General features: G+C 41.6%; 2 protein-coding genes, 1 long non-coding RNA gene and 1 other non-coding gene across 4 annotated transcripts; 2 read left to right on the forward strand and 2 right to left on the reverse strand.

Annotated features, from left to right (window-relative positions):
• Window positions 1–15,307: 15,307 nt before the first annotated feature.
• On the forward strand, window positions 15,308–165,750 carry LOC120875517 (neuronal acetylcholine receptor subunit alpha-7). Its single transcript, XM_040257376.1, has 10 exons — window positions 15,308–15,353; window positions 15,612–15,751; window positions 77,519–77,563; window positions 85,501–85,610; window positions 138,668–138,747; window positions 143,383–143,550; window positions 153,355–153,549; window positions 154,935–155,021; window positions 158,516–158,625; window positions 164,433–165,750. Exons 1-10 carry the CDS (start codon window positions 15,308–15,310, stop codon window positions 164,949–164,951), a joined length of 1,500 nt encoding a protein of 499 aa, XP_040113310.1. The 3' UTR covers window positions 164,952–165,750.
• Window positions 115,469–115,575, reverse strand: LOC120875778. Its single transcript, XR_005724077.1, has one exon. It is a non-coding gene; the product is annotated as a U6 spliceosomal RNA (small nuclear RNA).
• On the reverse strand, window positions 121,304–121,661 carry LOC120875519 (small nuclear ribonucleoprotein G-like). The gene has a single exon (XM_040257378.1). It carries the CDS (start codon window positions 121,595–121,597, stop codon window positions 121,367–121,369), a length of 231 nt encoding a protein of 76 aa, XP_040113312.1. The 5' UTR covers window positions 121,598–121,661; the 3' UTR covers window positions 121,304–121,366.
• A 36,437-nt stretch (window positions 165,751–202,187) lies between the features above and the next one.
• Window positions 202,188–212,210, forward strand: LOC120875523. The gene is made up of 3 exons (XR_005723980.1): window positions 202,188–202,334; window positions 208,449–208,454; window positions 212,198–212,210. It is a non-coding gene; the product is annotated as an uncharacterized LOC120875523 (long non-coding RNA).
• Window positions 212,211–288,358: the final 76,148 nt, after the last annotated feature.

Raw genomic sequence — 288,358 nt, forward strand, 5'->3', positions numbered from 1 at the left:
AAGCACATATAATGCTTAACTTTAAAGTATGGAATATATCTAGAGAAAACCATAGTTTGAAATGATAAATGTTCCCCAATGTTCATTGCAGCACTATTTACAATAGTGAAGACATGGAAGCAACCTAAATGTCCACTGACAGAGAAATAAAGACAATGTGGTACATGTATACAACAGAATATTCCTCAACCATGAAAAGAATGAAATAACGGCTGTTTGCAGAAAAACGGGTGGACCTAGAGTTATCATACTAAGTGATTAAGTCAGACAAAAACAAATCTCATATGGTATCACTTGTATGTGAAATCTAAAAGAATGTTACAAGAATACATTTGAATCAGTTCTAATGAGGTGGATGAAACTGGAGCTGATTATACAGAGTGAAGTAAGCCAGAAAGAAAAATACCAATACAGTATACTAACACATATATATGGAATTTTGAAAGATGGTAATGATAACCCTGTAAGCAAGACAGCAAAAGAGACACAGATATATAGAACAGACTTTTGGATTCTGTGGGAGAGGGTGGGATGATTTGGGAGAATGGCATTGAAACATGTATACTATCATGTAAGAAATGAATTGCCAGTCTAGGTTCGATGCAGGATGCAGGATGCTTGGGGCTGGTGCACGGGGATGATCCAGAGAGATGCTATGGGGAGGGTGGTGGGAGGGGGTTCAGGATTGGGAACTCACGTACACCCGTGGCAGATTCATGTCAATGTATGGCAAAACCAATACAGTATTGTAGAGTAAAGAAAAAAAGAAAAATAAAAAAAAGAAAATAAGAAAGTGAAGGTGAAAGTCAGCTCAGTCGTGTCTGACTGTTACTCTATGGACTGCAGTCTGCCAGGCTCCTCTGTCCATGGAATTCTCCAGGCCAGAATGCTGAAGTGGGTAGTCAGTCCACTCCAGTACCACCAGGGGATCTGATCGAATCCAAGTCTCCTGCATTGCAGGTAGATTCTTTACCATCTGAGCTACCAGGAAAGCCCAAGAATACTGAAGTGAGAAGGCATTCCCTTCTCCAGGGGATCTTCCCAACCCAGGAATCTGAACCGGGGTCTCTTGCTTTGCAGGTGGATTCTTTACCAGCTGAGCTACCAGGGAAGCCCTCATATACAAAATAAAAATAAACCCACAGACATAGAAAACAAACTTATAGTTACCAAAAGGGGAAGGGGAGAGGGATAGATTAGGGTAGGGAAGCTATCTGCTTCAAGCCATGAAGGAGTAGCTGCCACCATAAACAACTATAAGACTGGATAAAATATATCAGGAAACTGTTTCTGAATGTTGGACAACAGGCAGTATAGGACTGTGATCCCACAGTTTAGAGGAAAAAAGGGAGCCCTGCACTCTCCTTCACTTTCTGTCAGAGAGAAATTTTGGGACCTTGGGTGGAGAGATGGAACTCAAGCAGGCGAAACAGTGTTGCTGAACTGAGGAGGCAAAGTGGGATTTCTAGGTTGAAAAAGTGGCTGGAATTTGTGTCAGCATACCCAAGAGGAGGGTGTAATGCAGAAAGTGGTGGTCCAGAAATCTGTGAGTTTTCATGAGCTTTTGGTCAAGAACTAGGCTGAAAATGTGAAAAGAAAGAAAGAAAAAAAAAAAAGTCACAAGGCCTAAGAGAAATTGCCTGTTACGGGGATAAAACCTGTAGAGAGATGCTAAATATTGTGCTGAAGGATGCTGGTGTTTGAACCAAGTAGAATGAAGAGATCTTAGTCACCTTGGTCATTCAGCTGAGGTCACAGAAAAACCACAGTGTAGGATTCAAGATCACACCTTACAGTAAGGGCTAGGCCTGGAACTAAGTTTATAGCAAATATAATACACCCAAGCAAAGTGTAAAGCCAAGCTGGACAGGACTGGAACAGTACCTGTTAATAACAGCCTACCAGAACACGACTCAGTACTCTTTAATGCACACCCTGCCATGTATCATCTATGATGTTTAGCACACATTAAAAATAATTAGACACGTAAAGCAGAAAAAATTGAGCCCCATACTTAAGGGAGAAATACAGTCAATAGAAACAGAATCCAAGGTGACCCAGATGTAGGAATTAACAAAGACATTAAAGCAACTCTTGAATGTTTAAAAAGCATAAATAAAAACATATTCATAAGGAATAAGCTAACTGGGAACATCAGAGGTGAAATTAAAACCACAAAAAATAAACAAATATAAAATCTAGAAGTAAAAGCACATGAAAAATTTCACTGGATAGGCTTAACACCAGATTACAGTCTTCAGAGAAAAGGATTATGGAATTTAAGGGCAGATGAATTGAAATAATCCTATCTGAAGAACAGAGGAAAAAACAGATGGGAAACAAAATAAACAGAGCCTTTTTAATACACAGAATAGTGGCAAGCAAACTGACAAGTAGAAGCACATTCATCACCAGCATGTGCTCTATAAGGACCACCAAAAGGAAGCTTTACAGGGTGCAGGATATGAGAGAGAAACTTGGACTTGAACATACGAAGACCTCCACAAATAGGTAATACTAATCATAAAATATGACTTTTCCCCTAATTATTTTTAAAATTGAAGTATAGTTGATTTACAACATCATGTTAGTTTCAGGTGTACAGCATAGTGATGCAATACTTTTACGGATAATACTCTTATTTTCTTAAAAATTCAACTGCATTTAAATACAAAATTAATAACATTATAATGTGGGGTTTATCACCCATGTGGTTGTAAAATATATGATAACAATAACAATAAAAAGAATAAGAGAGGTAAATAGAATTTTACTGTTGTAAGATTATTACATTTTATCGGAGGTAGTACAATAGTAACCATAGTAGATATTCATAAATTAATGAAGTATATTGCAATTCCTTGAACAAACAATAAATGCAAAATAGTGTAACTAAAAAAGACAATAATGAAATTAAAACAAAAATATCAATAGATGCATAAAAAATGTTTCACTACCATTCATAGTACCAGTTTAAAAAAATACTAGTAATAGAAGAGAATAGCTTTGTTCAACTCAAGTGAATATATGAAAAACCTACAACTAATATCATAATTAATAGTGAGAACTAAACTCTACCTGTAAGACCAGGAAGAAGACAAGGATGTCCACTCTCACCACTCCTATTCATTATCATCCTGGAATACAAGAAGAGAAAATAAATGGTACACAGATTGGAAAGGATAAAATAAAACTAGTATCTTTAGTCTCAGATAATCTGTCTGTTTATGTAGAACACACCAAAGAATCTACACACACAGAAAACACCCCCTCAAAACTTGTTAATTAAATAAATGAGTACAGCAGAAGGGCAGGATGTAAAGTCTATATACCAAATTAAACTGCTTTCCTATATACTAGCAATTGGAATTTAAATTTCAAAAAGCATTTGAAATTTACAACAGCACCAATGGAAATGATGTGCTTTGGCATACATCCAACAAAATATTTACAAGGTATGTTATGCAGAAAACTACAGAATGAGAGAAAACTCAATGAGATAAATCAAAAGAGGTCTAAATAAATGGAGAAATATTCCATATTCATTCATTGGAAGAAACAATATTTTTAAAGTGCCAGTTCTTCCCAACTTGATCCATAAATTCAGCATAATCCCAATTAAAATCTGTTCCCTGGTGGCTCAGCTGGTAAAGAATCCACCCGCAATGCAGGAGACCTGGATTCGATCCCTGGGTTGGGAAGATTTCCTGGAGAAGGGAAAGGCTGCCCACTCCAGTGTTCTGGCCTGAAGAATTCCATGGACTGTGTAGTCTGTGGCGGAGAAGGCAATGGCACCCCACTCCAGTACTCTTGCCTGGAAAATCCCATGGATGGAGGAGCATGGTGGGCTGCAGTCCATGGGGTCGCTAAGAGTCGGACACGACTGAGAGACTTCACTTTGACTTTTCACTTTCATGCATTGGAGAAGGAAATGGCAACCCACTCCAGTGTTCTTGCCTGGAGAATCCCAGGGACGGGGGAGCCTGGTGGGCTGCCGTCTATGGGGTCTCACAGGGTCGGACACGACTGAAGCGACTTAGCAGCAGCAGCAGCAGTAGCAGCAGTGTAGTCTACGGAGTCACAAAGAGTCCGACATGACTGACCGACTTTCACTTTCACAGTCCCAATGAAACCTATAGGAGAAAACGGTAGGAAAAAAAATCCATGTGACCTTAGGTTTGGTCTCTCTTGGACACAATATCAAAAGCACAATTCACAGAAGAAAAAGTTCATAATCTGGATTTTACTAAAATTAAACCTTTTGCTCTGTAATGAACATTGTTAAGTGAATGAAAAGACAATTCTCCAATGAGGAGAAAACATTTACAAACCACATGTCTGATAAAGGACATCTATCCAAAATATAAAAAGACTATTTAAAACTCAACCATAAGAAAAAAAAAAGAATTAAAAAATGGGTAGAAGATCTGAATAGATACCTCAGCAACCAAGATATATAGTTGGCAAATAGGCATATTTTTAAAAAAGGCTCAACATCATTTGTCATTAGAGAAACACAAATTAAAACAACAATGAAGTACCAGTCTCAGAATGGCAAATACCAGTTCTGGCAAGGATACACGCAATAGAGACTCTTCTAATTTCTGGATGAGAATGCAAAGTGGTACAGCCACTTTGGAAGATAATTTGGCAATTTCTTAAGAAACTAAATGTTATGGGTTGAATTGCAACACCACCCCCCTCCCAATCTCATGTTGAAATCTTAAACTCCAATACCTCAGAATATAACATTATTTGGAAATAGGGTCATTCATTGAAGATACATAATTATACTGGAGTTGTATACTGAAGTTATAATACTCTGGCTTCCCTGGTGGTTCAGATAGTAAAGAATCTGCCTTCTATTCAGGAGACCCCGGGTTGATCCCTGGGTCAGAAAGATCCCCTGGAGAAGGAAATGGCAACACACTCCAGTATTCTTGTCTGGAGAATTTCATGGACAAGGGAGCCTGGTGGGCTAGAGTCCATGGGATCGCCAAGAGTGGGACATGACTTAGAGACTAACACTTTCACTTATCACTTTCATTAGTTGGAGTAGAGTGGTCCTTAATTTGATATGATTGGTGTCTTTATGAAAAGGAAATTTGGAGACATATACACAGAGAAAGACCATCATGCAGGGATGAAAGCAGAGATTAGGGTCATGCTGCTCCCTACCAAGGAAAGTCAAAGATTGCCATCAAACCACCAGAAGATAGGAGAGAAATATGAAATATATTCTCCCTCACGGGCCTTAGAAGGAATCAACCCTTGCTGGTATCTTGATACTTCTACCTTCCAGAATTGTTACACAGTAAATGTTTGCTGATTAAGCAACTCTGTTTGTGGTTCTTTATTATGGCAGCTCTAGGAGAAAGCAATGGCAACCCACTCCAGTACTCTTGCCTGGAAAATCCCATGGACAGAGGAACCTGGTAGGCTGCAGTCCATGGGGTTGCTAAGAGTTGGACACGACTGAGTGACCTCACTTTCACTTTTCACTTTCATGCACTGGAGAAGAAAATGGCAACCCACTCCAGTGTTCTTGCCTGGAGAACCCCAGGGATGGCGGAGCCTGGTGGGCTGCCGTCTATGGGGTCGCACAGAGTCAGACACGACTGAAGTGACTTAGCAGCAGCAGCAGCAGAAAACTAACACATCAAACATAGCCTGATCCTATGATAATCACATTTCTGGGTATTTATCTAGTGATTTGAAACCTTAAATACACACACACACACAAATCTGCACTTGAATATTAATTACAGCTTTATTAATAACTACCCAAAACTGGAAACAAGATGTCCTTCAATAGATGAATAGAAAAATAAACTATCTTACGTTTCCCTGATAGCTCAGTTGGTAAAGAATCTGCCTGCAATACAGGAGACCCTGGTTCAATTCCTGGGTTGGGAAGATGTACTGGAGAAGGAATAGGCTACCCACCAGTATTATGGGGCTTCCCTTGTGGCTCAGCTGCTAAAGAAGCCACCTGTTACAAATTCCTGGCCCAACAGCTATTCTTCGTTTCTATATGTTCACATTTTCTATTCATTAATTCTTTTTTTGAAAAATATTTTATTTGGTTTTGGTTGTGCTGAGTCTTTGTTCCTGCTCCAGCTCTTCTCTAGTTGGTGGTGAGCAGGGAGGTTACTCTCTAGATGTGGAGCACAGGTTTTTCATTGCAGTGACTTCTCTTGTTGCAAGCTTCCCTTGTGGCTTAGTTGGTAAAGAATCTGCCTGAAGTTCAGGAGACCTGGACTTGATCCCTGGGTTGGGAAGATCTCCTGGAAAAGGGAAATGCTATCCACTCGCTCCAGTATTCTGGCCTGGAGAATTCCATGGACTGTATAGTCCATGGAGTCACAAAGAGTCAGACATGACTGAGGGACTTTCACTTTCACATATATGGAATGGAATAGCATTCAGCAATAAAAAGAAATATGCTATCAAGCCATGCAAAAACATGGATGAATCTTAAAAGTATATTGCCACATGAAAGAATCAGTCTTAAAAGGCTACATACTGTATGATTCCATTTATATGACATTCTATAAAAGGTAAAACTATAAAGAAGATAAATGTATTCATGGTTTCCAGGCATTTGGGAAGAGAGAGATAAATAGATGAAGCAGACGGGAGTTTATGTCGTTACCGTTGTTCAGTTGCTCAGTCGTGTCCCAGTCTGGGCTGTAGCATGCCAGACTTCCCTGACCTACCTTATTTCCAGGAGTTTGCTCAAACTCATGTTCATTGAGTCAGTGATGCCATCCAACAATCTTATACTCTGTCACCCCTTTCTCGTCCTTTCCCAGCATCATGGTATTTTCCAGTGAGTCAGCTCTTTGCATCAAGTGGCCCAAGTATTGGAGCGTCAGCATCAGTGCTTCCAATGAATAGTCAGGGTTGATTTCCTTTAGGGTTAACTGATTTGATCGCCTCACTGTCCAAGTGACTCTCAAGAATCTTCTCCAGCACCACAATTTGAAAGCATCCTCACATCCATACATGACTACTGGAAAAATCATAGCTTTGATTAGACAGACCTTTGTGGGCAAAGTGATGTCTCTGTATTTTAATAGACCACGTGCATGCTAAGTCACTTCAGTCATGTCCGACTCTTGGCAACGCTATGGACTGCAGTCCTCCGAGCTCCTCTGTACATGGGATTCTTCAGGCAAAAATACTGGAGTGGGTTGCCATGCCCTCATTCAGGGAATCATCCCAACACAGGGATTGAAACTGCGTCTCTTAAAGTCTCCTGCATTGGCAGGAGGATTCTTTACCACCAGTGCCACCTGGGAAGCCCAGTACACTGTCTAGGTGTGTCATAGCTTTCCATCCAAGAAGCAAGCATCTTCTAATTTCACAGCTGCACTCACTGTCTGCAGTGATTTGGAGGCCAAGAAAAGAAAATTTGTCACTCCTTCCACTTTTGCCCCTTCTATTTGCCATGAAGTGATGGGACTGAATGTGCCATGATCTTAGTTGTTGAATGCTGGGAGTTTTAAGCCAGCTTTTTCACTCTCCTCCTTCACCCGCATCAAGAGGCTTTTCAGTTCCTGTTCACTTTCTGCCATTAGGGTGGTATCATCTGCATTTCTGAGGTCACTGATATTTCTCCTGCCAATGTTGATTCCAGCTTGTGCTTCAATCAGCCCTGCATTTCACATGATGTACTCTGAATATAAGTTAAATAAGCAGCATGACAATATACAGCCTTGACAAACTCCTTTCCCAAGTTTGAATCAGTCCATTGATCCATGTCTGGTTCTAATTGTTGCTTCTTAATTTGCATACAGGTTTCTCAGGAGGCAGGTAAGATGGTCTGGTATTCCCATCTCTTACCTGTGGTGGATTCATGTCAATCTATGCCAAAACCAATACAGAATTGTAAAGTAAAAATTAAAAATAAATAAATAAATTAAAAAAAAAAAAAAAAAAAAAAAAGAATTTTCCAATTTGTTGTGATCCACACAGTCAAAGGCTTTAGCATAGTCAATGCAGAAGCAGATATTTTTCTGGAATTCCCTTGCTTCTTCGATGATCCAACAGAGGTTCCAATCTGATCTCTGATTCCTCTGCCTTTTCTAAACCCATCTTGTACATCTGGAAGTTCTTAGTTCATACACTGCCTATGCCTGGCTTGAAAGATTTTGAGCATAACCTTGCTAGCATATGAAATTGTATGGTAGTTTGAGCATTCTTTGGCATTGCCCTTCTTTGGGATTGGTATGAAAGCTGACATTTTCCAGTCCTGTGGCCACTGCTAAGTTTTCCTAACTTGCTGACAAATTGAGTGCAGCACTTCAACAACATCATCTTTTATGATTTTAAATAGCTCAGCTGGAATTCCATCACCTCCACTAACTTTGTTCATAATAATACTTCCTAAGGCTACTTGACTTCACACAGGGGGTTATAGACAGTAAAGTATTATACTATTCTGTATAATACTTTAATGGTCAAGCTATGACATTTTGCATTTTTAAAAATCTGTAGAATTTTATAACAAAAAGAATGAGTCTCACTTGATGCAAATTTTAAAAAATCACTTAGGGCTTCAGAGGAAACCCATGATGAAATATTGATTGTGACAAAAATATCTAAAATATCCTCAGTGAAGTTGTTGAGGGAAAAAATGTACTGACCTAAGTAACTATGGCAATGCATGGAGACGTAAAGGCAAAAAATCTATATAGGCACTGTACTCCAATCATCAAAGCATATGTACATCACCTAAGGTTTCAGGTTAAGAATTCTGAAACCTTTATAGATGTATACCAAAATTCAAAATTCAGTAAGTAAATAGATGCAATGGTATGATACAGGCTTTTCACTATAGGAGCTGAGGGTGGAGGAGGCTGGGATGATCCATATGGTATTAGAGTTGGAAACTTTGCTGTGGAGTTACATGTGGCTTAATATGGATATAGATAGGTTTATGCATGTACACAGGTTAAATAAACATATACCTTCTTCCTCTGACTGCTTCAGCGGTCCTAGAAGCAATGGCCCCCCCAGAACCAACATGCACACCCAGGACTCAGATATTTATTTCTAACTCCATTTTTAAACAAAAGGAAATAGGGATCCTTGGAGAAATGTCTGATTCTAGGACTGGGGCCAGAAATATAAGTATGAAGAATCGTGTAGTGCTAGAAAGAATGCAAGTACTGAAAGCAATCCACAAGAGAGGGTATCAGAGCAATGCAGGAGTCAACTGATCAAGCTTCCAATGACTGAAGAATTTGGTCAACAAAATAAAGTTGTATTCAATTATAACCCAGAGTAGAAAGTAAATGTTCATGAGTCTACACTGACATAAAAAAAAAGATTAAATACATAAATAAATGTGGGAGAAGAGATGAATGCCCAAGTAGAATAATTTAAGATAATTTATGTAAGTATGTACTTTAGCGCATATTTAATTTGTATGTAAAAACTTCAAGTAGAGCTTAACTCCCAACTTCTTAAAGTGGGGTACACATTTTTCCATCCTTCCAAAGTCCACAGAACAGAGAGGAAGGTGCAAAAGAGTAACTTCACAAGGGAGAAATACAACAAACACTAGATCCACACAGGTGATCAAGGTCAACATCAACTGGGATAAGTGATGTGGATAGTACATACACTTGATATGATGCGATGAGAATGGCATTTTACCTTTGTAGTCATCTTCCTCCAAACTCACAACCTCAGTCTAATCCTGAGTAAACATCAGATAAATCCAAATTGAAGGACATTCTACAAAACAGCTGACAGGTACTCCTCAGAACTCTCAAGATTATCAATGAACAGGCATGACTGAGACACCATCACAGCCAAGAGGAGCCCAAGGAGACACGTGACATATCTAATGTGATGTGGTGTTCTGATGGAATTCTGGAACAGAAAAATAGTGGCAAAAACTAAGAAAATATGAATAAAGTGTTGTTGTTAGTTAACATATTTATATTCTTTCTTTTGGGCCTCCCCCATGGCTCAGTGGTTAAAATAATTTGCCTGTAATGAAGGAGATGTGGGTTCAATCCCTGGATCAGGAAGATCCCCTGGAGGGCATGACAACCCTCTCCAGTATTCTTGTCTGGAGAATCTCATGGACGGAGCAGACTGGCGGGCTATAGTCCATAGGGCCACATAGAGTCGGACACAACTGAAGCAACTAAGCACATTCTTTCTTTAGTTGGAAAAATATAACATACTGATGTTAGATGTTAACAATAGTGGGTACTGCATACTAACTATATAAGAATTCTCTGCATGTCTCTATAACTCTTTTTGTAAACCTAAAACTATTCTAAATTTAAAAGTTTAATCAAACAGAAAAACAAAAATATGACCTTTGCTGTAGTCTTTTAGAAGATACTCTTGATCAAGTTGAGAAAGTTTCCTTTAATCATCAGTTCAGTTCAGTTCAGTCACTCAGCCATGTCCGACTCTTTGTGACTCCATGAATTGCAGCACGCCAGGCCTCCCTGTCCATCACCAACTCCTGGAGTTCACTCAGACTGATGTCCATCAAGTCAGTGACGCCATCCAGCCATCTCATCCTCTGTCGTCCCCTTCTCCTTTAATCTTAGGTTGGCTGCGTACTTTTTAATCCTGAAAGGGCATTGCATTTTATACAACACATTGAATTTTATTATGTTAGAATGTGTTGTTGACATGATAATTTTATTAACCTGTTAATATGGTGATGAGTATTTTGCCTTCATGGGATAAATACTCTGTAGCATGCAATGCTGTTTGATAGCATTTTATTCACATTTGAACTTCTTTCAAAATTGGAGTTAGTCCACTAAACACCTGCCACTATTTTAGCAACTAAGTTTATGTAACATTCTAAATCTTTTGTTGTCATTTCAACAATCTTCAAAACATCTTCACCAGGAGTATATTCCATCTCAGGAAACCACTTTCTTTGCTCATCCATAAGAAGTGACTCCCCTTCCATTCAAGGTTTATTATGAGATTGCAGCAATTCAGTCACATCTTCAGGCTCAACTGCTAATTCTAGTTCTCTTTCTAAGCCATCTTCAGTTACTTCTTCCACTGAAGACTTAACTCCTCAAAGTCATTCATCAGGAATGGAATCCACTTCTACCAAAATCTTGTAAATTTTGATATTTGACCTCTTTTCATGAATTGCAAATGTTCTTAATGGCATCAAGTATCGTGAATCTTTTCCAGAATGTTTCAATCTACTTTGCTCAGAGCCATCAGAGGAATCACTATCTACGGCAGCTGTAGCCTTATGAAATGTATTTCCTCAATAAGAAGACATCAAAGTTGAAATTACTCTTTGATTCACAGGCTACAGAATGGATACTGTGTTAGCAGGCATGAAAACAACATTCATTTTTTTGTCCATCTGCATCAGAATTCTTGCACAACCAGGTGCATTGACAATAAGCAGTACTATTTTGAAGGGAGCCTTTTTTTTCCCCCTGAATAGTACGTCTCAACAGTGGGTCTAAAATACTCAGATAAGCATATTGTAAACAGATGTGCTATCATTCAGACTTTGTTGTTTCATTTAGAGAGCAGGAAGAGTAGATTTAGCATAATTCTTAACAGCCCAAGTGCTCTTCCCTGGTAGCGCAAATGATAAAGAACCTACCTGCAATGCAGAAGACCTGGGTTCAGTCCCTGGGTTGGGAAGATCTCCTGGAGAAGGGAATGGTAACTCATTCCAGTATTCTTGTCTAGGAAATCCCATGGACAGAGGAGTCTGTCTGTCTTCAGTCCATGGGGTTGCAAAGAGTTGGTCATGACTGACTAACACTTTCATTTTTCACTAAGGGTCCAAGGAGTTTCAGCAAGGCAAAAGAGCATTAGCTTCAACTTCAAGTCACCAGGGGCATTAGCCCCTAAAAAGAGAGTCAGTCTGGCCTTTGAATCTTTGAGCAGGGCTTTAACTTCTCCTCTCTAGCTATGAAAGTCCTAGATGGCATCTTTTCCCAATAAGGGCTGTTTCATCTACATTGAAAATCTGTTGTTTAGCGTAGCCACCTTCATTGATCATCTTACCAAGATCTTTTGGATGACTTGCTGCAGCTTCCATGTCAGCACTTGCTGCTTCACCTTGTACTTGTATGTTATGGAGATGGTGTCTTTCCATAAATCTCATAGACCAATCTCTTCTAGCTTCAAATTTTCCTCTGCAGCCTCCTCACCTCTCTTAGTCTTCACAGAATTGAAGAGAGTTAGGGTCTTGCTCTGCATTAGGCTTTGGCTCTGCATCAGGCTTTGGCTCTATGGGAATGTTGTGGCTGCTTTGATCTTCTATCTAGTCCACTAACAGTTTTCCATATTAGTAAGAAAGCTGTTTCATTTTCTTATCATCCACGTGTTCACTGGAACAGCATTTCAAATTTCCTTCAAAAATGTTTCCTTTTAATTTGCAACTTGGCTAACTGCTGCAAGAGTTCTAGCTTTTGACCTTTCTCAGCTTTTGACATGCCTTCCTCACTATGTTTAATTATTTTTAGCTGTTGATTTAAAATGAGAGATACATGACTCTTCCTTTCATTTGAACACTTAGAGGCCACTGTAGGGTATAAATTGGCCTAACTTCAACATTACTGTTTTTCAGGGAATAGGAAGGCCCAAGGAGTAGGAGAGAGACAGGGGAACTCCTGATTGGTGGAGCAGTCAGGATACAAGGGCATGCTAAGTCACTTCAGTTGGGTCTGACTCTTTGAACCTGATGGACTATAATTCGCCAGGCTCCTGTCTATGGGGTTTCTCCAGGCAAGAATACTGGGGCGGGTTGCCATGACCTCAACCAGGGGATCTTCCCAACCCAGGGACTGAATCGAGGTCCCTGTATTGCAGGCAGATTTTTTTTTTTTTAACCATCTGAGCCCCAGGGAAGCCCACAGTTTTTATCAAGTTTGCTATCTTATATGAGCGTGGTCTGTGGTGCTTCAGAACAACTTGAACAGTGATATCAAAGATTACTAATTACAGATAACCATAAAGAATATAATTTTAATGAAAAACTTTGAAATATTGTGAGAATTAGCAAATGTGACACAGTGGCATAAAGTGAGCAAATGCTCTTGGAAAAATTACATCAATAAACTTGCTCAATACAGAGTTGCACATAGGCTAATGTAAACTAATGTAAGTGTTCTGAGCATGTTCAAGGTAGGCTAAACTAATCCTTGATGTTTGGTAGGTTAGGTTGTATTCAATGCATTTTCAACTTATAATATTTTCAACTTGCAATGGGTTTATCCAGATGTAAGCCCAATGTAAGTTGAGGAAGATCTGTGCTTATTGACCTGCTGTCCCACTGGAAAATAGTTTAACGAGATTTCTGGCGTTGCAAGGTACAGCGGAGGCAAGGAAATAGTTATGCTTCCACGACCTTGATCCCCACGACCATACCACACATATATGAAGTTCCTTGGCCCCCCTGGGCTCATATCCCTCTAGGATGGAAGGCAGAGCTTTTAGATACTTGCAGGGAATGTGTAGGCGAGTAAGAGCTGTGCTCATAGGACCAGAGGAGGTGGTGTGTCACTGGCAATTTTCCAATTGATGTTTATGATTCCTTTATTCTGTTGGGTTTTATTTCCCTTGTCTGACTCCCTTTTTGCCAGCAGCCAATACTGTGTAGCTCATTCCTTTACCACATGCCAATTCTGTGTGTATCCTGGCTGCCACAGATGGTGTAGAACTCAGGAACCAGATGAAGTGAAGATGACGTCTATCTGCTCACCAGGAATCCCTGCTCTGGTGTTCCCATCAAACACCTTCTTCGAGGCAAGCCCAGGTCAGCAGTCACCGTTTCTATGAACCATTCTCCGGAAAGAATGAACCCTTCCTTCTTTTAGAATCTTGGTACATTTATCAACACCTATACTGATTATTTATATATGCATCATGTCTATATATATATATATACACACACATATATATATATGTCAAGTGGGTTTTTTTTTTTTTTTTTTTTTTTTTTGCTACAAGACACTTCATTGCAAGGCTGGCATGTTTCTTTATTTTTCCAAATCAAAGAACTGATTTAGCTGCCCATTCCTGATGTTGGGGTAAATTCATGGGCAGGCACACTTTGGTAAGCTTTCCCCTAGTTTTTGGTGCTATCCAAGAATTCTGGGCCTTATGCAATTCAGACATACAGGCATTGCCTCTGCTGGTCCACAGTGATCCTAACATCTGGTGGAGCTCTGATTCTCTGGGGCCTAAGGAAGCTGAGCTGCAGACCACCTAACAGTGAAGGCACCCATCTGCTCTCAGCTGTCTGCAACATGCTTGCTGAGGGCAAAAGGGATAGAGTTTACCCACCACTTTTGAAGGCTCTCCTCAGCATTCTCTCGTCCATCCTCTCCCAGAATCAGGCCCCCTCTTCAACATCTGGGGTATGATTAACCCCTTGACCTCTTGATTGGTGTCTGCTCAGAAGCTTCCCTTGGCAATGACCTTTCGCTGGCAAAAAAAAAAAAAAAAAAAAGCCTAGATAACACCACCAACTTTTGCCTGTCCTCTGGCAAGGAGCTGAGAGTTAACTTCCCCCGCCCCACCTCAGCCTTTTGAATTGCCTTTAAAAGAGAACTAAACATAAAGAAGATATACACTGGGAATTTCATCACACACTTTTGCAGCGTCTCCTCCTTGAATAACGCTTCCCTGGCAGATTTCGGCTCTCCTCTGGACACCTCTAGAGCCGTCTGAGAATCAGGCCGGTGATGCCCAGCAAATGGTTGCTGGAAGAACATCCACCACAGCTCGCGGGGTAGGAGGGACCTGTCTCGTGTCTGTCTCCTCTCCTTTGGGTGGACTCGCGAACCTGTGAGAGCCTGGTTCCTGGGCTTTGCAGCCATCAGCTGGCGTGGAGGCAGGGCCCTGGGGAGCCAGATTCAGAAGGGTCCCACCGTTCTCCCAGCGACCCGGCGTGGCTTCTGCCTGAGAGTGGCAGCAAACGGACCGGGGACAAAGGACAGAAGAGACAGGCAGAGCCTGGCCGTTCACAGCCTCGGGCACGCGGGTACCGCTCGGTGAAGACGGACGCGGGGAGGTGGCGCGCCTCTCCTGGACTTCTGGGCTACTGTCTCCCCCGCGGCCGCCCACCGCTGGGGTCGGGCGGCGGGCTGGTCGGGGGAAGGGGTGCGGGGGACGGGGGCGGGGCTCGTCACGTGGAGAGGCGCGCGGGGGCGGGCGGGGCGTGGGCGCGCGCTGGGCTTTTTAAAGGCGCGCCAGCAGAGCCGGGAGAGGCGGCTTTGCGGCCGCAGGCGCAGGCCAGGGCTGGTTTCCGAGACGCGCAGCTCCGGCCCCCAACATGCACGGCTCGCTGTGCCTGGCGCTGGCAGCGTCAATCTTGCACGGTAAAGTCGCCGGTCTCTCCACCCATCACTCTTGCTCCGTGGGATCCCAGGCGCATCCCAGGCGGCTCGGGGCGCCCCGCGCCGGGGACGGGATTGGGGATTCGCGTCTGCTGCTAAGGGCGGCGGGAGGCGCTGCCGGTGGAAGGCGAGCCCGGCACTTCTGGGCTGCGCTGCTTGGGCGGCTGGGGGTGCGGGCAGGGGGCGCATCCCCGCCGGCTTTCGCTGAGCAGCCCGCGCGTCTCTTTCCTCTCCCCGAAGTGTCCCTGCAAGGCGAGTTCCAGAGGAAGCTCTACAAGGACCTGGTGAAGAACTACAACCCCTTGGAGAGGCCGGTGGCCAACGACTCGCTGCCGCTCACAGTCTACTTCTCCCTGAGCCTCCTGCAAATCATGGACGTGGTAAGTTCCGGCCGGGCCCGGGCCTGCCCGCCGCCGTGTGCCTCGGTTTCCCCAGCTGCCCAGGGAGAAACCTGGCTTTCCCAGGCCACCTGTGCGCTGGTACTTCAGACCTGACTTGCCCTCGGATTAGAAATTCAGGGTGAAAGTATCTCCATCCTGAGTCAGGAATCATCAAGAATAGGTCCGAATGGTCACACATTAGTACCCCTTCAGGTATAAGTATTGGCATGCAGTCTGACATGAGTGTCAATTTAGGCATTTCTAGACTTTTCTCTTGCTTCCCTGGGTATGGGTCTGGCCCTGGGCTTTGCAGCTGACTCGTCTGTCCAGGCAGAGGGCCAGCTGTGAGCATTTAGACCCCCTCCCCAGTTCCAATAATGGGCATGGTTTGCATTCCTGGGGAGGTTAATGCAGGTGGTTCTGCTCTGAAGATGAGCAAGGCTCCGCTGCCCGGATACTCTTGTCTGCTTGTTCAGGCAACTGCTTCCAGCTCCACGGGCTTCTTGCAGACTTAGTGCTCACTTCAATTGGCAGATCTGTGTACAATCTGGATAAGTTTGTTCTTCTGCTCTTCTAGATTGCTTTGGATATTCAGTTTTCATTGGCACATCCTTCATACAGTACAAATATTTAATGAAAGCATTTAAGTCATTATAAGTGAGTTTCAGTGTCTAGCCTGTACAAAGCATTGGACTCGGCTCTGGAGCAGTATACAGGGATGATGGTGTTCCAAGGAGGGGAGAATGTTGTAGGAAAGGGATGTGGGAAAAACTACAACAGGTGGAAAGTGCTAAGAGCCTCCGGAAGTGTAAGAAGACAGGTGAGATTTCATAATCCTGCAAATAAAGAGTGCCTGTTCTATTAAACTGTTGTATGTTGCATCATTTAATCTAGTTACAATTGCTAAGATGAATGGCTGCTTTTCCCACAGGACACCTGTGTTAAATGTGTAGTTCCTTCTATTCCACAGTTAGACCTATGCTTCAAAATACTCAGTGTGTATGCAGTGACGTGGACAAACTATCACACTGGAGAGCTGTAAAAGCAGATAAGTGCTGTCCCGTGGGTTACCAGGGCAAAATTTGCTGTTTAGAGAGTTTGGACAGGAAGAAGGAAAGGACAGAGATATGGGGTTAGGGGAAGAGGTGCTGAGAAAGCTGCCCTGGTGTTGAGCAGAGCCATGGCAGAGAAATGGAATCTCAGAGGCTTTGGGGGATGGGTGGGGTGGGTGCAAGCCCTGTGGCATTTGGGGAGGCAGACTTTATGGAGCAGCTTCTCTGTTACTTTAGGAATCATAGGATTTGTCCTTGGGAGCCTTGGTAGGTTCTGGCTCTGCTCATTTCTGGATAATTGGTCTTAGGTGTGCGTGTTAAGTTGATTCAGTCATGTCCAACTCTTCAGCCCTATGGACTGTAGCCTGCCAGGCTGCTCTGTACATGGGGAGTCTCCAGGAAAGACTACTAGAGTTGGTTGCCATGCCCGCCTCCAGAAGATCTTCCCAACCCAGGGATTGAACCTGTGTCTCCTGCATCGCAGGAGGATTCTTTACCGCTGAGCCACAGGGGAAACCTGGTTGATCTTTGCTGAGTTTCTCAAGCATTCTGAGTCTGTACTTTGCTGTTAACACCTTGGACAGGATAGCACTTCAGCCATCATTGTGATGACCTGAAACTGTGGAGGCAACTTTGAGAGACTGCAAAGTTAGAAGACGGGTCATTTTCATCTAAATAAAACAAAATTACCCCCCACCCCCAACACACACACACACGCACACACACGCACATTACAGAGGACTAGGTGAGCTAGCACACTCCAGAGTATCGAGAAAATGAAAGCCACCCCAAGGCCATTTGCCTGGGGCTGGCCCCAGATGGGCCTCACTGTGGGTTTGTGTGTGTCACAACTCCCGGTCTGGGACTGGTCCTTGTGCTGGATGCTTGGGATGGGGAAGGGCAGTGGCTACTTAGCTAGGGAGCCGGAGCAGTGAGCAAGGGGAGCACGTGCCGTGGGCTGTGGCAGTCTCTTTGGAGAGAAGACCACTCACCAGGAAGCTGCAGTCTTCTTCCTAGCACCTCCGTCTCTTTAAGAGACCTTTCAGGAGTCAAATTACATGAGAGATTTTGGCTTTTATGAAAAATTTGGGTATAAGCTAGGGTTACATGATGTGACAACTGAAAAAAATAGTGAAATGCAAACGTGTCAAGTTAGAAGATTTTAAGAAGAATATAAGCAGTGTGTGTCATCAACATTGCAATACCAGAGAGAAGCGCTCATGAAGACCACTGTCAACAGCCAGAGGTCACGGGAGGGTGGGAGGGGAGAAAGCTTTGGTCTCACCTTGACCGTGGATCTAGCTGTGAATGTGTTGAACTTCCCAGCTTGCCAATAAATACTGTGAGCTCATGGAGTGGCCTTCAACAAATTTACTTTCTAAGCTCTGTTTCCTCATGTGTAGAATGAGAATAATGTCCACTTCACAGGGTTTTGAGAGGATTAAATAAGAGAAAGCGCTTGCCACACACTGACAATTCACTGAAGATTTGCTTTATCTTCATAATGTAGCTACTGAAAGGTTGGGACATCAATGCCTAGAAAGGTGTGGTCTCTTGGCCAGGGTTACTCACTGATTAGAGGCAGGGCTGTGTAGAACACGCACAGCTGCCTTGCAAGTCCTTTGTATGTCTGGCCTCCTTTAGAATCCTTAACTTCTTTTGTAGAAAAATCAGCTTAATTTATTTAAACCACTTGAGTGTAACTGATTGAATGTGACTGTCCTGAGATTAGAGTGAAAAGGAAGTCTCTATATCAGAAGTAATGAAATATGCAAACATTTGTATTCTAGCCAGACTTGAGTCTGTCTGGTTTTGAGACAGAGCCAGGGCTTTCCAGCCGGACTCTCAGGACCCTGGACAGAGATACAGTGACTCATAACTGATTCATGTGGCAAGTCCTAACTGGCATAAGATTCTCATTACAAATTCAGTTCCAGAGGTCCTTTGCCTATTCTGACTGGGCTGTTCTAGAGACCCTTTTCCTTCCAAATCTTGTTATTGTTCTGCTTTTTGCCAGCATAGATTTCCCGACTGGAGTAACAGGGAGATAATGTATGATTCTACATGTCTTATTTCCATGGACGATTGTTTACCTGTTTATCACTTTATTCAACACATATTTTTTATTGAAATCTTCTTTGGACTTTGCTAGATTCTGGGAATTTATACATGGTTAAGGGATTATTTCTACTTCTATAATTCACAGTCTTATCTATGGAGACTGACATGTAAATCCAAGAGTATCTCACATATACCTGAATGCAAATCTGGTACAGACACACCTAGGAGGAAATAATTGCTTCCAGCCAGGTGGCTAGGAATTAGATTTCTAAAGGTGAGTAGGAGTTTGCCAGTTGGAGAAAACCTGGAGGGCTTTCCCGGTGAGGCGAACAGGGTGAAGAAAAATGAGAGTGGGAGGACACCATACCCTCAGCAAGGTGCGTTCTGTGGGAAACTGGCTCCAGTTGATCTTGGCTGCAGTTGTGCTGCAAAGCTTTACAGAACCTTGAATGTGCTTATGTGTGTTGAGAATGTTTAAAAGACAGATGTCATACTAACCAAACTACTAACTTTCTCTTGCATACCCTTTTGTAAGAATGATGTTCTAGAAACACACCTTGCAAGATGAACGATGGGGGTTATCTTTTGGTAGGAGGGCTAAGGTGAGTTCATACCATAGACAGAAGAGATGTTGAGCATAAGGTATGTTGAGTGGCTCTGCAGAGTTTAGATTTCGTCTTGGGCCCTCATCAGGATATATCTCCCAGGATAGGAGGAGATGGTGGTAGTGTGCCAGAGGATTCATGAAGCTGCAAGATCAGCTTGCTGCTGCATATTTTTCTAGAAATGGAAACAGTCCAAACCACAATATTTTCATTAAACCCAACAAGTATAAATTATAGACGAATGAAAAAAAATGTACATAAACTTTTAAAGACAAAGCATGTGTTTTCAGAGGGATAGTTTTACCTGCTGTGATCTCCTCTAGCTATCTATAAGGCCCCTTTAGTGAGGCACGAGGTAGAGAGTGAGAGGGTGTTGGATTTTTAATCAGAGGTGGGACATTACTAGATCTGTGTTTAGATCAAGGATGCTGAGGGCAGTGTATGTGTGGGACAGATTAAAGAGACGAAAAAGGTAGGCAAAGGATGAAGAGGGCAAAACTGTAATGGTCAGTGTGGAAATGTGGAGACAAGGACAGATTCCAGAGACCTTTGGGGTGTACTGTCTATGATATATAATTGTGTATAAGAATTCTATGTAGGTACATAGATAAATTTGTTAACTGAAGGTACCTAACTTATTCCTAACTGAATAGTCTGACTTCAGTTCAGTTCAGTTCAGTCACTCAGTCGTGTCCCGACTCTTTGCGACCCCATGAATCGCAGCACGCCAGGCCTCCCTGTCTATCACCAACTCCCGGAGTTCACTCAGACTCACGTCCATCGAGTCAGTGATACCATCCAGCCATCTCATCCTCTGTCGTCCCCTTCTCCTCCTGCCCCCAATCCCTCCCAGCATCAGAGTCTTCCAATGAGTCAACTCTTCGCATGAGGTGGCCAAAGTACTAGAGTTTCAGTTTTAGCATCATTCCTTCCAAAGAAATCCCAGGGCTGATCTCCTTCAGAATGGACTGGTTGGATCTCCTCTCAGTCCAAGGGACTCTCAAGAGTCTTCTCCAACACCACAGTTCAAAAGCATCAATTCTTCAGTGCTCAGCCTTCTTCACAGACCAACTCTGACATCCACACATGACTACTAGAAAAACCATAGCCTCGACTAGACAGACCTTAGTTGGCAAAGTAATATCTCTGCTTTTGAATAGGCTATCTAGGTTGGTCATAACCCTTCTTCCAAGGAGTAAGCGTCTTAATTTCATGGCTGCAGTCACCATCTGCAGTGATTTTGGAGCCCCAAAAATAAAGTCTGACACTGCTTCCACTGTTTCCCCATCTATTTTCCATGAAGTGATGGGACCTGGATGCCATGATCTTCATTTTCTGAATGTTGAGCTTTAAGCCAGCTTTTTTACTCTCCTCTTTGACTTTCATCAAGAGGCTTTTTAATTCCTCTTCACTTTCTGCCATAACGGTGGTGTCATCTGCATATCTGAGGTTATTGATATTTCTCCTGGCAATCTTGATTCCAGCTTGTGTTTCTTCCAGTCCAGCGTTTCTCATGATGCACTCTGCATAGAAGTTAAATAAGCAGGGTGACAATATACAGCCTTGACATACTCCTTTTCCTAGTTGGAACCAGTCTGTTGTTCCATGTCCAGTTCTAACTGTTGCTTCCTGACATGCATACAGGTTTCTCAAGAGGCAGGTTAGGTGGTCTGGTATTCCCATCTCTTTCAGAATTTTCCACAGTTTATTGTGATCCACACAGTCAAAGGCTTTGGCATAGTCAATAAAGCAGAAATAGATGTTTTTCTGGAACTCTCTTGCTTTTTCCATGATCCAGCGGATGTTGGCAATTTGGTCTTTGGTTCTTCTGCCTTTTCTAAAGCCAGCTTGAACATCAGGAAGTTCACGGTTCACGTATTGCTGAAGCCTGGCTTGGAGAATTTTGAGCATTACTTTACTAGCATGTGAGATGAGTGCCGGAGAAGGCAATGGCACCCCATTTCAGTACTCTTGCCTGGAAAATCCCATGAACGCAGGAGCCTGGTAGGCTGCAGTCCATGGGGTGGCTAAGAGTCGGACACAACTGAGCGACTTCACTTTCACTCTTCACATTCACACACTGGAGAAGGAAATGGCAACCCACTCCAGTGTTCTTGCCTGGAGAATCCCAGAGATGGGGGGGCCTGGTGGGCTCCTCTCTATGGGGTCGCACAGAGTTGGACATGACTGAAGCGACTTAGCAGCAAACATTAATTTGGAGAAGGCAATGGCATCCCACTCCAGTACTCTTGCCTGGAAAATCCCATGGACGGAAAAGCCTGTAGGCTACAGTCCATAGGGTCGCGAAGAGTCGGACACGACTGAGCGACCTCACTTTCACTCTTCGTTTTCATGCATTGGAGAGGGAAATGGCAACCCACTCCAGTGTTCTTGCCTGGAGAATCCCAGGGACAGCGGAGCCTGGCGGGCTGTCGTCTATGGGGTCGCACAGAGTCAGACACGACTGAAGCGACTTAGCAGCAGAGATGAGTGCAATTGTGCGGTCGTTTGAGCATTCTTTGGCATTGCCTTTCTTTGAGATTGGAATGAAAACTGACCTTTTCCAGTCCTGTGGCCACTGCTGAGTTTTCCAAACTTGCTGGCATATTGAGTGCAGCACTTTCACAGCATCATCTTTCAGGATTTGAAATAGCTCAACTGGAATTCCATCCCCTCCACTAGCTTTGTTCATAGTGATGCTTTCTAAGGCCCACGTGACTTCACATTCCTGGATGTCTGGCTCTAGATGAGTGATCACACCATCGTGATTATCTGGGTCATAAAGATCTTTTTTGTACAGTTCTTCTGTGTATTCTTGCCACCTCTTCTTAATATCTTCTGCTTCTGTTAGGTCCAGACCATTTCTGTCCTTTATCAAGCCCATCTTTGCGTGAAATGTTCCCTTGGTATCTCTAATTTTGTTGAAGAGATCTCTAGTCTTTCCCATTCTGTTCTTTTCCTCTATTTCTTTGCACTGATCGCTGAAGAAGGCTTTCTATCTCTTCTTGCTATTCTCTGGGACTCTGCATTCAGTTGCTTATATCTTTCTTTTTCTCCTTTGCTTTTTGCCTCTCTTCTTTTCACAGCTATTTGTAAGGCCTCCTCAGAGAGCCATTTTGCTTTTTTTGCATTTCTTTTCCATGGGGAGGGTCTTGATCCCTGTCTCCTGTACAATGTCACGAACCTCATTCCATAGTTCATCAGGCAGTCTATCTATCAGATCTAGGCCCTTAAATCTGTTTCTCACTTTCACTGTATAATCATAAGGGATTTGATTTAGGTCATACCTGAATGGTCTAGCAGTTTTCCCTACTTTCTTCAATTTCAGTCTGAATTTGGCAATAAGGAGTTCATGATCTGAGCCACAGTCAGCTCCCAGTCTTGTTTTTGTTGACTGTATAGAGCTTCTCCATCTTTGGCTGCAAAGAATATAATCAGTCTGATTTTGGTGTTGACCATCTGGTAATGTCCATGTGTAGAGTCTTCTCCTATGTTGTTGGAAGAGGGTGTTTGCTATGACCAGTGCATTTTCTTGGCAAAACTCTTATTAGTCTTTGCCCTGCTTCATTCCATACTCCAAGGCCAAATTTGCCTGTTACTCCAGGTGTTTCTTGACTTCCTACTTTTGCATTCCAGTCCCCTAGAATGAAAAGGACATCTTTTTTGGGGTGTTAGTTCTAAAAGGTCTTGTATGTCTTCATAGAACCGTTCAACTTCAGCTTCTTCAGCGTTACTGGTTGCAGCATAGACTTGGATTACTGTGATACTGAATGGTTTGCCTTGGAGACAAACAGACATCATTCTGTTGTTTTTGAGATTGAATCCAAGTACTGCATTTCAGACTCTCTTGTTGACCATGATGGCTACTCCATTTCTTCTGAGAGATCCCTGCCCACAGTAGTAGATACAATGGTCATCTGAGTTAAATTCACCCATTCCAGTCCATTTTAGTTTGCTGATTCCTAGAATGTTGTTCACTCTTAACATCTCCTGTTTGACCACTTCCAATTTGCCTTGATTCATGGACCTGACATTCCAGGGACCTTGCTTTCATCACCAGTCACATCCACAGCTGGGTATTGTTTTTGCTTTGGGTCCATCCCTTCATTCTTTCTGGAGTTATTTCTCCACTGATCTTCAGTAGCGTGTTGGGCACCTACTGACCTGGGGAGTTCCTCTTTCAGTATCCTATCATTTCATACTGTTCATGGGGTTCTCAAGGCAAGAATACTGAAGTGGTTTGCCATTCCCTTCTCCAGTGGACCACATTCTGTCAGACCTCTCCACCATGACCCACCCATCTTGGGTTGCCCCGCGGATATGGCTTAGTTTCATTGAGTTAGACAAGGCTGTGGTCCTAGTGTGATTAGATTGACTAGTTTTCTGTGAGTATGGTTTCAGTGTGTCTGCCCTCTGATGCCCTCTTGCAATACCTACCATCTTACTTGGGTTTCTCTTACCTTGGGTGTGGGGTATCTCTTCATGGCTGCTCCAGCAAAGCACAGCCACTGCTCCTTACCTTGGATGAGGGGTGTCTCCTCACTGCCACCCTTCCCGACCTTCAGCGTGGGATAGCTCCTCTAGGCCCTCCTGCGCCTGCTAGTCTGACTTAATGGTGGTTATTAATTTACTACATGGACTTGTAACTGGGCTGGGAATGAGATAATACCTAAGAAATCATTTTGAAGTGATGCAAGTGTAAGATTCTAAACTACCAACAGTTTCCATAATATTTCTCCTTTTTGCATTCCATTTAGTCATTTGTCTGTACACACACATCTAAAGGCCATTCTGAGTGTTGATTTGCATAAAATAAATGTGCATAGTTAGGAAAACATGTCCAGAAGGCAAGGTATTTAAACTGAATAATAAGAATCAACACATAATTATATAGAAATGTATAATACATAATGATGCAGGAATGATTTTTGCTATGTTATACATTTGGGATTGCAGATTCAACCTTTTAGAAACTTTAGTCACAAGACATCAGAACTAAGTAGTTGTGCATTTGAGGTTTGCTACTGCAGAAGGCAGGCATGGGTGTGGAGTCCAGCATCTGAGGGCTTGTGTGTTATCTGAAATCCCTTGGTGGCTCTGCTCTGCTTTGTCAGACTTACAATTTTACATTTACTGGCCACTATGTGAAATGCTACAACTCAAACTTAACATTATCAAATATTTGCTGTAAAAATTGCACACCTTGAAGACAGTCTATGAAGAAAACCCAAGGTGCAATTATTTAATTATCCTAATAATGTGTTTGGTTATAAGTGATGTTTCTTACAGCTACAAATATATGTTTTGTGTAGGAAATCAAATTAAACAAAAAAAGGACTGCAGGGGGATAAAAGTCATCCAAATCACCATTACTCAGGCCTTCTGGTACATTTCAGTCTTTTCTCTGTGTTCATAGGTTGTTTAGAGAAATATTTAAAAATTAAAATGGCATAACATCATTATGGCACCGTAAACAATATTAGCAGGCATTACTTTTAAAGTGACACAAGTAGGCCAAGTGATAAACTGAATTTTAAAATAAAATTGTGTTCTTTTCCCACTATTATGTAACTCTCACTACCACTGTGTATTTGATCCCTATTTGTATTTTTATCTTTGAAGTCTCTTATAAAGTATTTATTGAAATGATTCATGATGTTACTTCAAAGCTTGGTTGTGTTTTATGTTGTCTCAGAAATTGTATGTGAAAAATCACGGAGACAATTTGAAGATCTTGATACTTGACAATACCTCCCTCCAGTTTTACGTTTGCTCTGACCCACACTCAGGCTATAGGTACCAGCAAGCACAAATCACCTTAATCCAGTTAGTGACTGAGAAGAGGACGACCTGGGCTTCCATTCCTAAGAGGGCTGATTTGTTTCTCAATTTTGCATATACATTCTAGAGTGAGAATATAGAGAACTTAGCAAGGTCTTCCCTGTATTCTGTAGACCTTGAACCCCACTGTGCCCTGCCAGCTCTTGAGTCTGCCAAGATTTGCTTTAACTTTTGGCCTCCTAGGCATTGCTTTAGAAATCATCACATGGTTCTGGGAAAGTGGCCGCAGACCCTGTTATTCTCTAAGCTTCCCTCCCTTTCCTGGACCTTGGCCCTGCTGTTCCTCATTGCCCTATTCTTTCTCTGACTGTATTTCTCATTGTATTTTCCCAGTTGTTCTCACTGCAGAGTGGTTGGGAACTACCTAGTTCATCACTGTGGGTTCAGTTCAGTTATTCAGTCGTGTCCAACTCTTTGCGACACCATGGCTGCAGTACGCCAGGCTTCCCTGTCCATCACCAACTCCCAGAGATTACTCAAACTCATGTCCATTGAGTCAGTGATGCCATCCATCCATCTCATCTTCTATCGTCCCCTTCTCCTCCTGCCTTCAATCATTCCCAGCATCAGGGTCTTTTCACATGAGTCAGTTCTTTGCATCAGGTGGCCAAAATATCGGAGTTTCAGCTTCAGCATCAGTCCTTCCAATGAATATTCAGGACTGATTTCCTTTAGGATGGAGTGGTTGGGTCTCCTTGCCATCCAAGGGACTCTCAAGAGTCTTCTCCAACACCACAGTTTAAAAGCATCAATTCTTTGGTGCTCAGCTTTCTTTCATTTCTTTCATTGTGGGTAGCAGAACTGAAATTCTAAATTAAAACTTGTTTGTAATGCATCTTTATAATTGATCCAGATTTATTATGGTAGAAATTGTACCCCTATTAAACCTCTTTATGGCTCTGGGACAGAAAGGTACAAAATTCTTTTAGCTTTATAGACAGGATTATGGGCACTTTCACTAAAGGACGCTTTCTTGTAAAGATGTTGCCTTTCAAGTCTACTCCTGAAGATATTCCCCAAAGGCTTAGTTCTCTCAAAGCTCCTGATTCATCCCTGACATGCTGTTAAAGGAAGAGAAATGATCTTGTCATGGAGAGATGCTAGTGAAAATCTCTACTCACTTATTGATTTATCAGGATTAGGTAGTTTTACTCCTTAGAGAAGAAGAAACTAATTTGACACTTCTAATTCTCATTCTCTTTATTTCAGTGATTTCCTTATTTGCATTCCATACCAGCTATAAACTGTTTTAGCAAAAGAGCCCTCAAAGTAAAAACCAAAACCATTTAAAAAATAAAAGCTTGCATGTGCACATTTATGTGTGTATTAACACACACACACACACACACACACACACACCTTTTATCTCTCTTTATTGAATTTTTTTTAATATCATGATATCACATAATATGCTTGTTAAGTTTCCAAGAGAAAAAACTAGAAGTTATAGCAAAAGCCTCAGATTCACAACTTCCAGAGAGCCGAGCAAGTGACTGAAACTAACATGAAATTAAGTAAGAAATTGTTTAAAGTCCAGCAGGGTAGTGGGAGAGGCCTGGACCTGGGGCTGACTCTGGACTCAGAGTCAGGCCGTAGAAGAAGGGGCTGATCAGTGCCCCACTGCAGGTGGGAGTGGGTGGGGTGGGGGGTGACGTGGTTGCTGCCATGGTTAAGGAGGGCCACCTGTGAGATGGTTCCCAGCATGGGAAATTTATTCTGGGATCACTGAGGGCAAATCGTCAGTAAAGATTCCTGTCTTGGGGTAAAAGAGATATTTCTGAGGAAGAAAAAATGTGTTTGTTTTATTTTGTGGAGAGAAGGCAAGTGGTCAGGTTGAGCTCCAGGTGTTTTGAAACTTTAGAATCGTAAAACAGTTTTTTATTCTATTGCACCTGTCTTCAGAAGCTCACACATACAATGTGTTATATGGAGGGGCTCAGACTAAGCAAATTAAGCCCAGGCTGCTCACTGATTGATTAAACTCAAATTGATAACATTTACAATTGAAATCATTGGTCCAGAAACATTCATTTACTCACTGTTTTCCTTAAGATGTTTTATTGACATTTGAAGTAACCTTTAATACGCTGGCTAGCTCTTAGACAGATTTCATTTGAGAAGTCATTTTGAACTTTGAATTGCATTGTAATACGGGTCCCCTGTGTGGCAAAATATCAAAACCAGCTCAATGAATTGTCACAGTGAACCCATGCAGGTAACCACCACCCAAGATGACTCTTCTCCCCCTTTTTGTGTACTGGAAAACCACAGCATAATGTCAAGCGTCAGAGTTTAATTGTGCCCTTCTCTGGGACTCTGTATAGATGGAATCACACAAGAACATAGTGTGTATTCTTTTGTTTGCTTTTGTTCACTCTTATTTTTGTGAGAGTCACCCAAGTTCTTGCCTGTTGCTGCAGTTTATTCATTTTTATCGGGTGGATGTAGCATGATTTGTTATTCTGTTGATGGAGGTTTTTTAAGTTATTTCTAGTTTTTGGACTCTTGTGAAGTACACTGCCATGAATATTCCAACCGCACACGTCTTTTGATGCACATACTTATGTATTTCTATCACGTGTATATACATAGGAAGGGACTAGCCAGGCCGTTGGATGGCATGTCTTTCACTTTTCCAGATGAAGCCAAAACCTATTCAAAATGATTATACCAATTAACATTCTCCCCAGCAGTGTCTGAAACATTCTTCTTGTTCTGCATAATCACCCACACTTTGTATTTTAGTCTTTTAAATTTACCATTCTAGTGGGTGGGGAGTGATACTTCCTTGTGTTTTTAATTAGTGGTTTCCTGATTACCAATAAAGTTGAGGCCATTTTCATTTCTTAATTTTCCACTTGGTTATCATCTTCTCTTACAAAGTGTTTATTCGTGTCTCTTGCCTGTTTTTATCTGTGTGTGTATGTGTCTGTGGTTTTGTTCTTTCCTTGTTAGGATTTGTATGTGTTTTTCTATTTATGGACTCGAGCCCTTTGTAAAATGCTTTTGCAAGTATCTTATCTGACCCTGGCTGGTCTTTCCACTCTTTTCATGTTCTTTCTCTTTTTCTTAAACTCTTAATTGAAGTAGAATATGCTTATGGCTCAGCTGGTAAAGAATCCACCTGCACTGTGGGAGACCTGGGTTTGATCCCTGGGTTGAGATGATCCCCTAGAGAAAGGAAAGGCTACCCACTCCAGTATTCTGGCCTGGAGAATTCCATGGACCATATAGTCCATGGCGTCACAAAGAGTCGGACATGACTGCTGCTGCTGCTAAGTCGCTTCAGTTGTGTCCGACTCTGTGTGACCCCATGTGACTTTCATACTTCACATGCTTATAGATGGGCTTCCCAGGTGGTGCTAGTGGTCAAGAACCTGCCTGCCAGTGCAGGAGATGTGAGAGACAAGGGTTCAATGATCCCTGGGTCAAGAAGATCCCCTAGATGAGGGCATGGCAACCCACTCCAGTATTCTTGCCTGGAGAATCCCATGGACAGAGGTGCCTGGCAGGCTACAGTCCATAGGGTTGCAAAGAGTTGGACATGACTGAAGTGACTTAGCGTGCACACAGATGCTTACAGATAAATTGTATCTTTAGATGAACAGAAATTCTTAATTGCCTGATTTTGTAATTCTTTTCCGCTATCAGTTCAGTCTCTCAGTCGTGTCCGACTCTTTGGGACCCCATGAATCGCAGCACGCCAGGCCTCCCTGTCCATCACCAATTCTCGGAGTTCACTCAGACTCACGTCCATCAAGTCAGTGATACCATCCAGCCATCTCATCCTCTGTTGTCCCCTTCTCCTCCTGCCCCCAATCCCTGCCAGCATCAAAGTCTTTTTCCAGTGAGTCAACTCTTTGCATGAGGTGGCCAAAGTACTGGAGTTTCAGCTTTAGCATCATTCCTTCCAAAGAAATCCCAGGGCTGATCTCCTTCAGAATGGACTGGTTGGATTTCCTTGCAGTCTGAGGGACTCTCAAGAGTCTTCTCCAACACCACAGTTCAAAAGCATCAATTCTTCGGCCCTCAGCCTTCTTCACAGTCCAACTCTCACATCCATACATGACCTCTGGAAAAACCATAGCCTTGACTAGACTGACCTTAGTCGGCAAAGTAATGTTTCTGCTTTTGAATATGCTACCTAGGTTGGTCATAACTTTTCTTCCAAGGAGTAAGCGTCTTTTAATTTCATGGCTGCAGTCACCATCTGCAGTGATTTTGGAGCCCAGAAAAATAAAGTCTGACACTGTTTCCACTTTTCCCCATCTATTTCCCATGAAGTGATGGGACCGGATGCCATGATCTTCATTTTCTGAATGTTGAGCTTTAAGCCAGCTTTTTCACTCTCCTCTTTGACTTTCATCAAGAGGCTTTTTAATTCCTCTTCACTTTCTGCCATAACGGTGGTGTCATCTGCATATCTGAGGTTATTGATATTTCTCCTGGCAATCTTGATTCCAGCTTGTGTTTCTTCCAGTCCAGCATTTCTCATGATGTACTCTGCATAGAAGTTAAATAAGCAGGGTGACAATATACATCCTTGACGTACTCCTTTTCCTAGTTGGAACCAGTCTGTTGTTCCATGTCCAGTTCTAACTGTTGCTTCCTGACCTGCATACAGATTTCTCAAGAGGCAGGTCAGGTGGTCTGGTATTCTCATCTCTTGAAGAATTTTCCACAGTTTATTGTGATCCACACAGTCAAAGGCTTTGGCATAGTCAATAAAGCAGAAATAGATGTTTTTCTGGAACTCTCTTGCTTTTTCCATGATCCAGCAGTTGTTGGCAATTTGATCTCTGGTTCCTCTGCCTTTTCTAAAGCCTCTTGAACATCAGGAAGTTCACGGTTCACGTATTGCTGAAGCCTAGCTTGGAGAATTTTGAGCATTACTTTACTAGCATGTGAGATAGTGAAATTGTGCGGTCATTTGAGCATTCTTTGGCATTGCCTTTCTTTGGGATTGGAATGAAAACTGACCTTTTCCAGTCCTGTGGCCACTGCTGAGTTTTCCACATTTGCTGGCATATTGAGTGCAGCACTTTCACAGCATCATCTTTCAGGATTTGAAATAGCTCAACTGGAATTCCATCCCCTCCACTAGCTTTGTTTGTAGTGATGCTTTCTAAGGCCCACTTGACTTCACATTCCAGGATGTCTGGCTCTAGATGAGTGATCACACCATCGTGATTATCTGGGTCATGAAGATCTTTTTTTGTACAGTTCTTCTGTGTATTCTTGCCACCTCTTCTTAATATCTTCTGCTTCTGTTAGGTCCAGACCATTTCTGTCCTTTATCGAGCCCATCTTTGCCTGAAATGTTCCCTTGGTATCTCTAATTTTCTTGAAGAGAGCTCTAGTCTTTCCCATTCTGTTCTTTTCCTCTATTTCTTTGCATTGATCGCTGAGGAAGGCTTTCTTATCTCTTCTGGCTATGTTTAGTGCTTATTATGTTATCTTTAGAAAAATCTTTCCCTTCCTCAAGATCATGAAGATACTTTTCTATATATTTGCATTAGAGGCTTTTTGTTGTTACTTTACCTTCACATGGAACTCTAACCTGATGATTATTTTGTTTTTCAAGGCTAATTAAAGGATTGTTAGTATAACGATTGCATGATTGGTGAGCTTTGTTGCTTTAGCATTGTGTTATCCACTTTGTCTGCCCCCAGAGAGACATTTCAGTCATTTTAGTGTGTCCATGATATGGAGAAAATCCCAGGGCTATGACATTTTTATTATGACATGTGACCCTATCTACAAAACAGAAACAGACTCACAGACGTAGAGAACAGCCTTGTTGCCAAGTGGGGTCGGGGATGGATTGAGAGTTTGGGGTTAGCAGGTGCAAAGTAGTAAAAAAAAAAACAAATAAAGCAGTGATTACAAACTATAGCCTACAGGTTAAAATCTGCCCACTGCCTATTTTTGTAAAGTTTTATTGTAATACAAACACAAATAAATGCCAGTAAGATGCAGCATTTACAGAGCCAGTAATAAAGGATTTCTGAAAAGCCCTGGGCCCTCTCCATGCTGACTCTTACCCAAATACATTTAGTTGCCTCTGTTTCTGGTTGTGACACCATTATGACCCTATTTTAGTAATCTTATCGTCCTCTTCCTGGATTGATCAACTTTATCCATTTCTGTGACTTCCTATTATGATAGGTATGAACTCAGCTCATTCACAGCTCTCCTCACCTCCCCTCTTACCTCTGTTCTCACTTCTTCCACTGCTCACGTTTGCACCTTCAAAAGTACAGAACAGGTAAAGGGGGTCAACAGATGGTGGCAGATGGAAATTAAACTTATAGTGCTGAGCCTGCTGGAGTGTTACAGAAGTGGAAATGTAATGTTGTATACATCAAACTTATATACAAACTTATATAATGTTATAAAGCAATTTTGTGGTATCACTTATATGTGAAATCTAAAATATAGCACAAGTGAACATATCTAAGAAACAGAAACAGTCTTACAGACATAAAGAACAAACTTGCCAGGGGAATTGGGGTTACCAAGGGGGAAGGGTTTGAAACTATTATATAGAGAGTGAATAAACAGCAAGATCCTCCTGTGTAGGACAGGGAACTATATTCAATATCCTGTGATAAAACATGACGGAAAAGTTTCACTTTACAGTAGAAACTAACACAGTATTTTAAATCAACTATACCTAAATTGAAAAGAAAACCAGTGTTAGTCAATTTAAAAACTTATAGTAATCTTAATTATACATATAAACTAACTTGTTGAAAAAAAAGAAAAAAAGCTTCTTGTCATTTCTGTTGCCCAGAATCCTGGAATCCAGCTTTCCTTCTCTGCAATCACTCCTGTTCTGCCCCTACTTCTCTTGAAGTCCTTCCGTGTCCACAGTGGTAACATTTACATTCTATTCTCTGTCTGTGAAAGTCAATCAGTCATGTCCAACTCTTTGCGACCCCAAGGACTATACAGTCTGTGGAATTCTTCAGGCCAGAATACTGGAGTGGGTAACCTTTCCCTTCTCCAGGGGATCTTCCCAACCCAGGGATCGAAGCCAGGTCTCCCATATTGCAGGCAGATTCTTTACCAGCTGAGCCACAGTCATATTTAATTTCTTTGTAACTTGACAGTAGCTTGATTTGACTTGGGGGAAAAAAAAGACAAAAAACAGCCCTCACGATTTCGTGGCAGTGTCAGCACTGTTCTCTGCAAAGCCATTTTTCTGAGCCCCTAGTTTCTTCTCTTTGGATTCAGCGCTGTGTTTCTGTGTCATTCACTGGGGCCGTGTGTGCCTGGTGTCAGCTGATTTGGGCTCAAGCTCAGATGGTCTCCGTTTTACCGTCTTCACCAAATCTTATTGTATCTTGTTATCCCGATGTCTTTGGTCACGCTGTACATCCAGGAGGTCCTCCTTTTTTGTCTTTTATACACTGGGCCCTCTTTCTTCTCTGGGAGTACTGGTTGGAGGGTTGTCCTTTCCTTCTTTACTTTTGTAGTTCATTTGTTTTAAACTAAGCAATGTTATTTCTTCTAGGGTCATTTTCCTCCCCTTCTTTTAATTTTGCTTATTTATTTACTTTGCCTTTCTATTTATTTTTACTATGTATTTGTCAAGATTTTCTAAAGTTCCTCTGATTCGTAGTATCTCTTCTTATTTTTATATCAGGGAACAGAAACATTAGTAGAAGTGCTGTATCAGAGGGGGCCTATTACATTTTTGAGGACCCAAAATGGTCAAGGACTGAATGCTTTGCTCCAGAGGCATCTCTTTTCACATGAGCTGCTTTGTTTCCTAATTCAGGGCTGTCCAATAGAAATGCAATGTTGGCCCCAGATGTGATTTTACATTTTTCAGTGGTCATGTTTAAAAAGTAAATGGTACAGGGAACATTGATTTTAGTAAGATACCTCACTTCACCTAGTATTCCTAAATTATTAAGGATATAACAAGTAGCAAACATTAAAAAACAGTAATGAGATAGTTTATGCTTTTAGGGGAGGGCACAGCTAAGCCTTGGGAATCCCATGAATGTTAGGCTCATAGCACTGGCCACCCATCCAGGACTTAGGAGGCAGATTTTAGAGTGGCTTCCATGTTCTTCTGCACAGCACTCACTGATCAGATCAGTTTGTTTGAGTTTTGACTCTATGGAGTGAGGAGAAACCTGGTAGTTTGTTGTTGTCAGGAGGGAGTTGACAAAGCTTTCTCTGAATTCACCTGTGACAGCTCCACTCCATACTCCTGCCCTCCTCTGGACTCAGGGCACTTCTGAACTCTGTGGGCTTCTAAATGGCAGACCTGCTCCCTCTACCCTGCAGCCCCCTACTCAAAGTTGAGCACAAGTCTTCCTTCGTTGGCTTTTGCAGTCACCAAGCCTCTGTGTGTATGCTCTCTTCTTGTGATGTGTTGAAATATCTTGTCTTTTTATGGCCTCATTCCCATTCTCATTCTTTTGGGGAGTTTATACCTGTTATCTGAAAAAAAACCTGGAAGTTGAGAATTATGCTTTATTTGGTGGACAGAACAGAGGACTTAAGTCCAGAAGACAGGATCTCAGCTCTAAGGGACTTTTCCAAAGAGGTAAGGGAGAAGCCACCCTCTCCAGTACTCTTGCCTGGAGAATCCCGTGGACAGAGGAGACTGATGGGCTACAGTCCATGGGGTAACAAAGAGTCGGACACAACTGAAGTGACTGAGCACAGCACAGCAAGGGAGGAGCCAAGGTTTACAGGAGTTTTGCAACAGAGACCAGGTAGTCTGTACATCAGAAGATTACTGTTAACTGAAGAAAACCGGACATCTCAGGTTAAGGAATTTAGTACTTTTCTATGTATGGGAAGATGCAAGAGTCTGGGCTCACTGAAGTCATTCCTTTCATATGCATCTCAGCTCTCTGGGGCCAGGATCCTGGGCTTTCTCATCCAAAGTCCCTTCAGGGTGCTCCACTGGGGGTGGCTGCAGTCACTGCTTGATGGCAGGCATCCTGTTTCCGTTCCTGAATTCCCTCTTGGCTCACCATCAGGGGTGGCTATAATGAGGTGGCTTGAGAGCTGTAACATCTTCGTTTCCTGATACAGCAGGCAACATTTTTTCATTGGCATACGATTTCTATCCTTTATTTTAATTTCAGTAGTCTTGAGGGCAGACGGGAAATAGATGGGTATAAGCTGACATCTTAAGCTAGAACCTTACAGGATACTCTTATCAGCAACTAAGCCAATGGGCAAAAATATGTTATTTTGTATTTTTAATTCATTATTTGATCCACGGATCCATGTCTACATTTCTGCAATATCGTTTTGATATTTGTGTTCCTTTAAACTGACTGAGCAGTGAACACCTGGGCAATCAAGAGCTGAAAGAATGAGCATTTTAATATACATCTTACATTTATGATTATTTAAATGGAAATGAATGTTTTCTTTATTGTGGCCCCTGTAGAAGGAGAGGCAGTTACTGTAAGAAACCTATTAAAATATCAAAAACTTTTGGACTCCTCTTAGGATTAAAGTCCAATTATTGGGAATCTTTTGTTAGAGATAGTCTTTTCAGGATGAGCTTATTTATTGCGGCTGGCAGGTATACCTCAAGGCAGGGTCTCATGATAGATGTTGATGGCTTACAAACAAGACGGAGATGGATTTTCTGTTTTTATTTTTGTTTGGATGCTTATAATCTGACACTGGAGAAAAATAAAATTTCCCCAAAGTGTCTTAAGCAGCTTAAAACAGTTCTCTACTGACTATTTTCAAAAGCAGCCTTTGTGAGGTAGTGAACTTTTTGGTATGTTAACTTGAAAAATCTTGACTCTATACTTATGGCTTATATAATAAATGAAACGTTGCATGGGTCTTAAAAATCAGTTGGTCAAAGCTTTAAAACACTTAAGAGAAAAAAAAATTAAAAAAATAAAACACTTAAGAGAAAACATTTAAAAAATCTTCACAAGGTTTTTTGTTTGTTTGTTTTAAATAAAACCAAGAATGTTACTGTTTTAAATTTTATTTTTGCTTTAAATGTTGTGGTTACTCATCAAATTGTGAATGAATCATTTAGGATAACATTTTGTATTTGCCTGAAATATCTGGAGATTGAGGATCGACAAAATTCCTTGATGGAAACTAAAGAATAACAGACACACTGATAAAAACAGACAAAGCCTAGAGAATTGCAATATTTTCAAACATTCAAGTGCTTCTGGCTAGTCTTCAGGGGCACATCCTATAGACAATTGGAGGTCAGGAGACACTTTTTATTTTTCAGCTAGGTGAAATGCATGCAGCATAGATATTTAAACATTGAGGAGTCTCTCTGAATCTGGTTTGTATCCGTGGTCTTGTGTTTTACAGTCCCAGAGTGAATGGAAACTGCACCAGAGGCTTTTCTCTGAAAGGAGTGATCTGTACTGACGTCTGGTCTCAGGAGTGAGAAGCATTGAAGGCAGCTCTCTGTACCAGGAGCTGGACTGGCACTCAGCTGCAGGAAGGTCCCCCTTACCTCCTTCCTTTCCTTCCTTTGGAGGGCATCAGGCCAGTTGGACCCCATCTCCTGTTCCATGTGTGGAACAATTAATGTGATGGCCACAGACCAGGATGCTCCTTTGTCAATAACCATTGAGCAGGCATTAAAGCAACAATGTGCAGATGGCACCTTCATTGTTGATGACAGGGGAAATTATAGGCAGTGGATTAAATTAAAAACTGAAAGGGAATGAATACTCATGACAGGAAATGTGTTTCCTTTCCAGTGGTGGTTTGCATCCGCACAGGGAGCAGCTGGTCATTGATGTGTTATCACAAACCAGCTTTCCACTGGCTCCTGCTTTTTTTTTTTTTTTAAATATCACTTTAAAAGTACACAGCATTAGAAGGAAATACTTTTAAAGGGCTTGAAACTTGTCTTAGATAGAGGAAAGGAATAGCAAGATGGAATACGTGGTATGGATTTGTCTGGATTGGAAAGATTACACCTGTTTCAGAAATGCTGCTCTTTTGGAGGAAAATGAGACTCTTGAGTTTATCATCATGTCTGTAAGAAATCTGGAAAGGGTGGTAGATGTAACCCGGGCTAGGGGGATTCAGGGCCTATTTCCCCTGCTAGTAGGTAGTTTTTAGGTATGTATCAACACATGTGGTCCTGTGAACAAAGTGCTATGTTATTAGGACGGACCATCCTTGTCTAAGCAGAGAAGATTTGGGGACTTGAACCCAGGCATTTTTCATATTTTTATTGTTTGGGGATATTTTTGCTTTTTTAAAATTTTTGAACATATGCAATATTCAAGATACTCAAATAGTAGATGACCAATGAGATTTTATTATAATGATTTGAATATTTTTTAGGGTATTTGATATGTATTATTTCATTCCACTTATATTTATTTCTGATGCTCAGATTATCAAGGTGACTCCTGTGTCCTTTTGGTAAGCTCTCTCTGATCCTTGATAGTTACTCTGTTTCCTAGAACAAAATAAAATGAGGTATCCCAAGGCTATCTTGTGCTGCTCACTCCAGACTTGAATCTGCTTTTACGAAGAAACCCTTCAGTGGAAAACTCTATTCAGAAACCATGGATTGACAGTAGGCATTGGAATAAATTCTGACTTGAGTCTAGAAAATATTTCAGAAAGAGATAACTGACCAAATGGAAATTAAAAAAATAAAGAAAGGATCTTTTTTAAAAAAGCTTCTAGAGTTCAAGGAAAGCATGAAAAACTTAAAAGACTCATTGAACCCTTCAATTTCAGTGCACCAGGGATGGGGAAAAAAAACCTTAAATTCATCCAGGACAGAGGGAAAATCACTTCTAAAAATAATTGCCAAAATGACATCTGTGGTTTTATCAGAAAAATCTGGGATTTGAAAAGACATGGTCTGTAATATCATAGCTCAGGTGAGAAATTATTATCCTCAAATCTCTACAGAGTCAAGTAAAAAACAGAATTTTCAGATATGCATGGATCCAGATTTTACCACCCATATATTATCTGAAAGCATTGCTAGATAATGTATTCCAGTTATGAAACAAACAAACCTGAAACAAAGTAAGTGGGATATAAGAAAAACTTGTAAGAGATTAAAAAAATGTCCATCGAGCCTAATTGTCAAACAGCCATCCCTAAAATGTTGATAGTAGTCTGTAACCCACATATACATATCTTTCTATATAAATTGTTGTTGTTGTTGTTGTTGAGTCACTCAGTCATGTCCAACTCTTTGTGACCCCATGGACTGCAGCATGCCAGGCTTCCCTGTCCTTCACCATCTCCTGGAGTTTGCTCAGACTCATGTCCATTCAGTTGGTGATGCCATCCAACTATCTCATCCTCTTTTGTCCCCTTCTCCTTCTGCCTTCAATCTTTCCCAGCATCAGGGTCTTTTCCAATGAGTCAGCTCTTTGCATCAGATGGCCAAAGTATTGGAGCTTCACCTTCAGTGTCTGTCCTTCCAATGAATATTCAGGATTGATTTCCTTTAGAATAGATTGGTTTGATCTCCTTTCAGTCCAAGGGGCTCTCAAGAGTCTTCTCTAGCACCACAGTTTGTAGGCATATTTCTTCAGCCCTTAGCCTTTTTTATTGTCCAGCTCTCACATCTGTACATGACTACTGGGAAAACCATAGCTTTGACTAGATGGACCTTTGTAGACAAAGTAATGTCTCTGCTTTTTAATGACTCTGTATACATATGTTTGTATGTATATGTATGTGTGTGTGTGTATGTAAATGTAAGTGAAAATATGTTTTCAAAATTTTTAAATAATCACTATGCAAGTGGAAAGATACTCTGAAATTTTCAAATCTTGTAAAGAAAATGAAAGAAAAAAATTTGAGCATTCCAATAATATTTAGAAATGATTTTAAGAAGCAGAACAAAATGCTGTGGGGAAATGACAACAGATGATGACAGAAACAAGGCCAGCCTCATCCATAATCACTCTGTTGTGAAATGGGTCAGTCCAGTTAAGTTGCTCAGACATGTCCAACTTTTTGAGACCCCATGGACTGTAGCACACCAGGGGCCTCCTTGTCCATCACCAACTCCTGGAGTTTACTCAGACTCATGTCAATTGAGTCAGTGATGCCATCCAATCATCTCATCTTTCTCCGCCCACCTTCAATCTTTCCCAGCATCAGTGTCTTTTCACCTGAGTCAGTTATTTGCATCAGGTGGCCAAAGTATTGGAGTTTCAGCTTCAGCATCAGTCCTTCCAATGAATATTCAGGACTGATTTCCTTTAGGATGGACTAGTTGGATCCCCTTGCTGTCCAAGGGACTCTCAAGAGTCTTCTCCAACACCACAGTTCAAAAGCATCAATTTTTTGGTGCTCAGCTTTCTTTATAGTCCAACTCTCACATGCATACATGACTACTGGGAAAACCATAGGCTTGACTAGATGGACCTCTGTTGGCAAAGTAATGTCTCTGCTTTTTAATATACTGTCTAGGTTTGTCATAGCTTTTCTTCCAAGGATCAAGTGTCTTTTAATTTGGCTGCAGTCACCATCTGCAGTGATTTTGGAGCCCCCCAAAATGAAGTCTCTCACTGTTTCCATTGTTTCCCTATTTGCCATGAAGTGATGGGACCAGATGCCATCATCTTCGTTTTCTGAATGTTGAGTTTTAAGCCAACTTTTTCACTCTCCTCTTTCACTTTCATCAAGAGGCTCTTTATAGTTCTTCGCTTCCTGCCATAAGGGTGGTGTCATCTGCATATCTGAGGTTATTGATATTTCTCCTGGCAATCTTGATTCCAGTTTGTGCTTCATCCAGCCCAGCGTTTCTCATGATGTACTCTGCATATAAGTTAAATAAGCAGGGTGACAATATACAGCCTTGACAATATTCTCCTTTCCCAATTTGGAATCAGTCTGTTGTTCCATGTCCATTTCAAATTGTTGCTTCTTGACATGCATACAGATTTCTCAGGAGGCTGGCCAGGTGGTCTGGGATTTCTATCTCTTGAAGAATTTTCCACGGTTTGTTGTGATCCACACAGTCAAAGATTTTAGCATGGTAAATAAAGCAGAAGTAGATGTATTTTTGGAACTCTTTCACTTTTTCGATGACCCAACAGACGTTGGCAATTTGATCTCTAGTTCTTCTGCCTTCTCTAAATCTAGCTTGAACATCTGAAAGTTCATGGTTCAAGTACTTCTGAAGGCTGGCTTGGAGAATTATGAGCATTACTTTGCTGGCGTGTGAGATGAGTGCAGTTGTGTGGTAGTTTGAACATTCTTTGGCATTGCCTTTCTTTGGGATTGGAAGGAAAACTGACCTTTTCCAGTGCTGTGGCCCCTGCTGAGTTTTCCAAATTTGCTGGCATATTGAGTACAGCACTTTAACAGCATCATCTTTTAGGATTTGACATAGCTCAACTGGAATTCCATCTTTGCATGAAATGTTTCCCTTAGTATCTCTCATTTTCTTGAAGAGATATCTAGTCTTTCCCATTCTATTGTTTTCCTCTATCTTTGCATTGATCACTGAGGAAGGCTTTCTTATTGCTCCTTGCTGTTCTTTGGAAGTCTGCATTCAAATGGATATATCTTTCCTATTCTTCTCCTTTGCCTTCAGCTTCTCTTCTTTTCACAGCTATTTGAAAGGCCTCCTCAGTCAACCATTTTACCATTTTGCATTTATTTTTCTTGGGGATGGTCTTGATCCCTGCTTCCTGTACAATGTCACGAACCTCCATCCATAGTTCTTCAGGCACTCTGTCTATCAGATCTAATCCCTTGAATCTGTTTGTCACTTCCACTGTAGAATCATGAGGGATTTGATTTAGGTCATACCTAAAGAGATCCAACCAGTCTATCCTAAAGGAAATCGGTGCTGAATATTCATTGGAAGGACGGATGCTGAAGCTGAAACTCCAATACTTTGACCTTTGAAGAAGTGACTCATTGGAAAAGACCCTGATGCTAGGAAAGATTGAAGGCATGAAGAGAAGGGGATGACAGAGGATGAGATGGTTGGATGGCATCACCAACTCAGTGGACCTGAGTTTGAGTAAACTCCAGGAGTTGATGATGGAGAAGGAGGCCTGGCTTGTTGCAGTCCATACAGTTGCAAAGAGTTGGACACGACTGAGCAACTGAACTGACTGACTGAACTGGAATTCCATCACCTCCACTAGCTTTGTTCCTAGTGATGCTTCCTAAGGCCCACTTGACTTAGCATTCCAGGATGTCTGGCTCTAGGTGAGTGATCACACCATCGTGGTTATCTGGGTCGTGAGATCTTTTTTATATAGTTCTTCTGGGTATTCTTGCAACCTCTTCTTAATATCTTCTGCTTCTGTTAGGTCCATACCATTTCTGTCCTTTATTGTGCCCATCTTTGGGCACAATTTTGCCTTTTTGCATTTCTTTCAGCTGTGAAAGGGGTAGACACAGCTATTTAAAAACAGTGCCCCAGGTCCACTTTAAACAGTTCCAGCACTATGCCACATTCATGAGAAAGACTTTAAGTACTTGGAAAGGCAAAAATGGCTAGATAGACAGATGTAGAAATAGTAGACTGGGAATAACTCTAGCAGGAGGTGTTAAGGATAACACAGCATTGGATCTTGGTATGCTTAATTCTGTGTGTCACTTGCCTGGGCTGAGGGTTGCCCGGATAGCTGATAAATCATGAAATCTGGGTGTGTCTCTGAGGGAATTTCTGGAAGAGATTCAGTTCAGTTCAGTTCAGTCGCTCTGTCATTTCTCACTCTTTGCAGCCCCGTGAACTGCCGCACGCCAGGCCTCCCTGTCCATCACCAACTCCCAGAGTTTACTCAAACTCATGTCTGCGGAGTCCATTGTCCATTGAGTCCATAAGTCCATTGAGGACTTATGGCATAAGTCCTCTTGTTGGAGGTCGCCATTAACCCCACCATAGAGCTGCCAGAACTTACACAAGACTGGGAAATAGACTCTTGGAGGGCACAGTAGAACCTTGTGCACCAGCACCCAGGAGAAAGAAACAGTGACCCCACAGGAGACTGTCCCAGACTTGCCTGTGGGTGTCCAGGAGTCTCCTGTGAAGGTGTGGGTCGGTGGTGGCCTGATGCAGGTTTGGGGGCATGGACTGTAGCAGCACGTGCATGGGATCTTTTGAGGGAGGTCACCAGTATCTTCATTACCTCCACCATAGTTTGGCCCAGGTAAATGGCAGGGAGGGAAAACAGCTTCACTCATCAACAGAAAATTGGATTAAAGATTTACTGAGCATGGCCCCGCCCATCAGAACAAGATCCAGTATCCCCCTCAGTCAGTCTATCCCATCAGGAAGCTTTCATAACCTTCTTATCCTTCTCCAGCAGAGGGCAGACAGACTGAAAACCACAATCACAGAAAACTAACTAATCTAATGACCTGGGTCTCCCGCATTGCAGGCAGATGCTTTAACCTCTGAGCCACCAGGGAAGCCCACAATGGACCGCAGCCTTGTCTAACTCAGTGAAACTATGAGCCATGCCATGTAGGGCCACCCCAGATGGACGGGTCATGGTGGAGAGTTCTGACAAAACATGGTCCACTGGAGAAGGGAATGGATGGCAAACCACTAAAGTATTCATGCCTTGAGAACCCCAAGAACAGTATGAAAAGGCAAAAAGATAGAACACTGAAAGAGGAACTCCCCAGGTTGGTAGGTGCCCAATATGCTACTGGAGATCAGTGGAGAAATAACTCCAGAAAGAATGAAGAGGCAGAGCCAAAGCAAAAACAACACCCAGTTGTGGATGTGACTGGTGATGGAAGCAAGGTCTGATGCTGTAAAGAGCAATATTGCATAGGAACCTGGAATGTTAGGTCCATGAATCAGAGAAAATTGGAAGTGGTCAAACAGGAGATGGCAAGAGTGAACACTGACATTTTAGGAATCAGCAAACTAAAATGGACTGGAATGGGTGCGTTTAACTCGAATGACCATTATATCTACTACTGTGGGCGAGAATCACTTAGAAGAAATGGAGTAGCCATCATAGTCAACAAAAAAGTCCAAAATGCAGTATTTGGATGCAGCCTCAAAAACAACCAAATGATCTGTTTCCAACCATTCAATATCACGGTAATCCAAGTCTATGCCCTGACCAGTAATGCTGAAGAAGCTGAAGTTGAACGGTTCTATGAAGACCTACAAGACCTTCTAGAACTAACACCCCAAAAAGATGTCCTTTTCATTATAGGGGACTGTAATGCAAAAGTAGGAAGTCAAGAGGCAAATTTGGCCTTGGAGTATAGAGTGAAGCAGGGCAAAGGCTAATAGAGTTCTGCCAAGAGAATGCACTGGTCATAGCAAACACCCTCTTCCAACAACACAGGAGAAGACTCTACACATGGACATCACCAGATGGTCAACCCTGAAATCAGATTGATTTTATTCTTTGCAGCCAAAGATGGGGTCAGCAAAAACAAGAAGGAGCTGACTGTGGCTGAGATCATGGAAGAGGTTAGCATGTGAATTGATTGAGTAAAGATCACCTTTATTCAAGCAGGTGGGCCTCATGCAACTCACTTACGTCCTGACAGAAGAAAAAGGCAGAACGAGGGCTGATTTGCTCATATTCTCCTGCCCTGTCACATCAGAGCTCATGGTTCATGGGCCTTCCAGCTTCACAGTCCTGGGGGGCACTGACACCATTGGCCTTTGGACTTGGACTGAGTCACACCATCAGCTCTTCTGGCTTTCCAGATGGTGCATTATAGGACTGTGCTGCCAGTTCTGTGTGAGCCAAGTCTTACAAAAATGTCTGAGCCAATCCTTATTAAAATTTTTTTGAAGTTCCCTGGTGGTCCAGTGGTTAGAATTCAACACTTTCACTGCCATGGCCTGGATTTAATCCCTGGTCAGGGAACTAAGATCCTACGAGCCATGTGGCAACCCTCCTGCCCCATTTTTTCCCTTCTTACACACACACACACACACACACACACACACACACACACTCATCCTATTGGTTCCTTTTTTCTAGAAAACCCTGACAATGCAAAGTCATCATGCAAAGCCATCTGCAGCTCGCCTGGGAGGGAGGGTGGCTTCATGGAGGCATGAAAGTATTGAATCAGAGTCCAGGGAGAGGATGTAGCACATCCGTCAAGAAGTGATGGGCAGAGCTGGCATCCGGAGGGGCACTGTGGGCCTCAGACTCTGAGTCCTCTATGGGTTGTAAGATCCAGCACCAGTGCCTGGCTGTGTGGTGAGTGTGATACCAAATATAGTACTTGCAGCAGTCCTGTCAGATGTACTGTTACTCATCTTATTCTGTTGATTGCATACCAACATTGGTGCAGTTCATAGGAGCTGTAATTGTGGGGCCACTAGGTCCTGAGAGAGTGCAGGTGGTTTACAGACTGTCAGGAGCTCATCAGACATGCGCATCAGGGCCATGTGTTTGGCACACTGCAGCAGCTCCATGCTTCCCCAAGCCCAGACAGGAAGCCAGGTAGTAGTAGGAGAGGAGGCAGGCATATGGTCCAGGCAGGAACAGCCCGAGATGTCTCAAAGCCTAGTCCGAAGAATACTTTCTATAAAGAGATTCCCCAATCCCTGCCAATCAGAATTAGTCTTTTTTTAGTCCTGTGATATCAAAACACTTTTACTGATTGACAGGTTGATACTAGGAAGCTTGAGAGAGAAACACAAGATTTGGGATCATAACGACAATTTCAAACTGGACCCAACACTCCATGATTGTGTGAGCTTGGGAACCCTGCTGCACCTCTGATTCTGCCCCTTAAAATATAATGCTGCTTGCTGTGATAACATCATAGTGCCATTATGGGTGACGATAACTTTTTGTAAAAATGTGTTTTGTTGATACGGTTCTGGCACATAGGTTAAATGCTTGTTTATACCCCTGCCTCAGTTTACATTTCCCAGAAGTGTGTAATTTCAACTCTGGATGTTTCTTTGAGATTTGCGTTGTCTCTAAATTTGCTTTGTATCTCTAAATAAAATGCTTAGTGTAACTATTGCTTTTTGGTTTAATGTTATGGTCAATATCTAAGGACTTTTCAGTACTGAAGATGAGGAATTAGATGTATCGTCACCCCCTGCCTCCAGATAATACACTTCTTTTTTTTCTTCCCTTATGCTCCCAGTGAAATTATATCATAATTTTTGGTTAAATTAATATGCAATGTATGTATTAAAATCATTATGAAATCACAGTTTGCGTGAGCCAATCATTGTGGCTATGATTACATTTATTTTCTAGTATAACTATTTATTTTTCCCCAGTGTTAACACTATTTATTTTCTTTCTGTAGTTGTTGAATTTTTCATGTAAGCATCATTGTTTCCTCCCCAAACCTTCCAGAAGAAGTATAAATCGCTGTCCTTATGTTCAGAAACATGTGGTTTTTATGGTCCATGTTTTTAGAGGTGTGTGCTCAGAAACATTTGTCTTGCTGCTTGTAACTAAATTAGCAACTGTTGAACTGGAATTTTCCTTCACTGTCGGATTCTGTCAACAAATCTCTGACACTGAGTGTCCTACAGTTCAATTCAATTCTGGCCTGACCTACTCTGTGTTGGCAACAAAGCCTTCGAGATGAAGGCACGGTTCCCAATAGGGTGTTCTTGCTTCAGACTCAAAACAGGGTCTTCAAGCTGTCTGCATGTCTATCTGGTTGGCTGCAAATTTGGCACCTCTTCAAACCCCAGGATGTATAATTCACTGGAACAACTCACACAACTCAGGAAGTTGCTATACTGACAAGGATCATTTTGTTACAAAGGGTACAAATTAGCAGCCAGATGAAGAGTACATAGGGCAAGGTGGAGGAAGGTCCAGAGCCCAGGAGCTATGCTGTGTTACTCTCCTGGTATACTGCACCATCACCCTTCAGCCAGGAAGCTCTCCTAAGAGCTAACATAAAAACAGAGCTAAAAATATAAGTAGGGAATAAAGGGATTTGAAGAAACAGACAGTACAGGGAGCAGATGAAAACCTCCAAAACTAAAAGGAAAAAAATAACTTCAGAATTTAGTTCCCAAGCTTCATCATCTAGTTTTTATTGAAATCCTCTTTTGTGGCTAGAATTAATTAGATTATTGGCAACATTATTGAGCTCCATCTCCAGCACTCCCTCACCACCCTGAAGGTTGAGCCAAAAGTTCCAGCCCTCTAACCTCCCCCAGGGTTTTTCTCCTGACCAGCACCCATCCTGAAGCTATTCAGGGTAACCCATGCCACCAGTTACTTTTTTAGCATAATGAAGACATCCCTATCAGAAAATTCCAAGCATTTTTGAAGTGTGTGTCATGTCAGGAACCTGGGACAAAGGGAAAAAAATAAGTATTTTGTGCCTTAATATACCACAACTCAAGTAGAGAATGCCTGTTGCTTTTTTCCAGTTATGCCCTTTTCAGGGTCCTATATTGTCTCCTTTCTAGACTTATGTTCTCATTCTGGTGTATGGTGCCCACCAGTAGTGGTCTGAGAAAGGGAGCATAGAAGAATATGGTTTCTAGCTTTAAAAAAAAAAAAAGTTTGAATTTACAGTATTGTGTTAGTTTCAGGTAGTTAACACTGCTAAAACTTTGTGTTAGCAAAGTGATTCAGTTATACACAAACATATATTTACTCTTTTTCAGGTTCTTTCCCCATATAGGTTATTATAGAATATTGAGTAGAGTTCTGTGTGCTTTATAGTAAGTCCTTGTTGATTATCTGTTTTATGTATAGTAGTATGTATATGATGTATATGTTCATTCCAGACTCCCAGTCCAGCCCTCTCCCCAGTCAGCATTCCCCTTTGGTAACCAAAAGTTTGTTTTGAAATCTGTGAGCCAGGTCTTATGTGGCTTTATTTTTTCCCTTCTACTTGATGTATTGTAGTATCTGCAACAGCAAAAAAAAATTTCCCCCTGAATTTTGTTGTTTCTTTTTCTGTCTTTCAGTGTTCCAATTTCCAAGAACTGTCTTGCACTCTGCTTGTTCCTTGTTGATAGCAACTGCATTCTGATAAACCTAGCTCTTTTTACATTGATGCAATAGCTTCTCTTAGATTTCTGAAAATTTTTTTTTTTTTGGGAAGTTTTGGATGTTTTTATCTGCTCCCGGTATTGTCTGTTTCTTCAAAGCTCCTTTATTACTTGCTTATATTTTTGACCCTGTTTTTTATATAAGAAGCTTTTTTATAATGCTGTGCGACTTTGTGTGAGTGTATGGAGTCTGTGTGTGAGTGTATGAGAGTCTCAGAGAGATTGGTGGTGTAGGCTTCACTACAACACAGTGTGGCTCAGAAGGTATTATTTTGGAGATGTTAGTATGATTAGTTCTTTTCTCTCAGGCTGATGAGTTTGGCCAGAGAAAATTTTTCTAGTCTGCCATCTAGGCAGCCTGAGCCAGGCAATCAGCGTTCTGAGAGCTGAGAGGGGATAAGGGCTGGAGGAGCCAGTTATTCTTAAACCTACCTCTGTTTGTACCATATCACTTCCATTGCAGCTCTGCCAGCGTCTGGCATACAGAATCCTTCTGGTCTGTCTTCTCCAGAGAGTAAGATTCTAATATCCTGCCAGGGCAGGGAGAAGCAGCTGCCAGTCCTGCATATGAGTATGTTGGGGCATCTAAGTGATTTTTATAAACACTTGATGCCAGTCCTCCCGTTTTAACCTCCTCTACACTTGTGCTTTCATGGTTACCTGCTCCTTCCCACCTGTGAGCTGTTCTGGGCTCCGTCTCAGCCTCCTCCGTGTGGACTTAGATCTGTATGTGGAGGACACTGTCAGTCACCATTTCTCATCCATTTACTGTTCAGATCAAGTTATTGTTTGTGTTGTCTCCTTTCATGTTTGTTTTGGTTTTAAGATTGAATTTGTTCCTTAACACATTACTTATTGTGCTTATTTTTAATTTTGGGAAGAAGAGGATATATGCTTGTGTCCAAATCATGTTTTTGTTTTTAAGTTTCATGATTATTTATTTTTTTTAGTTTGCCTTTGTTTATTTACTTACTTTTATTGGAATATAATTGCCTTACAATATTGTTAGTTTCTGCAGTACAATGAAGTGAATCAGCTCTATGTATACTTACATCGCCCCCCTTCTTCGGCCCCTGCCCCCCATTCCATCTCTCTAGGTCAGCACAGAGCACTGGGCTGAGCTTCCTGTGCTTTACAGCAGATTTCCACTAGCTATCTGTTAGACGTATGGTAGCGTATATATGTCAGTTCCAATCTCCCAATCCATCCCAACCTCCCTTTACTTACCTGTGTCCACATGTCTGTTCTCTGTGTCAGGGTATCTATTCCTGCCTTGGAAGATTCATCTATACCGTCGTTCACTTTTCCCTTTCATGCATTGGAGAAGGAAATAGCAACCCACTCCAGTGTTCTTGCCTGGAGAATCCCAGGGATGGGGCAGCCTGGTGGGCTGCCGTCTATGGGGTCGCACAGAGTTGGAGACGACTGAAGCGACTTAGCAGCAGCAGCAACAGCATACCATTTTTCTAGTTTCTACGTATATGGGTTAATATACGGTATTTGTTTTTTCTGACTTCACTCTGTATGAAACTCTAGGTGAATCTACATCTCTACAAATAACCCTATGTCATTTTTTTTTAGTGTCTGAGTAATAGTCCATTGTATATATGTACCTCTTCCTCTTTATCCGTTCATCTGTCATTGAACACTTAGGTTTTTCCTGTGTCCTGGCAATTGTAAATAGTACATTTACTGTTTTCTCAGTTCTCTGAAACTGTCTTTAATTCATTTTTTTTTCTTATTCTGCTTCTTGACAATAACTTCCACCATTCCATTTTTCAGCTCACTTATTTGCTCTTCTGCCTCAGTTATTCTGCTATTGATTCCTTCTAGTGTATTTTTCATTTCATTTACTGTGTTGTTCATCTGTGTGTGTTTGTTCTTTAGTTCTTCAGGGTCCCTGTTAAACATTACTTATATTTTTTCAATTTGTGCCTCTGTTCTATTTCTAAGATTTTGGATCATCTTTAGTATCATTACTCTAAATTCTTTTTGAGGTAGGTTCCCTATTTCCTCTGCATTTATTTGGTGCTGTAAGTTTTTACCTTGCTGCTTCATCTGCACTGTATTATTTTGCTCCCCCAGGTAGTGCTATTGGTAAAGAATCTGCCTGCCCATGCAGGAGCCACAAGAGACACGGGTTCAATCGCTGGCTTGGGAGGATCCCCTGGAGGAACTGGCAACTCACTCCAGTATTCTTCCCTAGGAAATTCCGTGGATAAAGTTAACCTGGCAGGCTCCAGTCCATGATGGGGCAGGAATGAGTATGCACAATGCAATTTTTTGATGGGTGGAGCTGTGTTCCTGTCTTACTGGTTGTTTGGCCAGACATTTCCAACACTGGAGTTTGCAGGCAGTTGGGTGAAGCTGGGTCTTGGTATTGAGATGTAAACTTCAGGAGACCTCACTCTGATTAATATGCCCAGGGGTCTGAGGTCATCTGTTAGTCCAGCCATTTGGACTACATGATGCTACCCCAGGAGCTCAGACCCAACCTCTGGTTCAGGATCTAAGATCTGCAAGCTGTGTGACAAAATAAAAACCAGAAAAAAGACCAAAATGGAGAACAATAACAAAGAATAATCAGTAAAATAAATTTAGAAAACTAATGATATATTTGGGGGAAAAAAAAAAAAAACGAAACAACCATCAGAGGGTAAAACAGAACCCCAATAGCAAAAACAGAATAAATCTGGAAAAAGCCTTGACTGGGTGGGGGAGGGAGCTCAGGCAGAGGTGCAGTTTAGACTGGGCCAGGGTTTAGGCTCAGGACCCAAGCAGCCAGGAAAAGCCCTAGGGACAGGGCTTAAGTAGAGGTGGGGTTTGCTCAGGACACACCCTCTGCATCTGGCAAAGGCCCTAGGGGTATGGGTGGGGGGGTAAGGGATAGGCTCAGCCTGGCCTGGAGGGGCCCCAGAGTGCCTGCCTTGGAGCACAGAGGCTCAGGACCCCTAGCAAGCTCACTGGTGCTTGGCTTGGTGGGAGAAATGCTAACTGCACTCCCCCTGATCCTCCAACCCCTCAAAGTCCCTCCCTAGCTGGCTCTGCTCTTCTTAACCCTCTCATGCCCCTGGGCCCACCTGGGTGGAAAATGCCTTCGAGGGTGGAGGACCAGACTCATGACCCTAGTAGGCCTCTCAGGGGCCAAGTGTGTCGGGGAAATACTAGCCGTGTTCCCCTGTGATACACCAAACCCCCAAGGGTCCCTTCCTATCCTCACTGATTCCCTTGAGGTGAGTGTGCCTTGTCCAGGCATGGGAACCCCTTTCCTCCCCTAGCTGCCCCTAGGGGAGGGGCACTGGCCCCTCCCACCTCCACTTCTCCGTAACCCCTCTTCCTCCATGTCCTACCTGGTCATGCAGGGATTCCTAAAAGGCTTCATATTGAATGATTCCAAACATATGACATTCTGAAAAAGGCTAACCGTAGGGATAGTAAGATCAGTGTTTACCAAGGGCTAGGGAAGGGAATGATGAATAGGCAAAACATAGAGAATTTTGAAGACAGTGAAACTACTCTGAATGATACTTAAATGATAGATATGTGTCATTATAGGTTTGTCCAAGCTCATAGAATATACACCACCAGGAGTGGACAATAATGTAAACTATGGACTTTGGTTGGTAATGATATGTCTCTGTAGGTTCATCAGTTGTAAGAATTCTATCACTTTGGTGGGGGAGGGGTTGTCAATAATGAGAGAAGCTGTGCATGTGTGGGGGATAGTGAAATCTCTGGTCCTTCCCCTCAATTTTGCCATGAATCTAAAACTGATGTTAAAAAATAAACAAAATAAAGAAGCTGAGGTAATTCTTGCTAGTAAACTTACCCTACAGGAAATAATAAAAGGGAATCCTTTAGTTGAAATGAAAAGCCAGTAGACAGTAACTTGTATCCACATGCATAGTAAATAAAGAGGAACAGTAAGATAACTAACTAAGTAAATATAAAAGACAGTATAAATATCGGGTTAACCAAAAAATTCATTTGGTTTTCTTCCATAAGATAGCTCTCATAGCTCTTAGTTGTCTTCAATTTCATTCAAAACAATTTTGTTAGATTGTATTGTGACAACTGTCATATCAGTGTGCTTTAAAAACTTATAAAATTGGTGAATTTTTGAGTAGTTGTTTTAATATTGAAGATGGAAGAATAAAAGCAACATTTTTGGCATATTGTGCTTTATTATTTCAAGAAAGGTAATGCAACTGAAATGAAAAGAAAAAAATTTTGTGCAGTGTATGGAGAATGTACTGTGATCAAATGTGTCAAAAGCAGTCTGTGAAGCTTTGTGCTAGAGATTTCTCGCTGGACAATGCTCCATGGTTGGATAGACCAGTTGAAGTTAATAGTGATCAAATTGAGAACCATCAACGTTTATACCACACAAGAGATAGTGACATACTCAAAATACCCAGATCAAGCAATGAAAATCATTTGCACCAGCTTGGTTATGTTACTTGCTTTGATGTTGGAGTTCCACATAAATTAGCAGAAAAGAAGCCTTCTTGAATGTATTTCCACCTGTGATTCTCTACTGAAATATAACAAAAATGTTCTATTTATAAAACAAATTGTGACGAGAGATGAAAAGTGAATACTGTACAATACTGTGGAACAGAAGAGATGGTTGGCCAAGTGAAATGAACCACTACCAGCTACACCAAAGGCCAGTCTTTATCCAGAGAAGGTGATGTATATATGGTGAGTTTGGAAAGATGTCCTCTATTATGAGTTCCTTCTGGAAAGTTTTTAACAATTAATTCCAACAGTTAAGCAGTGTTTAATAAAATGCATCCAGAATTAGTCAACAGAATGTGCATAATCTTCCATCAGAATAATGCAAGACCTCATGTTTCTTTGATGACCAGGCAGAAACTGTTAGAGCTTGGCTAGGAAATTCTGATTCATCTGCTGTATTTGCCAAACATTGTACCTTTGGATATTCATTTATTTCAGTTTTTACAAAATTCTTTTAATGAAAAATATTTCAGTTCTTTGGGAGACTGTAAAAGGTACCTCAAACAGTTCTTTGCTCAAAAAGATAAAAGTTTTCAGAAGATGGGATTATGAAAATGGCAGATGGTAAGGGAAAAAAACAGTGACTACAAGTTCAATAAAGTTCTTGGTGAAAATGAAAAGAAATGTTTCTTTTATTTTTATTTAAAAAAACTCAAAGGAACGTTTTGGCCAACCCAATATATGTTTTACTTATCACTATTTTATTCCTCTTTCATTTGAAAGGCAACCCTGTAAAGCAATAATTATAAATATGTGTTGATATGCACACTGCAGAGAAAGTTTGTGTATGCTTCACCAGAGGAAGCAAACTACAGAAGAGCAGAGTTTTTAATATTTATTTACATTCATATCAATTCAAAAAGGATTGTAATAAGTTAATTATCAATATTGTAATAAGTTAATTATTAAAATAAGTTAATTGTAATAAATATATGGTAAATGAAATAACAAGGAGCTTAAAATAGTACTCTAGATAAAGTTTTGATTTAACACATCATAATGCAGTAAAAAGTGGGATAAGGTGGAAGGAGCCACATAAGACATATCCTATTTTTATCAGAAATTATATTAAATAATTAAACATTCCACTTGAAAGACAGATACTGACATAATGGGGTAAGAAAAATGGTCTGACTGACATACATCTCTCTATGAGAGTTTCCCTTTAAATTCCAAGGCAAACAACTGTCATTTCAGTTGCTTTTACCCTACAAATAAGGTAATATTTTCCCTTGCTGTTTTTAAGTTTTTTTTCACTGTCTTTAACTTCTGGAAGTTTGATTGTATCTTGGTAGGGATTTCTTTAGGTTTATCTTGTTTGGTATTTGCTCTCTTTTCACATGCTAGTAAGGTAATGCTCAAAATCCTTCAAGCTAGGCTTCAAAAGTATGTGAACTGAGAACTTCCAGAGGTACAAGCTGGATTTAGAAAAGGCAGAGGAACCAGAGATGTTGGCAGTCAAATTGCCAACATCCATTGGATCATAGAAAAAGCAAGAGAATTTCAGGAAAACATCTACTTCTGCTTCACTGACTATATTAAAGCCTTTGACTGTGTGGATCATAACAAACTGTAGAAAATCCTCAAAGAGATGGGAAAACCAGAGTAACTTACCTGCCTCCTGAGAAACCTGTATGCAAGTCAAGAAGCAACGGTTAGAACTGGACATGGAACAATGGGCTGGTTCAAACTTGGGAAAGGAGTATGTCAAGGCTGTATATTGTCACCCTGCTTATTTAACTTATATGCAGAGTATATCATGTGAAATGCTGGGCTAGATGAATCACAAACTGGAATCAAGATTGCCAGGAGAAATATCAACAACCTCATATATGCAGATGATACCACGCTAATGGCAGAAAGTGAAGAGGAACTAAACAGCCTCTTGATGAGGGTGAAAGAAGAGAATGAAAAAGCAGGCTTAAAACTCAACATTCAAAAAACTGAGATCATGGCATCAGATCCCATCCCTTCATGGCAAATAGATGGGGAAACAATGGAAACAGTGATTTTCTTTTTTGGGGTTCCAAAATCACTGCAGACAGTGACTGCAGTCATGAAATTAAAATATGCTTGCTCCTTGGATGAAAACCTATGACAAACCTAGACAGCATATTAAAAAGCAGAGACATCACTTTGCTGACAAAGGTACATATAGTCAAAGCCATGGTTTTTCCAGTAGTCATGTATGGATGTGAGAGTTGAACCATAAAGAAGGCTGAGCGCTGAAGAATTGATGCTTTCAAACTGTAATGCTGGGGACGACTCTTCAGAATCCTTTGGACAGCAAGGAGATCAAACCAGTCAATACTAAAGGTAACCAACCCTGACCTTGCATTGGAAGGACTGATGCTGAAGCTCTAGTACTTTGGCTACCTCATGCAAAAGCCTGGAAAAGACCCTGATGCTGGGAAAGATTAAGGGCAGAAGGAGAGTGGGGTGACACATGGTTGGATGACATCATCAACTCAGTGGACATGAGTTTGAGCAAACTCCATAAGATAGTGAAAGACAGGGAAGCTTGGTATACTGCAGTCCATGGTGGTGGCAAAGAGTCTGACATGACTGAGTGACTGACCACCACCACACCATTTCTTGAATCTATAGATTGTGTCTCATCAAATTTGGGACGTGTCAGCCATCTTCATGCACTTTGAAAATTTCATCTTTTTCACCCATGTCTACAATTACAGATTATCTAATAATAAAGTCCCATAGGTCCCTGGGCTCTGTTCACTTTTTTTTTTTTTTTTCTGTTTTTGGTTTCTGTTTATCAAACTGTGTCCTCTGTGTCTTCCATTTCACTCATTCTTTCACCATTCTGCTATTATGCCCCTCAATTGAGTTTTTATTTAGGTTATTTTGTTCTTCAGTTCCAAGATTTCCATTTGAGTCTCCTTTGTATCTTCTCTTTCTCTGTGGGGACTTTTTATTTTTTCATTTATTTCTATCATGTTTGCAATTGCTCTTTGAAGTGTTTTTTTTTTTTTTTTCACTTTGCAATACTGTATTGGTTTTGCCATACATTGACATGAATCCATTTCTTGATGTCTACTTTAAAATCTTTATCAGATAATTCTAATGTCTCTTGATTGTCATCTTGTTGACATCTACTGATTGTCTTTTAGATTCAGTTTGTCTCTTTAGATTCATCTTCCCATTTCTTTGTCTGGTGAGTGGTTTTCAATAGGACCCTAAACCGTTTATTCTGTTATGAGACTCTGAGTCTTATTTGAACTTTGTGTTTAGCTGGCTCTCAGATACCACTCTTGTAGAAGAAGGAGGGGAAAGCTTTGTTACTTTCATTTGAGTGTAGAGTTCCCTGCTTACCTTCTGTTCACATGGGAGAGGAGGAACGACGATCTGGGTCAAGGTGGGACTCCTCCTCCCCGCCCGCTGAGTCTCCTGCTACCATCCTGCCATCCTGAACCTCATTACTCTTCTCCACGTGGCCTTCACTAGCAATGTGCGTGTGTGTGTGTGCATCCTCATGACTGCTGGGCAGGGGTTAAAATCTTTACTCTCTGTCATATGTTTTGTGACATCATTCCAGTGAAGAGGAAGGGAGATGGGGGAGGGGGAGGGGATGGTTGTTGTCTCTTTACTGCCAGGTGAGGATAGAATCCAGGCTCCCCACTTGGTCTTCAGTGTGCGACTGGACATAGCTTATTAAACGAAAGTCACTGCTCCCAAACCGGCCTTCTCTGACCTAACCCTGGTGGGAGTCTTAGGGTGTCTTGTTATAGCCTGAAGATGGTATAAGTCTGGTGTTTGTGGACCTGATTAATCATGGGGCCATCTTTTTTTCCATGATGTCTGGGTAAAGGGTCTGTTCTGTTCAGTTCAGTTCAGTCGCTCAGTCGTGTCCAGCTCTTTTCGACTCCATGAATCGCAGCACGCCAGGCCTCCCTGTCCATCACCAACTCCCGGAGTTCACTCAGACTCACGTCTATCGAGTCAGTGATGCCATCCAGCCATCTCATCCTCTGTCGTCCCCTTCTCCTCCTGCCCCCAATCCCCCCCAGCATCAGAATCTTTTCCAATGAGTCAACTTTTTGCATGAGGTGGCCAAAGTACTGGAGTTTCAGCTTTAACATCATTCTTTCCAAAGAACACCCAGGGGTGATCTCCTTTAGAATGGACTGGTTGGATTGCCTCTCAAGAGTTTTCTCCAACACCACAGTTCAAAAGCATCAATTCTTTAGCACTCACCTTTCTTCACAGTCCAACTCTCACATCCATACATGACTACTGGAAAAACCATAGCCTTGACTAGACGGACCTTTGTTGGCAAAGTAATGTCTCTGCCTTTTAATATGCCATCCAGGTTAAAACTAAATTTTACTAGGATGCTTATTTCCTGGCTTTTTGATTAGAGATAGCAGGCTTTTGTTGGCACTTTTTTTTTGTTTGTGCCTGATGCCTTTCTGGGTGGCCAGCTTCTTTGTTTCTAAGTCTGGAACATATAAATAAAAAAGAAAATCCAGAAAGTTCACTGCAGTGTTGTCTCTTGACTCCTGAGGCTTCCTTTGCACTTTTTAGAGTCTTCTTATGTTTGATTTATGTATACCATCTAAGGGGTTTAGTTGTTTTTCATTGTATTTAGTGATAGGGATAGGGAAAATTGTAACTACTCTGTCTGTCTGGAACCCATACATTCTTATTGCTCTTGAAATGATCATTTAAAAATTCTATAATAAATAAAAATATATAGTATTGAAACAAAATGAAATCAAGGTATATTTAAAATCATAACTCATATAGTAATGTGTATCTTAAGGTCACTATTACATCCTACCTGTATTTTTCTTAGTAAAGTGGGTTGACTATAAGAGAAAATTTACACAGAGAGATTGAATATTGAAATAATCAGTCAGACCATATTCCTGACTGGAGATGAGAGATAATCACATCACAGAATAGAATTTAAACAACTCTTAAAACAATTAACTTGGAGAAGGAAATGGCAACCCACTCCAGTATTCTTGTATGGAGAATTCCATGGACAGACAAGCCTGGTAGGCTCCATGGGGTTGCAAAGAGTCGGACTCAACTGAGCAACTATCACTTAACAGTTAACTAATGCTATAAGTACAATTTTATGTGATGCTTTTCTCCCACTTAATATTTTATTGTTATTTACATGACTGTATTCTTTTGAAAATATTTTAATAATTACATAGCATTTCCTTTCATGGATATGCCACAACTTATTATTTGTCACTTAGCTCTTTATAATAGTGTTGGCACTATAACATTTTAAAACTTTGATGTTTATTCCAATGTCTGATTATTTCTTTAGGATCATTTCTTAGATACAGAATTTAGCCCCAAAAGTTAATATATTTTTTTAAGTTTCTTGACCTAAAGTAACTTAAAAGTTGCTATGAAGAAAGTATGTATATTTATACATTGACTCATAGTGTTAGAAAATGCTTGTTTCACTAAACCCTCATTAGCTCTGAGGCTTTTTGTTTTAAAATACTTAACAGGTGACTTGGCTTATTATACACACACCTTTGTGTGATACACATTTAAGGAAATGCTCCATAGTTGTGGGAACCATTTCTTTTGCTTTCTCAGCATCATTTTCTACTATCTATCTGTGGTTAAAAATCCATGAGCCCACACCCAGAGGAGGAAGAAACCAAAAGTGGGAATGTAACAGCAGTTGGCAATTCAGTGCATTGTTTATGATTGTGATATTAGAATTAATCCAGTGAGATGAGAGAAGACAAACGTATTGAATGCCATTCTGTCTCTTGTTTTGCCATTGGATATTTTGAGGATCCTCATTTGACTATTTCTGGCCAAAGCAGTGGTTTCTATTCATAATTTTTTTATAATATTAGTCCTATCCTCTTTATCCATCCATTTTATTGGACAAGATTTTCATTCTTACTAGTGTGTTGTATTCAGTTTGCAAGACCCGGGAGAGAAGATGTGTTCTTTACTATCTTAAAATCTTTTCCCAGTGCCTTTTGATGCAGAGGGGAATGACCTCAAACTCCTGGTGAAGAAGCTTAGGTGGGATCTTGGGAAACTCTCCTAAGGGCAGAAGGATGGGTGAGACCCAGGGCATGAGGCTGCTCAGCAGAGCTTCAGTTCAGTTCAGTTGGTCAGTCATGTCCGAATCTTTGCGACCCCATGGACTGCAGCACACCATGCTTCCCTGTCCATCACTGACTCATGGAGCTTGCTCAAACTCATATCTCTCAAGTCACTGATGCCATCCAACCATCTCATCATCTGTCATCCCCTTCTCCTCCTGCCTTCAATCTTTCCAAGCATCAGGGTCTTTTATAATGAGTCAGCTCTTCACATCAGGTGACCAAAGTATTGGGGCTTCAGCTTCAGCCTCAGTCTTTCCAGTGAATATTCAGGATTGATTTCCTTTAGGATTGATTGATTTGACCCTCTTGCAGTCCAAGGGACTTTCAAGAATCTTCTCCAGCACCTCAGTTCAAAAGCATCAGTTCTTCGCCACTTATCCTTCTTTATGGTCCAGCTCTCACATCCATACATGACTACTGGAAAAACCATAGCTTTGATTATAGGGACTTTGTTGGCAAAGTGATGTCTCTGCTTTTTAATACACTGTCTAGGTTTGTCATAGGTTTTCTTCCAAGGAGCAAGTGTCTTTTAATTTCATGGCTGCAGTAACCCTCTGCAGTGATTTTGGAGCCCAAGAAAGTCTGTCACTTTTTCCACTTTTCTCCCATCTATTTGCCATGAAGTGATGGTACCAGATGCCATGATCTTTGTTTTTTGAATGTTGAGTTTTAAGCCCTTTTTCACTGTCCTCTTCCACCTTCATTAAGAGGCTCTTTAATTCCTCTTTCTGCCATTAGGGTGGTGTCATCTGCATATCTGAGGTTATTGATATTTCTCTCGCAATCTTGATTCTAGCTTGTGATTCATCTAGCCTGGCATTTTGCATGATATACTCTGCATAGAAGTTAAATAAGCAGGGTAAAAGTGTTCAACCTTGACATACTCCTTTCCAATTTGGAACCAGTCAGTTCCATATAAGGTTCTAACTGTTGCTTTTTGACCTGCATACAGGTTTCTCAGGAGATAGGTAAGGTGGCCTCGTATGCCCATCTGTTTAAGAATTTTACAGTTTGTTATGATCCACACAGTTAAGGGCTTTAGCATTGTCAATGAAGCAGCTGCTGCTGCTGCTAAGTCGCTTCAGTCATATCCAACTCTCTGCAACCCCATAGACGGCAGCCCACCAGGCTCCCCTGTCCCTGGGATTTTCCAGGCAAGAATACTGGAGTGGGTTGCCATTTCCTCCTCCAATGCATGAAAGTAAAAAGTGAAAGTGAAGTCGCTCAGTCGTGTCCGACTCGTAGCGTCCCCATGGACTGCAGCCTACCAGGGTCCTCCGCCCATGGGATTTTCCAGGCAAGAGTACTGGAGTGGGGTGCTATTGCTTTCTCCACAATGAAGCAGATGTAGATGTTTTCCTGGAATTCTCTTGTTTTTTCTATGATCCAACAGATGTTGGCAATTTGATCTCTGGTTCCTCTGCCTTTTCTAAATCCATCTTATACATCTGGAAGTTCTCGGTTCAGGTATCATTGAAGCCTAGCTTGAAGGATTTTCAGCATTACTTTGTTAGCATGTGAAATGAGTGCAGTTGTGCGGCAGTTGAGCATTCTTTGGCATTGCCTTTCTTTGGAATTGGAATGAAAACTGACCTTTTCCAGTCCTATGGCCACTGCTGTGTTTTCCAAATTTGTTGGTGTATTGAGTGCAGCATTTAACAGCATAATCATTTAGGATTTGAAATAGCTCAGCTGGAATTACAAAACCTCTACTAGCTTTGTTTGTAGTGATGCTTCCTAAGGCTCACTAGACTTCACACTCCAGGATGTATGGCTCTAGGTGAGTGAACACTATCGTAGTTATCCAGGTCATTAAGACCTTTTTTGTACAGTTCTGTGTGTTCTTGCCACCTCTTCTTAATATCTTCTGTTTTTGTTAGGTCCATACTGTCGTTTCTGTCCTTTATTGTGCCCAACTGTGCATGAAATGTTCCATTCAGTTCAGTTCAGTTCAGTCACTCAGTAATGTCCAACTCTTTGCGACCCCATGAATCGCAGCATTCCAGGCCTCCCTGTCCATCACCAACTCCCGGAGTTCACTCAGACTCACGTCCATCGAGTCAGTAATGCCATCCAGCCATCTCATCCTCGGTTGTCCCTTTCTCCTCCTACCCCCAATCCCTCCCCGCATCAAAGTCTTTTCCAGTGAGTCAACTCTTCGCATGAGGTGGCCAAAGTACTGGAGTTTCAGCTTTAGCATCATTCCTTCCAAAGAAATCCCAGGGTTGATCTCCTTCAGAATGGACTGGTTGGATCTCCTTGCAGTCCAAGGGACTCTCAAGAGTCTTCTCCAACACCACAGTTCAGAAGCATCAATTCTTCGGCACTCAGCCTTCTTCACAGTCCAACTCTCACATCCATACATGACCACTGGAAAAACCATAGCCTTGACTAGACGGACCTTTGTTGGCAAAGTAATGTCTCTGCTTTTGAATATACTATCTAGGTTGGTCATAACTTTTCTTCCAAGGAGTAAGCGACTTTTAATTTCATAGCTGCAGTCACCATCTGCAGTGATTTTGGAGCCCAAACAATAAATTCTGACACTGTTTCCACTGTTTCCCCATCTATTTCCCATGGAGTGATGGGACCGGATGCCATGATCTTCGTTTTCTGAATGTTGAGCTTTAAGCCAACTTTTTCACTCTCCTCTTTCACTTTCATCAAGAGGCTTTTGAGTTCCTCTTCACTTTCTGCCATAAGGGTGGTGTCATCTGCATATCTGAGGTTATTGATATTTCTCCCGGCAATCTTGATTCCAGCTTGTGTTTCTTCCAGTCCAGCGTTTCTCATGATGTACTCTGCATATAAGTTAAATAAGCAGGGTGACAATATACAGCCTTGATGCACTCCTTTTCCTATTTGGAACCAGTCTGTTGTTCCATGTCCAGTTCTAACTGTTGCTTCCTGGCCTGCATACAGGAAGAGGCATGTTAGGTGGTCTGGTATTCCCATCTCTTTCAGAATTTTCCAGTTTATTGTGATCCACGCAGTCAAAGGCTTTGGCATAGTCAATAAAGCAGGAATAGATGTTTTTCTGGAACTCTCTTGCTTTTTCCATGATCCAGTGGATGTTGGCAATTTGTTCCACTGGTATCTCTAATTTTCTTGAAGAGATCTCTTAATCTTTCCCATTCTATTATTTTCCTCAATTTCTTTGCATTGTTCACTTAAGAAGCCTTTTTTATCTTTCCTTGCTATTCTTTAGAACTCTGCATTCAGACGGGTATATCTTTTCTTTTCTCCTTGCCTTTCACTTATCTTCTTTTCTCAGCTATTTGTAAGGCCTCCTCAGACAACCATTTTGCCTTTTTGAATTTCTTTTTCTTGGAGTTAGTTTTGATCACCATCTCCTGTACAGTGTTATGAACCTCTCTGTCCAAAGTTCTTTAGGCATTTCATAACCTAAGCCTCTGGAATAACGTACCTATGGAACAAGATTAGGTCATATGCATTACTACTTTACACTGAACAGAGACTGGTGGTTGTTCTGGATGATAATGAATATAAAAGTAGGTGCAGATTAGTTTTGATCTACAAGTGAGAACTATGATCATTGATACCTGATATGAAGAGGTTGGGGGTTGTGGGATAGAAATTCAGCTGTGTCTGTTGTGCAGATATAAACTCAGGCACCTCTTACATGAGCCCTTTTTTCCTGCCCCTGCTCTCCCAGAGTTTGTAATGAAGTAAATTTCCCTGACATATTAAGGGTCTCACACTTAACCAAAGGTCACTTATGAAAGAAGAAATTACTTTGAAATTTTATCCAAGCTATTTAATCACCTGAATTATGAAAAAGTTCCAAAGTAATTCCCTTCCTGAGTCTGTGATAGGAACATTTGTCTTGGTAATTGGTGTCGTGTGCTTTATGGTCCGAGTCACTTCACTGTACTTTTCAGAGGAAACAAATAGGTCTGTGAATAGTCTGGGTTTGGGTTATTTAGCTTTTCATTTTTTCCTATAAAATAGGAATCTGAATTTGTTCTGAATTAGACGGGAAATGGACTTTGGGACTGGGGAAGGAAGAAGTGTCAAATTTTCCTTTTTGATTGTTCAGGCTCTGTGGTGATTAGATAGAATGGATTGACAAATTATTTCTGGGCATCAGTCATTTACTAGTTTGCTACAAGTCTGTAAGAGAAGGAATAAAGCCTGAAGATCCATAGGAGACTCATTATTTATAGATTTCACAAAAAAACAAAGGATTCTGTGAACTCATTTGGGAAGCACAGGCTTAATCAGGTTCTCCAAGACCTCTTAGAGCCCTTGTGATAACTGTGAACCAGGGATCTGAGAGAGAGCATCATAGTGCTTTTGAAATGGGGCATAACCCTATGGGCCTTCCCCCCATGTCCTCAGCTTTCCCTTTGTCTATGTAAAAACTTTAGCCTAAGAATTAGTTTAATCAGAGAAGTGAGAAAATGCAGAAGCAATGGAAAACAGTCCAACAGGACAAAACAATAATAGTTTAGTCATCAAGCGATCTTGAGGACTTTTCCTTTCTCCTCAAGTATTATAGATAATATGCTGAGCCGTGTCCTTTGAGCTGTTTTATAGATAATGAAACCCCCACCAGGTGAAAGAAGTTAACTACATGAGGAGCAGACTATAGCCATGACATAAGCTGCCACAGTTCCTAGAACTGGCCTCAAAGAAGTGGGAACAGACCAACCCTGGAACTAAAGATTAACTGTACTTAAAACAATCAAGATGACGCTGATCAGACACCCTTATGACTAATTTCAAGATGACTATCAGAGGTGATTGTGCTGTTTCTGTGTGTCTCCCCCTCTCTCTGACTATGAAAGCTCTTGCCCACTGATTATCAGTGGGGAGAGTTGGCCTGTGGACAGGAGTTCGCTCCCCTAATGCCACCCCAGTGTCCAGCTTCCAAAATAAAGCAGAACTTTCCTCTTACCAGCTTTGCCCCTTTATTGGCTTTTGAGCAGCGAACAGCTGGACCCCACTTTCAGTGACATTTTCATTTGGACAATATTCTTAGCCCCCAGGTTTCCAAGATGACCCTGGCCAGGTTTCACAAGGGCAGGGCTTTAAATGCAGTTTTCTCTGCCACTATGTTCCTAGGTTTGGAGTTAACACTGCCTGGGTAGCATGAGAACAACCACAAATGGCCGTGGGCAGAACTCCTTCCATGGGTCGTGCTCGGATGTGTGGAAGATGAATATTGGCCCATAACCCTTGTGCTTCTGCCTCTCCCTCTCTATCTGCATTGCAGAGAGTAGACTGTTAATAAAAGGGATTCTCTGGAGTGGGTATTAGATCCCAGAATTAGCTTTGGGTCAGCTGCTATGAGACACTCCTCAGGCTGCTTGTGTTCAACACCACTGACCCCTGACCCTCCGAAGGGGCCCAGGGGCACTGACTTGTTTTCCCACAGGAATCCCACCATCTTGCCTCTTCTTTACCATTAATATATCTTTGATTGCTTTAAATGCCTTTTTCTTTTCTTTGTGTTCCTGTTGAAGTACTTGAAGAGGAAATGTCCCATTGTGTTCTTCACATCCTTCTTGATTAAGGTGTGCTGGGTAATGTGAAGCCAGGGTATTTGGAAATGGTTGACAGTGACTCTTGACTTTTTTTTTTTTTTCTAACTTGAAGTCCTTAGTGTCCTGATATCACTGCTATGAAGATCATTCCTTTCTCTCATTCTTGTAGTGTAGCTACAGGTAATTCAAGATTCCTATGAATCTTCTCTGTTTAAATGACTTTAAGAGTTTCTGGAAACTTAGACATTTTTATATTTTTCAGATAATTTATAAAAATCTCAGTGTTAATTCTGGGAGAAACCCCTATTTAGACTGTCTGTACTCTAATTTGTTTTGCAGACATTAAAGTGAATGACATTAAGATGGATCATTAGAAGTCTGTACTGATCACAGATCTTCTTTAACTTTCATTATCTATGAAGTTTGCACCATGGTCTATCAATTTTAAAGTGTGCATTTTTCATATTTTAACTTTTTAAAAAATAGATGTCTTACAATTGAACGGCATTTTAGATTTGATGCAGTATGAAACTAGAATAAATCTTTAGTTGGAGGATAAACAATAAAATTGTTTTTTTCTATAAACTCAACAGTCAGAAATAATCTATGAAGAGTTTGTATTTATCTTTAAGTATTTTCAGAGTTTCAACTACAATGAGTCAAATTTTTGCATCACTTTCTTTTCTTCTGAATCTGATTTATTCTTCTGCCAAGAATACACCTGATAGTAAAACCATAGATGAGGTGGTATCAATAATATGCTAACTTTTTAATCTGACTCCAACTCTGTCAGGGAGGTTCTTACCTTTGTACTATGTTTACCTCAGTTTCTCACGTTTTTGCATTCCATCTTGGAACCTCTGACTTCCTCAATGATTTACTTTCAAATTTGTATACATTAAGGTTTATTTTTTGTGCTGTAAAGTTATATGGGTTTTTGCAAATGCTTTATGTCTTGTGTTCACTATTGCAGTATCATACAAAATTGTTTCCCTGCTCTAAAAATCCCCTGTGCTCCATCTATTCATCCATATAACCTCACATGCACACAACTGATGATCTGTTTACCAGCCCTAGGTTTGCCTTTTTAAGAATGTGTTATAATTGTAATCACAGAGTATGTAGCCTTTTCAGCCTGGCTTCTTTCACTTAGCAATATATAGTTAAGATTTATCTATATCTTTCATGGGTTGATAGCTCATTTAATTTTATCCCTGAATAATAATTCACTGTATGAAGGTACCACAGTTTAATCTGTTTGCCTACGTTAGGGCTTCTTGGTTGCTTCCAAGTTTTTGCATTTATTAATAAAGCTGCCATAAACACTCACATGAAGGTTTTTGTGTGGACATCAGTTTTGAAATCATTGGGTAAATATCTAGGAGTGCAGTCGTTGGATAGTCTGGTGACACCAGGCTGAGTTTTGTAAGAAACGACCAAACTGTCTTCCAGATTGGCTGTGCTGTCTACATTCCCACCAGCAGTAAATCAGAGTTCTTGCTGCTCCACACCCTCCTAGCAATTGGTATTGGCTGCTTTTTAGATTTTAGTCATTCTGATAGACATGTGGTAGTATCTCACCACTTTTTGTTGTTGTTTTTATTTGAAGTTTTATCTTACGTTGAAGTATAGTTGATTAACAATGTTGTGTTAGTTTCAGGTGTATGGCAAAGTGATTCAGTTATACATGTACATGGATGTATTCTTTTTCAAATTCTTTTCCCATTTAGTTTCAGTTCAGTTCAGTTCAGTCGCTCAGTCTTGTCCGACTCTTTGCGACCCCATGAATTGCAGCATGCCAGGCCTCCCTGTCCATCACCAACTCAAACTCATGTCCATCAAGTCGGTGATGCTATCCAGCCATCTCATCCTCTGTCGTCCCCTTCTCCTCCTGACCCCAATCCCTCCCAGCATCAGAGTCTTTTCCAATGAGTCAACTCTTCGCATGAGGTGGCCAAAGTATTGGAGTTTCAGCTTTAGCATCGTTCCTTCCAAAGAACAACCAGGACTGATCTCCTTCAGAATGGACTGGTTGGATCTCCTTGCAGTCCAAGGGACTCTCAAGAGTCTTCTCCAACACCACAGTTCAAAAGCATCAATTCTTCGGCGCTCAGCTTTCTTCACAGTCCAACTCTTACATCCATACATGACTACTGGAAAAACCATAGCCTTGACTAGACAGACCTTTGTTGGCAAAGTAATGTCTCTGCTTTTGAATATGCTATCTAGGTTGGTCATAACTTTTCTTCCAAGGAGTAAGTGTCTTTTAATTTCATGGCTGCATTCACCATCTGCAGTGATTTTGGAGCCCAGAAAAATAAAGTCTGACACTGTTTCCACTGTTTCCCCATCTATTTGCCATGAAGTGATGGGACCAGATGCCATGATCTTCGTTTTCTCATTATTGAGCTTTAAGCCAACTTTTTCACTCTCCTCTTTCTGAAGGTTAGTGTGCTGGAAAGATTCAGGAGAGGGGAGGTGTTTTATAGATTCTGTGGTGTTAGGATTAAATCCCAGTCTTTCATTGGGCCTGTGCTCCTGGGCTGCGGCCTTCGCAAATGTTTCTGTCTTATTATAGCTTGTATGATCTACCTACCACCCCCCACCCTGCCCCAGTGAAACAGAAAGGCTACAGAGTGCTGGTGTGGGAAGAATGGTGGGGATCAAGTGCTGGAAAGCTTGGAGAATGGCCTTTGCTATGGTGAAGGCTCTGGGTGGCCTATTTTCCAGGAGTTACTCTTCCTTCCCCATGCCAGAGTTATAGGAGATCTTTCTTGGATATTTACCGTGAGAACTTAATGGGGATCGTGGAGATAAAATTCATGCAAGTGTAGGTGTCCACGTGATGGTGGGACCCTGGAGTTTCTTACTCTCATCGAGTTCATCCTCAGCAGACTCATGGAAATGACCATGTGGGCACTGCTGCAAGTTTGTGGCTCCAATGGCATCTGCTCCAACTAAACACATCTTGGCTGTACCTCTGAATTCGCCTGTTTCCGGATTTCTGTGTGGCACTCTACCCTGCAGTACTGATCTCTCATGGGTCCAGCTAAGGGCATTGATTTTCAGTATGTTCAGTGTTGTTTGTTGTTTTCGTTATGTGAAAGTGAAATTGTTAGTTGCTTAGTCTTGTCTGATTCTTTGCAACCCCATGGACTCTAGCCCACCAGGCTCCTCATTGCATGAAATTTTCCAGACAACGATACTGGAGTGGGTTGCCATTTCCTTCTCCAGGGCATCTTTCCAACCCAGGGATCGAACCTGGATCTCCTGCACTGCAGGCATATTCTTTACCGTCTGAGCTACCAGGAAAGCTATAATGTGGCAGTGATTAATTCTAAGCTCTTTACATATAGGAGCTGAAAAAAATGATTAAATCTTGATTAGTTTTTGAGTCATACTTATCTTCTTGAGGAACTTGTCAAAATTTCTTTTTTTAAAATATAAATTTATTTATTTTAATTGGAGGTTAATTACTTTACAATATTGTATTGGTTTTGCCGAACATCAACATGAATCCGCCACAGGTATACATATGTTTCCCATCCTGAACCCCCCTCCCTCCTCCCTCCCCGTACCATCCCTCTGGGTCATCTCAGTGCACCAGTCCCAAGCACCCAGTATCATGCATCGAACTTGGACTGGCGATTTGTTTCATACATGATATTATACATGTTTCAATGCCATTCTCCCAAATCATCCCACCCTCGCCCTCTCCCACAGAGTCCAAAAGACTGTTCTATACATCTGTGTCTCTTTTGCTGTCTTGCATACAGGGTTATTATTACCATCTTTCTACATTCCGTATATATGCATTAGTATACTGTATTGGTGTTTTTCTTTCTGGCTTACTTCACTCGTATAATAGGCTCCAGTTTCATCCACCTCATCAGAACTGATTCAAATGTATTCTTTTTAATGGCTGAGTAATACTCCTTTGTGTATATGTACCACAGCTTTCTTATCCATTCATCTGCTGATGGACATCTAGGGTGCTTCCATGTCCTGGCTATTATAAACAGTGCTGCGATGAACATTGGGGTACATGTGTCTCTTTCAGTTCTGGTTTCCTTGGTGTGTATGCCCAGCAGTGGGATTGCTGGGTCATAACGCAGTTCTATTTCCAGTATCTTAAGGAATCTCCACACTGTTTTCCATAGTGGCTGTACTAGTTTGCATTCCCACCAACAGTGTAAGAGGGTTCCCTTTTCTCCACCAACAATGTAAGAGGGTTCCCTTTTCTCCACACCCTTTCCAGCATTTATTGCTTGTAGACTTTGGGATAGCAGCCATTCTGACTGGAGTGAAATGGTACCTCATTGTGGTTTTGATTTGCATTTCTCTGATAATGAGTGAAGTTGAGCATCTTTTCATGTGTTTGTTAGCCATCTGTATGTCTTCTTTGGAGAAATGTCTATTTAGTTCTTTGGCCCATTTTTTGATTGGGTCGTTTATTTTTCTGGAATTGAGCTGCAGGAGTTGCTTGTATATTTTTGAGATTAGTTGTTTGTCAGTTGCTTCATTTGCTATTATTTTCTCCCATTCTGAAGGCTGTCAAAATTTCTTAAACTGAGAGTTAGTGCAACAATTTTGGTAATTTCTCAGTCATTATCTTTAAATTTTCTCTTTCTAAAGCTTTTTTAGGTGTGTATTAGATATTTTCATTTTATCTTTCATGTCTTCCAAGCATTCATGTCATCCTGTATTTTAGGCCATCTGTTCAGGTCTGTCTTCGTTTTACTAATTATTGTTTCAGGTGTTTTTGGTCTGTAACTTATCCTTTGAGTGTTTATTTCAGTGACTACATTTTTCACTTTGCAAAGCTTATGCTTTTGTTTTGCCTTGTTTTATCCCTGAGTATCTTATTCTTCTCTCGTGCTTTTGATATCTTTATATATTTAATCATTTTTAAACATATGTATTCAGTATTTTTCCTCTGATATTTCTCTGGTCTGAATTTGGGGGGATTTATTCCTGCTGACCTGGTTTTCTGTCTCTTGGTCATGGGAGATTTTTCACTTACATATTTTGTATTTTGCATCAGGAGGACATAATCATGGTTGTGATTTCTAAACAATTTTTTTTTTTTTTTTGCTTAGTTGTTTATTCTCTCTGCTTTTGTCTGGTACCTCAAGTTTTACTGCTGTGGAATAGATTTTATGCTACTTTCTTAGTTTGCAGAGTCCCCAGGCATTGTGGATTGTTTATATTTGAATTCTCCATCTGAAAAAAGACCTACACTTTCTGAGGAATTATTTAAAAATGAAAGTGAAAGTTGCTCAGTCATGCCCAACTCTTTGCAACTCCATAGACTAGTCCTTGGAATTCTCAAGGTCAGAATACTGGAGTGGGCAGCCATTCCCTTCTTCAGGGGATCTTCCCAACCCAGGGATCAAACCCAGGTCTCCCACATTGCAGTCAGATTCTTTACCAGTTGAGCCACCAGGGAAGCCCAAGAATACTGGAGTGGGTAGCCTATTACTTCTCCAGGGGATCTTCCTGACCCAGGAATCAAACCAGGGTCTCCTGCATTGCAGATGGATTCTTTACCAGCTGAGCTACCAGGGAAGCCCTAATTGCTGCGTTTTTTCCTCCACTGTCAGCCCAGGCTGAGACAGACTTGCCTGGGTTCCCTTCTGGCAGTGGGCTCTTCAAGATCCTTGTGTCTCATGGCTGGATGGATGGGTATGGGGTTAGCTCCCCTCACCTATGGAGTGGGAGTTTAGCATTCAGTTCCACAGAGGCTTTGTTCAAGCTCTCTGAATATAACTGGCCGCCACTCTCCCTACACCAGCTTATGCACTAATGGTATCATTTTCGGTTCCCTCTTGGATTTTTTGTTTTTGAAGATTTCTCTCCTTTTTTGTTTCCATTTACATTTAAGAAAATATTTCTGTAATTTCCTCCCGCATCTCTGGGTGTTTGGTAGCAGGACAATGCTCAGGTCATGGATTCGGCTGTTTTGCTAGAACCAGAATTACGTCTCCTGTGTATGGTCCCAATACACTTTCTGCTTCCCACATGCATGTTCTCCATTTCAGCTCAAGTTGTGTCTTCCTTTTGGCACCTCTGTGTCCTCTTTCCTAATTAATCTCTGTGTTTTTCCTCTGCACACACTGTGGTTATCTCATGCCTTGCTTTCATGCCATTAACTCAATTTTCAGCTGAGTCTGTTTTGTTCCTTCCTGGTTCTAATTTATTAGCCATGTAACCGTGTTGTTTTGGCTCTAAGCTTATTTGTTTAGCTCTTCAGTCTCCCTTTTATTTCATTCAGATCTTTTATAGTCTCATCTTTGAAGTCATGTTTAATTTGATCCAAGGTTTTATTGAGTTACATAGTAGAAAGAACTCAAAGGAAGCATACTTGTCTTAATTAGGTTTTTTTCCAGATTATACATTGTATTTTTTGTGTTCATCTATTTGCCTTTTCTTTGTTGCATTTCCTATTTTAAATTATTTGTGTATTCATTGATTCATTCACTTCCAAACTATATTTGTGAATCTGTCATTCCAAATTATTTTTTTATCTTGCCCATGCCTTATGAGGGTATGTTTACACATAATTTTTAATTTTCTGTAGTATAATGGTATAAATTCTGTATTATTCTTTCCTTTTATGTGATTTTTACTTTTTCTTAATTTATTAAGCCAATTAATCTACATTGCTTGTGGAAATATTATATATGTCAAATAATAACAACAACAACAAGAAAACATTACTGCTTTCACTTCTGGCTCCTGCCTTCTTTTATATATATCATCTCCTTTCCTTCCCTTCCTGAAAATTCCACACAAGCGTTCTAGTGACCAGAGTCTGCCTCTCTCCTCTTTTCTCCCCTGGATCCATAATCCCCCAGCCCCTCCACCCCTTCCTCACTTTCCAGCTCTGCTAACTCAAGATGGAGCTTCTTTTCTGGTTCTGCCCTCCTTCTCCATATCTTAGGCTTCATTCGTCTAGATTTGAGTCCTTTGGGGGAGACTGGGTGGTTGTTCCTCTAATAGTAATAGAACGAATGTCTTTCAGTCCTAGTTAAAAGTACGCCCCTGAACCCCTCATCCCTCCCTGGGGAGGCTAGGTCAGGCCTTTCACACTGTACCCCAAGATACAGACCTTGGGCAACCTGCAAATGAGCACTGAGATGGGGCCAGGTCCCTGGGTCCAAGAACCAGGATGTATTAAGAACACCAAGCCTGCGCCAGTGACTTTCAAAACTTCTGAGCTTCAGGACCCCTCTACTTTCATAAAAATTATTGCAAATTCTCTCCCTTCCCATTTCTTTTTTTTTTTTAACATGTGTTACATTTATCCATATTTATTGCCATGTTTGAAATAAAACCTAAGAAAACATTTTCAAGTCCATGAATTGATTTAAAATTATCATAAACCTGTACCTTGTAATCATAACTAATATTTTAAGAAAAATAACTATATTCTCAAGCAAAACACATTTAGTGAGAAGGGTGGCGTTTCATATTTTTTGCAAATCTCCTGAAGGCCCAGCTTTACAGAAGACTGGATTTCTGGTCTGGTTCTGCAGTCAGTCTGCTGTATTGCATGTCCCGTGGCTCTGCAGAGCTCTACCAGCTGCTCATGAGGAAATGAGGGTGAAACAGGCTAATAACTTTTGATGGCTGTGAAAAACTGTGGCTTCACTAATCCTCTGAGAGCATCTCAGAAACTCAGAGGTTTCCAGTCTATACTTTGAGAGCTTCTGTGATGTACAGAAATCAAAGGGAACCATCTACTGTGACCATCACCAAAGTGTTTCTTGTTAGGAAGAACGTTGGGAGCAGAGTTGCCTGGTGGCTGAAACACAGGTGTTGAGCTAAACAGGTAAGGGACTGGGTCTCAGCTTCTGCATGAGCTGTGAGACCTAGGGCCTTGGGCATGTTTGGTTTCACAGTTGATATCTTTATATATCCCTCCCTTTTGATTATAAGGGTGATACAGCCTCACTGCAAACACTCAAACAGAACAGTGATGTATTTAGTTAAATTTGGGAACTCTTCCTCTAGTTCCCATTATTAGATGAGAATAATAATAGCACTGACTTTGTCTATTTCCTAAGACTGTAATGAGTTTGGAACAAAAAAAAGTGTGTGTGTGTATGACATTCAGAAGACTGTGGACTCGAGTTTAGCTATGTTCTTTTCAGATGACATTTACTGGTATCCTTTGTGATGAAAATCATGGGCTTGTTCATCTTTTGCCCTTTCTTTCTGTTGGACAGAATTTTCTGATTGTGTGCCTTTTTCTTACTGATATGTAGGCGTTTATTTCTTATTCCGGATATGAATCTTTTCTCGACCTAATATCTTGCTGACTCAGGGAAAATCACAGCCTCTCAATATATTTTTCTGTTAAAAACAGGACAGAAACATGGCTGGTGTAAAGATTAAATTAGATAAGAGAAGTAACCCTTTTTATAAACTACAGAGGACTACAAAAATAAGGATTTATGTTATCCAGCAACTTTCTCTGCAAACAAGAATTGAGACACAGATCTATTATTACCTGTTTTTTCCCTCAGCATCTACACAAAAGCAAAGAGAAAGTGTTAGAAGCTCTTCAAAATAAAGTTGAATAATGTCACCCTGTAACTTCCTGAAGAATAATTGCTGTAGGAGTGCAGGATGGCACATGAGACATCATCAGAGTGGTTGTGCTCTAAAGCCGCCATGTGATTATTCCAAGAGATTGGTTTTTAAAAAGCATAAAGTGTACTTTAAAAATCCCTTTATTGAGGTATGATTGACATACCAAAAGCTGTACATACTTAATGCATACAATTTGATGTGTTTGCAGATAAGCATACACCTGTGAAACTCTCACCATGATCTATGACATAAACATAGCCATCGCCTCCCAAAGTTTCTTCCTACCATCTTTTTAAATTTATAGTTAGAATTATTACTTCTATGATAAGAATACCTAACATACTGTCTACCCTCTTAGCGAATGTTTAAGACTACCTTACAGCATTATTAGTTACAGACTCTGTGCCTCACTGGGGGTCTCTGTGGCTTGTTCATCTTACAGACTGAAACTTTTCACCCTTGGACAGAGACCTAGTCCCTTTCCCCCAAGTCCGGTCTCTGGCAGCCACCATTCTGCTCCATGGTTCTATGGGTTAGATTAGATTTCTTATACAAGCGGAATCATACAATCTGTCTTTCTGTGTCTGGTTTCTTTCATTTAACATCATATCCTCCAGATTCATCACACTGTTGGAAAGAGCAGGGTTTCCTTCTTTTTTGAGACTAAATACTATTTTGAAGTGCTCAGACTGAAAAGCAAAGGAGAGATTGGTTTTGGGAGTGCTTTGTGTACTGATCTTTGTGGTTCCATGGCAGCCAGGGGTCCTGTGTCCTCCTGTGAGATCCCAGGGTCAGGAAGGAGCATGGGTCTTGTGGGGGAGCTGTGTGTGTGTGTGTGTGTGTAAGAAAATGAGAGCCACACATGGGGATGTACTGGAGTTGAGTCACATGTCACAGCCTATGTGACAATGCCCTCATCCCTCCCACACTGGGAGGTTGTGGGGGGCAGCTGCTGTCTCCCCATTTCCCAGGAGTGAACACTGAAATCGTGGACTGCTGCTGCTGCTGCTGCTACTAAGTCGCTTCAGTCGTGTCCAAGTCTATGCGACCCCATAGACAGCAGCCCACTAGGCTCCTCTGTCCCTGGGATTGTCCAGGCAAGAATACTGGAGTGGGTTGCCATTTCCTTCTCCAATGTATGAAAGTGAAAAGTGAAAGTGAAGTCGCTCAGTCGTGCCCGACTCAGAGACCCCATGGACTGCAGCCTACCAGTCTCCTCCATCCATGGGATTTTTCAGGCAAGAGTACTGGAGTAGGGTGCCATTGCCTTCTCCAGAAATCATGGACAGTGAATGCTTAATGAGAGGAGCTGATTGGAGCCCAGGAGGTTTCTCAACAGCCGGTGTGGGCTCTGCCCTCTGTGCAAGCCAGCCTGGTTGGGTCAGGATCATGATGGACAGTTGGTTGCTGAGGGTCTGGAGTCCCTGGAACCCGTGCCCGGATCCTGTGCTGCTTGCTCCCAGAAGGTCATTGTTGTTCTTCAGTCACTCAGTCATGTCCGATTCTTTGCAACTCCGTGGACTGCAGCACACCAGGATTCTCTGCCCTTCACCATCTCCTGGAATTTGCTCAAACTCATGTCCATTGAGTTGCTGATGCCATCGAACCATCTCATCTTCTGTTTGATCTCCTTGCATTCCAAGAGACTCTCAAGAATCTCATACAATACCACAGTTCAAAGGCATCAATTCTTTGGCACTCAGCCTTCTTTATGGTCCAACTCCCACATATGAAAAAGCCATAGCCTTGACTAGATAGACCTTTGTTGGCAAAGTAATGTCTCTGCTTTTTAATATGCTGTCTATGTTGGTCAGACTTTATTTTGCGGACTCCAAAATCACTGCAGATGAGGGCTGCAGCCATGAAATTAAAAGATGCTTGCTCCTTGGAAGAAAAGTTATAACCAACCTAGACAGCCTATTAAAAAGCAGAGACATTACTTTGCCTACAAAGGTCCATCTAGTCAAAGCTATGGTTTTTCCAGTAGTCATGTATGGATGTAAGAGTTGAACTATAAAGAAAGCTGAGTGCCAAAGAATTGATGCTTTTGAGCTGTGGTGTTGGAGAAGACTCTTGAGAGTCCCTTGGACTGCAAGGAGATCCAACCAGTCCATTCTAAAGGAAATCAATCCTGATTATTTATTGGAAGGACTGATGCTGAAGCTGAAACTCCAATACTTTGGCCACCTGATGTGAAGAACTGACTCATTTGAAAAGACCCTGATGCTGGGAATGACTGAAGGGAGGAGAAGGGGATGACAGATGATGAGATGGTTGGATGGCATCACCAATTCAATGTACATGAGTTTGAGTAAACTCCAGGAGTTGGTGACGGACAGGGAAACCTGGCATGCTGCAGTCCATGGGGTCACAAAGAGTCAGACACGACTGAGCGACTGAACTGAACTGAGGTTGGTCATAGCTTTTCTTCCAAGGAGCAAGCGTCTTTTAATTTCATGGTTGCAGTTACCATCTGCAGTGATTCTGGAGCCCAAGAAAAAAAAGTCTGTCATTGTTTCCCCATCTATTTGCCATGAAGTGATGGGGCTAGATGCTATGATCTTTGCTTTTTGAATGTTGAGTTTTAAGCCTGTTTTTTCACTCTCATCTTTCACATCCATCAAGAGACTCTTTAGTTCCTCTTTGCTTTCTGCCATAAGGGTGGTGTCATCTGCATATCTGAATTTATTGATATTTTTCCTGGCAATCTTGATTCCATCTTGAGCTTCATCCAGGTTAGCATTTTGCATTATGTACTCTGCATATAAGTTAAATAAGGAGGGTGACAATATACAGCCCCAGGGGGTTGTACCTGCCTGTTTTTCAAATCCCCTGGGCCTGGTTCTGGGGTCAGGGTTTGGAAACCCCCTTCTCACCCCTCCCCCCACCAAGAGTCCCAGTGTTGGACCCCTGTGATTGCAGCCTTTGTGGGGTATGACCACTGAGTTCAGCTTCATTTGCTGATGCCTGATTTCAGACAATGTGAGGGCAGCACGGGAGGCTGGCAGCTTCCGTGTCAGTGGAGGAGGACGAGGTAAGAGAGGAGAAGCTTCGCTCCCGACTCCGTAGGGAGTCAGGGCTGTGGGTGATGAGGACAAGGCTGGGAAGGTGTGACGGGGCACTGGGTGGGAGAGGACCTTGCTGTGCAGACCTTGCAGGTCCTGGTTACCTGGCTGTGCCTTTGGAAGCCAGCCCAGGGAAAACTGGGAGGGTGGCCAGCTTCTGTACTCACAACTGGAAACTGGTGGCCAGGTCTCTCTTTTTTTTATGTAACATAGATTTATTTTACATGAAATGATGTTCAGATAACTCGTTATCCTTGTGGGAAGAAACAGAAAGTAGAGCTAAGTCCCTTCTGATGCAGCTGGACCACTGGCAGGAAGGTTCCTCTTCGGGCTGAATTGCACTCTGCCTCCCTGGTGCCTGAGGCCACAAGTCTGGCCAGGCTGCAGCTTCCTTCTTGGAGCCCCTGGGCTTGCAAAAGAGGAAGGAGGAGGGTGTGCGGCAGGAAAGGCCCCCGGGAGTTGAGGGGGAGCAAGGTCTCGGAAGGAGGAAGGTGCCTACGGTGGGTGTGAGGGGCCGTGGCTTTGGTGTTGCAGAGTCATAGGGAGTAAAGGTCACGTCTCATTCTCGGGACCCCATCTGCATCCCTCTGGGGAGGTTTATCTCCCTGTCATCCTTTCTGAAGGTGCCCTCTTCCTGTCTTCCATGACTTGTCACCGTTTGAATTACAGGTGTGTCATTGTCAAATTATATTATCCCACCCTCCACCCAGATTTTATATTCTGTGAGCTCAGGGGCCATGCCTGTTCAGTTCACTGTGGTGTGTGTCAGGTTGGCATAATGCCCGAAACAGGAAGTGCTTCACAATTATTTTGTCGCATGGGTGAATAAATGAACACTTGGTTGGACTATGGCTTATTGAAGGGGCTGTGTGCTGCCCTAAGGATCTGAGACTGGATTCTTTAAGCAGTGCATCTGGAGGAGGGCAGAGAGCTATTCTGGAACTGAGCAGAGGTCAGACAGTGAGGGTCCTTTCTTCCGTCAGCTTGGCTGCTGTAACCAGCATACCACTCAGTGGCTTAGTGACACATTTATTTCTCATAATTCTGGAGGCTAAGGAATCCAAGATCAAGACACCTACAGCTCTGATGTCTGGTGAGAGCCTACTTTCTGGTTCATAGATGGCTGTCTGCTTGCCAGGTCTTCCCATGGCAGAAGCGGTGAGGGAGCTCTTTGAGGTCCCTTTAATAAGAACAACAGTCTTGGTTCTGAGCGTGAACACACCCCAATGACCTAAACACATTCCAAAGACCCCACCTCCTAATACCATCCCAGTGGGAGGTAGGTTTCAACATAGGAGATTTGGGGGTGACGCAAGCATTCAGTCTTTGGAGGGGATCAGACATGCTTCACGTGGAGGTGGGAAGGAGATGCCACCGCGCCTGGTCACCATGCAGGCTGAGAGAGCTGAGTCTCAGCCAGTGGGTGGCCTGGGGTGGGAGGAGGTGGGGCCCACCTTGGGAACACAGACAGGAGCCTCTCTTCTGGTCCTGCAGGCTTTTCCTGGGTCTCCATGGAGGCCCCCAACCTGCATTGCTGCTCCCTCCACTGGAGGCTGGCTGCTGCTCTGCGTTGATTACAGTTTGAAACGCTTGCTTAGTCCCATGCCACCGCACACCACAGAAATCCCGTTTCCCTCTAATGAGGTTTCAGCTGGCATGTTGGAAAGAAGAAAGGCTTTTAATTAGATTGGTCGTAATTGAGCTCCCAAACCACAGAAGCCTTTCTCTCAGAAGATAAAGACATGGATGCAATTAAGAGAAAGAAGCCACCTGCATGGAACACTGGCTAATTTTAAGTCTATTAAAAACAGCAATTCCTTAATAAGTTGAGGCAAGGGACATATGTCCTGAAAGAGTTTATCAGCTCTTTCAATAGCACTGGGATCAGACTGGAGCTGGAGCCCTCATGCAGTGCAGATGCATGGCGTCGTCAGGGACTGTTCACTCTGCTCAGAGGGAGGTTAGCTCTATAGATTTTTCCACCCAAACCGCTGGCAGTGTTATTTTGCAAAAGGGGGATATATTTTCCTTGTGACCAGACTGGCAACTTCTTCTGGACACAGCCCCTGGCCTGAGGTCCCTGGGACTTGGTCCCCTGTCTTTCTCCAGGCAGCCTGATGCCTTCTACAAGATTTACCTTCCTACCCCCACTGTCATCTCTCAGAGGTGCCCAGGGCAAGCTGCTGGGGTAGGGACATTGATGTGTCCAAGAATCTCTGCCAGCTCCTTACATGTTCAACACATTTGTATTTTAATGAGAAGCAGCATTCATTTCTCACTTGCATCCCTGCCCTGTGACCACGCCCCAGCAGATGGTGTTCTTTCTGCCACTGGGTCTGTTGATGTGAATGCTACCAGGGAACCAGGCCAGGTAGTTCCTGTGGAAGGAGCTCATGGTCTCAGCCTCAGGGCATCTCAGCATTAACAAGCACTTTCTTCTGGAGGGGGTGAAATTGCTAGTTTGTGGAGTCTTTTTCGGTGGGAATTGAACACCAAATACTGAACAACAGCATTCTTAGTAGAACTGCTGCAGGAAACTTGCTCATTTTTCTCCGTGCCCGCCCTGGCTCTTGCTACCCACTTTTGGGCCTTGCCAGCCATGATAAAAAAAAAAAAAAAAAAAGCTGATTAGGCCTGAAGTTGGCTAGCATCTTCTTTGGGTGCCCAATGCGAGGGTGAAGCCACTGTTGATATGCTGCCTCACACTCCCTGGACAGAATGCAGACTCGGCACCCTTCTGGAGCCCACACTCAGGTTGGAAATGTGGAAAGAGGGCTCTTGACCCACATCCAGGTGTGAATGTTTCCTTCATAAAGTCAGCTCACCTTTCTGACCCCTAGTTTGCTCACCTGGATAGGATTTACCTTGCTTGTGTGTGTTAAGGATCTGGTGTGCTGCCTGGTTGATGAAGGATGGAAGAAAAGGTAGGCAGACCCCAGAAGAAGTGGGGCCCACACAGCATTGTTAGCACAGGGGCAGCAGCTGTCATGGGAGGGCTCCCTTTCCCAGGGGAGGGAAGCCTAAAATATTTCAATTTGCTTAAAACTCTATCCATTCTTGTAATAAACTTGACTTTAAATGACTGAAATTTGCACCCAGTCTCATTTTTTTAAGTATACAAGTGATTTTAAAAAGTGTAAGTAAAAATAAGTTAAACCATTAGCAGATATCATCTCTGGATGGTGGGATTGCAGGGTTTTAATTTCCTTCTCTCTATTTTTCTATCTTGTGTAAGAGCTCTGTAATTAATGTGTAAATAGAAAAGCTTCACTCCAGGGAAATGCTGGAGTATATTTGGAAGTGCTTGGTGAATTCTGATTTCGACACACACCAGCCGTCCCAACCATCAGACTGGTGCATGAATAATGGTATCATTTCCTCTTAGGTAAACTATATAAACCATATCTTTGACTCTTTTTATTTTTTTCCTTTAAAGGATGAGAAGAACCAAGTGTTGACCACCAACATTTGGCTACAAATGGTAAGTTGCAACGGTGGCGGTCCACGCCCATGGGGCTTCCTGCTCTTACCTCTGAGATGCCTGAGCTGGAATCGCAGGCAAGGTCCCTGAGAGTATCCAGGACTGTCCTGCCAGCCTCCACGTTTGCCAACAGCGAAGGAGACCACTCTACCTTTGCATGTCCTGCACTAGACCCTGCAAGGCTCAGTGCACACTCCTGCTTTGTAACAGGGTGACTTGGGGAAGTTTCAAAAGCAGAAACATGCACGTAAGTCGTAAGTTGCAGGTCTGCATGTGAATGTCCACAGCTTGTGCCATAACTGATCCCCAGAGCTCCAGAGTGCCTGCCCAGCTCCCCCTGCCCCTAGCCGTGCATGTGTTAATATGGCAGAGCAATGCCCAAGCCAGAAGCCTTCACACTTCCTGCTCTAGTGATCTCTGCAAGAATTTCGAGATGCTGTATTTTTTCATTCGTGGATTTTTTTACCTTGCTATCTAAAGTTCTAACCTAGATTAATTAACTACAAAATATGTCACTTCCATCCAATTGTAAATATAAACATTTTAAAAGAAAACTGTCAGTCTCTATTTTAAATTGAATCTATTTAAATTCCATATAATTTGACACGCCTATCATTAAGCAAAAAACATATACAAACATGCCCTTCTTTACCTGGTGGGTATATTACATAGTCCCTTTTTCTCTCTACTCTTACCTTTCTTTTCCACACAGAATTTTATCCTTGAAAGTCTTTTTATTAATGATTCTGACTTGGTTCTCTCCAGTGTAAATATTTACATAAAAGTTATTCCTTCAGAAAAGTGTTAAGAATTTTTCTTCTTGATTGATTTAGTATTATAGTGATTATTGGTACATAATTCATCAAGGTGAAACTAATTATAAATTTTAATAATTATTAAACAAAAAATTGGAAATCTACGTCTCTACCAAAGATGGGGCTTTGTTTTAAATTCATTAATACATTCATAGATGACTAGTTTTTGTTGCTAAAATTGAGACATACAGATTTCACCATCAATTGTATAACTTTTAAAAATAGAAGTAGTAACATGTACAGTTCAGAATGAAGGGCAGTTTGTGATAGCCGCATTACTCATTTCCTTGAACTTCTTACAGATTATATGCCAAAAATAATAGAGTTTGGGGGTCTTCCCTGAAGGAGTTAAAGCAACTTGCCTCAGTGCGTGGATCCCACCTGCACACCTGTGCCCTCCAACTCCAGCTTCCCTCCTTTTGCCAAGGGCGCAGGGTCTGTTCTCCCATAGAAGCCAGCCCTTCCTCAGGGATATGGTCCTGTTTCCTGGCACCTGCTGAGAGCAGGGCTTTCACAACTGCCCCTGTTGCCTCAGGCATCATAATCATGTCTGTGTCACTCTTGGTATACAAATATACTGCTCTCTAGGGCTTCCCAGGTGGCACTAATGGTAAAGAACTTGCCCATCAATGCAAGAGACAAAAGAGACATGGGTTTGCTCCCTGGGTCAGGAAGATCCCCTGGAGGAGGTCATGGCAACCCACTCCAGTATTCTTGCCTGGAGAGTCCCGTGGACCGAGGAGCCTGTCCGTAGGGCAGCACAGAGTCGGACACAACTGAAGTGACTTAGCATGCACGCATACTGCCTTCTGTCCCCATGAAGTCACCTAGTGATTCCCTGGTTTTCTTTCACCTTTACAGCAACATTCCCCTGAGCAGTGCCCTCCCACCCCAACTGTCCTCGTTCTCTCCCTTTGCATTCTCTCTTAAACTCGCCTTCATCTGGCTGTGTGTGCAGGTGTGGTCAATCGTGTCTGACTCTTTGCAACCTCATGGACTGTAGCCCGCCAGGCTCCTCTGTCCACAGAATTTTCGGCAAGAATACTGGAGTGGGTTGCCATTTCCTTCTTCAGGCTCTGTGTGAGCAAATCACTAACCCCACCCAGGTTACTACATATTATGAGTAATATTTTTCCCCAAGTTTTTAATGAGAATTTTCAATTATACCAAGAAGTTGAATTTAGAGTGAGCACCCATATACTTGCCTCCTGGATTCTATAATTACTTTTACTATACTTGCTTTAGCCTGTATCTGACCTTCTATTCATCGAGTTTATTTTTAAATTCAGCTCAAAAGTAGAGGAGTGGGCAGGGGTGTCCTTTCACTCATATATTTCACAGAGATCTCAGAGTCCAGAGGTTTTGTTTTGTTTTTTTTTTTCCTTTCTTTCAAGGTAAAAGTATTTGCATACAATGCAGTGCATAAATCCAAAAAGTGTATCTGACAGTGAATTGCCAGTAATGCCTTCAGACCTGCAGCCCCCATCCCTATCCCATGCAATCAAGACTGTCATATAGCTCTGGGAATTCTGGGGCATAATGCGAATGGTTTCTTCTTGACATAAAACCGTCCATTTCCCATGCCCTCTAAAGTGCAGAGCTGATGTGGACATTTTTCTCCTGGAAGGAGAGACACGCTGAATTTGCTCCTGACATGTCAGATCATGTTTCTCTGAGCCTCTATTTCTTAGTCCTCAGTAAGTGATTTGTCTTCAGCAATGAATGTGATTTGGCTTTTTTTAAAAAAAAAAAAAAAACGAATGTTGGTTTCCAGGAAAAAACATAACTGGATTATTACTTACTGTGTTGAGTTCAGGTGCTCCATAAATAGACATCCTTGCTTTGGAGGATGTCAGCAGAGGCCTCTAAATTTCTTTCAAGCACAGCATATTTCTAATTAAGACTTGCATTTGTGGAAACATCTGCAGCTTCATTTGTTTTAAAACTCACCTTTTTATCTCATGTACCTTTTCAACTAATCTTTTCAAGCACCTGCTTTGTGGAAAAGCATTGCGAGGCCATGCGAGGGGGGTCCAGAAAAGGATGAGAACCAGTTTCTACTTGCAAACCATTTCCAATCTGGCTGTGTAATTTACACTGTAAGGAAGGTTCAGATATGAAGACCAAGTACCTACCTAGAGAATAGGCAGGAGGCAGGCTGGCTGTGCAGACCATGGAGTTGGCAGTACAGAAATCAGAGGAAGAGGAGGAAAGGCAAGGACTCTATGTATGTGGTGATGGGGAGCCTGAGTGTTTCTAGGTGTGAGCTCAGTAATTAATGTTTCTTTCCAGATGCCCACCCTGTGGAAAACAGGCTGGGCACCTTTGTAATGTCTGTCCTTATACAATGGGGTGGCACATTTTATCTGGCACCTGTAGCTCATGGAGCAGCTGTAGTAATAGCTCCCAGATGAATTTTAAGGAAGGCCTCAGCGTGGATCTGGGGAACTCAGACGTCACCCGCACAGGCTTTGGAAGATGCCCAAGAGCCATTGATAAGATAACCAGGTTGATTCCTGCTCTTTTTGTTTCCCAAACTGGTGACCAGCCTGGCCTGCCCAGCCTGGGTAATGGGGACAGAGGAGAAGTGAGGCTCCATGCTGAAGAGGGCCGAGGCGAGTCCCCAGGGAGGGAGGGCAGCAGCCTGGACAGGAAGGGACAGAGAGCCCAGGAGATTGCTCTCAGCAGTTGGTTTTACTCTCCCTTATTTCATGTTGCTGAATTCCTGTTCTGAAAAACTGAATCCACGTAATATTTTCTCTAGATATTTAAACTCTGAGGTCAACATCCTACAAATGATGGGTTTTCTATACATTCAAAGAGAAGAGGCAGAAAAAATTCTCTTTGACGTATAGTTTGTTGATTGTGTTTTCCTTTCTCTTACCTGCCCTTGATTTGTAGGAATTTACAGTTTTTAGAGAACCTGAAGGAAGCGAAAGTGTTTGATCTCTCTGTTTACTTCTTTATATTCCTAGGAGGAAGCAGCTAGTGTATTTTTTCTGCATATTAGTTTTATCATTTGGGCAGTCCTGTCAGACGTAATCTGATTTGATCTATGAGAAGAACTGACAGAAGCCATTTCAGTTTCTAAAGAGATGTTTGAGCCATTTGGAGACTTAAAAAAAAAAAAAAGAAAACTATCTTCTTTAATTTTGAATTTTTGAAATTTTGACCATTCTTCTGGTTTCAGATTTCCCAACCTTCTGCTTATTTTCCACCTCCTAATTCTAATTATGGAATTAATAGCATCATAGAATATTAGATTCTAAACCATATTTATCTCTGAACTGCTTATTACCTTCTTCATTTCTTCATTCTTTATCAAAATAGAAATGCTACATATGTTGCTTATAGATGAGAGGTCACTGGCTTGCTTAGGGCCGTAAGAGCAACCCACCATTAAGCAAAACCTATGTCCACTGAGAGAAGAAAGTTTTGGGACAGAAGAAAGGAGGAGACCCACTCTCTTCCTCTGCGATCAGAACAGTTGACGGAAGAATGTTCAGAGCACGTGTGTGTGAGATGTTTCCTGACACCAACAGCTTGGCTCTATTCTGAGTTAGCATTTGATCCTTCAGGTAAGGGCTCATTCCCATGGACTGCCCCCATTTGAGACTCCAGCTGCAGATGGGGGCCGAGTGGCCCACACTTCTGTCCAGCTGAGTTCACATTCAGACTCTCCCATTCTCTGCCTCATATTCAGTACTTTATTTGAACAGCTCCTGGAACTCAAGAGAAACCTTTATCTTTGTTTAAAATCTATTATTGTGTATAATCTGATATATAATATCATATAATGTAATATAAAAGATGGGCTTCCCTGTTGGCTCTGGGAGGGTTGGCACTTCTAGGTTCATGCCTGTTTCCAGGTGCCTGCGTGTGGGAGCCGTGCCAGCTCCTGTCTATACACAGATTTTGCTCAGTACCTCTGCCCTCAAGGCTCTGTGATCCGAGTGGGCAATGAGTACTTTGGAGGATAGAACCCTACCCCCTGCTTGTTTATGGGCCCTTTTCCACATCCATTCTTAGGAAATCGTCATGAAAACCCAGGACAATGCTGCACTGAGGTTCCTGCTCCAACTCCTGACACTGAGCTGGCTTTTGTTCTCTCCACCTTTGGCTGAAGCTCAGTTGTTACAGCTCTCATGTCCTCTGGGATGTTGTGAAAGGGAGGATCCCTTTTCCTCTCAGAGTCATCATTTATCACACGCCTGCCAAGGGCATGTGACTTACTTGCTTCGACACTTGATCTCATTGCATCCTTATAGTGCCTGATCAGGTGCTACATACGAGCAAAATGCAGCTCAGAGAGGACGGTTTACCTACTGGAGCTGACATAGCTCTTCTCTGCTGGAGACTTAAGTACAAACCAACCTCTGTTTGATCCTAAAGCTCCCAGTGGCCCTCTGTTTCTGTTGAGAGGATGATAGAGACCAAACTTGGCTTTAGGCTAAGAGAGACCCCTAGAAGAGCAGCCCACCTTGTTGGGGTGCAGAATTTGCCTGTGCAGACAGATTAGTGGGGAAGAACCAACCACAGTAGAGCCTGGCAGTCACCCAGCTTGAAGTCAACTAAGTTCTGAGTCCTGACCCCACTCCAGGCCCCAGTTTTCTCTTGTAAATAGGAATAGTCATGCTGGCATCCCAGTGTTCTGGTGAGCATGGTACACATAGCAGACACTGAGCAAGCAGGCTGGCTGAGATACATGTCCCGGGGCACATGCGGCTAAGTAGGAGCATGGGTAGTAGAGATGGGAGGGGTGAGGAATTGCCAGGGAGGCTCCCTGCAGCTCAGACCTGGTACCCTTAAGAGAGGTTTGTGTTTGACCAACAAAGCGCTCCCTCTTCCCTGCTTCTCCTCCTCTTGCTGTGGCCATCCTATCAGCAGGCAGAGCAGATGGGCATCTATCTGCCACACCTACATTCCTGGGCAGTTCTGGGAGTCCTGGGGCCCTGAGCAGAGTAGTGGGGAAGATGAATACCAGACTCTGTGCTAATCAGCTGCCGACTCAGAGGAGCATCCAGATATGAGAACATGGTCAGGAAAGCACAGGTGTTGGACATAGAAGGGCTTATGCCCAGAACATGGGAGAGAAAAGAAGGGAGCACTGAGCAAAGGGGGTAGAGCTGGAGCCGCTGGAGCAAACACAGTGTGGCTGGTTACCCAGGCCTTCCTGCAAAACCACTTGCACGAGATTGGCTCTTTCTGGGTGCTGTGCTGTCCTGTCCTCCCCCAGCCACACACTTCTAATTTAGAAATATCGGCCAGGTGGGCCACCACCCTAAACGCCCCCAGTGATACTGCAACATGTTGTTTAGTTCGTGTCTTACTCTTCTGCAACCCCATGGACTGTAGCCTGCCAGGCTCCTATGTCCATGAGATCTCCCCAGGCAAGGCTCACCATTTCCTTCTCTAGGGGATCTTCCCAATCCAGGCGTCAAACCCACATCTCCTGCATTGCAGGTGGATTCTTTACCACTGAGTTACCAGGGATACTTCAACAATTTAAGTATCAATATATCCTCCTTTTCATGGTCCATGACTCTGAAATGCTGATCAGTTAGTTCAGTTCAGTCGTTCACTCTTGTCTGACTCTTTGCAACCCCATGGACTGCAGCACACCAGACTTTCCTGTCCATCACCAACTCCCAGAGCTTGCTCAAACTCGTGTCCATCAAGTTGGTGATGTCATTCAACCAGCTCATGTCCCCTTCTCCTGCCTTCAATCTTCCCCAGCATCAGGGTCTTTTCCAATGAGTCAATTCTTTGTACACAGTGGCCGAAGTATTGAAAGTAAAGAAATGTTGATACTTACCTGCATATTCCCTCTTCTCTGACTAACTGGGATGCTTGTCTGCCCTTTCCAGAGGATGGTGGCATCTCTGGGGCATGCCCTTTGACTGCTGTTGCCAGTTTCAGTAGCTCTAGACCCACAACCCCTTGGCAGCAATTCTCAAATCTCGGCAGCTCTGAACATGACAGGGTTTTTTGTTTGGTTGGTTTTTTTTATGACTTTACATCAAACTGATCAGGTCTAAAATCAAACAAATTGATATGCAATCGAGGCATTTACTTTCAGGATAAATATGCATGTTTTGCTGTAGAAATGATTAATTATGAGGAATTGCCCCTGGGCCAGCTTGGGGTGTTGCATCACATACGTTTTTAAATGTGAGAAATTTGCACTCAGAGCAGGTAGCTCCAGGGGGACTGAATACAAGATGGAGGCCTTTATGGCATCTGCTCTGATAATGCACACCTGTAGGAGCTGATAAGTCCAAACCTGGCAGCTTTGCAGTCCTGGCTGGGTGCTGCTGGTTGCCCAGCAGTGCAGGTGGGGTCCTACCTGAGCAGTCTTTATGAAGCCAGTGGACCTCAGGTAGCTCTGGGGTGCCTGGTCTGGGGGCAGAGAATTCTAGCAATGGACCTTCCTCTTACAAAGATCCCTCAAGAACCAATTTCAGGTTTAGCCCCAGAGAGACACACTCATGTTCACGTGCTTATAAATATTTCCTGAGTCTTGCTCTCTGCCCTTGTGTCCTGATTCAGTGTTTTAGTACCAATGCCCATGTTTGCATTTTTGAGCTGTGGTGTCAGAAGCAGTATTCCTCCCTGAAAATAATAATTCAAATCCAAATATAGGCCCTTAGACATTTCTAAGAGGTACCCCTGCAGCTGCATGAAGTTGTTTTATGGAAATAAATCTTTGACATTTTTCCAATCTAGTTCTTATTCTAACTGAAATAATGAATTTATTTGTCCAAAGTGTCCTAAAACTTTGAAAGTGAAACAGTTTTCATTTGGCTAGGGAAAAAAAATCCATCTGCTACAGGAGAGAAGGGCCTGGGGGCATGCAGTGGACTGGAATTAACTTTAATGCTACCCTCTGACTACGGTCGTGGTGACAGCAGGATCTTAAATGTGATTTTTATGCTATTCATGGTCATTTAGTAAGGGATTATTTAATTCCCAGTTTCCATATATTTTACAGATAGCAACTCAATTATGTAAATGAGTGTCTGGAACTCTTTTTGGTTTTGAACTTATCTAATAATCTCTCATAAGATATATTAGCAGGCAAGAAAGCAAAGTGCTGCTAATGCTGCCGTCTGTGTTTGTCAGACTTGGACAGATCACTATTTACAGTGGAATGCATCCGAGTATCCAGGCGTGAAGACGGTTCGTTTCCCAGACGGCCAGATCTGGAAGCCAGACATTCTCCTCTACAACAGGTAAGCTCAGTGGACAAAAGGGAAAGAAATGAGTTTGTTCTTGGATGTGTTTTAACAGTCAAGCATATTTGAGTACTTTATAGAAGTGCTGGGTATGTTATCTATAATTTGGGATTATGGATTCCCATGAGGCTTTGTGGGAAGCAGCTCTGTCCTGTGTCTGGCATTGTCTGTCCCAGCATACAGGCCTGCAGCATCCGACACGCTGCCCTCAATGGCTGTGTCCACAGGGCTGTGCATTACAGATTTGTAGGTACTTGTGTACACATTGGCACTGAGACATTTTTGCATGTAGTCATAAGTTTGCCTCTGAATGACAGCAGTTACAGTCATAGCAAGAGAAATTGCTGGTCAACAGGATACATGGCTGGAGTCCGCTGTCTGGACTCAGGTCCTCATTTAATGCTCTGCCATTGTGCACGGAGGGCACTGCGGGGCGGCTGAGCACAGGAGACTCATCTCTAGCCACACTTGGAAGCCTGTACCTGATGGGAGAAAGGCAGTCGTCATCTTCTAATAGTCCGTCTCCTGAGGTCAGGAAAGGAAGGATTTGTCAGTTAGCCAAGGCCATCTGATTTGTGGAGTAGAAGCCCAGAAAGTGGGTTTCTATCCAGGCAGATTAAATTTCTTGAAGTACCAAAATTTCTTGCTAAACTACATAGTAAACTAAGGGAACCCAGAGCCTCTCTTTCCAATAAGATACAGGATGTGATAACTGGCTTAATACTCACAAAAGCTATTTCCTAGTAACGGCTGCTGTCTCTGGTCCCACTTGGAAAAAAGGAATCCCAGCAGCTCTGCGACTCAGGAAAACAGTGCTGCCATCAGCTGCTCCCTGTGGGCACAGTCATCCTTCAGGACCAGCTGATGGGTTTGTCCTACAAGGACTGCTTCCAGAAGGCTGAGTGATTTTATGTCTCATATCCACTTTGAATTCTCTTTCTTTCTTCCTGGTATCACATTTCATTTGAATCCTTGGGCCTGTCTCTAGAAGATTACCTTTGCTGATTTGCCACCACCCTCCAGTACCTTCACTTAGTTCCAGCAGCCGAGTTTTGTACGGTGTCTCAGGTCAGAGAAAGCAGTCCCCTATTGAGTAGAAGCACATGAGTCCCCATGCCTGCTCCTTGGCTCCTCTGTTTCCTAGGGGCTCTATTAGTTGCCCAGAGCTGCCAGAAAAAAATAACCACTAACTGGGTGACTTAAACAACAGAAATTTACTTCCTCTTGGAGGCTGGAGGCCCCAGGTGTCTCAGGTCCGCAGAGTTGGTTTCTCCCGTGGCCTCTCTCCGTGGCTTGTGGATGGCCGTCTTCTCCTTTGTCCTTACATGCTCTCCCCGTGTGTGCGTGTCTTGAGTCCTCATCTTTGCTTGTGAAAACATTAGTCACGCTGGATTAGGGTTCACTCTGATGACTTCGTTTTACCTTGGTTTTACCTCATTAGAGATTCGATTTGATGCATGATACTGGATGCTTGGGGCTGTTGCACTGAGACGACCCAGAGAGATGGTATGGGGAGGCAGGAGAGAGGGGGGTTCAGGATGGGGAACACGTGTATACCTGTGGCGGATTCATGTTGATGTAGGGCAAAACCAATACAATATTATAAAGTAATTAACCTCCAATTAAAATAAATAAATTTATATTTAAAAAAAAAGATTCGGCTTCCAACTGCAGTTTCACTTGGAGATACTTGAGCGTGTGAATTAGTTAGGGGTTCAGCCTGTGACTTTCATGGGGAGACAGTTCAGTCTATAACAGCAATATTGCCGTTGACTGCTTAAGGACAAGGGTTTGGATGGACTAAGTGGGTGTAAATCTTAGCCATAATATTTACTATGTCTGTAAGTCTCAGATGCCTCCTTTGCCCAATAGGGTAAGTAAGTGCCAACCTCACAGTCTGGAAGAATGAACTGCAGATATACATAGCATGCTTGGTGTGGTACTCAGTAAAGAGTGAACAATCTGTAAAGGTAGTTGTGTGCTCAAAGGCATGGGGATGAGAATCTCAGCTTTAAGTAAGATGGTTTGACATTTTAAAAAGAAATGCCAATAATGTTTTTCACTGTTCCCAACACAGTTTTTTTCATCTGAAATAAAAAATAAATATGGTAGAATTTTTAACAATGAGGCTTTAAGTGATGGTTCTTATGATTTACTTTTAAGATCTTAAACCTCAGTAAATGTTTGGCGTTTCTGACATTCTAACTAATGAAGAGTTTCCAACAATTCTATACATACTTGAATTTCAAGGAACAAAGATGCAGCCATCTCTTTCCGACAGATGCCACCAGGGACCAGGCCCCCAGGAATAATCCATCCCCTTCTTCCTCTTATGTTTCCCCTGGAGCTCCAAATAACCATCTCCCCTCTTCTCCTTTTCATGTACCTGTTGACTGCCTGCACCAGCCTGTAGCACAGTGTCTGTAGAGAATGCCTCCTCTCCTGCATTAATTTTCTTCTGAGAAGTGAGATGTGGGGCTTTTTACCTAAAGTAACTGTTGACTGCATGGCTGGCATGTCCACATTAGCACAGTGTGGGGTAGGAAGGTTAAAAAGTTACCAAAGCCAGCTGTAGACATAGCACCAGTTATCTTTCACTGCTTAAGTGACCCTGAATTTAATGGCTTAAGAAAAAAAAAAAACAGTATGCCTTTTATTTCTCACCATGGGAGCTGGCCTGGCCCAGCTTGTCTGTTCTGTGAGATGTTGGCAGCAGGCAGTGGCTGGGGCTCAGATGAGCTTGTGTGGGGGGGTACACCCCTGGAGCTGGTGGTGGTGGTGATGGTGCTGTGGGTGGAGCTCAATCTGGGCTGTGCCTACACCACCTCAAGTGCCTCTTCCCCTCCTGAGCCTTTTCCACGTGGCCTGGTGAGTTCTGGAGAGGCATGAAGTGGGGGCTGCCTGGCCCTTAGGGACCCAGAGTAGGAATTCAGACCAGCCCTTCACCTGGCCCTGTTGGGCAAAGTAGGGAGGGGCCCAGAGAATGGAGGAGAAATCAGTCCCCTTCTCCAGGGCACCAGGGAGGGAGGCAGGGAGGTCAGAGAGAAGACTAGGGGAGTGGAAGGACCCAAGCAGGCATGCGCAGTAATGAAGGAGCGCTCAGTCCGGGGCGCCTGTGGGGCCCAGTGGACAGAGATGCAGGGTGACCCTGCTACCCCTGCCTCCGGGGCTCCCTCTGCTGCCAGTCCTCCTGCCCCAGGTGTGTGTGGGCACCACCACCCCAAACTCCGCTGCCTCCTCTTCCACCTACTGTTGGTCAGCTCAGGGATGTTCCCCGACTCCCATCATTTATCCTTGCCCCCCTTAGTGTGGGGCCCTCATCTTCTCTCACCCCCAGACCTCAACTGAACTACCCTCTGACTCCAGACACCTCTCTCTGTCGCATGCTCTCCTAGAAAGAGGTTCCTGTGCCCCACCGCCTGCAGGTGCTGCCCCCTCTTCATGGGCTCCTGGAAAGCACCTCACAACTGTGTGTACAGACAAGATGGAAGGAGCGTGGGGTACAGGCAAGAGGCGGAGGAGCCAAGGGGACGACCTGGGTGATGCTGGTGCTGCTAACGCCAACAAAGGAAGAAAGAGAAGGAGGAAAGTCACATTGGCAGCCTGGAAGATACGAGCCTAGGTATCTGAGTCTAGAAATGAACACAGAGAGTAGCAAAAACAGGCCTGAGTTTAGTGAGATCCTGACTTTCTGATATTCTGTTATGGGAGATTTTGAGAGACGTTGAGTTTAGTACTTTCCACCAGCCAAAGATTCTCAAATGTATTTCCTCAGTGAGCCCATGCGATGTTTCATTACATATGTGTGGTGAGGGTGGGGGCACTTCCTGAAGGAGGGGACTTGCCGCCCTTCTGTGTGAGCCATGGTTTGGAGAGGAGCATTGATTCATGTCAGGGGAAACATCACCAACATGTATATAACATTTCTCCTTCTATTCCAGCTCTATTTTGTAGTCCAGGTATGAGCCCCATGTGGTTTTTGAGATAGAATCCATTTTCTGTGCTTTGAAGAGGTTGGGTCCCTGCATCATTTCTGGGAGGGGCTGCTTTATTGTCCTGATGGATGGTGAACAAGTTTATTGCCCACCAGCTGGCTCGGTGGCTCTGAGTGGAGGATGGGGGCTAATAGCAGCATCCCTGCTAGATGACGAACCCAGTGGATTCTTGTTTGCTTCATTCTGCTTTAGTTTAAGCCTGCAGTTCAAGGATTTGTCTGAACACAGCCTTACTCAAAGTGAGTAGCGATTCTGGATGGCTTGTTACCATTTTCCTCCCTCCTTTTTGGCTTTTAATCTTCTGTGTGATTACATTTATTGATGTTCTAGAATAGGGGATACAAATCAATAAAATGGTTACCTCTGGGAGGAACAGAAGAAACGGGCATGAGGGAACTTTCTGAGATAATGGGGGTGTCTGTATCTTGACTTTATGGTGGTTATAGTTACATGAATATAATCTGCCTCAAAATTCAGTGAAAGCCACACACCAAAAATCTGTGTTTGCTACTTGTAAATTGTATATCAGTTTGAAAAGTGTAATAGGTTAAATGGCAGATGGTTCACAGTGAACTGAAAGACACAATAAGCTGTCGATACAGAGCGTAGCAAAGAGATGCACAAAGATGAAAAATAAGAGAAATGCTGTGACTTGCAGAATAGACTGAGATGTTCTTAAAGTGTTTAACTGGAGTCTAAGATAGAAATAATAGAGAAAATGAGGGAATAGCAATGTTTAAAGAAATAATGGCTGGGAATTTTCCAGAAATTATAAAAAAATACCAGTCATCAGATAAAGGAATCCCAACCGATCCTAATTGGGACAAATGGTATTTACTGTAGTTCCTGTCTTTGCAGGATAAATCACTCCAAAATTTAAAATAAGAATTGTTGTAACCTCTCCCAGTTGCTGTGCCTCAAGGATTTGGGGAGGGGTCCAGTAGGTGGTCTGGCTCCAGGTCTCATGAAGTTTCAGCCCAATATTGGCCTGGGGTTGCAGTCAACAGGGAGCCTGACTGGGGTGTCCAACCAGGTGACCCAGATGGCTGGCAAGTTGATGTTGGCCCTTAGGAGCCTTACTTCTTATACACATGGGCCTCTCTATGAGTTGAATGTCCTCATGGTGTGGTGATTGGCTTCCCTCAGATTGAGTCATGACCCAGGAAAAGCTACAATGCCTTTTGGGTAGAAAGAAAGGCCTAACTGGTATCAGCATCACTTTGCAGAGAAAAGTCTGAACCCCAGCAGCATCTCAGCCACCCCTGCTTTGTGCAGCCCTGGATGGCTACCTTAGCCTCTCTGGACTTCTCAGTTCTTGAGCTGTTTCATCAGAAAATCCTGTGACAGTAATGGAATCTTCATTGATGAATGTAATTTGCTGAGGTTTTTGTTGACTCTGTATTTTTAGGGCTGCATAGGGTGTCAACCATCTTTTTATAGGTTGTGCAAAACCACATTCACAGCTCCTGCCTGGCTCTGAGGCTGCAGGCCTCTGGCCCCAGCCCTCTTTCGGTCACATATTCCCCTGACCCTGTGGCTGATGGCAGAGCCTGGAGGGAGGGGAGGGTGGTACACAAAGGACACACCTGGGTGCAGTGTGATCTGACCCCCAGGGGTTTGCAGTTGTGGTGATCAGTAAGTCACCAGTGACATAGAATTGATTCTCTTCCCTAAGTGTCTTAGGGTCCCTTGGACATCAGCCCAAGACAAGGATTTGAGTGTGCGTAATCTGAGAGACTAAGTGGGACAGGGGCGGGAGGGAAAACAATACAGGATACTTTAAAAAGCTACTGCTGTGGGCAGTGGGGATGTCCAGGATGCCTATCTGCCAACTTCCTTCTGTGATAGATTGACAGCTGCTTCTAGGAATGTCATTCTGCTTGCCTGTCCCATGCATGAACAGGAGCCTTGGGCAGGGCTGCCATGCCAGTTCTTGCCTGGGCAGCTGTCAGGGCCTCAGACATGGGCAGGATGGCTGCCGGCATGGTCAACTCAGTGCAGGTGAGCTGGCCGCTGAAGTTCCAGTCATTTTCACCTTGGCCTGTTTGGAGATCCCATCCTGGCTCTTGAGGGGAGGGCAGCAGTGATTGAGTAATGGGGAAGCATCCTGGGACTCAGGCAAAGTGGAGGAGGCAGGTAGGTAGCAAAGATGATAGAGATGAGCAGGGACCTGCATCCCTGTGAGTGGTAGTTGCTCCCCTGGGTCAAATCATGGTATCATAACGGTCCATGTATGGAACGGGATCTTAGGAAGTGAATATCTTAGACTCAGTGCTGTCGCTGCCATTGGCTCCAGAAGGGGGTTCTGGAGTTGGTGCTCCCAGGCCCGTCATGCAGCTGTGGCTGGTCTGGGGGTGGGGGTCAGGGTGGAGGCATCATGTCTCATGATGGGGACAGGAATCTCCAGGTGAACAATGGTAACTTTTCAGCTTTGGATCTTAGAGAAAAAAGCTTTAGGGAATGCTGTGATAGCACCTCCATTATCAAATCTGACCTAATCTGGAGGGAGGCTGTTTGTAAATAACATGACGTGGCAAGAGGGCAAAGCGGTTTTTAGAAAGTGAGTGGAACCTGCCAACCTGTGTCCATCCAGACCTCCCCCTTCTCACCCCTGCTGCTGTTGATGTTTGTTTTTCATCTGTCTCTGCTCAACCAATATTTAATGAAGGCTTACATGCTGTTGTCACACACTGTTCTAGGATCTCAGGATACAGCAGCCATCAAGATGGACAAAACTCCCTGCCCTCTAGAGAAAGGGAGAGAGAGGGGGGAGAACATGCACCCAGTTTTGGGGGCTGTAAGAATTGGGGAGGGAGCCTTTCACATGCTGGAGCCAGATGTGGGCTGTGAGACTGGAGAGGGAGGCCATGGAAAAAATCAGAGCATCAGGGAGGTGAATGCTCTTGGCAGAAAGAACGGGCAGCTAGGCTTCAGGAAAGATGGTGAAAGGCTTTGAAATGCAAAACATCATTACCATCATAAAATAAAAGGGTGAAGGAGAGAAAGATAAGCAGGCATCTGTGGCATCTCCGTGTGAGGTCACCTGCAACTCCCAGGTTATCAGATGCTCTAGTGGTCAGTAGGCCATGATCCTTGAACCACCTTTCAACTTTGCAAGTTCTCGGACTGGTAGTGATGGAAATGATTCCAGTCCTTTGAGAAGCAAATGGATTCTGTCTAATAGACTGACTTCTCTGTGAATAGATGGGATTGGCGTTCCTGGTCGCCTGTGTTCATGTCTGCCCTTTGGATGCTCCTCAGAAGTGGATTTTCATGCCTTGCTGTTTCCCTCATTAATTAATGACTTAAAAAACGTCTTGTACACAAATATGTTAATTCTATATTTGTGTGTCATGATTTTATCTTTACAAGATGTGTCTTTTTTGGATTACCCTGAGGCAGGAACTTGTCATCTAGATCTGTCCTTGGAACAGAAGGGGCCAGATTGGTGGGCATGAGTCAGATGAGAGGATCAGAGATACAACGGGTGCTGCCCAAGTCTACCAGGTCTTTGCTTTTATTTTGAATGAGACAGGAGAGCCTCTGTAGGATTGCATTTCCATTTTTGCTCTCAGTAACGGTCAAAATTCAAATTCATATTCTTTCTCTGACTTGCTAGCAACTGATTTCCATCCCACGGTTATCTTGTTTGGAAGTTATTATCGCTTCTTTTCTGCTTGTACACTCCTCCCAGCTTATGGCAGTGGTTGTGTTTTATCTGTTTGTTCCTCCAGTATCTTGGTAAAATCAGGGGATGGAGGGCGCATGGATGTGCCTACTCACTCAGCCGCCGGGAGCCCAGAGACCCAGCTGCCTCATCCTGGTTTGGAGCCCAGCCTCTGCGCACAGCATGGACTGCACTTGCAGATCTCTAGTGCCCTAGCTTTGCTCCACTCTTTCTGCAAAGGGCTGAATGGCTCCAAAGTCTGCATTAGCATTCACATCTCAGGGCAAGAATGTATGTGTGCTTAGTTGCTCACTAGTATCCGACTCTTTGTGACCCCATGGACTGTAGCCCACCAGGCTCCTATGTTCATGAGGATTCTCCAGGCAAGATTACTGGAGTGGATTGCCATGCCCTTCTTCACGGGATCTCCACGGGATCTTCCCAACCCAGGGATCAAACCCAGGTCTCCCACATCACAGGCAGGTTTTTTTTTTTTTTTTTAACCATCTGAGCCACCAGGGAGGCCCAAGTGCAGGAAACCAGTGCACAAAGAAGTTCAGCCACTTGCCTGAGATCACCCAGCAGGACATGCCTGACTCCAGAGTACTTGCCTCTAGTTGTGCTTTAGAGCTCTTGTGTTTTATTTTTCCACAAGTTAGACAAATTGAAATCACTCCTCTCTCCCTCCCTCAGAATAGACTCCATTTTCAGACCTTCTCTGGCCATTCTGTCTCAGCTTCTCTTTCTGGAAGGAGTAAGCCTGGCTTCTCCCAGTTTCCAGAGCCACTGAGGGATTTTCAGACCATCACTTCTTTATGATCTTTCCTCATCATCGACAACCGACTTTTCCTTGAACAAATCCCTTGCTGGCCAGCTTGGAATGACAGAATGCAAGCTGCTGGGTGAGAGCTGGAGCAGAATTTCAGAGAGCCAGGCACTGCAGCCAGCAGAGTTTTCTAGGGACGGCTTTGCATCCAGGGTGGCGCTTTAATACTGTTTTCCTACCCGTGATGCCAGGCTGCCTCAGGAAGCCTTCTGCTCCCTGCACCCTGAGGGCTGTAAGACCCATCCAGCCCAAGAGACTGGCTTTGGCAGATGAGTTTATTGATCTTCCTGGCATCACACATGGAGCCAACGTGGCTGTAAAGGTCTGTGTAGTAAATACGTGAGACAGGAATTCGATGGGGAGTTTGGTCATCCTTCAAAGCCTCCTGCGGGAGTAGAAGGGCCAAGGTCAGCTCTCTGCCCTCTCCCCAGCCTGCTGTGGGGGTTCCTACAGGATTTCCACTGCCTACCCAGGCTACAGCTACAGTCCATGGGGTAACAAGAGTTGTACATGACTAAGCAGTTTAACACACACAAAAACCCACCCACACCCAGGCTATGCTCACTGGCTGCCCACACAGAGGAAGGAGAGCAGAGGAAGTTGTGATTGACAAGGACAGGACTTTGTAGGAGGGGGTGCTGGTTCTCTTCTGAAGCCCTCAGGACCTCAGGTGTGCAGGGGCCAGGTCAAGCTGAGTGTGTCCACAGCATGGCTTGAAATCTGGAGGAACCAGGCTGGGGGCAGGGCCTCCAGGCGGGTGTGTAGCTGATGCTGTCAGTTCTGCTCAGGGGCATCGTCTCAGGACACACCTTCACTGTCCTTGAGGCATTTGTAGTCAGTCACACATGGCTGTACCCTGGTGGGCTCTCCTGATCTGAATTCTGACTGCAGTGAAGTCTTGTGGAGTTACTCTCCCTCACTCACAATTAAAGAAACTGTTTCTGAAACACAGAACCAAGGCGTTGGTGTGTGTGAAACACAGGACAAACTCCCAAACCTTTGACTTTTGCAACACTTGACGACCTCACCATGGGTCTAAGACAAGGGCTCATCTTATAGAAAAGATCATCTTACAGAAAAGATAATGTGAGTCAGTGGTCTGGCATTTTAGAAAGCTCTGGAGGAGAGAGATGGTCATCTAGTGGGAGGGGGGAGAGGCTGTTTCTGGGAAGGGGCCAGATAGGACCCATCTGCTGGGGGCAGTCCTGGCACAGCTATTAACTGTATCCTTTTCACTTTTAAGAGTGGCCCAGCTTAGGTAATAATGTATGTGGTCCTCCCAGGACAAGTGGCTACAAGGAGACAACAGTTAGATGAAGGCTTGGAAGCCAACAGGACAAGACACCTCATGCAGAAACTAGATGAGGCCATGGCTAGGGGGGTCTTAGAGCAGACAGTGAGTGACAATCTTGGGAGGGAACAAATGTTGCAGGACCCCCAATGCATTGCTTTAAATTCAAGGAAGAGGGTAATGAACAGGATATTAGGCCAGGATGAAGTACAGTAGGTATTCAGATCCAGCCAGCCAGCCAGACTTCTCCAGGACTCTGCCCTTGACACCCTGTGCTGTCTCTGCCTCTGGGATGTGGTGGGCCTCAGAGAACTTAGTGTTTCTCAGCATCATGTCACATGGCAAATACAGTCTAACACTCAGGTTTCTCGCCTCTAGCCAATGAGCTTTGTCAAAGGGACCACGTTCTATTCATATGTTTTTTATTTTTATTTTTTTTTACCAAAAGTGAATGTGGCAAAAAGCACATGCTAAGTCACTTCAGTCGTGCCCGACTCTTAGCGACCCCATGAACTGCAGCCTACCAGGCTTCTCCGTCCATGGGATTTTCCAGGCAAGAGTACTGGAGTGGGCTGCCATCACCTTTTCCAAAAAAGCACACGGAAGGCAGCAAATTAGAGTGAGTGGATGCAGTATTGGGGGCCATGACCCTGGTGTAGTAGGGGATTGCTGGAGGCCTTAATGCTTGGCACTCACAGCTCTAGATGGAGAGATTCAGTCCCAGCACGAGTAATTCTGGCTTGTTTGGGGTAGCAGTGTGGCTTATGGGTCATAACCCATAGAGTTTATCATTCTCTTTTCTCCTTCACATTCCATACCAATCTATCATGAAGGAGTATCCAATTTAAACTGCTCCAGTTATCTTTTAGCATGATTTATAGTCTTTTATTGAAGATAACAGTGACATGGAACAATGGACTGGTTCCAAATTGGGAAAGGAGTACGTCAAGGCTGTATATTGTCACCCTGCTCATTTAAGTTACATGCAGAGTACATCATGTACAGTGCCGGCTGGTTGAATCACAAACCAGAATCAAGATTTCTAGTAAGAATATCAATAACCTCAGATATACAGATGATTCCACCCTAATGGCAGAAAGTGAAGAGGAACTAAAGAGAATCTTGATAAAGGTGAAAGAGGAGAGTAAAAAATCTGGCTTAAAACTCAGCATTCAAAAAACTAAGATCATGGCATCTGGGCCTTTCAGTTCAGTTCAGTCGCTCAGTCGTGTCCGACTCTGCGACCCCATGAATCGCAGCATGCCAGGCCTCCCTGTCCATCACCAACTCCTGGAGTTCACTCAGACTCACATCCATCGAGTCAGCGATGCCATCCAGCCATCTCATCCTCTGTCGTCCCCTTCTCCTCTTGTCCCCAATCCCTCCCAGCATCAGAATCTTTTCCAATGAGTCAACTCTTAGCATGAGGTGACCAAAGTACTGGAGTTTCAGCTTTAGCATCAGTCCTTCCAAAGAAATCCCAGGGCTGATCTCCTTCAGAATGGACTGGTTGGATCTCCTTGCAGTCCGAGGGACTCTCAAGAGTCTTTTCCAACACCACAGTTCATAAGCATCAATTCTTCAGCGCTCAGCTTTCTTCACAGTCCAATTCTCACATCCATACATGACCACAGGAAAAACCATAGCCTTGACTAGACAGACTTTGTTGGCAAAGTAATGTCTCTGCTTTTGAATATACTGTCTAGGTTAGTCATAACTTTTCTTCCAAGGAGTAAGCGTCTTTTAATTTCATGGTTGCAGTCACCATCTGCAGTGATTTTGGAGCCCAGAAAAATAAAGTCTGACACTGTTTCCACTGTTTCCCCATCTATTTCCCATGAAGTGATGGGACCAGATGCCATGATCTTCATTTTCTGAATGTTGAGCTTTAAGCCAACTTTTTCACTCTCCTCTTTCACTTTCACAAGAGGCTTTTGAATTCCTCTTCACTTTCTGCCATAAGGGTGGTGTCATCTGCATATCTGAGGTTATTGATATTTCTCCCAGCAATCTTGATTCCAGCTTGTGTTTCTTCCAGTCCAGCGTTTCTCATGATGTACTCTGCATAGAAGCTAAATAAGCAGGGTGACAATATACAGCCTTGACATACTCCTTTTCCTATTTGGAACCAGTCTGTTGTTCCATGTCCAGTTCTAACTGTTGCTTCCTGACTTGCATACAGATTTCTCCAAAGAGGCAGGTCAGGTGGTCTGGTATTCCCCTCTCTTTCAGAATTTTCCACAGTTTATTGTGATCCACACAGTCAAAGGCTTTGGCATAGTCAATAAAGCAGAAATAGATGTTTTTCTGGAACTCTCTTGCTTTTTCCATGATCCAGCGGATGTTGGCAATTTGATCTCTGGTTCCTCTGCCTTTTCTAAAACCAGCTTGAACATCTGGAAGTTCACAGTTCACGTATTGCTGAAGCCTGGCTTGGAGAATTTTAAGCATTACTTTACTAGCATGTGAGATGAGTGCAATTGTGCAGTAGTTTGAACATTCTTTGGCATTGCCTTTCTTTGGGATTGGAATGAAAACTGACCTTTTCCAGTCCTGTGGCCACTGCTGAGTTTTCCAAATTTCCTGGCATATTGAGTGCAGCACTTTCACAGCATCATCTTTCAGGATTTGAAATAGCTCAACTGGAATTCCATCCCCTCCACTAGCTTTGTTCGTAGTGATGCTTTCTAAGGCCCACTTGACTTCACATTCCAGGATGTCTGGTTCTAGATGAGTGATCACACCATCATGATTATCTGGGTCGTAAAGATCTTTTTTGTACAGTTCTTCTGTGTATTCTTGCCACCTCTTCTTAATATCTTCTGCTTCTGTTAGGTCCAGACCATTTCTGTCTTTTATCGAGCCCATCTTTGCATGAAATGTTCCCTTGGCATCTCTGATTTTCTTGAAGAGATCTCTAGTCTTTCCCATTCTGTTCTTTTCCTCTATTTCTTTGCACTGATCGCTGAGGAAGGCTTTCTTATCTCTTCTTGCTATTCTCTGGAACTCTGCATTCAGATGCTTATATCTTTCCTTTTCTCCTTTGCTTTTCGCCTCTCTTCTTTTCATAGCTATTTGTAAGGCCTCCCCAGACAGCCATTTTGCTTTTTTGCATTTCTTTTCCATGGGGATGGTCTTGATCCCTGTCTCCTGTACAATGTCACGAACCTCATTCCATAGTTCATCAGGCACTCTATCTATCAGATCTAGGCCCTTAAATCTATTTCTCACTTCCACTGGCCCTGTCACTTCATGGCAAATAAATAGGGAAAAAATGGAAACAGTAATAGATTGTTTTCTTAGGCTCCAAAATCACTGTGGATGGTGACTGCAGCCATGATATTAAAAGACAGTTGCTCTTTGGAAGGAAAGCTATGACAAACCTAGACAGCATATTAAAAAGCAGAGATACTACTTTGCTGACAGAAGTCTATATAGTCAAAGCTGCGGTTTTTCCAGTAGTCATGTATGGATGTGAGAGTTGGACCATAAAGAAGGCTGAGTGCTAAAGAATTGATGCTTTCAAATTGTGGTGCTAGAGAAGACTCTTGAGAGTCCCTTGGACTGCAAGAAGATCAAACCAGTTGATCCTAAAGGAAATCAACTCGTGACTATTCATTCAAAGGACTGATGCTAAAGCTGAAGCCCTGATACTTTGGCCACCTGATACGAAGACCTGGCTCATTGGGAAAGACTTTGATGCTGGGAAAGTCTGAGGGCAGGAGGAGAAGGGAGCAACAGAGGATTAGATGGTTGTATGCCATCACTGATTAAATGGACATGAGTTTGAGCAATCTCTGGGAGATAGTGAAGGACAGGGAAACCTGGCATGCTGCAATCTGTGGAGTTGCAAAGCGTCTGACATGACTTAGTGACTGAATAACAACAACCAAAGAGAAGTTATAAACAAGCCGAAAAATACACTAGAGGAGTTCACCACAGCAGACAACAAAAAAGAAACAACAACAACTAAGGAAGTTCAAGTTTGTAAAGACTCAAGTCATTTCAGTTCCGTCTGAAAGCATTACTCAAAGATATATTTCAGCAATATAAGAATAAACCAAGGAAGATTTCATGGCCTCCCCCAGGTAGCTGGGGAGGGTTGGGAAATTCTGGGAACAAAACTCCTCAGGTGGAGCTGGAGGCAGAGGGTGTCCTATGGTGCTGGCTTCATGGTCAGGAGTGGATCTCCAACTTGCTGAGCTGGGAAAGAAGAGGGAGAGAAAATCTTGGTTCAAATACTGACTGGAGTACCGTCCGAAATTGTTAACGAAGAACCTCTGAAAGACATAGTTCAGTTTAAATATTTGATAGTATTTTAATATGAATAATAGCAAGAGATTTGGTTGGTAAGAGATGGAGACGCAGAGCAGTAACAGTAGAAGTTTGCTTTGGGGCTTTTCTGGTCCATGAATGATACGCATACCTTAGTTAGATACACAAAGGCACAGCACTTTAAATAGTAGAAGTGAATCAATGTGTTAAATACCTGAGTAGCTAATGGAGGAAAATAAGTGGTAATAGCTTCCAAACCACTGGACACAAAATAAGGAATAAAAAATTGTCAGTGCACCTAATGCATGAATAGAAAAATAAGCAATATCAATAGTAAAAAGACAACTTACAGAAGAGCAGAAAGTAAAAAAATCTCTAATTAGAAAAATGTGAGTAGGTTTAAGTCCCATAACAATTCCCAAAACAAAATAGAGTCTCTAATTGGTTGAAAGCAAACAAACAAAAACCAACTTTATGATGTGTTCATAAGATAGATTTTAATCAAAATGATTGAACATAATGAAAATAAAGCCATCGAAGAAGGTGTATCTGTAAAATGCCACAGAAAGACAGCAGATTTAGCAGTTCAGGACCACACTGTTTTCTCAGTAAACTTGCCTTTAATCAATATAAAAGATACTCATTTTGTTTCTTTTCTTGTCCTTTGTCTTTAGTTTTTATTTGTTGAATAAAAATACTGCTAAATCTGATATCTTCCCAAGGCCAAAACAAAACATACACATTTATAAAAAAAGGAAATTCCAAACGAAAATCTAGTTTGGAAATATCTAAAAAGTGAATGAATGAAAGAACATATACGTAAATTGAACACCTGATGGTAGCAGGTGATTTTGTAGGGAAATAAAAATTACTGAAGTAATGCCTAAGAAGTATAAAATCAGAATAGACTTAAAATACATAAAATGGGAAAAGTTTGGAAAATATTTACATTTTAAAAGGTACATTTTTATATAGCATCAAGGAATAGATAAATATATGTTGAATAAATTATTCTGGAACATGGATTAAAAAATGGAAAATTTATAAAGCTAACACATATTAGGTAGCATGGTGAAGACATCTCAACAGAAGGGAACAGCTGACAGATCTTACATATAAATAAGAATGCAGATACCCTGATGAATTCCAGCAGCACGCTGAATGAAAAATACCACAGAATTTTTATCCCAGGTAGGCAAGGATGGATTAATTTGGTAGGTTTAGTAACAATTCATGTTAGTTTGTATCCATGTTGAAAAAACAGAAACGAATTAACAGTCAGAAAAACAATATTAAATTCAGCTCTGATTCTTCATGGAACACATTATAAGGCAAGACTAAAAGGAAATTTTAATGATTGGATAAACACAATCCACAGGAAAACTGCAGCAAACGTAAACTTGCAGTTGAGAAGTTAGATCCATGTCCAAGTCAAACAGAAGGCAAAGAATGCAGGTATCTCTTCTGTCAGCAGTCTGCTGGAGGGTGTAGCCAGAGCACCGACAAGAAAAAATGAAAAATAAGAGATCTAAATATAGCAGGAAGACACAAGGGCTGCCTGTTACTTCTAGTTGATTATTGGCTTAAAAATAGATTCTGCTGACGGACTTGGAGCTAGAGTTGAGTAAGGAAGATGAAATAATAGCTGCACATCACTGACTAACAGGGAAGCAAGATGGAAAACAGTGAGGAGGATAACTGTGAAATATTGAGGGGTAAATCTGGGACAACTGTACCAGCCCATGAGTGCTGAATTTAACAGTTCTGTCTCTGTTGAGATTATGTCTTTGCTTCCTTGTCTAACATGAGTATATAGTAAATCTATGAATTTCATCCATCTTTGCCTATCTGGGATTAAAAACTCACCAAAGCACATAAGAAAAGTGAATGTTAGTTGCTCTTTCGTGTCCGACTCTTTGTGACCCTGTGATTATATATAGCCCACCAGGCTCCTCTGTCCATGGGATTCTCCAGGCAAGAATACCAGAGTGGGTAGACATTCTCTTCTCTAGGGTATCTTCCCAACCCACAGAACGAAGTGGGGTCTCCTGCTTTGCAGGCAGACTCTTCAGCATCTGAGCTATCGCACCTAAAAGAGTATGTAAACAGAAGTACCATTGCTGCAGGGAAGTTCCAGGGCCAGGATTTAGAACCTAGAACCGCTCTGCCCCCATGCTAGCAATATCTGCAGTCCTCCTGCACCAGGTCAAAAGGTTCATGAGGAGACAGTCGGTGAGCTTTAAGAATTCCCAGGCTGCTCAGAGTTTTCTTTGGGGTAGTCCTCTGAGTCCTTGTAGCCATATAGGTACCCTTGATCCTCCTACTCATTTTGACTTTTCTAATTTGATTTTCTGACTTCTGCTCTGCCTAAGAAGCTCCTAAGTACTTGCTAGCAGTGGGGGCTTCATCTCTACCTCCCCACCCCTCCCACGGTAGGCTACAGCAGATGTGGAGTACAGCTCAAGAATATGCTACTAGTGGCCCGTGGACCAAACTTTGATAGACTTTGACCTGTGGGGCATGAATACCCAAGATATACTTGCATATCTTTAATTAGGTGGAAACTAGGAGGAATTTGGGGGGGGGTTGATATCAGGAATTTCAACCCTTACAATAACCTTAATTAAATTCTTGTCTCTCTCTCGCTGTCTAGAGAGAAAGAGAGAGAGAAACTGAATGATGAAGGATGCTTACATTATTGGTGGCCAAAGATGAAAGAACTAATGGGACTTGATTCTAACCATCTGAGTGCTTCTCCCTGGTACTTACCTGGGTATTGCTTTTCATTTTTCCAGGATGCTGTAGTTTCAGAGAACTTCAGTGAATTGTTACAGGATTCCTTATCCACTTTGTAATCAACAGGCAAGATGTGTTATGACTATAACAGAGTTCTTTTGATGTTCTTAGTAAGCAGAACACAGAATGGGCTCCATTTTATAGACTTCCAGTAAAGAAAGTGAAAGTGTTAGTCACTCAGTCACCCAACTCTTTGTGGACTGCAGCCCACCAGGCTCCTCTGTCCATAGGATTTTCCAGGCAAGGATACTGGAATGGGTTGCCATTCCTTCTCCAGAGGATCTTCCTGACCCAGGGATTGAACCCAGGTCTCCTGCACTGCAGGCAGATTCTTTAACTACTGACCTACGAGGGAAGCCCTAGACTTCCAGTGAGTGCCTCTAAAGACTTGTGGCAGGTGGCCACCAAACTTTGATAGAAGGCCATCCTCTGGCCTTCCAGAGGATGTTGTGATTTTCTTTTTGTCTTGGCTTTGTTGACCCTTTACCTCACCTAATGTAAAAAACAACTTCAGACTAAGGGCAAGTGAAAAAAAAAGTCTTCATGGTTCGACTAGTATCAATAGCCGTTACAAAGTCTAATTGCTTCATTTCCATCCCCCTCTTCCCTCAATAGTGGTATCATTTTATACATATATATATATATATATATATATACACACACACACACACACACACATACCCGAGAGTTGGGTATGGACAGGGAGGCCTGGCGTGATGCAATCCAAGGGGTCTCAAAGAGTCGGACACAACTGAGCGATTGAACTGAACTGAACTGATATATATATATAATTATGGCATTTCAGTAATATTATATAAATGAACTCTTAACCTTTTGAGAGTGGCTAAATAACATTCCATAGTATAGATGTACAACATGTGTTTAAATATCCATTCATTGAGGGACATTTGTGGTGTTTACAATTTTAGGCTATTGTAAATGTAGCTACTATGAACATTCATGTACAGGTTTTTATGTGAACATAACTTTTTATTTCTCTGGTATAAATTAGACAAGATTACAGTTGCTGAGTTGTATAATTCATAGCTGTTTAGTTTTATAAGAAACTATATATCCATTTCAGTAGGCCTGTACCATTTACATTCTCAGAAATACATGACTCAGCTATACCGCATCTTCACAAGGATTTGATGTTATCCTTATTTATTACTTTGGTCATTCTCATAGGAATGTAGTAATATTGTGGTTTTAGTTTGCATTTTCACAATGACTAATGATGGGAAGATGTTGAACATTTTCCTATGTATTTATTAGGTATGTGTATCCTCTTTAATCAAGTATCTGTTCATTTATTTTGCTTTTTTTCTAATTTGATCATTGCTGATTTTATTATTTATTTTTACTCTTGCATTTTAATAATTCTTTATATATTATATTCTAACTATGAGTCTGTTTGGATATCTGTTGAAAATACATTTTATCCTTCTGTAGCTTGTCAGGTTCTTAACTGGATTTTTCACAGAGTAACATTTTAAACATTTTTATTTAAATGAATCTCCTTGATGGGTTGTGTTTAGGTATCAGGTCTAAGAAATCTTAGCCTACCCCTGTGTCCTGAAGATTCTCTCCTGTTTCCTTCTGAGTTTTATAGTTAAGGATTACATACAAGTCTATGATTCGTTTTTGAGTTAATTTTTGTGAATTCTTGTATAATATGTGAGACTTCATTCAGAATTCTTTTTGCCTATGGTTTTCCAGGTTGTCCAACTCCTTTCTTTGAAAAGGTTATAATATCCCTCCTTTGAATTGCCTTAAGTCTTTGTCAAAGTTAGTTGTGCGTATCTGTGTGGGTCTACTGTTGAGTTCTCTGTTCTGTTCTTTTGATGTGTCCCTCCATCAACTAGTGCGATGTTGTCTTGCTTGCTTTAGTTTTAAGTAAGGCTTAACATTAAATAGTGTTTTTCCTCTCAGTTTATTCTTATTTTTCAAAATTGTTTTAGCTCTTTTAGTTCGTTTGCCTATGTCTCTATAAATTCAGAGTGACCTTGTCTATGTCTACAAAAACCTTACTGGAAATTTGATAGCCACTTTGTTAAACCTACAGATTATTTGAGGGAGAATTGACATGCTACATTGCCTCTCCCAATGTGTGATTGTGGTTTAACTCTATGATTTTTTTTTATGGGTATTTTGTAATTTTCAGCATACAGGTTCTATAAATGTTTTGTTAAATTTATACTTAAAAGTTTCATTTAATTATAGCAATTTATAATATTGAATTTTCACGTTCATGGTTGCTTATAGACATCAGTTCAGTTCACTTCAGTCACTCAGACTCTGCAACCCCATGGACTGCAGCACGCCAGGCCTCCCTGTACATCACCAACTCCTGGAGTTTACTCAAACTCATGTACATTGAGTTGGTGATGCCATCCAACCATCTCATCCTCTGTTGTCCCCTTCTCCTCTCACCTTCAATCTTTCCCAGCATCAAGGTCTTTTCAAATGAGTCAGCTCTTCACATCAGGTGGCCAAAGTATTGGAGTTTCAGCTTCAACATCAGTCCTTCCAGTGAACATTCAGGACTGATTTCCTTTAGGATGGACTGATTGAATCTCCTTGCAGTCCAAGGGACTCTCAAGAGTCTTCTCCAACACCACAGTTCAAAAGCATCAATTCTTCAGTGCTTATCTTTCTTTATAGTCCAACTCTCACATCCATACATGACTACTGGAAAAACCATAGCTTTGACTAGATGGACCTTTGTTGGCAAAGTAATGTCTCTACTTTTTAATATGCTGTCTAGGTTGGTCATAACTTTTCTTCCAAAGAGTAAGCATCTTTTTATTTCATGGCTGCAGTCACCATCTGCAGTGATTTTGGAGCCCCCCAAAATAAAGTCTGCCACTGTTTCCACTGTTTCTCCGTCTGTTTGCCATGAAGTAATGGGACTGGATTCCATGATCCTTGTTTTCTGAATGTTGAGCTTTAAGCCAGCTTTTTCACTCTCCTCTTTCACTTTCATCAAGAGGCTCTTTCTTTAGTTCTTCTTCACTTTCTGCCATAAGGGTGGTGTCATCTGCATATCTGAGGTTATCGATATTTCTCCCGGCAATCTTGATTCCAGCTTGTGCTTCCTCCAGCCCAGCATTTCTCATGATGTACTCTGCATAGAAGTTAAATAAGCAGGGTGACAATATACAGCCTTGACGTTCTCCTTTTCCTATTTGGAACCAGTCTGTTATTTTGGGTATACATTATAATCTGACATCTGTATACACTTCAAAGTGATGACCACTACAAGTCTAGTTACCATCCACCACCATATAGTTGACCCACTTCACTTATTTTACCCATCCTCCAAACCCTCTTCCCCTTTGGTAACCACTAATCTGATCTCTGTACCTATGAGTTTGTGTTTGCTTTATTTGGTTCCATTATTAGTTTGTTTAGATTCCACACATGAGTGAAATCATACAGTACTTGTTTGACTTATTTCACCTTCAAGGTCCATCCATATTGTTGCAAATGGCAGGATTTCATTATTTTTGAGGACTGAGTGTGTGGTGTGTCTTCTTTATCCATTCTCCATCAGTGGACACTTAGGTTGTTATGATACCTTGATTATTGTAAATTATGCTGCAGTGAACACAGAAGTAACTGTATCTAATCAGATTAATGTTCTTGGGTTATTTGAATAAATGACCAGAAATAAAATAGCTGGACCATATGGTAGTTCTAGCCTTAATTTTTAAAAGAGTTTCCTTACCATTTTCCATAGTGGCTATACCAATTTATAGTCCCACCAACAGTGTAAGAAGATTGCCTTTCATCCATATCATTTCCAACATTAGTTATTTCTTCTCCTTTGGATGATGGCCATTCTGGCAGATGTGAGATGATATGTCTTTGTAGTTTTGATTTGCATTTCCCTAAAATTAGTGATGCTACACATTTTTTTTCATTCTTGTTCCTGTTGGCCATTTCTATGTCTTCCTTGGAAAAATATCTATTCAGATCCACTGCCTATTTTTGATTGCATTGTTTTGTTATTGTTGATTTGTGTGAGGTCTTTTTCTAAATTTTAAATTATTTTTTAATTGGTGGAAAATTGCTTTACAATTTTTTATTGGCTTCTGCCATACAACAACACAAATCAGTCATAATTGTGTGTGTGTGTGTATATATATATGTATGTATATATCCCATCACTTTATGGCAAACAGAAGAGGAAAAAGTTGATGCAGTGACAGATTTTATTTTCTTGGGCTCCAAAATCACTTCAGTTATTTCAGCCATGAAATTAAAAGATGCTTGCTCCTTGGAAGGAAAGCTATAACCAACTTACACAGCTTATTAAAAAACAGATATATCACTTTGCCAATGAAGCTCCATATATTCAAAGCAATGTTTTTTTCCAGTAGTCATGTATCAATATGAGCGTATGACCATAAAGAAGGATGAGCACTAAAGAATTGATGTGTTCAAACTGTGGTGCTTGAGAAGACTCTTGACAGTCCCTCGGACTGCAAGGAGATCAGCCCTATGGAGATCAACCCTTTATATTCATTGGAAGGACTGATGCTGATGATAAAGCTCTATTACTTTGGCCATGTAATGTGAAAGGCCAACTCATTGGGAAAGAACCTGATGTAGGGAAAGATTGAAGGCAAAAGAGAAGGGGGGCAGCAGAGGATGAGATGGTTAGATAGCATCACTGATGCAATAAACATGAATTTGAAGAAACTCTAGGAGATGGTGGAGAACAGCGGAGACTGGCAGGCTGCAGTCCATGGGTCACCATGAGTTGGACACAACTTAGTGACTGAACAGAAAATAATATTACCCTGTGATGTCAGCTGTCCTCGCCACACAGTGTGCTCCAGTCAATCTATCTACTCAGAAAATCCTCCGGTATTTATTGTATGGTTTCTGCACTTGCTGTGTGCACTGTGGGGCAGCTCCTGCTCAGATCTGGCCTTAGTCCAGCCTGTTCACAAGGTTCACAAGTCAAGGGTCTCAAGCTAGTAGTGGGGATAATCTACTGCACCTGCTGCTGCAGGAGTGAATTCCCTTCCTCCTCTTGGTCACAGCCCCTTGGTGCTCCGCTTTTGTTTTGGCCCCACCCCTCGTTGTAGGCTGCCCTCTGGTGTCTGTTCCCTTATTAAGACTCACTTGCTCAGTTGGACTGGGGAGAGGGAGGGATAAGATAGCCACCATTGGGATGTTCGGGGGGTGCCTCAGGTGGTAGAGGCCTACTAGATGTTGCTGCAGGCTAAACCATGTTGTGTGCTCTCCCAGATGAATTGGCCTTGGGTCATGGGTCCCTAGGAAAAGCCAAGACGCAAAGGCTCCCTGAAAGTTGTGGATAGTGACCTGCCCCTGCATACAGCTTGGCAGCTGCTGAGGTGGCCATCCTGCCCTGCTCTGCAGTCACAGACCACAGCCAGCTCATCCCTCCTATAGCACTCTCAAAGTGGTGGTGGGGGGTGGTCCTGTGATCTGGGAGTACATGGAGTTAGAGGGTTCCTGAGATAATGATCTCTTGCCTCTCTGGCAGATCCAGGTTTTCCCCTGGACTCCCTAGACTGTGTTGTATTAACGCCCTCAGAGTATCTCCACAGTTGTCAACCGCATTCCTCTCCCTGGAGTCCAACCCCTGAAGGAACCCATACTCCTCATTTGAGTGTGCAAACAGCTTCTTGGCTGAGAAGTGCTGGTCAACTTTGATTTCTTCCCGAATTCTTTCTGCTTTGTCTTGCACGTACTTGTTGCTGTGCTCCTCTCTGAGGTTCTGTATCTCCCTCCTGTCCCTGCCCCTGAGGAAGTTTCCAAGTATTTAGAAACTTTTTCACAGCTCCCTCCCCAAGGTGTCTGCTTTGTCTCTTTATTTTTTTACTGCCTTTTCCCTACTGCTTTATATGGAGTTTAGCTTGCCTTTTTGGAAGTCTGACGTCTTCTGCCAGGTTTCAGCAGGTGTTCTGTAGGAGTTGTTCCACATGCAGATGTATTTTTGATGTATTTTGGGGGAAGAAAATGATCTCCATGTCTTAATTCTTTGCTATCTTCTGTGTGAGTTCTTTATATATTTTTGATATCAACTCCATATCAAATATATAATTTACAAATATCTATTTGCCTTCAGGAGGCTGCCTTTTTATTTAGATGGTAATTCTCTTTGCTCTTCAGAAGCTTTTTAGTGTGATGTAGCCCTTTGTGACCCTATGGACTGTAAGCCACTGGTGGCCACTAGTGGTAAAGAACCTGCCTGCCAGTGCAGGAGACATAAGAGATGAGGGTTTACTTCCTGGGTTGAGAAGATCTCCTGGAGGAGGAAATGGAACCTACTCCAGTATTCTTGCCTGGGGAATCCCATGGTCAGATGAGCTTGGTAGGCTACAGTTCATAGGGTCACAAAGAGTCAGACACAACTGAAGCCACTTAGTGCACACACAGATGGTGTAAGATAGTGGACTAGTTCCATTGTTTTGCATGTCTGTCAAGTTTTCCCACCATTTATCTAATAGACTATCATTTCTCCATTATATGTTGTTTGCCCCTCTGTTGTAAATTAATTGTCCATATATGTGTGAGTATATTTTGGGGCTCTCAATTCTATTCCATTGACTTGTGTGTTTGTTTGTGTGCCAGTACCATACAGTTTTGATTACTAGAGCTTTGTATTGTAGTTTAAAATCAAGGTACATGGTACCTCCAGCTTTCTTCTTCTTTGTCAAGATTGTTTTGGTTATTCATGATTATTTGTGTTGGAAACTTATGTTATATCTATATAGTATCATGTCATCTGTAAGTAGTGGCAGTTTTACTTTGTTCTTTCTGATTTGAATGCCTTTCATTTCTTTGTTTCCCCCTAATTCCTTTGGGTTAGGACATCTGAAACTGTGCTGAATAAAAGTGGCAAGAAGGGATGCCCTTATCCTGTTACTGATCTTAGGGGAAAATCTTTTGGCTTTTCACCATTGAGTATGATGTTAGCTGTGGGTTTGTCATATGTGGATTTTATTGAGTTGGGGTATATTATGTCTGTGGCCACTTTGTTGAGAATTTTTATCATCAATAGTTCTTGAATTGTGTCAGATTCTGTTCTGCATCTATTGAGATTATACATCTACTGATACATTTTGATGTATCACATTGATTGATAAATGAATTTGAACCGTTCTTTCATCCTTGGAATAAATCTCACGTGGTTATCATATATGATCTTTTTAATGTATTGTTGGATTAAATTTGCTAATATTTTATTGAGGATATTTACATACATATTTATCAAGTATATTGGCCTTTATTTTTTTTTTCTGTCATGCCCTCATATGGTTTTGGTATCATAGTAATGCTTCCTATGTAAAATATATCTGGGAAGTCTCTCTTCTCTTCAATTTTTGAAGAGTTTGAGAAAGATGGATATTAAATTTTCTTTAAATACTCTGTGCAATTAGCCAGTGAGCCATCTGGTCCTGTGTTTTTTTATTGTATTTTTTATTACAGTTTTAGTCTTTTTTGCTATTGATTCATCTTTTCAGATTTTCTATATCATTAAGATTCAGTGTTGGAAGTTATATGTTTCTAAGAATTTATCCCTTCTAGATTATCCAACTTGTTGGCACATAATTATTTGTTGGATCTCTTATGATCCTTTATATTTCTGAGGTTGTAGCATTTTTTCTTTCATTTCTGATTTATTTATTTGAGTCCTCTCTCTCTCTCTCTTTTTTTTGGTTACTCTAGCTAAAGGTTTGTTAATTTTGTTTATCTTTTCAAAGAACCAGGTCTTTATTTCATTGATCTTTTCTACTAGTTTTTTTCTCTATTCCTTTCATATCTGCCCTAAGCTTTATTATTTCCTCTCTTCTACTAATTCTGAGCTTTGTTTGCTCTTCTTTTCCTAGTCTCATTACGTGTAAAGTTAGATTACTTTGGAGAAATTTTTCTTGTTTTATGAGGCAAACCTGTATTGATGTGAACTTTTAAAGTTGCTTTCAGTTCAGTTCCATCATTCAGTCATGTCTGACTCTTTGCCACCCCATGGACTACAGCACGCCAGGCCTCTCTGTCCATCACTAACTCCCAGAGCTCGCTCAAACTCGTGTCCATCAGGTTGGTGATGCCATCCAACTATCTCATCCTCTGTTCCCCTCTCCTCCTGCCTTCCATCTTTCCCCATATCAGGGTCTTTCCCACTGAGTCAGTTCTTCACATCCAGTGGCCAAAGTATTGGAGCTTCAACCTCAGCATCTGTCCTTCCATTTAATATTCAGGACTGATTTCCTTTAGGATGGACTGGTTTGATCTCCTTGTGGTTCAAGGGACTCTCAAGAGTCTTCTCCAACACCACAGTTCAAAAGCATCAATTCTTAGGCACTCAGCTTTCTTTATGGTCCAACTCACATCCATACATGACTATTGGAAAAATCATAGTTTTGACTATGTGGACTTTTGTTGATAAAGTAATATCTCTGCTTTTTAACATGCTGTCAAGGGCTGTCATAGCTTTTCTTCCAAGGAGCAAACATCTTTTAATTTCATGGCTACAGTCACCATCTGTAGTGATTTTGGAGCCCAAGAAAATAGTCTCTCATTGTTTCCCCATCTATTTGCCTTGAAGTGATGGGACAGGATGCCATGATCTTAGTTTTTTGAATGTTGAGTTTTAAGTCAGCTTTTTCACTCTCTTTCACTTTCATCAAGAGGCTCTTTAGTTACTCTTTGCTTTCTGCCATAAGGGTGGTGTCATCTGCATATCTGAAGTTATTAATATTTCTCCTGGCTGTCTTGATTCCAGCTTGTGCTTCATCCAGTCCAGCATTTCACATGATGTACTCTGCATATGAGTTAAATAAGCAAGGTGACAATATATACCCTTGTCATACTCCTTTCCCAATTTGGAATCAGTCTGTTGTTCCATGTCCAGTTATAACTGTTGCTTCTTGACCTGAATACAGATTTCTCAAGAGGCAGGTCAGGTAGTCTGGTATTCCCATCCCTTGAAGAATTTTCCCGTTTGTAATGATCCACACAGTCAAAGGCTTTGGCATAGTCAATGAAGCAGAAGTAGATGTTTTTCTGGAACTCGCTTTTCCTATGACACAACAGATGTTGGCAATTTGATCTCTGGTTCTTCTGCCTTTTCTAAATCCAGCTTCAACATCTGGACATTCTTGGTTCATGTACTAATGACGCCTAGCTTGGAGAATTTTGAGGATTACTTTGCTAGTGTATGAGATGAATGCAATTGTGCAGTAGTTTAAACATTCTTTTGCTTTGCCTTTCTTTGGAATTGGAATGAAAACTGACCTTTTCCAGTCCTGTGGCCACTGCTGAGTTTTCCACATTTGCTGGCATATTGAGTGCAGCACTTTCACAGCATCATCTTTTAGGATTTGAAATAGTTCAGCTGGAATTCCATCACCTCCACTAGCTTTGTTCATAGTGATGCTTCCTAAGGCCCACTTGACTTCACACTCCAGGATGTCTGGCTCTAAGTGAGTGATCACATCATCGTGGTTATCTGGGTCATTAAGATCTTTTTTGTATAGTTCTTCTGTGTATTCTTGAAACTTCTTAATATCTTCTGCTTCTGTTACATTCTTGCTGTTTCTGTCCTTGATAGTGCCCATCTTTGCATGAAATGTTCCCTTGGTATCTCTGATTTTCTTGATGAGATCTCTAGTCTTTCCCATTCTGTTGTTTTCCTCTATTTCTTTGCATTGATCACTGAGGAAGGCTTTCTTATCTCTCTTTGCTATTGTTTGGATTTCTGCATTCAGATGGATGTATCTTTGCTTTTCTCCTTTGCTTTTTGTTCCTCTTCTTTTCTCAGCTGCTTTTTACACGTCTCCTTGGGCATGGTTTTGGTCACCGCCTCCTGTACAGTGTTACGAACCTCTGTCCATAGTTCTTCAGGAACTCTATCAGATCTAACCCCTTGAATCTATTTGTCACTTCCACTGTGTAATTGTAAGGGATTTGATTTAGGTCATACCTGAATGGTCTAGTGGTTTTCCCTACTTTCTTCAATTTAAGTCTGAATTTTGCAATAACGAGTTTATGATCTGAGCCACAGTCAGCTCTTGGTCTTGTTTTTGCTGACTGTATAGAGCTTCTCCATCTTTGGCTGCAAAGAATGTAATCAATCTGATTTCAGTGTGGACCATCTGGTAATGTCCATGTGTAGAGTCGTCTCTTTACTGTGTCCCATAGATTTTAGTATGTCATATTTCTGTTTCATTTCTCTCTAGGTAATTTCTGATTTCATAGATGACCCATTGGTTGCTCAGTAGCAACCCTATTATTACATAATGCCCTTCTCTGTCTTGTATTTCACTGTTAGTTTTAAATTCCATTTTGTCTGATATGAGTGTGGCTATTTCAGCTTTCTTTTCCTTTCCCTTTGCATGGAATATCTTTTTCCATCTCTTCAGTTTTAGTCTGTGTGTGTCCTTTCTCCCAAATAGCATCTCTTGTAGGCAGCCTGTATTTTGGTCTTTTTTTTTTTTTCTGTCCATTCCTCCACTCTATGTATTCTGATTGATAAATTTAGTCCAGTTACATTTAAAGTAAGTGTCAATAGGTATGTGTTGCCATACTGTGATGTTCACGTATAACATCCTATACAATTAGCCTGTTTTAAGTTGGTAGCAACTTAAATTTGAATACACTCCAAAACTTTATTTTTTTGATACTCTCCCATGTTTTATTCCTGGGCTAGGAAGATCCCCTGGAGGAGGAAATGGCAACCCACTCCAGTATTCTTGCCTGAAAAATCTCAAGGACCGAGGAACCTGTGGACTATAATCCATGGGGTCGCAAAGACTCAGACACAACTGAGTGACTAAACAGAGCAAGCCCCATATTTTATACTTTCAATGACTCACTTTAAATCTCTTTATTTTATGCATCCCTTAACTAATTATTTTAATTTTAGTTAATTTTATTGCTTTTGTCTTTTGACCTTCCTACTTATTTTATAAGGGACTAGTTCACTGTGTTTATTATATGTTAACCTTTTCAGTGAGATTTTTACTTTTGTATGTTTTCTTATTATTAATTATGCCATTTCTTTTTCTCTTTTCAGCTTAAAAAGTCCCTTTAACATTTCTTGTTGGGTTGGTTTAGTGATGATGAACTCCTTTAGCTTTAATTATCTTGAAATAAGATATCTTATTGAGAGATCTCTCTATCTTGATCTCTTCTTCAGTTCTGAATGATAAGATTTCTAGGCAGAGAGTCATGGCTAGAATTTTTCTTTCTTTCTTTCTTTCTTTTTTTTTTTAACTTTCAGCACTGTTAGTATATCATGCCTCTCCCTTCTGGTCTGTACAGTTTCTGCTGAGAATTCTACTGATAGACCTCTTGTATGTTACCTTGTTTTTCCCTTTCTCCTTTTAGAATTTCCTCTTTATCCTTAACTTTTGTTATTTTAATTCTAGTATGTCTTGGTGTGTGTGTCTATAGATTCATCTTATTTGAAATCATCTGCACTTCTCTGGATGTCTGTTTCCTTTCACAGATTGGGGAAGTTTTCAGACACTATTTCTTCAAATAATTTTTCTGGTCCTTTTTCTTTATCCTCTCCATCTGGAACCTCTATAATGCAAATTGCTCTTCTGCTTGATGTTATCTCAAAGCTCCCTTTAGGTATCTTCACTTTTTAAGTTCTTTTTCATTTTACTGTTCTATCTGGATGAGTTCAATCATTTTATCTTCCAGTTTGCTCATTTGTTCTTCTAGCTCATCCGGTCTTCTGTGGTGAACTCCTCTAGTGTATCTTCCAGTTTAGGTGTAACTTCTATTTGGTACTTTCTTATATTTTCTGTCTCTGTTGACATTCTCACTGTGCCCATCCATTTATTTCCTGAGTTTGGTGATCATCTATATAACCATTACAATTAACTCTTTATCAGATAGAGTGCTTATTTCTACTTTATTTAGTTATTTTTGAGATGTTGTCTTATTCTTCCTATTGGAGCATATTCCTCTGTCTTATTTTTCTTAATTCTCTGTGTTTGTTTCTGTGTATTAGGTGAATCAGCTATCCATCCCAGTCTTGAAGGAGTGACCTTATTTAAGAAATGGCCTGTGGGGCTCAGAGGTGCATTTCTGCCTGGCCACTAGAGCCAGGCATTCAGGTGTCCTCTATGTGGGCTGCATGCACCCCACTTTCTTGTGAGGCCATAGCTGCTTCTGTGGAAGGCTAGTGAGCTGGGCTGACCCCCCAGATGGCTGAGGGACATAGCCATGGGTGCCGTGCTGTGCTGGTGGATGAGGTACACCCTCCAGACTGGCTTTGAGACCTTCCTGCAAGGGCTGCACCACTGATAGGCGAGACTGTCACTTGGCTGATGTGCAGGAGTGGATGGAACTCTCAGTGGGACACACTCACTGGTGCTCTAAACTTGGACAATTTCAAAATGGTGCCTGCTAATTATCAAGGTACTCTGAAATGGCAAAAATGGTTGCTGCCAATGTCTCCTAGTCTCCCGGGAGCATCTGAACTGGTTCCTGCCTCTCTGATGATGCTTCAAGCTTGGTAAGTGGTTTCCTTTGACCTGCAGTACATATGCTTTTTAATCTAGTGTTTTCATGCTGGTTTTGGAGTTGGGCGAGTCTGCATGTGGGCTCTTTAAGAGCAAGTCTTCTATTCTCTCACTTCTGTGGTTTTCCTAGATGAATTCCCTTTCAGCTTTTTTAAAAAATTGAACTGAAGTTAATTTATAGTGTTGTGTTGATTCCAGGTGTATAGCAAAATGATTCACATACATATATATATATGTATGTATGTGTGTGTATATATATATATATGTATATATATATATTCTTTTTCAGATTATTTTCCACTAAAGGTTATTACAAGATATTGAGTATAGTTCCTTTTGCTAAACAGTAGTTTCTTGCACTTATTTTATATATAGTCGTATGTATATGTAAATCCCCAAATCCTAATTTATCCCTTTCCTCCCTGTTTGGTAGCCATAAAATTGTTTTCTATGTCTGCGAGTATGTTTCTGTTTTGTAAATAAGCCAAAAAATAAGGAATGCTTCACAAATTTGTGCATCCTCCTTGTTCAAGGACCGTGCTAATCTTCTCTGTATTGTTACAGTTTTAGTATATGTGCTGCCAACGTGAGCACTCTCTTTTGGTTTTTAAAATCAGGTGTTTGGGGGACTCATCTCTCCTGTGCAGGATCTAGGGGTCAAGGTACATGATACGGAACTTGAGTCCCTTACTCCTCAGAGAAGAGAGATCAGGACCTTTGTGATCCTTCTCAATTGTGGGTCACTGCAGCCAGGATGTGATTTCTTTCTTTCTTGGTGAGGCATCTCTGTGCGTGTCCTCACTATCTCAATGCTGTCCTTTTACCCTTTGTTGCAGAGGCGCTGTTCATCCAGGTTTCAGGCCCCTTTGTGAGGAGATATCCCATACGTAGTTGTGGATCTGTTGTGTCTGTGGAAGGAGATGAGTTCAGAATCATCCTATGCCACCATCTCAAACCCTCCTTCACAATTCTTTTTTAATATTGATCTTGTATCTTCTGACTTTGCTCCACTCATGTATTAGTTTTTGGACCTGTGGGGTTTTGTTGTTGCTGTTAGTGATTTCTTGGGGCTGTCCACATAGTCATGTAAATGATTTCTATCACCATGTTAACTGCAAATAAGACAGTTTTGTTTCTTTCTAGTCTGTATGTCTTTATTTCCTCTGCTCTCCTGGTGAGGACTCCAGTATTATTTTGAATAAGACTGTTGAAAGCAGATATCTCTGCCTAGCTCAAGATCTTAGAGGGAAGGCACTCAGTCTTTCACCATTATACTAGTTGTGTTTTTCTTTTTCTTTTTTTGGTAGATGTTCTTTATCAGGCTGAGAAAGTCCTTGTCTAATTCCAGTTTTCTGACAGTTTTCATTCTGCATGAATGTTAATTATCAGTCCCCCCCCCTTTTTTTTTGCATCAGTTGATATAAGCATGTGCTTTTTATTGTTTAGCCTGGCAGGCTACCGTCCATGGTGTTGCAGAGTCGGGCACGACTGAGCGACTAACATAACACACACATGGTTGATTCAGTGATCAGTTTTGAAATGCTCAACCAGCCTTGCAATCATGGAATAAACTCCACTTGGTTAAGTGTATAATTCTTTATATATGCTGTTGAATTGTATTTGCTTATTTCTTGTTAAGGGTTTTTATGTATGTTTATGAGGAAATGTAGTCTATACATTTCTAGCTTTTTTCTTATTATTTTTTCAGTATCATCTTTGTGGTTTTGTTTTCAGAACAATATTAGCTTCTTAAAATGAGTGGATAGATATTCTCTCATCCTCTACTTTCTGTTAGAGGGTTATAGAACTGGTATTAATCCTTCTTAATTTTTCAGTAGTATTTTCTAGTGAAATTATCATGACCTAGTGAATTCTTTTCAGGAATTTTTAAATTATTAATTCAATTTGTTTAATAATTTTGTGACTGTTCAGTTTATTTTCTCTCATTTAAGTTTCAGTAGGTTGTGCTTTTCCAAGGAATTGGTTTATTTCATCCAAAATGTGAAATGCATATGTGAAGAGTTGTTTGCAACATTCCCTTGTCATTTTTCTGATGTGTATAGGGCTTGTAGTAATATACTCAAATTCATTTGTGATATTGGCTTGTCCATTTAATTGATCTTTTCAAAGAAGTAGATTTTTGTTTCATTGATTTTCCCTATTGTTTTTATTTTCTTACTTTCATTGATTTTTCTTCCTACATTTATTATTTCATTCTCTCTACTTTTATAGGTTTACTTTTTGCTTCTCCTTTCTTGTTACTTGAAGAGTGAGCATGGAGTTACAGGCTTGAGATTTCTTCTAGTGTAAGCATTTCCTACTATACATTTCCCTCTCTCGTCAATACCAAAATCAGATTGATTGTATTCTTTGCAGCCAAAGATGGAGAAGCTCTATACAGTCAGCAAAGAAAAGGCCTAGAGCTTACTGTGGTCAGGTCATCAACTCCTTACTGTAAAATACAGGCTCAAATTTAAGAAAGTAGGGAAAACCACTAGGCAATTCATTTATGACCTAAATCAAATCTCTTATGGTTATACAGTGGAGATGACAAATAGATTCAAGGGACTAAATCTGGGAGTTGGAGTGCCTGAAGAACTATGGATGGAGGTTCATGTCATTGCACAGGAGGTGATGACTAAAACCATGCCCAAGGAAAAGAAATGCAAGAAGGCAAAGTGGTTGTCGGAAGAGGCCTTACAAATAGCTGAGAAAAGAAGAGATGTGAAAAGCAAAGGATAAAAGGAAAGATAGACCCACTGAATGCAGAGTTCCAGAGAATAGCAAGGAGAGACAAGAAAGCCTTCTTACATGAACCATGCAGAGAAATAGAGGAAAACAATAGAATGGGAAAGGCTAGAGATCTCTTCAAGAAAATTAAAGATACCAAGGGAATATTTTATGCAAAGATGGGCACTATAAAGGACAGAAATAGCAAGGATATAACAGAAGCAGAAGGTATTAAGAAGAGGTGGCAAGAATACTCAGAAGAACTGTACAAAAAGGTCTTAATGACCCAGATAACCATGATGGTGTGGCTTACCTAGAGCCAGACATCCTGGAATGTGAAGTCAAGAGAGCCCTAGGAAGTATTACTATGAACAAAGCTAGTAAAGTTGATGGAATTCTAGCTGAGCTATTTCTAACCCTAAAAGATGAAGCTGTTAAAGTGCTTCATTTAATATGCCAGCAAATTTGGAAAACTCAGCAGTGGCCACAGCACTGTAAAAAGTCAGTTTTCATTTGATCCCAAGACAAAGAATGTTAAAACTTCCTCAAAATTGTATTCATTTCACATGCTAGCAAGGTAATGCTCAAAATCCTTCAAGCTAAACTTCAACAATACATAAACTGAGAACTTGCAGATGTACAAGTTGGATTTAGAAAAGGCAGAGGAACCAGAGATCAAAATGCCGACATCTGCTAGATCACAGAAAAAACTCTAAGAAAAGTAAATTAAAAAGAAAAAAATCTACTTCTGCTTCATTGACTACACCAAAAACCTTTGACTGTGTGGATCATAACAAACTGGAAAATTCTTAAAGAGATGGGAATACCGGACCACCTTACCTGCCTCCTGAGAAATCTGTATGCAGGTCAAGAAGCAGCAGTTAGAACCAGACATGTAACAGCCGACTGGTTCAAAATTGGGAAAGGAGTACGTCAAGGCTGTATTTTGTCACCTGGCTTATTTAACTTACATGCAGAGTTCGTCATGTGAAATGCCAGGCTGGATGAAGCACAAACTGGAATCAAGATTGCCGGGAGAAATACCGAGAACCTCAGATATGCAGATGATGCTATAATAAAGGCAGAAAGTGAAGAGGAGGTAAAGAGCCTCTTGATGAAGGTGAAAGAGGAGAATGAAAAAGCTGGTTAAAACCCAACATTCAAAAATCGAAGATCATGGCATCCAATCCCATCACTCCATGGCAAATAGTTGGAGGGGAAAGTGCAAACAGTGAGAGATTTTATTTTCTTGGACTCCAAAATCACTGCAGACTGCAGCCATGAAATTAAAAGACATTTGCTCTTTGGAAGAAAAGCTGTGACAAACCTAGACAGCATGTTAAAAAGCAGAGACATCACTTTGCCAACAAAGGGCAGTATAGTCAAAGCTATGGTGTTTCTAGTAGTCATGTACGGATGTGAGAGTTGGACCATAAAGGAGGCTGAGTGCCAAAGAATTGATGCTTTTGAACTGTGGTACTGGAGAAGACTCTTGAGAGTCCCTTGGACAGCAAGGAGATCAAACGAGTCAATCCTAAAGTAAATCAACCCTGACTATTCATTGGAAGGTCTGATGCTGAAGCTGCAGCTCCAATACTTTGGCCACCTGATGCGAAGAGCCAACTCGTTGGAAAAGACCCTGATAGCTAGGAAAGATTGAGGGTAAGAAGAGAAGGGGACAACAGAGGATGAGATGGTTTGGTGGCATCACTGACTCAGTGGGCTTGAGTCTGAGCAAACTCTGGAAGATAGTGAAAGACAGGGAAGCCTGGCATGCTGCATGAGGTCACAAAGAATCATAAATGGCTTAGTGACTGAACAACAACAAATCTCCCTCTCTGTTCTTTACCTGCACTTCACAAATTTTGGTATGCTGTATTTTTATTTTCTTCAGTTCAGTTTATCTTTTGAGTTCTCTGTAGCATTTGTTTTTGACTCATAGGTTTTTTTTTTTTAATGGTGTTTATATTCCAAGTATTTGGAAATTTTCCTCTTATCTCCTTTTTTTTAAACTTGTTTTCAATTTGATTCCATTGCAGACAGAAATCACACATTCTGTATGGTTTAAATTCTTTTAAATTTGTTGAGGATTTTATGGCACAAGTTGTGATCTGTCTAGCATATGTTCCATGGGGACTTGAAAATATTGTTTTTGCTGGGTTGGGGAAGTGTTTTCTGTCAGTTAGGTCCTATTTGTTGATGGTGTGTGTTCTATGATTTGCTAGTTGTCCTCTTATCAAGTATTGAGGAGGAGTGTTGAAGAATGTGGATTTGTCTGTCTCTTTTTTTTTAACTTCTTTCTGGATTCAGTTCATATATTTTTCAGCTTGTTTGTTTGGGAAAGCATGTATGATTGCTGTGTCTTCTTGGTAGATGGAATTTTTATCAGTATGTAGATTTATTATCTGCCCTTTGTAATTTTCTTTCGTCTAAAGTCTAGTTTATCTGGAAATAATATTGTAAATCTTGCTTGTTGTAACAACATTTTCTTGGAATATGTAATTTGATTGGCAGCCTACAGTCCACAGTCGATCGGGTTGGTGGTAGAACATGAGTTTCTCCTTTGGTGTTTAGCTGAGGTGGGACTTATACGTATTTTGTCTTCTGTCTCTCTGGTCCCCTTTCCTGGTCATTTGGCTTTTCTCAAGGTGTTTTTGTTGGTTTTGTCTACACTTTTGATGATTCTTCAGGACTCAGTTTGAAATATAAGACAAATGGAAAGCCCAGGGTCCTCGTGTTAGTCCTCGTGTTAGCTTTCTTCTCTGCACTTTCACAGTGGCCTTATGTGTGTTTATATATTATGTTAAGAGTTTGGGGCATAGTTAATGGAAGTAATATTGCTGTAAAACACTAATAACAAAATATCACACTCTGGGCATTTTTTTCCCCAAAGTAGGTATTTACTTAGGGCAGAATACCCAGACCACTGCACTTTATTTCTTATTTATCTATATATAGATAAGTATATATATTTTGTGGAACTGTTGTTCCACAAAATTCTTAAGTGACTGTAATGAATACATAAAAATGGAGACTTTCATTTTTCCCAGTTCTGGAGGCTGGAAATCCAAGATCAATAGGCAGCCAATTCTTTTCCAGGAGAAACCTCCCTTCCTGGCTTCTCATTGTGTCCTCGTATGGAAGAGAAGAGAGAGAAGATGAATACTAATTTAGCCTATTCTTACAAGGCTACCAGTCTTAATCGGGTTAGGACTCCATCCATATGACTGCACTTAGCCTTAATTACCTCCTTAAAGATCCTATTTCCAAATGTAGTCATACTGGGAGTTAGGACTCCAGCAACATATGAATTTGGGGAGAGGACAGTTCAGTCCATGCAAATAAGTGTCTATTCTATCCATAACTGAAAGTCTGAGCTCTAATTTTTGTTTTTTTGGAAATGATAATAAACATACTTGTGACTGTATTTATTTTAATCATATATATTTTTCCAGATGAAATATGGGCTTTTTAAGGTTCTTAAATCCTGTTGTTCCATTTTATGAAATTTCTTTTTTTTTTTTTTGGCTATTACAAAAGTTTATTTAACAAAATAGTTCAGTAAGAAAATGTACACAACCCAATTTTTCTAGTAGTAGAATGTGGAAAGGAGACGCATGGAAGCATTGATTTCTCTGGTGAACACAGCCATTGTTCATACTCGTTCCAAGGCTTCTAACATGATGATCCTATTTCCTCGTATTACCACTATTCCAATGTTGTTCTGTTGCCCACTAGTTGCCATCTCCACACATTCATCTATCACAAGATTCATAAAGGGATCAAATCCCCGCAATATTCCTTGGACAAGTCTGCCACCATTTAATTTCAATGATAACTTCTTGTCCATAAATTTCTTCAACTCGGGAGGGTGTGCTTTGCTCATGATGTCTACTCTGCGAGATCAAAGAAGCCTCCAAACAGAATTCGAGTAGCCCTCACACTCCAGCAGCAGGCCCGAGTGAAATTTCTTTCCAAACACATTATACAGGCCTGGTTTACTGGTAAGCAAATTAGGTCCCTGATGATATGTTCCACTTAATCTAAACCAAGTTTTTATTTTTCATTATGAACCTTCTTGCTTCAGTGTTTTGGTGGAAATATTTAGTATAACTTTAGGCAGGACATATTTAGATTAACTTCTTGAAGGTAAAAACAATGTTTCTGAGTTTTCATTTTTAGATTTTATACTGTCATACTAAGTGGTATTTTTCAAAAACATGTGCTTAGTTTATTTAGATTTCATATTTATTCAGATTATTGTTGATGAATTTCTTTATATTCTTCACCTAAAGGAAAAACTCCCTTAAAAAATTAGTCTGGTCGCTTATCAGCCAATTACTGGGAACTTCAGGCATGGACTTGGTGGACCCAGTTAGGCGGGAGGTTCTCACGGTGGCCTGCATGCCTGCTCAGAGGCCATGAGCCCAGGTGGGCAGAGCACACGGTCCGCACCTTTCCCTCTGTATTTTCTGGTCACCTTCACGCCTGTGAGAATTTCCGCACCTGATGCACAGTCCTTGTGTGCACAGTAACCAAGGGCACCAGCGGCAGAAGCTCTCCCTTCCCTGGCGGAGGTGGCTAGCTTTCCCTTGTTCCCTAGGTTTCATGGCCCTGGAAAGAAAGGGTGTCACAGGTTACACAGCTTAGAAATGGAGGATTCACTTTTACTTCATGGCCTCATTCACATTCATAAAGTAGGCTGCCCCACCTCTGTGTTAGAGGAACTGCAGGGGCTCTGAGCAGCCCAGGAGGGCAGAGGCCAGTGCTTTCCTCACATGTAGCCCTGGGAGCTTAGGGAGTAGTCCTGTGTCCCAGGTCACAAAAAAGCTCTCCTAGGGAGGAAGCTTCCCTGTAGGGAGCTTCCTTGCAGCTCAAACGATAAAGAATCCGCCTGTGATGCAGAAAACCTGTGTTTGATCCCCAAGTCAGGAAGGAAGATCCCTGGAGAAGGAAATAGCAACCCACTCCAGTATTCTTGCCTGGAGAATCCCAAGGACAGAGAAGTCGCAAAGAGTCAGATACGACTGAGCAACTAGCACTACACAAAAACTAAGGAGGCAGGGGTGAGACCTGGGCCCTGCCCTCTCAGACGAGGTGGGCCGGGACTGAGCAGGTACTGCCTTTGAAGCACTGCCCTCTCTGAGAAGTGGGCCAGAGGAGTATCTCCTTCTCAGTGCAGGAAGGTGAACAGGAAGCTAACCTGTTTCTGGCTATGTGAGGGGAAGTTCCATGTCACAACCAGGGGCTTGGAGACTGAAGAGTCATTCCAGTCTGTGGCATCTGGACGGCAAGATATGTGCTGTCCAAGCTCCATGGTGGTGCATTGGTGTTTGAGCCTTGAGTTTTCTGCCACCTGACAAATAGCACAAACCACAGTGGTTGGTGTCCCAGAGTCGGGGCTGGAAGGCTGTGAGGGGACAGCCTCAGGGCTCTGCTCTTCCCCCACCTGTCCTTTGTTTCCACCAACACTGTGGCTGCATTTGTATCTCCTAAGTTCTTTGCATAGGCCTTCATTAGATTTTACAGCAAATGTTGCAAAGACCGTCAGGGTTGAAGACATATAGATAGCAACGGAACTCAAAGGCAAACAGACACGCACAAATAGATGAGTTGAAAATTAGGCTTACAAAGAAACATAAAGAAACAGCAACTCTCTTGGAGCAAATATCAGCAGATACAACAAACTGCAGATCTGGTTCTGAATTTTAGATAATAGAAACTAATAAATAAAGAATTGAAAATGCAAGAAAAAAAGCAAAATACTTTTTGAATAGCTGCTTTGAAAAAAATCACCTAAAATTAATAGAGATGAAAATTATAGACATCACATAAAAAACTCAATTTATCTACAAAACAGAAATAAACTCATGAACGTAAAAAAAAACTTAGTTATCAAAGGAGAAAGGTGGAGGAGGGATAAATTAGGAGTTTGGGATTAACATACACTACTGTATATAAGCTAGATAAACAACAAGGATCTACTGTATAGCACAGGGAAGTATTCTCAATATTTTGTAATAACCTATAAGGGAAAGGTATCTTAAAAAGAATATATGTATGTGTGTATGTGCACGCGCTCAGTAATGTCCAACTCTTTGTGACCCCATGGACTATAGCCCTCCAGGCTCCTCTGTCTATGGAATCTTCCAGGCAAGATTACTTCATCCATTTCCTCCTCCAGAGATCTTCCTGATCCAGGGATCAAACCTCCATCTCCTGTATCTGTTATATTTGCAGGTGGATTCTTTACCACTGAGCCACCCGGGAAGCTAGTATATATACACACACATACACTCGCATATAGTTTGACATATATATGTGTGTAACTGAATCAGGGTGCTATACACATTTTAAATCAATGACACTCCAATGAAATTTTTTTAAAAACTGAAATCTCGGTAGAAGTATTGAGTGTCAGATGAGACAGTCAAAAGAGCAGAAGCAATTTCCTGGATTGAATCATAGGCAGTAAAATATGAAATCATATTTTCATAGTTGGGAGATATGAAAGAATAGTGAACAGCTGTGGGAATATCTCACACTTCTCAGGTGCTTCTCTGTACCAGGTCCTGCAAACATTTTACATATGTTTACAACATTTCTGAGAAGGGTACTGTTATTATTCCTATTTTTCAAATAAGTCAAAAATAGGAAGAGTCATCAAAATAACAGCACAGTATGTCTAAGGTCGGGCAGAAGGCAGTATATGTGGATACATGAACCCCACTCAGTGGTGACCTCACACTTATGAACCCTGAGACAGGGCTGATGAGTTCCGCTCATGTGAAGGTGCTCCCACATGCAGTGGCTGGTATTGTAGAAGGAAATAATAGAACATGGGAGAAGTGTTAGGAGATTTTCCAGTGTAAAGGTAAAATTGTGACCCATATACAGATATGTAAAAATGGACACATGCTAAAGAATTAATTTTACTCATAAAACTGAGGGAACCAGGCAGATGTTAGATCCAATTAAAGGAAAAGTCAAACCAGGACAAATGTATATGAAGTAAAGGAAGGTTGAGATGAATTGTAAGCGGACATAAAATGTGTTTATTTAGAGGGCACAGGAAATCAAATCAACAGCAGTGAAATCACTCCCAGACAACACATAATTTATACATCTCTCCCCTGCCTGCCAGCTTATAAAGCGCTTCCAAAGATCTCAGATGTACTCCCAGACCTCAGGTGGCCAGCTCAGAGCTGTGTGCATGCAGAGGATGCAGTTTCCCAGTGAAATATGATACTATTTTTTTTTCCTGCAGAAGCCATGTTCCAAAAGAATGGCCGAGAATTTAATAATATTGATGAACAACATAAATCCTCAGTTTCGGGAGATACAAGAAGTCTGAGGAAAGATAAATAACAAGAATGGGCACCTAGACAACGTTACTAAAACCTGTAGAAGTCAGGAAGCTAAGGAGATGCTGGAAACAGGGAAAGAGCAAAAGATAGTTTGTTACAAAAGCATAAAGATTAGACTGACTGCAGGCCTTTTAGAGGCAACAGTCAGAAGCAGAAAAAGCTAAGAGTAACGTTCAAGTTTGAGAGAAAAATAATTGCCGTCCTAGAATTCTGTACCTGCTAAACCTTCTTTACATGAGGGGCAAAATCAGGACATTTTCAGGAAAAGAAGGACTCAAGAATTATTGTTGCCATGAAGAGGTAAACTGCCTTAATGAAACTATCAGAGTATAAATGTAGGAACGGTCTGAGAAGAAATACAGTTAAAAATTCAGTTAAAAAATGTAAACAATTTTGAACATACTTAATATTAACAGTGAACTTGATGGTGGGGGTAAAAACAAAGTGAGATTAAAATGCTGAGAATAATAAAGCACTGTATGGATGGTACTTGGAGGTAAACCACTTAGTTGGATGTAAGTTGCTCTAGTAGAGCATAGTTACCAGTTTTGAGTACGATATACATGTTAAAAATGTAAGAATCAAAACTATCTATGATACATTGCTAAGGTGGGGGAAAAAAAAACAAATTCTAGATTATTGTATGTAAGGTCCAAAATTTTGTTTAAAATGTCTGTGCATATGCATGTGGTATGCATGTACTTTATATACAACCAGTGTATCCACATCCATAGAAAAAGCTCAGAAAAAAATGGCAAAGAAGTTACCTCTGAAGTACAAAATTATGGGTAATTTTAATTTTAAATAATTTCATCAGTTATTTTGTACCTACCAAGTGCTTTCCATTTTCCCTTTTTGTGAATATGCTTTATTTCTGTAATTAGAAAAGAGCAATAAATGTTCATTTTAAAGGGATAAAAAGGGTAAGAATAACTATCAGAAGCAAAAGAATATTTTTTTAACTTCCAGACAGATGAGAAGCTAGTAGGGAAAGAATAAAGAAAATATGAGAAGCCTAAAGAAACAAGGGAAGTGCAATCAAAGAGAAAGGGGAAAGAGGGCAAAATTAAAGAGTAAGAATAAAACCAAGCATTTTAAGAGACAAGAGAAGAGAGAGCATTAGGCAGTTAGTTAAAAAGACAGAGATTCCCCAACCATCTCTCTGTCAACTATCTATCAGAGGCTTCTCAGGTGGCACTAGTGGTAAAGAACCCGCCTGCCAAAGAAAGAGACATAAGAGACTTGGGTTCAACCCCTGGGTCTGGGAGATCTGCTATAGTAAGAAATGGCAACCCACTCCAGTATTCTTGCCTGGAAAATCCCATGAACAGAGGAGCCTGGACGGCTACATCAATGAAGTCACAAAGAGTCAGACACAACTGAAGCAACTTAGCCACCACACATCTATCTATCTGTGTCTGTATCTATCTATATATATATTTAAAAATCCAGCTATACATTAATTTGGATGGAAATAAAGTGTAAGTACACAAGAGGCAAGAAAAAAAAAAGGAAAATATGTATTTGATCAATAGGAACAAGATAAAATTAAATGGCTGTGTTTAAAACAGGAAAACACACACATATACACACACACACACTCATGTGCATGCATACTTGCTATAAGAAAAGAAGTACAAATAAGGTTAAAGTTCAAGTAATAATGAAATTTCTAAAAATATATAAAAAATTTCACGTGTATAAACCTAATAAAATGACTTTGATACAAATGAATAAAAATTGGTAGATAAATCCATAATTATGATAGAAGATTTTAGTGTACTTTTTTAGTACTTGATAGTTCAAGAGGGAAAATAGTGTGTATCAATAGAATTCCACAGTTAACCATCCTCATCTAATGAAGAGAAATGGATACAGATAGATGCAGATAGAGATGTGTCCTTGTTCTACTGAAAATATATATCTAGAGAACTAAATACCCCAATGTGAATAAAAAAACTTTAGTGGGTGTGAATGTGTGAGAGCACATGTATATATATGTAAGGAGAAATCCATAGCCTTAAATGCTTACATTAGACAGTTCAGTTCAGTCACTCAGTCGTGTCCAACTCCTTGTGACCCCATGGCCTGCAGCACACCAGGCATCCCTGTCCCATTAACAACTCCCGGAGCCTGCTCAAAATTGTGTCCATCGAGTCAGTGATGCCATCCAACCATCTGATCCTCTGTCGTCCCCCTCTCCGCCTGCCTTCAAGCATCAGGGTCTTTTCTAATGAGTGTGTTCTTTGTATCAGGTGGCCAAAATTGGAGCTCCAGCTATAGCATCAGCCCTTCCAATAAATATTCAGGACTGATTTCCTTTAGGATTAACTGGTCTGATCTTTGCAGTCCAAGGACCTGTCTAGAGTCTTCTCCAATACCACAGTCCAAAAGCATCAGTTCTTAAGTGCTCAGCTTTCTTTATGGGCCAACTCTCACATCCATACATGACTACTGGAAAAACCATAGCTTTGACTGGACAGACTTTTGTCGGCAAAGTAATGTCTCTGCTTTTTATATGCTGTCTAGGTTGGTCATAGCTTTTCTTCCAAGGAGCAAACGTCTTTTAATTTCATGGCTGCAGTCACCATCTGCAGTGATTTTGGAGCCCAAGAAAATAAAGCCTGTTGCTGTTTCTGTTGTTTCCCCATTTGCCATGAAGTGATAGAACCGGATGCCACCATCTACATTGTTTGAATGTTGAGTTTTAAGCCAGCTTTTTCACTCTTCGCTTTCACTTTCATCAAGAGGCTCTTTAATTCCTCTTCTCTTCACTTTCTGCCATAAGGGTAGTGTCATCTGCATATCTGAGGTTATTATTATTTCTCCCAGCAGTCTTGATTATGCTTCATCCAGTCCAGCATTTCACATGATGTACACTGCATGTAAATTAAATAAACAAGGTGACAGTATGTAGCCTTACGTACTCCTTTCCCAAGTTGGAACCATTGTTCCATGTCCAGTTCTAACTGTTGCTTCTTGACCTACATACAGGTTTCTCAGGAGGCAGGTAAGACGGTCTGGTATTCTCATCTCTTTAAGAATTTTCCACAGTTAGGTGTGATCCACGAGGTTTTAGAGTGAAATTTGAATTAATTATTAATACCAATCACAAGAACTTAGAAAAATATTATATAAATAAGAAGAGGAATAAAGAAAAGAGTACAGATTTATTAAATGAGAAAAATAAGATAGAAATCAGGAAGGAATAAATTGGTTTTAAGAAGAACCAATAAAATGAACATGCCTCAGGGAATAATTATCAAGAAAGTAAAGAAGATACAAATAAATGTTTATTAGATATAAAATAAGTCTATAACCATAGATGGCATTTTTAAAAATAGAATATTATGGACAACTTTATGGCAATAAATTTGGAAATTTAGCCGGGATTTATTTTTTTCTAGAAAAATATCAGCTGATTCTAGACAAAACAGAAAAAATAGTTAACATAATTGAATCTATTTATCTATCTATCTTTATTTTTTTTCTATCTATCTTTAAAATATACTTTAGAGTAATTTTACATCCCCAGCATAATTGAGAAGGTTCACAGATTTCCCATATATCCCTGCCCCAACACATGCAATGCCTACCCCATTATGAACACCCGGACCAGAGTGGTGTATTAAGAAGCAGAGACGTCACTTTGCCAACAAAGGTCCATCTAGTCAAATCTGCAGGTTTTTCCAGTAGTCATGTATGGATGTGAGAGGTAGACCATAAAGAAGGCTGAGCACCAAAGAATTTATGCTATCAAACTATGTTGCTGGAGAAGACTCGTAACAGTCCCTTGGATAGCAAGGAGATCCAACGACTCGATCCTACAGGAAATCAGCCTTGAATATTCATTGGAAGGACTGATGCTGAACCTGAAACTCCAATATTTTGACCACCTGATGAAAAGAACTGGCTCATCAGAAAAGAGCCTGATTCTGGGAAAGATTGAGGGCAAGAGAAGAAGTGGGCAACAGGATGAGATGGTTGAATGAGATCACTGACTCAATGAGCATGAGTTTGGGCAAATCCAAGAGATACTGGAGGACAGGGATTGCAAATCCAAGAGATACTGGAGGACAGGGAAGCCTGGTGTGCTGCAGTCCATGGGATTGCAGAGTCAGGCATGACTTAGTGACTGAACAACAATGTTTGTTTGTTGCAGCTGATGAGCCAACACTGACAAATAATTATCACCCTGTGGGGAGAGAGCAAATTAGCCAAGATGGCATGTTCAGGCTCTCTTGCCCCACATCTTGTAAATAATGACTGTGTATCGGCTGAGGTCATTTAGACCACTGCACATGCACATCACAAGGTACTTGCTTGGTCACGAGCTACTTTGTGCTGTAGGGATATGTGAACTCCACCTGGAAAGTGGCAGCATTACTGCTGCGTCATGGCTGTCCACTGGGTCAGCCACAAGAGGAGAGGATATAGCGTGTCTACTGCCGTGCCTGCTGTGTCAACTAGGAGCGAATGCTGTTACGACTGCTGTTGTCAGCCAGGAGAGAGGTTGTGTTGTGTTAGGTTATGCTATGGCTGTTGCCAGAAGAGAATAAATGTGTCTGCAGTTCCTACAGATCCTCGAGTCTTCTTGCAGCCTCTTAGCTTGTGCCTTGCCTACCCTGGGTTCAGTGAACAATGTGGACAGTGTGAACAGGATCAGCAATATACACCCAAAGTAGATAGTATACCCTAGGGCTCACTCTTTATGTTGTACATTGAATGGGTGTGGACAAAGGTATAATGACATGTATCCAGCATTATAGTAGCATACAAAATAGTTTCACTGCCTTAAAAATCTAATGTGCCCCTCCTATTCATCCCTCTCTCCCTCCAACTCCTGGAAGCCACTGAACTTTACTGTCTTCATAGTTTTGGCTGGTCTAGAATGTCCTTTAGTTGGAGTTAAACAGTATGTAGCCCTCAGACTGGCTTCTTTCACTTAGTAATAGGCATTTAACCTTCCTCCAAGTCTTTCATGGCTTAATAGCTCACTTCATTTTAAGACTAAATAGCTTTCCACTGCCTGTATGTATCACAGTTTATTTATTCATTCACCTACTCAAGAACATCTTGATTACTTCACAGTTTTGGTAATTATGAGTAAAGCTTTCTGTAGACATCCATGTACAGACTTTTGTCTGGACATAAGATTTCAACTCCTCTGGGTAAAGACTAAGGAGTGTGAATTCCAGGCTGCATGAATCACAAGCTGGAATCAAGATTGCTGGGACAAATGTCAGCAACCTCAGATATAAAGATGACACCATTCTAACAGCAGAAAGTAAAGAGGAACTAAAGAGCCTCTTGATGAAGGTGAAAGAGGAGAGTGAAAAAGATGGCTTAAAACTCAACATTCAAAAAGCTAAGATCATGGCATCCAGTTCCATGACTTCATGGCAAATAAGGAAAAAAAAAAAATGGAAACAGAGATAGACTTTATTTTCTTGGGCTCCAAAATCACTGCAGATGGTGACTGCATCCATAAAATTAAAAGACGCCTGCTTCTTGAAAGACGAGCTGTGACAAACCTAGACAGGTATATTAAAAAGCAGAGACATCACTTTGCTGACAAAGGTCTATATAGTCAAAGCTATGGTTTTTCCAGTAGCCATGTATGGACATGAGAGAGGGCTGAGCGCCAAAGAATTGATGCTTTAGAACTGTAGTGCTGGAGAAGACTCTTGAAAGTCCCTTGGACTGCAAGGAGATCAAACCAGTCAATTCTAAAGGAAATCAACTCTGAATATTCATTGGAAGGACTGATGCTGAAGCTGAAGCTCCAATACTTTGACCACCTGATGAGAAGAGCCAGCTCATTGGAAAAGACCCTGATACTGGGAAAGATTGAGGGCAAGAAGAGAAGGGGACAACAGAGGATGAGATAGGTGTATGGCATCATGAATCAATGGACATGAGTTTGAGCAAACTCTGGGAGATAGTGAAGAACAGGGAAGCCTGGCATGCTTCAGTCCATGGGGTCACAAAGACTTGGGACAAAACTGAGTGACTGAAAATCAACAACAATGGTAAGAGGGTGGTTAGTTTTGTAAGAAACAGCCAAACTGTCTTTCAAAGTGATTGTTCCATTTTGCATACATACCCATCAGCAGTGAATGAAAGTTGCTGTTGCTCTATATCCTTGCCAGATTTGGTGTTCTCAGTGGTCTTGGGTTTGACCATATGATAGGTGTGTGATGACATCTGGTTGTTTAAATTTACATTCCCTCATATCTTCATTGTTGATGTACCTGTTTGAGTTTTTGACCCATTTTTGATTAGGTTGTTTTCTTACTGTGAAGAGTTACTTGGATAGCAGTCTTTATTAGAAATATCTTTTCTCAAGTATTTTCTACCAGTCTGAAGCTTGCCTTTCATCCTCTTGATCAATACATTTTTAAAAATAAATTTGAAAAGGTGTATTTTGCAGGCTAGTCCCACCTAGCATCACTTATGAGCATGTATGTATACATCTTAACTATAACTCACTAAATCTAGCAGTAATTAAAAACTTATTTAACAAATTTAATTTTCTAATAAGAATGCAAGTTTTAACTTAGAAAACTTCACTGCTATAATTCACTCTGTAAACAGAATGAAGGAGAGAAATCATGTGATCATCTAGTAGTTAGAGAAAAATCAATTGATAGTATTTAATACCCATTTGTGAAATAGAAGAAAAGTTGTGTAATCTGAAGTAAGGTGTTTACCAAAGGATCATTTAATGCTGAAACATTACAGGTTTCTATATGTAGAATGAAATAAAGATCACTTAAAAATATCTTAATAATGGTATTAAGATTTTCTTAATTTATTAAATAATAAGAAAAATAAAAGAACAAAACATTGACAGTTAGAAAGGAATGTGTTTCAGTGATAAAGAATCCACCTGCAATGCAGGAGATACAAGTTCAATCCCTGGGTTGGGAAGATCCCCTGGAGAAGGGAATGGCAACCCACTCCATTTTTCTTGCCTGGGAAATCCCATGGACAGAAGAGTCTGATAGGCTACAGTCCATGGAGTTGCAGAGAGTCAGACAAGACTAAGTGACTAAACAACAACAAACTAGATTATCATCATTCACAGACCATATGACTTTTTTACATGAAGAACTCTTAGAGACTGTCTAGACAAAATATTTTGGATACAAGTATGAAAATATGAATGTATATCTTTACTCTTGCAACATTTAGAAAATGTAATTAAACATCTTATTTCATCTGCAGGTGTTAAAAAATGCCAATTGAAAGATCTAGGACCAAAATAAACAATGAGTTATATATTTATTTCTGGGAAAACTCAATATCATAAAGATGTCAAAATCTCCCAAACTAGTCTGTAAATTTTATGTGATTCCAACTGAAGTCTCCACTCAGTCTTCATGGGATTGGACATGAGTAAAGGGCCAAGGGATAGGTAAGATAATTTTTAAACAAAGGACAAAGTTGGAGGACTTAGCCTGCCAAATACCAATGTTTCCATTCTGTTGTAGTGATTAAAATGATGTTGTCCTGGATCAGAAATAGTCCTTTTTGTTAAACAAGAAACAAAATTGGGAACCCAGAAACTTGACATATTCCATGGTAACATTTATCCCATATTATTTATAACACTGTTATTTGTTGTTCAGTCACTCAGTTGTCTGACTCTTTGCGACCCCATGGACTGCAGCACGCCAGGCTTCCCCATCCTTCACCATCTCCTGGAGCTTGCTCAAACTCATGTCCATTGAGTTGGTGATGCCTTGTCCTCCTGCTTTCAGTCTTTCCCAGCATCAGGGTCTTTTCCTTGAGTCGACTCTTTGCATCCGGGTCTTTTCCTTGAGTCTACTCTTTGCATCAGGAGCATCAGTACTTCCAATGAATATTCAGGGTTGATTTCCTTTAGGATTGACTGGTTTGATCTCCTTGCAGTCCAAGAGGCTCTCAAGAGTCTTCTCCAACACCACAGTTCAAAAGCATCAATTCTTCAGTAGTCAGCCTTCTTTATGGTCCAACTCTCACATCCATACATGACTACTGGAAAAACCATAGCTTTGACTAGATGGACCTTTGTCCCCAAAGTAGTGTCTCTGGTTTTTAATATGCTGTCTAGGTTTGTCATAGCTTTTCTTCCAAGGAGCAAGCATCCATTATTAGGTTATATTATTTATAACACTGTTGTAACATTGTTATAATTTATCCAGTGTTACCTCATCACATCCATGTTATATACCGTGTAACATATAAATTGGTGGTTAAAGAAAAGATATTGATAAATTCTTCTGGAAACCTCCTGCTAATGCCTAGATGTCTGACTCCTGGGATCTCTGAAAGGTAGAAATAATCGTGAAATTTCACTTCTGCTCAAGACTTTTTGGTCACAATCTATGAAAAGTCACATTGCTATAATTTGAACCTGTCCTAACACTTTAGAATAAAATATAAAGCAAAATAAAAATACCCAGATAAAGGACTTAACTACTCATTTTTTAAACAAAATTGATCTTTTCTCTACAGATACTCTTCCTCTGAAATCTAGGCATCAGTGAAAAGTGGTGTCTTAACATGTAATTGGCAGCTTTTTTTTATTAAGAGATTTAAGATAAAGGGCACCTTCCATTGACAGTTGTTTGAGATAGATGGATTTCCTCTTTTTTCTTCACATACTTTTTTCTTACAATATTTTAAACTTTATTACTTTATTGAGATATAATTAAGATATATAAAATATTGTATGTTTACCATGTACAATGTGTTGATTTGATACACATGTATGTGCCACGTGCTAAGTCACTTCAGTTGTGTCTGGTGCTTTGTGACCCTATGCACTGTAGCCTGCCAGCCTCCTCTGTCCATAGCCTGCCCGGCTTCTCTGTCCAGGCTGGAATTCTGGAGTAGGTTGTCAGATCCTCCTCCAGCGGATCTTCTCCACCCAGGCATCAAACCTGCGCCACCTGCAGCTCTTGTAGTTCCTGCATTGCAGGCAGATTCTTTACCGCTGAGTCACCAGGGAATCCCTGATTCACATTTATATTGCAATGTAATTGCCACTGTAGTATTACTGACATCTCTATCTCATCACGTAATCATCATTTCTTTTTTTGTGATAGGAAGATTAAGATCGTTTTTGTCTTTTCTGCTCTCCCTCTTTCTGTCTTTGGAGGACCATGTGACCTCAGGGGAGACCGGTCTGATGGTGCCCGAGACCCCATTCATTACAGTCCTCCCCTCAGGAGCCCGCAGTGTGCTCTTGGCAGCAGGGTATTGGCCCTGGGTTTTTTGCTGAGAGGTGGGGGTCAGTGCCGCCAGGTGAGATAAGCAGAGGCTGCACTGAGCTGGGATTGGAGGGCTCTGCTTCCAGTGCCAGGCGCACTTCCCAGGGCCAGATCTGGCACTGTGTTCTACCCTGGGGATGAGGAGGAGGATGCAATCTTAGCCCAGACCACCAGGGTTCACTTGTGCCCCCTGGGCTCTGCCTGCCTGTGCTGCTGGGACATCTGGAAGCACAGTTTGAAATCCTCCCATAAGGATGGGCCCTTGGGTCCTGCAGGCACAGACACTGGTGGTTTGCTCTCAAGCCCCTGTAGTACTTGCCTTGCTGCCTAGGGCAGCATCTCACTTACCCCTGCTCCAACCACACCTTACCTTCGTGAAGCCTCCCTTGGTCCAGTCTATCTCCAGGCATGTGACCAGACTGCCCTTTCTGCTGGCAACACCCTTACCTTTCCACTTTTGAGCCTTCTGCACATCTTTAGAGCCCGTCCAGAAGTCCTCTGACTGATGATGTAGGACCCGCACCTTCAATATTGGGGTTAAATAACCCTCCCTCTCCATGAGCACCTCTCAGTGGGGGTGCCCAGCGCTCTCCTCATACTAAATGCAAGCTCATCTATCCATCACTAGCTGGATGGGGACCACAGCAGCCAGAGAGAAGAGCTTTTTAGGGGAGTGAGGAGCCATGTGCCAGGGTTGTCAAAAGCTCTGAGGGTGCACCCTGTTTTCCAGTAGTCAAGAAAAAATATATATGTTTGACCAGTTCCTAAGAGTTTAAGACAGAAGGTTTCATATGCACACCAGCACAGAGAAGGAAAAGGAGTCATATGGGCCCGCCCAGCCTCTAGGGTGACCAGAGTCTGCTGGCTACAAAGGCCGTGGTGCCACGTATCCTGGGCATTCCTGGTGGTGTCTCCTATCAGGTCCTTGGCATAGTTTTGGTTACTCATCTTGCACAGGGACTTTTCATCCCCTTCCTGTTTTCAGACTCAGATTTTAGCACAGGACCGCCTTTCAAACAAAGTTTATCTCCAGCCCTAATGGTGAAAACAGATAAAGTGGTATAGGCACGTAATTATTACCAGAATTACTTTTATATCATTTACATTTATATCATTGCCTGTGGGAAAGAACCTAAAACTTCCACAATGAGTATTAAGATTTGAATTTTGATAATGATGACAGTGATACAGTTCCATTTATCTCAGTATTCTATTTTGGTTGAACTATATTCAGAAATCACTGAGTCACAAAGGTAAGCTGTTGCTAATGGTAACAGATTTTTATCTTGTTTTTACCCACTTGCCTTGTGATCTCTAGAGTCTCTTCAGTTAAATTGATTCAAATCCATGAAGAAGGAACTGTGTGTATGTTTTTCATCCAAAATTAATCACTAACAGTTGCCCACAATCTTTATTATCACTATAAAAATTAGACAGGACGACACCCAAGCTTAAAATAAGTAAAGCTATGCCAGCACCACACTGTGCTTTCTGCCTTTGTTGCTACAGAGGTGGGAACAGATGTCAAGGCAGATGCAGGTTCTATGCTGGAATTGTAGGATCAAATGTGAATTGTTTAAATAGAGTAATACTGCAAACCTGAAATCTTACTGGATGACTCATTTCCAAGAGTTCCAAATACACGCAATATTCATGGCAAGAGGAGTCTTAAGCTAAACTTTCCCCAGTAAGGTAGTGAAACGTTAATTAATTAATACATTGAGTGTCTGAAGAGTTAAGATTTTGAAAACAATTGTTTGAGTGTGCTTGGACTTTTATTTGTATTTTGAAACACAAGGCAAAGAAACTTGGAATCAAACACTTGTAGAAACCTGAAGCACCTCCACAGAATCTTGGAATTCCAGAGACCCTAATTTAAAAAGCAGGGTAAAATCCAGGGTGAGTTTGTGAAGGCCCACATGCTCAGCTATTTGGCACCCAGACACTGTTAGTGTCTCATTAGGACACCTGGGTACAGGCTGCTGTCAAGCAAAGAATATTTATATCTTGAGCCTTCCTCTTCCTCTCTCCCTGAATGCATGTACAAGTGAGGGAGTGGATGTGACCTTCTTCATCTCGGAGGATTATCATTTTATCATAGCTTAGTCTTCCTCCTTCCTTTCAGCATCATCACATTTTTTATCTTCAAACCAAAGCTTACTTGTACAGTTTTTCCTGAAGTTTCTGGTGCTGTTTTTTAATTAAAGATTTTTTAAAACAATGAGTCCATCAAATCTGAGGTGTTTTCTAGCTTGTTTTTCTTCTGTTCATTACTCTGAATCCACTTTACTCTCTTCAGAGACCCCTCATATCTCGCTGTAATTTGGACCCCCAACCCTTTTACTAGACCCTCTGCACAGTTCATCCTGAAAATCCCTTTTCTGGATCTTTCTGAAAGTTTGTTTCTTCTCCTTTAGTGTTCAGCCTCATTTTTCTGGAGCTGATGATCAAGTCTGTAGCCAAGAAAATATACATAAGAAACACCTGAATGTTCTTGAAAACACCCTTTTTTTTTTTTTTGCCTTCATACTTTAGGGGTTTCCTTCAGCTCTAAAATTTCTCCATGTGATTTCTCTCCCTCCCACTCCCCTGATGTTTCCTCCACTTCTGTTGAGTGAATTTCCCCAACTTTTACTTTGAGACCCTCATCCCTTCTGTCTTCTATTTCATCTCTGTGATTCTTACCAGCCAAACTTCCCACCCATTTTTAAAGATGTATTTCATAGATCATATTTAACTTCCATATTGCCCTCTGTTTTTCTAAATGCAATATCCATCTGAATTTTTATGAGGATATTACTTTTTTAAGAGGTGATTTTTCATTCCTTTCGTTGTCAGTTTCTTCTTGGATCTTTCTTGTCTCTATCCTTGACTGTGTTTCTCACAATGAAGCCTGTCCTCAGACATCTTGTGATATGATGACTTTCCCCTTTAGAGAATGCTGGAGACAGAAAAGACTGCAGGGGCTCTGGACACATGGGCAGCCCGTAGCAGAGGTCCTCCAGTTGCTAAAAGGAGGGGAATTTAACTCATGGTGCTGGTACCATGACTGGCTGCCTACATTTTCTTAAGTCTGTTTACTTTTTATTCACCCATAGGGCAGTATTTTAAGGATATGTTTTAATCAGGTATGGTAAGATGCAGATACAGAAATGATGAAGGAAGGAAGTTTATTAGATACTCACAGTTCCCTAGAAACAGGAGGCTTGCTCACCACACAGGGCCACACAGGGAAGCACCAGGGTCAGTCAGAAAGCAGAGGGCTTGGGGAGAAAACGTGCTCAAAAGCCTTTATTGTGGTTTCCACAGGGAAGCGGTGAGGCAAGGTAAGCATGGCTAGAACTTGGAATGCTTTCAGCAGGCTCTGATGCATATGGCTTGTTGCTATTTGTCTGGTGTCTACCCCTGGGGTGATTAGGGTGGGTGGATGGTGGCCAGGAGATGAGAGCTCCATTAAAGAGCTAGTTGGGGTGTGGGCTCTGGATTAGTTGGTTTTCATTTGATTGAGTTGTTTGCTATCTCCAGGAATTGGCTAATCTGGGGCAGTGGGGTGATGGAGACAGTCCCTCCAGGGTCAGCAAGGCCTGAGATGTCAAAGTGTCAGAACACAGAAAGTGAAAGACCTGGATGTGAAGGGCTCTTGGTCTTAATTATTTTTTCCTTCCTGTTTTGTGTGCTTTCTTTTAACCAGGTTGGTCACTGCTGTCTGGAGGAGGTTCTGAGCATGGTTAGGGGTGGGGCTGGGGTGCATTTATCTGAACTTGAACTTGATTCTGTTCTCTCCACCTGTCATCACCAGTCCTGGAGCCTGGTACCCCTAAAGGCTGCCCAGCTCCCCTGGGCACCTGCAGCCTCAGTCACTCAAGATGGATTTATCAAGCACCATCTGAGCTTTGGACCCATTCATGGGGCTGAAACTAGAGCCTTGAATACAGTGGGTCCAAATCCCACTCTTCTGGGCTGATAGAGAGGCACTTTGCTCCCCCACCCCACTACACTCTGTCTCCTGAAGGTAGATTGAAATGTCTCATCTGTAATGACCTCCTAAGTTGTCTTCAGGTTTCATTTTTGCTAAGAGCTTTGTTTTACATGCATGGAAAAAAATCAGCGTCCCTATGAAATGGAGGAGGGCATTGGCCCCATCCCCCTGTCCTCTGGGAAGACCTTCCAGGTCAGCCCCACATGGGGCTCTCACACTGCTGCCAGCTGCCCCACCTGAAAGCAACAGCCCTTCTCAGAGCTTCTCAGACCACAGGAACAACCACCCCAAGGGCATGGGGAACCCACTGCCTGGCTGGCTTGGCTCACAGATCCTTCTCTTGTTTCTAGTGCTGATGAACGTTTTGATGCTACGTTCCACACCAATGTGTTAGTGAATTCCTCTGGGCACTGCCAGTACCTCCCTCCAGGTAAGCACCACTCCCTTTGTCCTCTGCATTTAGACAGTGTGAGGGAGGTTGGGGTGCCCAGTGGTGCCCCCAGGGGCAGCAGCTAGCTCTGTGCTCTGGGCATCCTTAGCTATCACACATGCCTGCTGCTCCTGCCGCCTTCTCCTCCATGCCCCTGTATATTCCCTGAATGTGGCAATGCTGTCTTTCTGTTTTTCTTTTTTTTTTTTGTCTTGGGATCATGGCTCAAGCTGTCTTTGCCAACACATGCTCTCTGTCCTTATTGTCTGTCTTGTGTTCTTTAAATTTCTTCCACAACTAAAGTAAGTCTCCCTTGTTAGGTCATTCCCATCCTCCTTACAATCTGCAAGCCAGTCCCTTGGCCATTTCTTCCCTCATGACCTCAGTTTTCCTTCCCACTGCACTGGATACCTGGGCAGATGCTCCCCTCCAGGTGTTGACCTTGCTGGGCTGGCTTCTTGAGTGTGCACAGTAAAGCCCAGTGCATCTCGCTGGTTAGAGGTGAGATCTGATGGTTTCTTCCCGAAAGTGTGTCTCTCCTTCTCAGGCAGCTGATGGATAACTGCTTCCTTGGATCGAATCTCCCCTCACCAGCCCATCATTCCTATCAGTTCACAGGGCCCTGGGTCACTCATGAGTGAGCCATGTGGTGGGAGACTTGGGCTTCATGGCCTTGAGATACTAACAGATTTTTTAGAAACCTTCTGGATGATTTTTCACATGTTCTTTCCCAGAGTTTCCGCTACTGCAGCTGTTTGTTTAACTTCCTGCTCCCAGGCAGCCTGCAGCCACCTCCTACCTCACCACCAGCCCACATACCACACACACATACTGCATAACACACACACACCCCTACATGAATACACATTACCCACCATCCACATACATACACACACCACACCACGCAAATAGACACATCACACAAAAGCATACCACACACTACATACTCTCCATATTACACACACAAACACACACACACGTACACACACACACACACAGCACTCACAGGAGAGCTGGCTTTGCCTACTGGGTGGTGGTTTTTGTGCTCTTCCGGGTTAACAGAGGATAAGCGCCCCAAAGGAAGGATCTGTGTTTATTCCTATTAGAACCACCACTCATCAACCAGGGGCCTGGCCCACGTGGAGGTAAACAAATGCGTGAGGGGTTGAACTGGTCACAGGCAGACACCATCCACTGTTGTCTGCGGAGGTGGAAGGACTTCAGACTCTCAGGTTTTCTGTCTTACACCTTGTGCTTCCTTGCTTCTTCCTCAACCCTTCCTCGCCTCCCTCAGGCCTTGCAAACCTTCTTCCTAACACAGAGCTCAGAGAGGGTCTTCCATCACTGGTACACTCTTTTACAGCAGGCATAGAAGTTGCATCTTTTATTATGAGGGCTATTGTGGAAAATGATCTCCAGCATCATCCATGTAGAAGAATATGGGGCTGTGGGTTGTATTGAAGGTTGGGGCCATTTTCAGCCACAGGAGCAGCACTCCTGACCCACGAGTCCTCTGTACACCAGCCCCCCTGGGCTCCGTACCTGTGTCCCAGCCTCCACAGCCCCTGGAGTCCGTCAGGAGGCCACACCTTGCTTTGACTGTGGGAGTCTCCCCTACCCTGGCTGGAGAGTGTGGGGCAGTCTGGTTTGGGCAGCAAGCCTGTACCTGGGGTCACATAGACCTGTCTGGGAAGCTGCTCTGCTCTAGCAACTGAACAGGCAAAAGGTGTTTCAAGTGGAAGCTTTGAAATAGACTTGGTTATGAAATGACTTTTTTTCCCCTGTCACATCTTTATTTTTTAACAGCATTATTGAGGTATTATAAATTACATTATTGATATGTATTATAAATTATGTATCATACAACTGACCCATTTTAGGTACATGATTCAGTGATATTTAGTAAATTGACAGAGTTGTAGGACCACGACTGCAATCTAGTTCTAGAACATTTCCCTTCACCCCCCTAAAGATCCTATTTGCAGTTAATCCCCACCCTCACTGCCAGCCGCCGGCAACCACTGACCTGCTTTTTGTCTCTAGTGAGTCTCTTTTTCTGGTCATTTCATAGAAATGGAATATTACGGCTACAGAGTTCATTTTCTACCGGCAATGAGGGTTTCAGGGGATCTAGCCCAATAATGAGAGGGCAGTGTCTGTAATGACTTCCAGATTCCTGCAGACATTGGATGTGATGCTGCAAATCCCGTTTAAAGAGACTTCAGGAGACAGCAAATCTATTATCCGTTGACAGTTTGGTTGTGGGTGAGGGGGTCCCTGAGTCCCTTCCTCCATTCAGTTTTTTTTTTTTTTAATTTGGTAGCAGATTTATAGAGCACTGCCCTGTCCCTGAGAACACTGGGACCCTTAGCTATTTGTGCCATCACTGCCTTCTGGTCCTTCTCTGGGCAGCAGGGACCACTTGGGCATAAATGGGCATAAAAGCCCACTGCTGCTGCTGCTGCTAAGTCACTTCAGTCGTGTCCGACTCTGTGCGACCCCGTAGACAGCAGCCCACCAGGCTCCCCCGTCCCTGGAATTCTCCAGGCAAGAACACTGGAGTGGGTTGCCATTTCCTTCTCTAATGCATGAAAGTGAAAAGTGAAAGTAAAGTAGCTCAGTCGTGTCCAACTCTTCGCGACCCCATGGACTGCAGCCTACCAGGCTCCTCCGTCCATGGGATTTTCCAGGCAAGAGTACTGGAGTGGGGTGCCAGTGGGCGTATCTCAGTGACGTGCTGGGAAACTTCCTGCCAACTTGTCCTGTCCCTCTTTTCGGTGGAAACTCTAATTTTTGTCCAAACACTACCTCCTCAACTAAAACTTGTTAGTTTTTGTTCTGTTTACAATCTAGAATTCAAGTGAGTTAAAATTATCTTCCACATATATTTCTAGATAAATCAAATATTTCCTCAATTTTTAATATAAATAAAATGCTCCTTCCACTCCTCACCAAACACACACACCCCTTTCAGTGTCTGTTTCTAAGCTCTTCATTATTTTTATCAGCCTGTATTGAATTTTTTAACATTCTTTACATGTCTCTTACTGTTTAGAATTTGGAGATGCACATGCATGGCATGAGAAAGTTTACAGAACATTTAATTTTTTGCACAGAAATCTCTCAGAATAGAAAATGTCAGTATAGTCTTTGAAATGTAAAAGACAGTAAAGCCTCAGCTGAACTTCTTTTCTAGAGATGTTTCCAAAAAGACCCAGCTTGTTCTGGACAGGTTTAGCTACAGTTTGGGTGGGCAGAATGGACTGAAGCCTCTTTGGTCACACCCAAGTGAGAGACCCTGGTATCCACACCTCCTCCTCCTAAAGGGAGCACAAATGGTCTGGGGGATATGCGCAGAGCATTGATCCTGAGACATGCAGAGTATCCATAATGATGCATCATTTAACTTGCCAACCTTTGATCAGGCCAGCAAGAGCTGCCCTCCATGAAGAGCAGGCTATGTATATTCTGAACAGTGTATGAGATGGAGACCAAGGAATTGCTGTGCATTTTTTTTCCAGCATTATCGAGGTGTAGTTGACAAATGAAATTGTAATGTATATATCATATATATGTTCATACACACATATACATACGTGTGTGTATATACACATACATATATGTGTGTATACATGTGTGTGTGCACACATGTGTGTATACATATATATATCACATATATATGTATGAATATACATGGATTTGATCCCTGGGTTGGGAAGATCCCTTGGAGGAGGGCATGGCAACCCACTCCAGAATCCCATGGACAGAGGAGCCTGGCAGGCTACAATCTATAGAATCACAAAGAGTTGAACATGACTGAAGTGACTTAGCATGAATGCACGTATATGTGTGTGTGTGTGTGTGTATACATATATCGTACACACACACACACATATGCATACATGCTGTGAAACCATTTATTTCCATGATCAGATTAATTAACATACCCATCACCTCACATAGTTAATTTCAGGCATACTTGAAATATTAACTGTAGTCACGGTGCTATATATTAGATCCTCACAGTGAATCCTTCTCTTACAACTGAAAGTTTGTACCCTTTGATCAACTTCTCCCCCATTTCTGCCACCCTCCAGCCCTTGGCAATCACTATTCTGCTGTTTCTGAGTTCAAATTTATTTTTTTCAAATTCTTCATGTAAATGATATTATACAGGATGTGTCTTTCTGTGTCTGATTTATTTCACTTAGCATAACGTCCTCCACGTTTATCCATGTTGTTGCAAATGGCAAGATTTTCATCTTTTTAAAAGCAGAATAATAATCATCAGAAACATATTGCATATAATCCATATAAATTTAATTATAGATACATATATGTTTTATTTTATCTGTTTATCAATCAACAAACACTTAGGTTGTTTCTGTGTCTTGACTGTTGTGAGTAATGCTGCAGTGAATATGGGGTGCAGATAGCTCTTTAAGATACCAATTTTGTTTCCTTTGGATGTATATGCAGAAGCAGGATTACAAGATCATATTTAGTTCTATTTATAGTTTTTTGAGGAGCCTCTGTACTGTTTCCATAGTGGCTGCACCAATTTGCATTCCCACCAACAGTGTGAGACAGCTGTGTGTCTAACACAGGTCTTGGTCTGTCTTATTGCCCATGTAGGCATCTTTAAGAGCTCCTGCTACATCGATGTGCGCTGGTTCCCCTTTGATGTACAGCAGTGCAAACTGAAGTTTGGGTCCTGGTCTTATGGAGGATGGTCCTTGGATCTGCAAATGCAGGAGGCAGACATCAGCGGCTATATCCCAAATGGAGAATGGGACCTTGTGGGTAAGCCCAGCAAAGATGCAATACTGGCAACCTAGAAGGAAGCTGCTTTATTACTGTGCTGGCTTAAAAAGTTTGGGATTTTCCACTCTGCTTTTCAGCATGAGCATTTTTTAAACCCTGCAGCATTCTCCATGATTTACTGAGAGCTCTAAGATTAGACACATACACACACACACACAAAAAAAAAACAATTGGAAAATTCAGTGCTTTCCATGAGGAACTTGCAGTTATGGTAAGGTCAGTGCAAGTATGGGCGTCTGTATATCACTCAGATCTGCTCCATCCCTAAAATCAGGTGGGACAGCATATTGCAGTTGATGAGAACCTGTATTTAATGATTTAAGTAGAAAAACAATAATTATGTTTATAACGGTATTGAGTTTACAGTGTATTGGAGAAGGCAGTGGCACACCACTCCAGAACTCTTGCCTGGAAAATCCCATGGACGGAGGAGCCTGGTGGGCTGCAGTCCATGGGGTTGCTAAGAGTCAGACACAACTGCGCGACTTCACTTTCACTTTTCACTTTCATGCATTGTAGAGGAAATGACAACTCACTCCAGTGTTCTTGCCTGGAGAATCCCAGGGACGGGAGAGCCTTGTGGGCTGCTGTTTATGGGGTCATATAGAGTCGGACATGACTGAAGTGACTTAGCAGTTACAGTGTATTATTTATAATCAGGGTGTCTTAGTCTATTCAGACTATTGTAACAGAATGCCATAGACCAGGTGGCTTATAAACAACAGACATTTATTTCTCAAAATTGGAAGACTAAGGGCTCAAGATCAATGGGTTGGCAGACTCAGTGTCTGATGAGGACCTGCTTCCTGGTTCATAGACAACTGCCTTCAGGCTGTGTCCTTGCATGGCAAAAGGGACAGGAGATCTCTCCCGGGTTCCTTTTATAAGGGCACTAATCCCATTCTTGAGGGTCCCTCTATAACCTAATCACCACCTAAGGCCCTCACCTCCAAATAACCATCACTATGGAGGTTAGGATTTCAGCATATGAACTTTGGGGGGACACAGTCAGTAGCATGTGTAATTCAAATACGTAACAAAATCTGCCAGTTCGGCAGTGAAGCTATGTTGAGAGGGCCACTTTGACACGGTTGCAGAAATAAACATGAATGGCACCCCACTCCAGTACTCCTGCCTGGAAAATGCCATGGACGGTGGTGCCTGGTGGGCTGCAGTCCATGGGGTCACTAAGAGTCAGACACGACTGAGCAACTTCACTTTCACTTTTCACTTTCACGCATTGGAGAAGGAAATGGCAACCCACTCCAGTGTTCTTGCCTGGAGAATCTCAGGGACTGGGGAGCCTGGTGGGCTGCCGTCTATGGGGTCACACAGAGTCGGACACGACTGAAGTGACTTAGCAGCAACACTACCAGTGCCAGAAGTACTGCCCAAAGACATATTGAACTCATAGACACCCCAAAACCTACTATTGGGCACTGCTCCACCCTTCAGAGAGATGAAATCCAGCTCCATCAACCAGAACACAGGCACAAGCACCCCCAGCCACGAAGGCATAACAGGACACTAATACAACCCCATCTATGGGAGCAGACTCTGCAACCAAGAAGAACTATGACCTCGAGAACTTCTTTTTTCTTATAAATCACACTGTTTATTCCCCCTACATATTTCTACCTTCACGTTAGCCTTTTGTGATGCTGTGGTTTTCCACACCTGGAAAAGAGGTGTGCTTTTCCTCTTTGTTTTTCTCATTAAAAAAAATCATTTTAAGCTTTTTTTTCTTTTTCACCTTTTTTTCTTTTGGTGATGTTTCTGATTTTGTTTTTGATATATTCAACTGCTTTTCTTTATAATTCTTTACCGGCTGTAGCTATTCCTGAATATATATAAATCTTTCTCACATACAACCATTTATCTTTGCTTTTCTATTTTTTCTCTTCTCTCTCTCTTTTTTTAACCCTCTTTTCCACCCCTTCCCTTTCTCTTTTCTCTCCCTTCTCTTTTTAAAAATTTTTCTCTTTTTTTCTTCTCTCTTTTTTCTTACACACTTTCTTTTTGCACCAAGTAAGTTAAATAGTTGAGCTCTCTTTGCTATATTCCTCAGTCGGTACTCTGCTCAGGCCCGGTTTTCCAGATTGAGCATTAGTTAGCCCTGCTTTTAATTGGTCAATATCACTTTTGGTTTCCCCTGCTCACCAAGTCAATCTCCTGTACTCTTCTTTAGAATACTTCAGTTATAACTGTGTGTGGAAGTGTGTGTATATGTCCCAATATTTCTGCAGTTACCTCCCTGATCTGCTTGATCTCCTCCCACTAGAACATAGGCACAAGTTACCCCTAACAAGAAGTCAACACAAATTACTCAACCAACCTTTCCCTCAAAGGGCAAAAACCAAAAGGAAGAAGGAATACAACCCTAAACCCTGAGAAAAGGAGACCTCAAGTGGAGCAAGTTAGAAAAAAAAAATGAAAAGACAGAGAAATACAGCACAAATGAAAGAACAAGGTAGAAACTCACAAGGCCAAATCAGTGAAAAGGAAATAAGCAGTCTGCCTGAAAGAGAATTCAGAATAATGATAGTAAAGATGCTCAAAGACTTGAAAATAGAATGGAGAAAATGCAAGATACAATTGACACAGTTAATACAATCACTGAAGACACAGAAGATATTAAGAATAAGCAAATAGAGATGAATACTACAATTACTGAAATTAAAAATACTCCAGAAGAAACCAGTAGCAGAATAACTGAGGCAGAAGAATGAATAAGTGAGCTGGAAGATGGAATGGTAGAAATAACTGCTGAAGAGCAGAATAAAGGCAAAAGAATTAAAAGAATTGAGGAGAGCCTCAGAGACCTTTGGGACAATATTAAATGCACCACCATTTGAGTTATAGGGGTCCCAGAGGAATAAAAAGAAGAAAAGACAGGCACTGAGAACATTTTTGAAGAAAATATAATTGAAAACTTTCCCAACATGGAAAAGAAAATAGTCAAGTCCAACAAGTGCAGAGTCCATTATAGGATAATCCCAAAGAGAAGCACATCAAGACACATATTAATCAAGCTACCAGAGATTAACCACAAATAAAGAACATTAAAAGCAGCAAGGGAAAGGCAACAAGTAACACACAAGGGAAAACCCTAGGATTAACAGTGGATCTTTCAGCAGAAACTCTGCAGGCCAGAAGGGAATGGCAGGATATATTTAAGGTACTGAAAAAAAAAATCTATAGCTAATATTACTATACCTGGCAAAAATCTCATTCAAAATTGGTGAATAAATCAAAAGCTTCACAGACAAGCAAAAGTTAAGAGAATTTAGCACCACCAAACCAGCCTTACAACAAATACTAAAAGGACTTACATAGCCAGTAAACACAAGAGAAAGGAAAAAACTTCAAAAACAAACCCCAAATGATTAGGATAATGCCAATAAGAATATGCTGTTTAGTCACTCAGTTGCATCTGACTCTTTGTGATCCCATGGACTACAGTCTGCCAGGCTCCTCTGTCCATGGAATTTACCAGGCAAGAATCCTGGAGTGGGTTGCCATTTCCTTCTTCACAATAGGAATAGATAGATCAATAATTACCTTAAATGTAAATGCATTAAATGCACCAGCCAAAAGATATAGACTGACTGAATGGATACAAAAGCAAGACCCATATATATATATGCTGCCTACAAGAGACCCACTTCAGACCTTGAGACATACAGACTGAAAGTAAAAGGATGGGAAAAGATATTCCATATGAATGGAAATCAAAAGAAAGCCAGAGTGGCAATCGTTATTTCAGACAAAACAGACTTTAAAATAAAGAATATTATGAGATAAAGAAGGACACTACATAATGATCAAGGAATCAATCCAAGAAGACATTACAACTGTAAATATTTTTGCACCCAACATAGGAGCACCTCAGTACATAAGGCAAACGCTAACAGGTACAAGAGGGGAAATAGAGAGTAACACAATAGTAGTAGGGGACTTTAACACCCTCTCTTACACCAATGGACAGATCATCAAAAGGGAATCAATAAGGAAACACAAACCTTAAATGAAACATTTAGACCAAATGGACCTAATTGATATCTTCAGGGCTTTCCATCAAAATCAAGGAAGAATATGCTTTCTTCTCAAGTGCACATAGACCATTCTCCAGGATAGACCACATCTTGGGCCACGCCTCAGTAAATTTAAGAAAATTGAAATCATATCTAGCATTTTTTCTGATAACAATGCTATGAGACTAGATATCAACTGCAGGGGAAAAAAACTGCAAAAAAGCACTAACTCATGGAGATTAAATAATACATTCAGTTCAGTTCAGTTCAGTCGCTCAGTTGTGTCCGACTCTTTCAGTTCATTTCAGTCGCTCAGTCGTGTCCGACTCTTTGCGACCCCATGAATCGCAGCACGCCAGGCCTCCCTGTCCATCACCATCTCCCAGAGTTCCCTCAGACTCATGTCCATCGAGACTGTGATGCCATCCAGCCATCTCATCCTCTGTCATCCCCTTCTCCTACTGCCCCCAATCCCTCCCAGCATCAGAATCTTTTCCAGTGAGTCAACTCTTCTCATGAGGTGGCCAAAGTACTGGAGTTTCAGCTTTAGCATCATTCCCTCCAAAGAAATCCCAGGGCTGATCTCCTTCAGAATGGACTGGTTGGATCTCCTTGCAGTCCAAGGGACTCTCAAGAGTCTTCTCCAATACCACAGTTCAAAAGCATCAATTCTTCAGCCCTCAGCTTTCTTCACAGTCCACCTCTCACATCCATACATGACCACTGGAAAAACCATAGCCTTGACTAGACGGACCTTTGTTGGCAAAGTAATGTCTCTGCTATTCAATCTGCTATCTAGGTTGGTCATAACTTTTCTTCCAAGGAGTAAGCGTCTTTTAATTTCACGGCTGCAGTCACCATCTGCAGTGATTTTGGAGCCCTCCAAAATAAAGTCTGACACTGCTTCCACTGTTTCCCCATCTATTTCCCATGAAGTGATGGGGCCAGATGCCATGATCTTCGTTTTCTGAATGTTGAGCTTTAAGCCAACTTTTTCACTCTCCTCTTTCTTTTATAATACATTACTAAATAACAAAGAGGTTACTGAAGAAAGAAGAAGGGAAATTAAAAGATTCCTAGAAACTAATGACAATGAAAACATGATGGGATTTAGCAAAAGCAGTTCTAAGAAGGAAGTTTATAGCAATACAGTCCTGCCTCAAGAAACAAGAAAGGCATCAAATAGACAACCTAACTCTACATCTAAAGCAGCTGGAAAAAGAAGAACAAAAAAACCCCAAAGTCAACAGAGGGAAAGAAATCATAAAGATCAGAGCAGAAATAAATGACAAAGAAATGTAGGAAACATAGCAAAGATTAATAAAACTAAAAGCTGGTTCTTTGAGAAGATAAATAAAATTGACAAACCACTAGCCAGACTCATCAAGAAAAAAGGGAGAAAAATAAAACAAAATTAGAAATGGAAAAGAAGAGGTTACAACAGGTAACATAGAAACACAAAGGATCATAAGAGAATATTATGAGCAACTACATGCTAATAAAATGGACAACATAGAGGAAATGGACAGATTCTTAGAAAACTTCAGCTTCCCAAGACTGAACCAAGAAGAAATAGATATTATGAAGAAGCCAGTTACAAATGCTGAAATCGAAACTGTGATCAAATCTCCCTGCAAAAACTAAATCCCAGGGCAAGATGGTTTGATAGGAAAATTTTGTCAAACATTCAGAGAAGAGCTAATAACTAGTTATCTGAAACTCTTCCAAAAAATTGCAGACGAAGGAACATTTCCAAACTCATTCTATGAGGCCACAATCACCCTGATACCAAAACAAGACAAAGACAACACACAAAAAGAAAATTAGAGACCAGTATCACTGACAAAGGTAGATGCAAAAATCCTCAACAAAATTCTAGCAAACAGAGTCAACAACACATTAAAAAGCTGATGCACCATGATCAAGATGGGTTTATTCCAGGGATGCAAGGATTCTTCAATATACACAAATGAATCAATGTGATATACTGTATTAACAAGTTGAAAGATAAAAAACCATATGATCATTCAATAGATGCATAAAAAACCTTCAATAATATTCAGCATCCATTTATGATTAAAAACACTTCAAAAAAAATGGACATAGAAGGAACCTACCTCAACATAGTAAAGGCCATATATGATAAGCCCACAACAAACATTATTCTCAGAGGTGAAAAACTAAAAATCATTCCCGCTAAGATCAGGAACAAGACAAGGGTGTCCACTGTCACCACTGTTATTCAACATAGTTTTCAAAGTCCTTGCTATGAGAATCAGAGAAGGAAAATCAAAAAGAATCCAGATTGGAAAAGAAGAAGTAAAACTCTCACTGTTTGCAGATGACACAATGCTATACATAGAAAACCCAAAAGAAACTATCAGAATATTACTAGAGCTAATCAGTGAATTCACCAAAGTCACCAGATACATGGTCAGTACACAGAAATCACTTACATTCCTGTATACTAACAATGAAAAATACAAAAGAGAAATTAAGGAGTCAATTCCATTCACCATTGCAACCAAAAGAATAAAATATCTGGGAATAAACCTACCTATATGCAGAGTACATCATGAGAAATGCTGGGCTGGAAGAAGCACAAGCTGGAATCAAGATTGCCGGAAGAAATATCAGTAACCTCAGATATGCAGATGACACCACCCTTATGGCAGAAAGTGAAGAGGAACTCAAAAGCCTCTTGATGAAAGTGAAAGAGGAGAGTGAAAAAATTGGCTTAAAGCTCAACATTTAGAAAATGAAGATCATGGCATCTGGCCCCATCACTTCATGGGAAATAGATGGGGAAACAGTGGAAACAGTGTCAGACTTTATTTTGGAGGGCTCCAAAATCACTGCAGATGGTGACTGCAGCCGTGAAATTAAAAGACGCTTACTCCTTGGAAGAAAAGTTATGACCAACCTAGATAGCAGATTGAATAGCAGAGACATTACTTTGCCAACAAAGGTCCGTCTAGTCAAGGCTATGGTTTTTCCAGTGGTCATGTATGGATGTGAGAGGTGGACTGTGAAGAAAGCTGAGGGCCGAAGAATTGATGCTTTTGAACTGTGGTATTGGAGAAGACTCTTGAGAGTCCCTTGGACTGCAAGGAGATCCAACCAGTCCATTCTGAAGGAGATCAGCCCTGGGATTTCTTTGGAAGGAATGATGCTAAAGCTGAAACTCCAGTACTTTGGCCACCTCATGCGAAGAGTTGACTCATTGGAAGACTCTGATGCTGGGAAGGATTGGGGGTGGGAGGAGAAGGGGACGACAGAGGATGAGATGGCTGCATGGCGTCACCAATTCAATGGACATGAGTTTGGGTGAACTCTAGGAGTTGGTGATGGGAGGCCTGGCATGCTGCAATTCATGGGGTTGCAAAGAGTCAGACACGACTGAGTGACTGAACTGAACTGAACTGAACTGAACTGAAGGAAACGTAGAACTGTATATGGAAAATTATAAGACACTGATGAAATAAAGACAACATAAACGGATGGATAGGTAGTCCATGTTCCTAGGTAGGAAGAATCAATATTGTGAAAATGACAATACTACTAAATACAATCTACAGATTCAGTGTGATCCCTATCAAATTACTAATGGCATTTTCACAGAACTAGAACCAAAAATTTCACAATTCATATGGAAACACAAGACCCTAATAAGCCAAAGCAGTCTTGAGAAAGAAGAATGGAGCTGGAGGAATCAACCCTCCTGACTTCAGATTATACCACAAAGCTACAATCATCAAGACAGTTTGGCACAAAACAGAAACATAGACCAATGTAACAAGATAGAGAGCCCAGAGATAAATCCACGCACCTATGGGTACCTTATTTTTTAAAAAGGAGGCAAGAATATACAATGGAGCAAAGATAGTCTCTTCAGTAAGTGATGCTGGGAAAATTGGACAGCTACTCGTAAAAGAATGAAATTAGAACACTTCCTAATGCCGTACACGAAGATAAGCTCAAAATGGATCAAAGACCTAAATGTAAGACCAGAAGTTTAGCTATGAAACTCTTAGAAGAAAACATAGGCAGAACACTCAATGCCATAAATCAAAGGAAGATCTTCTATGACCCACACCCTAGATTAATGGAAATAAAAATAAGCAAGTGGGACTAAATTAAACTTAAAAACTTTTGCACAGCAAATGAAACTACAAACAAGGTGAAAAGACAACCCTCAGAATGGGAGAAAGTAATAGCAAAGGAAACAACTGACAAAGGATTAATTTCCAAAATATATAAGCAGCTCATACAACTCAATATCAGAAAAACAAACGAGCCAATCAAAAAAACCTAAATAGACATTTCTCCAAAGAAGACATAAAGATGGCTAACACATGAAAGGATGCTCAACATCACTCATTATTAGAAAAATGCAAATCAAAACTACAATGAGATACCACATCACACCAGTCAAAATGGCCCTCATCAAGAAGTGTACAAACAATAATGCTGGAGAGGGTGTGAAGAAAGGGAACCCTCTTGCATTGCTGGTAGGAATGTAAATTGATACAGCCACTATGAAAGACAGTATGGAGATTCCTTAAAAAACTAGGAATGAAACCACCATATGACCCAGCAATCCCGCTTCTAGACATATACCCTGAGGAAACCAAAATTGAAAAAGACACATGTACCCCAGTGTTCACTGCAGCTCTATTTACAATAGCTAGAACATGGAAGCAACCTAGATGTCCACTGACAAATGAATGAATCAAGAAGCTATGGTACATATATACAAGTGGAGTACTACTCAGCTGTAAAAAGGAATGCATTTGAGTCAGTTCTAATGAGGTGGATGAACCTAGAGCCTATTATACAAAGCGATGTAAGTCAGAAAGAGAAGTATAAATATCATATACTTAAGCATATATATGGAGTCTAGAAAGATGGCACTGATGAATTTATTTTCAGGGCAGCAATGGAGAAACATAGAGAACAGACCTATGGACATGAGGGGTGGGGAGGAGGAAGAGGGTGAGATATATGGAGAGAGTAACATGGAAACTTACAATAGCATACATAAAATAGATAGCCAATGGGAATTTGCTGCATGACTCAGGGAACTCAAACAAGGGCTCTGTGACAATCTAGAAAGATAGGATGGGGAGGGGAATGGAAGGGAAGTTCGGGAGGGAGGGGACATGGGTGTACCTATCATTGATTATTGTTGATGTTTGACAGAACAAAATTCTGTAAAGCAGTTATCCTTCAGTTAAAAAATAAAGTGACAGAAAATAAAAAGATCATATAATCTGTAGTTAAAAAAAACTCTGCCAGTTTGTTCAAATATCACTGCTGCTGCTGCTGGTGGTAAGTCACTTCAGTTGTGTCCGACTCTGTGCGACCCCAGAGACGGCAGCCCACCGGGCTCCCCCGTCCCTGGGATTCTCCAGGCAAGAACACTGGAGTGGGTTGCCATTTCCTTCTCCAATGCATGAAAGTGAAAGTGAAGTCGCTCAGTCGTGTCCGACCCTCAGCGATCCCATGGACTGCAGCCTTCCAGGCTCCTCTGTCTGTGGGATTTTCCAGGCAAGAGTACTGAGATACCCTTAAATAAATATATATTAAAACTAAAGCATTTATTCAAACAGCCAGTTTTCTGCACTTAGCAAATTCCATGCCTCTATGTGTGTGTTATAACCCCTTAAAACCAACAGGGTCCCATTATTTCAATGGTGGTTCCTTCCTCTCCCCCCGCCCCCCACCCTGCCACCCCCCGAAAATGAAGGGATCTTGGGCAAGCGGAGTGAGAAATTCTACGAGTGCTGCAAAGAACCGTACCCAGATGTGACCTTCACAGTCACCATCCGCCGCAGGACTCTCTACTATGGCCTCAACCTGCTCATCCCCTGTGTGCTCATCTCTGCCCTAGCCCTCCTCGTCTTCTTACTCCCTGCAGACTCGGGAGAGAAAATCTCCCTGGGTGAGTACTGGGTCTGAGCTGGGATGGGAGGGGCCTGCTTTGAGGGTGGCAGTCAGGGGCCCAGTGCAGAGATATCCAGGGTCTGCTCAGTACATCCCAGCCCAGGGTGACTTCCTGACACTACAGCCCCCTGTGCGGGGTGGCCAGGCCCTCCTGAGATTCCACAAGCTCCTCTGATCCTGCAGAAAGGATGGGGATGCCAAGGGAAGGACCAGTTCTTCCCTGAGGGGCCTGTGCCTTCTCCCCTCCTGACACCCCTCCCCACCCCTTGGTGGCAGCCAGCTGGGTTATGCTGTGGACAGAACACCATTAAGTTTAATATAGTATCAGCTTGCATTTCTATATTGTCACACGCAATATAATTCCTTACCATCCTCCAATAGGAAGATAAGAAAACTATGATTTAGATTGGTGAAATGAGTTCCTCAACATCTCAAAGAGTTACTAAAGATTGTGTTTGATACACATAGAAATCATTCTCAAACCCATAACTTCTGACTACAAGTGTCTTTGACTACTGTAGTTGACTTTCTGACTACAAAGCTCAACCAAAAAGTGAAATTATGTTTTATTTGGTGGACTTTCTAAGGACTTCAGGCTTGGGATGTAGCATCCGAGATAGCTCTGAGGGACTGCTCCAAAGAGGTAAGGAAGAAACTAGGATATATATAGAAGTTTTTGCCACAGACAGAGTAGTCAAAACATCAAAAGATTACTATTTAAAAATCAGACTTCTCAAGTTAATAAATTTAGTGCTTTCCTATGCTTGGGAAGATGCAGAGTCTGGGTTCACTGAAGTCATTCCTGTGATGTATACCTCAGCTCTCCAAAGCTAGTATCCTGTGTTTTCTCATCCTAAGTGCCCTCAGGGTGCACCATCTGGGAGTCTGCAATGTGATGGCTTGATGGCTGCAACATCTATTGTTTATTGATATAGCAGGTGATATTTTTATTCATAGGGCTCAGCTTGGGCACATAAATGACTTATCCAAGGTTGCACAGCTAGTAAGTAGCAAAGCCAAGACCAGAAGCCATGTCTTCCAACTGTATCTCTTGTTTTTCCTACTGCTTGGAAATTACCTCTAGAGACTAATATATTCATAATAAAAGAGATATGTGTGCTGAAGTCAATGGTTTATTTTGAAGTGTTCTAATCTCTGGCTTCTAAGTTTGTCTCCCCAGGGATTTCTCTGGAATTCTGGTAAATAATTCAAACAGTCCTCAGAAAAATGCCCATTCCTGTGAATATAGAAAACCAGGCATTCCATTTGGTGTTGGGAATATTACGGCTACCACCCTCATACCTCCTTTGAATCTCAGGTTGCCTGGAGTTCAGGCCTTACGTTCTTTTCTGTCTCAGGGATCAGTGTGTGTCTCTATTTCAGGGATCACAGTTTTACTCTCCCTCACCGTCTTCATGCTGCTGGTAGCTGAGATCATGCCTGCAACTTCTGACTCAGTGCCCTTAATAGGTAAGCAAGCAACTGGCTCCTCTAAAGACCTGGGCTTAGACAGTGCCTGGGATTTCCCAGCACAGGCAGAGAGCAGAAACGTGTCCTCCAGGACCCCAGAGAGCTGCACACTGCCCCTTTCTGCTGTGAGGGGATGACTTGCTTTAATTACTCAGAGTTGACTCATGACCTCTGCTTACCTGGGCACACAGAAGGGGACAGGGAATCCAGCTTTGTGGTTTGGCCTAAAGATGCAGAAATGTCCCCTTTCCTGCCACAATGCACCTCTCCACACACTTGTTATGGCAGCAGAGACTTTTACCATCAGAGATCCATTATTTTAGCTTGAGTCACTGTTTTTCCACAAATTCATTGTCACACTTTAACTCTTAGCTGTTGTTTCCTGAGATAACTTGACATCTCTGTAGAAAGTTAAAGCTTGTGAGAGAAGGTGAACAGGACAAATATATTTTGGCCCAGTGTTGGGCTGCACTCCACAGGCCTGCCAGCCCTGTACCTGCCCAGACTTTAGACAGAAGAAAGAGCCCAGAGACACCGATGGTTTGATAGATGGGAGATCTTACACGTCTGAAGCAAAAGGGTTATGGAGTGACACCCCACCGGTTACCTAAGAGAATTGACGTCAGATTGGCCCATTGGTTACCAGGGAAACCAGCGAAGGGGCACAGCCCTCTTAGCCCCTTGGGCTGAGTACCTTCAAGGTGCAGAGGTCTTCCCTTTGTTAAATTATGAATCAGGAGCCATTCTAATCTAAAGATTTAAACAATCACTAGCTGGCTGTGGGGGAAAAGTCTGTAGGTATTTATTGATTAGCTCTGTGATTAGGGAGACAGTCAGTCATGTGAGTGTGATGTAGGTTAAGCAGGGACTGGTCCAGCAAAGGGGATGTAGAGAGAGCAAACAAACTATACACAAAGGCAGGTGTAAGGATGATCTTCTGCCCAGGGAGAGATAGCAGACCCAGGAGGCAGCATCACCTGTTGCTATGCACCTCCCTGGACTGGACTGAACTGGAATAAACAGGAACATGCAGAGCAGGGGTGCTCAGTGGCCCAGAGAGGACCCAATACCCTGGCTACTGCAGTCAAGGTTCAGTTCCTGGTCAGGGAACCACACCTCCAAGCCAGTTGTGAGGACAGGACGCAAACATTGTGCCAGTAGATATTAGGTTTGATGAGAGTCCCCACTCCCACTTGACAGTGGAGGTCAGAAAGAGGAAAGCAGTTTATACAGTGGCAGTCCTGTGTGGTTAACCAGGGGTAAGTAGGAATAGGGGTCCTTATGTGATACCCTCAGGCTTCACTTCACAAATTCAGAAGCCAAGGCCCTTCTTGGAGCTTCCTGGATGTGTAATATTTGACCAGAGAGCCTATAGGTATAAAGAGCCTCTGTGGGTGTCATGGTTTTCTCAGAACCATCATGGAAACAAGGATACTTCAACCTGACATTCTGACCCCATCCTTTCACTTTTAGTAGAGACCTGCAGCAGAAACTACCCTTAACCAGGCAGTCAGCAGGCCCCGATGTCTGATGAACCCACAGGCTCGGCAGGTGCCTAGCCCATGTCTAGAAGAATGGAATGGCCTTCTGGAAGGCTTTCTAGAAGAAGGACGGCTGTTGGCCTTCGACCTCTGTTGTCAAGAGTTCAGCTGTGGGATCCAGCCCCCCTGGATCTCTGTAGGTCACTGTGTGAGTCTGCTAAAGGCTGCCACAGTAATAGTCCTCAGACTGGGTGGCTTACACGGGAGACATTTATTTGTGCCCAGTTTTGGAGGCTGTGAGTCCAAGATCAAAGGGCCAGCAGGGTTGGTCTCCCTCCTTGTCTTGTAGACAGGTACCCTCTGCTGTTACCTGACATGGTCTTTCCTCTGTCTTCACATCTCTGTGCCCCTTTGAGTTCCCAAATTTCCCCTTTCTATAAGGACACCAGCCAGTTTGGACCAGGTGCCACACTAACAATCTCACTTTAATTAATCTCCTCTTTGAAGGCCCTCTCTTCAAACACAGTCACATTCTAAGGTACTTGTTGTTTAGAACTTCAACGTACAAATTTTAGGGATACACAGTATGCAGCCCATAACAGTCCTGGTTTGGTCCCCCTTCCCTCCCCTTCCCAGGGGTCCCTGATGCTGATACCAAGTCTCAAATGTCCTCCTCCAGTAACTCCTTGTATGTTCCTCTTGGTCTCCATCGGAAAGCAATGAGTTCCTGTCTGCCTGGAGGGTAGGAGGTGTTTTTAACCAAGTGTATAGCCACATACTTAGCCTTGTACAAGGATGTCTGTTTAAGAGCTCAACCTCTTGGTGGGTAGCCACAATGAAGGTTTATCTATTTATTTATATTTATGTTAGCATAATTTATTGTTTTACTTGTTTAAGGAGGCGTTGATCATACATATTTTTGTTTCATTATTTTTAATACTCTTTGCACTTGAATCCATGCTTCTCATCCCTTTTTTATTTTTTGAAGTATAATTGATTTACAGTATCTTGTTGGTTTCAGGCATACATCATAGTGGTTCAGATATATATATATATATTCTTTTATATATTTTTTCAGATTATTTTCCCTTATAGGTTATTACAAAATGTTGAGTAGAGTTCCCTGTGCTATACAGTAGATCCTTATTGGTTATCTGTTTTATATATAGTAGTGTATGTGTTAATCCCAAAATTGCTCCTCCACACTGAAGGTTTAATAATCATAGTTGACAGTTAAAGAATGCCCACCTGTGCCAACTTTTTCCTATACCCTTGGTCCATAAAATTGCACCAACCCTGCAGAGAAGGCATTTCTGTCCCTGTTATACAGTAGAGAATCTGAGGCTCAGAGAGGCTAAGTGACCATTTAGGCTCACAGATGATAGCCAGTGTACCAGGAGGGAGCGCCATGCTGCTTCTCACCTGGGCCAAGGTAGAGAAATGCATCCTTACCCATCAAAGCTGAAGCTGATGTTCTCAGCCTGAAAGGACACTGCAGCTGACCTCTTCCTCAGACTGGCCAGCTGGCACTCCCCACCCCTATGGCTCTCGGTTGATGGAGCTAGAGCCTACTGTAAGTAGAGTCATTTTCCAGGCCTGAAAAGACAGCTGGGTGGCACCTGATCTGCCCTTGCTAGACCTCTGCAGCCTGCCCATGGCCTGCAGTCATAACTGTCGTGACCACCTTCTCTGTGTCCCAGTGGTTTCAGTTCTGACAATGATGCTTCCTTATTAGACAACCTTATCACCATCCTGTGAGGTGCACTTACCTTTCACCGAAGGACGAAGCAGTCAGGGTTCCTCAAAGTTCAGTCAGCTGGTGAGGCTGCTCACCAGGACTGGAGGAGGCAGGTCTGTATGCTGTGGGCTGGCCTCTGTGGGCTGTGGGCTGCAGGCTTGGAAGAGGTCACACTCTGCTCTTGAGCCTCACTCCCCAGCCCCTGGTCAGGATGCCACCGTCTGGGTTCCCCACACCGTGCTGTGGTAACACCCCTGCATCTGCGCTCTCTGCAGCCCAGTACTTCGCCAGCACCATGATCATCGTGGGCCTCTCTGTGGTTGTCACAGTGATCGTGCTACAGTACCACCACCACGACCCTGATGGTGGCAAGATGCCCAAGTGGGTGAGTTCCTCCCCAGCAACTCCACCAGAAGAGGGCTCAGGGTGCTTTCCCCAGAGGGGGCTTCAAGGATGACATCTATTTTTAAAAATCCCCCCAAAAACTTGGGATTCCAAAACAAAAAGCTGCAGTTCCTCACATGTCTGCATATCTCTGCATCCAGGGGAGTAGGGTGAGTGCTGTCAGGGTCCCACAGGGCTGTCCTTACAATCTTACATCCCAGAAATGGGCTTAGGCCACCGCTCTGCACCTTTCACTGAACAGTGTTTCTAAACCTCCTTTCTGCACATAGTGTTAGAAGCAACACAGAAGATGACCATACAGCTACTGGTTGGAGCTTCAAAACAGAATGAGGAGTGAAAAAGAGTAAGAAACAGTGAGCAGTGTACACATATACATTCAGTTGTCGACAAAATAATCAATAAACAATAGGAATAGAAAGGAATTTTATCCAACTGAGAGCTAGCCTGGAAACCAGCTTCCCAGATGACTCTGAGAAACTGCTCTGGAGAAGCAGGGTTTTCAGCACAGTTTTATATCTTGTCAGAACAAAGAACATTAAACAAGTTGGGGTTACATTTCTTCAAGGTAAAAAAAAAAAAAAAAGATCAGCTTGTACACATTGATTCAGCATGGCCTTGGTGCCTGAGAAAGGAGTCTTATCATCAGAGGGCTAGCACTGACATCCCAGGAAGAGAGGCATTTAATCTTTTATTTTTATCATGGACATACTTTACTTTGGGTCAGTGTGCCTTTTCCTTTAATAATTAAAGCAAATGTACAATGTATGTTTGATAGGCCATAGGCTATTTTGAAAAGTGAAATCGCTCAGTCGTGTCCGACTCTTTGCAACCCCATGGACTGTAGCCTATCAGGCTCCTCTGTCCATGGGATTTTCCAGGCAAGAATACTGGAGTGGGTTGCCATTTCCTTCTCCAGGAGATCTTCCCGACCCAGGGATTGAAGCCGGGTCTCCCGCCTTGGAGGCAGACGCTACTGTCTGAGCCACCAGGGAAGTCCATTATTTCTTTGAGCCCCTTTTTTGGGGGCTGGGGGCGGGCAAGAATACTGGAGTGGGTTGCCATTCCTTTCTCCAGGAGATCTTCCCAACCCAGGGATTGAACCTGGGTCTCCTGCACTGTAGGCAGCTGCTTTACCGTCTGAGCCACCAGGAAATTCAAGTTAACTTATGCATAAGCCAGAATGACTTCCCTCTATCTCAATATATGAAACTTTCTTTTATCACAATACACATAGGAAAGTCATTTAACCAAATGTCTATAAAATAAAGGTAAGTGGTTAACAGTGGTGACAGGGGATGTGATAAAAGGGAATGGATAGAAAATAAACATTTGTCATCGTAGCCCAGGTCAGGCTCCATGTTCCCCATGTTTCCCAGCACTGATGCCTTGTGATGTGTGCTGACGCTTCCCAAGCCACGGCTGTGCTCCATGTAAGTCCAGTGTCCAAAACACTATACCCACTCTTGATTCAGTTTAGTTCAGTTCAGTCGCTCAGTCATGTCCGACTCTTGCAACCCCATGAATTGCAGCACGCCAGGCCTCCCTGTCCGTCACCAGCTCCCGGAGTTCACTCAAACTTACGTCCATCGAGTCAGTGATGCCATCCAGCCATCTCATCCTCTGTCGTCCCCTTCTCCTCCTGCCCCCAATCCCTCCCAGCATCAGAGTCTTTTCCTCTTTGCATGAGGTGGCCAAAGTACTGGAGTTTCAGCTTTAGCATCATTACTTCCAAAGAACACCCAGGACTGATCTCCTTTAGAATGGACTGGTTGGATCTCCTTGCAGTCCCAAGGGACTCTGAAGAGTCTTCTCCAACACCACAATTTAAAAACATCAATTCTTCGGTGCTCAGCTTTCTTCACAGTCCAACTCTATATCCACTCATGACCACTGGAAAAACCATAGCCTTGACTAGACGGACCTTTGTTGGCAAAGTAATGTCTCTGCTTTTTAATATGCTGTCTAGGTTGGTCATAACTTTCCTCCCAAGGAGTAAGCGTCTTTTAATTTCATGGCTGCAGTCACCATCTGCAGTGATTTTGGAGCCCCCCAAAATAAAGTCTGACACTGTTTCCCCATCTATTTGCCATGTTGGCAAACCTTGGTTGGGGGCTGAGCAGGGCCTGGACTTTTCCCACCTCATGTGATGATGTGACCAAATCCCCCACCCAGAGCAAAGCTGTCCCCCAACCCCTCTCCCCACTTGTTTCTGGGGCCCCACAGACCTTACAGTCTTCCCGTCCAGAGAGCAAGGCTTAGGGACCACTGGTAGCTAAAGAAGCCCTCTCATGCCTAAACAACCCTGTCTTTGCTGACCCATAATCTTGAGTCCAAGTTCAGAGTCAGTTTAGGACTGAATGCAGCTGCAAGATGTAAAATGCATTTCCTTAATCTCCAGGAGCAGGGAGTTCCTGGGCCTTCTAAAAGTATCCATTGCACAATAATTTATAGTTACACAAAAGTTAAGAAAGACCTTTTTTTCTTTTCTTTTTTTTTTTTTAAAGAAATTGGCTTTACAGAGTGACTGCCCTTGAATTCTTTTCCACAGCAAGTCCTTATACTTGGTAACTCTCATGGCATCAGCAATGGGCTCCCCCAAATGGTACAACCTGTCACATAGGTTATATCACCATAGTCTACGGGCTTGTTCTGAGGAGTTGACGCCCCACCCCTCAAAAAAAAAAAAAAAAAGCTGACATGTTTGTGTACATTCACCTACCTTCTCTTCTGACTTAGAACCTTGAAAGACTTTCTTGTCTATCCACCCATCTGTTTATGTATTTATTTATTTATTTTACTTTACAGTTCTGTATTGGTTTTGCCATACATTGACATGAATCCACCACGGGTGTACATGTGTTCCCAAACATGAACCCCCCTCCCACCCCCCTCCCCACAACATCTCTCTGGGTCATCCCCGCGTACCAGCCCCAAGCATGCCGTATCTGGCATTGGACCTAGACTGGCAATTCGATTCTTACATGATATTATACATGTTTCAATGCCATTCTCCCAAATCATCTCACCCCCTCCCTCTCCCTCTGAGTCCAAAAGTGCGCTATACACATCTGTGTCTTTTTTGCTGTCCTGCATACAGGGTCATCATTGCCATCTTTCTAAATTCCATATATATGTGTTAGTATACTGTATTGGTGTTTTTTTTTCTGGCTTACTTCACTCTGTATAATCAGCTCCAGTTTCATCCATCTCATCAGAACTGATTCAAATGTATTCTTTTTAACGGCTGAGTAATACTCCATTGTGTATATGTACCACAGCTTTCTTATCCATTCATCTGCTGATGGACATCTAGGTTGTTTCCATGTCCTGGCTATTATAAACAGTGCTGCGATGAACATTGGGGTACATGAGTAAAGACAATCTCTTTAACAAGTGGTGCTGGGAAAACTGGTCAACCACTTGTAAAAAAATGAAACTAGATCACTTTCTAACACTACACCCATCTGTTTAAAATAAGATTTACAAGTATCAGAAGTCAAAATCAAAGAATTATACGTAAGAAAATTCTGCTCCCATTCCTACTTCCACAACCAGTTGATAACCATTTCAATTAATTTCTTTCTCCTTCCAGTATTTATACAGATGCCAAAATATAAACACGTATTCTTATTTTTTCTGTTTTGACTGTTATACAGAGAAGGAAATTAAGGCAGTAAGATACAAAACCATTTTTAATGACCTGGTAGCAATTTACTGTTCCAGAGAATTCTAAATTAGAGCTACTGTTGCTATGTCACTTCAGTCGTATCCGACTCTGTGTGTCCCCATAGACGGCAGCCCACCAGGCTCCCCCGTCCCTGGGATTCTCCAGGCAAGAACACTGGAGTGGGTTGCCATTTCCTTCACCAATGCATGAAAGTGAAAAGTGAAAGTGAAGTCGCTCAGTCGTGTCCAACCCTCAGCGACCCCGTGGACTGCAACCTTCCAGGCTCCTCCATCCATGGGATTTTCCAGGCAGGAGTACTGGAGTGGGGTGCCATTGCCTTCTCTGCTGAATTAGAGCATATGCTGATTATTCACCTCTCAGCACAAGAACATGTTAAAGCAATGGTGCAAAGCAAATATGAAATTTGTATTTCTCTTTCATTTTATATAACACACTGCATTTTTTTTCCTTTCTTTCTATGTGTTTTTGAAACATAATCTCCAAGGGGCTTTCATTATAATCTGTTGCCATGAAGAAAACGCTGGCAGTGCAGTGGCATTATGTGACGTTTACACAGCCAGAAACAAAACCCTAACCTAACAGAAGAGGTCACAAGCACAGACTGAGAAGTGCCACGAGGATAATCTCATCTTCTGAGATGCTTTAGCCTTGAAAGCTAATGATTCAGGCCATAAAATTCAAAATAGATTTTACTTGAGCTGTGCCCCAGGGGATGTGCAGACCCCCACATGCGGGGCATAGCAAAGCCCTGGATCTGAGGCTCAGGTTTCCCTGTACCACTGTGTCTGGGTTTGGGCACATTCACAACCCTATGTGCTTCCTTGAGTTCTGGCTCTGGCTTTCTGGTGCCTTCCCAGTGGGGGTTGGGCTAAAGTCATGGGGGCTTTCAAAGAACCCAACAGACAGACCTTTGTATGGATGAGTCTGTGGAAGTCAGAACACATTAGGTGACTCAGACTCACTGTATGACCTTGAGCCAGTTTATTCATCCCTCTGAGCCTAAGATTCTTTTTTTTTTTAATTTATTTTATTCAAGTATAGTTGATTTACAGTGTTGTTAGTTTCTGGTATAAAGTGATTTATATATTTACATATATATATATATATACACATACACACACAGAGTGCATATATATGTGTGTATACATCAGCCATAAATCTAAAGGATTTGGGCTGATTTTGTGCTCCATCAGCAGAGCTAAAATATTTACCATCTGGCCCTTTAAAGAAAGTCTGCCAACCCCAGCTTCAGACTTTTCACAGCACTTTGTCTTGTATCATCTCATTCAGTCTTCACTGCAGCCTAATGGATTAGGTTAGAGGTTCACAGCGCCTTCATGAGTCAGGGTTTTGTGTTTTCCAGAGAGCACATAGGACAGAAGGAATACCTAATGGTTCTATAAATAAAACAGGTAAAAACAACTTACTAAGTACTTATGCCCTGACAACTTTGCACCTGTCGGCACAGCAGACCTCACACCTTGGGAGCATGCTACGCTGCTTGTCTGTTCCACGATGACTTTCTTGGCACTTGCCTTTTATCAGGACAAGTTCCAAAATCTGCTGTGCAAGGGTAGGATATCCTGCAAGGAATGCAGTGATCTGATGTAACAGTCTGGACTGCTTCAGGCTAGGGAGGCACACGATGTCTCAAGTGTCACAGGGTTGCCTCTTAAAACTTAACATCTCCAGGGGTGCCTTTATGAGTTTGCTGCTGCACACTGGGGTACCCCACACAGAGCTGAAGATGATGGTCCCTAGTTCCAGATGTAAAATGCTCTGTTCCCTGGCTCAGGGCTCCCTTTAGAAGACAACCCTCTTCACCCATACAGGCTATCTTCCCTGAGATGGCACTGTGCCCATAGCTTCTTCCCAGGGTGATTTTCTGCATTGCTTTATCATCACCTCACAGTTGATCAAACCATCATGCCCCGTTGGCACTGCTTGCCTGTGTAAACTCGCCTGGGAAGGTGTGGCGACCTGTCACCCCCAGGGTCCACCCCCACGAAGTCTAGCGGTTGTTACAGTTGTATCCCCCTTGCTGTCAGGGTCAGCTGCGGGTCCTGCCCAGCACCTCTAAGACTGTGCTGTCTCCGCAGACCAGAGTCATCCTCCTGAACTGGTGCGCCTGGTTCCTTCGCATGAAGAGGCCGGGGGAGGACAAGGTGCGGCCGGCCTGCCAGCACAAGCAGCGCCGCTGCAGCCTGGCCAGCGTGGAGATGAGCGCAGTGGCGGGGCCGCCGGCCACCAATGGCAACCTGCTGTACATCGGCTTCCGCGGCCTGGACAGCATGCACTGCGCGCCCACCCCTGACTCGGGGGTCGTGTGCGGCCGCGTGGCCTGCTCCCCCACCCATGACGAGCACCTGCTGCATGGCGGCCAGCCCTCTGAGGGGGACCCGGACCTGGCCAAGATCCTGGAGGAGGTGCGCTACATCGCCCACCGCTTCCGCTGCCAGGACGAGAGTGAGGCCGTGTGCAGTGAGTGGAAGTTCGCGGCCTGTGTGGTGGACCGCCTGTGTCTCATGGCCTTCTCCGTCTTCACCATCCTCTGCACTATCGGCATCCTGATGTCGGCACCCAACTTCGTTGAAGCTGTGTCCAAAGACTTCGCTTGACCCAGCCCTGGCTCCCAGCGTATAGGACATACATAGATGCTCGATGATGATGGCTTAAAGAGAACTTGGGATGGCTGATCCCACCGCACCATTAAACCCTGAAAGATGCACATGTACCCCCATCACTGTCATGTCGGTTTCAGCTTCCTTGTTACTTTCAGTAATGGGGTCTCAGCACGTTTCAGTTTAACCCTCTTTAGTGGGCCACTTGATATCCTTGGAGCCGTCCTTATGGTCATCAGGAACCCCGAGAGGTAGTTTTGTCCATCCCACGTTGCCTGGTGAGCTCTTCAGAGGTTGGGGTAGCTAAGGACTGACTGCCAGGGGAGGCCTGGACAGCAGGTTTGCATGCCTGCATGTCACTTGAAAATGAGGGCCTACATGGAAATTCATACCTGCTTTTGCCTGTGTACAAACCTAGATTGAAGTTAATCACAATAATAAACCACACTCAGTAAACCCATCAGATGATTGATGAAACAAAACTAAAAACCCAACTACTCCTTCTTCAATTCAGACTTTAATTTCTCTACCAAGGACACTTCTATGCTATGTCTGCACTTTTAAAAACAGACAGTAATAGTTGATCTTGTAAATTATGCTTTTGCCAGCCTGATTTTTGCCAACTTACCCTCTTGGGAATCAGGATGGACACAGGTGTGTGTTGATTCTGAACCAGGACCAGACTCCATCAAGTCAGGGGAATTTCTGTAGATCCCAGACACTCTCAAGTTTCCTTTGCTGCCCCTAGGCACCAGGCGGTTGAGTGAATCTGTTCTAGAGGACAAATAGAATTCTATTAGAATTACCACCCAAAATTTGTGGATCCATACAAATGCACGACATAAAGTCACCAAAGTATTCCGTGCATTTTCTCCTTGTGTCAGGGCTAAAAGGCGCCCTCTGTTGCAGGAACTGGGGAGGGGGTGGTGTGGCTGATGGCTTTCCTGAATGGCAGGCCAGTAGTGGTTAGCAGGAGAGGCTGATAGACTAACAGTGGCTGCATACCCAGTAACTCCGTTTTCTGGTTTGGCAGGGCTCAGTTTATGCACCCCAGCTTCAGCCCAGAGAGCTGGCTGAATGAGTAGATTCACTGGAAGCTTGTGTTTTGAAAGCAAGGGGGACTTTCTTTTAAATCCAAGTGGTGACACGGTTCTCCACTTAGATTTTCTACCTGACAATCGTCACTTTGCTTCTCCCATCCTTACTGTTGAATGTGATCAGAGGAAGACACAGGACAAGACAGTCTGTCCTGTTCTGTCATTTCATCTAGTAAACTCACAGAGCTCAAAACTGCCAAAAATGCCTGAGCTCCTGGGGATCTTTAATTTGCTTTTAACCCCTGAAATGGCTACATTACGAGGGAAGATTTGATTTTTCAGAGCAAAATAAATTGCATGCCCTTCTCCAGCCATTTAGTTCACTCATTTTTGGGTGGATTTGTGTGCACTGAGGAAGATGGAGGCGTGTGCCTGCTCTCTATGTCTATGTGTGTGTGATAACGTGTATGTGAGAACCTTCAGAAAAGGTACCTAGTTTACAGTAAGAAAGTTGATAAATAAGGGCATTCCAGCATAATGCCGTTTGGAGCAGGGCTGTCCTCAGAGTACAGTCATTCTATATGGAGTGGATGAAAAATGCACATTTTTTTTTCTATTAAAGTGTCTTTAGAAACAACTAGAAGTGTTTTTTTTATTCTACAATTTATTCATCATTTTTTAATATTTTATTTTTACTTTATTTTACTTTACAATACTGTATTGGTTTTGCCATACATTGACATGAATCCACCATGGGTGTATACAAGCTCCCAATCCTGAATCCCCCTCCCACCTCCCACCCCATATCATCTCTCTGGATCATCCTCAGAGAGTACTTCATTTCTTACTGCTATTCCAAGTTGAGCCCTACTACGTTTTGCTTTAATAAAAAAAACCTTTTTGGTTTTGTATTTTATACAGAAAAACAAAAAGGCAAACAGAAGGAGTTTAGATTTTGACCATGCAAATAACTACTCTTGTGATTTAAAACATAGTAATAAGGAAAAGAGGCACATGTAGAAAGACAAGTATGAAGGGCTGAAAATAAGTGCCCCCGCCACCATCCCTGCTCTATCTCCTCATAGGGGACCACCAGTGAGTGAGCTTCCCGTAGGGACGGGCATTTCCAGAAAGACACAGGAAAGGAGAGAGACTGAGGAGGGAGAAAGGGGATGTGGAGAGAGAAACTCCTTTTCTGTCCGTTTCTAGAACCTGTGCTGTGCGCAGTGCCCTGCACTTCGCTTTTTTCATTTGATGTTGAGATCTTTCCATAACAACATATAAAGATCTACCTCATTCTTAATAGCTGCTTAGCCTTCCACTGTCCCTGTGCACTAATAATTTCTTTGATTAGTCTTTTATTAGTGAACCTATAGAATATTTCCTGTCTTTATTTTTATACACAGATCTAGAATTAGCGTCCTTGTACTTATATCATGGCATACTTTTGTGACTGTATCTTGATATTGATTGGAACTTGATAATGAAGTTGCTGAATTTAAGACTATGTCTGTTTAACACTTCTGTCAATTATTATCAGATGATTCTTCAAAAATTGATCTGTGGTTACACTTATCAAGAGTATAATGAAATGATCAATTTCTCAGTTTTCTCAAACAGCTTTTATTCCAGTCTAGTGAAGAATAATATTACAATATTATTCTGACTTACTTCACTTATTAGGAGTGAAGTTGAACATCATTTCAAATGATTTCTGGTCACTTTTTGGTAAATTTATGTCCTTACACAGTTTTGGATTTTTCTTAATTAATTTGGATGTATACTTTGAAATTTTTCTGTCTTATGTCTTGAAAATATTTTTGTCTTTTGAGGTTCTCTATTGATTTTCTTATTTATTCTCACATATATAAAATTTAAAGTTTTATGTTATCAATTTATCCTTCTTTTCCATTTTAGATCCCAGAATTTGTTTCCAGTTCTAAAAGACCTTTCCCATTCTGAGATTATAAATAAATTTACTCATATTTTCTTCTAAATCCTTATGGTTTCATCTGTTTATCTTTACCTACTCTTAACTCCCAGGAATTCATTTATTGCAGAAAATGAAGGTAAAGATGTGATTTTTTTCCCCTCTAAATGGTTAGTAAGTTGTGCTAGCAAAATATATAACTGCATTCTGGTATAAAATTATATAGTCTTTTCCCCCTTTGTTCAAATGCCACCTTATTTGTAAACTAAATTCCTCAAAGTGTTTGAATCTACTTCTGTTTTATTGATTTATCTCCCTATGAATTCCTTTAATTTCTGAGGCTTCATTCCTATTAATATAAAATATTCATATTAATATAAATATTTTCAGGTCAAGCCTCCTCGGAACACTTGTCTCTCTCTTTCCCTTTAACTCTCTTTCTCATACATACACACATAACTTTTTTAAAAAATGGGGCCACAGTGAATTTGTAGATTGTTTTCCTATCCAAGAATGCTGCCATCCAACTTATATTCAAATCTACTGTCACTCATAGAGTTTTACGGTTTTGTTCAGATAGATCCTATGAATTTGTTATTGTCTATTTCTAGAAATTTTATCATTTGGCTACCATTTTCAATGGAATAATTTTTTACATTTTGTATTCTCACCAGATATATAAGATAGTAGTTGATTTTGTATATCAGTGTTATAATCAAACACCCTAATTGTAATTTCTTACTGTTTCTAAGATTTTCTTTTGCCTCCCCCTTTACACTAATTCCCCTATTTCTTTCTCTTAGCCAACTGCATTTGAGAACAGTATTAAAGAATAGTGATTCAGGCAGCATACCTGTCTTGTTCCTGACATCAATAGGATGGTTTAATGTCTCACCATTTAACTTGAATGAAGGCATGTATTTTCCTTATAATAAACAGTATCTGTGTGTTCTCAAAGTGTTAAGGCTTTCTGGGGGAAATATATATGCTGGGTTTTTTTTTTTTTTTTTTTTGTCACAACCTTCTCAGCATCCATGGAGATGATTAGAAGGGTTTCCCTTTGCTCTTATAGGACATGGTATATTAATAGATTGCTTCAAACCAATCTATTACTATGTTCCTGAGACGATCTCTACTTATGGTTTTTGCTATCAATTTCATATAGGAGATGAATCATTCTGCAGCTTGCTCTTGCGAGCAAAACAAAAAGAAACCAAAGAATGCTGTATATTCTGCAATCATTTACTGGGTTTTAGAATCATCTTCTACTTAAGTGTCAAATGTTTCACCAGGGTGGGGAGTTGTCTGGGCATACACTGGGGTGCTTCTGGATTTCTCCCACTGGGCATGTCAGGTCCTGGGGTGTTTCTGAAGTCAATTTTAGAACATACATTTTTTTAGAAAATTAATTATCAGTATATCTACATAGTTTTGCAATATGGGAACTTAGGATTTTAAATTTTATGTTCATGATAATGTCTCCATTTTTCATTTCCAAGTATGTACAATTCTTTTGTTTTCACTGATTTAGCTCACTGAGGGTTTTATTTTTCTATATTTTCAGACACTGAAACCTTAGACTTATTCATTAGTTTGGGTACCTGACCTGATTATATCCCCTATTGTCACCTGCTTTTTTTACCTGACCATTCCTGGGATAACAGACAAGCAATACAGGTGGGAGTCACATCAAAGCTCTGGAGCCAGGACTGAAGCTTCATTTGACAGCAAGAGCCAGAGGGTCAAACCAGGCCAGGCAGTGGGGATGAGTCCAATGCAACTGGTCATGTCACCACTGTGACCATGGTTAGTTGGAGAACAGACCCACCAAAGCTTTGCCCACAAGCTTCTTGAGGCGCTGACTCCCAGAAGTAATCTTTTCTCACATAATAAATTCTGTTCCTTCACTGCTTCATTCTTTCTGGCCCAATCCTTCCTAGACATGACCTCACTGCTCCTGGCTCCTTTTTAAATTATCACTTCTTTTGAGTGTGGGGTTGACTTTTTAATATTGAAGCTTATAGTGTGATGGGGAGAGGACTGTCTGCAGTTCCAGGCTTTATGAACTCTTGCGGTCAAATTTTGCTGTGTCTGTAGCGCACCCCACTTTGGGAATCACAGGAATGCAAAACATTCTCTCCTTCTGCCCAGTTCTCCACGCCCTCTAGTCTGTTCTCCAGTGTCTCACTTACATTCTTTCCTATTTTTTTTTTCCTTCTTAAACCTTATTGTAAACCTCTTCTTTGCTGTGTTAGACTTCTGTAAATCTCCCTTCTGATAAACAAATTCTGCTGTTGTCTTTTGAAATTCTTAAACTTCTTCTTTGGTTTGTATTATTTCAGTTCTCCTCTACTCTTTATTTTTGTATTTTTATATTTAAGGTTTTATTTTTTTAGAGCAGGTTATAGAACCACAGCAAAATTGAGGGAGGTACAGAGATTTCCCATGTACTCCCTGCCCCCCAGATGCCTAACCCCCCTTATGATGACTCGTTACAAGTGATCAACCTACACCGACACATGGTTAACACCCAAAGTCTATAGTTTACAGGAGGGTTCACTCTTGATGCTGTGCATTCTGTGAGTTTGGACAAATGTATAAAAACGTGTACCCGCTATTATAGTATCATACAGAGTAGTTTCACTGCCCTCAAAATCCTCTATGTTCCCATCTACTCATTCCCCACTCCCAGCCCCTGGCAATGATTGATCTTGTCTGCATAGTTTTGCCTATTCTAGAATGTCATATAGTTGAAATCTCACAGTATGTAGCCTTTTCAGATTGGCTTCGTTCACTTAATATGTATTTAGGGTTCTCCCGTGTCTTTTAATGGCTTTTAAGCACTGACAGTCCATTGTCTGTATCATTTATTTCATGATACTGATCCTTGCTCCTTTTCTAATTATCATTTGCATGTGGATTTGATTTTTTAATATCAGAGCTTATCATACCATTCAGTTCAGTTCAGTTCAGTCGCTCAGTCGTGTCCGACTCTTCACAACCCCGTGAATCGCAGCACGCCAGGCCTCCCTGTCCATCACCAACTCCTGGAGTTCACTCAGATTCACGTCCGTCGAGTCAGTGATGCCATTCAGCCATCTCATCCTCAGTCGTCCCCTTCTCCTCCTGCCTCCAATCCCTCCCAACATCAGAGTCTTTTCCAATGAGTCAACTCTTTGCAGGAGGTGGCCAAAGTACTGGAGTTTCAGCTTTAGCATCATACCTTCCAAAGAAATCCCAGGGCTGATCTCCTTCAGAATGGACTGGTTGGATCTCCTTGCAGTCCAAGGAACTCTCAGGAGTGTTCTCCAACACCACAGTTCAAAAGCATCAATTATTTGGTGCTCAGCCTTCTTCACATAGTTTACCCATTTACCTACTGAAGGACTTGGTTGCTTCCAAGTTTTGGCAGTCATTAATAAAGATGCTATAAAAAATCATATACAGATTTTTGCCTGGAAATAAGTTTTCAGCTCCTTTTATATAACTACCAATAAACATCAAGGGGTGTGATTACTGGATTGTATGTTAAGAGGATATTTAGTTTTGAAAGAAATCGTCTTCCAAAGTGGCCATACCATTTTGCATTCCCACTGGTAATGAAAGACAGTTTCTGTTTCTTTTTCTTGACAGTATTTGGTGGGTCCATCTTTCAGATTTTGGCCATCTAATAGATAGATATGGTATTGATACTGAACAGGGTTCTTGGTGTTCCCCCATCAATAGCAATTGTCTACAGGCCAGAAAAGAAATTCAGACAAGGCTTTACTGGGGCTCCTGAAGCAGCAACAGGGAGCAAATGCAAACCAGTTCTTACTTGCTTGCTCCCTGAGGAGGGGGGTAAGCTTGTTCTTCATATGGGGGGAGGGTAGCAGTGTGTCCAAGGATCTGGCTGGAGGGGTGGCTTAGGTGGTTTGCTCAGCCCTTGGTGGTGGTGAGTGCTGGGGGCATGCTTAGTACCCTGCTTTTGCTCCCAATACCGTTTTTTGCTACTGGTTCTTCAGAAGTGGCAGTAGGGATTTTTTGGTCTTTTTGTATCTTTTTGTCCACAGTTTTCCCCACTGCACATGTACGCAGTTATTTTTAGTTCCATATAGTTTCCTTGTATTTTATTACTGGAGAAGAGGTTTGTCCAGGGCAAGCATTGCCACACTACAGCAAAGGGTCCCATGACCCCACCTGTCTCAGTATCTCATTGTGGTTTCAACTTTAATTTCCCTGACTGCATATGTTATTGAACATCTTTTCAAATGCTTATTTGCCATTTTCTTTGATAAGGTATTTGATAAAGTCTTTGGCCCATTTTAAAATCAGGCTGTTTGCTTTCTTATTGTTGGGTTTTATAAGTTCTTTGTATTGAATATATATTGGATAGCAGTCCTTTATCAAATGTGTCTTTTTCAAATATTTTCTCCCCATCTGTGACTTGTCTTTTCAGTCTCTTGATATTGTCTTTCAAAGAGCAGAGGTTTTGCATTTAAATGAAGTCTAGTCTATTATTTATTTATTTATTTTGTAGCTCATGCCTTTCCTGTTTGTATCTAAAAAGTCATCTCCATACCCAAGGTCATCTAGATTTTCTCTTGTCGTCTCCCAGAAGTTATATAATTTTATGTTTTAAAGCTAGGTCTGTGATCCATTTTGAGTTAATTTTTTGAATAGTGTATACTCTGTGTCTAGATTTATTTATTTTTATATGTAGATGTTCAGTTGCTCCAGAATTAGTTGTTGAAAAATAGGTGGGAGGGGGGTTCAGGATGGGGAACACATGTACACCCGTGGCGGATTCATGTCAATATATGGCAAAACCAATACAATATTATAAAGTAATTAGCCTCCAATTAAAATAAATAAATTTATATTAAAAAAAGAAAAAAATATTCTTTCCTCATTTAATTGCTTTTGCTGTTTGTTAAGGGTCAGTTGACTATCTTTATGTGAGTTTGTTTCTAGGCTCTTTATTCTCACATTGGCTTCCATCTGGGTTCTCTATCCTGATCTATTTGTCTATTCTTTTGTTAATACCATGCTGTCTTGATTACTACATATTTACAGTAAAGTCAGTCCTCTATTAACTTGAAGTCAATCCTCTATTTTTTAAAAAAAGTTATATATATTTTTAATTGTGAAATATAGCATATGACTTACCATCTTTAAATATATTATTTGGTGGCATTAATTAACATTTTTGTAAAACCATCACCACCATCCATCTCCAGAACTTTTTTCATTTTGCAAAACTGAACTCTATGCATTAAACACTAATTCCCCATTTCCCATCCCCCCGACCCTGGCAACCACAATTCTACTCTTTGTTTCTATAAATTTGATTATTCTTTGTACCTTACAGAAGTGGAATCATACAGGATTCATCATTTTGTGACTGGCTAATTTCACTTTGCATAATGCCCTCGAGCTTCATTCAAGTTGGAGCCCCTCTTCTGCTTTTATTGTTTATATTATTATTGTGGTTCTAACATATTCGGCCAATACCTAGGTTGTTTATCTCTTTTTATTCTGATTTAATCATATAAGTACTTTTGGCTCTAAAGTTTCTTCTCATCAAAGCTTTAACACCAACCTATATGGTAAAGAATCTACCTGCAATGTGGGAGACCAGAGTTTGATCCCTCAATCGGGAAGATGCCCTGGAGAAGGGCATGGCAACCCACTCCAGTATTCTTGCCTGGAGAATTCCACGGACAGAGAAGCCTAGTGGGCTACAGTCCATGGGGTCACAAAGAGTTGGACACAACTGAGCAACTAACACACACACACAAATGTTTTGATATATAGCATTTTGATAACATTTTTATCTTTGCACTCATTTCACATGCTAGCAAGGTAATGCTCAAAATCCTTCAAGCTAGGCTTCAACAATACATGAACTAAGAACTTTCAGATGTACAAGATGGATTTAGAAAAGGCAGGGGAACCAGAGATCAAATTACCAACATCCATTGGATCATAGAAAAAGGAAGAGAATTCCAGAAAAACATCTCCTTCATCGACCACACTAAAGCCTTTGACTGTGTAGATCATAACAAACTGTGGAAAATTCTTAAAAAGATGAGAATTCCAGACCACCTTACCAGCCTCCTGAGAAACCTGTATGCAGGTCAAGAAACAATTAGAACCAGACATGGAACAATGGACTGGTTCAAACTTGGGAAAGGAGTACATCAAGGCTGTATACTGTCACACTGCTTATTTAACTTATATGCAGAGTACCTCATGTGAAATGCCAGGCTGGATGAAGCACAAGCTGGAATCAAGATTGCCAGGAGAAATATCAATAACCTCAGATATGCAGATGGTACCACCCTAATGGCAGAAAGCAAAGAGGAACTAAAGAGCTTCTTGATGAAGGCGAAAGAGTGTAAAAAAGTCAACTTAAAGCTCAACTTCAAAAAACTAAGATCATGGCATCTGGTCCCATCACTTCATGGCAAATAGATGGGAAAAAATGCAAACAGTGACAGACTATTGTTTTGGGCTCCAAAAACACTGTGGATGGTGATTGCAGCCATGGCATTAAAAGATGCTTGCTCCTTGGAAGAAAAGCTTTGACAAACCTAGTCAGCATATTAAAAAGCAGAGATATCACTTTACTGACAAAGGTCCATCTAGTCAAAGCTATGGTTTTTCCATTACTCTTGTACAGATGTGAGAGTTGGACCATAAAGGAAGCTGAGTGCCAAGGAACTGATGCTTTCTAGTTGTGGTGCTGGAGAAGACTCTTGAGAGTCCCTTGGACAGCAAGGAGATCAAACTGGTCAATCCTAAAGGAAATCAATCCTTACTATTCATTGGAAGGATTGATGCTGAAGCTGAAGCTCCAATACTTTGGCCACCTGATGTGAAGAACTGACTCATTGGAAAGATCCTGGTGCTGGGAAAGATTGAGGGCAGGAGGAGAAGGGGACTATAGAGGATGAGATGCTTACATGGAATCATTGACTCAATGGACACGAGTTCGAGCAAACTCCAGGAGATAGTGAAGAACAGGGAAGCTTGGCATGGTGCAATTCATTGTGTAGCAAAGAGTCAGACAGGACTGAGTGACTGAACCACAACTTTTGTCATGACTTTCCAAATATTCTATAAGTTCAGCTTTGAAGTCTTCTTTGAATTGATATTTTTTTAATATTTTAAAATTTTCAAAACTTTTAAAATTTAAAAGTGAATTTCTCATAATACATTATGCTTTGAGTATCATGTATTCTGTATTACTTCTAATATTTATAATTTATTGAGGTATATTTTGAGTTTTTTATTATAATCATTTTGTGCAAATGAGCTCTTCCCAGAGTATGCCCTTGGAATTCTGGCATTTGACACTGACCAGTGGGGAGCCAGGCAGGAGGGACTACACTCCTTACTAGCAGTACTTCTTCTTTAGCTTTCCTGCCTTTTACTACAAGATATTTAACGATTGATATCATTTATTGATTCTATGTTTTCCTTTAATTCACACCTTAAAATCAGGACCCTGGATTTTCTTTTCTGAGCTTATGCCTAGTTTGTCGTTAACCGTAATTTTAACTTTTTTGAATCACTTTAAGTTTGTCTTGAATATACATATATATTTTAATATAATCAATATATTTGGTTCTAATATATTTTTTCTTTAAATAATTTCTGTATATGAAGTTCATATTTCTTTTGCATCTTTTGTTTTAGGTTTTCTTTCTTTTTCCTCCTTTGGTGTATATATATTCCTTTTGTTAAAATGGAAGACATTATAAGTATGTGTTTCAAGTGGTCACCTATGTACTTTTACATAATGTAATTAAACCTTTATTTCATGATTTATCAGTCTGAACATGTTCTCTGTGTTTTCACATGTTCTGAAATGGTGAGATTTTGGTCCTCAGCTTGTTTCCAAAGCTCAGCAACTTACCTTTTATTTTATTTGTCCATCTTATCTTTTTAACTCTTGTGTTATTGAAATTCAGTTCTTATTCTCATACAACATTTTGGAGAACTTTCTTCTGTTTGTTTGATTCTTCCTTTGCAGCGTGGAAACTTCACATCTCTGCCACATACGGGGGCCCACTCTTTGTCTTCTGTGTTCCCGTGGTGTGTTTGCATGAATGCCTTGCCATTTATTTTCATCTTACTTCTGCTTATTGGGCAGCTCTGTGTGGACCTTCTTTATCCTTCCTCTGAATCTCTTCCCAAATTCTCTATCCTCTCATTCAAGCTGGAGGTGAAGGCACAGACCTCTCTCTTCTTTCTACTCTTTTGTCTGAGGTTCCGGAAGAAAAGTTGAAGGATTTGAGTATTTTTGTTCTTACTCTTTTGCTGTAGTTCTTGCACTGTTAAATGTCCCTAACACGCAGGTAGAGGAGACCTGCCTTAGCATTTATTTCTCTAATTCAGCATGAAACCCTGGGGCTTCCCATCAGCTGTTTCCCCAGCACCATTGCCAACCCCTATCCTTAACCTACCACCAGTCAGGGCAGAAAGAAGATAACCAGTTCATGCTGTCAGTTCATATGATGAGGGGAGCTTTCCTTTGCTCTGATTGTGCCTTGGTTAAAATCACACCCTTCTTTCTGTCTTCCCACCTGGGAAAGAAAAAGATGAACCCCAGGTGGGTTTCCTGCTTCTGCAGACACACTCAAGGGCTTGGTAGGAAATTCTGCACTTTGGGATTTCTATAAACATTCTCCTCCAGATGACAATTTTCCTTCCCATTCAACTCACTCCATGTTGGTGGGGGATGGGGTGTTCAGAGCACAGTCAGGTCCCTCAGTAGGATGTAGACGTAAGGTGTCCCCTTGAGGCAGGGTTTTCCACACCACGACTGACTGTTTTTGTTTGTTTGTTTGTTTGTTTGTTTGCTACAATATTCTGAAGAGTGGCATGTGGCAAGTCACTTGTTTCGCTGCTGCTGCTTAGTATTTTTATTGTTTGCAGCAAGAGCAACTCTGGCGTTTCTTTCCTCCACCCATGATTTTTAAGACCCTTGACTTATGTTTAAAAAGATGAGTATCAGTGGACAGTGATATACTCAAACACTAAGGCTAGTGGTAAATTATACTATCAATAATTTGAGAGTATCATGGCAGATGTTTTAACTTTATGTTGAAGCATCTTTATGTTGAAGGAGCCTTTTGTGAGTTGTGAGCTTAGAATTTCTCCACATTTATTTGCCCATTTTTCTCTCTATGATAGATGAAAGTAACCAAGCATCAGCCATTTCTTTGTAGTATGTCTTTTTATTAATACTAACTGCAGAGCTATTTTCTAAAGCATGTTACTTTGAACTATCACTTAAGATAAATAAAGTCTGGCAGAAATAAATACTGTAGAGTTAAAATGAGTGTTATGTTTCTGCCTGTGCATTTTGGTAGTTACTATACTGTAGGCACTGCTATTATACTTTTCAAACATGATAAGGCTCAAAAAATCACCACCCACTTGAAATGACATTCTGACCTTGTCCTGCCCACACTGGATTGTGCTCCCTCTATATACTGTCATTCTCAGCCTCTGGCTCCTATGTGACTTGTAGTTCAGTTGGTAAGAATTTGCCTGCAATGCAGGAGACCCGGGTTCAATTCCTTGGTTGTTAAGACCCCCTGGAGAAGAAAATGGCAACCCACTCCAGTACTCTTGCCTGGAGAATCCCCAAGGACACAGGAGCCTGGCAGGCTACAGTCCATGGGATTGCAAGAGTCGGACACAACTTAGCAACTAAAGCACCACCAGCACCTTTTTTTACAGAGCCCAACATACTGAGACAGACTGGGATCTGGCACCTGGGATCCTTTGCTGCAGTGCTTACATCTGGACAAAAATCTCCTTGAGCAACAAGATACAAAGGATCTATAAGGAACGCCAAAATTACTATACACATGTGCAGTTGGGGAAAATTATGAATAAGATATGAAAATATCAAGAAAACCCAACTGTCACTTCCAAAGAGCCAGGAACAAAAGCAGGGCACATGTACTTTGCATGTAATACCACCAAGAGAGTATGCAGACCTCCTTAGCCACACCTTCTGCCCAACCCTTGGATCCAACCCTACCCTCACCCCATATAAGGAACCAGCCCTGCCATCCCCTGTATGCCCCAACCAGGGAGCAAACAACGGAAACTGTTACTTGTTTTCCCTCCCTCCTACTGCAGCATGAATCCCAGTATAGCCTTGCTTGAATTTCTTGTCTAGCCTCTTATAAATTTCTGTTGATTACAGAGGCCAAGAATCCTGGTCAGTAACAATACTGTTTACAAAGGGAGGCCTGGTGACTCATTTGAATCACTCATTGCCTCAAATCCTTTACAGATAGGGGCAAGTTCACTATGTTCAGTTAGATTCAGAATTTCCAATATAGACAAATGCTTAGAGATGATCTCTACCATCCATTTTCAAACTTAAAAAGAAGAGGGAGGGGACTATTTCTTCAAACTGAAGTGATCAGGCTGTCAGTTCCAGAGTGAGAACCAGATGGGAGGTGGGGGTGGGGGGGGCCAGTTTACCCCTAAAGAGAATCTGTGAAGGAAACATTTTGAAAAGGGTCTTGATAAGCACTAGGTCATGAGCCAAAGCAATTTGACCGGTGAGGGGGTGAGGGGTCACAGGGTCACATCCATGAGTTTGTGTTTGTGGAAGGCGACGGGACCTGGCTCTCAAGAGGGAGCAGTGGGAGTAGCCAACAGCTGGTGCTTTGCTTCAAGAAGGCTTCCTGGATTGTCCTGAGAGTCCTCTAGACTCCTAGAAATAAACAGACAGAAAGACAAAGACCACTGGCTGAGACTAATCCACCTCTTAAATTCCGATTTTGTATTGACGTAGACCCCATGGGAACCACAGGCTGGGATTCAATGTTTACTTAAAGTATGCTGAGCCCTGTCACTGGCAAACTGTGTCCCACTTCCCCCGCCCCTGCCCCACCAATCCGTATGTTGAAGTCCTAACCAACCTCCCAAGACCTCAGAATGTGATTGTGTTTGGAGATCAGGCCTTAAAGAAGTGATTATGTTAAATTGGGTTTTACTAGGGGGGCCTAATCCAATATGACTGGTGTCCTTACAAGAAGAGATTAGGACACAGATGAGCACAGAAAGAAGACAATGTGAGGACTGCAGGGTGGTATTACAGGGAGAAGATGGCTACTTGAAAACCAAGGAAAGAGGCCCTGGTTAGAAAAAAAAAAAAAAAAGCTAACCCTGCTGACACCTTGATCTCAGGCTTCTAGCCTCCAGAACTGTGAGCAAACAAACATGCATTGTTTAAATCACCCTGCCTGTGGCAACCCTCAAAGACCAATGCAGCGCCTACAAGAGGGCATCTCCTCTGCCAGGCACTGGGTGGGCGTGCAGACACCATCCCATGGAATAATGACTCCTCAGCTGCAGTGAACTCTTTCTCAGTAAGGGGCTTGAATATGTAAAGAGACGAGGGCCACCCAGTGAGGAATCCAGGCGTCAAGAAATCATGGCCAGCTTCCCGGAGTTGGTGGTGCTTCATCTAAAACCAAACAGCAAAATTGAGGCCTACACAGACAACTTGCTCAGTCTCTCACAAATGGTTCTTTTGAATTAAGGTGAGAAAATGTCCCGACACAGCTCTCATTTACTTCAAACATCTCTGTCCACCTGTGGGCGCAATAGAGGACAGAGTGTGGTATCCTGTCTTAAATGATCTGGAATGAAAGGGAAACTGGAGAGGCTGCTGTTTTCACCCCAGGTTTGCTTTCATATCAATGTATGGCAAAACCCACTACAATATTGTAAAGTAATTAGCCTCCAACTAAAATAAATAAAAATTTTAAAAAAAGTATTGTCACTGTAAGTGCTGTCTTCATTAGCTGTGAATGAAATTTTTGGCTGAAACAATTTTTCTTTGAAAATTAACTCTTCAACACCTTGATGGTGGGGGACACTCATGGTCCCTAAAATTGCTTTTAGCTACAGCCTGGGTGGCAGGGGGCAGCTGAAAATGAATGTCCTAAGGATCAGGCAGTGAGAATTTCCTGAGTGTTTTAGGACCATGTGAAAGTGCTACAAAAGAGTAAGCTTGGAAAGAATGACCACTTTACTGTACAGCAGAAATTAACACAATGTTTTACATTAACTATGCTTCAATAAAATAATTTTTGAAAAGAGAATAAGCTTGGGTGAGCAGTGATTAAGAAAACATCTCCAAGGCTTGCTTTGAGGTTGACAAGTCTGTTCCCTCCACATACCTTTCATCCTTTTTCTAGTGCAGAGATGAAAACTGTTTGCCCCAGTTTAGCCACCTCATCTGCAAATCTAACTCTGCCCCTAATGAACTACTGCACACTCAGTTTCCCCATCTTTCAAGAACAAACAACTAATACTAGTACCAGCTGAGGCGGGCTCCCCAGGTGGTGCTAGTGGTAAGGAGCCTGCCTGCCAATGCAGGAGGCATAAGAGACACAGATTAGATTCCTGGGTCAGGAAGATCCCCTGGAGGAGGGCATGGCAACATACTCCAGTGTTCTTGCCTGGAGAATCCCATGGACAGAGGAGCCTGGCGGGCTACAGTCCATGGGGTTGGAAAGAGTCAGACACAACTGAAATGACTTAGCATGTGTGCATGCACCAGCTGAGCCAGGAACCTAGACACAGCCTGGAACATGGGAACACTCATTCAGCTGAGCTAATTTCCATCAGGATCAAATCCCAGCCTTTCCACACAGGGGACATGCTATTCTTGTCTTAAAAGGCTGTCTGACAAACAGGCTTCCTGATCCTGTCAGAGGCATCCCTTTCAAGTTTAGCAAACTCTTCTCACCACTGTTGGCAATGATATCCAGCAGTGAGTTCTCTGGTGAGAAAAAAGGAAACCTTAGAGAGAGACTCTCAATTGTCTCTTTCTAGTGGTATTTTCTAGGACCCAAAACTGAAAAGCACAAGTCAAAAATGAAGAGAGAGGCTTTAGCAGTGAGTCCTGGGGTAATCTGGTGGGGTCCTTGGTGGGGGGGCATTACCCTTGGAAACCAGCAGAGACTCTTCACAGAATGGCTATCTGTTGAATGCCACCTATCCTTGGTGTGTTCCCAAGATAAATGAGGGAGGAGCTTATCCACAAGCATCTGGAGTCTGGTAGTTGTTGTTCAGTCGCTAAGTCATGTCTGACTGGACATGGACACAAAAGTGACATTTTTTGAGTGAAGGGGCGAAGATCTGGGAGCAGTGGAGCAAGTTCAGGCCAGCTGCCACCCCCAACCCAGAGGCGACGTGTGCAGCAGACAGTGAGAGCTGATTAGAAGTCACCCAATGGGAAGGTTAGGAAGGGTAAGGGCAGCAGCATATTTCCTTGCTGCCGTGCTTTCCTTCCTAGGGTCTCAAACTAGTCCTCCATCCTCTGACCAGCTTTCAGAGTCCTCTGATTGCTGCTTGTCTTATTTGAGGTGTCTAACTGTGCCTGGAGCAGCAGGCAGGGGTGCCCCTATTTTGCTGGGTGGACGAGTAATGAGATGGAGGCAGCCTGCATCTTTCCCATAGGCTGTCCTTGAGGTGGGAGGATGCGCTGCCAGGGGTTGCTGGGAAAACTTGAGAGTAAAGGAAGTGTTATGTATTGGACAGATATCCATGGGGCTGTGGGCAGAGGGATAGCAGAATTGAGGGAGCTGCCTGTTGGCCTGATGAGAACAGACACAGCCTTCTGTGGTCTCCTGGGGTTTGGTTTAGTGGCTGCCACATGACAATTTCATCTTTGCACATTGCAAGCTTAGACTGTCTTTAGTCCAAGACATTTTTGTTACTTTTCCTTTCTGCATCCCATGATTTGCAATAGTATATCTACTCCATTAATAACTCTATTTCAGTGTTTCTAAAGAAAGGAATGTGATAAAACATTATTCCATGATAACCCCACAGTAAACACGGACAAAACAATACTAAACTTGGTGGTATTTTGCAGTGGTAATTATTGTTTCGTAGTGAAAAAAGGAGAACCAAACTAAGCTGCAGAGCTGGCCCAGTGCTCACAGCTTGGTGTCTCCTGATGAATTCAAACAACTTCATATAACGTCATCAGGCAAGGCCACCTGGTGAGATCGATAGCAAGGTCACAGTGTCATCACGTCTGGGCACAGATGAGACAGGAAGCCACACAAAGGGTCAAACATCCACTTAGCTGAGGGTAAAGTGAGAGGGGCTGTTTCTTTACAGTGAAGACTGCAGCCTCGCTTTCATCTGCACTTCTTCTGTAGTGGTGGTGGTGGGTTAGTCGCTAAGTCACGTCTAACTGTGACCCCATGGACTGTAGCCCACAAGGCTCTGTCCATGGGATTCTCAAGGCAAGAATACTGGAGTTGATTGCCATTTCCTTCTCCAAGGGGATCTTCCCCACCCAGGGATTGAACCTGGGTCTCCTGCATTGCAGGCAGATTCATTACGAAGTGAGCTACTACGGAAGCCTGCACTTCTGCGTGCATGCATGCTAAGTCGCTTCAGTCACGTCTGACTCTGTGAGACGCTATGGACTGCAGACACAATTTATTAGGATGTCCAAACATAGGACTCCCCTCTTCCTGACAGCATCACAGCATCCAACCTAGAGCAAAGCCCAGCTTCCTGGACCCCTCTCCCTAAATCCCCCAACACAAGCCTAATAGTCCTTTCCAGCTCCCTTTTACTGGGATGAACCTGGCTCCCCCTGGGATGCCTTGTGTGTGGTCTCTCTTGCTCTAGCGAATAATAAACCCAACTTGTTTAACTGCAGTCCTGTTCCTAGGGGTCTTCAGTTGGCAGACATTTTCCAGTTACAATATATTCAGATAGGATGGCATTCACACGCTAATTTCCATGAAAGATTTTGGAAACACATAAAACAGATTATTTATTCCACTCCCACCTGGCCACCAACTCCACGATAGTATAACTCTTGCTAAACCCTAGGATTCTGGATCACAATATATTAAGTCCAAGCTGAGAACATCCTGGCATTTTTTTGGTATCTGAATGACCCCAGGAGTAACTTCTTAAAACTGGAGATTGTATCTTTTCCATTCATTCATCTGATGAGTCTATTAGTGACAAATGGGAACAACCCAGGCTTTTAAACTTCTCTTCCCAGCACTCCGTTTGTCCCTAAGACACACATTCCATTAATTTTCAATGACGTGTATCGGCTTTCAAGAATATCTTTCAGAAAACCAAAAGAGGACTTATAATGGATGTTCGGGACCAGTGTGGTTCACTGAATGACATGAAAATTAACTTCACATTTAGTAGCATAAGGCCTTCCCTGGTGGCTCAGATGGTAAAGCGTCTGCCTGCAATGCAGGAGACCTGGGTTCGATCCCTGGGTCAGGAAGATTCCCCTGGAGAAGGAGATGACTACCCACTCCAGCACTCTTGCCTGGAAAATTCCATGGGTAGAGGAGCCTGGTAGGCTATAGTCCACGGGATCACAAAGAGTCAGACATGACTGAGTAACTTCACACACACTCATACACACAAATAGTAGCATAATGACAGAAAAATAAATAAATACAATCCACTTACAGTTTCTGGTTACAGACTTTTAGCCAAATGGCACTCAAAGTATATTCAAAGTCAGGGAAGCTTTGCATATCATACAGAGCCTTTGACCCATACATCTGTGTAACCTATGTGTCTCTTTGACTGGAGATGATGATGGAGTTTGGAAAGCTTCAAGGAGACATATTACGGAAATCTGCACAGCAATTTTTTTCAGCCTTTCTGGGAGTATAAGACATGGCAGAGACGTGATCTGAACCCACGTAATTCACACCATTGGATGACCTTGCCTCATGGAATTCTTGATGTGGGCAGGCTCCCTAAATAGCTGCCACATTATCCCATTTTACACACAGTTTCAACATATACAAATATTTTATTCAGATTTTATAGATATTGTACAATCTGACAGGATTTTGGATAACAGCTCTTTGAGTTTTGAGGAAAAGGAATGGGGGAAGGTAGGGCCAGTATATTTATGAAGTAAAAATACAGAATGAAATAAATATTGCATGAGACCTACTTATATCCTCAAAAAGTTGTTTATCTGAAATTCAAATTTAACTGGATATCCTGTATTTTATCTCCCCACCCCAGGGAGAAGGAAAGTGGGAAGGTCATCACAAAAATTAATATTAAAGAACTGGATAGATTGAAGCAGAGTTCCAAATTAAGAGAATCTTGGTCTGTAATGAGATTCAAGGAGTGCTCTGCGAATGACCTAGGGGTTTTAGGCATCTGCCTTAGAAACCAGGATCTTAGTGGATGGCCCAAAGAGGACTCAGGGAGTGTGTGTATAGCAGAGGATTGACACTGATGGGTTGTAGAGAGGCGCTGACTCCAGAAGGTCTAGTTATAGACCAGAGCCTAGAAAGCCCCAGGAGGCTGGGCTACATGCTGGTCATTTGAGTCAAGTTCCTTGCTTGGGAAAGCAACTAGCTCCGGTGCAGATGATGTTGTAGGAGGAAGGAAATGTGCTGTTTCTCTATCCCAGGGGGACTCATTCAGTCCTCGGGGCTTCTGGCGGGCTCTTCTGGAAACTCAAGACAGCCACAAGCTTGTGTGCTCCATGTGAACAAGGGAATGTGGCAGCTGGACTGACAGAGGGCCCACCTGCCCTACTCTCCCTGCCTGGCTGTGGTCCCACTCCAGGCAGCAGTGCTCTGCCTGGTTGGAGCTTGCCTGCTCCATCAGATATGCAGGTTCAGGCCAGCAATGCTGCTTTGAATGCAGAAGTGTCCTGCTGTGGATGATAAATTATACGATCATCCTATTCTTAGCCCAGGGCCCTCTGTGCATTGAACCATCGGCATCTGCTTTGTTTTAACCACAGTACCAAGCTTTACAATAGGTTGGCAATAGGATTCTGGCAGACAGAGTGAGGATGAGGAAAAATGGAATGAAAAGGAAACAGATTAACAGGTTGCAGAGAAAATGGTAGGAATGGGGAGGAAAAACTTCTACCCTTCCAGCTGGGCCTCCCGACCTAGGCAGACCTGCTAGGGAACAGGAATGGACCCAAGAAACTTACACATTATAAGGATTACAGGAAGCTGATTCTGAAGACTCTGTGACCCAGCTCCGTACCAGCCTGGCTCTATCCTAGATCTGCATTTAGCATTCTTCCCAGAGATGCTTGGTGCCCCCACTAAGTGAAGGTGGCAAAGGAAATGGGGACACATGTGACCTTAGATTGGTATCAGACTGACAGTGAGCTGCCCTGTGCCAGGCCCTTAGTGGGTGCCCTGTACACATATATATAATTGAATATTATTCAGCCATAAAAAGAATGATATAATGCCATTTTCAGCAACATAGATGGATCTAGAGATGATCATACTAAATGGAATAAATCAGAAAGAGAAAGACAAATACTGCATGGTATCACTTTATATGTAGAATCTAAAATATGACACAACTCAACTTTTTTGTGAAACAGAAATAGACTCACAGAGAAAGAAAACAAGATTATGGTTACCAAAGGGGAAAGAGGAAGGATGCATTAGGGATTCCTATATATAAAAGAGATATAAACAGCAAGGTCCTACCATATAGCACAGGGAACTATGCTCAGTAGCTTATAATAATCTCTAAAAGAAAAGAACCTGAAAAAGAATATTATACATATATGTATATATGTGTGTGTGCTCAAGTCATGTCTGTCTCTGTTGCGACTCCATGGACTGCCTGGCTCCTCTGTGCATGGGTTTCCCAGGCAAGACTACTGGAGTGGGTTGCCATTTACTTCTCCAGTATGTATACACACACACACACATAACTTTGCTGTAAACCAAAAAGTAACACAACATTGTAAATCCACTATATTTAAAAAAAAATCTAGGTAGGATTGGTCCCTTCTGGGGGTCCAAAGGGAAGAATTAGTTCCTTGCCCTTTCTAGGTTCTGGAAGCTGCCTGCATTGCTTGGATCTGACTCCTTCCTTGTACACATGGCTTTTTCTCTCTCCACTTCCTCGTCACATAGCACCTGTCCTTTCACAGTCAATCCTCCTTCTACATTTCTCTTACAGGGACATCTGTGATTACATTTAGGGCCCACCTGGATGATCCAAGATGATCTCTCCATCTCAAAGTCCTTAATCACATCTGCAAAGTCACTTTTGCCATGTAAGATAATGTATTTACAGGTTCTAGGGATTAGGACATGGACATCCTAGGGGTCCAGTATTCATCCAGTTTACGACTCTCCTCTCAGATTGAACTGGTGGCCTTGTCTGTTTTCTCAAGACAGGGAAAGGAATTCAGGGCCCCTACTCTTCACAATGTTATCTGTAAAGACAGTCTCTCATTGTATCTAGTGTGGTCTTCAAAACAACCCACAAGCCAGAAAGTGATGTCATCATGAATTTGCAGGTGGGAAATTGGGAACTAACATGTACAGAATTGAGTCCAGTGTCAATGAAGCATCACCCCATACAAGATCCTATACTTTCATCACTTCATTTAATCCTCTTGCAATCGGGGATGCAACTATTTTTCTGAGTTTACTCTCAGGTAGAGAACCTGAAATTAGAGAGGTCAAATGCTGAAACTATGATTGCAGAGTCAGAAATGGAGGCACTGAACTTGAACCCAAATCTGTGACTTCCAGCCCTCACAACTGATGAAAACGTTTTCCACTGTGTGTTTCCCACTGTGTGTTCCCCTGAGCACAGTCCTGTGATGGACTGAGGACGGGGTGGCCAGTGGCTACAGGTGATTGTTTGTGGGCACTGACATCTTTAGATGTTTTCAGAACCACGGAACATTAGAGCAGAGATGAGTCTTAGTGCAAACCTACCTCAAATGATTTTCAAAACACAATGTGAACAGAACTATCTGGAAGCTTATTAAAGAGTAAAAGTTCCAGAGTCTCATTCTCAGAGATTTTAATTTAGCATGTCTGGAGTGAAAACCAGGAATCTAGTTTTCAATGTGCACAGAAGTTGATTCTGATGTAATTGGACAGAAAAGAAAACCACCTAACTCTAGAGGAGGAGAGTAATACATTTTCTCTGGATTGTAGGCTTAACCTTTCTTTGGTGGTGGTGGAGGGGCAGGTGTGTGTGTGTTAAGATGCCAATCACAGTGACCACACTATTAGAAAATGCCAAAGGATTCTTAACAGATTTCTGGTTCTTTCAGCAGATTTGGTCAGGCAAAGAGTTTTGGCTCAGTCTGGGCTCTGATTTGAGTGGGAAAAATAATGAAAGGTGGATTCTATGCTGCCGAGTGGAACATTTGGAGATGCCTAGAGTCTAAGCTTGTGCATTTGCCAGAAAGAAATCCAGAGTGGTCCCTGCAATGTCTATGTTACAATCTGTCTAACTGCACTTTCCAGAATATAGGATCAACTAACTATTAAGAAACATTCCAGTCTAGATGTAGATGGGCAACATGCATTCACCAGAGATGTTAACGCTTAGAATATTGAGAAACGGCACATCAGAACGCATTATCAGCTGGGGGAAAGCATGTCCAGACCAGGTGCCTGGACATCTGGTGGTCTTCAGCAAATTTACTCCATAGGCCCTGCTTTCTTTGGATTTATAAAATTACCAAGTTGTCTGTTACTCTGTGTTACAATTCCCAAGCCAAATTACCCAGGACAGATGCACGGTGAATTTGCTTGCCTGGCATATTTGTCACATTACAAACGAGATGCATGAGTGATGATTCACGGCTTATTGCAGATGATAATATAACTGTTATCACACTGGGGTCTGATTCTGCAGTTCACTTGGGCTTATTACCAGTTGATTTCCTGAAAGAGCTCAGTTTCCTGGCTCAGCATGCCTTTGCTAGAAGAGCGTGCTCTGAATGGGAGAGAAGCAATAGTTACACATTTTCCTTGATGGACCACTTCTAAAGTGAAGTCAGAGTTTTAACCAGGGTTTAGTGTCTCCCTTTAAAATTCCTCACACTCCATTTTTCAGTGTGAAAGGACCCAGGGTCTGGTTTTTTCAGACAGTATTTTTTGATGGCAAGTTCAGCAGATTGTGCTGTGTGTGTGTCCTGGGATCTCTGTAAAAAGGAATCATTGAATTTTCTGTCCACTTAGCGGTATCTTTTGTTAATGATGGGCAGGGGACTTGCCTTATTTATGGAGCACTCTGACAATTCAGCAGTTAATGGAGTATAGTATATGAAGAAAGGGAGCTCTTCATCATCTAATGAAATACTGCATTACAACCTCAGTATTGAACTTTTAAAGAAGGAATCCTGGCTTATGGTGTATGCAAGTACAAAGATATACTTTGGTCTCACATTAAGGCTAACCTCCCAACCTTTGTGACTATGTGTGTCTGTTGGCACAAGTGAGTTATTACTTCAAAGATAAGGAGATTTATTTTACTCATTATAAATTCTTCCCAAAGCAAAGAGCCATCTTATTAAAATGCTGTAAGTTCATCCATGTGAGATTTTGGTGAAGGCAATTTTGGGCAAGTCACTGTGTACCAGTAATGAAAATAAAAGTGAATTCAGCCTTCTAATGGGAAAGTGACAAGCAAATAAATTAATCTCCAGGTTATCCAATTTTAGAAAATTATCTAAAGTAAAATATGACCAAAATTGAAATAGGAAGTTAAAAAGAATCTCAAGGTTTCCGATGGATAATTTTTATTTAAAATTATTGGGGCAGGGTTGTGTCCAGGGCAAATCTGAATATCAAAATTTGTCCCTAACCTCTCTGTTTTGCTACTTTGTACACTTTTACTGAATCTCTTCCTTCTCTACTTTCTCATAAGTGTGGGAAAAATTCAAACGTGACTGTTACCAACATAAAGTAACATATTGTGCTTGCTCCCTGACCCTGGCCAGAGAATGCCTTCCATTCAGTTCAGTTCAGTCACTCAGTTGAGTCCGACTCTTTGTGACCCCATGAACTGCAGCACACCAGGCCTCCCTGTCCATCACCAACTCCTGGAGTTTACCCAAACTCATGTTCATTGAGTTGGTGATGCCATTCAACCATCTCATCCTCTGTTGTCTCCTTCTCCTCCTGCTCTCAATCTTTCCCAGCATCAGGGTCTTTTTCCAATGAGTCAGTTCTTCGCATCAGGTGGCCAAATTATTGGAGTTTCAGCTTCAACATCAGTCCTTCCAATGAACACCCAGGACTGAGCTCCTTTAGGATGGACTGGTTGGATCTCCTTGCAGTCTAAGGGACTCTCAAGTCTTCTCCAACACCACAGTTCAAAAGCATCAATTCTTCAGCACTCAGCTTTCTTTATAGTCCAACTCTCACATCCATACATGACCACTGGAAAAACCATAGCCTTGACTAGACAGACCTTTGTTGACAAAGTAATGTCTCTGCTTTTTAACATGCTGTCTAGGTTGGTCAAAACTTTCCTTCCAAAGAGTAAGCATCTTTTAATTTGATGACTGCAATCACCATCTGCAGTGATTTTGGAGCCCAAAAAATAAAGTCAGCCACAGTTCCCACTATTTCCCGACCTATTTGCCATGAAGTGATGGGACCAGATGCCATAATCTTAGTTTTCTGAATGTTGAGCTTTAAGCCAACTTTTTCACTGTCCTCTTTCACTTTCATCAAGAGGCTCTTTAGTTCTTCTTCGCTTTCTGCCATAAGGGTGGTGTCATCTGTATATCTGAGGTTATTGATATTTCTCCCGGCAATCTTGATTCCATCTTGTGCTTCATCCAGCCCAGCGTTTCTCATGATGTACTCTGCATAGAAGTTAAATAAGCAGGGTGACAATATACAGCCTTCAGGTACTGCTTTTCCTATTTGGAACCAGTGTGTTTTTCCATGTCCAGTTCTAACTGTTGCTTCCTGACCTGCATACAGGTTTCTCAAGAGGCAGGTCAGGTGGTCTGGTATTCCCATCTCTTTTAGAATTTTCCACAGTTTCTTGTGATCCACACAGTCAAAGGCTTTGGCATAGTCAATAAAGTAGACATAGATATTTTTCTGGAACGCTTTTGCTTTTTCTATAATCCAGCAGATGTTAGCAATTTGATCTCTGCTTCCTCTGCCTTTTCGAAAACCAGCTTGAACATCTGGAAGTTCACAGTTCACATATTGCTGAAGCCTGGCTTCAGAGAATACCTTATTTTGTTTTTTACTTAAACAAGTTACCACCTCTGCTTAACCACAGGAAAAAATAGACACTGTCCTGGAAATGGGAGAAGGCAATGGCAACCCACTCCTGTACTCTTGCCTGGCAAATCCCATGGACAGAGGAGCCTGGTAGGCCGCAGTCCATGGGGTCACTAAGAGTCGGACATGACTGAGTAACTTCTCTTTCACTTTTCACTTTCATGCATCAGAGAAGGCAATGGCAACCCACTCCAGTGTTCTTGCCTGGAGAATCCCAGGGATGGGGGAGCCTGGTGGGCTGCCGTCTATGGGGTTGCACAGAGTTGGACACAACTGAAGCAACTTAGCAGTAGCAGTAGCAGTAGAAATCCTGGAAATGTAACTAGCATTAAGTTATATCTTGGTGTTTAGGAGAAGGATGAGAAGCAGTCAGTCCTGAGGAACATAATTAAGAATTCTCTTTTGCCTTTAGTAAGGAGGCTCCTTGAAAAACTTTAAAAAAAAAATGGAGTTACCATATGATCCTGCAATCCCACTCTTGGGCATATACATTCTGGAGAAAGCTGTAATTGGAAAAGATACATGCACCTCAATGTTCATAGTAGCACTATTTACAATAGCCAAGATGTAGAAACAACCTAAATTTCTATTGACAGATGAATGGATAAAGAAGATGTAGGACATATATATGATGGAATATTCCTCAGCCATAAAAAGAGAATGAAACAGCAACATGGATGAACCTAGAGATTATCATACTAAATCAAGTAAAACAGAGAAAGATATGATATCACTTATATGTGGAATCTAAAAAATAATAAGATGAATCTATTTATGTAATAGAAACAGAGTCATAGACATTGAAAACAAATTTATAGTTACCAAGGGGGAAGAAGGGGAAGGAATAAATTATGAGTATGGGATTAATAGATAGATAGATAATGAAGTCGCTCAGTTGTGTCTGACTGTTTGCCACCCCATAGACAGTAGCCAACCAGGCTCCTTCGTCCATGGGATTTTCCAGGCAAGAATACTGGAGTGGGTTGCCATTTCCTTCTCCAGGGGATCTTCCCGACCCCTGGATCGAACCTGGGTCTCCCGCATTGTAGGCAGATGCTTTACTGTCTGAGCCACCAGGGAAGTCACATGGGATTAATAGATGTACACTACTCTATAGAAAAGAAATACAAGGGTTTACTGTATAACATACAGAACAATATTCAATATCTTGTAATAACCTATAATAGAAAATCACACACACACACACATATATATAAAATCTGGTTTTGTATCAGAACCATACTGTTTGCAGTACCATAGGTTTGTAGTGTAGCTTGAAATTAGGGAGCTTGATACTTCCAACTTTGTTCTTCTTTTTGAAGATTATTTTAACTGTTTAGGGTCTTTTGTGTTCCCATACAATTTTTAGGGCTTCCCTGGAAGCTCAGCTGGTAAAGAATCCACTTGGAATGTGGGAGACCCTGGTTCCATTCCTGGGTCAGAAAGTTCCCCTGGAGAAGGAATATGCTACCCACTCCAGTATTCATGGGCTTCCCTGGTGGCTTAGATGGTAAATCTGCCCACAATGTGGAAGACCTGGGTTCGATCCCTGGGTTGGGAAGATCCCCTGGAGGAGGGCATGGCAACTAACTCCAGTATGCTTGCCTGGAGAATCCCCACGGGCAGAGCCTGGCAGGCTACAGTCCATGGGGTCAAAAGAGTTGGACACGACTGAGGGACAGGGAAGCCTGACGTGCTGTGATTCATGGGGTCACAAAGAGTTGGATGCGACTGAGCAACTGAACTGAACTGAACTGAGGGACAAAGCATAATCAAGGCAAATTGGAAGTGGTCAAACAGGAGATAGCAAGAGTGAACATTGACATTTTAGGAATCAGTGAACTAAAATGGACCTGAATGGGCGAATTTAATTCAGATCACCATTACATCTACTACTGTGGGCAAGAATCCCTTAGAAGAAATGGAGTAGCCCTCACAATCAACAAAAGAGTCAAAAATGCAGTACTTGGGTACAATCTCAAAAACGCCAGAAAGATCTCTGTTCATTTCCAAGGCAAACCATTCAACATCACAGTAATCCAAGTCTATGCCCCAACCAGTAATTCTGAAGAAGCTGAAGTTGAATGATTCTATGAAGACCTACAAGACCTTCTAGAACTGATACCCAAAAGAGATATGCTTTTCATTATAGGGGACTGGAATGCAAAAGTAGGAAGTCAAGAGATACCTGGAGTAACAGGCAAATTTGGCCTTGGAGTACAAAACAGAGCAGGGAAGAGGCTAACAGAGCTTTGCCAAGAGAACACACTGGTCACAGCAAACACCCTCTTCCAACAACACAAGAAAAGACTACACATGGACATCACCAGGTGGTCAACACCGAAATCAGATTGATTATATTCTTTGAAAGATGGAAAAGCTTTATACAGTAGCAAAAACAAGACCAGGAGCTGACTGTGACTCAGATCATGAACTCCTTATTGCCAAATTCAGACTTAAATTGAAGAAAGTAGGGAAAACCACTAGACCATTCAGGTATGAGCTAAATCAAATCTGTTACGATTATACAGAGGAAATAACAAATAGATTCAAGAGATTACATCTGATAGAGTGTCTGAAGCATTATGGATGAAGGTTCATGACATTGTACAGGAGGCAGTGGTCAAGACCATCCCCAAGAAAAAGAAATGCAAAAAGGCAAAATGGTTGTCTGAAGAGGCCTTACAAATAGCTGAGAAAAGAAAAGACATGGAAGGCAAAGGAGAAAAGGAAAGATATACCCATTTGAACAGAGTTCCATAGAATAAGAAGGAGAGATAAGAAAGCCTTCCTCAGTGATCAGTGCAAAGAAATAGAGGAAAACAATAGAATGGGAAAGACTAGAGATCTCTTCAAGAAAATTAAAAATACCAAGGGACCATTTCATGCAAACATGGGCACAATAAAGGACAGAAATGGTATGGACCTAACAAAAGCAGAAGATATTAAGAAGAAGTGGCAAGAATACACAGAAGAACTATACAAAAAAGATCTTCATGACCCAGATAACCACAATGGTTTGATCACTCACCTAGAGTCAGACATTCTGGAATGTGAAGTCAAGTGGGCCTTTGAAAGCATCACTAGGAACAGAGCTAGTGGAGGTGATGGAATTCCAGTTGAGCTATTTCAAATCCTAAAAGACGATGCTGTGAAAGTGCTGCACTCAATATGCCAGCAAATTTGGAAAACTCAGCAGTGGCCACAGGACTGGAAAAGGTCAGTTTTCATTCCAATCCCAAAGAAAGGCAATGCCAAAGATGCTCAAACTACCACACATTTGCACTCATCTCACTCGCTAGCAAAGTAACACTCAAAATTCTTCAAGCCAGGCTTCAACAGTACTTGAACTGTGAACTTCCAGATGTTTAAGCTGGACTTAGAAAAGGCAAAGGAACCAGAGCTCAAATTACCATAATTTGTTGGATCATGGAAAAAGCAAGAGAGTTCCAGAAAAACATCTGCTTTATTGACTATGCCAAAGCCTTTGACTGTGTGGATCACAACAAACTGGAAAATTCTGAAAGAAATGGGAATACCAGACCACCTGACCTGCCTCCTGAGAAATCTCTATGCAGTTCAAGAAGAAACAGTTAGAACTGGACATGGAACGAAAGACTGGTTCCAAATCAGGAAAGGAGTACATCAAAGCTCTATTATTTAACTTATGCAGAGTACATTAAGAGAAATGCTGGGCTGGATGAAGCACAAGCTGGAATCAAGATTGCCAGGAGAAATATCAATAACTTCAGATATGTAGATGATACCACCCTTATGGCAGAAAGCAAAGAAGAACTAAAGAGCCTCTTGATTAAAGTGAAAGAGGAGAGTGAAAAAGTTGGCGTAAAGCTCAACATTCAGAAAACTAAGATTGTGGCATCCAGTCCTGTCAGTTCATGGCAAATAGATAGGGAAACAATAGAAACAGTGACAGACTTTATTTTTGGGGCTCCAAAATCACTGCAGATGGTGACTGCAGCCATGAAATTAAAAGATGCTTTTTCTTGGAAGAAAAGTTATGACCAACCTAGACAGCATATTAAAAAGCAGACATTACTGTGCCAACAATGGTCCATCTAGTCAAAGCTATGGTTTTTCCAGTGGTCATGTATAGATGTGAGAGTTGGATATAAAGAAAGCTGAGTTCTGAAGAATTGATGCTTTTGAACTGTGGTATTGGAGAAGACTCTTGAGAGTCCCTTTGACTGCAAGGAGGTCCAACCAGTCCATCCTAAAGTAGATCAGTCCTGGGTGTCCATTGGAAGGACTGATGTTGAAGCTGAAACTCCAATACTTTGGCCACCTGATTTGAAGAACAGACTTATTTGAAAAGACCCTGATGCTGGGAAAGATTGAAGGTGGGAGGAGAAGGGGATGGCTATCCAGCCATCTCACCCAGAGGATGAGATGGCTGGATAGCATCACCAACTCAAAGGACATGAGTTTGAGTAAGCTCCAGAAGTTGGTGTGGACAGGGAAGCCTGGCATGCTGCAGTCCATGGGGTCACAAAGAGTCAGACACAACTGAGCGACTGAACTGAACTGAACCTAACACATTTAAATATCTAGGGAAAATGGACAATTTTTGAAGACATTTTCTATGAATTATCGGTTCTGAACAACTGACTTATCAAAACCAAAAATTAGAGGGTAGTAAAAGGAAATAAAAATCTATCCATAACAATGACACAAGGTTCAGATAGTTTCTTGAGTGAATTTCACTAAACCTTATTTGATAGATGACGTCTGTGTTATGGACACACTTGCATAGAGTGTCTGAGGAGAAGCATAATGCATATCCAATGGCATCTGTATTACACTGTGCAGTTTTGATGATACACAACCATATTCATACCAGTTTGATTATCCTCAGAAACTAACAAGGCAGCTTTTGAGCCCTGCAGAAATGATACAATAGTTGTCTCTACAGAAGGTTATGGGCTACTATCACCAGGTTCTGAACATGACTGACCATGGGCAACAAACCTAGGGGAACCACTGGCCAGCATCTGTGATCAGGGATTCAGGATGACCTACAATATATTTATTGCCTTCACTCTCAGAGGCACCCCTGGGCGAGCTCATGAGCACTACAGATGGACAGATCCCATAGCCCTTGAACTTTAACCCTCCTCAAGAGGTACCATGTCCAATGTCTTAGAGGCTGTAGCTGCTCTTCCAGCAAACCAGAAGTGTATTTACTGTGGGTTATATGTTAATAGCTTCTGGTTCCTTTAGCCAAGATGCCTAATCCAATTTTTATTTCTCCAGTTAATCACATCCTAGGATCCAGTGTATAAATCCAATATTGCATGTCTCATGCATGCCTATTCTAAAGAATCTTATTTTGTGTACTGTATGTATCAGAATAGTACACAGTGCCATGTAATGTGAAAAAAACCTACATAAATGACGCAGCCAACTATCCAAGTGTCATACCAGCTTGAACAGCAAAAAAAATAAAACCAAACAAGAAAACCCCACTGCTGAACTACTTTGCTCTGCCCTCCGTGGACAACGTGCAGGCAATGAGGCCATCGAGTGCCCAGGTCCCCCAGAGCACTGCATGCACCTGCTGTGGGTCATAGAGGAGATAGGCAAATACATCTGACCTCCTTGTGCCAGCAGTAAGAGTGCCAGAAAACCCCTGAAGGGAAGGATTGCCAACACTCGCACCCTGATTGGAGTGGAGAATGCCCAGCAGAGACAAAGTGGAATACCAACCCCCATTCCCACAACAGGATGCACCTCTGCCCGCCACTGCAGAGCCCCTGCTTCCCCTGGCCTTCACCCCAAATTACACTTCCTGTTTTGGGGGTCCTGTTCTGTGTCTTTCCGGGAACCAGGGGGTGGCTCTCACTCTAGTCTGCAGCACTAACTGACACCAGCCACCCTCAAAGCAGTCATTAGCTGCAAGGTCACTGTGAGTCTCACCCATGATCTGACATTAGTGTGGATCCATCTGGACCTTTCTGTTGCCCCACCACTCAGCACTTACCAGGTATAGCATCTCCCTTTGTCCCAGCCCTGTCTTAACTTCAGAGGGTCCTCTGAACACCTGTCACCTCCCTGCCTTGTCTCTTGGACCATAGTGACTCTTACTTCAGTGTGTCTTTTGCTAAATGTCTTTATTCTAGAAAATTCCATGAGGCTAATATAATACTTACCCTCAAACTAGATAAGGCTGACGTAAATCTAAAAACTATCAGCCAATCACACTAACAGATGGACAAATTAAACACAAAATTGGAGATGGACAAATTAAACACAAAATATTTCAGCTAATTTTACACCATAATGATTTTTATGAGTCACACATAAGGTCAAAACAATACTTAGAGTACAAACAAGATTCAGTGGTTTCAAAATCTATTAATTCTCTGCATCTACAAATTAAAGTAGGAAAAGATAATCTCAGTAAACATTAAGAAAACATTTCTAAAATTCAATATCTATTTGTCATAAAAATGTAAACAAAATAACAGTAAAGTTAGAAATAAAACTCTAACTTTATATAAAAAGTGTATTCTAGAAAGCTGAAGCAAATACAATAGTTAATGGTGAAATATCAGAAGAACTCATATTAAAATTATAAATAAGAAAAAACACTAGCAATTATTTTTACTTACATTATTACATTATTCAATGTTTTGAGTAGGAAACCTTAGTAATAAATGAAAAGAAATAAGAAGTACAAATAATAGAATAAAAGATACAAAGCTGCCATCTAAAAAAAACTTTCATCTGATAATCTACCCCAAAACTCCAGATAATTAACTGATAAAAGATATTAACTAAAAAGATGGTCTTGACCCTATGGTCCTTCCCCTGTATGTCCTTGACCTGCCTTTTGTCTGTGGAAAAACTTTAGTCAAAGAATAAGTCTATCCAAAGAAATGAGAAAATTCAGAACACCCCCCACCCTCTGGCCCCACAAAAAGCAGTCAAACAGGAAAAAAACAATAATAGGTTAGTAAGCAAAGTCAGGGACCTTCCTTCTCAAGGGTTATAGAAAATATTCCAAGCCATGTCCTTCGAGCTATTTTATAGGTACTGAACCCTGCCAGGTAGAAGAAGTTAACTATATGATGAGCAGACTGTAGCCATGACATAAACTGCCACAATTCTGAGAACTGGCCTCAAAAAAGAGGCGGGGAGGGCGCAACAAATCGACCATGGAACTGAAGGTTTACTGTACCTAAAACAGTCAAGATGACACTGGTCAGACTACTACACAACCATTTCAAGATGACTGTCAGAGCTTACTGTGCTGTTTCTGTATGTAGCTGCCTCCCTCTGCCTATAAAAACTCTTGCCCCCTTATGGTTGAGGGGTGGGGGATTCGGCCTTTGGACAGGCCTCTGCCCTCCCCTGCCTCCACTCCCACCCATACTCCCTTGCTGCTGGCCTCTGAAATGAAGCAAACTTTCCTTTCTACCAATCTGGCCTCTTTATTGACTTTTGAGGAGCAAGCAGCCTGACCGCATTTTTGGTTATAGTCTGATGTGCAATAAACATTTAAAACATATTTACCAATAATAACCAATTAGAAAATGCAGTGGAAGAAGTGGGTTCCATTATCAGTTGTTGAAGTAAACACAAAATACCATGAAATAAACTATAGTATCTGGGTGGGCCACATGGCTGCCTTGAGTAGCCCAAATATCTACTGTCTCACTTGGCATGGTGACATGGTTCCAGGTAAGTGCGAAGATTCTGCTGTACCAGACATCCTGCTGCAAAGAATAACTGTGACTCTGCTGTCTTCCACACATTGCTTCCAAGTTGACTGGAAGAGGAGAAAAGCACAGAAGAGAGTGTGTGGAAGGCCTTTACAAGCCAGACTGGAAGTGGCATTCACACTCCAGCGGCCAGAGCTCAAGCAACTGGCCGGCCACGTGTGACTGCAAGGCAGGCTAGGAAAGGAAGAGAAGGCATAGGTTTTTAACCCTTAGGAAGCGCTGCATTAATCTTATGAAAATCTGTCTGCAGCCTTCTTCCCACATACAGAACTCATTCAAGCCATTTCTCAGGAGACCAAGCCCAAATTCCACCCAGCTCAGTAGGGGATCTGCATCTTCCCCATCCATCCGGATGTGGCTTACCCTCATCCAGCTGCCTCCAAACTAAATGCTGTGGTGAAGTAAACACAGAGTAACCTCAGTGAAATTTCAGTTAAAAGGGAGATTCACAGTGGGAAACACCAGGAGACATAGGACAATCACCATTCTTAGCAACAGTGGACTCCTGTTGAGCCAGCAACTTGATTAGACTTTGGATTTGGATTCCAGGAGTCTCCTTTGTCCTGGTTCTACCCTTTGGCAAGGTTTATTTTTTTCTTCCATTTTCTTTCATGACTATATCTGAAGTAGGCATTGGAAAATAGGTCAAGTCTTCCCTGGTGGCTCAGGCTATAAAGAATCTGCCTGTAATGTGGGAGACTGGGGTTCAGTCCCTGGGTTGGGAAAATCCCCTGGAGAAGGACTTGGCAATCCACTCCAGTATTCTTGCCTAGAAAATCCCATCAACAGAAAAGACTGGTAGGCTACAGTCCATGGGGTTGCAAAGAGTCGGACATGACTGAGTGACTGACACTTGGAGAACATACCATCTTTGGGGTGTGTGCAGTTTTGTAGCAGTTTTCCTGCTGGTTCCCATTTTGGGGGCCCCAAATTTAGTTTGCATTCCCAGGTTTTCTTTTTAAGCTCATGGTTTCTTTGGTAATATAACTTCCTGAAAAATTTCTGTAGGCTTTTGATCTTCTGTCAGTCAATTTTACATGCCAGTAACCACATCCATACTTCCATGAAGGCTCATTCATTGTTTACCTGAAATTTAAGTCTAACTCTAAAGTTACTGTGAAGAGTTGGACCAAATTTTACTGTCCAGGGTTCTTGGCCTTCCCCGATCAATAGAAATTGACCAGAGGCCAGACAAGAAATTCAGGCAAGGCTTTACCGTGACCTCTCCTGCAGCAGGAGGGGAGCAAGAAAAAACAACAGCTCTCCTTGCTTGCTGGTGGTGGGGAGTGGAAGGGGAGGTGGGTAGTGGTGAGCCAGTTCCTTATACAAAGTAAGGGATCTGTCCAGGGGTCAGACTGGAGGGGTGGTTCAGGGGGTTTGCCCACCTCTTAGGTGATATTGTGTGCAGGAGGCATGTTCACTACCCTGTTTTTTTGTTTTTGTTTTTGTTTTTTTCCCTGATCCCTGTTTTTTCTCCTGATCCTCTTCTTTTGCTTCAGGACCTTCAAAAGTGGCTTTTTTTTTTTTTTTTTTTTTTTTACCTCTTTTTGGTCTCTTTGTATCTTTTGTCCAGAATTTGTCCCAACTATGCTTCCCTGGTGACTCAGACAGTAAAGAATCTGCCCGCAATGCAGGAGACCCTGGTTTGAGGCCTGGGTTGGAAGGATCCCTTGGTGAAGGAAATGGCTACCCTCTCTAGTATTCTTGCCTGGAGAATTCCATGGACCTGGCGGCTACAGTTGATGGGATCATGAAGAGTCAGACTCAGCTGAGCAACTATCACTTTCACTTTCATGCATGCATGCAGTTATTTTGGGGGCTTCCCTGGTGGCTCAGAGGCTAAAGCATTTGCCTGCAAGGCGGGAGACCCGGGTTCAATCCCTGGGTCAGGAAGATCTGTTTGTTTGTTCAAGAAGAGCTTTGTCTAGGTGCAAGCACTGTAGCACTACAGAAAAGGATATCAGGTCCCAGCCTATCTCCAAATGTCCACCACTGTTGTCTAGGGCCTCTGTCCTTCCAGATCTTCCTGGGGCCAACACTGAAGCATTATTAGAGCATGAATTTCAGACCTTGTCCCTCCAAAGTGGAGATTTCTGTACTGATTAGAAGAGATGTAGCTGCGGCCACAGATTCGAAATTGTAACAGTTCCACCCAAGAGAAGTTCGTTTCTCACACATCTAACAACCCCAGGAAGCAACCCACGTAGGGAAGATGTAAGTCTGCTGCATTCCATCACTCGTGTCCCAGGGATCCCCTGACAGAGTTCTGCCATCTCCATCGAACTTCTTCTAAGGGCCCCTTGGGGATTATCATTCCCAGCAGGCAAGAGAGGGAGAGGACTTAGGAGAAAGTGAGGTTGTGTTTTAGGGGCCTGGCTTGGAAGTAACACCCATTACTTCTGTTTACCTTCCATGGGCTAAGACATGAGTTAACCTAACTGTAAGAGTTGCTGTAAGTTTAGCTACTTGCCCAAGAAGGCAAACAAACTAGATTTTGAATAAACTGCTAGCAAATTCTGCCCCAGACCTAACAAAGAATGTACAAGGCTTATGTGAATAAAACTTCAAACTTTTAATGTTGAAGGACATTTTAAAAAATACTAAAATGAAAGGAGAGACATATTATGTCCTGATATGGACAGATACAAGAAGAAGAATTAACATTTTCACAAGCATTTAAAAGTGTTAATTCTCCTCCACATTAATCTAAAAATCGCATTAAATTGTAATTCAATCCGTAATGGAGATTGTAACCAATACCATTGCCTTTACTTTGTTCCCTGGGCCTATGTCTTGGTTTTCTGTATTTTAACAAATCTTTTGGGAAAGGATTGAATAAGAAAATCATAACTGAATCTTTCATGGAAATTGATAAAATGATTTTAAATTTCACATGGTAGAAAATATCTAATTTTTTATTGCAGTAGAGTTGCTTTCCAAGTCTTCTGTTAGTTTCTGCTGTACAGCACAGTGAATCAGCTATGTATATACATATATCCCCTCCCTCTTGGACCTCCCCCCCGCCCCCATGTTATCACTCTAAGTCATCATAGAACACCCAGCTGAGCTCCCTGTGCTATATAAATCAGGTTCCCCTTGCCCATCTGTTTTGTACATGATAGTGTATATATGTCAATGCAAATCTCTTAATTCATCCCACCCTTCCCTTTCCCACTGTGCCCTTGTGTCCATTCTCTACATCTGCATCTCTATTCTTGCCTTGGAAATAGGTTCATCTGTACCATTTTCTACATTCCACATATATGAATTAATGTACAATATTTGTTTCTCTCTTTCTGACTTATTTCAGTCTGTGTGACAGACTCTAGGATCATCCACATTTCTACAAATAACTCAATTTCATTCCTCTTTATGGCTGGTAATATTCCATTGTATAAATGTACCACATCTTCATTATCCATTCATTAGTCATTGGACACTTAGGTAGTTTCCATGTCCTGGATATTGTAAACAGTGCTGCAATAAACATTGGGGTACATGTGACTTGTTAAATTATGGTTTTCTCAGGGTATATGCCCAGTAGGGGGATTACTGGGTCATGTGGTAGTTCTATTTTTAGTGCTCTAAGGAACCTCCATACTGTTCTCCACAGTGGCTATGTCAATTTTCCCACCAACAGTGCACAATCTTGCTTAGAAACCTAGAATGTTAGGTTCATGATTCAAGGTAAATTGGACATGGTCAAGCAGGAGATGGCAAGAGTGAACATCAACATTTTAGGAATCAGTGAACCAAAGTGGACAACATTGGATGAATTTAATTCAGATGACCATTATAAATACTACTGTGGGAAAGAATCCCTTGAAAGAAATGGAGTAGCCTTCACAGTCAACAAAAGAGTCCAAAATGCAGTACTTGAGTGCAATCTCAAAAATGACAGAATGATCTTGGTTTGTTTCCAAGGCATACCTTTCAACATCACATTAATCCAAGTCTGTGCCCCAACCACTAATGCCAAGGAAGCTAAAGTCAAATGGTTCTATGAAGATCTACAAGACCTTCTAAAACTAACACCAAAAAAATATGTCCTTTTCATCATAGGGGATTGGAATGCAAAAGTAGGAAGTCAATAGATACCTAGAGTAATAGGTAACAGGCAAGATTGATCTTGGGGTACAAAATGAAGCAGAGAAAAGGCTAACAAAGTTTTGCCAAGAGAACACACTGGTCATAACACACTTCTCCAACAACACAGGAGATGACTCTACACGTGGACATCACATGATTATCAATACTGAAATCAGATTGATTATATTCTTTGCAACAGAAGATGGAGAAGCTCTGTTCAGTCAGTAGAAACAAAACCGGGAACTAACTGTGGCTCACATCATGAACTTCTTATTGCAAAATTCAGGTTTAAATTGAAGAAAGTAGGGAAACCACCAGACTATTCAGATATAACCTAAGTCAAATCCCTTATGATTATATGGTGAAAGTGACAAGTATGTTCAAAGGATTACATCTGGTAGACAGAGTGCCAGGAGAACTGTGGTCAGAGGTTCATAACTTTGTACTGGAGGTGGTGAACAAAACTATCCCAAAGAAAAAGAAATGTAAGGAGGCAAAATGGTTATCTGAGAAGGCCTTACAAATAGCTGAGAAAAGAAGAGAAGCAAAAGGAAAAGGAAAAGGGAAACTGAATGCACAGTTTCAGAGAATAACAAGAGAGACAAGAAAGCTTTCTTAACTGAACCATGCAAAGAAATAAAGGAAAACAACAGAATGGGAAAGACTAGAGAAAGAATTCAAGACTTCAAGAAAATTGGAAATATCAAAGGAACATTTCATGCAAGAATGGCATGATAAAGGACAGAAACAGTAAAGACAACAGAAGCAAAATAAGTTAAGAAGAGGTGACAAGAATATACAAAAAACTGTACAAAAAAGGTCTGGATGACCCTGATAACCACAATGGTGTGGTCATTCATCTAGAGCAAGACATCCTGGAATGTGAAATCAAGTGAGTTAGGAAGAATTATTATCAGTAAAGGTAGTGGAGATGTTGGAATTCCAGATGAACTATTTAAGATACTAAAAGATGATGCTGTTAAAGTGCTGCACTCAATATGCCAGCAGATTTGGAAAACACAGCAGAGCCCACAGGACTGGAAAAGCTCAGTTTTTATCTCAATTCCATAGAAGGGCAATGCTAAAGAATGCTCAAACTGCCAAACAATTGCACTCACTTCCCGTGCTAGTAAGGTTATGATCAAAAACCTTCAAGCTAGGCTTCAACAGTACTTGAATCAAGAACTTCCAGATGTACAAGCTGGGTTTAGAAAAGGTACAGGAACTAGAGATCAAACTGCCAGCATCCATTGGATCATAGAGAAGGCAAGATAATTCCAGAAAAAAATCTACTTCTGTTTCATTGACTACACAAAAACCTTTGACTGTGTGGATCACAAAAGCCTTTGACTGTGTGGATCCAACAAACTGTGGAAAATTCTTACAGAGATGAGGTATCAGACCACCTTACCTGCCTCTTGAGAAACCTGTATGCAGGTCAAGAAGCAACAGTTAGAACCAGACATATAACAACAGACTGGTTCAAAATTGGGAAAGGAATATGTTAAGGCTGTATACTGTCACCTTGTTTATTTAACTTATATGCAGAGTACATACAAAATGCTGGGCTGGATGAACCACAAGCTGGAATCAAGATTGCCAGGAGAAATATCAACAATCTCAGATATGCAGATGATACAACTCTAATGGCAGAAAGTGAAGATGAACTAAAGAGCCTCTTGAAGAGGGTGAAAGAGGAGAATGAAAAGACTGGTTTAAAATTCAACATTTGAACAACTAAGATCATGACATCTGGTCCCATCACTTCATGACATATAGATGGGGGAAAAGTGAAAACAGTGGCAGATTTTATTTTCTTGGGCTCCAAAATCACTGCAGATGATGACTTGCTCCTTGGAAGATAAGATATGACAAACCTAGACAGCATATTAAAAAACAGAGACATCACTTTGAAGACAAAAGTCTGTACAGTCAAAGCTATGGTTTTTCCAGTAGTCATCTACAGATGTGAGAGTTGGACCAAAAAGAGGGCTGAGCATTGAATCATTGATCTTTCAAACTGTGGTGCAGGAGAAGACTCTTAAGAGTCCCTTAGACAACAAGGAGATCAAACCAATCAATCCTAAAGAAAATCAACCCTAAATATTCACTGGAAAGATTGATGCTGAAGTTGAAGCTCCAATACATTAGCCATCTGATGTGAAGAGCCGACTCATTGGAAAAGACCCTGATGTTGGGAAAGATTGAGGGCAAGAGGAAAGGCAGCAGCAGAGGATAAGATGGTAGGATGGCATCATTGATTCAATGGACATGAGTCTGAGCAAACTCCACAAGATAGTGCAGGACAGGGAAGCCTGGAATGCTGCAGTCCGTGAGGACACAAAGAGTCATGAGGACAAGACTAACAGCTAAACAACAGTGCAAGAGGATACCCTTTTCTTCACACCTTTTCCAGCATTTATTGTTCATTGAGTTCTTTGACTACAGCCATTCTGACCCATGTAAGGTGACACCTCACTGTAGTTTTTCCTTTTAAAGACTTTACTTTTTAGAGCAGTTTTAGGTTCACATCAAAATTTATCAGAAAGATCTGAGTTCCCAAGTACACCATAAACTGCCACATGCATAGCCTTCCTCACAGAGTGCTACATTTGTTACAATAAACGAGATACATTTGCCAAAACCCATAGAATGTACAACACCAGGAGCAGTTTTAATATAAACTTTGGATGATGATCATTGCAGTTTTGATATGCATTTCTCTGATGGTTAATGATGTTGAGCATCTTTTCCTTGCCTCTTGGCCATCTGCATACCTTCTTTGGAGAAATGTCTTGTGCCCATTTTTTGATTGGATTATTCATTTTTTTGATATTGAGTTCCACATGCTATTTGTGTATTTTGGAGATTAATCTTTTGTCCTTTGATTCATTTACAAATTTTTTTCCCAACCTGAGTGTTGTCTTTCATCGTGTTTATGGTTTGCTTTGCTGTGCAAAAGCTTTTACATTTAATTAGGTCCCATTTGTTTATTATTGTTTTCATTTTCATTACTCCAGGAGGTGGGTCAAAAAAGATCTTGCTGTGACTTATGTCAAGAAGTGTTTTTCCTATGTTTTCTTCTAAGAGTTATATATCTTGTCCAGTCTTACATTTAGGTTTTTATTTTGGGTTTATTTTTGCGTATGGTGTTAGGTAGTGTTCTAATTTCATTCTTTTATATGTAGCTGTCCAGTTTTCCCAGCACTGCTTATTGAAGGGACTGTCTTTTCTCCACTATACAGTCTTGCCTCCTTTGCATAGATTAGGTGACCATAGGTGTGTGGGTTTATCTCTGGACTTTCTGTCCTACACCATTGATCTATATTTCCTTTTTTTGTACCAGTACCGTACTGTCTTGATTCTCAGTGGTGAAAAACTAAAAGCATTTCCTCTAAGATCAGAAGGAAGACAAGGATGTCCATTCTTGTCATTCTTATTCCACATAATTTTGGAAGTCCTAGCCATGGCAATCAAAGAAGAAAAAGAAATAAAAGGGGTACAGTTTGGAAAAGGTGAAGTAAAACTGTAACTATTTGCAGATGACATGACCTGCAAATTTTCAAAACATAGAAAATCTGAAAGATGTCATTAGAAAACTACTAGATTTAATCAATAAATTTGGTAAAGTTGTAGGATACAAAATTAATGCACAGAAATGTCTTGCATTCCTCCACACTAACAACAAAAGTTCAGAAAGAGAAATTAAGGAAATAATCACATTTTCCATCACAACAACAAAAAAATATATATGTTGGAATAAACCTACCTGAGGAAGCAAAAGATCTGTACTTAGAAAATTATAAAACACTGATGAGAAAAAAGGAAGATGACACAAACAGATGGGAAAATACACCATATGCTTGGACTGGAAGAATCAATATTGTGAAAATGATTATACTACCTAAAGTAACCTACAGATTCAGTGCAATCCCTATCAAATTACCAATGGCGTTCTTCACAGAATTAGAACAAAAAATTGTACAATTTATATGGAAACACAAAAGACTCCAAATAGCCAGAAGCAATCGATAAAGAAAACTGGAGCTGGAGGAATCAAGATCCCTGACTTCAGAGAATATCTAACTTTTTAAATAAGGCAATATAGTGTGATTATCACTACCTATCAATTATAATTTAAAAATGGTGGTACTGGTACAAAAGTAGATAAATAGGAAAGATAAACAAATGAAAGGATTCAGGAAATATTCTTAATATTGTTCAAACTTAAGAAAAAATCCTGTCACATGCTACAAGGATGAATCATGAGGGCATTAGGTGAAATAAGCCAATCACATACACAAATACTGTATGATATGAAGTCCTTAGAGGAGTCAAATTCACAGAGACAGAAAGTAGCTGGTGGTTGCCAGGCACTGGGTGGGCGGGGGGCAGTTTTTGAAGCGGGTACAAAGTTTCAGTTTTTTAAGATAAAAAGTTCTGGAAATCTTTCCCACAGCAATGTAAATATACTGAAGAATTATATGTACTTAAAAATAGTTACAGTGGCAAACTTCATGCTATTTGTAACCACAATTATGTTTATTAAGTTAAAAGAATGCATGTTACTATATTGATAGGATAGTGGCTTATGAAAAATTTTAAAAATTCAAGTTTCAAGTGTTTCAAATCAGTGGTAAAAGGACAGCACATTCAAGAAATAATTCCCTTCTGGAAAAAAATGCTTCCTTACATTATAAAAAACAGTAAGATTCTGATAAAAAACAAAACTATAAACTTAGAAAAAATGTTAGAGAACGTTTTCAAAGCACTGAAGTGTTGCAAAGGACAAATAAATATCAAAATTGTACACTTAGAAAATATAGGGAGTTGCTTCATTACTTTGGAGTAGTATAAAAGTATATTTCCTGTGAACATGATCTTCACAGAAGACTGAATGAAACATAGCCAGTAAACCTATGAAAAGGTGTTAATTCTTATTTAAAATCAAAACAAACAAAATAAAGTCATACTGAAATTTTTTCCTCATCTAGCAGGCTGGGTTTAATTTAAAGCCTGCAGAGTAATGAATGTTCTTTGTAGTCTTTCAGAAAAATTGGATGCATTTGTCAAAATTGTAAATGTGTATGTATTTTTATTCATGAACTTTCCACTAAGAATCTGTCTTAAAAATTCCCATATGTGAAAAGGAATGCTTATATAAAAATATACACTGCAGCATGTTGATTTGAGGAAAGAGCAGAAGTTAAATATTCTTCAACAGTGGTTGGCTAAATAAACTGTGTTACGTCTATATTGTGCAATACTACGTAGTCATTACAAAGAATACTGTTAGTTTATAAGTACTGACCTTGGAGAATCCCTAAGACATATTCTTTTTTTTTTAATGCCATTATTAGAGAAATGCAATCAAAACTACAATGAGATATTACCTCACACCAGTCAGAATGGCCATCATCAAAAAGTCTACAAAGAATAAATGCTGGAGAGGGTGTGAAGAAAAGGGAACTCTCTTGCACTATTGGTGGGAATGTAAATTGACACAGCCACTATGGAAAACGGTATGGAGAGTCCTTTAAAAACTAGGAAGAAAACCACCATCTGACCCAGCAATCCCACTCCTAGGCATATACCCTGAGGAAACCAAAATTGAAAAAGACACATGTATCCCATTGTTAATTGCAGCACTATTTACAAAGCTAGAACATGGAAGCAACCTAGATGTCCATTGACAGATGAATGAATAAAGAAGTTGTGGTACCTATACACAATGGAATATTACTCAGCCATAAACGGAATGCATCTGAGTCAGTTCTAATGAGGTGGATGAACCTAGAACCTATTTTACAGAGTGAAGTAAGTCAGAAAGAAAAAGATAAATATCGTATTCTAACGCATATATATGAAATCTAGAAAAATGATACTGAAGAATTTGTTTACAGGGCAGCAATGGAGAAACAGACATACAGAATAGACTGATGGACATGGGGAGAGGGGAGGAGAGGGTGAGATATATAGAGTAATATGGAAATTTACATTACCGTATGTAAAATAGATAGCCAACGGGAATTTGATGTATGGCTCAGGAAACTCAAACAGGAACTCTGTATCAACCTAGATGGGTGAGATGGGAAGGGAGATGGGAGGGAGGTTCAAAAGGGAGGGGGTATATGTACACCTATGGCTGATTATTGTTGATGTTTGACAGGAAGCAACAAAATTCTGTAAAGCAATTATCCTTCAATAAAAAAATTAATTGAATTTAAAAAAAACAACCCAGTGCATCCAACAGGATCAATGCTGAAGGTATCTGACAAAATCATGGGGAAGATGCATACTGCCTTGGTCCGATATTGCTACTGTTCTGTTGTATCACAAACTCAGTGGACCTGAACAACCATTTGTTACTGTGATGACTCTCTAGGTCATGGAGCAGCTGTGTCTCAACTGGTGAGCTATGTGCTGATCTCTTCTATGTGTTTCCCATCCTCCTTAGATCAGCAGGGTGGCCAGAACTTGCACTTCTCAGGCTTAAGAGCCTGAGCAGAAACATGAAAGACTTCTTAATGCCTGACTTGGAATTGGCACACAATTGCTTCTAACCTCTGCCCTTGGCAGAGGCAGGTCCCACATCCCAGGCCAAAGTCAAGACCCTCTGACCAGAAGTCCTTGCACAGAGGAATGGACTTCTGGGGCCAGTGAGTCAATCTACTATGAAGACTAAATTGTTAACAATAGTTATTTCTCAGGAAAAGATTTTGCATGATTATTTTATGCATCTATTTATTAAATATTGCCTGGTGGTAGGTTTAGTCTCTAAACTCGTGTCCTACTCTTGCGAACCCATGGACTGTAGCCTGTCGGACTCCTCTGTTCATGGGATTTCTCAGGCAAGAATACTGGAGTCTGTTGTCATTTCCTTCTCCAGGGGATCTTCTTGACCATAGGATTGAACCCACATCTCCTGCACTGCAGGCAGATTCTTTACTGCTGAGCCACCAGTGAAGCCCAAATATTGACTAACCTTTACTATGTATCAAGCTCTGTTCTTGGCATTGGACCATGAGCAGTGAACAAAACCACCACCCAACAAACACCTTTCCCTCATGGAGCTTATATTCTAGTAGAGGAGATGTCTTAAAGGAGAAAATAGGAAAAATATATAGCATGTTAGATAGTAATAAATGCTGAAGAGGAAAATAAAACAGAGAGAGGAGACATACATTTGGTCTTTAGGGAGAGGGAATGTAAATGTTTAGATCATGTGTCAGGGAAAGACACTGACTAAAAGATGATTCTCCAGTGCAAATCTGAAAGAAGTGAGGAAATAAGCCATCTGGGTACTGGGGAAGGGCCTGCTGGATGGAGGAACAGCAAGTGCAAAGGCCCTGCCAGAGTAGTATGACCAGCATGTTCAGAAAGGAGGATGGGCCGTGGTGGCTGGGCAGAACGAACAAGGGAAAGAGGAGGCTTTCACCAGCGAGGCCACAAACCCAGTCATGTCCCTGACAGGTGCCTCCCTAGGGACTGAAGACACCAGCCCAAGACCCAAGACAGGTAGGTTCTTGCCTGCTTTCCTACTGTGAATTTTCAGATATTGTCAGAAACCCATTTCATGTTCCTATGCTCTGCTCCTTGGCAGGTGTTACTCTGGGGCTTTTTCATGCCTGCTGAGCTGGATTCCCTTCCAATGACAGGGGATCCCTCAGAACCATCTTCTGGGTTCTGTGGGTCTTTCGTCTCAGTTTCTGGCCTTGCCCGACAGCCTCTTCTCCGATTTACCAAGGTGTGACAGACAGAGCTCTGTGGAATATGCAGTGATTGCTAAGTGGATTGGTCAAAGATCAGGAAAATTATGATCAAGATGATGCATGAAAGGCACAATCAATTATTAGGTTAGTGCAAACATAACTGTGATTTGGGATTGTGAATTTTAAATGATTATAATGCTAAGTCGCTTTAGCCATGTCCACATCTTTGCAATCCTATGGACTACAGCCTACCAGGCTTCTCTGTCCATGGGATTCTCCGGGCAAGAATACCGGAGTGGGTTACCATGCCCTCCTCCAGGGGATCTTCCTGACCCAGGGATTGAACCTGCCTCTCCTCGATTCCTTCATTGCAGGCGGACTCTTTAACACTGAGGCTTCTGAGAAGCCCTACAACTAGACTCAAACACATCTTTATTAGTCAGAATAGGAACCATCACAATCAACACATTTTTGCTGATGAGAAATAAGTTGATTTATTCGTGTAGCATAAAAACCCATGCTTCGGGATTGAAGAACTCTTGGAAAGCGTTTTCTGCCTTTTGCTGGCTGTGGAAGCATTTTCCTTGCAAAAAGTTGTCAAGATGCTTGAAGAAGTGGTAGTCGGTCAGGTGAATATAGTGGATGAAGCAAAATTTTGTAGCCCAATTTGTTCAGCTTTTGAAGCGCTGGTTGTGGGAAGTGCAGTTGGGCATTGTCCTGGAGCAGAACTGGGTCCTTTTGGACCCAATGCCGGCTGCAGGTGTTGCAGTTTTCAGCGCATCTCATCAGTTTGTTGAGCATACGCCTCAGATGTAATGATTTTGCCAAGATTTCAGAAAGCTGTAATGAATCAGACCAGCAGCAGACCACCAACTAGTGACCACGGCCTTTTTTTTTCAGTGCAAATTTGACTTTGAGAAGTGCTCTGGAGCTTCTTCTCGGTCCAACCAGGGAACTAACTGGTCTTCACCATACAAAATCCAATTTTCCTATCATGTCACCATCCAATTGAGAAATGATTCATTGTTGTTGCATAGAATAAGAGAAGACGACACTTCAAAACAATTTTTTTTGATTTGCAATCAGCTTATTAGGCACCCACTTATCGAGCTTTCTCACCTTTCCAATTTTCTTCAAATCCCAAACAACAATAGAATGGTCAACATTGAGTTCTTCAGCAACTTCTTGTGTAGTTGTAGGAAAATCAATTTTGATTATTGCTCTTAACCACTTGTTGTCCACTTTGATGGTTGATCACTGTGCTTCTCATCTTCAAGGCTCTCATCTCCTTTGCAAAACTTCTTGAACCACCTCTGCACTGTATGTTTTTTAACAGTTCCTGAGCCAAATGTGTTGTTGATGTTGCAAGTTGTTTCTGCTGCTTTATGACCCATTTTGAACTCTAGTAAGAAAATTTGCTTTTTGTCTAACATTATTTCCATAGTCTAAAATAAATATAAAATACACAACAAGTAATGTCTTTAACAAAAAACATAAAGTGATAAATGCACATTAAAATGATATATAACATAACCGCATTTATGTAAGAATGTATTCCAATATCATATGACAAAGTTCAACAATGCAAAACCTACAGTTACTTGTGCACCAACCTAATATAAAATGGATGGATGGTTTAAGTACTCCTAGCCATGGCTACCGAATTTCAGGCTCTGGAAGCTTCTTTCAGAGGACACAAAGGAACTGAACCCAAATAAGAAAAGCCATTAAATCTATTTGGCATAGAATGGTACCTGTTAGTTCTGACATCACAGAAACAGCCACAAAACCAAAATCACTGGAGAAGTACGTACCATGGAAAAAAATGAAGTTCTCCTGCTATAGAATTCAAATAAATGATATATGAAATTACACATGCATACACATCCCAAATGGTCCAGATAAAACACATTTTTTTCAAAGAAGTGGGAATCAATGGGAATGAGTTCCATAAAAGACAAAATATTTTCCCATTGCATTAAATAATAGTGCATTTCAGCTAATCCCTGTAATTGCTATTGATGCAATAAATGGAGAAATCTATTAACTCCTTGAATTTTAATAACCTTGATGCTACAAGTCACAGTAACAAATTAAGATTGCTTCTCTGAGTGAACACATTAGCCAGGTTTGCCCTTTCGGACCTAACACAAAGAACAGGCTGCATATAGCCAATATCATTAAGTAAGGACCCTGTAGATTAGACCTAGACAGATTCCCAATACACAACCACAAGCCTGAAGATGATGTGGTTTGTGGTGTAGCCAGCCCTCTGGGATATATCTAGGATGTAATTTTTTCAAAGACAAGATGGGATTGAAGGCAAAAGAGTACTAATAAGTACTAACGATGAGTTTGTATGATTGTGTGCTTAATAGGATTGTCAGGAAATCAACAATGACCAAAACATATTGCCACCTGTATCCAGGAAGTAGTGTTTAAACATCTATTTTTTGAAGTTTGAAAATAAAGCATGGACTCCATTAACAGTGTGGCTTCCCCCCCGCCAGAGTTGTTCCCCCACTTGACTTTTTTGGGTGTTAAAAATGTATATAAAATATATCCTCTTACTGACATCTGATGTGGGATTTCAAGATTGATTTGATGATGTCCTTCACCTTGAATGTAATGCTGAGTGGAAAATGGGATTCCAATAATCCACAGTGTGCAGGGGTGTTAGGATTCAATTACCTTCAGGGTTGCTAGGGAAGCAACTCCTATCGAGGTGAATGCCCTGGGTGCTGTACTTGACATTCACAGTGGTGACAACGATGACAAAGCTGGCAAGGAGGGATGGGAGAGACACATGTGACTGCACAAGAGGGCAGTCACAAGCCAGCATGACTGACTGACATGCTGTCAGTACTTTAACCCCTTGGTTCCCATCACGATCAGAAAATCAGAGAGCTTCTGCAGTGACACTCAAAACAAAACGGGATAATACATTTTCTTTTCTTAAAGTAGCATGACAAACATGGCTGAAACACAGACTCAGAATGTAACTGTGTAGGTGGCATCATTACAGTGAAACTTGCCGATACTCTTGCGTAGAAGCAAGGCTGGACTGTGGTGTAGGAGCGCCCTGAGATTTCAAACTGGGTCATGTGTGTGGATTTCAAAAAAGCTGGGGATTTGGAACTCTGCAAGATGCTCTGCTCCACCCTTGCTGGAAGAAGTGGCCCATGTACGTTGTGCGAAAAACCTTTCTTTCTCTGAAGATCCTTTAATCACTTTCATGGGAGAGTCGCCTTGCAAGTTGATGCTTATGATCCTCCAGCCCACCCGCTCACCTATTACTGCCCTGTGACTCACAATTAGGGTCACAGCTAGCAAGTAGGTTTCACAAGGACAAATGCAAAATCTGATTAAGGAGGAGATTTTTCCAGTTAGTGGGGTTGGGGGTGAGAGAGGAACGGGGATAGGTGTGGTGGAGAAGAGAGAGGGGGGGCGGAGAGACAAAGGAGTGGGTGGAGAGAGAGAGAAGGAAGGGGAAAGATAGAGACAGATTTGCTCATTCAAACCACCAGGCACAAAGGTAAAATGAGCGTGGGTTTTAAGAAGTTTAAACCATTAAGTGCAGATTTCAGTACTAGAGAAATCTGAACTTACCCAGGAGAGGGCACTTCTAGAGTGATAAAAGAAATGTTCACATATTGAGATATAGGGAAGTTATTCTGGCTTATACTTGAATTAACCTCAATTTGATGCTAAATAAAATAGCCTGTTTGTAGCCTATCAAACATACCTTGTACCTCTGCTTTAATTATTAAAGAAATGGGCATATTGACCAGATGTGAAGAATATCCACGTTAAAAATAAAAAGATTAAATGTCTCCCTTCCTTGGATGTCAGTAATGGTCCTCCCTTGATGATAAGAATTACGTCCTAAGTGTCAAGGCCATGCTGACTTGCTGTATACATGCTGGACCATTGTTGTTTTGGTTTTGGAGTTTTTTAAAACCTTGAAGAAATCTAACCCTGACTTGTTTAATGTTCTTTGTTCTGACAAGATATAAAACTATGCTGAAAGATCTGCTTCTCGAGAGCAGTTTCTCAGTGTCATCTAGGAAAGAAATTCCAGGCTAGTTCTAAGTTTGATTCAGATAAAATTCTTCTCTATTCTTATTATTGATTTTTCACTGACTATTTTCATTGACAAGAGATTTGGGCTGAATGGGTTAATGGAGCTCTTTATGGGAGCTCTCAGCTTCCTTGGCACTGAGATGAAATCCCGCCTGGACAATGGCACACATCGGATGAAGCCATCTCTGATCTCTGTGATGGCCCATGTGCAGAAATCTCCACATTCTACAGCAGACCACTCTCATCCACTATACTGATGATATCATGATGATTTAACCTGGTGAGCAGGAATAACAAGAGCCTTAAATGTCTTAATGAAGCATGTATGTGGCAGAAGCTGAGCAAGAAACCTGGTGAACCTCAGGGGCCCAGACCCCAGGGAGGTTTCTAAGGGCTAGATGATCTGAAGCGTGTTGGGACATTCCCTCAAAAGTGAAAAAAAAGTTGCTTTTCTTCTACTGCCTACTGCTCAAAACTGGACAGCTTTGGGTGGGTCTCTTTGGAGGCAACATATGCCATATTTGAAATGTCAGCCCCAATCCATTTATTGAAAAATCTACCAAACTCTAGATTTTAAGTGGGCCTAGAGCAAGTGTCTTGGACCTTATGGAACAGTGTCATGGTAATTGAAATGTCTGTTTCCAACAGGGATATAGTGTGGGGCTTCTGGCCAATCAAATTAGAAAATTACAATGTAAAAATCTAAGTTTGGTGAGCAAAGCCATGTTACCTGCTGCATACAATTATTATTTAAGGATTAACTCTTGCTATGAAATTGAACTTTGTAGCAGAATGAGGACTCAGTGACCGTGTGATGGAAACTGATCCCCATGAATTGGCTGTGCTCTGACACATAGAACCACAGGGTGGAAGTGGTTTGTAAGAGAAGAGGTTTGCTAGTCCAGGAGGCACAAATTGGTTTCACAAACAGATGGCTCAGACTCCGATCACATCTTCTACTTCTCCAGCTCCCACTCCCCAACCCACAATTTACACATAGGACCTCATGGGGAATTCCTTATGACAGCCTGGTTCACAGATGGTTCTGCCTGAGATGCTGGCGCCAATCACTACATCCTCCCTCAAGGGAGGCCTTAAAGAACAGAGTAAGAGATACCCTCCAAGTAGGTAAAACCTTGAGCAGGACATTTAGCTTTTTACTTTGTTTAGAATCCACTGTTGCCATCATGTTATTCCAAACAGTACTTCTTCTGATCAAAGCACTCACTTTACAATCAAAGGAATAGCATAATAGGCTCATGAAATTAATATATCCTACTACATGCCATGTCACCTAGAAGGGGTTGTCCTGATATGATGGTAGGGTGGCCTGAGAAAGCTCCATCATGGTACCCATTGGGAGGTAGCACCCTGGACGTGGTCCACTTGAACCAGCAGGCAATCATGAGAATACAACAGTCTGGAAATCAAAGCTAAGTGGAAAAGTTTTTTCTCAATAGTATGTCTAATATCTCTTCTGCAGAATTTTTGCTTCCCATCCTTAGAACTGTGTACTTTGCTGGTCTGAACATCACAGTTCCAGGGAGAAGGATGCTTCTGCCAGAGAACACAATGGTGTATCAATTGGATTGAAAATGGAGGCTGTATCCTGTCACATGGGGCTCTTTATTCCACTATAAAGAGGAGGGTTACTGTCCCAATCAAGGTAAATGGTTCTGATTACTAAAGAGAAACTGAGTTTCTGCTACACAAAGAAGGTAGGAAAGATGTACCTGGAGAAAGAGCTGGGGTACCTCTCCCATGCCCCTTTCATGTCTAATAGGAAATATTAGTGGATGATTTTGGAGAAGGCAATGGCACCCCACTTCAGTACTCTTGCCTGGAAAATCCCATGGACGGAAAATCCTGGTAGGCTGCAGTCCATGGGGTTGCAAAGAATCGGACACGACTAAGTGACTTCTTTCACTTTTCACTTTCATGCATTGGAGAAGGAAATGGCAACCCACTCCAGTGTTCTTGCCTGGAGAATCCCAGGGATGGCGGAGCCTGGTGGGCTGCCATCTCTGGGGTCGTACAGGGTCAGACATGACTGAAGCGACTTAGCAGCAGCAGCAGCAGTGGATAATTTTATGAGTTAAATTGTGTCCACCCCAAAAGATGTTTAAGTCCCAAACTCTGGTGTCTGTGAATATGATCTTATTTGGAAATAGAGTCTTTGCAGATGTAACCATGATAAGAGGAGGTCATATCAAATTAGAGTGGCCACCTAATATGACCTCCAGTATGACAGGTACCCTAAGAAAAGTGGAGAAGAGACACACAAACACACAGAGGAAGGATGCCATCTGTCAACAGAGGCAGAGATTGGAGTCATGTAGGAACAAAGCAAGTAATGACAAGTTTTCCAGCTACCATCAGAAGCTAGTGTTACAAATTAAGTTGTATGGACCCTGTTTGAGCTCTAGATCAGCTGGGGGAAGGATCTTTTTCCATTCAAATTTGAGTAGGTGAATAATGAAGCTGAAGCTGAGATGGGCACAGCTCAAGCTTTATTCAGTGGCCAGAGAATGGAGAAGGAACTAAGTTCACAGATCAACTTCTCACCCCACATGGGGAAAGGTGTTTAATTTTAAAGGATAAAGACAAAGGCAAGAGTTGTTGTTCTTTAGTCACTAAGCCATGTCTAACTTTTTGGTGACCCCATGGACTGTAGTGCGCCAGGCTCCTCTCTCCATGGGATTTCCCAGGCAAGAATACTGGAGTGGGTTGCCAGTTTCTTCTCCAAGGGATCTTCCCAATCGAAGGATCAAACCCATGTCTCCTTCATGGCAGGAGGATTCTTTACTGCTGAGCCACAAGGGAAGCCCAAAGGCAGGAAGAGTGAAGCTAATTATGGAGAGGCATATGTGTTAGTCTACCAGGGAAGAGTGGCAGGGCTTTTTCAAGGGAATAGAGGGCCACCCCCTTTTCATTGTTTTTTGCTTCTAATGTCCAGTCATGGCCACCAGATACTATGTCATGTAATATGCTAATGTAGTCAAATCAGCATATAATGAGACTCAGGGGCTGTTGAAAGTCAAATTCATCTCCATTTTGTTCCCAGTTGATTCCATCGGGATTTTTGTTTGTTTGTAGCTTCCTTTCTTATTTGTTCCAGCAGCCCTTGGAAATGAATACAGGCAACATTAGCAATTCCATAAAGGCAAGCCAGCTAAGGACTCAGACCCTTCAGTAATTAAAGTTTGGGTCACCTGTGGACTGGGAGAAGAACCATGAATAGCTGAGATAAATATCAGCTATGATCCCATCATCAGTTGACAGTAACAGCTTAACTTATTTTCTTCCTTATGGGTGTGTGCGTGTGTCCATTTAAACTTTTGGATGGCAGTGTATAAATTTTCAGTACGAGAATGTGGCATATGTTCAGCATGAAAGTGACCTACGTTACCACCGAACAGGGACCTAAGGATGGAATTTCTGCCACTTCCACTGAGTCCACTGGGTCACTTGCGCTCTTGTTGCAGATGGCCAGGTGACATCCCTGCTCCCAGCTCACTCAATCCCAAGGTCAGCTGTGGAGTCCTAGTCTCACTCAGAGATGGGGCTCCACATTCTGTCAGAGGAATAGAGCCAGCTCTGCACCTTCTCATCCCTCCGTGCGTTCCCCATAAAGAAGCTCCCCAAATCCCCTTTCATCTTTTTGCTGATCACAATTACAGGCTCTCACCTTCCCAATGCCTGAACTCCTCCAGTCCTGTGAATTCTGTGATCATCAGGGCTTTGATCTTAGTCATTTCTTTCCTCCCCTGACACTAGCTCCCACTTATCCAGAAACACATCAATTTCTAAAATGCTCTGCTCATGTACCTTCCCTCCTGTGATATCCTCACTGGGCTCTAATCCGTTAGTGAAGGAGGAAACTGAACAGGCTCTATCTTGAAAGCAGGACTCCATCTTGGGCCAGACTGTGGACTTTGAGCTATATGCCCAGTATCTATGGAAACAACATACCAACTGGAAAACCAGACCCCCGAAGGAAGAGCCTCAGGGCTTGTACCTAGACTCTCCAAAGCCTAAAACTATACCCCAATTATCTGTGTAACTGAACCGAATCATACATTCTATTATGCTTATTGAGATATGACCACAGGCCTATTGATAATTGTCCACTGTTAACTACCTAGGTTTAAGGCATATGAATCATGGGTTAACTTTGATTGTATCTTTCTTTTTCTTTGTTCAGACTAGTTTCAGGGAATTTGAGGAGGCAGGTTTGCGCACATACTCAGGGTATAGAAGGTTTTCACAAAAACTGATCGGGGTCCTTGGGTAAGAGGAGACTCTGCCTTGGGCCTGCTAGTGTAATAAACTGCACCCTACTATCTGCATTGTCCTTCTGAGTGTTTGTTTCCCGGAACCTGTGCCTACAACATTAGTATCATGTATGTGTGCTTAATTCTTCTCCATTCATTGCATGAGCTTTTGTTTAGTCAATGAAAAAATGCTGCCTGCCATATCGTAGCCATCAAGCCATCACATTACACCCTTCTGGATGGTGTGCCCTGAGGGAACTCAAGATGGTTCCATCATCAATCCATCAGACACTGCAGCCACCCCCAAAGAAGCACCTTGAGGAGATTCAGGATGGGAAATACAGGATACTGGCCCCAGATAGCTGAGGTATATATCAAAGTAATGATTTCAGTGAGCCCAGACTCTTGCATCTTCCCAAGCACAGAAAAGTGCTAAATTACTTAACTTGACATATCTAGCTTTCTTTAATTAACAGTAATGCTTTGATGTTCTGATTACTTGGTCTCAGCTGCAAAAACTACAAAATATCCTGGCTCCTCCCTTACCACTTCAGAGCAGTCCCTCAGAGTTATCTGAAAGGCTGTGTTCTGGACTTAAGTCCTTAATTCTGTTCATCAAATAACACATAATTATAATTCTCAATTTTTAAGTTGTGCTTTTTCATCAGTCTACAGTTTCATCACCCCTAATTCTATATCCCTTAAGATTTCCACCTGGCTTGAAATTCTTCCTTTTTTCTCCTTTGCCCATTAAAGTTTATAGTTCATCAAGTCATATTTATACTTCACCAAAAATATTTTTGTTATTGTTGCCTGATGCATTCTTGTTGGCACTGTCAGCACTAGTTATACAATTACAGGAACAATAATTGTAAAGACGTTCACATACAGCAAGTGTTGATGGTGTTCCCAATAATGTGCTGAGTTCTCTCTCTGGATTATTTTATAATCCTAACCCAAACCTCATGAAATAGATGTTATAATTATTTTCATTTTACTTATAAGGAAACGGAAGCTTATGAAGGTTAAGCAATTTGCCCAAGTCACAAAGCATGGAAAACTCTACTTCATTTTTTGACAGAAATTTGCTTTAAGCAGAAACCATGCACACCAAAGATATTCTGGGAGATCTAAGGGTCCTAACTAAGGGTTCGGGATGTCCAACTTTCAGACTCACTGAACTGTCTTGGTTCTTAAAGGAAGTTTGCTTTTTACCAAATTTAACCCCTCAAATTAGATGTATGATCTAATTTCCTTCAAGAGAGATTAGCCTCAGGCAGCAGTGACTCATGCAAAGGTCTACATTTTCAGATTTGCCAGCAAGCTGGTTGGTGGGAACAGGACTTTGGATTGTTGATTTAAAAAACAGTCACAATCTAAAAGTTTAGAATTATGTCTTGCTTGGTATTTTTAGAACTTCAAGCCTAGGAGACAGCATCTGAAGTAATGCTGAGAGAATTTGTCCCAGGAGGCAGGGGAAGGAGTCAGGTTATATAGAATTTGCAACAAAGGGCAAGTAGTCTGAACACTGCAAGTATTTTTGTGAATTAAAACCAGATTATCTCAAGTTTAGGAATTGAGCGCTTTTCTATGTATGGGAAGATTTAAGAGCCTGGGCTCACTGAAATCATTTCTTTCATATGCATCTCAGCTATCCTGCATTTTTACTTCCTGAATTCTTCAGGGCTTACTGTAGAAAGTGGCTGCAGACTGATGGCTGCTGGATCACAGGTATTGTTCTCTTTCCTGGTTGTCCTTAGGGCTCAGAAATTCACATTTGGAGGGCCAAAATCCCTGATGACTGTGACACCCTTGTTTACTGATTCTGCAAAAAATACTCCATTTCTCAGAATGCTATAACGTGATGGTTTTAAAGCAGAGTTGCGTGGAGCTAAAGATGGTGGTGCCCAGGTGTTACCATGAAGGCCAGACTGGGAGACAGGGAGGCAGACTGAGCTTCAACTACCACAGGTGTGCTTTTGTATATGTACATATATATGTACATGTGTATATGTGGTATAATATGTACAAGTGCATACACTTAGGGTGTGTGTGTATATGGTTACTTGTACTCACATTGAAATGTACATAATATGCAAGTGCATCTATGCATTTATGTGAATATACATGTGTGCATGGAATGTACATGTGTATACTGGGTTGATTTTCACCTGGAAACAACATTCTGATGCTTTAGAAACATAGTTTGAGACCCACAGCTTTAAGACTACCTACTCATTGTAACAGAAAACAACAGCTAAAAAAAAAAAAAAACAAACTGAGGGTCAGAGAGATTAAATCTATAGGAAAACAAATGTGAATATTTAGTGACAACTACTAACAAGTTTCCTCACTGTGACCAAATGAATGTTCCCTGGGTCTTCTCTCTTAAAAACCAGGAGTAGGAACTCTTGAAGATAAGCATGAGTAATTGACACATTTCAAGCCTCAGGCTGGGATATAGCTGCTAGTCTGGGGCTCAGTAACTCAAAACTCTTGTCAGTCAGTAAGAAGTGACCACATGGCATATAGACCAGGTCAGAGCGCTGTGGCCTGATGCAGTGACTTTTCAGACATCCTCACTGGGGCAGGTGGGGGACTGTACTGCCTTCATTGCTGATCTCCAGCTAGCCTGGGAATCTCAGTGTCTGGGGGCTTGGTTGTAGAAAAACATCTTATCCTCTGGATAATTTTTATAATTTTGCTCGTTACTTTTCAGGCTGAGTTCAGTGGCCCCTGTAAACCCAGCCAGGATCCACAACTTTACTCTTAAATAATGAACTGAACTGAACTGAATGATCTTCTTGGGTTTCTAATGTGGTGCACTGTAAAGAGTTTGCCTGCCAATGCAGGAGACTCAGGTTCGATCCCTGAGTCAGAAAGATCCCCTGGAGTAGGAAATGGCAACCCACTCCAGTATTCTTGCCTGGAAAGTTCCATGGACAGAGGAGCCTGGCAGCTATAGTACGCAGGGTTGCAAAGAGTCAGATATCACTGATCAACTGAGCACACACTCACACAGTGATCTTATTAAGAAACAGGTCCCATAGAACTAGCATAAGGATGTGCTATGCTGTGCTAAGTTGCTTTAGTAGTGTCTGACTCTTTTCAACGCTATGGACTACAGCCCGCCAGGCTCCTCTGGATAACAGAAGCTAGTATTTCAAAGCCAAGGTTTATACTTTTTTTCCTCTCACGAAAATTTATCTCTCACAGCCCCCAAGAAAAGAGAAAAAAAAAAAAGAAACGAAAACATGTAACCAGCAATGAAGACAATTCTCTTACTTCAGCTACGCCTAGGGTAACTTGATCTTTAGCTAGAAATGGCCAGTCTCATCTGGATTTGGGTTCAGAGAACCAAAAAGCAGGGGCCTCCTCTGGGGAGGCAGGTGGGTGATCCTTGCCAAGGCCTGCTGTCCCACGCAAGGGAATGGTGATTCTGTTGTGTTACAGATTAGCACATGGAGCCCCTGATTTCACTTGATTCTTCTTAGATTGCAGCCTGCCAACTTGTGTCCATCAAGTGGCACTAAGGCAAGATGACATCCTTCAGGCTGTGGACAAAGAAAAAATGTCAGTTAAAAAAAAAAAAAGTACTGTGGCCATGAAGCCATCAGCCACTGCAGATGCCCCCTCCCATGGTGAGTCTGAGAATTCAGGGTGGAGAAAAACAGGACACTGACCCTGGATAGTTAAGATGCATATCAAAGGGACAATTTCAATGAACCAGAATCTCACGTCTTCTCATACATAGAAAAGCACAAAAATCATTTACTTGAGATGTCTGGTTTAGTTTGTGTGTGTGTGTGTGTGTGTGTGTGTGTGTGAGAGAGAGAGAGAGAGAGAGATTGGCAATAATCTTTTGATGTTACAGTATGTACGCTTTTTTTTTTTCCACCAAAAACTTCTATATCGCCCTTAATGTATCTCCTTGGAACAGTCCATCAGAGCTATCTGAGAGGCTGCCTTCCTGGGCTGTAGTTTTCAGTAATGTCCTCAAATAAAATATAATACTCAACTTTTAGGTTGTACATATTTTTCAATCGACAAGACTCAAAGAGCAAACACAAAAGGCTAGTGCAGCCTTATTTTTTAGCAGATTACTAACAGAGACTTATGTTCTCTGCAAAAATTTATTTTAAAAAAGGCTTGTTCTAGTCCTAATCTAGAACAGACCTTTTTTGTGTGACATAATGCATAAACCTTATTCTAGGAATAAATTAGCATTGTGGATAAGTGCTTTAGCATTTTTACAAAAGACATTAATGGACTAAGAATTCCTCCAGAATATGACACAAATGAACATGTCTACAAAACAGAAACAGACTCACAGATACAGAGAACAAATTTGGAGGTGGGTGGGGGAGGGGTGGAGTGGGAAGTTGGGATTAGCTGATGCAAACTAGTATATAGATGATGGATAAAAAACAATGTCCTACTGTATACCACAGGGAACTATATTCCATATCTTGTGATAAACCATAATGGGAAAGAATATGAAAAGAATACAGACACATATACATACACACACACATACATATATACTAACTTGCTTCAGTTGTGTCTGACTCTTTGAAACCCTATGGACTGCAGCCTGCCAGGCTACTCTGTCCATGGGATTCTCCAAGCAAGAATACTGGAGTGGGTAGCCATTCCCTTCTCCAGGGGACCTCCCTGGAGGATCTTCAGGAACTGAGCTCACATCTCTTATATCTCCTGCATTGGCAAGCAGGTTCTTTACCAACTGTGCCACCTTAACTGAATCATTTTGCTGTGCAGCAGAAATTAACAAAAACATTGTAAATCAACTATACCTCAGTAAAATTCTTTAAAAAGAACTATTCTAGACATCAGCTGCAAACCTGATCTGCTGACCGTCAGTTCTGAGAGGGGCTGGCCATACTGCCTGGGTTCCCAGGACTGTACAAAGACTCTACTCTGCCTTCAGCAGCTGTGCTGCTCCTTGCATCCACATCTGCAACCGTTTAACATCACTTTCTATAAAATTTCCTACCCAAAAGTTTGAACTGGCTTGTAGGAAGTCTTATCCCTTGTAGCATGCCTAACTAAAGTTATAAGAAACATACAATATAGTGTAGAGTGAGAGGAAGAAATAGTAGATTACATTTTGCTTGATGATTTCGATTATTTGTGAATACCTATTATCTCCTTTGACAGTATCGTAAGGATCACTGGCATGATTTTAAGGGTGAGGAAGTGCAGGGTTAAGAAGGTCAAGTGATCTGCCATAAAGTTCATGACTAACAAAGAAAGGTTCAGGTTTTACTTAGACCCCCATTTGTTTTTAAATTGTGATGTTTTGGAGTCTTTCCTTATCACCAGATGTTCATTCAGAAGAATGCTTATAAATCACCATTGACTTCTGGAGTAGAAAGAATATTCAGGATTATGGGGAATTAAACCTGCCTGGAATATACAAACCTGCCCAGAACTCTCTCCTTACCCTTGCGCCAAGAACAACTTAGGGAGGACAGACACCAAGGTGGTGACTCCAGGCATCTCTGTACCTATGGACACACAGCATCTGAAAGACATGTGATATTGTAGCAATTTGAAAGAGAAAAGTAAAGATGTTTTCCCAAAGCATCCTTTGTTTTCCACGGGTAGTCACCACCAGAGTAATCTGGTTTGTCTTCTCTCCTCTCTCAGCAATCCCTCAATCTGCACTCTCTTTTATCCTTCAAGAAGAGAACGTGAAAAGGGTTATAACTGAGCAGGACCCTGTGAAGCCTCCCCAAAATAGACACCCACACATGTCCTTCACCTGCCTTTTATCTGTAGCAGGACTTTAGTCAAGGAATAAATTTAATCAGAGGAGTGAGAAAAATGCAGAAAGAAAGGAAAACAATCAAGTTAAGACAAAATAATAATACGTTAGCCATTAAACAAAGTCAAAGACCTTTCTTAGCTCTTCCTCAAGGACTATGGGTAGTATTGTAAGCCATATCCTTTGAGCTGTTTTGCAGATATTGAAACCTCTACCAGGTGGAAGAAGTTAATTGTTTGCTGCCCACAAGCACAGAGACCCCAAACCAGCTGGAACAAGGAGGTGGGTGATACTGACTCTCAATTAGGAGCTGATCACGCTCTGCTCCTTGAATCATTACTGTAAGACTCCTCATTACCTCCTCCAGGGCAGAACACATAGTCTTGAGGGCATTCCTTGTGGTCCCCTTTACCTGGCAAAACAGTAAAGCTATTTCTTTCTACTTCACCCAACACTGTGTCTCTGAGATTTAATCCAGCAGTGTTTTACAGAGACCAAATTTCAGCAACAAGATTGCAGACGTTTTTACTCTTGTTGTGAGTAAATGTATTAATAGCACATCATTTCTGAATGTTTAGCTCTGAAAGTTCCAGAATAAAAGCACTGATAGAGTTACAAAACAGAGTCTTCCAAACATAATACTCTGAGAGATTGTTAACAGAAAAGAAAGACTTTGAGTCAGCCTTTTCAAGGCTTTTCAGTTTGTGCTTTGAACTTTATAACTGGGGTGGAGAGGAGCAAAATCTGCTAGGCAGGCAGAGTGAGCATATCTGAGTTTCTTCTACAGACTTGGAAACTGAGAAGAAATGAACCAGCCTTTGGAGGCACAATGAAATTGCAATTCTTTGAAAACCAGTTTGGTATCCCCATCATTTGTGTGCAGAGAAAGGTTGACAGCAGCAAGAAGAGCCTTTAAGGACCTTGGTATTCAGGCTGGCCAACTTCATAGTAAGAATGCTGAAGGAGGCAGAACTTCCTCAGAAAAGTGTTGAATCAGTGAATTTCAATGAAATGGCCCTCAGAGGCATAATATTTAGTGATTTCAGCCTGCATTATTTATTGACTTGTGGGGACTTTGTGGGTTTAACATTTTATTAATATGGCACCAGGTCAGCTGAGAAAGTTGCAGCTACTGAGAAAGTTCCCCAGAAACGCATTTTCATATTATCCATAGTGCACTTTGAGAACAGAACAGAAGCTCCAGTCTGTCTCTGGGGACAGATAGAGAGGGCCAGGTCTTCTTTTCTCCGAGAAAGTCAAACGGGACTGAAGAAAATCCACACTAACTTCATGTCTTTCTTGATGATCTTCTGATTCTTATTTTGTGCCTTCAAACACATTCAGGGCTGGGAAGCCGCAATCTCTGTCACCTAAGGTAGTGCTGGCATCTAAAGGAGTCCATTCTGTCATCATTCATTTAATGACCAGGATAGGTGACATCAAACAAAGCTTTCAGCATTGAGAATATAGGACCAAGAACAAATACAATCCATGTACAGGGGGATTTGAGAAGGGAGTCAATCTATAAATTAAATGAGGAACAATTTATTAATTTTCAGAACAAAAGGAAGACTCAATATTCAGAATTGTTCCTTCCTATATTACATTAGATACTACTTTAAGAAAGTGACAAATACAGAAGGAACCACTATCAGTGTTCTTAAAAAGGTTTTTAGAGATTTGCATTAGAGATTTCATTGAATCGCCTCAACTGTTAACATTTTCATAAATTTATATTGCTTAATGCAACATTCTAAAAATGCCATTTCAGGGATCAAGTAAGAAGGAAAGTTGTTGAGTCATGAGAGTGGTCTTCTATTTAATTAGTTGAACATACACACACACACACACACACATATGCCAGAGCTAGCACAGTGTGTGACAGACAGGAAATGGTAAATGTGTTATTTTCATGTGTTAATGTGATTATTAATTTTTTTGGACCTCAAGTGCAAAAATATCATAGCTCAGGTCAGTGCCTTAGAGCAGAGTGTTTCTTTTTTTTTTTTTTTAAATACTTTTATCCCCATTCCAAATCCCATTCCTTAGGCCCACTTTAATATGTGTTCCCATTTTAATCTGTGTTCTTCCCTTGTATGTGCTTTTTCAGAACATGTAGACCTAATTGTGCACATGTATTTTAAGTTACATAAATGGCATTTTGCTATATATCCCACTCATCTCCTTACTTTTCCCCTCAGATATGTCTTTACAATATCCTCATTGAGATGTGCATGTCTTGTCTGTAGCATGCATCTAACATATTTTAACACATCTGTTACTGCATTTGTTGCTGATTAAACTGTGTCATCCCCTAAGATATATTGTACTCAAGAATAGACTTTTATTTGAAAGTAAGGTCTTTGCTGACATAATCAAGCTGTCAGTTCAGCTGCTCAGTCATGTCCAACTCTTTGCAACCCAATGGACAGCAGCACGCCAAACCTCCCTGTCCCTCACCATCTCCCAAAGTTTGCCCAAGTTCATGTCCACGGCATCGGTGATGCCATCCTCTGACTCTCTCTTCTCCTTCTGTCCTCAATCTTTCCCAGCATCAGGGACTTTTCCAGTGAGTTGGCTGTTCGAATCAGATGACCAAAACACTGGAGCTTCAGCTTCAGCATCAATCCTTCAAACGAGTATTCAGGGCTGATTTTCCTTTAAGATTGACTGGTTTGACCTCCTTGCTGTTCAGGGAATTTTCAGGAGTCTTCTTCAGCACCACAATTCAAAGACATCAATTCTTTGACACTCTGCCTTCTTCACAGTTTAGCTCTCACGGTGGTACATGACCACTGGGAAGACCATAGCCCTGACTACGTGGACATTTGTTCGCAGAGTAATGTCTCTGCTTTTCAGCACACTGTCTAAGTTTCTCATAGCTTTCCTGCCAAGAAGCAATCATCTTCTGATTTCATGGCTGCAGTCACCATCTGCAGTGATTTTAGAGCCCCAGAAGAGAAAATCTGACACTACTTCCACCTTTTCCCCTTCTATTTGCCATGAAGTAATGGGGCTGGATGCCATGATCTTAGTGTTTTTAATATTAAGTTTTAAGCTGGCTCTTTCACTCTCCTCCTTCACTCTCATCAAGAGGCTCTTTAGTTCCTCTTCACTTTCTGCCATTAGTGTAGTATCATCTGCCTATCTGAGGTTGTTAATGTTTCTTCTGCCTGTCTTGATTCCAGCTTGTAATCATTCAGCCCAACATGAGTTTCTCATGATGTGCTCAATATATAGTTTAAACAAACAGAGTGACAGCAGACAGCCCTGTTGTACTCCTTCCTCAATCTTGAACCAATCAGTTGTTCCATACAGGGTTCTAACTGTTGTTTCTTGACCCACATACAGGTTTCTGATGAGACAGGTGAAATGGTCTGGTATTCCCATCTCTTTAAGAGCTTTCCACAGTTTGTTATGATCCACACAGTCAAAGGCTTGTGAGTGGTTGATGAAACAGTGGTAGATCTTTTTCTGGAATTCTCTTGCTTTCTCTATGATCCAGTGAATGTTGGCAATTAGATCTCTGGTTCCTCTTCCTTTTCTAAGCCCAAAATAGAAGAAATATTTTCTAATTCCATTTCTATATGGATCATATTAACTACAGTCAAAGGTGACTTTACCTCTTCCCTTCAAGTTTTCATACGTCATGCTTCTTCCTAAAATTTTCAGCTAGCACCGCTGTAGAAACACTCAATGGTAATAATGATGCTTGATATCCTAGCCTGGTCGCTGCCTTTAATGGTCATGCTTCTGGTTTTCTTGCATCAAGCATGATAGTGGATTTGGGGCCAAAATATACATATTCTATCAGTCACAATTTTAAGTCAGTTTTTCAAACCAAGAAAAGATATTGAAGGTCATTAAAATATCTTTTTCTCATTTGTGAGAGTGATTTTATTTTTTCCATTTTTTACTTAATATAATGCATCATGGGAATATGTAATGAGCTAGATAAATAGGTTTTGCAGTATTAAGCCACCCTGGTGTTACTGGGAATAATGATATACTGCTGCCTTCTGTGTCTAATCTTTTATTTATAATACTTACATTAATATTCATAATAAATATTTATCTGTAGATTTTTGTGCTATCTTGGTTGGGGCTACTATAAATTTTGTTTGTTTCATTAAAAGAACTTGGGAAATGTTCTGCTTTTAGCATGCTGTGAGGCTTAAATATAAAATTTTAAGGTCCTTAAAGATTTGGTAAACTTTTCTTTGCAAAAGTGTGTAGGCCTGGTGTTTGAATAATTTGCATACTGACAATTTTTTCCTGAGTATTCTATAAAAATCATTCTCAGGGAAAATGAAAAATTCAAACAGAATGAGAATCAAGAAATCAACAAAACAGACTGAAAAGTCCAATGATAGAATAATATATATATGTGTGTATATATATATCATATATATATATATATCATATATATATATGTACTGTAAATATCTAGGGAACATTTCGCTGAGATCATTTTTGGTATTTTCCCCAAGAATCTCCTAGGAAATAATCTATTTCATTCAGGTTCTTCACATGTCTTCATAAAATAGAGCAAACAAGCCTTGTTTATTAATATTCTCTTTTTGATGTTTAAAAAGTTTCTACCCACTTGATTATATTAGCTAATGGTTTTGATTTTATTTTTTAAAGTCTGATTATATTGGTTCTACAGTTTTTGTACTTCTAGTTAAATAAGATTTTTATCTTTACCAATGTTTTCTTTCTGCTCCAATTTATTTTGTTGAGTCACATTCTGAGCATCAGTTCAGTTCACTTAGTCGCTCAGTTCTGTCTGACTTTTTGCGACCCCATGAATCGCAGCACACCAGGCCTCCCTGTCCATCAGCAACTCCCGGAGTTCACTCAGACTCGTGTCCATCGAGTCAGTAATGCCATCCAGCCATCTCATCCTCGGTCGTCCCCTTCTCCTCCTGCCCCCAGTCCCTCCCAACATCAAAGTCTTTCCAATGAGTCACCTCTTCACATGAGGTGGCCAAAGTACTGGAGCTTCAGCTTTAGCATCATTCCTTCCAAAGAAACCCCAGGGCTGATCTCCTTCAGAATGGACTGGTTGGATCTCCTTGCAGTCCAAGGGACTCTCAAGAGTCTTCTCCAACACCACAGTTCAAAAGCATCAATTCTTCAGGGCTCAGCCTTCTTCACAGTCCAACTCTCACATCCATACGTGACTACTGGAAAAACCATAGCCTTAACTAGATGGACCTTAGGCGGCAAAGTAATGTCTCTGCTTTTCAATATGCTATCTAGGTTGGTCATAACTTTTCTTCCAAGGAGTAAGCGTCTTTTAATTTCATGGCTGCAATCACCATCTGCAGTGATTTCGGAGCCCAAAAGAATAAAGCCTGACACTGTTTCCACTGTTTCTCCATCTATTTCCCATGGAGTGATGGGACCGGATGCCATGATCTTCGTTTTCTGAATGTTGAGCTTTAAGCCGAATTTTTCACTCTCCTCTTTCACTTTCATCAAGAGGCTTTTGAGTTCCTCTTCACTTTCTGCCATAAGGGTGGTGTCATCTGCATATCTGAGGTTATTGATATTTCTCCCAGCAATCTTGATTCCAGCTTGTGTTTCTTCCAATCCAGCATTTCTCATGATGTACTCTGCATAGAAGTTAAATAAGCAGGGTGACAATATACAGCCTTGACATACTCCTTTTCCTATTTGGAACCAGTCTGTTGTTCCATGTCCAGTTCTAACTGTTGCTTCCTGACCTGCATACAGATTTCTCAAGAGGCAGGTTGGGTGGTCTGGTATTCCCATTTCTTTCAGAATTTTCCACAGTTTATTGTGATCCACACAGTCAAAGGCTTTGGCATAGTCAATAAAGCAGAAATAGATGTTTTTCTGGAACTCTCTTGCTTTTTCCATGATCCAGCGGATGTTGGCAATTTGATCTCTGGTTCCTCTGCCTTTTCTAAAACCAGCTTGAACATCTGGAAGTTCACAGTTCACGTATTGCTGAAGCCTAGCTTGGAGAATTTTGAGCATTACTTTACTAGCATGTGAGATGAGTGCAATTGTGCAGTAGTTTAAGCATTCTTTGTCATTACCTTCCTTTGGGATTGGAATGAAAACTGACCTTTTCCAGTCCTGTGGCCACTGCTGAGTTTTCCACATTTGCTGGCATATTGAGTGCAGCACTTTCACAGCATCATCTTTCAGGATTTGAAATAGCTCAACTGGAACTCCATCACCTCCACTAGCTTTGTTCATAGTGATGCTTTCTAAGGCCCACTTGACTTCACATTCCAGGATGTCTGGCTCTCGGTGAGTGATCACACCATCGTGATTATCTGGGTCATGAAGATCTTTTTTGTACAGTTCTTCTGTGTATTCTTGCCACCTCTTCTTAATATCTTCTGCTTCTGTTAGGTCCATACCATTTCTGTCCTTTATCGAGCCCATCTTTGCATGAAATGTTCCCTTGATATCTCTAATTTTCTTGAAGAGATCTCTAGTCTTTCCCATTCTGTTCTTTTCCTCTATTTCTTTGCATTTATCGCTGAAGAAGGCTTTCTTATCTCTTCTTGCTATTCTTTGGAACTCTGCATTCAGATGCTTATATCTTTCCTTTTCTCCTTTGCTTTTCACTTCTCTTCTTTTCACAGTTATTTGTAAGGCTTCCCCAGACAGCCATTTTGCTTTTTAGCATTTCTTTTCCATGGGGATGGTCTTGATCCCTGTCTCCTGTACAATGTCACAAACCTCATTCCATAGTTCTCCAGGGACTCTATCTATCAGATCTAGGCCCTTAAATTTATTTCTCACTTCCACTGTATAATCATAAGGGATTTGATTTAGGTCATACCTGAATGGTCTAGCGGTTTTCCCTGCTTTCTTCAATTTAAGTCTGAATTTGGTAATAAGGAGTTCATGATCTGAGCCACAGTCAGCTCCTGGTCTTGTTTTTGTTGACTGTATAGAGCTTCTCCATCTTTGGCTGCAGAGAATATAATCAATCTGATTTCGATGTTGATCATCTAGTGATATCCATGTGTAGAGTCTTCTCTTGTGTTGTTGGAAAAGGGTGTTTGCTGTGACCAGTGCATTATCTTGGCAAAACTTTATTAGTCTTTGCCCTGCTTCATTCCGTATTCCAAGGCCAAATTTGCCTGTTACTCCAGGTGTTTCTTGACTTCCTACTTTTGCATTCCAGTCCCCTATAATGAAAAGGACATCTTTTTTGGGTGTTAGTTCTAAAAGGTCTTGTAGGTCTTCAGCATTACTGGTTGGGCCATAGACTTGGATTACTGTGATATTGAATGGTTTGCCTTGGAAACGAACAGAGATCATTCTGTCATTTTTGAGATTGCATCCAAGTACTGCATTTCGGACTCTTCTGTTGACCATGTTGTACATATATATGTACAAAAAAGATCTTAATGACCCAGATAATCACGATGGTGTGATCACTCACCTAGAGCCAGACATCCTGGAATGTGAAGTCAAGTGGGCCTTAGAAAGCATCACTACGAACAAAGCTAGTGGAGTTGATGGAATTCCAGTAGAGCTATTTCAAATCCTGGTTTCAGCAATATGTGAACTGTGAACTTCCAGATGTTCAAGCTGCTTTAAGAAAAGGCAGAGGAACCAGAGATCAAATTGCCATAATCCACTGGATCATGGAAAAAGCAAGAGAGTTCCAGAAAAACATCTATTTCTGCTTTGACTATGCCAAAGTCTTTGACTGTGTGGATTACAAGAAACTGTGGAAAATTCTGAAAGAGATGGGAATACCAGACCACCTGACCTGCCTCTTGAGAAACCTGTATGCAGGTCAGAAAGCAACAGTTAGAACTGGACATGGAACAACAGACTGGTTCCAACTAGGAAAAGGAGTATGTCAAAGATGTATATTGTCACCCTGCTTATTTAACTTCTATGCAGAGTACATCATGAGAAACGCTGGATTGGAAGAAACACAAGCTGGAATCAAGATTGCCGGGAGAAATATCAATAACCTCAGATATGCAGATGACACCACCCTTATGGCAAAAAGCAAAGAAGAACTAAAGAACCTCTGGATGAAAGTGAAAATTCAGTTCAGTTCAGTTGCTTAGTTGTGTTTGACTCTTCGTGACCCCATGAATCACAGCACGGTAGGCCTCCCTGTCCATCACCAACTCCCAGAGTCCACCCAAACGCATGTCCATTGAGTTGGTGATGCCATCCAACCATCTCATCCTCTGTTGTCCCCTTCTCCTCCTCCCCTCAATCTTTCCCAGCATCAGGGTCTTTTCAAATGAGTCAACTCTTCACATCAGGTGGCCAAAGTATTGGCATTTCAGCTTCAATATCCATCTCTCCAATGAACATCCAGGACTGGTCTCCTTTAGGATGAACTGGTTGGGTCTCCTTGCAGGCCAAGGGACTCTCAAGAGTCTTCTCCAACACCACAGTTCAAAAGCATCAATTCTTCTGTGCTCAGCTTTCTTTATAGTCCAGCTGTCACATCCATACATGACTACTGGAAAAATCATAGCCTTGACTAGATGGACTTTTGTTGACAAAGTAATGTCTCTGCTTTTTAATATGCTGTCTAGGTTGGTCATAACTTTCCTTCCAAGGAGTAAGCATCTTTTAATTTCATGGCTGCAATCACCATCTGCAGTAATTTTGGAGACCCCCAAAATAAAGTCAGCCACTGTTTCCTCATCTATTTCCCATGAAGTGATGGGACCAGATGCCATGATCTTCATTTTCTGAATGTTGAGCTTTAAGCCAACTTTTTCATTCTCCTCTTTCACTTTCATCAAGAAGCTTTTGAGTTCCTCTTCACTTTCTGCCATAAGGGTGGTGTCATCTGCATATCTGAGGTTATTGATATTTCTCCCGGCAATCTTGATTCCATCTTGTGCTTCCTCCAGCCCAGCGTTTCTCATGATGTACACTGCATAGAAGTTAAATAAGCAGGGTGACAATATACAGCCTTGTACATTGTGAAAGTGAAAAAGTAAAAGCAGCAAGGGAGAGTTGTGTTACCCTTGCATGCTTGCTTCTCTGCCATCATTCTTCTAAACACAGATTTACACATATTTTTAAATTCCCTAGTTCCTCTTAGTTAAGAGATTTCCCCCAGATCTATCGGTCTAATAATCACATCTGCCTATTCTCTCCTTCATACAGATTTTTCATCTGTGTAGTGTGCTTCCTCTTTTCCATTTATTCCTGGACCCTGGCATGTTCTCATCTTCTCTTTTTGTCTTATAGCCACTTTGAACATCCTAACTGTCACATGAGCTCTTGTTTCAGTGATGGACTGTTGTATGCTATACGTATCTTTTAGCAGCAATGAAGAATTTTATTGGTCAGACTGCCTGTTCCCTTGAATAGTTCCTCTTGTGATATATGTCCTTGATATGCCCTTGTCTTTCCCTTTTATCTTTCCTCTCTCCATCAGTGGATGCAGCCGGTTGACAGCTTGAAGGTAGTGTTTTTTTAAACAAAAATTTTATTGGAGTAGAGTTGATTACCTTTTATTGGAATATAGCTGATAACCTTGTCTTAGTTTCAGGTGTACAGCTAAGTGATTCAGTTATACATGCTACATATATTCATTCTTCTTCAGATTCTTTTCTCATATAGGTTATCACAGAATATTGAGTCGAGTTCCCTGTGCTATACAATAAGTCTTTCTTGGCTATAGTTCTTATATATAGTAGTATGTATATTAATCCCAAAGTCCTGATTTATCCCTCCCCACGTTTCTCCTCTGGTAACCATAAGTTTGTAAGTCTGTTTCTGTTCTGTAAATAAGTTCACTTGTATTATTTTGCAGTGTTTACACTTAGGGCCAGGCTATTCATCTCTGCATGACTCGTCTTTGAAGTGGCCAGTGAGGTACCCCGTTCAGCTAGTGGGAGGGTGGGGTGGTGGTGGGAAAGTGGCAGGAAGTGGCTTAGGGGTCCTGACTCCCACTTCCACGTGCATCTGCCCTTCAGGGTCCTCCAATAAAATCTGCTTCTCCTTGCCCTGAGGATCTTCTGCCTCCAGGAATATCCTCTCAAGCTTTTTCCAGAATGTCTACACGATGCTGGCAAAGCGTTGCTGTCACCACGCTTTTTGTCCTATACATCTCTGACACTTTTCCAGTGATGAGAACAGCTGGGGCAAGAATACACAGATGGGTCATAAACTGTAGACCCTCCATTTTACCTATTGAAGTTGGATGTATCTTTTTCTCTGTTTTTCTTTTGTTGTTATTGTTTATATAGTTTTGGGTGGATTTTGAAGAAGAATGAGAGCAAGCATAATCATCTTTAAACAGAAGTCAATTTGTACTTTTTAATGAGTAAATTCTTATCCTCATCCTTGAATTTTCCTTCATGAAATGGAAGGGGATAAGACTGAAAAAAATCAGAAATGTTCAACTAGTCTTATCCAATTTTAAAAGAGAACCAACTTAAAGCTTATTGTTCAGGACTTTATCTGCTTTTTTGGAAGAACCTGGAACCTGTCAAGGACCTTTAGTTCAACATTCATGATCTATCAGGAATCTGGTGAACCCTGTAGGCGATTGTTCAGGTAGGTTTTACCCCATGTTCCTCTGCAGCTCCCTAATTGGGCAGGGAGATGATAAGGATAGAAGGAAATTATCAGATTAGGAGAGAAACAGGAATTACACTTCAGGAAAGGAGCTTAAGGATAAGCAGAGACAAGAAGATGATCAAATTCAGTGTTTTCCACTGGCAAAGTTAAGAATTGCATTTATAATTGGCAAGCTTTCTTTACTTTTTCTACTTAAATACAGCAATGAGGACAGGGCCTATTCTGTTATGATGATGACTATCAGAACAATGACTATTACTATTCAAATTTGCAGAAGGCTGGCTTTCATCAAGCCCTGGCTCTGTAGTTCAATTACAATACAAGAGATGGTCCACCCAGCACCTCATGGATGATAAAGCCAACTGATGATTTGTTGCTGTTCATTTGTTTCCTATAATGAACCCAAACTCTCTACCATATTTAAATAAAAGCTCAATTATATCTCCATAGCTACAAATGCTATTATCTTTTTGTCTGGCTGTAAAAGTGAACAAGTTTCCTATTGCTTTGTAAAATTTAGAAATAAAATGCTCCAGATCCATAATGTGAGATTCACTTTGCTTTGCTTTTTTTATTTTAGTTTTTTGAGGTGGGGGGAGATCCAGAGCTTTCCCCTTTACTGCTTTCTATTTTAGAATATAGCCTGCTTTGCATTATTTTTCCTACTTTGTGGATATAAGTATAAAAAAGACATTAACTATAACCAAGTGGCATTGAAGGAAATTGCATCAAATTGGCTGAAGAGAACTAAAACATGTTTTTATGAGTGACATGTTTTTGGAGGAGATACACAAGGTTGACAGCCTAATAAAATTTTTAATCGTGTGTGTTCACCCACTTCTGCGGGTTCTGAAGTTCTTCTGTGACAAGGCTAGGCCTTGGAACTTGCAGGACAGATTCACGACTATTAATTACCAACTAATCTAATCCTTGATGCTGGGAAAGATTGAAAGCAGGAGGAGAAGGGCATGACAGAGGATGAGGTGGTTGAATAGCATCACTGACTCAATGGACATGAGTTTGAATAAACTCTGGGAGTTGGTGATGGACAGGGAGGCCTGGCGTGCTGCAGTCCATGGGGTTGCAAAGAGTCGGACACGACTGAGTGACTGAACTGAACTGAACTGAATCTAATCCCACCAAAAAAAGATACCCCACATCCAAGGACAAAGGAGAAGCCCCAATATGATAGTAGGAGGGGTAAAATTGCATTTAGAATCAAACCCCATACCCACCAGAGATGCTCAGAGGTCTCAAACAAAACCTTGTGTGCACCAGGACCCAGAAACCCCACAAGAGACTGAGCCAGTCTGAGTGTTTGAGTGTCTCCTGCGGAGGCATGGGTCAACAGTGGCCTGCAGTGGGGACAGGGGCTCTGGCTGCAGCAGACCTGGGAGGTATGGCATGTGGCATAAGTCCTCTTGGAGGAGGTCGCCATTAGTTCCCACAAACGGGAGATCAACTATATCAAAGAAGTTCTCACAGTGTTACAAAAGTTCTAGGACCCACAACAGATTTCCCCAACCTGGGGATCTGGCAAAGGGCCTGAGAACCCCCAGGGAATTTTACTTTGAGTGTCAGTGGGATTTGACTATAGAACTTCTGCAGGACTGGGGAAATGGACTCTTGGATGGCACAAACAAACCCTTGTGCACACTAGGATCCAGGAGAAAGGAGCAGTGACCCCACAAGAGACTGAACCAGACTTGTCTGTGTGTGTCCAGGAGTCTCTGGAAGAGGCATAGGTCAACAGTGGCCTGCCACGGGGTTAGGGGCACTGAATACAACAGTCCTGGGAGCCATGGGGCATGCTGGCATAAGTCCTTTTGAAGGGGGTTTAATGTTTTTAAAAGTGAAAGGTAAATTTGAGAGCATTTCTCTATATAAAAGGCTTCCCTGGTGCCTCAGATGGTAAAGAATCTGCCTGCAATGCAGAAGACATGGGTTCAATCCCTGGGTTGGGAAGATCCCTGGGAGAAGGAAATGGCAACCTACTCCAGTATTCCTGCCTGGAAAATCCCACGGACATAGGAGCATAGTGGGCTATAGTCCTTGGGTTCACAAAAGAGCTGGACATGACTTAGTGACTAAACAACAATTCTTTAGGGGTAAGGGGCTGAAGATCTCTTTTTCTGAAACTTCTTTATGCTGAACAGAGGTTGTAGGCCCTATTCTACCTGAGAAGTAGAAGTCAGTAGAAGTCCATCACTGACTGTTCTAAGGACCTGTGGGGACCTGGGCCACCCTCCGCTGGAATGACTGGAGTTCGTTGAACCATCATGAGACTTATTTCAAACCATTGGAGCCCAGAAGACACAAACTCACTCTGAAGGTTAAATGAAAACACACTAGAAAGGAAACAACAATAGCCATTAAAGGACCTAGAAAGAGAAGGAACTGGGTTAACTTCAGGAGGGCTTTTTTTTTTTTAACTGTTGACAAGACCATGGAGGCAACATCACCCTTGCCAAACTGTGATGCCACTCTGCCTGGATGTATATTTCCTTAATATTAACTGTTACCTGTCCTATCACATTGATCCAAGTGCAGCAGGAAGTATTCATTGTCCCACAAGTGAAAGTCACTCAGTCATGTCTGACTCTTTGCAACCCCATGGACTATACAGTCCATGAAATTCTCAAGGCCAGAACACTGGAGTGGGTAGCCTTTCCCTTCTCCAGGGGATCTTCCCAACCCAGGAATCAAACTCAGGTCTCTCACATTGCAGGTGGATTCTTTACCAGCTGGGCCTCAAGGGAAGCCCATTGTCCCATAAACTATACATTATTCTACCAGAAGGTACACAAGGGCCAGATGATTGTCAAGAACCACATCAGCCAATGAAATGAGAGTTCCCAAGTCCCATTAAGGCTTCAAATAATAACCAACTCACTACATCATTTTACTTATGTTGATGTTGCCTGTCTTTTGAATAGAGATCTCAGATCTTTCTCTGGCTTACAGGTGGATTGTTCTGTTGTGACCTGCAGGGTTTCTGGAGGTAAAAGCTTTAGTCTGGGTGAATGTACCCAACCAGAGAGCCCTTACAGATTGCAACAGTGGAGTGGTTAAAATTACTTTATAGCAGTCCTTCCATTTTGGCAATAGCTGGTCTTTGGGGAACCCCTCTTTCTTGATTTTGAGAGCTTTGTCCCTGGGGTTTATTTGTGAAGAAACTGCTTGCTCCTCTGTATTTTTAGTGTGAGCTAGCAGTGTCTTGCGCATGGTCCTGGGTTGTCTTCTGAACCTGTCCTAGATTAATAATATATCTCAGGGCCCAGTTCACTTCCTCATCAATAGAATGTCGGTAGTAAGAAAAGGTCCCCCGTAGGTCTTTTCAAATGAGCCAAGCCTCAGACCACTTCTGGGAACTACACAGATCCTGAGGAGTACAGTAGGAAGCAAGTTGGTCCAAGGTTCATGAATTTTGTGACAGAGTTTTCTCAAAACCTGAGAAAAGCCTTTTGTGACAGGCCTTCTTTAATGCTAAATCACTTCAGTTGTGCCCGACTCTTTGCAACCAGGTAGACTGTAGCCCACCAGGCTCCTCTGTCCGTGGGATTCTCCAGGTAAGAATGCTGGAGTGGGTTGCCATTTCCTGGGTCAGTGAATTTCCTGACCCAGGGATCAAACCCATATCTCTTATGTCTCCCGCATTGGCAGGTGGGTTCTTTACCACGAGCACTACCTAGGAAGACTGTAGAGATTTACTATGGCTTTCTTTAAAGTATGGTTCATTTTCTCTACTTTCCCTGAAGTCTGGTGGAGCCAAGAGGTGTGTAGCTTATAGTCTATCCCTAGGACCATTGTAAGCCCCCGTATTATCTTGGCTATAAAGAGGGCCCATTATCACTCTGGAGGGAGTTTGGAAGTTCAAACCAAGGAATTATTTCTTTTAAAAGGGACTTACAGACATCCATAACCTTTTTAGATTGGATTGAAAGGCTTCAGCCCATCCTACGAAAGTATCAACAGCAGAAGATATTTATATCCTGATCATGGGGACATTTGGGTGAAATCTAACTACCAGGCTTCCCCAGGATGTGTCTCTTGACATTGAATTGGCCAGAGTAACAAAGCGGGATGGGTCTGTGGGCTCTTGTGGGCACATAAATCAGGTAAGCATTACTTTTTTACTCTTCCTTTAAGCCCCTTCCCTGAAAAAGTCTTTTGCATCAAGTCCCATAGTGCATCCCTCCCATAACGGGTGGCATCACTGGAATGAGTTTCCATTGTTGGGCCTCAGGGGTTAGAAGTTTATCCTTCTTTTTATACAACCCTGTGCTTTCTTTTGGAGAAGGAAATGGCAACCCACTCCAGTATTCTTGCCTGGAGAATCCCATGGACAGAGGAGCCCGGCAGGCCACGGTCCATAGGGTCGCAGAGAGTCGGACACGACTGAAGCAACTAAGCAGGCACATGCTTTCTTTCTCATAGCCCCATTTTTCAACATTTTCTTGTTCCTGTGGGAAATACTGGGGGAGGTTAGGAGTTTAGGGGGAACAATCACTGAGCCATAACTTATTCAGGTTCCTGAAATTGAGTCGCCTGGTTTTGCAACTTGATCAGCTTGGCTATTCCCTTGGCTTACAAAGGATCCACCCCTCTGATTACCCATATAGTGGATTAATGCTACCTGGTTTGGAAACTGTACTGCTTCTTAAAAAGCCAAAATCAAATATTTATGTTTTATGGGGGAATTTCTAGCAGTTAGCATTCCTCTTTCTTTCCAAATGGCAACATGAACTTGTAGCAGGTGGCACCCATATTTAGAGTCAGTGAAAATAATTTTGTATCCTTCCCTAATTGCAAAGCTCTCCCAACACAATTAGTTCAGCCTTCTGAGCTGATGTCTGGGGTAGCAGAGCTTTGGCTTCTATGACTACACCTTGATGAACTATGACTTACCCTGCCTTTCAGGTTCCCATTTCTATAAAACTGCTCCCATCAGTAAACCATTCAACATCAGGGCTTTCAAGAGACTCATCCAGAAGATCAGACCCCCTGGAATAAGTTTGTTCTATGACACTGATGCAATGTCTCCACTTGACTCCGGGAAGCAGAGTTACTGGGTTCAGGGTCTGGCACACCTTTAACGTTGTGGGTGTCCATTAACAGGGTTTGATATCTTGCATCCCTTTCCTCAGTCAAGCAATGATGTCCTTTGACCTCCAAAACAGATTATACCTGATGAGAGGTTAATATATCTAGGTGTTGTCCCAGAGAGAACTTGGAAGCCTCATTAACCAACAGGGCTGTGGCTGCAACTGCCCACAGGAAGCTTGGCCATCCCAGGGCCGCTGAGTCCAGTTGTTTTGAAAAGTAAGCCACTGGTCTCTGATAAGATCCCAGCTTTTGGGTCAGGACTCCTAGAGTTTCCCCTGATCTCTTATGAGCATATAGGATAAAGGGTCCAAATGTGGAAGCCACAGTGCTGGTGCTCTACTCAATTCACTCTCTAGAGTCTTAAAGGTCCTTATTCCATTGAAAGGGTTCCCTTTCTCCTTGCTTCTGCAAACTCCGGGTCTGTATTGGTGTACTTCTGGGATGCCTCTGTCACCTGGCACAGGAAGACTGCTGGACTTTCATCTTTTTCCTGTGTAACCTCTCAGACCTTATAACTTATAGGCTTTTCTGTACACCTTTTCATTCATTCTGATAGACAAGTAATATAATGTCTCATCCCAGCCTGGCCGACACAGTCTTCATAGTCCTATTGTGGGTCGTGTTCTCAATTTGCATCCCCACCCACCTGATAAATTTGGTAGTGTGTATCGGCGGCCAGTAGGCCATCTCTGTGTTCCCTGGCTTTTCTTGGACTATAGTCCTTTTCATCTGGGGTGCAACAGTGGGCCAGAATAGTCACGATATACTTGGAAAGTCTGTCAAGTTTTTTAAAGTTTTAAAAAAAAGTTTTAAAACACCCTATCAGATAGGATCATAGATTGCTGTGAAACAGTACTTATTCCTTGAGCTAAGATTTCCCAAATCAAAAGCAAATACAGGTCACTTAAAGGCACAAGAACTCACACAATCTGTTATTCCAGACAACTTTGTTCTCTTATGAGAGAGAGAAAAATCAAATCCAGGCTTGCACCAGCCCACTGTTAATAAAATCCAATTACCTAGTTAAATGTAATTAAACCTTAGAAAATTCTGAACACATACAAATTTTTTTCTCAGGGTTCCTCTTCCACCAACCTCCTGCAACTTTCTATAGCCGTATTTTGTCCTTTATTCTTTCTCCATTCAGAAATGACCAGCTGTAGGACAAAATCATCCTTTTTTCTTTCAACAAAATATATTTCCATTCCTCATACCTTCTTTTCTGAAAATACACATACTACTTTCCTTAAGTAACCATGAACCATCTTTTACATTAGCATTCTATAGGATAGTAAAGAATATCTCAAGGTATCACCAAACAGCTTAATTTCTCTCTCACAAGAAGACAAAAGAAGGTAAATTTAGACCTGTTTAGCAATTAATGTAACAGTATTTTATCTTATCTGAAATGGCCTGAATATTCAATGAATTTTCTATCATTTAGCTTATTTTAGTTTCATGTTACCAAAATTTGGAGAGACTATCTCAGATGAATATTTACAGAAATTATTCCTATGTGGTGCTGGTTGGTTTAGTCACTAAGTCATGTTCAATTTTTGCGACCCCGTGAACTATAGCCCCCAGGCTCCTCTGTCCATGGGATTCTCCAGGCAAGAATACTGGAGTGGGTTTCCATTTCCTTCTCCAAGGGATCTTTCCTACCCAAGAATTGAACCCTTGTCTCTCACATTGCAGGCAGATTTTTTACTGACTGAGCTACAAAGGGAATCCGTAATTACTCCTGTAGTGTTTACCAAAAAGTTTTGTACCAGTTACATTTACTAAAAATTTAATCACATCAGGTTATTTTCCCTGTTGATAGATTTTATAACAGAAATGTGCACTAATTGTCTTCTAAGAACTCTAGGTAAAATGAGTATGATCCTTAATGTTCATGTCTGTATTAATTAAACCTACAAACTTAAGCCAGACAAGTTAATTTCTACACAACCAGAGACCTCATAGCTTTCCTACTAAAATTTAAAATTATTTTTTTGCCCCTCAGTTTGGGGGATTACAGAAGAATCAGGTAGTTCCTGAGAGCCCAAGAGAATAGTTATACTACTAAGGTAGAGAAGAGACATACAAGCTCGTGTTTTTATTTTTGTTCTTTAAAATTCCACTAAGTAAGCCAAGGCTGGAGTCTCAGGCAATGTGCACTGCGTTTGTATTTCAAGGCTTAAGTGCTCCACTGTGCCTGCAATGTCAGCATAGACTAGCAGAAGCAGCTGGACAGACAAAACTACATCACAAACAAAGATACCAATTACAAGACTTAAAGACACTGACAAGACGCTTTTAGGATAAAGAGGACAGGAGTGCAGGTGTGAGGACCAAGGGAGAGGTAGAGGGAGGAGAGACAGAAAAGAATGAAAAAGAGAAAGAGAGAGATTGATATTTCAGCCCATTCCCTGTGGGTATCTATTCAGGTACCAACCTGTGTGCTCTCAGAAAGGACCAGTAAAGGAGCGAGCATCCTGTCCACCACCCACCAAGGTGATCAAGCCCAGAAACCAGACAGTTGTACACTGTCTTTGGGAACGAAACCCAAAGGTGGACACTCACCTGTGCATACACCAGTATATAGAAATCTGTCATTTTAGTGCATTCCCAGTGGAACTTCTCTTGGTGGCAGGAAATAAAGGTGAGAATATTGGGACAGTTGGACTTCCAGCCACTACAAGCTATGAGGTTTGAACCTCTATCACTCTCATAAATGTCAGGTCAGGGAGAGCCTGCCGTGCCAACGTCTGTATAGAGTGGAGTGAGCCTCTCCCACCTCTGCTTGTCACCCATCAAGGTGAGCCACTGCCAGCTAGAGGAAACACGGCCTCACAAGCTGAGTGGAGAGATGCTGCAGTCCACTGATGCCCACTTCTCCCTCAGAAGAATAGGGCTGAAGAAAGAGAGGACAGAGAGAGAAGTAGGAAGATTTCAGGAGAAGGAAAGGGGCAAAAGGAAAGAGAAAGTGCTGAGAGGAAAAGGACAAAGGGGAGGGGAAAGCGTTGCCTGAATGAGAGTACTGAGGCCCCTCAGGGACAGGAAGGCAAACTTACCAAATATAGTGACACTGTAACAAGAGGTTCAGTTGGTTCATTTGGTCACTTGCCACCCATGAGGAAGTTGCATTTGGTGGTCCTGGAGGTGCCCAGATTCTCTCTCCAGAAGGGGACAAGTGCCCCATGTTTGGTGCCACAAAGTATGTTACCTACCAGGGTTCTTGACCTCCTTAATTGATAGAAATTGGCCAGAGGTCAGACAAGAAATTCAGGCAAGGTTTTATTGGGGCCTCTGCTGCAGCAGGAAGGGAGCAAGAACAAACAACAGGTTCCCTCACTTGCTAGATCCAGAATGCCCTCCCTTTTAAAGACTGACTAATATTCAATTGTATAGATAGACTACACTTCCACACTTGGCTTATCCATTCATCCATGGATGGACACTTGGGTTGCTTCCTCCTTTTGCCTGTTGTGAACAGTGAGGATGTGAAGGAGGATTACCCTTCCTTTTCAAACAGGGGTGTCAGTCCTCATTGTGGAGACTCACGAAATCCCTCTTCCTTCTGGCACTCATCCTTTTCTCTGTCCTTACCAGGAGTGATATTTCATCTCTGCTAAATGAGAAAGTATGATGGATCTATGTCATTTAATGAAATGATAAGCAAAAGTTTGAGCAAAGCACTTAATTTATTTGCTGTATAAAAGATGCTTGCTCCTTGGAAGAAAAGCTATGACAAACCTAGATAGCATATTTAAAAAGCAGAGACTTTACTTTGCCAACAAAGGTCCATATAGTCAAAAGTATGGTTTTCCCAGTAGTCATTTATGGATGTGAGAGTTGGACCTTTAGGAAGGCTGAGCGCCAAAGAATTGATGCTTTTGAACTATGGTGTTGGAGAAGACTCTTGAGAGTCCCTTAGACTGCAAGAAGATCAAACCAGTTAATCCTAAAGGAAATCAATCCTGAATATTCATTGGAAGGACTGATGTTGAAGCTGAAACTCCAATACTTTGGCCACCTGATACAAAGAGCTGACTCATTAGAAAAGACCCTGATGCTGGGAAAGATTGAAGGCAGGAGGCAAAGGGGACGACAGAGGACAAGATGGTTGGATGGCATCACTGATTCAATGGACATGAGTTTGAACGGGCTCCAGGAGATGGTGAAGGACAGTGAGTGAGGTCTGGTGTGCTGCAGTCCATGGGGTCGCAAAGAGTTGGACATGACTGAGTGACTGAAAAACAATAGTCTTCTCATCTATAAAACAGAAACATCATCACCTACTTTTTAGGCTTGTGGGACAATAAAAGGAGATGATATCTGTGGAGAGCTTCAGTTCAGTTCACTTCAGTCGCTCAGTCATGTCCGACTCTTTGAAACCCCATGAATTGCAGCACGCCAGGCCTCCCTGTCCATCACCAACTCCTGGAGTTCACTCAAACTCATGTCCATCGAGTCAGTGATGCCATCCAGCCATCTCATCCTCTGTCATCCCCTTCTCCTCCTGCCCCCAATCCTTCCCAGCATCACGGTCTTTTCCAATGAGTCAACTCTTCGCATGAGGTGGCCAAAGTATTAGAGTTTCAGCTTTAGCATCAGTCCTTCCAAAGGACACCCAGGACTGATCTCCTTTAGAATGGACTGGTTGGATCTCCTTGCAGTCCAAGGGACTCTCAAGAGTCTTCTCCAACAACACAGTTCAAAAGCATCAATTCTTTGGCGCTCAGCTTTCTTCACAGTCCAACTCTCACATCCATACATGACCACAGGAAAAACCATAGCCTTAACCAGACGGACCTTTGTTGGCAAATTAATGTCTCTGCTTTTGAATATGCTATCTAGGTTGGTCATAACTTTTCTTCCAAGGAGTAAGCGTCTTTTAATTTCATGGCTGCAATCAACATCTGCAGTGATTTTGGAGCCCCCAAAAATAAAGTTGGCCACTGTTTCCACCGTTTCCCCACCTGTTTCCCATGAAGTAACGGGACCAGATGCCATGATCTTAGTTTTCTGAATGTTGAGCTTTAAGCCGAATTTTTCACTCTCCTCTTTCACTTTCATCAAGAGGCTTTTGAGTTCCTCTTCATTTTCTGCCATCAGGGTGCTGTCATCTGCATATCTGAGGTTATTGAGATTTCTCCCGGCAGTCTTGATTCTAGCTTGTGCTTTTTCCAGCCCAGTGTTTCTCATGATGTACCTCTGCATATAAGTTAAATAAGCAGGATGACAATATACAGCCTTGACATACTCCTTTTCCTATTTGGAACCAGTCTGTTGTTCCATGTCCAGTTCTAACTGTTGCTTCCTGACCTGCATACAAATTTCTCAAGAGGCAGGTCAGGTGGTCTGGTATTCCCATCTCTTGAAGAATTTTCCACAGTTTATTGTGATCCACACAATCAAAGGCTTTGGCATAGTCAATAAAGCAGATGTTTTTTCTGGAACTCTCTAGCTTTTTCCATGATCCAGCAGATGTTGGCAATTTGATCTCTGGATCCTCTGCCTTTTCTAAAACCAGCTTGAACATCTGGAAGTTCACAGTTCACGTATTGCTGAAACCTGGCTTGGAGAATTTTGAGCATTACTTTACTAGCGTGTGAGATGAGTGCAATTGTGTGGTAGTTTGAGCATTCTTTGGCATTGCCTTTTTTTCTTTCTTTCTGGGTTTATGGGACAATAAAAGGAGATGATGTCTGTGGAGAGCTTAGCAAAGCCTATTACATAGTGGATGCCCAGCACCTGGAGGCTTGTACTTCCTTCCTTGCAGTTAGATGTAGAGAGCTAGGCAGAACTCATTCATGTGGGCAGAAGTGGCCAGAGACACATGGGTACAGTCAGAGATTCTGTTAGGACAGATGCATGCTTAAAGATCTTCATGTAGAAGTACTGGCCTTTGTCACTGTGTACTGGAGGTCCCTGATGAATTGCAAGATATATTGGGGGGATGTATTACAAAAGGGAAACTCCAAGCCTAGCAAACAAGGTCCATGATCCCTAAGCTTCCCATGGGTAGCACAGCCTCCAGAAGGGAATTCACTTTGTTATAGGTTGAATTCATACATCCCTCTGCCCCAAATTCATATGTTAAAGTCCTAACCCCCAGTACCTCAGAATGTGACTTTATTTGGAGAAGGGAGTAGAAAACAAGCTCAGCAGGATGGATCTAATACAAATGGCTGCTGTCTTTAGAAAAAAGAAAAATTTGGGCACAGAGCTACATACAAATAGGGAGGGCAGAGTGAGGAAGTGCAGAGAGAAGAAGGCCATCCACAAGGCAAGGAGAATCATAGCCGTCAGAAAGAATCAAACCTGTTAACCCTTTAATCTCAGACTCCCAGCCTCCAGAATTGTGAGACAATACATTTGTGTTGGTTAAGCCACCCAATCTGTTGTACAACAGTCCCAGAAAACCAATAAGTGAAAAAGTGAAAGTGTTAGTTTCTCAGTCTTGTCCGACTGTCCAACTATGGATTGCAGCCAGGCTTCTCTGTCCATGGAATTCTCCACATAAGAATACTGGAGTGGGTAGCCATTCCCTTCTCTAGGGGATCTCCCTGACCCAGGGATCGAACCCATGTCTCCTGAATTACAGGCAGATTCTCTACCATCTGAGCCACAGGGAGGCCCAAGAAAACCAATAAACACCCAAAATCCTTTCAGGAATGATGAAACTGTGTTGAAAGAAACCTCAAAGTCAGCAGAACCTAAGGAGGCAGATTGACTGGCTAAGCCAGCTGATGGTCTTTAAGTGCAGCTTAATACCTGTTTGACATACAAGCAAATACCCAATTATTTAGGGGGGTGGCTAAAGTATTTTCATTAAACTAAGTATGTAATTTGCAAACACTTTTATACAAAATTTTAAAAGTAGAGTTATAAAAAGTTTTCAATAAAAATGTACAGAACTGACAGCGAAACTCTTTTTTCTTTATTGTACAAATAAAAACATTTTGGTTTTCATATATTGGCTGAAAGTTTTGTAATATATTCTCCACACGATAGCTGCAATATTGCATTTTAATGAGCAGCCTCACAGTTAATTCAATCATTTATTAAAAACAGGTTCACCATCTGAACCTTAAGAATCAATTACTCAGTTTAACGAGAAAGATAACAACATTTGTCATATATAACGTGAAGTCATAAAGGGCTCTTCTGGATACAGATGTATTCTGGCCTTGTTTCTTTATTAAATTCTTCATGCTTCTAAGTCAAGGATGTTTCTTTACTTTAGCAGAACTTCTTTCCAGCAGCCTGGTCTAATTTCTGAGAGCCTGAAGCTGTGGTTCTAGGTATTTAACAGCGGCTGGCTTCCTGCCATTGACTACACCCTGGCTGTTTTCCTTGGCCCATAATCACAGAGAGATAGAATATATGATCATTCTCTTGAATTCTTCAGTTTGTGCTGTAACCTTGTCATTCAGTGTCCTCTAGCTTTGTCTCCATGCAGCCCACAGAGGTCTGAAACATTCTGTGTTAGCAAAGAGGCACATTTTTTTCAAAAGTCCCTGCAGCTGCAAAGCCCCTGGCTTCACTCATCCACTCATGGACACTTCCCTGGAGGGGAGCACAAACCATGGCAGTCCTCCCAGCCCTCATTTGATGGGCTTCTTTGCCTTGCTGTAGCTTTCCATCTTCTTCTGCCTGCGGCCATCCTACTCAGGGGAATGGACCACTTCACTTATATTCAGTCTTTCCATTGATTTCCTTTAGACTTCCATGCAGTAAAACTGATACTCATGTTTTGGTGAAAAACTCTCATGTGAAAACCGCTTTTGGGGGGTCTACTTTAAGAACACAGGGTAAACGTATGTCCTAAGAAATGGCTTGAAAATTTCCATCAGAGAATTTTTGGAATATCTTGGGGAGCTGGTTCTTCTTTAATTCAATGACACAATCTTTTACAAACATCATGTGGACCCCTTTTCAAATCATGTTTTTCCTGTGAGGAAACTTCTTCTGACATTATTTTTCTGAGTGATACTTTTTAAGTTTGAATATTCCCTACCCATGACCAACAGGCACATGAAAAAATGCTCAACATTGCTAATTATCAGAGAGATACAAACCCAAACTACAATAATGTATCACCTCACCATGCCATACACCAGAAACTAATACAACATTGCAAATCAACTATAATTCAAAAAAGAGTTTGAGTATTCCAAAGATCCAGTAAGAGTAGTATATTCAGTTCAGTTCAGTTCAGTCGCTCAGTCATGTCCAACTCTTTGCAACCCCATGAATCGCAGCACACCAGGCCTCCCTGTTCATCACCAACTCCCGGAGTTCACTCAGACTCACGTCCATCGAGTCAGTGATGCCATCCAGCCATCTCATCCTCTGTCGTCCCCTTCTCCTCCTGCCCCCAATCCCTCCCAGCATCAGAATCTTTTCCAGTGAGTCAACTCTTCGCATGAGGTGGCCAAAGTACTGGAGTTTCAGCTTCAGCATCATTCCTTCCAAAGAAATCCCAGGGCTGGTCTCCTTCAGAATGAACTGGTTGGACCTCCTTGCAGCCCAAGGGACTCTCAAGAATCTTCTCCAACACCACAGTTCAAAAGCATCAATTCTTTGGCGCTCAGCCTTCTTCACAGTCCAACTCTCACATCTATACATGACCACAGGAAAAACCATAGCCTTGACTAGATGGTAACATATTAGGAGCTGCTAAATTTTTCAAAAATTTCTGGTTGTCTGTTCTCTGAGATAATGTTTGTTCAGGATTGTGAAGATCAATATCCTCAACCAGGAGAGGGTCTCAGATTAGCTTGTTACAGAATACTTCCTGTCCTTGATGCTTTTAACACAAATAAGAGTCAAGGAATTGGCAAAGCAGGGGTGCATTGGTAAAGGCTATTATATTACTCTTGTCTAGAAATAATTTTGTCTTGTATAGTTATAGGCAAATTATTCATAGTAAATATAAACAAATATAATTTCTCCACTTAAAAAGTTCTTCTCCTGCCTCTTTTAGTAACTGCTTTTAAAACTTAATCATCATTGCAGTCTTTAACTTTAGGAGTAGAAAAGTCACTTTCTTTTTTTTAGCTTGAAAAATATCAACAATCACACTGGATTCTATCACCAATTATATAATTTGGCCTGTCTGGAAGTAACCTAAAAAGATGTAACCGGAATTAATATAGTATTATACATCAATTATATTTCAAAAAAATTATACAAACAAACTCATAGGAAAAGAGAGCAGATCTGTAGTTACCAGAAGTCTGGTCAGGGGAGGTGGGGTGGTTGGGGAAGTGGGAGGAATGGATGAAATCAGTTGAAAAGTACAAACTTTTAGTTATAAAGTAAATAATACTAGAAATGTAATGCACAACATATTTAATATGATTAACATTGCTCTATATTAAATATGGAAGTAGTTAAGAGAGTAAATTCTAAGAATTCTATCACATGGACAAAATTTTTCTTTTATTTCTTTAATTTTGTATCTATATGAGACGACAGATGTTCACTGAACTTACTGTGATAATCATTTCATAATGTATGTATGTCATCATGTTGTACACCTTATACTTATACAGTGATGTATGTCAATTATATCTCAATGAGACTGGAAGAAAAATAATCTTTTAAAAGCTGAAAAGAGGAAGAAAAATCAGCAAGCTGATAATTGGTAAAAGTTAATTCTCTCTCAAAATGAAATTTAATGGAATTGTAGTATATGATGTGGTAAATGTTGTTTAAGAGGAAGGTTACAAAATAGACAAAAAGGGAATTCTTTACTAAAAAAAGCCTGCCAACTGCCACAGATTCTCTTAATTTTTTATGAACCACTTTTTTTCAAACTCAGATCAATATGAAGCACATTGTCTTCAACTGTTACAGACCCTGAATCAATATCAATAGAGCCAAATACTTCATTGAGCTGAAAAGCCATTTCAGCAGGTAACGGCAATTCAGACAATCTCTGATGAGAGACTGGCCATCCCTGTCATGACAGTCAACATCACGGTTTTGTCTTCTCTACTGACTCCAGATGACAAAATACTCCAGGCTGTTAGACTAGTTTCTGTTTTTTGTTCATCTTTACTTATAAATTATTCTATCTGAAATCGCACATAATCTTTTGGGAAATTTTCTTTTTTTTTTCATTACAAAAGGGTCAGTAAAATTAATTTTCTCATTTAGTTCAAGATTTGTAGTACTTGAAAGCGTTTTCAAATAACAGACAAATTAGAAAATTATATTCCATCTCCAGTGTCTGTAGCTACTAGATTTCTTCTCCATTTCATACTGTCATTAGCTGATGTAACTTCAGATAACTAGGAAAGATTACTTGACACTATGTAGGACTGAAAGTTCTGCCTAACTTTCAGGAAGTGGTTGTTCATATTCTTTACCCACACATGTATTCTAGATTTACAAGAACATCAGGGAATACATGTGATATTAATTCAGGTTTTCAGGAGTTACAGCATTTATTTCTGCCTGCTGAGTTTTCCCTGTTTGCATCACAGACAGACCATGAACATATTAGTATTATTTGGTCAAAACTGAATGTGAACTTAAGAAATTTAAACTTAATGAAAAGGGATAATTTTCTAAATTTTCATTGTTCTAATCCATATTTTTTTGTAGAAAGAATGGGTGTCATAATCCTTGCAAGCTTTCTTGAGTCACTTAAACTGTCAATTCGTAAAGCCAAAAATGAATCCATGAGGTCACTAGAAAAGTTCAATTTCTTAAGGCATTCTGTATTAAGGACTCTAATTCTTCAATTATCTACATGTCCAAAAATGAATTCACTTTTTAATCTTAACTCTCTTCTTAAGAAAGACACTTTTCAATATTTCACTTCCTGCTACCATTTCTTGGTTCTCAAAGCACCTAAGCTCTTTGACATGACTCTTCTTTTCAACAATCCTAATAAAAAATCCACTACATTTTCAACCCAGAGGATTGTTGTGATGAGTAAATGTGATAATCCATGGAAAAATGCTGTGCACAAGGCCTGGCACAAGTAAGCACCCAGCTCTCTTCCCCCATGATATCATATTCAAAAAGCATCTATATCCAGGTCCAGGTCAGAAAATGTCTCTGAGACTGGTGAAGAGCTCTTACTGACTGATTTTGTCTTGTCCAAAGTTGGCTTCAGAAAGACTAAAGGTGGTTGAGTCCTCATCACTGGCAAAAACAACTCAATGACTTCCTTGGAGTTTGCAGTCTTCTAAGCAGGTCTTCCCAACATTATTTATCTTTGTCATTTTGACTTTCCAAACCTAAAATGCTTCTCCTTTCTTACTCATCTTTTCTTTCTTTCTAAAATTGAAGTGTAGTTGATTTATAATATGTGTTAAATTCTGTTGTACAGCATAGTGATTAATAATATATTGGAGAATCAACAATTGTAATTTTTTTGTTATGTATTCTTGTATTTTTATCTTGCTAAACTATTAGACGATCTCAATGACATAGTTTCATAATCAAAGGTAAGAAAATTCAAGGTAATTCTCTAATACAGATCCAACCAGTCCATTCTGAAGATCAGTCCTGGGTGTTGTTTGGAAGGAATGATGCTGAGGCTGAAACTCCAGTACTTTGGCCACCTCATGTGAAGAGTTGACTCATTGGAAAAGACTCTGATGCTGGGAGGGACTGGGGACAGGAAGAGAAGGGGACAACAGAGGATGAGAGGGTTGGATGGCATCACTGACTTGATGGATGTGAGTTTGAGTGAACTCCAGGAGATGGTGATAGACAGGGAGGCCTGGCGTGCTGCGATTCATGGGGCTGCAAAGAGTCGGACATGACTGAGCTACTGAACTGAACTGATCTAATACACAGTCCATATTCAAAAATTTCAGTTGCTTTAAAAATGACTTTTACAACTTTTATTGAAACCAGAAAACAATCTATGTTCACGTGTTACATTTTGTTATTACATCTCTTTAATCTAGGGTGTTCTTTTCTCTTTTTTCAATTTTCTTTTTAAATGTATTTCTAGATTTACTGACATATAAGTGACAAATGGGCTTTCCAAGTGGCACTAGTGGTAAAGAACCCACCTGCCAGTGCAGGAAACATAAGAGACGTGGTTTCATCCCTTGGTCAGGAAGCTCTCCTGGAGGAGGGCATGGCAACCCACTCCAGTATTCTTGCCTGGAGAATCCCATGGACAGAGGAGCCTGATGGGCTATGGTGCCTAGGGTTGCAAAGAGTTAGACGCTACTGAAGTGACTTAGCACATGCAGACACTAGTGACAAATAAAATTGTATATATTTAAATAATGGTGGTGGTGGTTTAGTCACTAAGTCATGTCCAACTTTTGTGACCCCATGGACTGTAGCCTGCCAGGCTCCTCTGTCCATAGGATTTTCCAGGCAAGAATCCTGGAGTAGGTTGCCATATTTAAATAGTACCCTGTCATTATTTGATATATGAATACATTATGAAAGGATTGCCACAATGAAATTAACACATAAATCATCTCACAGAGTTATTTTCTTTTTTCCCCATGGTGAGTATGCTTAAGATCTACTCTCAGAAAATTTTGAGTACACAATACAGTATTATTTGTTTTTCCTATTCAACATTTTATTTTATTTTATTTTACTTTACAATATTGTATTGATTTTGCCATATCAACATGAATCTGCCACGGGTGTACATGTGTTCCCCATCCTGAACCCCCCTCCCACCTCCCTCCCTGTACCATCCCTCTGTGTCATCCCAGTGCACCAGCCCCAAGCATCCTGTATCCTGCATCAAACCTGGACTGGTGATTCATTTCTTATATGATATTATACATGTTTCAGTGCCATTCTCCCAAATCATCCCACCCTCTCCCTCTCCCACAGAGTCCAAAAGACTGTTCTATACATCTGTGTCTCTTTTGCTGTCTCGCATACAGGGTTATCATTATCATCTTTCTAAATTCCATATATATGTGTTAGTATACTGTCACAATACAGTATTATTAAGTAGTCACCATGCTGTACACTATATCCTTAGAACTAATTCTGAAAGTTTGTGCTCCTTGACCAATATCTTACTATTTCTCCCACCATCTAATCCCTGACAACCAACATCCAACATTCAGCATTCTGTTTCTTTAAGTTTGAAGGCTTTTTTATATTCCACAAGTAACTGATATTTGTCTTTGGCATATTTCACTTAAGACCTCAATTTTCATCCATGTTATCACAAATGGTGGGATCTTCCTCCTTTGTATTACTGAATAATATTTCATTATTATATCATGCCAGAAGCCAGCATGGGAGATCCCACCCATGACAAGGTCATGCAGGACTCGAGGGAATCCCTGGGCCATCCGACCCATGACAAGGTCATGCGGAAGAGTCCTGATGAGCAAGGCCTCAGGACTCGACGGACCCCCTGGACCTGCTCAAGCATCTACCCCCGAACCAGAATCTGTCTGTCTTACTATTTTATGTCTTTCACCAGCTCTTCTGACATTAGCAGGGGACTGTCCCTGACCAAAAGAGTTAACTTGGGGCTTTAGTTAATAAATCTCCTTGGCATGAAAGGAGTGTTTCAAACCCTCTGTTAGCATTCTAGCTTACATGGCAGCTTTTTCCAGACTCTTGCAACATTGTTGAACCTATGCAATGCTTGCTGCCAAGTTCTCACATCCCTTATCCATTGTGTTCCTGGGAGTGCATATAGTCAGGATGTAGAAAAAATAAGTAATAGCCTTAGCCTTAGCAACATTAGACTTTGAGTTAATAAGTTCTTTCTTTGCTGTAACCCGCTGAATCTTTGCTCCATAAGAATGTAACTCTGTACTTTAAGGGTGACGCAGGCTAAGAATTTAAGAAGAAACACTTTAAGGGAAAATCATTGTTCTGGTGTTCTGGCTGACCAACCTTTATCAAAAAGAGGTCATGGAATATCAACAGGCCTCCAGAATAGAAGATGATGTACAGAAAATAAGACTTTTGCAGGAAGGAGCCTGATATCGATAAAAGTTATTACTGATGGAATGTTGAGTTGACTCTGCATTTTTCACCTTGCTGTATGTATAACTCAGGGTATAAAAGCCCAGAGAAAAATAAAGTAAATGGGCCTCGCTTGAAGAAGCTTGGTCACCCCGTGCCTCTTTCTTTATCTCTTTATCTATCTTTCTTCATTCGCTGACGTCGTCCATCCTGAGGATATCCCTGGACTCTGCTGAGGCTGGACCTCGGCAATATCAATCATCCAAACACACACATATATATACACATATATCAGTTCAGTTCAGTCTCTCAGTCGTGTCTGACTCTGCAACCCCATGGACTGCAGCACGCCAGGCCTCCCTGTCCATCATCAACACCCGGAGTTTACTCAGACTCATGTCCATTGAGTCAGTGATGCCATCCATCCATCTCATCTTCTATTGTCCCCTTCTCCTCCCGCCTTCAATCTTTCCCAGCATCAGGGTCTTTTCACATGAGTCAGTTCTTTGCATCAGGTGGCCAAAGTACTGGAGCTTCAGCTTCAACATCAGTCCTTCCAATGAATGTTCAGGACTGGTTTCCTTTAGGACAGACCGGTTTGATCTCCTTGCAGTCCAAGGGACTCTCAAGAGTCTTCTCCAACACCACAGTTCAAAAGTATCAATTCTTCAGCATTCAGCTTTCTTTGTAGTCCAACTCTCACATCCATTCGTGACTACTGGAAAAACCATAGCCCTGACAAGACAGACCTTCGCTGGTACGAGTGGCCATGAGGAGATAGCACACGTCAAAGGTCAGGAGCAGTGGCTGTGCTTTGCTGGAGTAGCAGTGAAGAGATACACATATATAATGATATATAAAATATATATCACATTTACTTTATCCATTCATCTGTCCACAGACACTGTATCTATATCTTGGCTCTTGTAAATACTGCAACAAAGATATCTCTTTGAAATACTGAGTTAATTTCCTTCAGTTATATACCCAGAACTGGGTCTTCTAGATCCTATGATAGTTATATATTTAATTTTTTATGAAATTTCTTCCTATTTTTCATTGTAGCTATGCCAATTTTATTTTTGTGCAATTGTTAATGGGATATTCTTAATTTTTCTTTCTGTTAATTTGTTATTAGTATATAGCAATACATAACTAATAGTCATATTAGTAATAGTGATGTCAATTAAAAATGAAAATTGATCCTTATTTCATGGCTTATACACAAACATACACATGCATACCCAAACAATTTCCACATGGAATTTAAAACTACATGTGAAAAGTAAACAATGAACTTTTTAGAATATATTTGAGTAGAGTGTATAATGACATAGGTATAGAAGAATACTTCTGAACACTACACCAAATCTTTGAACATTAAAAAGATTGAAGAATCAGATTACACTAAAACTGAGAACATATATTCACTGAAATATAGCACTGAAATAATGATAATGTAAGTCACAGCTTGGGAACAAGTATGTCAGGCACACACAAAGAGAAAGTTCCCTTCTTTAGATGATATAATGTGCTTCTACAAATTAGTAAGAAAAAGATGCAGTGTAAAAACTGGGAAGATATTTGAGCAACCACTTCTCAAAGGGAAAGTTTTAGAATGATTGGTTGATAAATAAAAGTTGCTCAGCACTGTTAGTCATCAGGATATGTACAGGAAACCAACCAAGAGATGATACTAAATACCCATCATGATGGCTAAAATTTCAAGGCTGTGAAAAACTGCATTCTGTTGCTGTTACAAGTATAAATTAGCACCACCACTTTGGAAAACTATTCTGCAGTATGCCAAGTTTGAACAGAAGTACATCCCTGCAACCAGCAATTTCCCTCCTATGTAGAGCACAAAAACATGGGTACTGAATTTCATTCACACTTAAGGATGTGGATTAAAAGTCAAATCTGCTACACAAAATTAATAGAAAGTTACTTGACAAGTTGAGAAGCAAAGGAGAGTGTCATTTTTCATTACTCAGCTGTCATGGACCGGTTGGCTCTGGATGGTGAGGCTGGTTGGCCAGTAGCTGAGAGGGGGCAGGTAGGAGGGCACAAGAGCAGTGGCCCAGCTGTCACTGCTGGAGGAAGTCAAGCCTGCTGAACAGAACATCCTGTATCCGGACAGAAATCAGTACCTGGTAGCCCAACACCATGATGGGGAACTGACATGGGGAGAGGACCTGACACCAGGTCACAGGGTTTCTCCGAAAGCAGGTGGAGGTGGGACAAGCAGTTAGGATGGTGAAAGGCGCGGCCCTCCAGGCAAGACGTCTGCGTCAGGGACATCAGCCAGAAGAGGGGTTGTGGACGAGGGGCTGGGGTCACTGAGCTTAGGGTCAGAGGGTCAGTCCTCTTGACAGCAATCTGGCAAGGAAACAGCAACATCTATCAGAGAGGAATTAGGATTCCAGGAGAGAAATTCTGCCACAGCTTCTAAACTGGGATCACTGAGTAAGGATTTGTTCAGCAGAAAGTGGCTCAAGCTGTGGTAGACTGTGTTGTCCTTCCCAGCTCTCCTCCCCATTCCCAGGTTGGGTCAGCATCCCCACAGGTGGCAACAGGTGCCTGCCCCATGGCACCTACTCTGCTGGGAAAATGAGAAGAGCAGGAGCAGAGTGCCAGGTCCATGGAGAATGTTCCCTCTCCCACCAGCATGGCATTTCCCACCCGGGGATATCTCCTTCAGCCTGGATCCTAAGACATGTGGGTCAGACCTGTAGCCCATATGCAGACATCACACAACAAGAGCAGCACTGTTTGTTGGTGTAAGCCACTGAGATTTTAGGGTTGTCAGTTCTCACAGCAAAGCTGACTACACAATGCTGAATTCTTGCATGAGCAGGAGAAGCTGCCCCAGTAGAACTGCCATGAACAGGCAGGGAAAATTCTCTCAACCTTGTTCCCAAGTTCTGTTTGACTAGAATGCTATTGCTCTTTGAGTGTGTAACATGAAACTGACTCTAAATAAAGTATGGAAATATGGACAGTCTTGTGGGACTGCAAGCGTAAGCCCGGTTGGGCACCAAACCAGGCAATCTGAAGTTGATCCCTGGGTGGCAATCACAAATATTGAGGCTCCAGACGAGTGTGTAATCTCCTTTCTGGGTGAGCTGTCATGGGGCAGAGGGAGAGAGTAATTGTATCCCCTGGTTCATGTCCCCTGAGAACATCTCTGTAAGCCTCTAGATATGTGTACCTCTAGGTACCCCTCAGGCTGAAGCTCCAGGACAAGCAAATATTCTAAAGAGAGTGTGGGGGTATGTCTGCTGCCTTTCAGTGCCTTAGGTGTGGCAGACTGCTGAGAACTCTCTCTCCGATTGTTGCAGTCCTGTGGGATTCAGGAACACAAGCCCCCTAGCCACCACAGCCAGGCATTCAAGAGGCATCCCCTCGGTGACAGCCACCAACATCAGGGCCCCAGACAAAAACCAGGGCACCAGACATGTGTAAAACATTCCCTCTGAGAGATATGGGCACTCTGGACCACTCCAGAGGGAGAGCATGAACATGGCACCCACCTTCTAAGGCCTCTGGTAGGGTTTACAGTAAGCCCTTAAATGTGTATTTAACTGGAACCATGCCCTCAGGCTGCAGCTAACATGATGAGCTAATAGCCCTCTTTGCCAGAAAGACTGAGTTCCTGGGTCCTGAGTTACTGTGCCCTGGGGGTGGTAGATGTTTGAGACCTCTCCTCTATTGGTTAGTTCTATGGGACCTACAAGCGTAAATCCCACACTGAGCGGTAGAACCAGGAAATGTATTGATGTCTCCTGACAGTAGTTGCAAAAACAGTCAGACAACTCCACTCTGGTGAGCCAGAGTGAGTCAGAAGGAGAGCTCAAATTTGTGTCCACTGACCTCTGTTTCCTGAGTATACCTCAATGTGGATTTTTTTCTTTCATCACGATACTGATTTTTTATGATAGTGATTTCTTTTCTTTTTTTTCATGATATTGATCTATAAGAAACTGAGTTTACAGAATATTCCATATTCTGAATTTGTATGGTTGATTCTTTTATTTTCCAGACTTCATGTACTTTGGAAAATAGATTCAAAACTTGTTTAGATTTAGACTAAAGATCTTTGACAAGAGTGCAGCTTCTGTGTATTTCTATCATATCACATCAGAAAGCATATAATGTTAGGAAATCTCTGTTAGTGCTATACAAATTTGATCATGTAGCTAAATGTAACAACCTGCGTGTTCCAACAGGAAGGTATGCTTTCCCTTTTTTATTAGCAAGCTCTCACTCTGTGAGATGCTATCATGGAAACACAGGACTATGTCATTCCTCACATTGCCTCTAGTGCTCTTCAGCCTCCCTTGATCCTTGTCTGAATAACTTATTTTACTGAAGTTTACAAAATGGTAATTTTTCTAATATGTTTTCTTTCTCCTTCCTTTCTTTTTTCTTTCCTTCCTTCCTCCCTCCTGCTCCTTCTCTCTTTCCCTTTTTTCCCCTTCTTATAACATGGGTTTGGGTGGACTCTGGGTGTTGGTGATGGACAGGGAGGCCTGGCGTGCTGCGGTTCACGGGGTCGCAAAGAGTCAGACATGACTGAGCGACTTAACTGATAACAAGTACTGAAATGCATTTATTAAAATGTCAACTATCAAAATCTCTTAAACATGCACTTTCCAAGCCCCAGGTTTGCTTTCCTGCACCATATCCATGAGTTTTTGGGATAATTTATTCCCATGAGCATGGCTCTGTACACAGAGGCCCAGCTATGCTTCTAATCCTCTGTTCCAAAGACAACTTCTAAATCACCACCTAATTTTAGTGGCAGACTTGAACCCAGAATATGATAATTTTATGTATTTTTTAACTTCTTAGTTTAAGATACTTATTGATTCATATGCAGGCCTAAGAAATAATAGAGATTTTGTATACCCTTCACCCAATTCCTCAGTGATAACATCTTAATGACCAAAGCTTGGATGTTACAAAGAGAAGATGGGCATTTATGTAAGCCAGCAAAGTTGTTCAGATTTTATATATTCTAATGCACTTACTTGTCTGTTTGTGGATATTTAGTTCTACATAACTTTATCTTCAGTTCAGTTCAGTTGCTCAGTTGTGTCCGACTCTTTGCAACCCCATGAATTCCAGCACCCCAGGCCTCCCTGTCCATCACCATCTCCCGGAGTTCACTCAAACTCATGTCCATTGAGTCGGGATGCCATCCAGCCATCTCATCCTCTGTCGTCCCCTTTTCCTCCTGCCCCCAATCCCTCTCAGCATCAGAGTCTTTTCCAATGAGTCAACTCTTCACATGAGGTAGCCAAAGTACTAGAGTTTCTTTATCTTACTCATGCACAAATATGTGTGATACAGTCAAGACACAAAACAGGTATATTAGCCTTTGCAGCCACAACCCTCTCCCTCTGTCCCCAGCCCATGCAACCACTGAACTGTTATCTGTGACTTTTGTCATTTCAAGGATGCTTTATTAATGGAATCATATAGCATATAGCCTTTTGAGATTTTTTTTAAATTTTCATTCAATACAATCTCCTTGAGATTCAACCAAGTTTTTTTTTACTATAAAAATAATTTGTTCCTCTTTATTGCTGAAAGTTTTCCAAGCTGTGGATGGACCATAATTTAGCCATTTACCTTCTAAGGGACACATGAGTCATTTCCAGTGCTAGTAATTATTAATAGAACTACTATGAACATTTATATACAGGTTTTCCTGTGATACATATATTTATTTCTCTGGGATAAGTGTCCAAGAGTGTAATTGCTGGGTTGTATAATAAATATATCATAAATATTTTGTAAGAAGCTTCTGTACTCTTCTCCAGAGTGACTGTGCCGCTGTACCATTTTACATTTCCACCAGCAATGTGTAAGTGATCCAGTTACTCTTCTTTCTTGCCAGTATTTAGTGTTATCATTGCTTTGATTTGCTTATTTGTTTTTTTTTTTTTCTGTACCGTTCTGATAAGTATGTAGGCTTCCCTGATAGCTCAGTTGGTAAAGAATCCACTTGCAATGCAGGAGACCCCGAGGTGATTCCTGGGTCAGGAAGATACCCTGGAGAAGGGAAAGGCTACCCACTCTAGTATTCTGGCCTGGAGAATTCCATATAGTCCACAGGGTCACAAAGAGTCAGATAAGTATGTAGTTCTATTACATTGTACTTAGAATTTGTATTTCCCTAATGGTTAATGATAAGAATAGCTTTTCAAGTGCTTACTTGTCTTCTGAATATCCTGTTTAGTAAAATGTCTTTTGCCCCTTTTCTCATCAGATTGTTATTTTCACTCTTGACTTTTGAGGATTATTAATATATTATAAACACAAGTCATTTGATAGATATATGGATTGTGTATATGTTCTCCTAGCTTTCATCCTTTTCTTATTGCCTTTCATAGAGCAATAGTTTTGCTAAGGTCCAACTTATCATTTTTTCTTTTTATATAAAAATCATGCTTTTGATACCAAGTCTAAGAAGTCTTTGTCTAAACATATATCCCAGTTTTTTCTTTATACCATATATGTGTGTGTGTGTGATCAGTTGTGTCTGACTCTTTGCCACACCATGGACTGTCACCCACCAGGGTGCTCTGTCCATGGCATTTTCCAGGCAAGAATACCGTAGAAGGTGGCTGTTCTCTCCCCCAGGGGGTCTTCCAGCCCCAGGGAGTGGACCTGCATCTCCTGCACTGACAGTCAGGTTCTTCACCACTGCTTCACCTGGGAAGTTGTAGGCTGGAAAATTTAAGTTGTTTTGGCTGTAGATGTGCAGTTGCTTCAGCAACATTTGTGGAAAAGACTATCCTTCCTCCATTGAATTGCTTTAGTGCCTTTTTCATAACTCATTTGGGCCCATTGTGTGAGTTTTGGGGACCTCTATTCTGTTCCATTGATGTATATGTTTATCTTTTTATCAATATCATCACCTCATGATTACTATAGAGATATAACATTTCCTAACATATTGTGTGGTATAACAGAAGCATATATATTTGATATTTGTTTTCAGTTCCTAGCACAGGGCCCCTAAAATCCTTGAAATTTCCTGAGTGATGAGTGTATTTGGATTTTCACAATGAACCCCTTTCAACCATATGTGAGACCTGAATTTATATTAATAAGGTGATTTTTGGTGGAGATGGGGGGTGGTGGTGATAGCTTTGGGATGGGGGTTGGTTGACAGAGAAACTAAACACTTTATTACAGGGTTAGAACTATTAGCCCCAACCCTTGACCTCCAGGAAGGGGAGAGGTACTGAACTTGAGTTCAGTTCCTGATGGCCATTTATTTCATCCATTATACCTGCAAAACAAAACTTCAATAACAATTCCTGAACAGTAAGATTTATGGAGCTTCTGGTTTGGTGAACACATCAGCGTGTTGGAAGAATGGTGTACCCAGTGGAGGTATGACTGTTAGCTTTATGCTAACCTTCTTCCCCATACCTGTCTTATGCATTTCTTATTTTATGTTGCTCTTGAGTTGAATATATGTATATATTTAAATATAGATTTATGGAAAGTTTGAGCAGCTAATCACTTAACAGAATATTGCTTTTTCTTAAATACTCTTTGAAAATTATGCTATTTCATCAGGAAATGGCAAGTCCTTTGTTCTACTATCTCTTAGCTATTTCTCATTAAAACTATCTTAAAGGTTATAGCCACAAAATCATAAAACTCACTTGAAAATATTACCCAGCTGAGATACTTCCCTAAGGAAATTATTTTCTAAAATAAACAATAACCTATATTATGTTTGGCAGTGGTGGTTTAATCACTCAGTTGTGTCCTACTCTTTGTGACCCCATCAGGCTCCTCTATCCATGGGATTTTCCCAGGCAAGAATACTGGAGCGGGTTGCCATTTTCTTCTCCAGGGGATCTTCCTGACTCACAAATCAAATCCTCATCTCCTGTATTGCAGGCAGATTCTTACTGCTGAGCCACCAGGGAAACCCCATATCAATCTTTAAACATGCCCCCAAATATGCCCCCAGGAACCTATATACAAAAAGAATATATGGTCAACTCAGTTTTACTTGCTAAAAATAATCAAGTTAAATTGGAAACCACAACTCCCAAGTCCCCAAAACACCAATTTCCCCCACCCCCAAACTTTTTGTTGTCTATTGCAGGCCAAGGTCAGGTGAATGGATCCTACCAGATGGAGATGTGGCTGCCTACCCCAGACTGGCACTATCCACAGAAGCCCTGGGTTGGGCCAAGCATTTCAGGGACTGCCACCTCCTTTGCCACATCAAAACTTGATTTTCTCCAAAATCAGTCTCATAATTGAAGAGAAACAAAAACACAAGGAAATCAATATACAAAATAAAATAGTTATTCATTTTATAGTTAAGAAAAAACATTAACTGCCACAGAAATGCATGTCTATTTACTTATTCATTTTTATTGCAGTATAGTTGACTTTCAATGCTGTGTTAGTTTCAGGTGTACATCGAAGTGATTCAGATATATATTTGAATTTGTTCTTTCCAGATTCTTTTCCATTATAAGTTATTACAGGATACTGAATATTGTCCCATGTTATACAGAACTTCTCTGTTTATTTTATATTTCAGTAGTGCATATTTCTGTTAATCCCAAACTACTAATTTATTCCCTTTGGTAGCCATGTTTGTTTTCTATGTCTGTGAGTCTATTTCTGTCTTACAAATAAGTTTATTTGTGTCATTTTGTCATATAATATCACTTACATGATATTGTCTTTCTCTGTCTGATTTACTTCACTTAATATGATAATCTCTAGGTTCATCCATGCTGTTACAAATGGCATTATTTCATTCTTTTTTTTTGGACTGAGGAATATTCCATTGCATATACATATATATATACCACATCTTTATCCATTCCTCTGTCAGTGGATACTTAGGTTGCTTCCATGTCTTGGCTATTGTAAATAGACAAAACTGAACATTTATATTGACTGAAGGCAAGTCAAATGGTAATCTGAAAGTTTTATGGTAAAAAAGGAAAATCCATGCTGGACTCTCTTCTTCAGTAGTTTGATATTATGGATTGGAATGCAATGGTTCCTTGTTCTTGCCTGGAATCAATCTCTTCCTTTAGTGTAACTTTGAATACTCGTTCTGTAAAAGTATAATGAGTTAAACTTGCAAAACTCTGGAGTGCCTTGCTTTTACGTTCACTTATACTTGCTTCAGGCTTCCCTGATGGCTCAGTGGCAAAGAATCTGCCTGCCAATGCAGGAGACTCGGGTTTCATCCTTGGGTCAAGAAGATCCTCTGGAGAAGGAACTAGTAACCCACTGGCGGGCTATAGTCCATCGGGTCGCAAAAGAGTTGGACACAACTTAGCGACTAAACAACAAAAACAATATACGTGCTTCGAGTGTTCTGTGATTTTTTTAAAAAGTCACAAAATAGTACATTTTCTCTATATACTCTTTTTTGTTTTATTATCTGGATGAAGAATTAATGGCACAAAATGAAAAGCAGAGAGTAGAAGAATCAAAGAAGTGCTAACTATTTGGCTAACTGGTGGTAATTTCTTCATCATGACCATGATGTCAAATTCTTTGATGGGCATCAAGATAAGTTTAATGAATACAGATTTAAAATATCTAAAATAATCAAGCTATCCTCATGTCACTAGTATCATATGATCTAAGCCCTGTCAGAATAACTTTCTGATCAACTTGTTAAATGCCTTACCTCTTTCCATTGGGATTCATATCTTGAGATTCACAGCAGCTGCAGAATGATTCTTGACGTATTCCTGTGGATTTAATTCTCTGGTTATTCCTTGTCTGATGGGGGGCTGAGTGCTTGCCTTGTCTTTCAGTTCCAGTGGCATGTCCAGTCCCTGCTCAACCCTTGCCTTGGTGGTCCAGCTATGTCCGTTGGCCAGTTGGGTTAAGGTTAGATTTAAACTGATTGTCACAGACTTGAATCATGGCTTTTTTTCATTGTACCTGTTTTATTTAGCTCCTGGATAGTATTTTTAATCTCATCTGGCTTCCTCTCTGCTCTACTCCTCCTGTGAATTAGTCAGCTCAGGCTGCCATTACAAAATACCACAGACATGTGGCTTAAAGATGACAAATTTATTTTCTCACAATTCTGGAGGCTAGAAGTCTAAGTTTAGGCATTGGCAGGGTTGATTTCTGAAGCTATCTCATGTATCTTTTGTGAAAAAATTACTCCTTGATGATGTGTAGTAAGACTAATGTAAATCCAGGATATAGGAAAGCGTAGGACCTGAGAGGGAGGAGCCCCATCCTGGAGACCGTGAAGGATAGTCTTAGATGATGAATGAACAGTAGGCTTGGAGAGCAACTGGTCTAGCAAAATGCAAGACTGGGAGTGCTACAGGGAACTATTTTAAGAAAAAAGTAGATTCATGAACCTGGCAGTCTACAGTCCATGGAGTCGCCGAGAGTCAGACACAACTGAGCAAGCACTCATGAAAGCATGAAATAAAAATCATCATGATGATGATGGGAAATCTTGGTGATAAGCTGTAGTCAGTTTCCAAATGCAAAAAGAAAAAGGCTTTTAGGAACCCCAGGAAAATACCAAATATGTACAAGAGGATGAGGCTCTAGTACAAAGCAACAGCAACATAGCATGTGTCAGCATAGTCAAGGGGTGCCACCTGGGAGCCTTTAACAAGTTCCAGGGCCACCCCAGACCTGCTGAATCAGAAACTATTGGCAGGGGTGGGAAACCTCCCAGGGGTGTCTGAAGTTCACCACATTTAGAGGACTGATGCTTTAAACAGGTTGGCTGAGGCTTGTTTTGGATGACAATTTTGTTTTCAGGTTTTTTTGGACACAGCCATCTGTGTTTTATCATGTATTGATAAAATAAATGGTCATTCAAGTTTTTCCATTACATCTTATGGAAAAACCCAAATGAAATTTTTGGCCCACTCGATAGTTTCTACAACACCTTCTATGCTGCAACAGCAGATGGTAGTAGCTCTGACACAGAACACATGGCTTGCCAAGCCTAAACAGTTACTGTTTGGCTCTTTACAGAAAAAAATATTTGCTAAACTTTGCTTTCGAGATTGGATGGGCAACACATTTTTTTGGAGACTTCATTTGACCTTGGTTTTTGGTATATACTTACCAGATTGATTAGTTCAGGAATCCTAAGTCTTTCTCTCTGCATCCAACTGCCCTGCTCATGTTTGCACTAACAGCCATTAAGATCCCTCTGATACTGTGAAAGCTGCTTCTGAGTTTTCAGTCAACATCTAGAGTAAACACAGACTCAGGACTAAGAAACAGAACTGTCAGTGTGAAAACGTAAATGTGGGAGGGAAGTGCAGGGGAAAATATTTCCACATCTCAGATGAAAGGCAGACCAGAGAGATTGTCCAACTGATGTCATCAGACAAATAAATTCACATAACTTGCTTATTTAACTTATATGCAGAGTACATCATGAGAAGCACTGGGCTGGAAGAAGCACAAGCTAGAATCAAGATTGCCGGGAGAAATATCAATAACCTCAGATATGCAGATGACACCACCCTTATGGCAGAAAGTGAAGAGGAACTAAAAAGCCTCTTGAAAGTGAAAGAGGAGAGTGAAAAAGTCGGCTTAAAGCTCAACATTCAGAAAACGAAGATCATGGCATCTGGTCCCATCACTTCATGAGAAATAGATGGGGAAACAGTGGAAACAGTGTCAGAATTTTTTTGGGGGGGGGTGCTCCAAAATCACTGCAGATGGTGATTGCAGCCATGAAATTAAAAGATGCTTACTCCTTGGAAGGAAAGTTATGACCAACCTAGATAGCACATTCAAAAGCAGAGACATTACTTTGCCAACAAAGTCCGTCTAGTCAAGGCTATGGTTTTTCCAGTGGTCATGTATGGATGTGAGAGTTGGACTGTGAAGAAAGCTGAGTGTCGAAGAAATTAATGCTTTTGAACTGTGGTGTTGGAGAAGACTCTTGAGAGTCCCTTGGACTGCAAGGAGATCCAACCAGTCCTTTCTGAAGGAGGTCAGCCCTGGGATTTCTTTGGAGGGAATGACGCTAAAGCTGAAACTCCAGTACTTTGGCCACCTCATGCGAAGAGATGACTCATTGGAAAAGACTCTGATGCTGGGAGAGATTGGAGGCAGGAGGAGAAGGGGACGACAGAGGATGAGATGGCTGGATGGCATCACGATGGACGTGAGTCTGAATGAACGCCGGGAGTTGGTGATGGACAGGGAGGCCTGGCGTGCTGCGATTCATGGGGTGGCAAAGAGTCGGACATGACTGAGTGATTGAACTGAACTGAACTGAACTTACAAAGTTATAAAGGTAACCAGTGGGAGAACTGAAAACCATGCCACTACTATGAAGAACTGGAAGAAAGTGGAGGGAGAGACTAGATGTGGAGTCACAGAAAGTGTTTAAATCAAGAAATGTAGGCTCACCAGATCCTTTAGTGCAATAAAATAAGAAAATGCCTTTCAGTAGAAGTTGGATGTAGGTCTGACTTTTATTTTCACTTCATTCCTTTCTGTTGTGTTTAATTTTTGCATGTAAATTCACATTTTACTTCAGCAATTTTATACTTCAGCAACTGAAATGTATCTGTTTCAAAAAGTTGAGGAGAGAGTGCTCGGGAGAGCGTGGCCCAGGGCGTTAGGGGCCCCTGGTCCTCCATGTCCTGCTCACCCTCCTCACGTGCCCCATCGGGTGCCCTTCCTCCTACGGGCCTTCCCCCCTTGTCCTCTGCCAAGTGTAGCTTGTTCCTGACCCCAGGACTCAGTTGGCACCATGATCTGTGTGTGGACACCCTGCTGCCCTGTATCTCATCCACCCTAGGCCTGGCACAGTCTATACACCTTCCTATGCTGTCCTTGTAGCTACAGCTCCCATGGAGACCACACTCTCCCCCAAAGCTTCCTTCTTAATTTTCCCTTCAACTCCTGTTCTCAAGTCCACTGGAGTAATAAAACAAAATAAAACCATCCATGCCTACTCCAAAGCCTTAACCACAGCCTGCATAGCTACCTACTGACTTGTCAGGGCCTCTGTTCCTGCCACGCAATTTCCATTACCCAGCACATTACAAGTTTGTCCCGCAGCAGAGCCCTGTGCCCAGGGTTATGGTCTCTGGCTGGCTCAGGCCCATCTTTCCTAGCATCATGTAAATATCATTTCCCTGAAGCACCTTTTCTGGATACCTCACCTCCACCCTAGTCCAGGAAAACAACCTGTAATCTATTTTACTACAACACACATTTCTCTTTTCTGATGCTTATCACAGCTATAGCTATTAATGACTTAAGTGATTATGTATTGAGTGTTCTCTAATGTTAGTGAAACTGAAGACTAGGACCTGAGTCTTGCTCTAAGCCCCTGTACCTGCCGTACTTGTCCAATGCCTGCTCTCAATTGAGTGCTCAGTCAAAACCTGTTACAGGATTGAGTGAAACCCAGTGGCAGGTCTCCACAAAGGGCCTGCCTTTCTCCTCTGCGGGAGGCTCAGTACCTACACAGAAGCTCAGGGAGAGAGGTCATCAGAGTGTTTGAGGGAAGAGGATCTTTGAAAGTCAAGGTGACAGCTTTTGGGGATGTCTGATAACTATGGCAGAGGAAAGGGGGGCTACAGGTAGGCCTAACAAGACTAGGTCTCTCTGTCTCATAGTGACATCAGCAGATGTCGCTTGTCACACCCTCCACATGGGCTATGGAAACTGCAATATCCAGGACGTGCCAGAGGAGCTGTTTTGTAATTTAGTGAAAATTATCTCTGAGCTCCAATTCTGAGCTGAGAAATAATTTAACAAATATCAATGAGGACCAGTGTTCCAGGGCTTCAGTGACAAGTTAGATGGATTCCTGGAGCTTGAACAGAAGAAGCTGCTGGGATGGGCCACAATGGCCCCCTGCTGAGCAGTGTGGATGTTGAGTTGTCCTAGTAAACATCATTGTAGCCTCATTTTAGAGTTCTCCTGGGGTAAAATTATGAAGGGAACGAGCTGGGAGGCTGCATAAACTTTCACTATGCAAACTGCATACCGCAAACAGATCTTCCAGCTTTATGCAGCATTGGTTACTGTTCTCCTGCAGAACTTTCTGCAAACAGAGAGTTCAAACAAGGTTGCTGAAATGCCCTGGAAAGACCAGTATGAAGCAGGAAAATTGATTTGAGGGTCATATGCAGAGAGAGGCGAAGTTTAAGAAAAGAAAGAAGAAAGGTTTTCAGAAAGAAAGGAGAGACAGAACCTTGAAAACTCTATCTGTGACCCTGGAGAACAGCAACTCAGCATATACCCCAGATTGCTGAGCAAGAACCTTGGAGCAAGGAAAAAAAAAAGCTTTTCTGAAATTACAGTAACGGCGAGGTTGAGGGTCCACATTTCCTTAGACACAAGAGCATGCTCCACCCTCCCTCCTTCTGAAATGTAATGATTGATGATCTCAAATAGTACTTAGCTCATCCTTTGAACCTCACGATTTTACTGAAACAAATTGCAAAGCTAAAGAAAAAAAAAAACACACACACACAATTTTATTCAGCCTTTACAAACTTCCAAATCTTGTTACTCAATTCAGAAAAGATAGGAACAAGAAGGTAAGCAAGTTTCTAAATCTGTTTAGTCAAACTCATAGCAAATTAATCAACTTCGAAATGGGAAAATGATAGAGACTCTCCCACATGAGTCATGGATGCAGGTTTTAAACATGGTTTTTAAAAATCTGTAGAGAATTTCAAATGTTCTTTCTCACTTATGTCAGCCACAGGTCTTTCAGCACCAACTAGCCAAAAGCCTCTTGATTTTTATAAGTCTGGTCTCACATTTTGGGCAGATATTGTGTCTTTGATGGATTGCTATTTAATAAAAAGTTTGCTGTCCCTAAGGTGACAAGAAAACTAAGGGTCTTATGGAATTTTTTTTAAATGCCATTTGGAGGATATTTTGATTGCCAAATACATAGTAATTAGAGAAGGCCCTGATTGAAAGAAAAAAAAAAAAGCAAGCATGATCCCATGGTGACTAAAGCTAAGCTCATTAGTTACCAAAGGAAAGATGTTGGAGATGGAGGCACCTCGTCCAAGTTAGCCCTTAAGCATAAACAATCCTTTGAAGCAATCGAAGTAAACAAAATTAAATATTTTAGGTTGTTTTCTCCAACAGATGATACTGTTTGGGTAAAATAAAGAGACAAGCCAATTGAGTGAAACAACAGCCACTTCACCCTCACTGTGAAATACATCTCCTTTCTGATGCTTTGCCCTTTCAGCAATTCTGAGAGCCTCCACTAGACCAGACAGAAGTTTAGGAATACAGGGCTTGGTCTGAAGTTAAGCTTTGCAGTCTGGAGTGGCAGTGGGGAGTGCCCTCTGGTGGCAGCCATATATGGTTCTGAGGTTGAGTGAATCAGGGAAATTGATCAAAGGAGTCTAGAAACTTCCTACTGCCACCTCATCTTTTCAAGACAAAAGAGATAGCACGATAGCACTAATATTTGGATCTGACACTCAGCCCGTGGTGCCACTATTTACTTATTAAAGGACTGAGTTCCCTGGGACCTTCTAGTCTACCTGGCTTTTCTCAAGACTCCATCTGACAAGATCCCACCCCAATGGTCCAGGCCCCTGGGGACCTGGGTGGTGCCCATCTTGCTTAGTTGCTGTGATTGGTTCATGTTTCACCTGGTCAAGTACTTGGGGAGCTAGCTTTTTGGGGAACTGGTGTTTAGACAGACTGAAGAGGAGGAAGTAAGGAAGGTCGGGCAGGATTAACATATAAAAAGGGGTGGGATAGAAAAGTGTAAAAGTGTTGTGCATTCCCCAGGTTAAGTCATTTAAAATCTGGACTCAGTCTTTGGTGCCAGCCTGTGCTTGCAGCCAAGGATGCTTTCCAGAAAATATCCATCTATCCTACTTGCCTATGTTATAGTCCACATTAGCGCCAGGTAGAATTATTTCTTTTTTAATTGAAGTACAATTATGTGTTAATTTTTTATGTACAGAAAATTGATTCATATATATATATATGAATATATGTATATTCTTATTCTTTTCCATTATGATTTATTATAAGATATTGAATATAATTCCCTATGTTATACAGTAGGTCCTTGTTTTTTTAATCTATTTTATATGTAATAGTTTGTATCTGTTAATCCCAAACTTCTAAATTACCCCTCCCCCACTCTCTCTCTCTTTTGGTAACCATAAGTTTGTTTTCTATGTCTGTGAGTCTGTTTCTGTTTCATAAATAAGTTCATTTGTGTCATATTTTAGATTCTATGTATAAATGATGCCATGTAATACTTGTCTTTCTATGACTTACTTTACTTTGTACAATAATCCCTAAGTCCACCCATGTTGCTGCAAATGGCAGTATTTCATTTTTAATGGCTGAGTAACAGTCCATTGTGTGTATGTACCTCATTTCTTTATCCATTCCTCAGTTGGTGGGCATTTAGCTTCCCTCTATGTCTTGACTATTGTAAATAATGCTACCATGAACATAGAGGAGCATGTATCTTTTCAAATTAGTTTTGTCCAGATACATACCCAAGAGTGGTATTGTTAGATCACATGGCACCTCTGTTTTTTGCTTTTTAATGAACCTCCATACTGTTTTCCATAGTGTCAGCTGCACCAATTTACGTTCGGGGCTGGATATATATATATAATACATATATATATAACTCTAAGTTACTTGTCACACAGCAGGTTCTCCAAAAAACAGTCTGTAGGATTGCTTATGAGCTTACTTCAAGGTAGCTCTCCAAGGAGAATCTGCCTGCACAGCACCAGACAGTGTAAGTGTAAAAAGAACCTGAAAACACTTGAATGTTCAGGAAAGATGTTCTCCACTGAGCTGTGCTGGATAAACCTGTCAATGTCTGTGTCCACAGGGCTCAGGCTCCCACAGTGGTACAAGCTGCTAGGAGGGGAAGAGGGAAGGAAAAGAGGAATAACAAGAAAGAGCAATGACAGAAAAAGAAAACAGATTCTAGGCAGAGGGACCTTGGACATACCCTTCTGGAATAGGAATGTGAACAATGAGAGAAGGGAAGGAAGGGGCATGGTGTAGAAATGCAGGTAGGGTGGGGAAGTGATAGGACTGGACACCATGATCTTAGTTTTTTTAATGTTGAGCTTTATGCCAGCTTTTTCACTCTCCTCTTTCACTTTCATCAAGAGGCTCTTTAGTTCCTCTTCACTTTCTGCCGTAAGGGTGGTGTAATCTGCATATCTGAGGTTATTGAGATTTCTCCCAGCAATCTTGATTCCAGCTTGTGCTTCATTCAGCCCAGCATTTCTCATGATGTACACTGCATATAAGTTAAATAAACAGGCTGACAATATACAGCCTTGACGTACTCCTTTCCCAATTGGAAACCCGTCAGTTGTTCCATGTCCAATTCTAACTCTTGCTTCTTGACCTCCATACAGAATTCTCAGGAGGCAAGTAAGGTGGTCTGGTGTTCCCATCTCTTTCAGAATTTTCCACAGTTCTCTGTGAGCCACACAATCAAAGGCTTTAACCTAGTCAATGAAGCAGAATTAGATGTTTCTCTGGAATTCTCTTGCTTTTTCGGAGATCCAGCAGATGTTGGCAATTTGATCTCTGGTTCCTCTGCCTTTTCTAAATCCAGCTTGAACATCTGGAATTTCTCAACTCACATACTGTTGAAACCTAGCTTAGAGAATTTTGAACATTACTTTGCTAGTGTGTGAGATGAGGGCAATTGTACCGTAGTGTGAACAGTTTTTGGCATTGACTTTGTGTGCAGTTGGAATGAAAATTGACCTTTTCCAGTCCTGTGGCCACTGGTGAGTTTTCCAAATTTGCTGGCATATTGAGTGCAGCATTCTCACAGCATCATCTTTTAGGATTTGAAATAGCTCACCTGGAATTCCATCACCTCCACTAGCTTTGTTCATAGTGATGCTTCCTAAGGCCCACTTGACTTCACATTCCAGGATGTCTGGCTCTAGATGTATGATCACAGCATGGTGGTTATCTGGGTCAAAAGATATTTTTTGTATAGTTCCTCTGTGTATTCTTGTCACCTCTTCTTAATATCTTCTGCTTCTGTTAGGTCCACACTGTTTCTGTCCTTAATTATGCCCATCTTTGCATGAAATGCTCCCTTGGTATCTCTAATTTTCTTGAAGAGATCTCTAGTCTTGCCCATTCTATTGTTTTCCTCTATTTCTTTGCATTGATCACTTAGGAAGACTTTCTTATCTCTCCTTGCTATTCTTTGGAACTCTGCATTCATTGGGGTATATCTTTCCTTTTCTCCTTTGCCTTTCACTTCCCTTCTTTTCTCAGCTATTGGTAAGGACTCCCCAGACAACCATTTTTCCTTTTTGCATTTCTTCTTCTTGGGGATGGCTTTGAACACTGCCTCCTGTACAATGTTATGAACTTCTGTCCATAGTTCATCAGGCACACTGTCTACCAGATCTAATCCCTTAAATCTATTTGTCACTTCCACTGTATAATTTTATTTAGGTCATAGCTGAATGGTCTAGTGGTTTTCCCTACTTTCTTCAATTTCAGTCTGAATTTGGCAATAAGGAGTTCATGATCTGAGCCACAGTCAGCTCCCGGTCTTGTTTTTGCTGACTGTATAGAGCTTCTCCATCTTTGGCTGCAAAGAATATAATCAACTTGATTTTGGTATTGACCATCTGGTCATGACCATGTGTAGAATTGTCTCTTGTGTTGTTGGAAGAAGGTGTTTGCTATGACCAGTGCGTTCTCTTAGCAAAACTCTGTTAACCTTTGCCTTGCTTCATTGTGTACTCCAAAGCCAAACCTGCTTGTTACTCCAGGTATCTCTTGACTTCCTACTTTTGAATCCCTACTTTTGAAAAGATGAAAAGGACATCTTTTTTTTGATGTTAGTTATAGAAGATCTTGTAGGTCTTCATAATACCATTCAACTTCAGCTTCTTTGACATTAGTGGTTGGGGCATAGACTTGGATTACTGTGATGTTGAATGGTTTGCCTTGGTAACAAACAGAGATCATTCTATCATTTTTGAGATTATACCCAAGTACTGCATTTCGGACTCTTTTGTTGACTAGGATAGCTACTCCATTTCTTCTAAGGGATTCTTTCCCACAGTAATAGATGTAATGGTTATCTGAATTAAATTCACCCATTCAGGTCCATTTTAGTTCACTGATTTCTAAAATGTCAATGTTCACTCTTGCCATCTCCTGTTTGACCACTTCCAATTTACCTTGATTCATGGACCTAAAATTCCAGGTTCCCATGCAATATTGTTCTTTATAGCATCAGACTTTACTTCTATCACCAGGCACATTCCCAACTGGGCATTGTTTTTCTTTGGTTCAGCCTCTTCATTCTTTCTGGAGCTATTTCTCCACTCTTCTCCAGTAGCATATTGGGCACCTACTGACCTGGGGAGTTTATTTTTCAGTGTTATATATTTTTGCATGTTCACGGGATTCTCAAGACAAGAATACTGAAGTGGTTTGCCATTCCCTTCTCCACTGAACCATGTTTTGTTAGAACTTGCCACCATGACCCGTCTATCTTGGGTGGCCCTACATGGCATGGCTTATAGTTGGATTGAGTTAGACAAGGCTATGATCCATGTGATCAGTTTGGTTAGTTTTATGTGATTGTGGTTTTCATCAGTACTCTTGCCTGGAAAATCCCATGGACTGAGAAGCCTGGTAGGCTACGGTCCATGGGGTCGCAGAGAGTCAGACAGACTGAGCGACTTTCCCTTCCCTTCCTTCCCTTCTGATGGATAAGGATAAGAGGTTTATGGAAGCTTCCTAATGGGAGGGACTGGCTGTGAGGGAATCTAGGTCTTGCTCTCATGGGTGGGGCCATGCTCAGTAAATCTTTAATCCAATTTTCTGTTGATAGGTGGGACTGTGTTCCCTCCTTGTAGTTTGGCCTGAAGGCAAACTATGGTAGGGTTAATGGCAGTAATGAAGACTTCCTTCAAAAGGGCTCTGCCCATTAAGGCACTTAAAAGGCCCCTTGGCTGAGGTCCTTCTATGTTGTTTGGAGTGTCAGGCACTTAAAGGGCTCCCCCTCCAACTAGGGTCCTACTCTGATGTTTGGCACAATCAAGTGCGTAAAGGGCCAGCCTCTCTATCCTTCAGCTGCTGGTGCTGGCATGAGGGGAGAAAGTGGCTACAGTGATGGCTCCACCCCCTAAGCATGACACAGCAGCCCTGCCATGCCTCCAAGTCTGCCTGGTTTTCTTTCACAGGCATTTTCCACCACAAACTCCTCTCTCACATCCCCTCAGGCTGTCTCCCCGCAGTCAGCCGCAGACCTTGTCCTCAGATTAGTCCTCAATCCTTACGCTCCAACTCCCAGCCGCTGTGCCTTTTGGGGGCCCATGTTCCTGTCTGGGGTACATGCAGCAAGGATTGATTGTCTTTGTGATTCTCATTCCCTTTATTATTTTTTTATACATTTTTTAATTTATTTTTTTCATCACTTTAAAAAATTTTTATTATTTTAATTAGAGGCTAATTACTTTACAATATTGTAGTGATTTTTGCCAAACATTGACATGAATCAGTGAGGGGTGCACATGTGTTCCCCATCCAGAATCCTCCTCCACCACCCTCCCCATCCCATCCCCCAGGATCATCATCCCAGTGCACCAGCCCTGAGCACCTTGTCTCCTGCATCAAACCTGGACTGGCAATCTGCTTCACATATGATAATAAACACATTTCAATGCTACCTTCTCAAATCATCCCACCCTCACCCTTTAGATTGTCGCAGATGAGCTGCTTTACTGTCAGCCTCCAACGCTTCTCCTCTGTCCTACACAATTGCCTAGATGTGGGGATCGAACCCCTGCTTCAGTTCCCCCACCTACCGAGGGCAGGTCCAATCCTACTAACTCCCCTGCTTTTCCCCCTATTTCCTTCATCCTACTGAGTTTTGTCTGGTTCTATATATTCTTTCCTGGTGGGCAGGTACTCCTGCCCACTCTCAGATGGTGTTCTGCGAGGTCTTCTGTGTCTGAAGGTGTATTCCTGATGTACCCACGGAGAGAGGTGTACTCCACATTCACCTACTCCTCCACCATCTTGTCCTCTGCCATTTCGTTTTAATGCTGATTTTTCTGAGGGACAGAAAGGCAGGCATTGAATTTTATTCACTGTTGCAACCTCCATAGCCTAGTTAGCTCTCAAATTAAGTCTAGGAGTTAGGATGAAATTTCTTTGAATTGCAGTCACATACCCAGAAATTTTAGTTACTGGAAAATTATTACTCAAAGCATCAACAATGCAAAAATGTTTCACAACAGGAAAAACACACCCTGTGCAGCAAAATTTATTGATGACAATGATGCTAAACAAGCAAAGCAGCAGAAATAAACATTATCAGGCACAACACATGAAAACTGTGGCCAGATCAAGGTAACCTTCACATTTTGAGAACTGTATGTCCTTTTCCTAATTGTAGGAGTTTTCATCATATTCATAGATCATGCACTGCACAATATTTTTAATGTTACAAACTTTTCAACATTGTTCAAATGTTCAAGCTGGTTTTAGAAAAGGCAGAGGAACCAGAGATTAAATTGCCAACATCTGCTGGCACTGAAAAAGCAAGAGAGTTCCAGAAAAACATCTATATTTGCTTTATTGACTATGCCAAAGCCTTTGACTGTTTGGATCACAATAAACTGTGGAAAATTCTCAAAGAGATGGGAATACCAGACCATCTGACCTGTCTTTTGAGAAACCTGTATGCAGGCTAGGAAGCAACAGTTAGAACTGGACATGGAACAACAGACTGGTTCCAAATAGGAAAAGGAGTACGTCAAGGCTGTATATTGTCACCCTGCTTATTTAACTTACATGCAGAGTCACATATAAGAGAAACACTGGGCTGGCAGGGTGACAATAATAAAACAATGGTTTTACCAGGGGTCATGTATGGATGTGAGAGTTGGACTGTGAAGAAAGCTGAGCGCCAAACAATTGATGGTTTTGAACTGTGGTGTTGGAGAAGACTCTTGAGAGTCCCTTGGACTGCAAGGAGATCCAACCAGTCCATTCTGAAGGAGATCAGTTCTGGGTGTTCATTGGAAGGACTGATGTTGAAGCTGAAGCTCCAGTACTCTGGCCACCTCATGTGAAGAGTTGACTCATTAGAAAAGACCTTGGTGCTGGGAAGGATTGGGGGCAGGAGGAGAAGGGGACGACAGAGGATGAGATAGCTGGATGGCATCCCTGACTCAATGGACATGAGTTTGGGTAAACTTGGGGAGTTGGTGATGGACAGGGAGGCCTGGCGTGCTGTGGTTCATGGGGTCGCAAAGAGTCGGACATGACTGAGCGACTCAACCGAACTGAAACTTTGCTAGACAACCAAACACCGGCACTGACCACTGAAACATAGTTCTCTGGGCATTCTGCTCATGTACTAGTGAGCTGGCAAGTATGTAATGTTAGAAACTTTTGAAGACACACTGGTGGGTGAATGGAAATAAGCCCCAAATCAGCCATAACGGTACAAGCCAAAAGCATGAGAGTCATTCAGTCTGGAAGCCAGAGTGAGAAACTGCACTTATTACTTTTAATTTTTATTTTATATTATGGTTGATTTGCAATGTTGTGCCAGTCTCAGGGGTACAGAAAAGGGAGTCATTTATACATATACATAGATCCATTCTTTTTCAGAATCTTTTCTCATTTGGTTATTACAGAATATTGAGTAGCATTGCCAGTGCTATACAGTAGGTCCTTGTTAATTCTCTGTTGTCTATATAGCAGTGTATATTTGTTAATCCCAAACTCCTAATGTATCCCTCCCAGCTACCACATTTCCATTTTGGTAGCCGTACATTTGTTTTCAAAGTCTGTGAATCTGTTTCTGTTTTGCAAATAAGTTCATTTGTATCATTATTTTTTAGATTCCACATGTTTACTTCCCTGGTGGCTCAGACGGTAAAGCGTCTGCCTACAATGCGAGAGACCCAGGTTCAATCCCTGGGTTGGGAAGATCTCCTGGAGAAGGAAATAGCAACCCAATCCAGTATTCTTGCCTGGAAAATTCCATGGACAGAGAAGCCTGGTAGGCTACAGTCCATGGTGTCACAAAGAGTCAGACACGACTGAATGACTTCACTTGAAACTTGAAGCTTTGTTTTTATATGTGACATCATATAATGTTTGTCTTTCTCAGACTTACTTCCCTTAGTATGTTCATCTATCTTGCTACAAATGGCATTATTTCATCCTTTTTATAGCTAAGTAGAATTCTAGTGTGTGTGGGTGTGTGGGCACACGTGCACACGTGTGTGTTTGTGTATCACATCTTCTTTATCCATTGATATGTTGATGTACATTTAGCTTGCTTCCATGTCTTGACTATTGTAAATGAACACTGGGGTGCAAGTTAGATATTGCATTTAAAAGTGCTCCAACAACCATGGGGGCTGTCTGTGCCCAGAGTAGCAGGCCACATCCTTGGGTGCCCCAAGGCAGCAGTTTCACCTGATCAAGGTGATTTTCTTCTCCCAACACATCTCTTTCTTCTGAGCAGCCTTAATCATTGTCTGCAGCATGCCTTTAACCAGTTGTGACTACAATTAGCAATATTTCGTATTATGATGATTTTTGCAATATTGTTTTGAATTAACATTTACCACCTCTATTTATTTTGATTTTTTATGTACTTATTTTTACAACTGGACTGTGAGATCTTTGAAAATATAAGTCTTTGGGTAAAACTTTCAACAGAAAGATCTCAGGCGAGTCCTTTCCAGGTATCTCATTAAACAGATATCCCAAGCTTCAAGGTCCCTCAGTTCAGTTCAGTCGCTCAGTCGTGTCCAACTCTTTGCAACCCCATGAATCGCAGCACGCCAGGCCTCCCTCTCCATCACCATCTCCCGGAGTTCACTCAGACTCATGTCCATCGAGTCCGTGATGCCATCCAGCCATCTCATCCTCGGTCGTCCTCTTCTCCTCCTGCCCCCAATCCCTCCCAGCATCAGAGTCTTTTCCAATGAGTCAACTCTTCGCATGAGGTGGCCAAAGTACTGGAGCTTCAGCTTTAGCATCATTCCTTCCAAAGAAATCCCAGGGTTGATCTCCTTTAGAATGGACTGGTTGGATCTCCTTGCAGTCCAAGGGACTCTCAAGAGTCTTCTCCAACACCTCAGCTCAAAAGCATCAATTCTTCAGCGCTCAGCCTTCTTCACAGTCCAACTCTCACATCCATACATGACCACAGGAAAAACCATAGCCTTGACTAGACGGACCTTAGTCGGAAAAGTAATGTCTCTGCTTTTGAACGTACTATCTAGGTTGGTCATAACTTTTCTTCCAAGGAGTAAACATCTTTTAATTTCATGGCTGCAATCACCATCTGCAGTGATTTTGGAGCCCAACAAGGTCCCTAGCAATGCAAATTACCGGTAGAAACTAGAGGATGCAAATTTCTCTGCCCTATTGGATGAGGAAGGGGTTTTATGAAAACAGAAGTCAGCAAAACTTCAGAATAGCTGATTTCTGAAGGAAACCATGCTGTGCTTAGTCACTCAGTCGTGTCCAACTTTTTGCAACCGTGACCTGCCAGGTTCCTCTGTCCCTGGGGATTCTCCAGTTAAGAATACTGGAGTGGGTTGCCATGCCCTCCTCCAGGGGATCTTCCCAACCCAGGAATCAAACCCAGGTCTCCCGCATTGCAGGAGGATTCTTAACAGCCTGAGCCACCAGCGAAGCCCCAGAGGAAAACCATAGCCTCCCTCAGAAACTAAAAGAAAATGAGGCATAAGCTCTAGCTAGACCAGAGCCTGCATGTCCATCAGGCATTACTGTTCTCCACTCTGTAGGAAAAGCAGTGGAGCTGGGGTCCCTGGGCTCAAGAAGGGCTGCATGATCATGCCCTGCCTGGAGTCCTTGGGTGTCAATCACTGAATCCTCCAAGAAGAAATCAAAACACCTCAATCCTTTTCATTCCCTGACAGGGCCTCATGCAAAGGAGCTGCCCATCACATTGGATAATCTGGACAGTGAACACAGTCATTTTCAAATGTTTATTTAATGATCCGACCACTGTGATTATCAGATTGCGCTCCCAGGAATAACAGCTAAATCTGTATTAAGTGTTTTTGTATTCCCGGCTCCTCCCTCTTCCACATTTTCCCCCTCTGTTAAGTGAATTTTGTAAGCATGCAAAGCGATCACTATTAAGTCATTTCAACTAATACATCTCCCCAGGCAGTACTTTTTTCTTCAAAATATGTGAAGGTTTCTCAAATGAGAGGAGCTTTGGAAGGACCTGACTATAAGGTGATGGGATAATTTTGTAAAAAATACCCTTGACTTATATTTGGATGTATGTCCACATCATCTACCTTATCAACACTGTGATGTGCTTATGTGCAGGCACCATGGTCGCTATCTGTGGCCTGAGGCCACAGCCCCTTTGGTGAGATTTGTAGGCTTTCTATCAATGTCAAATCTCCTCCACAAAGAGTAATCCGGAACTATATTCTGTTGTCCTTTCTGTGCCCTTGCAAATCCCATTCTTTCTCCCTGAACTGTCTTCCTTCTCTGCTTAAAATGCACAGCTCGTGAGCCACATTCACTTTGCTGCTGCACAGCCCTGCAGGAACCAGTCCAGTGTCTGATGGGTGCCTTTTGGATCTCAGATGTGATATCACCCACATAGAACATAGCTCCATGTGTCCTCACATTGCAGACTCCTGGCTGCTTCCATTTTCTCATTCTGACATTCCAGTTGATGCCACCAGGGACAGGTGTAAGTACACAAGCTGGGACTTGAATTCTGGCTGCTGAAATTTACAATCACAGTAATTACTTACCCACATCTTATATCAGCCTGCTTCCTTTCAAAGACAGGCTGCTGGAAGAGGCTAGAAAGACAGACAATCCACCTCTTTCTATGAGGGATAGGTGACTTGTCAGAATATCTCTGAAGATGAGGACCCTACAATGAGATTAGCCATTACAGCCAATGACAAACACAAAGGCAATAGGTGGAAAACCACATAAAGGATCAGGTTTTGAACATTCTGAGACCCAAACAAGTCATATTCTTAAGAAACAATATATGAAGAGGCATGCAGAGAATGGAAGAACTCTATAGGCATCAGAATGAAGAAGATGATGTGAAATTGGACATAATCTCCCAGGAGAGTCAAGGCAGGGCCACTCTCCATGCTGCCTCACATCCGTACCCTCACCTGAAATGGATGCCCTGCAAAGTGACACCAGAGGTCACATTCCTCTCGCCCTGTGGCATTCTAGCTACATGGCCCCAATTCTATAGGATACCTGGTCAGCCCCCAGGGCATCAGCCACAAAGTGTTGACCAGACAGTCATGGAGCCATTCCTCTACGCCAGCGATAAGAGAACATTCTGTTGACCATTCCTTATTAAGCAGTGTGACCATTTCAGAGTCTCTGGGTTCTGTTGAGTCTTCTTTGCCCTTTCTTCTGGGAGAGCTGAATCCCAGTGAGAAACCACACAAATATTTATTGTATTCTTGTTGTTTGTATGCTTTCACAGCCCCTCTCTTTTCCACAAGGCTCCTCTGTCAGCCTGGATGCCCACCACCTGCAACCAAGGATCAGGGGCTATGCAATCATGAAAAAGATCCTTAAACTTTATAGGCCTCAGTCTCCTCACCTGTAAGGAGACTTGGATCAACTCAGTCTTCTGTGGAGGGACTGTTATGAGGTGGTCACTGCCCCAGAGCTCAGTGACCAGGGGGTATAGAAGCCCAGGGAAGAGGACAGACATGGCCCCATTCTCAGGGAGCTCATGGTCAGGAAACAGGATGCCCCTTCTTTAGTTCCAAATCAAAGTCCCCATGGCAGGTCAATAGCTGAGAGTCCACTTGTAAGGATGATGCTACAGTAAGTAAGATGTTCACCTCATCCCCTTGAAACCCACTGCACTCAAAATTGCCACAGAGTGAACCAGGCACAGAACAACATTGAATGGTACTGTCTAGAACCTTATAATAAAGTTGCAAGCAAAATTAATCCAGGAAAGAAAGGCAATCGATACTGATTTTACACATTAATTTTCTGTAAAGACATTCTGATTATACAAATAACCGGTATCAAGGAAAGGATAATTTTCAGATATGGGTAAACAAGAAGAAAAGGAAAACAATGAAATGACTGATCACCAGGAATCTATGGTTCTCACCAGGGTTCTGTCTCTCTACCTGAATTTTCTCAGATGTGGAATACTCACATCCATCCTGCACTACAATGTGCTTCAGACTCAAATGCACTTTCCAGGCTCAAACAAATGAGCAAATCTCTACAGTATTAAAGACTGCAGAGTAATTCAGTTAGCAGGCCCTATGATTTGATTTTCCTAAAGCAACTGTACTAGCCATTTTTATACATCTTTATCAGGAATAAATTCTTAGAAATTATATTGCTGAATCAAGATACATTTCATACATCTTGCCAAACTGATTAGCTTTCTGGAGATCTAGTTTGTTGGGGTTCTATACTGAACCTTGTTTCTTCACACCATGCCCCAATCTGCTCTGATGAGTTGTCTTTCCCACTTCAAAGGACCCACATGCATAACATTGACCTATCTACATGATTGCACCACAAAGCATGTAATGTAGACCACGTTCTCACGCTAATTAGCATGGAAAGGTGGTAATGTTTCCTGCTCATTTTTACCACATCACATTTTTAATACCTTCCTTACATTGTAACATGTTTATGCCAGCCCATCTGAACTTTAATAACAGAGAGACAAATGGGGGCAGAAGAGAAGGAAAATAGAATATTCATTAAAATGTCTGCCACCACATCCTCTAAGTTTTAAAAATCTGTGACAAAAAGCATTAACGGTTTTTTAAGTCTTTAACATGAATCAGGGTCTACTCCTCTTTGGTTCCCAGAAAGGGCATGTAGCCCAGTGGTGAGGACGCAGAACTCAGGGAGAAAGGCAGGGTCCTGGGTGTTGTTTCTCATCCTCCTCTCATCCATGTTTAAAGCTTTGTGAACAAATTCAAGTAGCTCAATTAAGTTTCCCATCTGGAACCTGATGGAAAAGCTTGCCAGGCCCATTTCACATGATATCATAATTCTCTGTGAAAATTACTATTCAATTAAGGAATTATGATTAAGAACAACTGGCATATCTGCTTGGGTTTGGTGGTTCTCCAGATATGATTAATATTTTACAAGTTTAATTAGATTTTCTTGCAGTTATTTGAAAAGCTACTTTCCCGTGGATGTTAGGACACAATTACACTTAATGTTTGGCTGTGAGCAGAGAAGTGCAGATTATGACCCGTCCATCTTCCTTTGTCCAGAGCATCATCCATCAGATCTCCCCAGGAAAAAGCACAGAAAGTAGAAAAATGATCACTTGGCAAGGCTAAGTCTGAAGTTAGAAGCTAAAATGCAGTTTCACTGCATACAGACAAATATGCCAAATGTACTATCTTATTTTAAAACCACAAATGATACTGATTTTCCTTTCCTTTCATTAGCTATCTCTGTGGACTAGGGCCAATGGAGCTAACTAAAATCTGTAACATATTTCAGTGGCAGTCTCCCACTGGACGCACTATTTCCTCAAGTTGCCAATAGCAAAATTAACAAATTCATCTCCTGGTGAACAGCAAATGACTATAAAGAAAGCTGAGCGCCAAAGAATTGATGCTTTTGAACTGTGGTGTAGGAGAAGACTCTTGAGAGTCCCTTGACAGCAAGGAGATCAAACTAGTCCATCCTAAAGGAAATCAGTCCTGAATGTTCATTGGAAGGACTGATGCTGAAGCTGGAACTCCAATACTTTGGCCACCTGGTGTGAAGAACTGACTCATTGGAAAAGACCCTGATGCTGGGAAAGATTGAAGGCAGGAGGAGTAGGGGATGACAGAGGATGAGATGGTTGGATGGCATCACCAATGTGATGGACATGAGTTTGAGTAAGCTCCAGGAGTTGGTGAAGGACAGGGAAGCCTGGCGCGCTGCAGTCCATGAGGTTGCAAAGAGTCAGACACAACTGAGTGACTGAACTGAACTGAATGACCAGAAAAAAGAAAGATCTGCATAACTAGCTAGGGGTGTAAGAAGGGAAGGCAGAAGGAGCTGAGGTTGGTGCTACTGGAGTGGAAATTACAGGCAGGAGCAGGGAGAAGGGCAGCCAGGAGTTGTTGGGGGCTTACCCTACTCTGGGCTCCACATGGTATACTTTAGACCCAGCTAATCAGTCTTCATCATTCATCCTCATTTTACAGAAAAGGAAATAAAGGCTTGAGATGTGTCACTTTTAAACACTTAAAGAAATAGTCAATAGATGTTTGAAGCAGGGTTTTCTATGCTTTTCTTATGCAAAATATTAAACTTTTTTTTTTCCACCAGACTCTGGAGATCTTAAAATCATGAGTTCAAGTATTTACAAAACAGAAATAAACTCCCAGACATAGAAAATAAACTTATGGTTACAAAAGGGGATGGCTGGGTTGGGAGATGGGTGGGTAGGTGGAAGAAAAAATAGAAGCTTGGAATTAACATATGCACACTACTATATATAATAGATAAACAACAAGGACCTACTGTCAGGGAAGGCGATGGCACCCCACTCTACTACTCTTGCCTGGAAAATCCCATGGACAGAGGAGCCTGGTGGGCTGCGGTCCATGGGGTCGTGAAGAGTCGGACACGACTGAGCGACTTTCCTTTCACTCTTCACTTTCATGCATTGGAGAAGGAAATGGCAACCCACTCCAGTGTTCTTGCCTGGAGAATCCCAGGGATGGCGGAGCCTGGTGGGCTGCCGTCTATGGGGTCACACAGAGTCGGACACGACTGAAGTGACTTAGCAGCAGTAGCAGCAGCAAGGACCTACTGTATAGCACAGGGAACTGCATTCAATATCTTGTAATAACCTAGAACACATTAGTTAGTAGTTTTACTATAAGCTCAAATGAAAACAAATTTACTGTTGGCACAGCTACACAAGACAGAGTCAACGCAAAAATAAATAAATAAATAAACAAAAACTTCCCAGTATTGACAGACAACAATTATGAGCTTCAGAAAAATGAAAAGAAATTGACAGAAAGTTACTTGCACAGTACAAAGTACTCCTGGTTTGGTGATGGCTCCCATGTGGAGGACTGGGGTTTTAGAAAATGAAACTTCACATGAATAAATCCTGTGATGAGGCAGTCAAAATAGTGAGAACAATTGAAATCTAGCACCCAAATAAAGGGTTGCAATGGTTCTACTGCTTTTTTATATATATATTAATCTAGATACAATTATTTTTAATTCTTAAATAACAATTTTAAATTCTAAAATACATCTGTAATATTAAGATTTCCCATCAAAATATATATAGTCATATAGTCCCAATGGAATTTGAAATTAGTATTTTAGTAAGATTTTTAAAATAATAAATTCTAGATAACTTTATTTTTTCCCCACTTCATATTGTTGAAAAACTTTGCAACATTTATTCATACATACAATTAAAATAGTTTTAGTGCTCTTAACTCTAATAAATTAGGGAAGAACCATAAATTTCTTTTTAAAAGGAAAATGAAATTGAGATGTAGTTCTGTCATGGTATCTCATTCAAGAATTCCATACAAATATCCTTAGGTAAATCATTTGGATGAAAACAGAGAAGCTTCTTTCAAGAATGATATTGACAAAGAGAATGTGACAAAGTATCATGGAACCTGACAACCATCTAATATATAGAAACAGAATATATTGATCTGAGGAGTTATACATAATAAAGATCCTTCGTGTGTGAAAGCATGTGTTGTAATGAATTAATCCCTATGCATCTCCAGCATTAAGGAGAAAAATTCTCAGAAAGGACAATCATGAGATTAAGGCCACGATTAAGGCCAATCATGAGAAATAAACATATAACAAATACAACTTTTTCAGAATGAGACAGCCTGCTTCTTTGAGGAGATTTCTCCAATATACATGCTCTTCAGAGAATCTGTGGATTTTAGGAGAATCTAAGGAGTCATTGACAAAGTCCTTTCCTGCTGGTGCTAGATTATTGCCTCTCCTGTGAGAGCAGCTCTCTTTGTCCCGATTCCAAAATATTTGCATTTGCAGACTCAGCTTGGCTGAAGTATTGACATAGTTTGGACAAATTATAGGTTTCTTGATAAGAAGGCAACTCGTGGAATGTGTGCATGACCTGAGACTCCCAGGATTGTTGTAGAGCTGGCTTCCCCTGATGCTTTCCTATACAGGTAACATTAACTTTGTGGGGAACAGCTAGATTTGGGGACTGTGTTTGGATAAAAAGCAAAATGTTTCCAATAATCAGAGTTCCTTTTTCTTCCCATAAAAATTTATTTCCTATAAATTTGGGGGAAGTCAGTTCACCACAATTCATTTCCTTGCTTTTTCAGGTTTGAAATACTCAATTTCTACCATCCACTTTTTAATCAAAATATGATCAACATGTAATATTGTATAAGTTTAAGGGGGTACAGCATGTTGATTTGATGCATTTATATATTGCAATAGGATTACCACCATAGAGTTAGTTAACACTTCTATCATGCCACACAATTTTTTAATTTTGCAGAGAGAATATTTAATATTTAAGATCTAGTCTCTTAGCAGCTTTGAAGTTATACCATAGTACTGTCGACTGTGATTACTATGCTGAGCATTAGGTGTCCATAACTTATTTATCTCCAAGTTGCATGCTTATAGCCTTTGGCCAAAATCTCCCCAAATGCCCCAACCCCCAGCTCCTGGTAACCACTATTCTACTTTGTGCCTTTGAGTTCAGATTTTTTGGTATTAACATATAAGTACCATATTGAATCTGGAGAAGGAAATAGCAACCCACTCTAGTATTCTTGCTTGGAGAATTCCATGGACAGAGGATCCTGGTGGGCTGCAGCCCATGGGGTCGCAAAGAGTTGGACACTACTGAGCACAGCACACACAACTATATTGAGTATTGGGCTACATTTGTCTTTCTCAGTCTGAATTATCTCCCTGAGCAAAATACCTCTGTGATCCATCCATGTTTCAGAAATGACTGGATGTCCTTCCTCTCATGGATGAATAATATTCCATTATATATATACATATATATATACACACACACACATATGCTGCTTAGTTGCTTCAGTCCCGTCCAACTCTGTGCTACCCTATGGATTGCTGCTCCTGCTGCAGCTAAGTCGCTTCACTCATGTCCAACTCTGTGCGACCCCATAGACGCAGCAGCCCACCAGGCTCCCCTGTCCCTGGGATTCTCCAGGCAAGAACACTGAAGTGGGTTGCCATTTCCTTCTCCAATGCATGAAAGTGAAAAGCGAAAGTGAAGTCACTCAGTCGTGTCCGACTCTTCGCAACCCCATGGACTGCAGCCTATCAGGCTCCTCCGCCCATGGGATTTTCCAGGCAAGAGTACTGGAATGGTTGCCATTTCTCCAGAGGATCTTCCCCACCCAGGGATTGAACCCCCTGTCTCTTATGTCTCCTGAATCTCCAGCAGGAGGGTTCTTTACCACTAGCGCCACCTCAGTTCAGTTCAGTTCAGTTCAGTCTCTCAGTCGTGTCCGACTCTTTGCGACCCCATAAATCACAGCACGCCAGGTCTCCCTGTCCATCACCAACTCCCAGAGTTCACTCAAACTCACGTCCATCAAGTCAGTGATGCCATCCAGCCATCTCATCCTCTGTCGTCCTCTTCTCCTCCTGCCCCCAATCCCTCCCAGCATCAGAGTCTTTTCCAGTGGGTCAGCTCTTCGTGTGAGGTGGCCAAAGTATTGGAGTTTCAGCTTCAGCATCATTCCCTCCAAAGAAATCACAGGGCTGACCTCCTTCAAAATGGACTGGTTGGATCTCCTTGCAGTCCAAGGGACTCTCAAGAGTCTTCTCCAACACCACAGTTCAAAAGCATCAATTCTTCAGCACTCAGCTTTCTTCACAGTCCAACTCTCACATCCATACATGACCACTGGAAAAACCATAGCCTTAACTAGACGGACCTTTGTTGGCAAAGTAGCGTCTCTGCTTTTCAATATGCTATCTAGGTTGGTCAGGAAACCTCTATATATTGTTGCTGTTGTTCAGTCGCTAAGTCCTGTCCAACTCTTGCAGCCCCATGGACTGCAGCACGCCAGGTATCCCTGTCCTTCATCATCTCTTGGAGCTTGCTCTAACTCATGTCTATTGAGTCTGTGATGCCATCGAAACATCTCATCCTCTGTCATCCCCTTCTCCTCCTGCCTACAATCTTTCCCAGCATCAGGGTCTTTTCTAATGAGTCAGGTCTTCCCATCAGGTGGCCAAAGTATTGGAGCTTCAGCTTCAGCATCAGTCCTTTCAATGAATATTCAGGACTGATTTCCTTTAGGATGGACTGGTTTGATCTCCTTGCAGTCCAACGGACTCTCAAGAGTCTTCTCCTACACCACAGTTCAAAAGCATCGATTTTTCAGCTCTCAATTTTCTTTATGGTCCAACTCTCACAACCACACATGACTACTGGAGAAACCATAGCTTTGATTTTACAGACCTTTGTTGGCAAAGTAATGTCTCTACTTTTTAATATACTGTCTAGGTTTGCATAGCTTTTCTTCAAGAAGCATGTGTCTTTTAATTTCATGGCTGCAGTCACAATCTGCAGTGATTTCAGAGCCCAAGAAAACAAAGTCTGTCACTATTTCCATTGTTTCCCCATCTATTTGCCATGAAGTGATGGGGCCAGATACCATGTAGAGTTTTAAGCCAGCTTTTTAACTCTCCTTTTTTACTTTCATCAAGAGGCTCTTTATAGTTCCTCTTCACTTTCTGCCATAAGGGTGGTGTCATCTGCATATCTGAGGTGATAGATATTTCTCCCAGCAATCCTGATTCCAGCTTGTGCTTTATCCAGCCCAGCATTTCGCATGATGTACTCTGCATATAAGTTAAACAAGCAGGGTGACAATATACAGCCTTGACATACTCCTTTCCCATTTTGGAACCTGTCCATTGTTCCATGTCCTGTTCTAACTCTTGCTTCTTGACCTACATATAGAATTCTCAAGAGGTAGGTAAAGTGGTCTGATATACCCATCTCTTGAAGAATTTTCCACAGTTTATTGTAATCTACACAGTCAAAGGCTTTAGCGTAGTCAATGAAGCAGAAGCAGATATTTTTCTGGAATTCTCTTGCTTTTTCAATGATCCAACAGTTGTTGGCAATTTGATCTCTGCTTCCTCTGCCTTTTCTAAATCCAGCTTGAACATCTGGGAGTTCTCAGCTCATGTACTGTTGGAGCCTAGCTTGGAGGAGTTTGAGCATTACTCTGTTAGTGTGTGAGATGAGGTCAATTGTGCAGTAGTGTGAACATTCTTCAGCATTGACTTTGTTTGTGAGTGGAATGAAAACTAACCTTTTCCAGTCCTGTGGCCACTGCTGAGTTTTCCAAATTTGCTGGCATATTGAGTGCATCGCTTTAATAGCATCATCTTTTAGGATTTGAAATAGCTCAGCTGGAATATCATCACCTCCGCCAGCTTTGTTCATAGTGAAGCTTCCTCAGGCCCACTTGACTTTGCACTCCAGGATGTCTGGCTCTAGGTGAGTGATCACACCATTGTGGTTTTCTGGGTCATTAAGATATTTTTTGTATAGTTCTTCTGTGTATTCTTGCCACCTCTTCTTAATATCTCTGCTTCTGTTTGGTCGATACAGTTTCTGTCCTTTATTGTGCCCATCTTTGCATGAAATGCTCCCTTGGTATCTCTAATTTTCTTGAAGAGATTTCTAGTCTTTACCATATGTGTGTGTGTGTGTATACATAACTTAACATATACACATCTTCTTTGTCCATTCAGCTAATGATGAACACTTAAATTGTTTCCATGTCTTGGCTACTGTGAATAATGCTGCAATCGACATGGGAGTGCAGATGTCTTTTCCACATACAAGCAACTGGATTGAACTTGGGTCTTGTCCTAAAACAATAGGAAGAACTGGGAATATAAAAATGGGATAAATCATCAGCATTATTAGGTGATGCACCCAAATACAAAGAAGATATCAA

This window comes from Oryx dammah, unplaced genomic scaffold (genome assembly GCF_014754425.2).
Source record: "Oryx dammah isolate SB20612 unplaced genomic scaffold, SCBI_Odam_1.1 HiC_scaffold_16, whole genome shotgun sequence".
Classification (NCBI taxonomy): Eukaryota; Metazoa; Chordata; class Mammalia; order Artiodactyla; family Bovidae; genus Oryx; species Oryx dammah.

Coding starts and splice junctions, on each gene's coding strand:
- LOC120875519 (XM_040257378.1), bottom strand. CDS start 121,597: ATGAGCAAAGCACACCCTCCCGAGTTGAAGAAATTTATGGACAAGAAG.
- LOC120875517 (XM_040257376.1), top strand. CDS start 15,308: ATGCACGGCTCGCTGTGCCTGGCGCTGGCAGCGTCAATCTTGCACG. Junction 143,551..153,354: donor TGGAGAATGGGACCTTGTGG/GTAAGCCCAGCA, acceptor CCGAAAATGAAG/GGATCTTGGGCAAGCGGAGT. Junction 155,022..158,515: donor TGACTCAGTGCCCTTAATAG/GTAAGCAAGCAA, acceptor CGCTCTCTGCAG/CCCAGTACTTCGCCAGCACC.